At 41.0% G+C, this 288,358-nt stretch overlaps 1 protein-coding gene and 1 non-coding gene across 2 annotated transcripts; one reads left to right on the top strand and one right to left on the bottom strand.

Moving 5' to 3' along the window:
* Nucleotides 1-125,974: 125,974 nt before the first annotated feature.
* PRDM5 (PR/SET domain 5) lies at nucleotides 125,975-246,662 on the bottom strand. Its single transcript, XM_074338556.2, is given in 17 exon segments — nucleotides 125,975-126,282; nucleotides 128,335-128,439; nucleotides 157,567-157,652; nucleotides 169,952-170,045; nucleotides 171,066-171,226; nucleotides 174,931-175,024; nucleotides 184,345-184,507; nucleotides 184,509-184,533; nucleotides 185,725-185,809; nucleotides 189,823-189,902; nucleotides 192,536-192,657; nucleotides 192,910-193,002; nucleotides 194,227-194,401; nucleotides 196,556-196,691; nucleotides 205,751-205,873; nucleotides 230,591-230,674; nucleotides 246,078-246,662. Coding segments are annotated over 17 exon segments (1,884 nt in total). The 5' UTR covers nucleotides 246,171-246,662; the 3' UTR covers nucleotides 125,975-126,117.
* On the top strand, nucleotides 188,260-188,362 carry LOC141573033 (U6 spliceosomal RNA). The gene has a single exon (XR_012498617.2). It is a non-coding gene; the product is annotated as a U6 spliceosomal RNA (small nuclear RNA).
* Nucleotides 246,663-288,358: the final 41,696 nt, after the last annotated feature.

The following is a 288,358-nucleotide window of genomic DNA, read 5'->3' as shown; positions in this document are numbered from 1 at the left end:
CCGAGGACAACGGGGACCCACCCCTGCGCTGTGAGCAGGCCTGCGGTGTAACTGTGACAGGCCCGAGGACATCGGGGACCCACCCCTGCGCTGTAAGCAGGCCTGCGGTGTAACTGTGACAGGCCCGAGGACATCGGGGACCCACCCCTGCGCTGTGAGCAGGCTCTGTAGCTGTGACAGGCCCGAGGACAACGGGGACCCACCCCTGCGCTGTGAGCAGGCTCTGTAACTGTGACAGGCCCGAGGACATCGGGGACCCACCCGTGCGCTGTGAGCAGGCTCTGTAACTGTGACAGGCCCGAGGACAACGGGGACCCACCCCTGCGCTGTGAGCAGGCTCTGTAACTGTGACAGGCCCGAGGACATCGGGGACCCACCCGTGCGCTGTGAGCAGGCTCTGTAACTGTGACAGGCCCGAGGACAACGGGGACCCATCCGTGCGCTGTGAGCAGGCTCTGTAACTGTGACAGGCCCGAGGACAACGGGGACCCACCCCTGCGCTGTGAGCAGGCTCTGTAACTGTGACAGGCCCGAGGACATCGGGGACCCACCCCTGTGCTGTGAGCAGGCTCTCCCTGAGGATTCCAGAAGGGCAGGGCTGAGGAGACAAGAGGTGTCCGTTCTAACTAGTGGGCAGTCCCATGCAGCAGAGAGCACCCCTGCGGGAGCGCCACTTCTCACTAGCTGCCCATGCTGAAAACCCCTCTGATTTCATTCCAGGAGAAGCCTGTGGCACGGACAGACTGGAATAATAGAAAAAGGCTCTAAACTCTTCTAGCACAGTAATTGGGAGCAAATAGGGTAAGAAAAGTTTGGATTTGCAATGTCTGATTGCATCAGACTATGAGGAGCGTTTTCCCCCAGCCCCTAACTAATTTGCTGCCGGCAGTGGAAAAGACTGACTAAATGGATAACAACCCATTCCCTAAACCAAACACAAAAAGAGATGAGTGAATGAGGATCGAGGAGGGAAAAAGGTGCTGAAAGGGACCAACAAAACTAGAAGCAAAGGGGAAGGGAAGCATCAGAGGAGACAGAACACTCAAGGCAAGGAAATGTCCCCTGGACCATAGGAGGGTTCTCCCCATACTCTAAACCGGGGATTCTGGAGGAATGGTCCCCGACCAGCAGCAGCAGTGTCATCTGGGACCTCGTTAGAAATATGACTCCTCAGACCCCATCCCACTTCTCCTGAATCAGAAGGCTTTGTGGGCTTTGTGCTCAGCGGTCTGAAGCATGCCAGAGCGTGAGAACCTGTGACCCAGATCTAAAGTCTTGTTACCCTGAAGGACCAACATTAGGTTGAAGCTGTAGCAGATTGCCATCTGCCATGGATTCTGTGTTGGGAAGAATAATAAAGCAAACTTAAAATAAAAGACATTTTCTTTCTGGATCCCATGTGTGTGCCTGACCAGTTGTCACGAAAAACACTGTGTTATATATCATGCCATCTTCCAATATAAGTTCTGAGTTTCAAAGTGTATCTGCTAATTTGGGATATTAGCATATATGTGATGTTAGAATTGCAAGTATCACATAAGAGGCAACATAATGTATAATTGGAGAGTGATTGCTTATCTGAAAATATTTTTATATGATACTTTCATTTGGTACAGAAAGGATTATACTTGAAAGACAGTGGGGTAGCTATGAGGATAGTTCAATAATTGAATGAAATGATTGGAAAGTTCTGATTTCTATTATTAATATTTCAGATTTACTTGCATAAAGTCCATCTGCTGTGTTCCGATAAATAATGAATGGTGAGCCCACAGGTGCAGATTTCTTTAGCTGAATTTCATTCTTCAGGGGTGAAGTGATTTGGTGATCTTTTCTGACTAGTTCAGAGGCTTTAGCAGCACAGGGCGAGGATCATGACTTAAATCCAACAAGATATTACTGATACTATATTAGAGTGAAGAAAGAATGGAACTATACATCCGAAGACCCGGGATGCAGTCTACTTTTCCACTTGGGTCAGATATCACTTTGATGCACTTTGTGCATAACGAATATTAAGAAGCAAAACTTGCTACCTACTAGTGAGACACATCTCATACAAATCTCACTGAAATACAGTACAACCCTTCAAGTGTGGTTGTAGGCGTTCCAGAGTCAAGCAGCCAGCTTCCCATGTCACAGTGTCCTAGGTCACCTAGGAAATGCTAACCTCTGTCTTTTGTTCCCCGTATCTTCAGCATGGGTATAAAAATATTAGTACCTGCCATGTCCACTCTTGTGAATGTCAAGTGATGTGACGTGTGTAGAGTGCTCAGACCAGTGCCTAACCCTGTGTTCAGTAAATGTTTGTTTTTATTAGTATTGTACTCACAAAAAAATTTAATATTTCAGAGTAAAAATGAAACCCATGGAATTACACAGTGCTAAAATTGGTCCTTGGCAACCTATAAGAGACTTTCCTAGCAGTGTTACCTAAATACCTTTGACGTTTAAGTCACAGCGCATTTTAAAACTTAGCACATTGATTTGGTACAAGGACCGCCATGGACTCTCATGGCGATGTTATATGAGATGGATTTAAGCAACCATTTGGGATAATCCAAGCAAATCACCAGCAGCTGAGAGGGGATTTCTGTACATGTAGCTGCGTTTGCTCTGGTTTTCCTGCCTGTAGGTAGCAGCAAAATATTGTTTAACTTTATACTTCTGGTGTCCACCTGGCCTCCTTGAGTTCCCGTGATGTCACTCTTTGATCTTTCCATTTTTAATGTCCATCTGTTGCATGACTTTCCCCTCCAGCCTGAAGCACAGACGTGTGAGAAAGAACACCCCCTCCTTTAACAGGAAAAGCTGATTATTTCTATTAAATAATGTTTAAAAATAGACATGGTCTAATAATTTCAAGAGATTTGGAGTAGATTCATTAGAACTTTGAAAATCTATTTGTTCTCTTGCCTATGATCAACCCAACAGAAAAATGAAGCATAATACCCCTCCATTTGTCCCTGCCTGTATTGTAAAAAATAAAAATAAATTTAAAAGGCCACAATGAATCCCCAGTTCTCAATATTTTTAAAACATGGACAAAATAAATGACTTGTGGATTTGGAATAAAAGCTATTATGTAAAAATAGGGTTAGAAGGGAAACTGAAAACATGTGAATGACAAGATAAAAGAGTAGTGAGGAAAAATGTTTAAGACTTGTGGTGCTTTCTGATGGCTCGACTTCTCAATTCAGCCAAAGGGGAAAAGTAGTTTGTGGTAAATATTGCAGGCAGAATAGCAGGGTGCATGTGTAGCTACACACATCTGGCATGCAGGTGTCCAAGTGGAATTTGCCATCACTCCAAGAAACAGTCAGATGTTGTCTTTTTAAATGGAGAATGGTGTGAGGACTGGTGGAATTCGGTGTTAGATGTCAGGCGTACAACGTAGTCGTTTAAGTCGGGGCTGCACTCAGAGTTGCTGTTTGACATCCTTTTGAGTTAATTTCACTCAATAGAAAATGTTTCATGAGCGTGAGACCAAAACCAATTTCTTCCTCACCCTTCGGAATCCCATCTTCTAAGGAAATCAGTGAAAAGGAGGCTGTTTCTAGTTTCCATCACTGAAAACCTTACTTAACTTTGGTCAGAGAGATCAACTGCTTTGGGGCTTGAAAGAAATAAAAAGATCATCAGAAAGATTATTGATCACAGAGCTTTAAAACACACTTCCAAGTACCAATTTATTTTTGACACAAAAATGAACGATTCTTGGTAACAGTTTAAATATTCTGGCCCCTGGAATCCCACTGTTGGTACACTGCCCGGCTCCCTCCTCTCGGATAGCATGGTACCCGCCTTTCATTCCTTTCTGGGAGACATCTGCTGGTAAACAGAGTTGGTCTTATAGCCTTGGATCTCCCCACGGGAAACCGTAGTCACAAAAGGGGAAAACATTGTCACAAAAAAATGGATGATAACAAACATTTCTTTAGTCGAGCTTGGTGACTTTGTAGTTTGGCACTTTGCAAATAGTCCTTCCATTTCTTTTCTCCTCCCACACATAAGTCAGGGCTGTGCTGAAATGGTGCTTGTGGAGTCTAGGATAGAGTCACTTGCTCCTGGTTTTCCAGAAAATCAGTCATGAACACAAAGATAGCCCCCACTAACCGAGGAGCCTATTAAGAGGGCTCTGTCTTACAATTACTCACAGCTTTCAGCACGAACAGGATCCTATGATGTTGAATCTGAACAGCAGCAGAAGCTGTCTGCCAAACACACTTTCTGAGTCCCCTGACTTTCTCGGGATCTCCTTTATAGATCAGGCTGAGGGACGCGAGGGGCTCCCGTATGTGATTTAATGTGTGACAGTGACACGAAGACTGTGCTTTGCCCGGTGTGGACTGACTCTCAGGCCCTGTAACATTGAACCTCTGCTCTGTGGTCTCACTAAAGGTTACATGGCTCATCTGTGCTTCCTAGGCAGAAGGGGTGGCGTGTGAGTGAGTGTGATATTTAGAAATGTGCAAACGCTGACAAAAAGGTTTTCTATCCTGTCAATATTCCATTTCATTTCTGTTCTTTATAAAATAACCTTATGAGGTATTTCCCCTTAACTTAAAAAAAAAAGTGATGTGTGTCCCTTATTAAAAATCTGTAAGCTGCCAAAAAACAAAACAAAACAAAACAAAAAAGCAAGAAAACTACCCCAAATAACCACAATTAAATTCTGATATCTGTTACTTTATTGTTTTATTCACGCAGATATGTATATGCATTGATATATTCTTATATGTCATTAATACTGTTCTTCAAAACTATTTAATGAATGCGTAAATTCCATATTATAGTGCTGATATGTTAATGCAAAACATTATCAGTTATACATGTACGGAGTTTTAGAAAGCAGTTTCCAATGCTTGCAGAAGAAGAAAAAAACTCAACATAAATTTGGTGCTATCTCTTGCTTTCCCAGTAAAAATATCAACTACTGACTTCCTACAATGAAAGATAAACACAACACACACGCACACACACACGCACATGCACAAACACGTACATACATGCACACCACACACACACCTCACACACACATGCATGTGCACTCACACACACATGCACACACGTGCACGCACACACACATACACACTCCATCCATCTTTTCAATGCAATGACATTATAATTTTGGGTGACCTTATTCTAAAGATGTAAATATTTTCACTGTTGAATCATGTAAGATACGACGTTAACATTTCCTAGCTTGTCCAATTTTTCACTGTTTTTCCCCTGTAGGTAAGGGTAATCTCTTGTTTCTTCACTTGCTTAGTCTCTGTGTTCCCATTACTAACTTACCACCAAAATATTTGTCATACTTATAATCTCCTTCTTCGCTGAGGAAAGTGAATGTTAATCTCAGCAAAACTGAGGTTCCACTGCCTCGGTTGCAGGGGCTGTGGCTGTGTGCCTGGCCTCACAGTACATCTCAGGATCTGGGAATCACCTGGTATTTGGGTTTTCCAGCCACACTTAGTCCTGTGTCTGTGGAGATTTGCCACGTTTCATTCCTCATTCTCCTGTGTGTGACCTTCTCAGGTCCACTGTCTCAGTCCCTCTGCTACTTTGGTTCTAAATCTGAGAGACTGAGAATTACTCTGCTTTGATCCACACTGGGGCTCCGACGGTTCTGAGAGGCTGTCTATGCTTTTATTTGTCTGTCATTTCTTGAAATAATCACGTGGTTGTTCTCTTTTGGTCTGTTAAGATGGTGGATTTCAGTGATTGAGATTTAAACCAACCTTGCATTCCTAGGGTAAACTATGATGTACTATGTTTTTATGTATTGCTGGGTTTAATTTGCTAATATTTTGTTAAGGATTTTTGCATCTGTGTTCATGAGGTACATAGGTCAGTAATTCTTTTACTTCAACTATCTGTCTCTGATTTGGTAGGTAAAGACTTCTGTATAAAGTGAGTTGAACAATGTACCATCCTCTATTTCCTGAAAGAGTGTGTTTAAGATTGGTAGTGTTTATTCTTCAAAAGTTTAATATAATTGGACTTAGAGTTTTCTTTGAGAAAAATCTTTAATAACAAATTTAATTTACTTACAATATACAGGGCTATTTATATTTTCTATTTTTAAATTGATTTTGGTGATTTGTTTCTTTCATATGATTTTTCCATTTCTGGAATGTTGCAACATTCATTAATATAAAGTTCATAATATTCTTTTACTATTTTTTTAAAGTCCATAGCTATCCCTTCGTTCATTCTTGATATTAGTAATGCTTTATCAAGCTTGCTAGATATTTAAAAATCACATTATTTTTCAAAGAACAATTGATTTGTAGATTTTCTTCAATTGTTTGTCTTTTATATTTAAATGATGTTGTTTTTCAATGCTGTTATTGTCTTTTTCTACTTTCTTGGGTTTAATTTGCTGGGGATTTGTTTTTTGTTTGTTTGCTTGTTTGTTTAACATATAAATATTATATATAAGGTGATTTTACACCTTTCTAAAATAATCATTTAAAATTATAACTTTTAAAAACACTGCTTTAGCTGTATCCCACATATTTTGCTATATGCATTCATTACCAAATAGTTATCATTTAGTTTAAAGCATGTTCCAATTACTTGTGTGATTTCTTCTTTGCCTCATGGGATATTTTGAAATAAGTTGCTTAATTTAAAAATATTTGGAGATTTTATAACTGATTGTTTATAATTTCTGAATAATTACCACTGTAGACAGGAAACATACTCTGCATGTCTCCCATTCTTTGAAATGTGCTAAGACATGTTTTATAATCTATAATATGGTCTCTCTTGGTGAATATTTCATGTTCATTTGGAAATGCTATTAAAAATACCTTCGTATTGCCTATAAATATCAATTAGATGAAATTCATTGTTAGTGTTTTTCAAATCTTCTCTATACATCTCATTATCTTTTTGTTTTGTTTTGTTTTCTATGGTTTAGAAGAACACCCACAGTCAAGGAGAGGAAATCACATGTGTGTGAACACCAGAAGGCAGGAATTATAGGACTACTTTAAGTGTCTGTCTGCCACAGTCTACATTGAAATATTTTTCTTGTAAATACCATATATTTGGTTTTTGTGCTTTTATTGGGCCTGGGAATCTCTACCTTTTAACTGAAGTAATTGGTCCATTTATATTTAATGTAGTATTGCTATTGCTGTGGCTCCTTTTTCTTTTAAAATTCTGTTGGTCCTTTCTTTCTTTGTTCTTCCTTTCCTAGAATAATTTAGATGACTCACATAGTTTTTTGTATTCAGTTTTATGTCTCATATTGACTTTTAGATATCTCTCTTTATGCTGTTTTTAAGTGTTGCTCTATGATTATAATGTATCTTTAACTTATCAGAGACTGCCTTCAAGTAATATATTTATACTTCAAGTATAAATATATTCTTCAAATAATATACTTTTCATCATATGCTATATTATCGACTATGTATTATATAGTATATATTTCAAATAATATACTATTTTTATACTATTTCACAATCATTGTAAGAACTTGATAACAGTTAATTACATTTACCTTTCCTACCTGTTGTCCTCTTCTTATCCTATATTTTAATTCTGTATGCCTCAAAATCCTTCAGAAATTCAGCTCCTCTGTTATGACCAGTTTTCACACTGTATATTTGAAATTCAGCTTTGCATTTTGTAAAAACTAGTGTACCTTGAATGATTTCTCTCAGGTCTCCTGGCCTTCCTTCTTCTTCCTGCATGCTGCTGTATCATACTAGGGAAATACCTTGTGTACCTCAAGGGCACTGTTTCATTTCCCAGCCCAGTTTCCAATCTTTGGAAAACAAGCTCCATTGATTTGTTTGACCCATGGGAGAGAATCAGTGGTAGATTCATACCGCCAGTGTGCTTGAGACTCCCTGGGATTCCAGTCTCTCAATCGAGAGATTATTCTGCTGGTTTCTCCCCACCCCTACCTGTGATGCACTTCTTTGATCTTATTGTCGCTCCTGTAAAGATGATTGTAGCTGTTGGTGTCTCTTTCTTAATAAGAGTTCATTATTTTCTGGAAATCAGCTCAGTTAGCCTTCTTTACATTCTAAACTAGCTGACAATTTAGCAAAGTCTATCATTTTGTACATTATCTGACTTTTGCATTTTAAGGTGGGAGCAATGGTCTCTTGGGACTGTGTATAACCTAACTGGAAAAGGAATTCCAAGAACTTAGACATTTTAAGAAACATAAAGCCAGCAAATTATTTTTTCTTAATCTACCCTCAGCCTTGTTATAGTTTCCCCATGGGTAACAGCAAGGAAGCAAAAGCAATCTACGCATATGTTAATGTTTCAAAAGTATTATTCTGGTCCAAGAGTTAAAGATACAGAAAAAAACACTCTCTTCTAATTTATAAAGTCTTCTTAGAGAAGATAATCTTTAGAATTGTTTGCTTGAATGGAGAAGAGAATTGCTGGACTTGTTATAAAGTGGACAAGTGGTAGCAAGTGAAAATGCAGATATAGGAGAGTGTTATATTGATGCAAACCACTAAAAATGTGGCATTGTGGGTCATAGAATTTTTTTCAATTAATTAAGTCTCAAACCATGTTTAATAAGAATACATATGATGTTTACTATAAGCCTCAATAAAATATGTGAAACCAGATATAAATATAATAATTACATTGACTAAGCTGAGATATTTATTTGAACATTTGGCTTTTTATACTTCACTAAGTAATCAGAAAAAAAAATATATGGCCCTAAGTATTTATGGTAACTCCTCCCATTTCAAACAAAGGTATTAATTTTCTTTTTAGCTATGTTCACTTAAGCTGAATGATGATTTTTTTTATAGTTTTAGCTATGATGTTTCCAATATAATAACTTAGTTTGTGTTTATTTGTTATTTTTTTAAGATGATAAGCCATGAAGCTCACTGTAATCAAAAATAACATCTATATAATTCAGCAAAAATTATTCAGGCTCATTTTATATTTATCAAAGACCACAGATGATTCAATGCATAAAGAAACTAAAATCTGAAAACTGCCTAGCCTTCCCTAAACTCATTTTGCTTTATTTTTAACACCGTTTTATTATTGTGGTCTTTCAGAATAAAATCAGAAACCAATATACTTTGAAAAAAACTGAAACTGACACATAACATGAAGCAAAATAATAAAGTTTGGGACATCAGTGCTTTCTTAGACTATTTTTGGCATCTATATTTTTGTTTTTTTATTTTTGGAAAAAATTCAAAGAATATCTAAGTTCTCATGTGGGTAGGACTAAGTAAATACTCATTGTTCCATTTCTAATGATTTTACATTGAACAACAATTACACTAATATTAAATTATTCAGACATAGTGTTTCACAAAGAGTGCTTATATTTTTCTCTTAATTCAAGGAGAAAAAAAAATAAATGTAACAATAATTTAGAACAAATCACTATTCCTCCTTAAATCTGAAGGCTCTTTTACAACAAAAGTCGCTCTCAAAATTGCCTCAAGGAACACATATCCAGTATTATTACCCTAATACCATTCCAAAACATGAGACCCCTGTTTCTGAGCAACTTGGGTAAATCAGTGTCATTAATTCACCTCATCCTGTTTATGTAAAACTTCATTTAGGAAATCGGGCTTTCCCTGCCCTGAATACGTTTCTTCTCTCTTGAAGTTTGTCATTTTGCCAAGCTTGAGGTAAACAAATACTTAAAATTCTAATGTTATTTTTCACTTCTTACAAAATCTCGCATGTAAATTTTTCTCAGTTATAGGCAGATTGGAACCTACTCGTGGCCTGCTTCACTTACAGCCCTCTCAATTAGTAGTTTCCTCTTCCTTGTCCAATCTGAGTATTATGGGCATGAAAGACAGAGATTCACGCCCCCTTGCTTTCCTTCACTGATAGATGCTCTCCCTCCTTCCTGTCAGAATGGCTGTTATCAAAAGGACAAAAAAAAAAGAAAAGTGTTGGCAAGGATGTGGAGAAAAAGAAGCCCTGAAAACTCTTGGTGGGAATGTAAATGGTCTATCCATTATGGAAAACAGAAGGGAGGTTCAGAAAAAATTAAAACTAGAATGCATCCATATACCATATGATTCAGCAATTCCACTTCTGCATATTCGTATTCAACTGAAGAAACTGCAAACACTAATTCAATGAGATATACGCACTACCGTGTTTATTGCAGCATTATTTACCATAGCCTAGATATGGAAGTGATCTTTCAATAGACAAATGGATAAAGAAGATTACACACACACACACACACACACACACACACACACACACACGCACATACACACACAATGGAATATTACTCAGCCATAAAAAAGAATGAAATCTTGACATCTGTGACAACATGGATGGACCTAGAGGATACTGTGCTGAGTATAGTAAGTTAGACAGCAAAGACAAATGTCATATGTTTTCACTTCTATGTGGACTCTGAAAAACAAACAGATAGTGAACCAACAAAACAAAACAAAACTGAAACAGATTCATAGACACAGGAAACAAATTGGTGGTTATCAGAGACAGGAGGAGTTGGGGCTCAGGCAAAATAGGTAAAGGGGAATAAGAGGTACAAACTTCAGTTAGAAAATATGTAAGTCGTGAGGATGTAATGTGCCGCATAGGAAATATAGTCAATAATATTGTAATAATTTTATATGGTGACAGATAGTAACTAAACTTATCATAGAGATCATTTTGTAATATATATATATATATATATATATATATATATATATATATATATATATATATATATATATTTTCACTCTGATGTCCACCTGAAACGAATAGGATATTGTATGTCAATTATATAGCAATAAAAAAATAAACTTTAGCTCCTCTGAAGTGCTTACTATTACATACAGTTCCACCTACTATACCTCTAAAGGATGCATCTGAAATGTTTGCAAAACTTACAATTTTTCTCTTCACTGATACTTTCATCATCACTTTTAGGAACCACAATAATACGTAGCAATCTTCTTTTCTTTAAGAATTCTTTTTACTTTAATGACTACAGTGTTAGATATTAATGTAGCCACCATAGATTTTTTTAGTTAATATTTGCATGATATTGTCATTCAATCCTACTTTCAAAATATGTGTCTTTACCTTAGGAGGGTATCTTAGAAATGATACCTATCTATTTTTTCCATTATGTATCAGAATTTTATCTGACTAGTTTGGTTCATTTGCATTTATTGTTATTACTAACATATTTGGAATTTTTCTAGCCCCTTTTGTGCTTTCTCTTTGCTCTGTTTTTCTATACACCTCATTTCTCTTTTCTTGCTTTCTTTAAAATTAAACTCTTTAATACCTTTTTGTCTGCACCCCTTTAGATGCTTTATACTGTAGTCGGTCTTTTGAAATTTTAACAACACACTTTTAATTTACTAAAGTCTAAATTTAATCAATGTTTCTACCCTTGATCTAAAAAACAGAAAGCATTTTAATTTCTGTCATTTTTCTTCAATGTACTGTTCATTGCTTTTTCACATTTTAATTGTATCATGTTTTTAACTCCCCACTTCATGGATTTTATTATTTTTGGTATATATAGCAATTTTTGTTTGTACTTACCTTCAGTTCGAATTTTTACTACTATTCCTTCTAGCAGCATTTCATATTTCCTTCTGGGCTTATTTTCTGTATTCTTGAAGGAAAAAGCAAACATCTCTGCTTTGTTGATCTGAAAATGTCTCTATGTTACCCTTGAGCTTGAATGATCATTTAGTTGGCTGTAAGTTATGAATTCATTTTTTTTTCAATCCAAGCAGAGATCAGATTTTAAATTTTTTTTAATTATTTTAAAAATTTTTATTTATTTGGTTTTTTTTTTTTTTTACAAGTTGACCTTTTCACTGAGGATGCAGTCACTGAAGGGTTCCAACTTCACATGGAAGTCTCAGTTCCGATCCCCGTGGTGACATGTCTCTACTTCCCTCATGGCCACTGAAGCATAAGGCCTCGGGTTTGAAGTGTGCAGTGGACCCTGGCTTCATGCTGTCTAACCATTCCGCTCTCAGTTCCCTCTTCTCTTTCTATTGTCCACTCTGGATTGTCTACACATCCTGGGAGCAGAGGTTTGCATTTTAAAAACATTCGTTTTCTCTCCTCTAGAACTTCTAGGTGATGATAGTAGGATGATTTTCCAGCTATAAATGTCATATGGCCCGACTCAGTCATTTCTTAACGTCTCCCTCTGTCTCACATCCTCTATCACTGGGCTGGGCTTCCATACCCCGTGATAACGCTCGCTTCTTGCCCACACTCTGATTCCTGTGCTCCGTTTTGTCTCCCTCACACTGGAGTGGCAAAACCGCAGATCTGTTACACAAACCCCATCTGCTTCGTGAGTACTGTATTGATATATGGACGTGCTGACTGGGTGTTGTTTAAGTTCGTCACAGCAAACCTTACCACCCTTCACCTGGGCTGAGCAATCTTTCTGCTTCTCCAGGAAGACACTTGCACACCTTCCTTTTTGTCAAATCATCCACCCACTTACAGTTAATGGCCTTGCTTCTTCTTTCACTGAATGAAAAGATAGCAAAAAGAATGACCTCATCCTGCCGACACCATATTTCTTGATGTTCCTGTGTCTTCTGCTCGTCACACAGCCTCCCCTTCCATTGGAGTGACACAGTGGGGGCGTGTGCTCCTGTCCAGTTCTAATCCTGTCACTTGTGCATGGATCCCATCCCCCGCCCACACTCAGAACCTGCTCCTGCAATCATCTCCTCTCTCCCACGGCATCAATAGCCCCTTCTCTTTTTCCCAGTGGCATATAAGCAATCTGTGATAGCTCACTGCTTAATGTCACTATGGCAACTCCCTGGCACAGCATTGTGAAGTGAAAGCACAGGGCCAGAGGTTGTCCTGAGATATGAACATGCCCCACATGGCCCAGCCTCAGACATGAGCCGGAGAGGAGAAAAATAGGCTGAAAGGCTTACATAATCTTTGTGTTTCTTCTTTTTTAAAACTTTGAAATACTTTTAGACATACAGAATAGAATACCTTTTTCAACAAATGGAACTGAGCCAATCGGATATCCACAAAAAACAAACAAAAAAACCCAACAATTTTAAAAAAGGAACTTGTCTGTTTTCCCATTGAGTTATCTTGGTAACTTTGTTGAAAATGAATTGATAAGAAATGTAAGAACTAATTTTGCACTTAAAGTTATGTTTCATTGACCTATGTGCCAACATTACACTGTCTCAATTACTATGACTTTATGATAAGTATGAAGTCAGGTGGTATAAGTCCTCTAACTTAGTTCTTTTTCAAAATTATTTTGGCTAGGCTAGGTCCTTCATATTTTCAGACATGTCAGGATCAGTTGTCCATTTTGACAAAACAAGAAAAAACGAAAACCACAAACCCACCAGCTTTTGATAAGGATTATGTTAAATTTGTACATTAATTTTGGTAGAATTCACATCTTGATAATACTGAGTATTCCAATCCATGGATATATATTATTTCTCCATCTATTTGGATCTTTAATTTATTTCAGCAATGTTTCATAGGTTTTAGTGTAAAAGTGTTGTACTTCTTTTGTTAAATTTATTCCTAAATTCTTAGCGATGCCATTATGAATGGAATTATTTTCTTAATTTTATTTTTAGATTTTCCATTACTAGGATATAGAAAAGAAATGAAATTTTGTATATTGATCATGTATCCTGCAACCTTGCTAAATCTATATATTTTGTCTAGTATTTTTTTTAATGAATTCCTTGGGAGTTTTACTAATAAGATCATGTCATCTGCAAATAAAGTTTCTCTTCTCTCTTTCTAACCTGTATGTCTTCAATTTCTTTTTCTTTCTATTTTTTTATTTTTTTTATTACACTGCTTATGCTTGAATCCTGGCTTCACCACATACTAAATGAACCTGGGAAAGTTACTATATCACTTGGAATCTCCATTTTCGCATCTATAAAATGGGGTTAATTATTATTAGTACCTACCTTAACGTGTTGTTAAGAAGATCAAATGGTTAAAAATGCATAAAGTATTAGAACAATGTGTAGTAGTCCGTCCATTCTCAATATTAGTTGCTATTTTTTAACAGCAAACATGTTTCAATCGTGTCTATAGTCAGTTAGAACCTCTTTTGTGGGTCATGTTAAATGTCCGTGGCCTGAACTCTCAAATCTTTGCAGTACCTGTGCTCAGCATGTCTCTGAGCTTAGCCTTCAGTCTCCAGCCAGTGCCGAAGTTAGTACAGTTCAGGCCCATCTTTTTCAGCTGCACTTCTTATATCAATCAAATCAGAAAATGGCAATAGAAACTGGCAGTCAAATATAATTTCTTAAAAATATTTCTAGTGCGTGACAATTTGAAAAAAAACACCTTGCTATTTATGAATAAAATCTATGAATAAACTAAGAGAAAGTAAAATTGAGGTTTTCCTAAAATATTCAATAAATTTTGCATGTTAGTCATAGCAATAAAAGTAATATAACAAAAATGCAAGTGTGTTAAATAGAATATAGAAAATAGCAGACATTACATCATGATATCACGTAAATTAATGGTTGGGTATGCTTACTTGGAAAACTTTAATTAGGAAAAAAGTCTGAGGCTATGCCAAAACTTTGGCTGAATATTTTCCTATTTTTACTTAATTTCATATATATATATATATATATATATATATATATATATATATATATATATATATATAATTCTAATATGCCATGTTGTTTGTAAGTAATACAAGAACATGGCACTCATTGCGACTTTATGTCCCAACAAAATGTTACAGTAGGTTTTAATAAATTGTGTATATACAATTTTTTTCCTAAAAATTAAATATTACTTAATGCCACTGGGTCAAAGAATATAACTTTAAAAGACAAAGTTTGGCTCATGGTTCTATTTTAAATAAAAATAATTTGTTAGCTGAAGTATAATACTAATTTTGTAACTGTTTGCTCACTTGAGACACTGATGAAATAAATGGGGAAACACTACAGAGGTTTATAACATTTACTAGCATATGAAAATAAATGTCCTAGGCAAAATTTTATATATATATATATATATATATATATATATATATATATATATATATATATAAAATTTATATATATTTATATTTATATTTTCTTGGTGGAATTTCTGCAAACAACAAATTAGTGGATCAGATTTATCGCATGTCCATCCACCCTGTTGTACTGTGTGGATGGATAGTCAATGGCATGGTTGTAAATAACATTTGACAAAATTAGTACTGAATCTGGGTTCCTGCTATGACTTATATAAATTCAAACATAGTTATTAAAATTGATTAATAGGAACTAATGATCGTATAGCAAAATGAGCTCAGCTAAAGTGCAGCAATATGCAGTTACCAAATAAATATCATTGGTAAAGCAGTGTAGTTTGTGTATTTCCCACTCCTCCTGATTACATAAAGGGGGGCAATTTTCCAGCCTCTCTCTGGGAGGGAAAGGTATAAAAGGAATCCAGCCAGCTTCTCCCGGTCTCCTTGTTGGTTTCTCCCCAAGGGAGGCAGAACTTGTATCTGTTTGAGGAGTGTGGGAGCAGGATCCGAGCATGCTCAGCTAAGCCCAGTCCACAGTCGTCCCCCTCGCGCCTCAGACCTGCCTGCTCGCTACCGTGACTCACGCCCTTAGAGGTGCTGGGCACACAAACCGCATAACCGCACAACCTGCCGGCAGTGTCTGGTGGCCCAAGTGCACAACGTGTAGGCGTCCTAAGCAACGGCTGGGTAGCCCCTGTTGCTGGTGCTGACCTGGGGGTGCAACATTGACATCAGGAAGCACAGCTCCTAAATGAACATCATTAGTAAAGATGGTGATAAGAATAGTAACAGATCCCACGCCTTCTGAATCTACTAATTTCTGCTTCGTTGAATGTATGATCTTTTGTCTTCAACACGTTCAAATTGTGTCTAATTTCTGACGTGTCTTGCATTAAAACAAGTGGAACCAGGCAAACTCCTAGTATTCTGTGCACACAGGTTATATGAACCCGAATCAGGGAAAAGCCTGCCTGGCGTAAACCCATAATGTACAACTGTTCTGGCAGCACATACAAAGGTACATAGAAACACGCTTGCAAGATGCCAGGAGCTGTGTAAATGTAAGGCACTATTATTGTTATTCATGCTTTGTTTATAAGATTATTTGGCCCAGTTTTCATTCAAAATATCTGCTTAAAATGTGCTGTTTTGAGCTTACATCTCTCAGGGGGATTTTGTGCACTGGCAGAAGTCACCTGTCTGGCCCGTATGAGGTGCTGTGCGGGTGCCACGTAGACGCCTGGCCAGGTCGTGTTGAGTCAGTGCCTTCACTTGGGTTCTGTTTCCAGGGCCCTAATTTTCTGGCTCAGTTCAGGTTCAAAGATGTGTCAGACAACAGCATCTGGCAATTCTAGAGCAAGAAAGGCCACAAACTGAACCGAATTGGGAAATCTCATAGGTTTTCTGTGCCAGGACTGGCTGGAAAGGGAATAAGACAAAAAAGCAGAAACGCAACCTCTTCTCCTAGAAGCAGATTCAGACTTCTGCTCGGGCATCATCACCACACACACACACACATACACACACACACACGTACACACACGTGCACACACACGTGCACACACGGGCACACCCCCACACACATGCACACGTGTGCACGCACACACACGTCCTACACACACTCTCAATAGCAATTTATTCTCTCTTATCATGAGCAACCTAACAAGAATAATTCAAGAAAGAAAAGGAACTGAACACCGATGCATCTAGGAGCACTCTAGCAATATGTTAAGGAAAACCTCCTTTTTAAAATAAATACATTGCGTGAAACAGCTAAGAGAGCCTGAGCTACAACGTTTGGAAATTCCCAGTGTACTTTATACCAAGACTAAAGTCGTTTAAGTTTGGTAGGTTGAAGCACTGTCTGGCCACATGGTTCTCAGTAGTGCCACGTAGAAAGGAGCCTACTGAACGCTCCCGGACACGGAAGGCAGAGGCGTTGTCAGGCCGGTTACGGCGCAGGACCAGTTAGTGAGGGCACATCCGGACCTTGGGGAACCCGCCAGCCGGCTGGGGGCGGACTGCGGAGAGAGGGCTCCTCCTCCACTGCCAACGTTGTCGTTTCTGTTTATTGGTGGCAGAGCCTATACGTCCACGTGTCCGTGTGGAGGCAAATTGCACACTAGGGACATGAGGAGCCCACCGTGTCCAGATGGATTTTTCTTATAAAATTGCTCCAGTACGAAGTACGCACCATGTTAAAATAGTCTGTACTGTCTCTGCTGTGTAGCAGGTGAAATGTACGCGGACTGGCCCCAAACTGTAGTTGCTTCTAAAATCCTGGCAGTGCCTTGATGAGGTCACTGGATAAGAGGGTGGAAGAGAAAATGACGTCACTCCGGGAACGCTAGTCATCAGACCCTACACTGCAAACTTTCTGACTTCCTGAAATCACACGTCACTGACCATGCTCGTGGCTGCTGAGGCCGCCCACGCCTGTCAGTCCTGCACACACGACACATGCACATGCCTTTTCATGTGGCCTTTTATCTAATCCTTGGCCGTCTCTATTAATGACCATCTCACCTGCTGTCATGAATTTCAAACCAATTCCTCACCGCAGGCACCTATTGGTTCTTCCCCCTTCCCGTGTGTCGCCTCTGGTTGCGGTCTTCCAATAAGTACAGCTGTCAGCCCACTTGCATGCAGCCCCATGAGAGCACAGGGATCTGTCTGTGCTCACGGATTTAACCCGCGTGTGGCATGTGGTAGGTGTGCAGTAAGTGCCAGCTGACTTGTACTGAATCATTCACCACGCGTATTTTTTATTGTCATGACTTTCTTCTTCAACACGGGAAATGTTATGCAACCAAGTTTTGATCTATTCTTCTCATTCTCCCCTCTCCCCTTGGCAGCACCTGGCACCTTCCCACATGGCGACCGTCCAGGGAAACTCAGGTTGTCTCCCACACCTTCCCTCTGTCATGGGTTGCTAGCCTAGATGGCTCCCCCAGTAGCTATTAAAGAGTCCAACCCTTATGCTTTTTCTACAGATATTTTCAACATTTGGACTTTTATAACTGGGAGAATGTTAGTAGTCATCTAATTCAAAACCTTTCTACAGATGAAGAAATTAGGTATAGAGAGTTTTAAAAATTATTGAAGTTCATATCACTACTAGTAATTATTCAATAAATAATTATTTTTAATAATAAATAATTAAATATTTTTAATAATAAATAAATAAATAAATAATTACTTAATTGATTCTAGAAGTAGAGGAGCACCTCACCTTTTTTAATATATCGACAAATTCCAACACATTTATGGAAAACTATCCTAAATTGACACATGCCCTCTTTGTAATGTAGTCTAGGACTGCCAAGAAATAAAGGATTTTTATAATCTGCCTGTTTTGTGTTATAAGAATGTCAGAGTTGAGTTCAGAAAAAATTCAGCAAAAAACTGTCAGCTCCTGACATTCTAACTCTGGCTTCCAAGGGCTTCAGGCTGTTTCTCTTCCACTGGGAAGACAAATGGTTATTAAATGTCTGCAATTAGGTGTAATGTGAGGACTTAAATGGACTCAAATTTTCAAAATTGTACCTTAATTTTTTAGCTTGGTAAGAATTTGCCTCAGTTAAATAGCACCACACGTAGCTAGCAGCAGGAAGAAGGAAATAAAGTTGAGGGCAATATATATTTAAGAATACTTTCTGTGTGCTAAATTTTGTGTCAGGCTCTAAAAGAATGTAGAAGGTGAATAAGTAAAACTGTTTTCGGAAGCTTCGATTTGACTATCACAGCTAAAGAACACCCACAACGCCAATACAAAAGAGAAACTTAAGAGGTGCTCCTTGAGGGGCTCTATTTTATGGTGAGCTAAGAATAAGTCTGGGCATATGGTAGGTCTGGGTAGAACAGAAGCCAGAGGAGAGAGAGAGAAGAAGGATGGGCGCTTAGGTCATTCCAAGGGCAAGACCAGAGGGTACACACACCACTTCTGCTCACATTCTATTGTCAAAAACGTAGTCATATGGCCTCTCCTAGCTACGAGGGATACTGGAAAATGCAATCTCCAGCTGGAAGCCTATGTGCTTTGCCAGAACTCGAGGAGGGGAGTTTTAGGTTGAATTTTAAATAAGTTTGTTTTTTCTGTATCTATTGAAATGATCACATACATTTTTCTTTGAAGGTGTTTTTGCAGTGAATTGTATTCATAGATATCCTACTCGGAGCAGTTTTGGGTATCTAGTTCAGATAAACCCAATGTGATAACCACATTATCTCTTGTATATATTTCTGGATTTACTTTGCTAATTATTTTAGAATTTTGCATCTATGCTGATGCTTTTGATCAGTTAGATATATACTTTTTTTCTCATTGGCTTCAGTAGACTAAAGAAAAGGTTAAACTCAATGGAATATAAATGGAAAGACATTAATAATAGAACGGCTATCATTAAGAAGGCAAGAGACAGTGTCTGCTGGTGGGGATGTGATGATAAGGGAATCCTCATAACTTGTTGGTGAGAATGCAAATTAGTCCAACTCCTATGGCAAAACATACAGAACTTCCTTAGAAAATTAAAAATAGATCTACCATAAGATCCAACAATTCCACTTCTGGGTATTTACCCAAAGGAAATGAAAACAGTATTATTTACAGTAGCCAAGATATGGAAACAGCCTTGGGTATTTTTTTTTCCTCTGAGGTATTTATTATCCTAAGAATAGTATTTTCTTTGATTTTTTTTTTCATTCATTTAACAAATAATTGCTTAGCACTTACTCTGTGATAGGTAATTCATTTGGATACAGCAGTGGACAAAACCACCATGAATCCCGTTGCTCAGGAAGCGTATATTCCAGTGAGAGAAGAGTCAATAAACAAGTAAATGATACACCACACGTGCACAACTGTGCATTCACAATTGCTTTATTAGGTCATGATGTGTGTTAACAGAAAAAATAATCTGGGAAAAAAATGAAATGACTGAATGAATAACAGATAGAATGGCCCGGGAAGGCCTCGCTAAAGGATGAGCTGCAAAATGGTCCTGTGTATTTCTGGGGGCCAGCACGCCAGACAAGTGAGTAGGCACAAAAACTGCAGTAAGCTTGAGGCTGGAACATGCCTGGAGTGTTAACAAAACAGAAAGGACCAGTGTGATTGAAGCTGACTGGATGTTTTAGTTGAAATTGAGATAAGCACTCAGGTCCACATAAATCATTTGGGAGTAGAAACATTCAGTAGAGAGACAGGAAGTGAGGAAAGAAAAGGTGCATTTTTTAATTTAATTAAATTTACTGAGGTGACATTGGTTAATAAAATTATATAGCTTTCAAGTGTATAATTCTATAGTACATCATCTGTATCTTGCACTATGTGTTTACCACCCAAAGTCAAGACACCTTCCGTCATCATATATTTGACCCTCTTTACCCCCTTCTATCTTCCCTTCCCCCCTCCTTACACTCTGGTGACCACCATACTGTCATCTATGTCTATGAGTTTTTATTTGTCTTGTTCTTTTGTTGCTTTCTGTTTTATATCCCACATATGAGGGAAGTCATGGTTTTTTACTTTTCCATCTGACTTATTTCGCTTAGCATGATAATCTCAAGAGCCATCCACGTTGTTTCAAACGGCGTATTTCATCTTTGCTTATGTCTGAGTAGTATCCATTGTATATATGAAAGGGTGCGTTTTCAAGTGGCTAATATTGTGGCCGGAGGAGATTTATCCCAGAGAAAGAGCTCTGGGAGATGGAGTAAAACGGAGGCTAGGGAGCTGAGGTATTTGTACGAAGATTCTGTCAGCCATTGATTGAGGGCTGCTTCCACAAGGCATTCATTCCTGACATTTCCCACTGGAAATGGCACTTGGGTTCTATCAGAAAGAAAGAGCCCCAGGCAAAGAAATACTGGTGCTGGCATGTGGAGCTGGGCCTGTGGGGGGAAATTGGAGAGGTTGTGGGTGGGGCACTGACGGCTCTGCTGCCCTGATCCTGCGAGGAGCAGAATAGTGAAGGCAGCGCTAAGACATTTGGGGCATGGAGATCATTACAAAGACTTTCGATTTGCCTCTGGGTGAGATCAGAATCACGTCAAGTGTCCTGAGCACAGGGATTACATAACTTACATTTTAACGGGCTGCTCCGACCACTACATAGAAAGTAGTTTTTAGGGAGACAAAGATGGTTGATAGCAGTGTTCCAACAGGGAGATAATGGTAAATGGGATTTGCCAACAAAGGGGGTGGGGTGAGACTCAGAAAGGTGAAGAACAATACCGAGAAAGAGTAACAGTGCCAGTAACTAAGACGAAGGAGTGTGCAGGCGAAGCCAAAGTGAAGGCCACTTCCTCCAAGGAGAATCTGTGGCTGCTTCTGGCAGGGCCCCAGTGCAAGTTCCTGCCATGAGAGCTTGCACGCCCGGTGAAGTGGATTTGTGTTGCACAAATCCAGCTGGGTTTGGGGTACACCTTCCAGGGGAGCTTTTCCCACTTGCTGGCCTTCCCAGTGCCAAGTCAGCTTTCTGTGTCGCCCGGGGGCTGGGAGGGCAGTGTTGCGTCCACCTCACCCTCACCCTGAGTATGTAGCATTCGAGGTCCCAGCTCTACAGGGAACACCAACTGGGAAAGATCTGAGACTTACTCTGTCTCTAGAACCCCGTAAGTCCCACAAGGCCACCCAAGCCACAGCTCACATCTCCAAGCCTGCTGAAAACCCTCCACATGATGCTGGTTCGGGGGCCCCATTTAAATCCTGGGGATTCTGCTCATTTAGATATTGATCATGTGGTTCTTTGTTACTTTATTAGCTCTTTCATGCTTTTAAGAAGAGGTGTGTTGTTGTTGTTTGTTTTGTCTCCCCCACCCCCTGCAGTTTTTATCATTGTTTCAGTTTGTTTTCTGCAGGTAAACAACTTGCCAAATTTCCAGACCCATTGTCTCTTTAAATGTGTCATTGATCTTTATGTAACTGATATGGTGTCCCATTACTCTGTTACTTAATGAAAAATAAATATTTGGGAGACGCTTGCAGGGCTCGTGGAGGATGATCTGAGCATCCTTCCTACTGTAAGCCTTCCTCCCCTTTCTGCAATAATTAATGTGAGGACAAAATAATTAACTGAGTAATTTAATATTTTCAAATCTGCCCTGAACTATGCCAAGCCTGAGCCAAAACAACATTGCATGGTTATTTCAGTGAATTATTACCAGAGAAAATCCAGGAGCCCTTACAGCTCCAGGTGACAGAACTGCCATTAAAGTGAGTCCTTGAGGGGCTGTAGGGAGCAGGCGGGAGCTCGAACTCTGAAGCCGAGACTACGGCTTCCAAGGCTCACGCCACCATGTCTTCCTGCGTAGTCTTGGAGAGTTACTCAGCCTCTGTAAATTTCAGTTTCCTCTCACGTAAAGTAAGGTTGTGAGAAGTAAAGAAGGCGTGTAAGTGACTAAGCATTGTGCCTGGTACATACCAAGCAGTCATGCAATGTTAGCCACTGTGTTAGGTTTCTAGGGATGGCAAACAAAAGACCAAAGTTTAGTGGCTTCAAACAATACACATTGATTTATTCTGTAGTCAGAGGTTTGACACAGGTCTCACGGGACTACAACCAAGGTGTCAGTGAGGATGCATTCCTTTCCGGAGGCTTTAGGGAAAGTGTTCCCATGCCTTTTCCACCTGCTAGGGACTGACTGCATTCCTCCTCTGGTGGCCCCTCCCCTCCATCTGCAAAGCCACCAATGGCAGCTGAGTCCCTCCCACATTGCATCTTTCTGGTTCTCCCAGCTGGGAAGCACTCTCCACTTTCGAGGACGCATGTGATTAGGTTGGGCCACTAATCCTAATCCAGGATCATCTTCCCATTTCAAGGTCCTAAACCTTAGGGTCCCCATCTCAGAGCCCCTTTTCCATGCAAGATAACATAGGCACGGGTTTCTGGGAGTAAGATATGACATTTTTGTGAGGCCATTATTCTGCCTACCTTAACCAGGATTTTTATTAATTTTGTTCAGCACAAAGGCTGAAAACTTGAACCAAGCATAGCCTATTATGATGCTTAATGCCAGCGCGATGACATCAAAACACTGAAACGGAATGAAAATAAAATTCTAAAATGAGACCATGGTCTTTCACAAGAAAGGAGGAAGAGCAAACGAACTTGTGGAGGGTGGAGAGTCTTCATTGAATTGAGTTAATCACCTACCCCCATTTATTCTGGGGCAGCCCAAGTCCCCGAGTTTCAGGTGTACAATATAATGCTTTGATGTTTGTATATATCACAAAATGATCACCAGCAGTAACTCTATATTGAGAGAGTATTTTTCAATTATTTCTATTACAAAAATACAGCCCAACGGGCTAATTGCAAATAAGATGTCGTTCTGAGTCAAATCATGGTGAGCTAATTTGCTTGATCTTCAGTCGGTTGATTGTATCTATTTCTCTATGCAGGCTCCTCTTTTCTTAACACTTAAACTTTGGTTGCATACTGTGATCATTTTACATGTTGCAAATGAAGTTTTAGTGACATATGAAACATTAATGAATACCATGCAATTTTAGTGAGACACTGAGTTGCATAACTTGGACAGAGTTAGGGCCAAGAGGAAAACGCATTCTCCTTGGATGTGCTTTTCCAAAGCATCTGTAGTTTTTAAACAAATCCATTTGGAGATAAAATAAGCTGCAGTACATGGTGAGTCAGATGGGATTTGTCCCATGTCACCTTGCAAGAGAAGTCACTCAGGGACAGCAAAGGGACCACCAACTTCCTTTGCATACTGATGATGACATCTGGGTATATCCAGGTCAAGGCTGAGGATGGGGCTGCAGGAGATTGCACTGCCACCATTAGGGGAGAGAAACTGCTGAATCCGTAATGCTAACAACCTTTGAGGCGTCACGCTTTTCAGTGTTCTATTTTCAGAGCTGGAGCCTTCTCTTGTCTGGTGCCCTCTCTTTGGGAGGAAATGCACACACGGCATGCACATACACGTATGCAATCCCGAGACATAAGTGTATCATGAGGCCGCGTGCCCTATGCTTAGGTTTTCTTTTGGTGGTGCTGTTCAGACAGTGTGTCCTCTAAGCACCCCACTTATATAAATAGAGCTAAGATACATTTTTAAATATGTGTATCCTCCTTTCTAGTGAGGCAGACAGTTAAACATGTGAATAATTTTCTTCCAATGAAAGGAAACTCCCCCTTGTGTATGTCCCACATTGACAATTAAAATATATGAGCCCTGTGTTCGCTGAGCAGCCGTATTTGTGCTGCTACCTGGGTCAATTGACCTGCAGTGTTTTCTGATACCTGATTTTGGCCTAGGGATCTAAACTGGTGGCATGGTATCATTTTAAAAAAAAATAATAGAAGTCTGAGAGACAGGCAAGATGACAGCAGTAGCAGCAGCCTAGATTTTTCAGGCTCCCAAAATAACCAATAAACAGAAAAACTAGGTTAACAAAAAGAAACAAACAAAAGTCATTTTAAAACATCTTCAACGAAACCAAGGGACCAGGTCTCCCACATACTGAAAAGTATTTGCCTGGGCCAAGCCACCAAGAGCAACAATGTCCCCATGGCATAAAAATAAAAATGGAACACAGGGAAGGGAAGAAGACTCTGAGAGACAGGGGACCCTGACAATTGCCAACAGGATTACAATCCTGAAAACAATGAATCAAAAAGCATTCCTACAAACAGCAAAGGCATGTCAGGAAAATGTGTCTACAACACAGATGAAAAGTGCGATCCAGTATTTCAAATAGAGAGAAAGTAAATGAGAAGACCTAGGAAAGCAAGAGAAATTATTCATAATTGTATATTACAGAATTAGAAAAACACAAGAATGACTGGAAAACAGGAAACACGAATAGGGCCAACAGATCTCAGCCAGAATCCGACGTCAAAGGAAAAAAGCAACATTTCAGAGAGGAAAATAAAATTAGAAGTAACACAATAGACGATAGGGTAATATCCAAAGAAAATAAAAGATGAAAGGAAGAAAAGAAAGGAAATCAGACACCAAGAGATGAAAAGGATTCAATACAAAGTGATAGATGTAAGACGTAGTCAGAGATCGTATTTATGTATATAAGGAGACCCAGAACACTTATCACCCCAAAAGAACCCCGTATTCCATCAGTCACACCCACTCCTCACATACCCCAGTGCATGGTAGCCACTAAGTTACCTTTTTGCTCTATGGATTTGCCCATTCTCAACCTTTCATAGAAATGGAATCATAGATATGTGGCTTTTGGGGTCTGGCTCCTTCCAATTAGCACAATGTTTTCAAGGATCATTCACAGTATAGCCTGTTTCAGCATTTCATTAATTTTGTAGGTTGAATAATATTCCATCACTTGGAGATTCCATAGTTTGTTTATCTATTCACCAATTGATGGACATTGAGATTTTTTTACACTTTTTTTTGTTGTCATGCAAAATCCTGCTATGCACATTCATGTACAGTTTATTTGTATGGATGTGTGTTGTCAGTTCTCTTGAGTATGCATGTGGGACTGGAGTTATGGATCATATCGTAACTCCATGTTTCACATTTAGAGGAACCACCAAACTGGTCTCCAAGGTGGCTGCCCTGTTTCACATTCCCACAAGCAAGCTGTGATGGACCCAGCTTCTTGCATTCCTCATCAGCCCTGTTATGGACTAGCCTTTTGATTCTAGCCATAGTTTTACATCCTCAGGACTATGGAGTGATTTCTCATCACAGGTTCAGTTTCCATTCCTTGAAGGCTAATGATGTTGAAAATCTTGTCTTGTGTTTATTGGCTATCTCTACATCTCCTTTATAGAAATATCTATTCAAATCTTCTGTTGATTTTCTACTTGGGTCATTTGTCTTTATTATTAAGTTGTAAGTTTTCTGTTATATTCTGGATTGTAGACTGCATCAATAATTTAAGTGTGTCAATGTAAATAGGTGCTAAATTTTGTCATATGCTTTTCAGCATATTTGCAAATGATTTTATGATTTTTCTCCTCAGTGTTATCAGTCTTATTAATTATATTAACAGATTTCCTGATATTGAACTATACTTGCATCCTTGTAATAAACCAAGTGCATGAAGCATTTTTTCTTAAGTAGATAGTATTTTTAGAACTACTTTAAGTGTATAAAAAATTATGAAACTAGTATAAAGAGTTCCCATGTAAGCCCCCACACCCAGCTTTCCCAATTATCAATTTCTTATATTAGTATGCTTCATTTATTACAATTAATGGATTAATACTACTTATATTTAGGTTGTAATAATAGTAATAATACGTCTTATTGATTGAAGTTCATACTTTATTCCGATTTCCTTAGTTTTTATATAATATCTTTTTCCTGTTCCAAGATCCCATCCATGTCACCATGTTACATTTCGTTGTCAGACCTCTTAGCTCTTGGCTGTGCAGTCTCTCAGACTTCCTTTGACTTTGATAAACCTGACAGTTTTGAGAATTACTGGTCAAGTATTGTGAAGAATGTTCCCCAACTGAGATTTGCCTGATGGTTTCCCAAAAGTCTGGGATTATATGTTTTGGGAAAGAAGACCATAGAGAATACCAGTTTCATCGTGGAATTTCAAGGGTACATACGAGTACTACGAACATGACTATCAGTGTTTGTGTTAAACTTGACCACCCGGCAAGGGCAGTGTCTGTCGAGTTTCTCCATTGTATTGCTGCTGCTTTTGCTCTCCTTTTCTGTACCTTGCTCTTTGGAGGAAAGTCACCAAACACAGCCCACACTGAAGGAGGGAGGACTGTGGTTTCACCTCTGTGTGGGCAGAGGATCAACATTTTTTGGAATTTTTCTACATTGGAAATTTGTCTGTTCTCTTCTTACTTATTCATTGTTTATTTAATCCCTTATTACCACTGTGCATGGGGTATTTTCCCATTTTATTTCCTAACAGATTATTGGTCATGCATTAATATGCTTTTGATAACGTTTATTAGCCCATCTTTTTAAATACGCATTACTTGTACTACTTTTTGGTTTTGTTAGGATTTTAGAGGGGCAGCAAACATACCTCTGTACCTCTCTCAATTTAGAGCCAGCGGAAACATAGACACAAGAGCGAAACAGCTAGAAAGAGATCCGCTGCACGGGCTTACTCGTGCTGCAGGCCTGAGTTAGACACGCTTAGCCTCAGAATGGCATCGCTGCGCAGGCCGGGGCCTCTCTACTCAGCCAGGCAGAGCCAGGAAAGCCAATTCCTGGTCAAGAGCAGACTAGCATGCAACTGTGTGTGGGAATTACTCATAGAATTTATTCTATTGCCATTTCTTATCTTTAGTCCCTCATCTATGACCTTTTTTGTGTGTTTATGTACCTTAATATTTTTGTGAGAAGGTGGGCAGAGGTGATTAGAAACTAATAGCTCGTTGTCATAGTAACCTAGAAATCTGAACATTTTTAAAAGCCAAATCACATTTCCAAATTTTTTTTTTTTTTTGACAGAAGATGATTGTATCCAATTAGACTGCCACCAAAAGATACGTATAAACAGCCTGATGACTTGTACCATTTCAAATAAGGAAGAGAGATTCTAAGAGGACTACTGTGGGGAGGACGATAAAGAATGAATGTAAACTAGTGATAGATTATTTCCTACTACATGTGGGCAGTGTAAGCAAAGCAAATTCTAAAACAGTTCAGGAAAATCATCCTGCTGAGGTCTTTTACCCCAGTGGTGGTTGAAAAATGTCAGCACTATTTGAGGCAAAACAGAGAAACCATCAAAACCTTATCAATGCCAAAGAGGCACCAAAATAGGCACACACACGTGCACACGCATGTCACAAGCACACACAAGAATGCACCCATGTACATGCAACAACTTACAGCACTAACTGCATGCCAGATGCTATGATATTTTTCAATTACATTATTTTCAGCATTCACAACAACTCAGCAAGGTAGAAATTGCATTCCCCATTTATAGATTAGGAAACTCAGGGATTCTTTGCTTTTTAAAGCTAGAGAATTGTAAGAACTATAAAATGCAACCAAAATATTTCATAGGAGCTCACGGGCTAAACGCATGGGTGGAGAAATCAGTGATAATGCAATTGTTTTCCACATTACACTGTGGATCACAGAAATTGGTGGAGTTGTGAATAAACTAAAACCACATAACTTCAAAAATATCTGTAAGAGCACAATGGAAAAAAGTTAGTTTATCCTGAGAAAGCACATCTGTGCAAATTATAGGACCCCTCCCTTTGGTGTTATCTTCTTTAGTCTACATTCTTGGTTTTGAGTATAAGCTAAAGGGGAGAAAAAGTGAAATCATTGCATCTTCTTTTCCAATATGTGAGATTGTACGTATCCTGGGTATGACTGAACATCTGAGATATTAAACCACAGTCAAGCCTTTGCTTCGTTTTTGCTCCTGAGTGACATGAGGCTTAAGACTTTGAGTCTTACATTTTTTACTGTGTTGCTTGGAATAGCTGTTGGCTAAATATAAATCTTACAGAAAGAGAGAGACTCTGTTGCAATCAGATTTCAGTGTGGTTTCTATGTCCACTTTTCTTGGATGTATGATTTTTTTTTTTCTCACTTATTTGGCTGACTTTTGGTAATTCAGGAATTTTTTTTCCTTGTGATCTCAAGGGATTTTTCTCATGTCAAAAGACAAAATCCTAACTTTTCACATATAAATAAAATAATATGAGATCTGGAATACAGAGGGAAGCATAATGCTTTGCAGGGTATAGACGTAATCTTTCTCCAGGAAAAATTCCTTTCAGATGTGACCGAAATCAGAAACATATTCCCTTTGTCAGATAACACTAGCTCACTAGATTAATGAGGAGTGATTCCCCAGGACAACTCCAGATTGGAAGCCCAGTGAGAGCGAGCTCAGGGACCTGGCTGCTCCTCAAAAACTCAAGGACAGTTAGAAGTACCCATAGAGATGAGCCCCCACATTTTCCAGATGGGAGAACTGAGACCCAGAAAGGCTGAATGACTTGTCCAAGCCTTTGGGGACAGAACAAACATTTCTGGAGTCTAATTCCAGTGTTCTTGCATTAAATTGTTCAATTGCCTACGTTTCCAGTGTCTGCCTTTTATAAGTCTTATGTAAAGAAATAACATTAACATCAAGTCGGGAGGCTAGCCATCAGAATATTCACATTTCCCTCCCTTGATGTGACATTCCAAGGCATTGGTTATACTGCCTAAGTAAAGCCAAACATTCCTTGGGAACAGCAAGGATGCATCCATTTACCTTTTGATGTGGGATAACTGGGATCTTGTGATTATAGGCATGACCGTGAAATAAAGCCCTTTCTGAGGGTTTGGTCTTGCTCACCTAGGCTGACATACAGCAAGACAAATGCATTGCTCTAATGTGGTCCACGGCCGTTATTACTGCTCTCATACATGTGCTTGTGTCCTTTAATACGTACATATTCACTTATGAACGTTCTCTAATCCCCAAATTTATGAAACAGGCTCGTATCCTGCATCCCACCCTAGAGAACGTGGGTCAGAACTCTGCACAGAATTAATAAACTCTCATTATAAGCAATACACCAGTCAAACACTGCCCACAAAAATGTCCTCATTCAATTCCAGTAACGAAAAAGATTAAAAGCCACCTGGAAAATTTAGAATAAAGATAATCTGAAAATATTTGATTATCACCTCCGTCTCATTCAAAAATTACCCTGATTCTGTGAAATTGGCCTTCCATCCACAGACCTCATGTTGAGTCCTGGGTTCCCATACTCAGTATTCTACAAATTATGCTTAATTTGTGAAAGACGTTAAAACTGGAATATTGTATTTTTTTGTTTCCAGAGAATCTGATAGACAATCACAGCTTTTGACTCTAGGAACATAGTACTTCCAAAACCTTGAAAATCGGTGTCTGCACTTTGTACATTAGGCATTTCCCCTTTGGAAGTTCTTGGAAACTATTATTTATATGTAACTAGGCATGTGGTTTATACTAAACAAATATTGATAGCTAAAATAAATATTAGAAATGATGGGCTATAGAAGTAGAGACGATTGCAAAAACAAAATCATTCTTCATAGTAAATGGAAACACTCAGGCGTAGAAAAATTTGTGTTTATTTAGTATAAAATTTTCAGTGTCTAGTCGACAGTGTAGTCTTATCTTTCTAGTTCCTATATTCCTTTTAACATATTCATATGCAGAAATAGAATTCATAAGGGTCGTTAGTATTGTTTTACTGTATTTTACGTTTTATTTTGCCTGCTAAACATGCATGCATACTTGATGATTAAGGATGTTTTTTCAGCCATTCAGAATAATTCTGTACCCAATAAATAACTGACTTAGAGATCAAGTTATTCAGCTTAGTTCTGGAATTCTGCATTATTTTAAATAAACTTTGAGTTCTCGTTTTTGAGCAATACAATAAAGACTTGCTAAGTTAACAAGCAGAACAAAGTAAAAATTATGTCAGCAAGATAGCATGGCAGCAAATACCAGTTCTTGTTCAGTGATTTGGGCATCACAGCCAGTACGTCCATCTGAAATCTCACTCTGAATGAACACCAACAAATTAAGTAGCCAAATGAGCTCACTATCTGAAAACATGACCTGGACCACCACAAGAGTCAAGGGCTTCTGCACTGACATCCCACATTTTCTATACTCAGCAAACCAAATCTGCACCTAGTTTTCAATGCCCTTCAGAATTAACAGTTGTGGTTGGCCAAACCTGATGCAACGGAAGATCTTAGAACAGTAAAATTGTTATTAATCTTTACGCATAATAAAGACCTGTCGTTGTTGTCAGGGAACTTAGCTCATGTAGTAGGTGGAGCAGGACAACCATTTCTTATCTGTCTACACAAGAATCATGTGTCACCCGTGTCTCCTCTTCACATAAAATTAGTAAAGAGAATTCAGCCTGATGCACTATTTAACTATGAACAAACTGTCGCTTAAGGTAAAATAATTTCTAAGGGGGGAAAAAACTGCCTTAATATACACTCTAGAAACTTGAAATAATGAGAAGGAAGGGTAATAGGTAAATATTACTTTACTCTTTAATTTTGTACAGGATTTTCAAATCCAGTCATTTTCTCCCAGTTTTGTATTCTATGTTTTGGGGGCAAATACACTTTGACTATAGTGCGTTGGAGGAGAGGAAGATTCTTTTGAAATTTCATTCAGATCAAAAATGAATATCTATTTCATTCATTGTATATTTTCCTCACTTTTGTGCACTTATTTTTGTCTGTCATACTTTCTTGTACTTCCAGTGGAATTTTTGGTAAGTTTTCCATGACGTAGGCACACATTTGGGACATCTCCATATATTCAGTCAAATTGCAGACAGAAGTAACTTCTGTATTCAAAGATTACACTGTTGATGGCAAGCCTTCAGACATTAAAGAAACCAGAGATTTGCTATACTTTAAGACTCACTTGTTACTCTAATTATTATTGGCCTTCAATCTTTTTGTGTTCATATTTTTTCAGCTCTCCCATCTCCAAACTTTTACGCATCTGTCATAGGACTTATGGCACTAAAATACTTCTCAAATAAACTAATAAATCTCCCCAACTAAACTGCCCCCACTGGGGACAGAATTTGCGTCTTCTCTGACTTTGCCATCCCAAACAAAGAACTCAGTACAGAGCAGGCACTGGAGTAATCACTGCTGGATTACCTAAATTAACTACTTAAGATAATTTACAGGACTTCCGTAAGTCTACATCAATACTATTTCTGGTTCCTGTGGGATATTTGGAGACAACTGAGGTGAGCAAGGGCAGGACATGGGGGCAGTTACCATGCACTTGACCCCTATTTTTCATACAAGTGAAATCTTCTAATCATGTACCTCAGTGGTAACACCGAACCAAAAAATGGAAGAGCGTTATCACAGAAGACTCATGCAAATGCTATCAGGATATCGGTAGAAGCAGGCGGTGGCCACAGCTTTGGCCCAGGGACATTGTTGGGGGGGCTCTGTGGACCTTAGATACGTTTGCGGTGCCAGCTGGTGACAATAGTCTTTCTGCCCCTCTTCCTCCCTCATCCACTTCAATAATTCCATTGTAGCCCCTGGGTCTTTTAAGGGGTTTTGAGAACGGGGGGCAAAGAGCAAGACCAAGGGCAGTCACTCCAATTTGTCATCCCCTGGGCCCTTCTGAGGATGAATTAAAATGGAATGGAAGGTGTAGGGCTTTTGTTTTTTCCATTTGATTCAATAGAAAGTTCTTAGCTGTCTTTGTCTCATACCAGCTCATTTGGTCACATAATGAGAATTAAGTTACTCCCAACTTGTCTTCTTCAGTCAGGATAGACAGCAGTCTCCTGACATTCCAGTGCCTAATTTTGAATTTTATGAAGACTTGATACTGTTCATAAGGGAGACACTTGTTTTTTCTGTTTTGTTTTGTTTTGCAAATATTTCCTAGAATCCATTTAATTTCAAGAACTCTTCTCCATTCAGTAAGGGAAGAAGACCTCAGGGAAGAATTAGGCCTGATCTTCCTGAAAATGATCGAAAGGATAAAAAACACTCCTTATGGTTCAGTCTCTCTCCTCATTAGGCACTGAGTGACCTCCTGCCCCCATACACACCAGGCTCGTCCCCCGGTCCCTTTCTAGTTGGAAAGATGCCGCTTCTGGGAGAGGCATGGGCCTAGTAGCCCCGTCACAGGGAGCCAGTCAGAATGTCCCCAGAGTAATACAGAAAGGGGCGTCTCTCTTCAATCCCGGAGGTGGATCTGTGTCCAGTGCCTGCGGCAGGCTGACGCCTTCTTTCATTCCTCAGTTCGATAGCTTGCCATGGAAATTTCTAAATTAACTCATTCCATTGGAAATTCTGTGTATTTTAATGATTTTTGAAATAGAGACATTTTCAGTTAATCATGAGGAAATCCTGCCTCACTAAAAAGTGAGCTTGAAGTTATAGCAAGCAAGTTCAAACACTTTGTTTCTCTCCCTCTGCCCTGGAGCTTAACTTTCCAACTTTATGTTTTTGTGGGTAATTTAAGCCAGCAAGTTACAGAGTTCTGAGCAACCCATGTGGCAAAGCTTGGATGATAATCTTTGTATAGGTTTTATTTTCTCAGAGTAGAGTTCGCACACACATTTTCCCCTTTGTTACACCTTATTAACTACCCATCCTGTCTTCACTAGTGTGCATAGGACTACTCGTTTCCTAAGGAGGAGCCGCGTCCCTTCCATACATGAAACTCAGTGCATACTTCTCATCACCAAGTCTTATGCGCCGATTTTTCAAAAAACTGCTTGAGCAGAAAATGCCCTCGTTTGCATTCCCAGTCAGGTCGGTGTGTCCGCCCTGGGTCCTCCCACGCGGTTCCTCTCAAAGAGCATCCATCAGCGGAAGGAGAATGCTAACAGATGGGCAAGTTCTTTGTTGATGGTGTTTTTCTTTCATTTTCAGTAGGAGTACATTGTGATCTGCTGTAGGAAAAAAAACAAAACCAAAAAAAAGGCAACCAAGCACCTTTTTTTCCCCATATGGGCTGCAAGCATCCTTCTTGCATATGCTTTCGGTTGCTAGTTCAGCTTTTCTCATAGAGGTCAGCAGGAGGTCATTTACAGAGTGTTGGCAATTTTTGCTAGGTGCTTTGCAAACAGAGTCCCTCCTGTCCACTGGACTTCAAACATAAATAGAGATGGGAACAGTGAAGCCAAAAGTAATGTGCAAAATGAAACAGCCAAAACCTTTTTTAACGCATCTGGTGTTAAAAAGTTTATTGTGCAGATCAATTTTTACCATTCACTCCTTGCTTTTTAGTTCCCTTTGTCTCTATACACAAATTCATCATTCTGTTTATAAAGCGTATTTTGAAGAGAGCCATCTTGTTTTGATCATGGTACATAGAAAAGGAAGACCAAGGTTTATAACCTCACCAAACATATTGGTCTCCTGGTACGAACCCAGACTTTATTTTATTAGCTCTTCACTCAAATCAGAACAGGAATGCTGAGAATACCTATAGGTATACAGTAAAGACATCTCTGATGCTTGTTGCTGATTAAAAATAAATACAGCTTTCATTATGAGAAATTATCCAGGTGAAAGTTTTCCCAGAAATCAAGACAGGTTATATGCATAGACGGAGTAAATGAATAATACGTGTATTCTGCTGCTGAGTTGTTCCCACAAATAATTACATTATTCACACAGTTCTGTGCCTTGGGAGAGAATACGATGCAACCCGCATGATTTGCCGTTAGTTTTAATACTGGCAAGAATTAGAAGAAAACACTGGTAAAACACTGGTATAAGCTTGTTACCATCAGATTTTAGCTACCATTTCAGATCATTATTTGAACCTCTGTGACGTGAAGCGATGACAACGTGCTGAAAGTCCCGGGTCACGTGGCTCTACCAGCATATTCATAACCCGTGTCACTGGAGTTCGCAGACTTCCGGAGATTTTTATTTTAACCTACTAGTTTGTTTGTTTGTTTTTCCTGAATCATCAAGGAAAGCCAAGTAAATTACTGAGTTATTTTAATGTGGAAATTGTTGAGCCATTTCATGCTAAATAACAGAAATCATGATAACATTAACTAATATTTATTAATGACTCACCATATGCCAGGCGCTACACTAAGCAGCTCATTTCTATTACCTTATTCAAAGCACCGTTGGTACTTTATAGTCTCATTTTATGATCCCCATTTTATGGATGAGGAGATGAAGAAACTCATCCAGGGTACACAGCTGAACTCTTAGAGGAGTGGGGATTCCCCTTCAGTTCTACTATGAATACAAGAATTTGCTTGAGGAAAGGAAAGGCACTGGAAGTGTCTTGCTCTTCTTCCCTTAATACACAAGTAGTACACCGTTGTGATGGATCCCGAGAAAGAGAGGAGAATGGGAGTTGGTAAGAAATAGCTCTGAGCTACTTACAGGGCTAGCTTGTTGGGCACTCACTGTCACTTCTCTGACAAGTGACTTCTGCAGTTTCTCATCATGAACTGTAGCGTAAAATTCAGTTTACACTGTGGCCCAGAGTACACGCGCACACTGCATGCACACATAAAATTTCTGTAGAAGTGAAACCAGTGTTATGAAGCGATACTCAGCCTTACTCAGATTATGCTTTTTGATACTATTTTACTCTATTGTATCTCATTTAAAAATGTTTGTCAAGCCTGACTTAAAACAATTTCATGATTTTATGACCATAACTTGAAAAAAATGCTGATGTGAACTTCAAAGGACTTTGTATCCAGGTTGAAAAGGACCTGTGATAATAGTGTTTTTCCATGTAACAATGCTTTGTTTTCCTGTCAGAAGTAACACAATAAAGAGTGAAGTGTATGGAGTCTAGGAAATACAGTTTTCATCGTTTTAGGGGATAAACTAAGAGACTTGACTGTACTGGTTATGCTGATTACACCTGGTGTCCAAGATTTTGTGCATTATAAACACAGCAGATGCCTCTCCCCCAACCATTGCCCATATTTTCTCTTAGTCTCATTTCTAAAAGTGCATAATCGCAGACAGAATGTCAGCAGGATGTCAACGTTTGCTCTTCACTACTCAGCATTTTCTGGCAGTTCACCCCCTCCTGGCCCCTGTCGAGGACAAAACATACTATGTTTCCCTTACTTTCACGTTCAGAAATGTTTGCTCTAAAAAATGGTTAGTGTACCCCAAATTTCTCCTTTAATAAATACTTTTAGAGTATTGAATTGTATCGTGATCATTATATAACTTATTTTCTTGTTTTCCCCGAACCATTTTCAATTTAAACTCATCGGTGGCCTTGTCACATGCTTCCTAGTACATAACTGTTACTGCATTTGTGTAATTTAAACTAGGAATACTTACATAGTAACTTTATAGTAATTTTTGTACTTATCATATTGTGTTCTTATGGCATTTTTAAATATTTTCCCTCAGAGGCAATATTTTTCCATTCATCCACATTAATTATGTAGCATGCTTTACTTAGAACTATCACCAGCCATAACACAGAATTATGGGATGTTGAAAGTATAAGTATATTGAAAACGTATTAATTGCAATCCTGTTTTTTGAAAATCAAAGAACTAAATGCAACGATCTGTTACAACCATCTTCCACTGTAATCTTACAAGACTTCTTTCTCCCATTGACATTTGAATGCATTGTACTTTTCAAGTGGACATTTTAATGATATTTAACAAATTCACAAAGTTTTGCAACTCTCTTCACTGTCCATTTTTGGAAGATCATCCCATAAAAGTTCAGTTCTTATCAGCAGTTACTCCCAGCCCTGCCCCTGGCAACCTCTAATCTAACTTCTCTCTCTCCTAAGTTCCCTGTTCTGGTGTTTCATGTAAACACAATCACCCACTAAGTGTCCTTTTGGGACTGTCCTCTTTCACTTTACATGTTTTCAAGGTACACCCATGTTGTCACAGGTATCAGTACTTCATTCCTTTTCATGGCTGAATGATAATATTCTCTTGTATGGATAGACTACTTTTTCATCTGTTCTTCAGTTGATGGACATTTCAGTTGTTTCCACTTTTTACCTATTATGAATAATGCTGCTATGAACATTCACGTACAAGTTTTTGCGTATCCATATTTTCAGTTCCATTGGGAAAATGTATTGAGTGAAATCACTGTTACATACATATACATATATATACATACATATATACGTATGTATATGTACATATAGTAACACTATGCCTATCTTTTGAGGAGTTGCCAAACTGTTCCCCAAAGTACCTGTACCATTTTATAATCCTACCAAATTGCTCCATTTTTAAGGGCCTCTGGTTGTCATACAGAAGCGTTGACTCAGATGTCAATACAACCTTCAGCGTAAGTACATTGTACAGCAGGAGGACCATTTACTCTTCTGTTCCCAGGTACTATAAGCATAACCACTCTAGCACGGCCTTTGTAAATCTCAGCCTAGTGTTCTTTCCTTTTCTCTAGCTCCCCTGGTTTTCAATTCTAAACTTCCTCTGCCTCTATTTCAATCTTTAGCATCATAACCTTGGTGCAACATCGATCAGCCTGGAGCCCCTCCTGCAGAGAGAGGCCCTGCTCGTCCCTGAGTCCCTAGGTTACACCAGAGATAAAACATCCCTTCATCAATCATTGTGAGAGTTAGACACGGAGGCTCTGGGCCCTGCCCTGTCCCACATGGCTTGTGTATTGCCAGCCGTAAATATAGACATTAAAGTGATTTATGGGCTTGGCTCCCTATTCGAAGTGAAAATAACAAAAGGGGAGTGACGGGATAGATGATGGAAATTGTCAATCTCTTTTCCTTAAAATTTGTTTATATTACTTAGGTAATTGCTTAGAGTAACAATAAGGAGAGGAAGAATTTCTTAACATTCAAAGGATATTCCTACTTCAATATATTAAAGACTAATAATTTGAACACTTTTCGCAGACTCTTTCTGGTCTATTCTTTTAACTGAAGTTCATGGCACAATATGATATACAGAAAACAAAAGTTTTAAACCTTTGGTAAACTTTCTCGTCTACACACTCCCTAGAATTTTTCTGGTTTTCAATGACACAAGTAATGAAATCTACCATTTTTAGTAATTTTACAGTTTGGTGCTCCTACAGGGTACAGTTTTAATTTTTATTCTGTCTTATATTCAGTTGGACTAGATGTTAATATGATGAATTACATTTTGTTTTTTCAACTACTTGGTACTAAAAATCACATATCTGCACTCTGTATATTCTTCTTTTTTTAGCTAATATATAGTTGTGACTTCCTTTTTTTTCCTTTCCTTACATATCTCAAGATTTCCTCAGATATTAGTTTTAAGATTTGAGAAGCAAAGAACAAAAGAGGCAGAACAGGAAGGTGACCGAGTGGTTCCGGGAGGCATTAATCAGGCTGGAGCAGACAGCAGACTGCGTAGGCACGCGAGGCCAGTGGTCCAGACCTGCCCCACCAAGCTCCCATGATGCTTGGAAGTGAGCTTCAAATTCAAAGACATGTTTTTGGGAGGTGCTTTGGGGGATTAGATACATCCCAAGGTGATCAAGAAGGAAAATTATCCATAATTATCGAAGTTGTAGACATCCGTGTACGTTTTGCTCTTTTAGTTTCACTTTTTTTGTTGTTCCCAAGTATAGACTACGGTGCTACCCAGGCATTTATAGATTTTTGGGACAAACTGGTTTGTTTAAAATTGAAAACCATGCAGATATTAACCTTTAGGGGCCTGTCACCTCTTTGTTGCGTGTAGGATTTACACATTAAAATCCCCTGCAGTGAGACTCTATTAGATTCCACAAATCCCATTGGTCTAATTTCTGTGTTTCCCAGGTTTCCACCAAGTTGTTTCATCTCCAAATGGAGGTAATAGAAAACAAAACTAAAAACACAATGAAAGAAAAACCAAAATTATGTGCTTAGAAAGTACTATTTGGAAAGAACATTAAATTAACTTATCAGTCTCCCAGGATGATGATGGGTTATATGAGGCTATAGAAAAACGTTAGAAAACTAGTTTCTAGAACAAGTGAACATAATTTAATAATGGTGCTTTGTTTCTTTGAATAAAATAGTTTGAGATTCAACATTTATGTTTTATTCCTAATGCGTTATAATGAGTGTATCTAATGCTTGACAAAAATTTAAATTTAATTATTTAATTTATGCGTATATAAAAATCCAAGTATTATATATATATGTGCAAAGTACATTTGATTAATTTAGCAAAAATCAGAATAAAAGGTGTTATTTAATCACCATCTATTTTCTGAAAAGGTACATATATTTCTGATGTAAATGATGATTTATTTATTCATTATAATGTATTATGTGGTCCCTTTCATACTCATTTGCATATTTTAATCCATTTTTAATTGTTTCTTATAAAGAGAAAAAAGGAATGCATGCATAATATAATATTAATGTGTTTTATGTCCAGAGATGTTTGGAATCTAAGTTGAGTATTCAGTATATTTCCTTACCTCTTCATTATAAAATGAGTCAACGCAGCCAATCAGAATTTATTATTAACCTTTAAATTATGTTGCTCTACCGTCAAATGTAATTCACTCTGTCATCTTTTTGCTGAGAATGTGATATAATACTGACAGTACAGGTGCCGCTGGGAATGTCCAGAGGTGAAAGTTTTCCAACCAAGTTTGTCAGGAGAAACACAGTTTTAGTGTTCAACATTCATCAGTTAATATTCCTACTTTTCCTAATTTCCAAAAAATGGAAACATCTATACCTGCCAGATTTTATAAAAACATCAATTCTTCTTGTGTTCAATATCATACTGGAAAACATTTCTAAATAACAGTCACAATGTTACTACATTCAAAAGGATGTATAAAGCATGTATTTCAGAACCACCACATTTCTAAAGGAAAAAATCATAGTTTTGCATTCTGTCTATATATCATAAGTGAGTGTTACTCATAAAGGATTTGAACTCCCTAAGCATATGTGTCCACTTCCACCATTAAAGTGAATTCAGGTGCTTGGCACGGCTGTCTCCAGACAGGCTTTCTTTAAATAATTGATGGCTATGGTCTTATTGCCCCGTCGAACTATATCTGGATACACTCATGTTGCTTTTACAAGAGTTTCATACAACTCCATAGTCTGCAGAACACGTGGGAAGTATCTCATGGTTTCTTTTATTAATATAAACTATTTTCACTTTCTCCAATGACAAATTGCCCGAAATTAGGTTTTTTACACCTATTATGACTGAACATGATGAGAAATTCATCTGTAGACCACAGCTGTGTGTCGCAAGCATTGTAAGCCCTTTTGGCACAGGAGGTGATTGTTACATTGCAAGGACCAAACAGAAAGAGAGAATCATTTCTTCTGAGTAGTGACAGAATTCCTAGTTTACAAATTTTTCAAAAAATTTAAAAGATTATTTGTTGAGATTCAAAAGAGCCATTTTACACTCTATACAAAAGTATATGGCTTCAATATACTCTGAGAGAGTGTTTGAAAACTTCTGCTAAGCTAATGCATTCAAACAGAAAACAATTCTACTCTTTTATTATTATTTCAATATCCACTAAATGCCAGAAACACGGTGAGCATTGCATGCAGCAGAAGCAGTACCTCGTGAATGCACCATTCACATGAAATAGAGAAAGTGGATTCTGGGACGGGACAGGGATGTGATCCCTGCACACAATGAGTCCCACTTCCTACATGTATCTGACACTCACGTTCGTAATTATTCTCAGCTGGCATAGTTAATATTACCAGGTGACTTGCCATAGATGTCAACTGCCTTCCTTCAAAATCTACCTAAGGAACATAATTGTCTAACTTTTGAAAAGTTGCTGACAAGGAACAAAAACATTAAAAAATCAAATTCAATACTTAACACAAAAGAAGAGCTTTATAGTAACAATTGGGAAACATTGAGAATTACAAATAAATTCCATAAAATTGAAAGACGTATGCCTCTACTTTTCTCGGGCCGTTAATGATTGCAGTAGAAAGGATTCTATTGGAATACTCATCACTAGGAAAAAGAACATGACTGGTGACTGTTGATAAGTTTTCTTATAAAATTTAGGGTAGAGTCAGTGTCTGAACTTCATGAATTGTGGCCATCATTTTTTCACATATCAAGAATACAATTGTCACCCCAATAAACTTTAATTTAAAATTTTTTTTAAAAGGAATAACATGAGTATTCTCAATGTCTAAAGTATAATAAAATGAAAATAGACGAATGTGCCATGAAATAATCATAATGCAGCAATGTTGTGTTCATTGAGTAAACATTTATTAGAGCAACACTTATTGTCCTCTTTAATTTTAGGTATAGGAATGTGACACTGTCAGCTGAGATTGTATTCCTATAAGAAATACAAGATTTAGAATAAAGTACATTTGTAGATAGTCTTACCTTAGTCATAGTCAATGATAACCTTAATCAAGATACAACATGTGGCAAGAAATACATATTCAGCTTTGTCAACATAAATATGTAGAGAGTACTAATTCTCATAATTTTCACATTTGTCCTAATTTTGAAAACTCTTTAATTATAAATTGGTTCAGTTTCTCAACACAATTGCAATTTCTTAAATCTACTTATGAGTCAAATTTTAGAAATTAGCACATCAAAAACCAGCTCAATACTATGCATCACAAAACATGCAGAATAATTATGGAATGGTTGACCCTGTAATGGACCTCATAATGAATTAATGAAATGTGAGGTTATTTTTGTTTTTTTGTTTGTTTGTTTTACCAATTAGTCATTTCAAAAGGAACATTTTCAATGAAAACCATAATTTTAAAAATTAATTTAATCATTTCTGTCAAAATATAACAGGAACAGGAAGTTGAAACTAAATTTTAAAAAAAACAATTTTGTTAAGATAAAATTTTTAGGACCAGAATATGACATTGCTTTTTAGATCATAATTCTCTCAGAATCAAAGAGAATCAAACCAAAACAAAAAACAAACAAGAAAAACACTTCTTCAAGAATGTCAGATTTCTTCGAATTATTTTTTGGAAAAAGATAGATATAAACAGACCAACAAAACACCATCTTACTTAAAGAGGTTACACAGTTTTTCTTTAGAACACAAATACCAAGAAAGAAGCAACCATTTCCTATGTATGTTCAAAATAGTTAAGTAATACCAAATGCTCGGTAAATATTCCTTGAAAACCAGCGCAAGTAAGTACCAAGTATAGAAAATAAGAATCTCAGGTAAAAAGTGAATGTTAATTAATCACCTTAAAATGAATTTCAGAGGCCAATTTGTTTTGTTGTGGTGGTTCATTATAAAAGGTATGCATGATTAGACATAAATGACAAAAGTAAAACATTCTCAGGTAGAAAATTTTCAATTAGGGCAAAAACTTTCCCCTCTTAAAGACATGTAACTCCAATTCTTAGAATATTTAAAAATCATACTAATAGAAAAGCCATGAGACAAGTTATTAAAATGTTATATCATAATTCATGTTCTTTCAATTGAATATTTATTAGCCTAAAATTTATTAAAATACGTTAAAATGGGTGCACAAAAGAAAACCAGATCAACAGCTCTTTGTAGTATATGCAGGTCATTTATGAACGTGGACTTTCGCTGCCCTAATTCTCAATTCAGAAAGATCTCAAAAAACCAACGAGGTAACAATGAGACCCTATGATGTGGTCTGAGCTGACTGGGGGTCTCTCCTGCCTGCCGGCCCCGCTCATGGATGACACAGCTGTCTGCAGCGCCTACTGTGTCTCCACACTTGTAGTGACACGTGTGTCTTGTCACTCTCTGGTGCACATTACAGGCCTGCCTTATTTATCATTCCAAGACGAGCTCCGGAGTGAGTGACCCTAACAGTGCAGAATATGGTCACATGCCCTTTGATCGGAGGAAGCGGAATTTATTGCTGCTAACACATTTTACAGTTTATAGGGTCATCAGCCTCTTCTGAGATGTTTTTCAAGCTTGGCTTTGAATCTATAAAAACAATTGATTTGTGTCACAGAATTGACAGAAATAGGATACTTAGTGTTTCCTTTTATAAATTCCTTACCTCATATATGAAGTATAATAATAATAATAATAATAATAATAATAATAATAATAGAAGAATTAATAAGATAATGTTTTTCCTTCCCTTATCCATCTCAGCAAAGAATAATAACATACTTCTTAAACAGTGAATTTTCTGTACTGGAGAACAAGATGTTTTCACTCATTAATGTAGTCAATTTTTAGGTAACTGCATTACAATTCCACATGCTTCTGTAGGTCCCAATCAGTACATCTTAAGGTTATTTCTGAAAAGTGAAATAAAGAATAAATTAGATGCATCCAGTTGGAATGTTTTGGCCATCCTGGGTAGATAGATCTCAGCCTGCTCATGCCACCGAGTCCAGGTCACTGCATGGCTGTCCCTCCACGGGCTCAGTGAGAGACACTCCCACAGCCCACTCTGGGGGGGGCATCTTCAACAACTGTGCAGTCACCCCCTCTCCCCTCACCCAGGAGAGGAACTCGGCCATTCATAATTCTGTGTTTGACTTTAGATTAAAGGCTTTCATCGAAAAATTCATTGCTCTTATACCTCAAATACTCCACAGATAAATGAGTGCTCTCACGTGAAATGAAGCAACTTTCAATCCAATGCTTCTTGCCTTTCCTAGAAAACTTTTAACTATTCTTGGGAAGAGTTGCCAAGTGCACTGACAAAAAAAGGTACCACCTCCTGTCTGAAGAAAATGTCTTACCTATTAAAAAGAACTGTATACTTTTTCAGCAACCTTATGAAGGCAGGTTAACTTTTAAGACCAATCTGTTGAAAAAACAAAAGTTTTGTCTTTTGTGGGGGCCTGATCAACAGGAAAAAAAAAATATTCAGAGTTAACTACTCAGGCCAGGGTCTCTAAGTCCTGGCTTTCCTTCCATGTGGTAGCGATTGTATTTTAATAAGGGAACTAATGGGGTGTTGAGACTGCGGGGAGGACCCTGGGGCTGTACCTGGGCTTCAGTCATCTGCCGACCCGCAGGCACGTCACTTGCCAGGGAAAGCCTCAGCTTGACTATCGTCCACTTGTGATCTGAGAATCATCATAGTGCCTTCGAAGGTGTGTGTAGTTTGATACTGTTTGTCTTTCTGCTGTCTTTGCATCTGGAGTTGTAGAGACTTAGCCTTAGGCTCACGAAAGCACAGGTACCGCCAGAAGTAAGTGCTTTGGCACGAGGTTTAGTCACTTCAGAAGTCGGCTCTGGCAGCTCAGACCCCCGCTGACAAGACTGTGGCATTTGAAATGGCTTGTTGGGTAACTTGGAATCACACTTTGATAGAGAAAAGTGTGGCCAAAGATTGAATCTCTAATGGGGTACCAAGGTCAATAGGTCAGAGGATCTCTTATTATTAACAATATTATCATCGATGTACTTTAATTCAACATTTTTATTGTTGTGGCAAAATATTTACAAGGCCATTTTATCCGATCTATTAAGAAATGTCTAGACAGAAATGAATTCTTCCCCCTTATCTAGACTCCTTTTAAAGGCAGCGGCCCCTCTCATGGCCCCTTCTGCATCCTGGGCACCGCGTAGCATGAAGCCGCTTAGCTCCCTCCGCTCCGTGTCGTGCAGGCTGTTTACAGCTCAGAATCCCGTCATCAACAACAGGGATGAACAGGGCTCCGGATTTCATTCTGTTGAGCGCGTCACAGTTGTGCTTCCTCAGCAGGTCGCCCATGGCTTTTGCTCCTCGGTGCCCCTCGTGGCTCCTCCCCCCTGCCCCATCGAGGCCACACCCCATCGTGGCTCCTCCCCCGCTGCCCATCGAGGCCACACCCCGTCGTGGCTCCTCCCCCGCTGCCCCATCGAGGCCACACCCCATCGTGACCCCTCCCCTGTTGCCCATCGTGGCCACACCCCATCGTGGCCCCTCCCCTGTTGCCCATCGTGGCCACACCCCATCGTGGCCCCTCCCCTGTTGCCCATCGTGGCCACACCCCATCGTGGCCCCTCCCCTGTTGCCCATCGTGGCCACACCCCATCGTGGCCCCTCCCCTGTTGCCCATCGAGGCCACACCCCGTCGTGGCTCCTCCCCTGTTGCCCATCGAGGCCACACCCCATCGTGGCTCCTCCCCTGTTGCCCATCGAGGCCACACCCCATCGTGGCCCCTCCCCTGTTGCCCGTCGTGGCGCCCTTTGCTCTCTTCATCTCGTCATGCCTCCAGCTACCACATCTATTCTGATGACACACAAATTTTCAGCCGCAAGCACTTCTCTTACAGTCTAGCTGCCAACGTGTATATTAACTTCAACAATCCATGCACTTCTCCAACTTGACCACGTCGGGACTCTCACGGTCCAGCCCCCACCTGCAATAGAGCTGCTCTTCTTGTGTTCTCTCCTCACTACCTGGCGCCACCTTCCTCCTTGCTTCTCCGGCCAGTGTCCCTTTCCGGTGTCCTCCCCAGCAGCAGGCCCTCTGTCACCTCCAAGAGCATCTCGAATGTACTGTCTGTCCTGCCTCCTCTCTGTCCAGTCTCCTTTCTGAGGGCCATGCCTTAGCTTTCTCCTGCCCTCCTGCTTTTCTCCCCTCGCCCCACAGAGCCCAGAGTCATCTCTCTAAAGTGGAAAGTAAATACATTACTCCTGGGCTTGAAACATTTCATCTCTTGTCATTGCACCTAAAATGAAACCCTGTGTTTTTACCGTAGCCTAGAAGGTTCTAACTAGCCCCTACAAGTCCATCTGGTGAAACCCTGCTTCTCATTCCTTTTTGTCCAGGCACACCGGCGTTCTGGCCATCACTAGAACATTACGAGTCTTTCTCACTTTCAAGCCTTAGTCCTTGCTGTGTCCAAGATACGGAAGCCACCCGCTGTCACCCCACAACTGTCACAGCTAGCTCATTCAGTGGTCAGCTTAGACATCACCTCCTCAGGAAGGCCCACTACAGAACAGATTCTTCCACTTTATATCTATCATAGTATGCCCCTTAGAAGAGTCTTTTTATAACCTACAATTATAATACTATGTTAATTTGTTTGCTAGCTTATTATCTGTCCCCACTATTAGAACATAAGCTTTTTATGAGCAGTGCCTGTGCCATCTTCAAACATTTTGTCTTCCAACTCTAACACTGTCTAAATATTCTGTAGTAGGTAATTAATAAATATTGATCTATTTTTGATGATGACTGAATGAATACCAGCCCTGATTCTTGATTTTTATTTTAGTACTCAGTAAAAATATTGTGTATGGTCTGTATCTTGTATCTTCTATTTTAACAATACTTAGTATAACGCCTTCTAACCAATATTTGTTTTAAATGTGCAGCTTATATATGTGGTTTTGCAATTGAGCGTCTCAAATTGGATGAGTTTGTGTAGTTTAAATGTCACAGCTTTTCCTATCAGTAATACATTTTTATCAACAACAATTTGACCTCGTATCAATGAACAATTTGACCTCGTATCAATGAACTATGCTTTGTTTTCTATATTTGCTCTCACCAGCAAATGAGGCTGAGAGAGCTTTATTCTTGTCAGTGGCCTGATTTGCCTGGAGTTGGGATTGACTTTCATTTGAGTACAATTTGGAGAGCTGAGTAATGATTTGTAAATCATACCCTCGACGCCAAATTTGGCACCGTGGTTTTCCATCACTCTTAAGTCATCTGTCTGCTTCCCTAGCACATAGAAATAATAATTGATAAAACACTGAGTTTTATTCCTCACTTATTTACAGACATGTGGCCTTGCAATAGTTAATATCTTCATGCATGTATGAGAGCAATAGCTTATAATTATTTATTCATATCACAAGTTCTGAGTAATATGTGCAGATGTTGTGTGAGGCAGTGGGTATATAGAGAGAAATACTAAATAGTCCATGCCTTCAAGTATTTTGTATTCTACGAATGTACGATAATATTCGAGGTGGTATTTGGACCAAAGTTTGAAGCTTCATCCCTTATAAAACTACCCCTTTTCCAAGGGAATGCCATCTTCCAAATTATCTCCTGCAGTATTTTGTAGTATTTGGCTACATGGCACAGAAACCATCATTTGCAATTTACTAATGCCAAAAAAGTCACTGAAGTTTCTATGTTTCTAACATTGTAGGTTTAGCTTTGAGACACCATGCAAACACAGTTGAACTCTGTGGCAAGATCTAGTCAAAATGTCTACTACTTTTCTTCTTCATTTTTCCCTATTAAAGAAAGATGCATCTAGTTCAATACGAATGTTAAGGTACCTCATGAATAAAGTGATGGGCAATGATACAATATATGCCATTTTCTTCCCTAGTTTGTTCCAATATGTATCTTCCAAAAGACAGACTTTAAGTAACTCTAATTATTTTGTTTTATTATTTTGCACCTTTATCACATCAATGAACACACCTGTCCTTTTCCCCTTTAGCTAAATGATACCGTCTGGCCCTTGACCACATATACGAGTTTGTACTGAAAAGTGAGCTCAGATAAGAGTGGAGCATTAAATATGTCTTGTACTTCTCATGCTTATAAAAGTCAGATCCACTTCTAGAGACCCCTGGTTTCATCTTTCCTCCCATTTGATATTATCTCACACCTGTGGAAATAAGTGTGTAAGATCGCCTCACTTGGCAACAGAAAACTGTGGAAACTCTTTATGGGCTATCCAACATGAAAACCGAACACTTGGTCTGCGGGGCACTTCTGGCTGGAATGGGCACCCCTGTGAGGGCAGGATCTGAGGTCGCTGTTTCAGAGGTACAAGTGGTGAAACTTGGTTGGCACCTGGTAAGGAAAAGACATCATCTGTATTTCTCCATGAGAATGTTTGAAATTCTATGTTTAAAATAAATACCATGCCCTTACCTTCAGTGTGTCTTCTTTAAGCTCTGGTGTATCGTTGTGCTTCCTTGTGAATCATGGAGAGAAAAGAATGCCGTGTCCCCTTCAGGTCCTCAGTGCAGAGGACAAAAGAGCTTCCCGTGTTCAGCCACAGCCACTGTGATTCCACCTACAACTTGTAGGGAAATGCACCCAAATCCTGGAGATTTCTGTTCAGGTTCCCTGGGAAGGTGACATGTAGCCCACAAATTATGTTTAACCAATATCCCCTCTACCCCAACGGACAATCTGTATGTGTCTTTCAAACTTGTTCTAAGCTTTAAACGTGTTCTATAGATTTTACTCAGTAACAAAAAAGCTCTACTTACTTTTTGCTTCCATCAGACATAAATTGAATAATTGAAAGATATTCAAAATACGTTTCAAAAATAATTATTGGCTTCTGTATTAGTGTTCTGGGGCTGCTGCAGCAAGTACCATGGACTGAGTGGCTTAAACACAGATGCTTATTTTCTCACGGTTCTCGAGGCTGGAAGTGAAAACCACGGTGGGTGTTGTCTGAGTTAGGTCCTTTTGGGGGCTGCAAGGGGAGGTCTGTTCCACGTCTCTCTTTGCCTTGCAGGTGGCCATCTTCTCCCTGCATCTCTTCATCTCGCTTTCCCTCTACGCCATCTGTGTATCCAAGCCCCTTTGTATAAAGACACCAGTCATATTGGACCAGTGCCACCCTAATGACCTCTCTTTAACTTGGCTGCCTCTGTAAAGACCCTCTCTCCAGATGAGGTCACAGGCTGAGGTACTGAGAGTTACGACTTTAACATATGAATCTGAGGGGACACAATTCTGACAGTAGCAGCTACCATGAAGAGAATGTGTTACGAGAGAGATTTGGGTTGGAGTCAAGAGAACAGTGATGAGGGCAGTGAGCACAGTAGGTGAGAAAGTTTGTGAGTGCATCTTGGCTCTTAGTTCTTGAACATAGCAGTATAAAAATATAAGTGGATTGGAGCAATGTATAGGAAAGCAAATTTGCAAACATTGTCATTGGATGTATGGGTCAGGAAGTGGGTGGAGCCCAGAGTGTTTCTGTAGGTTCCCAGCATAGGTCACTGTGAATGTCGGTACTGTCCAAGTCTGAGGGATACAAGACCTTGAAGGTGATGATTTCTCTTTGGAGGTGACAATTGCAGGTGCCTGGAGAACATCTGAGCGAAGATAACCAGGAAAACTGCGTCAGAATCTGAGCTGGACAACCCAGAATTACATACTTAGCTAATTTCCTATCTTTCTTCCCTAAAATAAGCATGCAGGCTATAATTGGTTTGTTGAGTGTTGTTTTAGCTGCATCTTACAAGTTGTGATTTTCAACAAATCCATATGGTATTCCTGCTATACGAGTATGCCAGACAGTGTCTGAACCATAGGTTTCTCAGTGTATAAACCAGCCAAAGGCTTCTGCCTTTACTGCAGTGGAGGGAGACACACAAGCAGAATTACATGTATGATAGACATGTCATGTCTATAATGTGTTAGCAGGTGATAAATGCTCTTTTAACAGGTAATCAAGTCAGGTTCATGGATCAGGAAGGCCATGGGGCCTGGGGACGGGGCCAGTTTGCAACATTCAATAGGTTTTGTAATGGGGTCTCAATAAGAAGGAGAAATTGTGTGGAAGATGTGAAGACAGTGGGGCAATTCACCAAAGGTGTTCTGAAAGAAGAGGGTTCTGGGCACAGGGAGGAGCTAGAGCATAAGTCCTAAGAGGACTGCATGTCCCGTGAATTCCAGGGACCAGCAAGAGGCTGGAGGTGGGGGGGCGGGGGCAGTGGGAGAGGACCAGGATGGAGACTGGGGAGGGCATGGCTGGGAAGACCACTGGGAGGCTTGTCTTCTAAGGAAGCGGGACGGCACTGCAGGGTTTTCACAAGTGGTGACATGATCCAACTTGCCACACAGGGATGCTGTTGGCTGCAGTGTTGAAAAGAGACCACAGTGGGACAGGGCAGACCTCTTATAAGGCCATGGGACAGAAAGTGGTGGCCTACATGGGGACAGTGGCAGTGTACATGGTAAGAGCTTGTCTTATCTGGGATCCATTTTTTAAAGGGAGAATCCTCAGGACTTCCCCACAAAACTGGATGTGGGTTTAAGAGAAAGAGGAGACAAAATGACTTTAAGTCTTTTGGCCTTAGAGCCTGAAGACAGGGAACCCCATGGGTGGAGCAAGTCTGCTGGGAGGAAAGTTAGGTGTCACTTCAGCCATCTCGTGTTGGATGTCCGTTCACCAGTCAATGATTATGCCCAATGGACAGTTGAATAAACGAGTACATGGCTTTCAGGCTATAGATCTGTTCTGGAGATTTAAAATTAGGATGTGTGAAATGCACTTCTGTTATGGTCAGAGAATGTGATCTTTCTTTTATGGAACACTTGAGATTGACACACTTGTTTTATGGTCTAGTATATGATTATTTTGTAAATGTTCTGTTCATGGTTGAGAAGAATGCATATTGTCTATTGGGTGTTCACCTTGAGATCTTTACCAATTTTTAATCTACCTGACATCAATAAATTATATGTGCGTGTATATGAGTGTGTGTGGTGGGGGTCTCACATAAGTTTAGAATATTTAATCCTGGATAGCCCACACTAATTGTTAGAAAAATAACTGTGCTAGTTCTCTCTTGATAAGTATTTGGTTTATATTTTTTCACCTGCTTGTTTCTAGTTTTGATTTTTAAATTGCTTCAAACATCTCTCTTATAAGCAGAATATATTAGATTTTTTTTGTTTGCTTTCTATCCACTCTGATGATCTCTGTATGTTACTGTATAAGTTTAATCTCTTTACAATAGTTTTGTTTTGTATTTGACTTTTTGTTGAATTCTAACATCCAGAAAGCTGCAAAAATCATATATATCACTCAATGAATTTTCATAAATTGAACACCCCTGTGAAACTGTCACCACATCGACAAACAAAACATTATCATATTCCAAAAGTTTCCTTATGGCCCATTCCAGCAACTCTTCTCCTAGCATATCTACTGTCATGGATTCTAACATCATAGATTAGCTTAGCCAGCTCTTTTGAAATCTATATAAATAGTGTAATACAGTATATATATTTTTTGTCCGAATAGATAATGGGATGAATATGTGGATAGGAATGTGATAAAACAAATCATAGCAAAATATTAACAGTATAATCTCAGTGGTGAGTATTCTGGTGTTTACTGTAAAAATTCTTTTAATTGTGCTATATGTTTGAAAATTATAATAATACAATATTAGAAAAATACTTTGCTATAGTATCCAGACTTTCTAGAAAAAGAGAGCTTAATGTAATTTTACTAACCATTGTTACCCAAGTAAATTTTAATTAAAAAAAAAAAGGGTAAGGATTTATCAGTTTGCACAGGGACTTTCTACTTGTAGCTTGCTCAGCAGACATCAGGAGTTTGCAGGGCTCTGGGAAGTAACTTCTGTTTCTATATAATTAATTGTATCTGTTTATGTACCATTAATCTTATAAACTGAAAGTATAATTCCCACATCAGCAATATAGTGTCATGATAGGCATTTTGGATACAGAAATAGCCTTGTGATAAAATGGCTATCGTGGTACTATTCACTAGTGGGACTGTGTTCTCCTTCCCAGAAGTAGTCTTCTGTACTATAACAGATTACTTTTCAAAAAAAATAACGTTACATTATAAAATATTTCCCGATTTCACTCTGTACCTCAATTTAACACACACACACACACACACACACACACACACACACTTTTATACATTGAGGGACATTTGGTATGTTTCTTTGCACTTAGTAATTCCTTATCCATTAAAATATGTTTTGCAAAAGCTATGAATACATGTTTTAGGGTATACTTACCTTCCCCCAAAAGAAAATGTGAAAGTAAATTGCTGATTTTAAATATTTTCCCTAAAATTGTGAAGGGAGCTATTGAAATTATGCAGAGACAATGAGCATCCTTGAGACTTTCTTTATTACAACTGGTAAAATGCTCAGCTGCAGTGACACTGAATGAAATTGCCTTTCAATCGTCTTTTAATGGAAAAGCCACAGGTGGCCATGCACTGCCATTGCAGAATTACTTTTTCCCTTTAGCAGAATTTAAGGATATAATGTATACCACATTCTCTCCTGAGCACTGGAAATGAAAACGCGCTTAAGTGACAGGCAAAATGCATTAATTAAATTTAAGAAAACACAAAATTCCTATCATTAAGAACGATGTTTGTATTTTGTAAATTCTTTTAACTTTGTATTCATGGCTTGTTATTTAAAAGAATGCAAATCTCAAGTAAAAGAGCAGACTAAATAAAATATACAAATAAATCACATAGAAAAATACAGAAATGTTGTAGGAAGTGAATCTGCAGAGAAAACCAGCTGAAATCTCATAAGTAGGACCTAAATTGGATGTCACAGGAGAGAAACAGTGCTCTGATCTCCAAGTCAGCACACTATTGTTCTTCCTCCTTTTGCATAACTTAGCAGCCCTTGGACAAATTTCTTATGTCCCTGAGCCTCATGAACAAATCATAAAATAAAATGGGGAGAGTTCATTAGGAGGGTTAAATGAGCTAATAAGAACAGAAACACTTCACACATTGAATGACGCTGTGCAAGTGACAATTCCTTTTTATGTCTGAAGACGATTTCTTCCCCTCAACACACCTTAGGATGTTTGTCCTACGTGTGTAAGGGAGGTTCTGACTGTGACAGTTCCAGCTTTGGTCGCGATGTGTGATGACGTGTACCCTCATGCACTAGTGAAGATGATAGGAAGTGTGATTGGAGGGATGCTGCGAGGTCCCTCCTACCCCTGGAAATATCTCTGAAATCAGCCTTCCATTGCCTGGAATTTTTACAACTAATATTATTACTTTATATTTATATTATTATATTATTTATTTGGTGTTATGATAGTGTGTCTAAAAGCTATGCATTTATTTTCCTCTTCCCTTCCCTTCCCAAAGAATTCAGTCCTAAAGCCATGAGGTGGGGCAGAACAGGTAAATATGAGTTTCCTGTCGCCACCATAACAAATTACTACAAGCACAGTTGCTTGAAACAACACACAGGTATTATGTCTCAGTTCTGAAGTCCAACATGGGTCCCGCAGGGCTGAAATGAAGGCATCAGCAAGACTGTGCTTCTGTCTGGAGGCTCTGAAGGAAAACCCATCTCTACGGTCGCCAGGGGGCTGCCTGCCCTCCGTGCCTTCTGATTTCTCACCCAGTGACACCGGCTGCCTTCCGTGATGAGAAGTACCTTGTTTGTGGATGCTTTCCCTCCTAACAGAAACATTGACAAAAGAACGCTAAACGCATTTCTAGTGAAATCACTACCATCATCTCACGAAGTGTATTAGGTTAACAGTCGTGTTCTCGTTGCATGATGCTCATGGCACAGCCCCCCATTACTGAGGGCGGCTCTGCTGCGACACATGGCAGTCACGTGGCCGGGAGTGGCCGATGGCCTTCCAGGTCTCAGGAACTGCAGTTCCCAATTGTGTAACTGTCCAACTGAATTTAATGTCTTAATGAAAGAGTTCAGTCATTGATAACATCATGGACACATTTTCATTTAAAAATTAGAGCAATCTTACTCATAATGTCCTGGTTACCGACTATACTAAAGGATGAAAAACACGGAACTGCCTTAAAAAGAAGCCGCCTTTCTGTGAGTGTTAACTGAGCAACATTCAGTATCAGGAGCAATATTTAATATTAGGGAGCATTTTTCTAAGAAACTCATATTAGGAAAAATATAGCTACCGTGTGGATGATGAAAGAGAGGAAAATATAGAAAGGCAAAAATAGTTTGTTTTATTGTGATAAATATTAATAAGCAGGAACTTGCACTATGAAAAGTATCAACTTGAAAATAAATGATAATGCAATGGGTACTTTAGGCAAAGGAAGAAAACAAACAACTCTTTGCTGTTAAATACAAAGCATAAATATGGTGGCATTGACAGATAATTTACCAGCACTTAGATAGCAAATATGTATTACTTCATACAATAAATCACATTTCTTTATTATAGCATTGGATAACATTTTGAATCTCTCCTGTTCAAAAAGTTAAATTTTTCAAAAGCCTTAGTGTCCGCCAGTCCTGTCCTTAAACACAAACATCTTCTCTGGTTTCTGCTCAGGCCCCAGCAAAATATTTCTGACCTCTTGGTCCAGGCATCCTTGTAACAAAAGGTGACTGCATCTGCATGCTGTGAAGATTTGTGGGTCAGACATTTGCAGGTATCAGAAATAGATGATGCTTCTGTTACGCTGGAGGGGATTTGGGTGGTAGTGGTGCTGAGCTAAGAGAGACACTAATAAATTAAAAATGCGTCCTCCTGGATAGTTTGATATTTGAGTAATGAAGTATCATTTTGTAGTAGTGTCAAGCGTCTGCTCTCACTTCTTTTTGTGTTTCAATTGGTGGGTCTGTGACTACTGCTGAGTCAGCACAGAGCTCACATCCATTGCAGATGGTGGCGGAATAGTCTACAATACCCCACAACCCATATCACTCTTGTGTTTAAATAGATGTGCAACTAGATGTGAAATACATGAAGCATGAGCTCGTCTTTCATTGGCAGCTAGATGAACATGGTGCTAGAACTGTGCATAGTGGTAATCAAAATATTTAATAAAATTTCAATACATTTTCCAAACAAATTAATGTCAGCTTTACTTAAATAATTGTATGAATTTTTTTTTTTTTTTTTTTTTTTTTTTTTGCCAGTTAGGTAATTTTAATTCCTGTCATATTGGGCTATCCATTTTCAGATGCTATCTATTTTAGAGAAATAAATTAAGTTCCTCAAGGTCAAACGCACACTGGGTGATAAAGCTGAGACCAGAACATAAGTACTGACACAAAAACCAGTGGTCTTTCTCCTGTGTTAACCTAGGTTCGCCCCGTTCATCATCTTCCAAATGTCTTTCCATTTGTCTGCATATTAACACACTTTAAATATGGCAACTGAAACTAACAATGTTAGAACTATGAGGATTTCCTTTAAAAAACATTTGTATGGACCGTCCACAATAGAGGACTGGTCCTTTCATTTGCTCAGCGTTGTGCATATTGAGCAACAGATATTAAGTAACTCTGTACCTTCAACCCCCAAAACCCCAGGTTGGGCGCTGCTCTAAATGGCATCCATCAGTAAGGAGCAGGATGGACTCTGATCTCATTTCAGTCTGAATTCACATCACTGTTAGTGTTTGTGCCACGTTTTAATCACCTAATGAAGTAAAGGGCCTCAGGTGCTATGTTCCCTCAAAAAATATTTTTTCAGCAATCATAACAAATGATCCTTTCCTATTAAAATGTAAGAGGGTAATTATCTAGGAAGTTTTTGACAAGAAGCACAGACTATCACGTTTGCATGGAGTGTGGCTGGAGCCATATCCTACTAAACGCAGCGTATAAAGCACGTGTCAGCTTTAAATACCTGTGGAATAAGTATTCTTCACTTTTTATCAGCACAAACCTTGCCTCACTTAAGGAAAATGCCGTGGCATATGGGAGCCCAGCTTTGAGTTGGGGAATACAGGACTGGGGTTGTGCTTGCTGCAGAGGTTACAATCTGACCCTCTGAGTGGCACTTGCATCTTCATTCTGCAAGAATCTGCCCCCCGGGAGACTGAGGCACTGCCGACATCCCTGGAAGCGGCTTTCATCCCACATGAATTCCCAGTTGTCCGAGTCTGCCCAAGTCAGAAGGTAATCATTGGAGCAAGAGACCAACAGCCAGGCGAAAGGATTCTTACCAGCTTCCCGGTGCCAAGACACCAAAGCATGGAAATGTCTCAGATGCTCCCCGAAGCAGCCTCATCTGGAAACCACCACTGCTTCTTACAGAACGTTCTGTGGCTGAAGCCGGCAGTGATGAGTTTCCACACAGCATAGACAGTAAATAAGTACTTGCTTTTAAAAAAGTTAACTAACTGCTGATTTCCAGCTGTTCGTAGAAATACACACTTGTCAGGCTTTCCCTGGAAAAATTGTTGTTCTTCTATTTCATGAAAGCGATGCTATTAATCGACTGAAAACCATTTATCAACACACCTAAAGCATCAGAGGAGGCAGAGAGATCTTTCTGAAAACAAGCACTGTTGGCACGCTGACCTCCGTTCTCTGCAGACCACATGCTTATTGAGCTGGAAGGAATCTTAGAGTCATGTAGGCCTCCTGTGGCCTTTTCTTGGAGAAAAAAGAGACCCAGAAATGTCAGAGAACTTACTCAAATTCAGAGTTAGGTCATGGTAAATCCAGAGCTACGACCTGAGTCTCTTGATTCTTGTATCACCAAACCAGCCTCAGACGTAGGTACCTGCTCTCCAAACCACGTCCTGCCCTCAGTTCCAGGACCCCACCTTCCACACTCCCTGAGCGCGGCGACACCGAATAGCTGCAGGACACCTGAATCGGAGCATCTGCATCTGTGGCTCAAACACACTTCCCTTGTGATCTGAACCCCAGTCTCCTTCTTTCACTGTCTTAGCAGATCCCAAAGCCGAGGTGACATGAAATTTCCTTTTTCAGAACAGACTGTATCTCATCAAGAGGGAGCCCAGCCCTGTGGATTCCAACGTGGTCGACAACTCCAGCCTCCTGGGGGGCCTTCTAAGCGTCTGCCAAGGTTCCCAGGTCTGTCATACTGTATCTCCTCGAGAGTGAGTTCAGAAAATGTTCCAGCTCCTCTGAACAATTTTTCCAACAGTCTAATTCCCTGAATGATAACAGATTTCCCAGATAATCTCTCTACAGTTGCAGTTCCCATGAAATCTTGCCATCATCACCTCAGCCCCATTGTTTCTGTGTGTACATGAACCCTTTTCGTTCTTCCTGCCATTACTGCCATATTACCTTTCTTTTTCTCTTGGAGAGTCCCACTAGGTTAATATAACGGCCCTCATCTTTTTTCTGCTCTGAAACCCCTGACCTGTTGATCCCAGTGAGAGTTCTTAGCCTGAGGCTTCTGGACACCTAACAAATGCTAGAAATAGTACCCAGAAAGTTGTATATGTGCATATTTGCTTGTATCTAAAGAATTGATCACAGTTTTAATCAGACTCTCCAAAGACTGACATGTAGACAGAGGTTGTGATCACTCACTTTTGCCTCCCTGACTCCCCCTGCCCCTCCTCCCCTCGGCTGCAACCTGTCTCACTTCGTGCTACCCTCACGCCTCAAGCCCTCACCGGCCTACAGTGTGCAACGCATATGGTCCTCACTTTTCTGTGGCCTGTGTCCGCGTCAAAGGATTATCGCTAGTGTAGCCTGAACCTGGGTGGTGACGATTCAGTGTAGGGTGATTGTGACTAAACGGGACAATTTCAACAGCACAACGTACTTTGGTTGATAGGTACAGTCCGATCATGGACTGAACACATGCCTGGAGGAGGCACTGTCATGGTTTGTTATGCATCATGCAAACAGTCGGCATAATCCCACTAAAAGCAGAGACCAGGAATTGCTCTCCGACATATACATGCAAGAGAGTGCAAGCACAGTGCTCAATGCACAAATTAAAGATTAATGGTGGGGTGGGCGGGGCAGTGAGGCAGAGGAGGGGAGGAGAAGAGACAGGAGGGGAGGGGATTGGAGGGGAGAGGGAAAGAGGGGAGAGGAAAGGAGGGGAGGGGAGGGGAGGGGAGGGGAGGGGAGGGGAGGGGAGGGGATTGGAGGGGAGAGGAAAAGAGGGGAGAGGAAAGGAGGGAAGGGGAGGGGAGGAGAGGGGAGGGGAGGGGCTTGGCTTCCTCAGGAAGGACTGGGTTGCAGCCACAGAGTTCACAGCCAAAGCTAAGCCATGAAATCAACATTCTGTATTTTGATAAAGTATTCCAGTTGTGTGCTGTTCTTAGGGACTGGCCATATTTTATATAGTTCTAATTAACTTTCCAAGCAATTTTCAGAAAGTATTAATAACACACTGAGGAAAGATTGTATCTAAGTTGGGAGTTTTCTTATTTATGCCTTTGGTGAATATAAAGACAGCTACTCTATTTCCCCAGTAGAAATTATTATCAGCACTCTATCATGATAAGACCACAGGGCACGCCACCCAAAGGGCCTCTTTTTATTTACTTCATGGTGAAAACAAGAAAAGCATGAATAACTTGTTAATATATCCATGACTGATTAGTCACCTGGTCTTCAAGAAGCCGGTTATGAATATCATCAGCCTGTGCTATAACAAAATATTTGTTTCAAATTCATTTCCTCAATATAAAAGCAATATAATGAATCACATACCTTACACAGACAAATGTCACAACATAAAGATGGTTTGAACACAGTATTGTCACTAGAACAATAATGTGAACAAACACTCCACATTTTAAAAGTTTCTCATAGGTGAGAAAATTTGTGTGCAACTCTCTCAGTAAAATTCAAGGTCACTTTGTAACAATGGCTCTGATTGTTTTCCTGGGCAGTTCTAGTTCTCTATCATGTCACACCAAAATAGCAGTGACAGTGACTTTTCCCTGCGTGTTGCCAAATGCCAGACATTGGATACTGCGATTAGAGGCAAAGTCGGGATCTCAGTAGGTTTTTAAAGGAAACTTGGTATTCATTTCAGGGCAGAATTTAATTTTTGGTGTTTTCATCTGACTCTCTCCAGTCAGCAAAATAAATAGTATGCAGTTGATTTATGGAAGATTTTAAAAACCCTTTAATTGGCATTGCATGTTTTCTTTAAACAGTAAATGGATTTGAGTGCAGGCTAAATTTAGAGGGCATATTTTGCATCCGTTCAATGGCTACAATTCCATAGTTATCATAGAAGAAAAGATCTATTTTGCTACTAGAGACAGTGCCTACCCTGAGGTATTGAGTTCCCTTGCTGTGATGAATATTTCCAAGACTGTCAGCTTTCCTGAACATCTGCTTCTCACAACCACATTATAAGGGGAAAATCTAAGAGACAGAAAAACACACAAAATCCCCAGGACAGGAAAAATTTCCTCCTCATCTCCTACATAAACCAGTACCAGATTCCAGACTGAAACCACTGATCACGTAAGGACATTTTCAGGGATGCTGCTTTGCGCCAGCCCCTCTTGTGAAGCATAATTTGGGGGTGAAGGTGAGTGTGGTTTGGAGAACATCCTGTCCAAAACAGAACAGAGGGAGGCCACAGGGATCAAACAAACAAAACTCCTCTCCCTCTCTCCAGGGGTCAGACAGACCCTGTTTCAGGACTCTGATGGTTCCGTTCAGTCTTCTGGATCTTGCTGTATGAGGTGGTAGAGGTGGAATCACCCAGACAGGAAAATTTGCAGAGGGAGATGCCACGGCCAGCCTGCCCTTGAAGGAATGACAAGAAATGCATGCATTGTCTTAGCTAAAGTCAGGGGACTTGCCCCCTTTTCACAGATTCTGTAACACTTTCCTGAAAAGCAGGGTACAATGCCCACTGCATGCTGTGAGTAAGATGGAAGCCCATTACATCCTTGTAGACTGAGCTGGTCTCACAAGAACCCTAACTGAGTTATCTCTTAAAATATATTCCCTTTGGCTTCAAATTTCGAGTCACATATTCTGCAAGGTCTGTTTTATATGTCCAAGAAATTTCACTGAGCATACCAGTCTTCTTTTTAATGATTTGAGACACATACGGCCACCAACATAGAATCAGAGTGCCTTCTATTATATGTCAGCTTCATATTCTGTTAGGAATAAAGGTAGGTTGAAGTTCTAACATTATAATAGTAATACAGTCATATCAGTTGCTGGATAATGACCCCCCAAAGCCAAAAGAATAAAGAATCATAAAACTGCAGAATTTTTAAGCTAAAAGTGGTTTGGTGGACTTCAATTTTAGACCCTACATTTTACAGAAGTCAGAAAAGGTGTTTGCCAGATGTCTTGGGACTTTCTCCTATGTTATTGATTTCCCCTTTTCTACTGGAATATTTCCGTGAATATATAAACATGTTCTGAAGTCTTCCTATTGTTTTTTTATTAATGTTTATTGGGGTGACAATTGTTAGTAAAATTACATAGGTTTCAGGTGTACAATTCTGTAATACATCATCTATATATCACATTGTGTGTTCACCACCCAGAGTCAGTTCTCCTTCCATCACCATATATTTGATCCCTTTTACCCTCATCTACCCCCCCTTCCCCCTTACCCTCTGGTAACCACTAAACTGTTGTCTGTATCTATGAGTTTTTGTTTCTTCATTTGTTTGTCTTGTTCTTTTGCTGTTTTCAGTTTTATATACCATACATCAGTGAAATCATATGGTTCTTGACCTTTTCTATCGGACTTATTTCGCTTAGCATTATAATCTCAAGATCCATCCACGTTGTCACAAATGACATTATTTCGTCTTATGGCAGAGTAGTATTCCACTGTGTATGTGTACCACATCTTTATGCAGTCATCTATTGAAGGACACTGGTTGTTTTCATGTCTTGGCCTATTATTTAAAACAAAAACAAAAACAGCCTCCTCCTGTTCCCTCGATTTCCCCCTAAGTATCACCACAGCCCTCTGCTACCTTCACAGCAAACCTCTGGACAGGTGACTGTGGAGATTGTCATCACGTCCTCATCTCTAGGGCTCTCCTCTACGCCCCACACTCAGACCTCATTTCCTGCCCCACCCCCTCCCAAGGCAGAGGCTCTCAGCTCATCTGCAGTAGTCTTCCTGCTGCGATCACTTAGCTTTTATCTTCTTCTGTGATTTGTGTAAGAGCAAAACAGGTGTGCATGAAGAATCATTTCGGTGTCACACCACAGCCGTTCCTAAATTGCTACCACATTCCCTATTGATGCATGTTGAATATCTGCTCCGCCTCAGCAGGAAGGCCTGCAGCGTCCCTGCCTTCCTCCCCACTCCCGTGAGGGTCCTCCTTGCGCTCCTGTCTGAGTCATCTGAGTTACAGAAAATCTGTTATTCAGGACCTCATTCTTCCTTAGAAATGCAGCACATTTTCTACCTTCAGCACCTGACAGGCCACACATCTCAGAATTTATTTTCAAATGCAACATACATATGACGTCAGACAATTACATTGGCGAACTCATCCTAAAGAAAGTGCTACACACCTCATTGCTGAATATCACTACAGTCACCTTCGAAGTCCTCCCCTTGGGAAGCTGTGCACTGATGCCAGTGCCTAGTCCACCTGTCAAAGCAATTCTAGAACTCTTTTTCTGGAATGGCCATCAAAGCTGTCATCATAATTACCCTTGATGTCCTGAATGTCATCAAAATGTCTTCCTTTCAATATTTCCTTTATCTTTGGGTAAAGAAAGAAGTCATTGGGGGCCAGGTCAGGTGAGTAGGGAGGGTGTTCCAATACAGTTATTTGTTTCCTGGCTAAAAACTCTCACAGACAGTGCTGTGTGAGCTGGTGCGTTGTCGTGATGCAAGAGCCATGAATTGTTGGCGAAAAGTTCAGGCAGTTCATCTAACTTTTTCACGCAACCTTTTCAGCACTTCCAAAGAGTAAACTTGGTTAACTGTTTATCCAGTTGGTACAAATTCATAATGAATAATCCCTCTGATATCAAAAAAGGTTAGCAACATCATTGCAACAAGTTGGCTAACTGAATTGTCATCCCTTTGCACATGAAAAAATTACCTTGGCTTTCATTTCCAAGATTCATAACCGGAGTGGACAACGTCACTACTGCATGATTAAAACTACACCTTATTTCACTGAAAATAAGAAGCCTAAGTTTAGCCAATTAAAACTTAAGTGACAACTGAAGGTGGAACTAAGATTGAAGGAATTGAATTCTCAACGGAAAATTTTTACACCTTTTTCTGATTTTCACATGCATGGTAGACTGGCTAAAAGGGGTCATTTCTAAATTCTCAGCAATTCAGCAACTACGATTCTGACTTGGGACCACGTGCAAACACACTCAGTGGAACTGAAGTTCATCACATGTGAGTTGTAGCGTGTCAGGAAGTCCTAAAGCAACATTTTTCCCTATTTGCCCTTTGAGTTGCAACACTAGCTTTCCACAGGAAAAGAAAAATTGCCACTTATCCTTGAAAGGTGTCTCTTTTATGTGTGAGAACACTAAGGTGAAAATGTCAAATATTTCACATTTCCTTGAGCCTGTGAAATCTCAAGGGATGTGAGATTTTCCGTTATTCAGATGACTCAGATGGCAGAGCATAGAAGCATCTCCTGCCTGAGTGTATTTCCTGGTGCTACCCTATCGTTTTACTTGGAAAAGGCAAATATTGAAGATTTTATTCTTCTCTTTAAGGTATAAAATTACTATATTGTCCTTTATGTAAAAAAAGACAAAAATTATCCTGGAACTCTGAATTTGTGATTAAAAAAAGGCACATCTTGTACAACAGTTAATTGCTTCGAGCATTTAAATCCAATTTCTTTGTATACGTTCCAGATTAACTTCTGTAAAATGAGAACCTATACATGTACTCTTTTTTTTTTGCCAAGAATTTGCCTACATATCCAAATTATGTCAATCTATAACTCATTTAACTTCCAGAGCAAAGCACACATTCATTTAACCTGCCTTGGCTGTGACCTGCCACCTGCTCCATATTAACGCATAATTCCTTATGTCATTTCTGGAACTCTCCCAAAAGTTACGAGTCACAACGACAACACACCACTCCACTGGCCGAGCATTGGCTTGCCATGACGAGCTACACATGTGGGCTAATACGGGCACAATTTAATGCTTCAGTTTCTGATGTACTCTTGAGTAGATGGTATCTGGTCTGAGTTTGGAGGGTGCCTGATCGGTAACTGTCATCTGGATAGCAGAGACACTTGAACAGCCAATTATATATTCTGAAATCCAGGAAGTTTATGTAGGTGAGGATAATTAGTCTTAAAAATAAACTCAGAATAAAAAACCCCAGGAAGTAGAAACTAGCCAGGATCTCATCTAATAAAAATAAATGGAGCTGAATTTTAGTTTTGGAGGTTTAAAAAAATCATTTACATAAAACATGCCTTGAGTTTGAGATTATGTTTTAATAATGTCTGTAAAAGCAATGATGACCGACGATTGTATTGCGAATTCTTCACTTTAAAGAAACTGGGTATTCGAAACACTAAGTAAATAGCTCTTGATTTTCCAACCCATCTTCCCCCCTCCCCACAGCAACCAGTTCACTGCACACTCTTTCTCCACACGCAAGTAAGTGGGGCTTCTAAGCTGGGGACACTCCTCTCTCCTCTCTGCAGTCACGGTTTCACCACAGATGTGCTAAAGTAAACGTTCCTTGGTTCTTCGAGATAACAGTAGTATCACTATTTGTTATTTAAATGGAGAGATAGGCATATTTTAAATTCTACTTTTCTAGATTTATTCTTATTCCATATGTAATTATTTTAAACCTATCTTCAAACTATTCAAATAAGGCTAAATTACAAAAATGGAGAAGAAATACATTTTTTTTGACTTCCTAAACAAGATTTTTGTGCATGAATTATAAGCCTGAGTAAAAGTTTCAGGCTATATAGTTTATGTGTCCTACCATTCAGACATTATGTAACATAACAAAATAAATACCCATAATGAGAACTGTCAATGTTTTTCTTGAATTAAATTAGACACTTTGGTCATAGTATAGATACTGGTTTTGTGTTACTAATTTACTCTAAAACATCTTTACTTTTACCAGCAGAACTAATTTGGAAGTACAGAACTTGACTCAAAAATAGCATGTTTGCACAGACATCGGTAGTGTTTCATCACTATCTGTGCCTTCATAATGACCTTAGTGAGAAATTAGGAGACAGCGTTATTGCCTACCAGACCTATACCATTTAAAACTGAAGTCTTTATGTAAAACTTTAAAGCTGACGCCTTCAGATTCTCTGCTTCCCATTATACCAATCAAGGTTTAAAGCCAAATGAGGAAGTACCTTAGATGATGAAGCTAGAATGTTGCTGTATATAAGGTAGAGAACCTGTGGACATGAGACGTGCAGGCGTCAACAACTGAACAACCTGGGAAGAGATTTTACCACACTTGGAAGCTAACCAGTTAGCCCACCAGTTACCTGCGTGCGGGCAGAAGACAAGAGAATCCTGGGTCAGAGACAAAGGACAGTCTATTATTTACAAAATCCATGGTAGTTAGAGTGTCATCAATTGCATACCCGTTTCCTAAGCTTCAATCCCCAAAAGGCAATGCAACAAGGACTCCATGCATCAAGGGTCCATGCAGTAGGTACAGAGGAGAACTCCTGGCTTCGGAAAGCCTGGCAACTTATAAAGGGCTAAAAGCCTTTTCTCCAGAAAGAGATAGTGTCATCGTATGAGACAGAAAGGATGCTTTCCCTTTGTTCTGGAAAGAAATACTACAACTTCCAAGACTGCATTTTGCCAACACCTTTAAAAAAAATAATCCAGAATGAAAGGCTTTCATTGGTTGTGCTTATAAGATGTGCAGAAATACAAGAGACCCATGGAGAATTGTCTCGACCACATAGAGAAGGAAAAAACTCACATTTTTAAAGCAATGATTATAGTCCAGATGCAGCAAGAGGTGCCTTACACACATTATTTTATTAAATCTTCACATACTGCGAAGTATGCATTATGCTTGTTTCACAGAATCTCAGCTACATTAAGTCAACTTCCAAAGTTACCTATCTGTGAAATGACACAGAAGAATTTGAACCTAGATGTAGCTCACACTGTATGCCTTCTACTTTTACTTTTACTTTAGAAAACAGAACCTTTTAGAGAAAAATATATTATTACATTTTCGATGACGTGATCAAAGTTCAAAGGACAAAAAAATGTTACTCACTAAGAGATAGTTTCTTAAAATTTGTGAATTTAGTTTTTTTATCAAAATTTATTGGGGTAACAATGGTTAGTAAAATTACATAAGTTTCAAGTGTACAATTCTGTAATCCATCATCTGTATATCACATTGTGTGCTCACCACCCAGAGTCAGTTCTCCTTCCATCACCATATATTTGATCCCATTTACCCTCTTCTACCACCCCCCCCTTACCCTCTGGCAACCAATGAAATATTGTCTGTGTCTATGAGTTTTTGTTTCTTTATTTGTTTGTCTTGTTACTTTGTTGTTTGCAGTTTTATATCCCACATTATCAGTGAAATCATATGGTTCTCACTTTTTCTGTCTGACTTATTTCACTTAACGTAATAATCCAAGATCCATCCATAAATAGTGTCACAAATGGCACTATTTCATCTTTTCTTATGGCAGAATAGTACTCCATTGTGTATATATACCACATCTTCTTTATCCAATCATCTATCGAAGGACACTTTGGTTGTTTCCATGTCTTGGGCACCATAAATAAAGCTGCAATGAACATCAGAGCACATATATCTTTACAGATAAATGTTTTCAGGTTTTTGGGGTATATACCCAGGAGAGGGATTGCTGGATCATATGGTAATTCTATTCTTACTTTTTTGAGGAACCTCCACACTGCCTTCCATAACGGTTGCACCAGTCTGCATTTCCACCAACAGTGTATGAGGGTTCCTTTTTCTCCACAGCCTCTGCAACACTTGTTATTATTTATCTTGTTTATGATAGCCATCCTGACTGGTGTGAGGTGATATCTCATTGTGGTTTTGATTTGCATTTCTCTGATGATTAGTGATATTGAGCATCTTTTTATGTCTATTTACCATTTGTATGTCCTCTTTGGCGAAATGTCTATTCAGGTCCTCTGCCCATTTTTCAATTGGGTTGTTTGTCTTTTTGTTGTTCCAGTGTATGAATTCCTTATGTATTTTTGATATTAGCCCCTTATTGGAGATTGTTTTTGCAAATATCTTCTCCCATTCCGTTGGGTGCCTCTTTGTTTTGTTGATGGTTTCTTTTGCTGTGCAGAAGCTTTTTAGTTTGATATAGTGCCATTCATTTATTTTAGCTTTTGCTTCCCTTGCCTTTGAGATCCAATTCATAAAATACCCTTTGAACCCAAGGTCCATAAGTTTAGTACCTATGTTTTCTTCTATGCAGTTTATTGTTTCAGGTCTTAGATCCATTTTGAATTAATTTTGATACCATAGTGACAGAGAGCAGTCTAGTTTCATTCTTTTGCACGTGACTTTCCAGTTCTTCCAGCACAATTTATTGAAGAGGCTGTCTTTTCTCCATTGTATGTTTTTGGCTTCTTTGTAGAAAATTATCTGTCCATATTTATGTGGGTTTATTTCTGGATTCTCAATTCTATTGCATTGGTCGGTGTGTCTGTTTTTTTTGCCAATAGTGTGCTGTTTTGATTATTGTTGTCCTGTAGTACAAGCTAAAGTCAGGGAGTGTGATATTTCCACCATTGTTCTTTTTTCTTAGGATTGCTTTGGCTCTTCAGTGTCTTTTGTGGTTTCATACAAATCTGATGATGTTTTGTTCTAGTTCTTTAAAAATGCCATTGGGGTTTTGATGGGGATTGCATTAAATCTGCATATTGCTTTGGATAATATGGCCATTTTAACTATGTTGATTCTTCCAATCCATGAGCACGGAATGTCTTTCCATTTCTTTGTGTCTTCTTCAATTTCTTTTAAAAATGTCTTATAGTTTTCAATGTATGGGTCCTTCATATCCTTGGTTAAGTTTATTCCTAGGTATTTTATTCTTTTTGTTGCAATTGCAAAAGGAATTGTTTTTTATTATTATTATTTCTTTATCTGAGATTTCATTGTTAGCATATAGAATGCAATGGATTTTTGTATGTTGATTTTGTAGCCAGCAACTTTACTGTATTTGTTTATTGTTTCTAACAGCTTTTTGGTAGAGTCTTTAGGATTTTCTATATAAAGCATCATGTCATCTGCAAAAAGTGACAATTTAACTTCTTCATTCCCAATTTGGATGCCTTTTATTTCTGTCTCTTGCCTGATTGCTCTGGCGAGGACTTCCAATACTACAATGAATAGCAGAGGTGATAGGGGACAGCCCTGTTGTGTTCCTGAACATAGAGCGAAGGGCTTCAGTTTTTCACCATTAATTATGATATTAGCTGAGGGCTTGTCATATATGACCTTTATTATGTTAAGGTATTTTCCTTTTATACCCATTTTATTAAGTGTTCTAATGATAATTGGATGTTGTATCTTGTCAAACATGTTTTCTGCATCTATTGATAGAATCATATGATTTTTGTCCTTTATTTTATTTATGTGGTGTATCACATTGATCGATTTGTGTATATGGAGCCATCCTTGTGGAATTTAAAAAACTGTCCAAAAAGAATTTAGGTTATGTTTCTAGAGGCTTCAACCCCAAAGAGAAGATGAAACTGAGTGACTTAGGCAGTCTCACTGACTGACAATGAGCAGCTAGATGCTGCCTCTTCTGGAAATTTCTAAGAGCTCAGCACCTTGGACATCTCCCCAACATGTTGTATGAGGCTTACGTGACTGTGTACAGTAACACTGTCCTAGGGAATGAAAAACTCTATTCCTTTCCATTCTTGCACCAAAAAGCAGCATATTAGCACCATTACGTGAAATTATCTTTTATGTATCCTAAATGATGCCTTTGAAATGTTTCCTAAATAATTCTATAGTTTGGGTAAAGAGTGACTGTCCAGAAATATAATTCACCTTATTTAAAATAACACATACTCCCTCCCCATCAGGATCTTCACTCATATCACGTATTTTTCTCCAAGGCACTTAGCAGCAGCATGTTACATATTTTATCTGATAACTTATCTGCCTCGCATAGTGAAAGCATCAGCTCCATGAAGGCAGAGACTTTCATCAGTTTTCTTCATACCTACAGTCTCCTCCAGGCCTAAAACAGGCCTGTCACTGGACACTCAATGAGTAGAGTCTGAATGAGTGAATATGGATGGCTGTTTCTAGTGCACTTATTAGGTGTGATATAAAACTTTTCTTATTTAATCTGCAACCACATTCCAAATGTGTCCACTAAAGTCTATGTCCCAAGCAGGCTTTTGCTGATTTAAGAACTCATAGTTTATATTTACAGTATGTTTATATTTATGTTTTGTGAATTTCTACTAATTATAAGTTAGTATAAATATATCACTTTTAAAAGCTTGATAGTGTCAAAGTGGAAACAGAATCAACGAGGTCTTTGTTAATTCATAAAACAAAGCCATTGTTTCTTTTATTTTTGTTTTGTTTTTGAATCTGTTTAAGATTCCCGAAAAACAAAAATGTGAAAAGGCTTTTTGGTCTCAACTTGCAATAATAATAATAATAATAATAATAACAACAACAACAATAATAATAATCGTGCAGAGTAGAAGACTTCTGGCTGCTGCAGTACTGGCTGCTCACCCCCAGCCGCAGCTCTTGCCCCGCCCCTTCGGGCTGACCTGGTTCTCGCCCTGTTGCTTCGCTGGTGAGAGAGGCCGCGTCTCTTAGATCAGGCAGTTACGTGGCGGAAACGATTGCCTGCAGATGGTGATAATCTTACCAGCCTAATGGTGATCCCTGAAGATATGCTGAGAAATGCAGGTTTTGCTAAAGGACACTTGCTCCTAAAGCAAAAGTGAACCAACAGAATATGCAGTACAGCGGGGAGGGACGGACGCCAGGGTCAGTTCCAGTGGCAGAAATCACTCTCCATCAATTTCTGTGTGCACTCTTGACTGTTAGCCTCGCTGACTATTCCACCACTTACCTGGCGGTTTCCCGAGCACAGGATGGAGTTAGGGACAGCTGTTGGGTCAAAGGCACCTCACACACGTGACACATACGCCTTGGCCTATCTGGGAGAATTCATGATCTTTACTTTTGGCTTTTAGGCAGGGAGCAAGGAGCAAGACCACCGAGGATTTATTTCTCTGCTCATCCTCTGGTGGGATGTATAACCTGGACGTTATCACCATATGATAAATTTTTAAAGAGGCCTCTTATTTGTGTGATTTTTCTAGACCTAGTCAGCTACTGCCTGTTATGGACAAAATGTCATTTACTTAAAAACCTTGTGAACTAAGAATGCTGTATATAAACATGCTACTCAAAGGGCGGTCCATAGACCAACAGTATCAACTTAGAACTCGTTAAAAATGCAAAATTTTGTATTTCTTTTTCTGAGATTTCATTGTTAGTATATAGGAAAGCAATGGACTTTTGTACGGTGATTTTGTAGCCAGCAACTTTACTGTATTCGTTGATTGTTTCTAATAGCTTTTTGGTGGAGTCTTTAGGGTTTTCTATATATAGCATCATGTCATCTGCAAAGAGTGATAATTTAACTTCTTCAGTCCCAATTTGGATGCCTTTTATTTCTTTCTCTTGCCTGATTGTTCTGGCGAGGACTTCCAACACTATGTTGAAAAGCAGAGGTGATAGGGGACAGCCCTGTCGTGTTCCTGAACGTAGAGCAAAGGGCCTCAATTTTTCACCATTAATTATGAGATTAGCTGAGGGTTTGTCATATATGGCTTTTATTATGTTAAGGTATTTTCCTTCTATACCTATTTTATTAAGTGTTTTGATCATAAATGGATGTTGTATCTTGTCAAATGCTTTTTCTGCATCAATTGATATAATCATATGATTTTTGTCCTTTATTTTGTTTATGTGATGTATCACATTGATGGATTTGCGGATGTTGAACCATCCTTGTGCCCCGGGGATGAACCCCACTTGGTCGTGATGAATAATCTTTTTTAATGCATTGTTGTATTCGATTTGCTAGAATTTTATTTAGGATTTTTGCATCGGTATTCATCAGAGATATTGGTCTGTAGTTTTCCTTTTTTATGTTGTCCTTACCAGGTTTTGGTATCAGGGTAATTTTGGCCTCATAAAATGAGTTAGGGAGTATTGTCTCTTCTTCAATTTTTTGGAAGAGTTTGAGGGTGGTTGGTATTAGATCCTCTTTGAAGGTTTGGTAGAATTCACTAGTGAAGCCATCTGGTCCTGGACTTTTGCTTTTGGGAAGGTTTTGGATGACCAATTCAATTTCGTTACTGGTGATAGGTCTGTTTAGATTTTCCAGTTCTTCATGGTTCAGCCTTGGAAGGCTATATGTTTCTAAGAATTTGTCCATTTCTTCTAGGTTATTGAATTTGGTGGCATATAGTCCTTCATAGTATTCTTGGATGATCCTTTGTATTTCTGTGGTGTCCGTGATAACTTCCCCTTTTTCATTTCTGATTTTGTTAATTAATGTCTTCTCTCTTTTTATCTTAGTGAGTCTAGCCAAGGGTTTGTCAGTTTTGTTAATCTTTTCAAAGAACCGGCTCTTTGTCACATTAATTTTTTCTATTATCTTTTTGTTCTCTATTTCATTTAGTTCTGCTCTGATTTTTGTTATTTCCTTTCTTCTGCTGACCTTGAGTTTCACTTGTTCATTTTTTTCTAGTTCTTTAAGGTGTAACATGAGGTTATTTATTTGGGATTTTTCTTGTTTCTTCAGATAGGCCTGTAATGATATAAATTTCCCTTTTAAACTGCTTTTGCTGCATCCCAAAAATTTTGGTAGGATGTATTTTCATTGTCATTTGTTTCTATGTATCTTTGATCTCCCCTCTAACTTCTTCGACCCAGTCGTTCTTTAAAAGTATGTTGTTTAGTCTCCATGTATTTGTGGTTTTTCCTGCTTTCTTTTTGCAGTTGATATCCAATTTCAAAGCCTTGTGATCAGAGAATATGCTTGGTATGATTTCAATCTTCTTAAATTTGCTGAGGCTGATTTTATGTCCCAATATATGGTCTATCCTTGAGAATGTTCCATGTACACTAGAAAAGAATGTATAGTTTGATGTTTTAGGATGAAGTGCTCTATAAATGTCAATTATGTCCATTTCTTCTAATGTGTCATTTAGGGCTGCTATTTCATTATTTATTTTCTGTTTGGATGATCTATCCATAGCTGTCAATGATGTATTTAAGTCCCCTAGTATAATTGTGTTTTGCTCAATTTTTCCCTTAGGTCTGTTACTAGTTGCTTGGTATATTTCCGTGCTCCCTGATTGGGGGCATAACTATTGATGACGGTTATGTCTTCTTGTTGTATAGTCCCCTTTACCATTATGAAATGTCCATCTTTGTCTCTTGCTATCTTTTTCACCCTGAAATCTGTTTCATCTGGTATCATTATGGCTACACCTGATTTTCTCTGGGTACCATTTGCTTGGAGTGTCAATTTCCACCCTTTCACTTTGAGTCTATGCTTGTCCTTGTAGCTGAGATGTGTCTCTTGGAGACAGCATATGGTTGGGTTTAGTTTTTTGATCCAGTCTGCTACTCTGTGCCTTTTTCTTGGTGAGTTCAGTCCATTTACATTTAGGGTGATTATTGATATATGAGGATTTCCTGTCATTCTATCTTTAGTTTTCTGGTAAGGCTGTGTCTCCATTGTTTCTTTGCCTTTTTGTTGTTGTCTATTATTTCTGTGTGGTGGTATTCTATGATGTTTCCCTCTGTTTTGTCTTTTATTACAGTATATATATATATATATATATATATATATATATATATATATATATATATGTATATATATATATATATAATTTTGAGAATCAGAAAACAAAATTGCTTGCCACTACATTTTTAATTTAAAAAGCTTTGTTAGACGTGATTTGAAAAAATAATGAGCAATAATGATAGTAAATGAAAAGCCCCAGAGCATAAAGAATATTCCTGTAAAATTTAAATGTGCATAGTCATAACATCACCCAGATATACAGTTGGAGGAAGGATGCATTTTGACAAGAGAAATTTAATTAAGTGTTTTTGTCTGGAAAATATCCTGCAAAATAATACTTCTACTGTGTCATTCCACCTTGCATTTTTGGGAAGTACATGATAAATAAAAGTTTAAAGTTTTGCATGATTTACGTCATAATATTCCACAAACACTTTTCACTCTCTTATTTAAGTTTAAGTCCAGAAACACTCATTCCATCTTCAATTAAACAAGCGTGCATACATAATGCAATGGTGAATCTAAACTGAATTGAGCTCCCTTAATCTGAAAATATGCCTCTTATTTTCCCAGTTAATGCTATAATATTTTTCTGAAATAAAAAATTGAGACTAATTTATAAATTTTAATGTAAAACCATATCTGGAAGCTTTTTGTTTATGTTTTCCCTAAACATCCATTTTCATTTTTCAAAGAAGTATGATTCTCCCGACTCATTCTCTCGCCTAAGGATGTAATTTATAAGTTTATCAGTAATTGTTCTAATTTTCCGTTATAGTTTCCTCCTCAGGATGCAGCTGTATGCAATGGCATCAATTCTTCCATGACCTCAAAGCATCCTTCCAAACTTTCAGACTACCCCTCCTACAAAATGGTAGCTAGAAAAGTAGAAATCGTTCTCTGAAGAATATTGAAGCTATCATTATCAAATCATACACTGATGTGAATATGGATACAGACCTGTTTCTTCTTCCTTCATACACAGCTAGATTAAATGGATTTTAGGCACGGCCATGCACTATGAGTGAGTCACAGAATATGAGTAGAAGCGCTGGGCACTGTTTCTAGGCTTGACCCGTGAACCTTCCTGTACACAATTCTCCATATTTCTTTTCTGAACATGATCTAATGTACATGAAGCCCAAGGGCCAAAAATCAGAGACTCAAAAATGAAAGAAACGCTGATTTGTTAACCACTACTAGGAAGAAAGACACAGGCCATTCTAGAACACCAATTTTGGAATTTACCTGAACAAAAAATAAGCTTTGCTCACATTTTGAGCATCTGCACATTTATTTATAAGAGCGGCTAGCATTGCATGAGCTTGTACCGAAACTGGTAACTGGAAATGGCTCGCTGCCTTTACAGGCACCTAGAATATGTGACATTGGATTGGTGGTTGGATGAAGGAGTTTGCAAATCATAAAGCTGAAGATCTGTGTTATATATGGCAAAATACTTGGTAAAACGATTGCTCTGAATTGTTGGAAATTTTGAAAACAGGCTATGTGCCAACTAACCCTGACTTCAGGGAAATATAGTTCAAGCAAATATACTGTGTATTAGCTATGATTGGTAGTTTTTAGCAAGGCATTGTAAAATAGGAGATCAAGCAAGGATTAACTGGCTTTCAACTGTACATGTGAGTAGAGAAATAAAAAAAAAGTTATGGGTTTTAAGAAGGCTTAACAATAAAGGTGCAATAAGATTCCTTCATTGGACAAGTGTCTCAGTCCTGAGATAAAGATAACTCAAGATAACACTGCCCCACCTGAATATTTTCCTTCAGTTTACCTCAAATTAGCAATTAAGTGTGAAAAGAAACATAACATTAATGAAACAAATAAATAAAGCAGACCTGGGAATTATACACTGAGACAACTTCTTTATGAATTTACTGGCACATTTGAAATGCCTGCAAGCATACAGATCAGAAACATACCATATTTTGAGGAAATTTTCAATGAAACAACAAATCAAAAAAAAAAAAAAAAAAACCCTTTGACTTTTTCACTTCAAATTGATTCTTGATGTTCAGTGTTGCACAAGTAAGAAGAACACTGTAAAAACTGGACACTATCAAATAGGTCATTTTCTCCAAATTACACCCACTTCAGATGTAGCTTTGGAGAGGAACAAACAAGGAAGAATTTGCCAGAAAGAAAGAAGGTTGAGAGAGAGAGAGAGATCAATAATCATGAAAAACAATATACAAAGAGGAAAATTATGGTCTGATTAAGGTAATTCTCTAATAGTAAAAGCAGAAATTCTTACAATGCCTGGTCTGTAGGATTTTATTATTTTATTGCTCCAGAAAAGTGATTTCAATGTGTCTCTCATTCTCTACTTATCCAGATGAGAATTTCTATCATGGTTATCCAACCCCTATTCCTTAGTTATATAAACTGAGACATGTAAAAATCAGATATCTTTTGTTTTACAGGTTGTCAGATAGTTAGGAACTCACCAAGGCTAAATAGATAGCCTAGATATCTTGAACTTTGAATTGGGTGCAATAATTGGATGTTTTTGCTTATCTTCTTTGAAAAGGGATGGATTTTGTTCTCTATTTGGGAACAAGGGTGACTCTGTTTTGTGACCAGTTCGGTTGTCTGGTGGCAGAGACAAGATATGTGTTTACTAAACCCATGTCCTCTTCTTGGAGAACCCATTACAGAATATCTGCTGGACTCCTTTGCATTTGGATGTAATTGGAGTATAGCCAATGTAATATACACAGCACTAATGTGAATCAACTTTAGGACTGGACTATAGAAACCTCCTGTGTGCATTCTCTGTAATTTTTCTCTTCTTCTGTCAGGTTAAATAAGAAAAGCATGACAACCTTGAAAACCACAGGTGGAAAATGGTGGGCCTGAAAAATAGAAACACCTTGCTCCTTGAATTATTACTTTAAGAAATACCCATTGTAGTCTTTACACACATAAAGATAAATAATAAAAATAAAATATAAATGCATAATTAAACAAATTATAATTAAAAAATACTATAGTTCTGTGTTCTTACCTGTGATCCTATGTTCTTATACATGTTTAAGTGTACTTACAATCTTCTTGCTTTACTTAGCTAGTTTACATACGTAACTGCCAGACATATGAAACATAAAAATATAATATATGATGTGTAGTTATGTCAAAATTGCCTCCTGATAAATGTATAGATTTAATCTAGTTTGTTTTCCATAGATTATCTCACATTAACCCATGCAATTAAACAAATAACTCTGAGTTGCTATTTATGTCTGATGCCAGGATAGTACTGGAGATAAAGCACTGAATAAGACAGAAATCTTGTCTTGAAGAAGCTTAGAGACCAATGGAATTCAGAAAAATAAAAAATAATAATAAAATCTGAAAAATGCTACTGTGGAGTGAGTAGGAACAGCATCAGAATAAGTGTGAGACGGTAGAAGAGCTGCAGAGGGAAATGACTAAACCTGAGCATCAAGAATGAGTAGAATGGGGGCGGCCGATGGCTCGTTGGTTAGAGCGGGAGCTTTAACGACAAGGTTGCCAGTTCAGTCGCCGCATGGGGTGGTGGGCTGCGCCCCCTGCAACTAAAGATTGAAAACAGCGACTGGACTTGGAGCTGAGCTGCACCCCCCAATGTTCCCCAATTGAAAACAACACACAAAAAAAAGAGTTTAGAAGAGAAAAAAAATGAGTAGGAGTTATCCAAGCAAGGTTAATGGAGAGTAGGAGGGAGACAGTAGGTGTAAACACCTGTAAATATAACAGAAAATTAGATCATGACATATTTTATGCCTTATTAAAGCGTTGTGATAATTTCTAAAGACAAAGACACCATTTACAGGTTAAAATCAGAAAAGTAACAATATTGAATTAGTACTTTAGGGAAAAAAAAATCACTTAAACTTTTTGGATTAAAATGTTAAGTCTGAATTCCGGATACAAGAGAATGTTAAAATTCCATGTGGGAGAATCTGCATCTAAACTAACATAAGAGTAGAGGGTAAAAGGAAAGCAGCGATATTCAAGAGTTGTAAGGAAGAACTGTCAATGGGACAAGGTTGTTGTGTGTATAACTGACGGGTATGCTCAGGGTGGAAAGTAATTAAGCTATTCTTTCCGGCATGATGTTACTCATTGAGTTAGAGAAAACAAGAAGTGGAAATGGTTTTGGGATAAAGACAAGTTAAGTTTGGGGTATACTATGGAAGTATGTATTAGCACTCTGAAAGAGCTTCTGGAATTATTTTACAGTTGCTCTGTGTGGGGACAGAGCCCCAAAGAGCAGTTTCCAGGCTCTCGGCCTCATATGGAGGGGTGCTGGCTCGGGTGGTAGATGGCCGTCAGCTGTGGCTGGTTGGCCGTCAGCTGTAGCCATTGAGCCATTGGCAACTAATATAACTGCTGCGGCTACAGAGGAGGAGAGCCGAGGAGAGTGGAGGAGAGTGGAGGAGAGTCGTCAGTCGGTTGGCAGAAAAACGGACAGCAGGTCGCACGTCCGGTGAACCCAGCCTCCAGTGAGACCACAGAGGTATGACTCCCCTACTTATGGTCCGTGGGTGTTCCTTTTTGGCCTCACCATATCCTGCGTTCTTGTGTGGGGAGCGGGAGCAGGGACCCCGCAGGCCTCCCTGCATGACACTCTGGAACTCAGAAATTGATCTTGATTGAAAATAACTATGACCAGAATTGAGTACACCAAGGGTATAGAAAACAACAAAAACTTTCACAGTATATTATCCTGTAATGTAATATCTGTGACATCCTCAAAATCAATGTTACAAACGGTGCAACTAAGATGATTTACTGTTAAATTTAATACTTTAATTCTCATTCCTCTGACCTTAATTCCATGAAAGTGTCAAAGTTGAAAAAATATATTTTTTAAAAAAGGAACGATATGCATTCCTAACGGTTTACAGTTGTGGACCACTTGAGGCATTACATATTCTCAGTAAGCAAATTTACTGCTCTCACTCCTGAAATTTCTGTGTTTCAAGTCCACACTGTTTTCTCTCAACTGGGTACTTTGTGTTCCCTTGAACTCAAGTTCTAGATGATCTGTTAAAACTGTGATACAGAGTTGTTTATTTTTATGTATAATAACCTCAAAGGAAAATCCATGGCAGTGCAGTTTTCCTATCTTGTGAAAGAATTACTAAAGTTAACAAAGTCACTGACTACATGCAGTAACTGTGGCAGTGGCACAGTATGTCTGTTTACAAAAGGTTCATGTTAAATGACAATAAGGGAAAGGAGAAAATTGTGAAGTTTTCATTGTTCAAATGCTAACAAGTCTACTTTGATTTGAAATCCAGTAATAAAAATATGTGGATATAGTTCAACATATTTTTGAATTAGATATCATTAAAGTAACTGTCCATGCACAGTGCAGGTATTACTTATACAAAAAGCCTAATGCATTAATCAATTTCAGATATAATACACAAATCTATTTAATGTAATTTTGAAGCCATGTAATAGTTTAAAGACAAATCCTAGCTAATATAACATTTGTGACTGCGTTCAAACCGTCAGAGAGTTCAGATAGATCTATGCTGACTCCCCCATTGTCTGGTTTCTCTTCCCAAACCAGGGGAAAGATTTCACCGTTAAGATTTATTTTATGTGGCTCTAAAGTATTTCACTACATATTTACTGATGTGGTTCCCATTATTATACATTTATTATTATCAACATATGCTTTTGCGAGCACTGCATTTTTATGTTTGGGAATTCTCTATGTACTTAGCTAATGACGTTTCTCAGGTATATTATTCATAGGAATTTCTATCCTTACTGAATGGCAAGAGATGTCTATAGGAAAGATAGAGACATGTTTATTGGTATCATTCGTAGAGTTGCCTCCAAAGAATGTCAGAGTAAGGTTAGTCCATGTAGTATAGACTACAGGAAAGCCTTTGACTGCATAGCTCATGGAAAACTATCAGTTGCTCTGAAAGAAACAGACGGCCCTCAGCATTTCATCGTCCTGACGCATAACCTGTACTGTGGGCAGGAAGCCACTGTCAGGACAGAATAGGGAAACAGAATGGTTTCCGACAGGTAAAGGTGTCAGACAAGGGTGCATTTTTATCTCCCTGTTTGTTTAATCTGTACACAGAACATAATGTATGAAAAAGCAGGCTAGACTCAGAGGAAGGAGAAGGGCAAATTGATAGAAGAAATATCAATAACTTAAGATATGCAGATGATATCGTCTTGCTGGCAGAAAGTAGCAATGATTTGAAATAACTTCTGATGAAAGTGAAAAAAAAAAAAAAAGGGAAAAAAAAGATGCCAAAGCAGGACTGCATTTAAACATGAAAAAGACAAAAAAAATCATGATTACAGAAGAAATACACAACTTTAACATAGACACGAAGACATTGAAATTATTAAAGGTTTCGCTTGCCTGGTTTCATTTATCAATTCAAGAGGAGACTGCAGCTAAGAAATCAAGAAAAGTCTGAGGCTTGGAGGAGAGCAATGGAAGAATTGAACGAGACCACCAAGAGCAAGGAGGTGCCATTAGAAACCAAAGCTAAGGTCATCCACACCCTTGTATTCCCAACTAGTATGTATGGACGCAAAAGCTGGACTGTGAAGACAGGAAAATAAATAATTCACTTGAAATATGGTTTAGGAGAAGAGCTCAATGGATATCCTGAAGCACCAGGAAGATGAACAAGTGGGTCCTACAGAAAACTAGACCTGAAACATCACTGAGGCAAAAATGACAAAACTGCAGGCATCCTACATGGAGCACATCATGAGAAGGCAGGGTTCTTTGGAAAAGACAGCCATGCTGGGAAAAATAGAAGGCAGCAGGAAAAGAGGAGGGCCAAATATGACATGGATTGACTCCATGAAAAAAGCCAGAGGAGTGCGTCTCCAGGAGCCCAGCAGGGCTGTTGAGGAGAGAACATGCATTCACAGGGATGCCAGCAGTCAGAGCTGACTCAATGGCATTTAACACACACACAGTTGCTGAGACGTTGCGATTTTTACTAAGTCCAATTTTTCAAAATAATAGAATGTGAGTTCACACTGTATTTGTGCAATTGCAGGATTCTAGAAAATTCCTGAAATAATGTATACTTTTAGAAACAAGTATGAAATATGAAAATTATAAATATTAAAAGAGTTTTAAATTGAAAATAAAAGTTAGAAAGCTGTATGTCAGACTCTGTACTTTGTTTATATCTGATTTCACTTTTAGGTATATTAACTGAAATGTATTATTTTTCAAAGCTACAATCATCAATATTGTTTCATTATTATTTTAAACTACTCAATTTGTTTCCAGTTTTTTCCATCTTTGTGTGATCCAACCTGAAGTATACCATAAAGTTTTTAAATGACCATATTAAATGTAGAACAATAGTGCATCAGTTTTTGTGTCGTAACTATACATTTTGCATTTTTGAGATAGCTTGATATCCTGTGATGATGCTAAACTCAGAAGTTAGAATAATGTTCAAATAGCCCTATAATGAATTCATAAATTACTATTGGACATTTTCCTAATGTTTCTCTTACCAGTGTTACAAACATGCATATTCTTTTGTGTATCCATCATTATTTGCTATTTAAGCTATAAACTGATAGTTTCTACAGGTCTTCTCTCAAACTTGAATCTGTATAATAAAAATTTAAGAAATCAATACAGAATCAAAAGACAGGGCCAAGTGCTCGCCATGTTGGCTGATTTGGTTGTGAACGTTCTGATTTGCTGAGCCTCATTTCTCAGTAACAGTGACAATTACTGGACTTAGTGAAATAGAATATCGGCATGAAGATTTCTTCCAATTCTAAAGTCTCTATTTTTTTTTCAGCTGGAACTCTCCATACATTTGTTTTTAATCTGTTAACTTATGGACACATTCATTATTTTTATAATTATGATTGTTATTCTTTATTTTCTCGGTTTTATCTTTCATGAGATGATGCATATCAATATTATTTTAGATGAGAATACCTACCATGTTTCCCTGAAAATAAGACCAAGTCTTATATTAATTTTTGCTCCAAAAGACGCATTAGTTCTTATGTTCATGGGATGTCATCCTGAAAAATCATGCTAGGGTTTATTTTCCGGTTAGGTCTTATTTTCGGGGAAACACAATATTATTCTATACTGTATAAGTTATGTAATTATTTTACTTCTATATAAATTTACCTATATGAGAAGCTGTATGAGAGAGAGGGAATCTCCAACCAAATTAGACATGTGCTCAAGGAGCTTCCACAGCAGCAAAAATAGATATGGAAACACAGCACACGGAATAAAATATATTTATGTTGAGTATGATGCTAGTCTACAGCATCCACTATAATTGTACTAACACAGAAAACTGAGTTCAAATATGACTGAAATTGCTGAAAATATTTTACAGAGGAGAAGATAACTTTTGAGCTGCAACTTGTTGATAAACTTCTAACATTCAGGATTCTTTGGGACAGTATTTTAATGAGAGAAAATGACTGTGTTCAATCTTCACTTGGTCTTCCATTGCCAAAAATATTGTGACAAACTTCCTAAGTGCAAAGTCACTAATGACTTTATATATTTTTGATAATGTCAAAACATTGATAAGTGTGAGATTGTTTATTAAGATCTGACAAGCCACACCTAAGTGAACTAAGTTGTCACAATTTTCAATGTAGGCAAATACAATGAATTTACCTGGGAAAGGTAAGCATGAATGGTTAGAATTGTAAGAAACCAGAGAAATCACCAGGTTTAAAATTCTATTCTTTAGTAAGGAAATCTCCACACCCTTGACACTTCTGTCTTGTATTCTTACTCTTCTCGCCTTTAATATTTTTTCCACTAAACGTAATTGTTCGAGGTCACCATGCAGTTTTCTGACAATTTCATGCTGCGTTATGACTCCATATCGCTAACAAACTAACTCTTTAGGACATAGTAGTAACATGGAGGCAGAGGCTCTCAGGAAAAATCATAAAATTTTACCGGGCATATTTTGAGCATCATACCCATAAATGTCACCCAATGGAATAATTTTGTCACAGAGAGTGTGATTGTCTTCTCTAACTTCCTCTTAAATACTGTTCTCACCCATCATGGCAAACCTCTATGAAAAGTGGGGGGACATTTCTTTTACTGACCACTATATTAAATAGTAGAGAGCTTTGTTTATTTTATTTATTTATTTATTTCCAGGAACCATTCCAGGAAAGTAATGTCCCCTTCTCCTCCCTAAGGAAGATTTGTTTTCCTTCCAGCATAGATATAAGGCCTCTTTTTCTCATTTGCGGGAGAACAGATAAGTCACCAGCAGGTCTAGGTAAGACAAGCATTGCCTAATTCCTGAGTTCTTCTGTGATGCACCCCACTTCATGTGCAGGTACCATCAGTCTCTCACCGTGTCTCTGTGCGGAGATCCAGGCTTTAAAAAACAATGTCAGATATTGCTCTGGCTACTGCTTTTATCAGAGTTATAACTGGTCTTTGACTCTGACACAGGGTTCCCATATTTTTTCAGTAGAGTTGACCCTTAAACAACACAGATTTGAACTGTGCATGTCCACATATATGCAGATTTTTTTTTCAGTAAATATATTGGAAACTTTTTTTAGAAATTTCCTTACTACCATGAAGCAATCGCATCAATTACACTAGGCAATCATTAAGCAATCATATTGGTGCTTTTTCATTATCGGTTCATGAATTGCTATACTTGTAAATAAATATGAATTTCTTTTTCACAATTGTTTTTATTTTTCATGTCTAGTGTTTGTAATAGTTATAACACATATAGTGTTTTGTATCATATAAGACAATATTGATCTAGGTATTGGCAGACAATTCCTCCTCTAAACAGGTGATGTAAACCTGTAGTATCAATACATATATACTGTACATGAATGTATTTTCTCTTCCTTATGATTTTCTTAACATTTTCTTTTTTGGAGGGGTCATATTGGGGAACAGAGTGTTTTTCCAGGATGTCAAGTCATTGTTTGTTTTTTTCCAATCTAGTTGTGGAGGGCACAGCTCACTGGCCCACATGGGAATCAAACTGGAGAACTTGGTGTTAGGAGCACCGCACTCTAACCACTGAGCCAACCATCCGCCCAGCATTTTATTTTCTCCAGCTTACTTTATTGCAATACAGTGTATAATACATGTAACAAATAAAATATGTGTTAATTGACTGTTTATGCTATCAGTAAAGCTACTAGTTAACAGGAGGCTATAAGTGGTAAACTTCTAGGGGAGTCAACAGTTATACATGGATTTTTGGCTGCACAGGGGATCGGTACCCCCACTCCCCACATTGGTTGAGAGTCAATTGTATACATACATATCATTCAGACAGCCTCACATGTTAACTTGCAAGTAAGCCAAAATCTCAGACCCTTCAGTTTTTTATTTAATACCTACCTTCAGGATGCTTTCCAGATCCTTCCAGGTGTGATCTTTAAACCCTCTGGGATTTTCTCTCTATTTTTGTTGTTGTTGTTAGTATACTCTCACTGAACCTCTTTCCCAATAGAAAGCTGCTGGAAGACAGAATTCTATTGATGATGAGAAATACATCCTTTCTCTTGTCCTGTACACATTTTCTGGCCCTTAGGAAACACTCAATAAATGTTGAGTTTTCTTAATATAAATTGAACTTGACTTCAAAGTATTTTTAGAAGTCTGAAATTTTCTCCTACTATGTTTTTTCCTTATTTTCACTTTTCTTTGAGTTTTAAACATTTCAATGTTATATTCAATGTTATATTTCTTTATATCGAGTACTTTTTCCACAATTAAAAAGTTAAAAACTGGAAGAGCAAGGAGTTTTGCATTTAGTAACATTTGTTTCAGAAGATTAATGTCTGGCACATCTGTTCTTGTTTTAAATAAAAGTTAATGGTTTTTCATCCTAATCAATGTTTTCTGATGTAGCTGTAATGTGGACTTGACTTTTATCATTTTTTAAAATATCTAAACAGGTTATATTTTCTAATTTTTGTATTCTATGCATTGTTTACATAGTTTTTAAACAATGTGAATAAAAATCCTCTTATAAACTAATATGTTTGTATAAAAGGGATTGAATTCAATCATTTATAACAATTCCTACTGACTTCAAATGCTTCGTCATAACATTTGACCAGAACAGTTGGCTTTATGTAAAGATTACATGATCAAATACATCATTATGCAAAAAGCCTCTGAAAAATAAATAAATGTTCTTAAAAGTATTAAAATCCCCTCTCAATTGTTTCATTTTTAAAGGAACCATTCTTTATATCATCAAAATTAAATAACCCCTCACTTAATGGAACAAGTAAGCATATGTCCCTATTTAAACAATGCCATCATGTTCTAATCCACTTTTGTAATTGTGCTCTAAGTCTCATAAGGTAGTCTTTAAGAAAGTCCAAAAGTTATCTTCTTTTTTCCCCTTTCTGCCTCCCATTTCGAACTTGCTCCCCAAAACGAGAAAGTAATTCCAATTCTAAAAGTTCCCCCTTTCGTTTAATGAACTTGCTCCCAAAATGAGAAAGCCAAAGTTATCTTTTTCTCCCCTTTTCCTTCCTCCCTCCAGTTCAGTTGTTCAGTTTAAGCCATTGTTTCAGTCTAGTTGTTGTAGGATCAAGCTCCCTGGCCATTATGGGCCCAGTCGGCCATTTGCTCTCACAGAGCTGCCCACGCTGCCGCCGCCCAGTGGCCGCCCAGGGTAGCACAGCCGCCGCCGCCCAGCACCGCACAAGATGGCTGCCGGGCCGGCTGCCGGCCACTCAGGGCAGCACACGGCAGCCCCGGAAACACACAGTAGCACAATGATGGCTGCGGCCGCACGGGTCACCGGCCACTCATGGCTGGCGCACGGTAGCACTCAGCTGCATACGCAGCGACACACACTGGCTGCTGGGCCACTCGTGGCAGCACACGGTAGCTCACAGCTCCCCGGCAGCTCACGCAGCTCACTGGCCCTGTGGGAATCGAACCGGCGGCCTCGGTATCGGGAGCCAGAGCTCCAACCACTGAGCCACAGGCCCGTCCGGATACTTGAGCCCCTTTTTTTTTAACTTTTATCATGAAAGAACAAGTAGCTAATGAGTACATAGGGCGCATATTTAAGTGTGCGACCTCTGTTGTCTTTATATCCTTTACTGTTATGAATCTAATGATAAAATAGGATCACTGAGAACTGATTGTGAAAGCATTCTGTGAATGGTAAATTATTATGGAAATATGTTTACTGAGAACAACAATAAGCTGGGGCAAACAGTGCGGGAATCGAACCTGCAACCTCGGTATTAGGAGCCGGAGCTCCAACCACCTGAGCCACCGGCCGGCCCAGATACTTGGGCCCCTTTTTTTTAACTTTTATCAGGAAAGAACAAGTAGAAAATGAGTACATAAGGTGCCTATTTAAGTGTGCGACCTCTGTTGTCTTTATATCCTACACTGTTGTGAATCTAATGATAAAATAGGATCACTGAGAACTGATTGTGAAAGCATTCTGTGAATGGTAAATTATTATGGAAATATGTTTACTGAGAACAACAATAAGCTGGGGCAAACAGTGCGGGAATCGAACCTGCAACCTCGGTATTAGGAGCCGGAGCTCCAACCACCTGAGCCACCGGCCGGCCCAGATACTTGGGCCCCTTTTTTTTAACTTTTATCAGGAAAGAACAAGTAGAAAATGAGTACATAAGGTGCCTATTTAAGTGTGCGACCTCTGTTGTCTTTATATCCTACACTGTTGTGAATCTAATGATAAAATAAGATCACTGAGAAATGATCACTTGGTACGTTTCCAAGCAAAGAGTCAAGCGATCCATCAAATTAGGGGTGGAAGGCAATTCCCCATAGTCCATGGTCATTCACCAGGGATGTCCTGGGGGTGAGGGACGACCTTGACCTCACCCTCATCTCCCATGGAGGACTCAGCAAGCGTTTCCTCCTGGGACAAGTCCCGCATCCGGGCTGTCTGAGCAGGAACTTCCCAGCCCACAGGGTCGCAACGACCTTCGCTTTCTCCGGCGTATGCTGATTGGGGAACCGTCCACATCTTTCCACCTCTCCACAGGGGTCCAGCTCTCCGGCAGCTGCTCCTCCTGGTCTTCCTGAGACTGAGTGTTCATACGCACAAACTGCTCCACGGCCCTTCAGAGAGCTTTGGCCGGCACCGTACCTGCTCACTACACCATGTGTCACGCCGGGGTGTCATGCGGTTCTCTAGTCCCGCCTCCCGCACAAGAGCGCAGGATATGGTGAGGCCAAAAAGGAACACCCACGGAGCCATAGATAGGGGAGTCATACCCCTATATTCTCGCTGGCGGCTGGGTTGGAGGCACAGGAAGCAGGAGCCACACTACCCGCAACCTGCTGTCCACCTCTCTGTAATCCGCAACCCGTACTCCACCCTACTAACTGCAATTGGAGCTTGCCAGCCACCATCTTCTTGCTAGCGCCCATTTTCTGTTAGCATAGGCACACAGCAGTTATATTAGTGGCCAATGGCTCACTGGTTACAGTTGATGGTCAACTAGCCACAGCTGATGGCCATCCAATCACAGTTGATGGCCATTTACTATCTGAGCCAGCACCTTTCCACATGAGGCCGAGAGCCTGGAAATTGCACTCCTGGCTCTGTCCCCACAGAGGGTCTCTTTCATTTCTCCAGGTTGGAAGGGATGAAGGGTTATATCTGTGGGAGCTGGTAGTACCTGATTTCCATAGGCCACGAAGGCCTTCATGGCCTTTATTTGGAGGACACATTTAACTTGCTCTAGCTCATGGAGGTTAGCGGTCCCTGTTCCAGGTTCTAGGAAATTGGCAATCTATACATTAACTTGAATGCACTTAATTTGAACTTTTCTTTTGGACCTAGGCATATACACAGTAAGGCTACTGGAAGGAGCCTTACCCAATACTTTTGTGTTTCCTGGCATTAATTGGATAAAGTTCTCTGAAGGGTCTGATTAGCCCTTTCCACCTTCCCTGATGGTTGAAATCTCCAAGCTGAGTGCAATACCCATTTGACTCTTGAGGCTTTGGTAACACCTTTTGTAACCTGAGAGAGAAATGCTGGGCCACTGTCACTCTGTAAAGATTTTGGGAGCCCAAACCTAGGAATCATTTCCTTCATTAGGGCCTTTGTCACTTCTATTGGAGTCTCATTCCTGGTGAGGAAGGCTTCTACACAACCAGAGAGGTGTCAACTAGTGCTAGGAGGTATCTGAAGTTACCTGGTGCTCTAGGCATGACAGTGAAGTTCACTTGCCAGTCCTCCCCAGGTTATGTTCCCCTCATTTGATTGTGCCTCATCCCTGAAATTGTGGGGGACAAGTGTTGGGCTATTGGCATTACAGATTGGGCAAGCTTTTATAACCTGGTCAATTAGAGCTCATAAACCTGCAATGGCCGTGGTGTGTATTAGCCAATTGTATAAAGCTTCCTTCCCCTAATGGGGTCTTGATGGGCCTCCCTGATTGCATATAGAGCTGTAGTTTTAGCAAAGAAGTATTGCCCATATTGGCTGGTTAGCCACCCACAACTGATAGGGTCCCATTTGAAGCCCCATCTTTCTACCTTATTGAATTCCACCTCTGTATGTATTGGGGAATAATTTGATGGGTTAGGCTTTCCAGCTAAAAGGGGCAATTACTGAATAACTTGGTTTTGAGCAGCTCTTTTGACCGCCTTATTATTTCCTTTTATTACCTTAGCATTTCTCTTTTGGTGTCCCTTGTAGTGGCTAACAGTGACCTGTTGGGGAAGCTGAACAGCTTGTAAGAGTTTGAGTATGATAAGGCCACGTCTAACCTGTCCCCACCCCCTGCAGTTAACATGCCTTTCTCCTTCCAGATGGCCCCATGGGCATGTGGAATGGAGAAAAGCATACCGGGATGTTCAGGGTCTTTCCTTTTCCCAATTCTAGGGCCTAGTGAGGGCTATTAACTCAGCCTTTTGAGTGGCGGTCCCAGGGGCAGGGCCTCTACTTCTATCATTTCATTTAGGGTGACAGTTGCTAATCTTTCATCTGTTTAGTTTGGCAAACCATTCTTCTTCCATATTTGGGAGGGGTTCACTTTCTAGGTCTGCCCAGATGAAGTATGTTGCATTTGTATTTTCTATGCAGTTATGTTCCAGATCCCCCAGCTCAATTGGGAATAGAGTGGTTGGGTTTAAAATGTGGCATGTTTTTATGGTGACAACTGGGTTGTTTAGGAGCATGGCCTGGATTGATCTCCCAGGCGACAACCATTCTGTCCCCTTGGAGTTTATCAGAGATTGAACCTGGAGTGAGGTCCAGATGGCTACAGGTTGTCCAAAAGTCAAATTTTTTCTCTCTTCTAAGAGAGTGACTGTAGTAGCAACCGCTCTAAGGCAAGGAGGCCATCCTTTGGCTCTCTGATCTAATTGTTTAGAAAAATAAGCAATTACCCAGGTCAGAGGTCTAAGCTTCGGAGTTAAGACCCCAAGTGCTATTTCCTGTCTCTCATGTACATATAATAGAAACCAAGTCTTTGTTAAATCCAGGGGACCCAAGGCTGGGACTTGAGTCAGCTGTCACTTGAGTCCCCGAAAAGCCCTTTCACATTCCGAGCTCCATTCAAATGATTCATCATTCTTCCCTTTCAAGTCTTCATCGAGAGACTTGGCTATGAACCCAAAGTTAGGGATCCAAATAGAATCTGACCATCCCCACGAACTGTCTAAGTTACCTTCTTAAAGGGGGGGGGCGGGGGCAGGGGAGAATCACGGCTTGCAGATAGCTTCCCTCCTGTCTTCTCAAGATTCTTTTTATTCTGCTTCATTTTTAAAGGAACCATTCTTTATATGTCATCAAAAATTTAAACCACTATATGTATTTTTTAAACCACTATTTAAAAGGAACAGGACTTTGTTGGGGAACAGTATTTCCAGGACTTTTTTACTGGGGAACAGTGGTGTGTTTTTCCCAGGACTCATCAGCTCCACCCAAGTCAAGTTGTTGTCCTTTCAATCTTAGTTGTGGAGGACACAGCTCAGCTATAGGTCCAGTCACCGGGAGTGGAACCCGACAACCTGGTGGCTGAGAGCCCGAGCTCCAACCAACGGAGCCATCCGGGAGCTCAGCGGCAACTCAGCTCAAAAATGTAAGTCTTTGGTTTATATATCCATGAAACTTAAAATCTAGCTAAGAAGAGGATACTGACATCTAAGAAACAATTTGCAAACAACAAAAGACATAATTGTATATAAATAAGGGGTAAATGAGAGAAAGTGATGGAAGAATGTACGTACTGTATGTTTGACATTCCTCCTTTGGTGCTTGTCTGTCAAATCATCCCTCCTTTGCCAAGCATAAAGATGTGGGCAGGAAATGATCCAGAACGGACTATCCACGTTCTCATTGTATTCATTTTGAATGATGTCAGCTGAAGCAGTCATTCTCTGGATCTGTGTATTGACGAGCCATAACACCAAGTTTATCTGTTGAGGTTTGGTTCAGAAATAGCTATTGCGCTCTCACTAGAAGAACTGTTCAGTAATATCTCTGATCCCAGTCAATCTCTGTGGAAGCCACTTAGTCATAGAAGGGATTCTCTGTTCCTATATGTATCAGCAAAGCACACTCAAGGTAAAATAATTTAAGGAGGACTTAATAGCGGGACTGTTTTCAAATGGTGTAGGGACATCACAAAGAATGGTGAAGTCCCCTGCTGCTGTTATCTGCTCTTGGGCCAACAGGACAAGAGGAAAGTAACAACCAAACACTGAAAGTCATAGAGCAAGGGCCACCTTAGAGGAACTGTGACCTTGAATCAAGAGTCAGCCTTCCCTAGAAGACCTGCTGAAAGAGAACCTGGAAAATAAGCCTCCTGATTTCACTGTTCTCCCTACTTCCTTGAAGAAGCCTAATGAGAAGCCAGAGAGCAAGACAGGCTGACGGCATCGTCCGTTTCAGATCAGCCTCCAACGGCAGAGGGCAGGGTAGAGAAAGGTGAGGAATTAATTAGGAGGGGAAAAGAAACCTTATCTAGGACACTACAGAACAGTGGTTTTCAAAGTGGAAGAACTTTACCTAAATTAGGGGACACAAGAAGATTTCCGAGAGGCATGTAGAAAGGACAGCTTCAAGACAATCAAGTTCTAGATCCTGGAGTTACATTTGTGTTCTTTCCTAACATTGATCTGCCTGAGAATGTGCCTTTGGTTGAGGCTACTTCTTTAGGACCTCCCCTTTCACAAATGCCCTATTAACCATTTAAAAAACGGGGGGGGGGGGCATATCTTACCCATCTTGAAAGATATACCTCTTATCCATACTGATGTATTATCATGAATGATGAAAAACTTTGAAGAGAAAAACAAAGGTATAACTTGAAATGTTGATGTCTGTGAACCCTCATCAAAATTTACAGTGTATTTAATTTATTGTGATCAATTCTGTATTAGTAAATTTGCAATGGTTACTCAATCCCGAGGCTTTTTTTTATTAACATTTAGAGCAATAGTTGCCAACAGTGGCTGCACATCATAACTGCTTAGAGAGATTTTAAAATATCTTAATGCCAATGCTTCACCCAAAACTAATTAAAAAAGAATCTCTAGGGGTAGGACCTATACATAAGCAATCTTTAAAGCTCCCTGGGTGATTCAAAATGCAGAAAAAAGTGAGAACCATTGAATTAGAGACTTACGCATAGAGAACTAGAAACCATTGATCACAGGAAATTACATTTTTAAAAAGTTATGTGCCCATTTCATTTAAGAAAAATATTGCATGGTGTTCAATAGACACTTAAATCTATAAGTATATTGCACAGGAATCCTCTATTACATAGGATACCTATAGAGAAAGTAGAATGAAAAAATCTAAATAAACAAGTTCAAGGAACAATGTAAAATTTCCAACATTACAGAAATTTTAAAAAAATGGATAATGGCATTTATGAAACCTTTGTTGTGTTGGGCTAAGGTGGACTCACTTTCAGCAGACTATGCTTCTGATGAGGCCAACAGGAAAGCTGGATAAAACACAAACGAAAATTCTCTTGAGTGTCATCAGAGAACTAAGGTAACACCTAAATGTGCGTGCTAAACCAATAAAGCTCTAGAACAAAACTTGCAAGAATATTTTCATGATGTTGGTGGGCAAAACTTCCTTATGCAAAATACAAAAGGTACTAATCATAAAGGGAAATAATTAGAAATTGGCTACATTCAAGTTAATAAATTTTATGTAAAAAGATACCACTGGTAGAGTAAAAAGAAAGCCAAAGAGTGAAAGAGGATATTTGCGGTATGCATATCAAACAAAGCACTTAAACAGAGAACATATTAAGAATACCTCCAAATCAGTCAGAAAAAGACAAACTCAATAGAAAAATGGGTAGAAACTTGAATACACACTTCACAAAAAAAGGATATCTAAATGACCAAAATATTTGAAAAAGTGCTCAAACTTCATACCCATCAGAATAGATAAAATGAAAAAGACAGACTACCAAATGATGTGAAGCAACAAAAATCATCATACACTTCTAGTAATAATATAATTTGATACAAACACCATGGAAAAATGTTTAGCAATACCCAATAAATCTGACTACATGATCCTATGACCCAATGATTCCAGTGTTAGGTATATACCCAACATAAATGTTTACATACTTCACAAAAAGGCATGCACAAAAATATTTATAGCAGCACCGCTCATAGTAGCCAAAAATTGGAAAGAATCCAAATGTTCATCAAGAGCCTCATGAATAAATACATTGTGGTATATTCCTGCCATGGAATAAAATTCGAGAATAAAGTTTTGCTACACCCAACATTAAGTCTCACAAAGATAATGCTGAGTGAAAGAAGCCGTACTTAAAAAGAATACCTACTGAATAATTCCATTTATATAAAGTTCTAAAATAAGAAAACTAATCTACGATGCTAAAATCCCAGTAATGGTTACCTTTGGGGCGGGGCAATGACTTTGGAAGGAGCAAAGGAGAACTTCTTGACCTGTTTGTCTTTTTGCTCGTTACATGGGTGGCTTAACTCTGAAAACCAGTGAGATGTACACTTAAAATTTGTGTACATTTTTGAATGATGCAGATTCTTCACTAAAAAGTGGTTTTTAAAAAAATCAGTATGACATTTTGATGTCATTAGTATCTTTAAAAGATAAAATAATTGCTTTATTTTAAATGTTATTTATTTACAGCACATTGTAAATAAATAACCTTTGCAACTATGTACACTTTTGGTGAAAATTTTAGATGTAAACTTAAAAAGTCTGTATGTGAATATATCATTTTTTCTTCAAAGTCTTCTAGTAGATATCTGAGAATAAATTTTGATGACCCTCTACTATAATGTGTGAAACTCAGTAGACGAGGCAGACCCTTACGCGGGTGCTGTTTCAATAAGGGATTATGGACCTGTATATCTTTCCCAATATAGGGCTCAAGTTAGCCAAATACTGCAGCATATTTACAAAGTAGGTGAAATTCTCTACGTGATGAAAAGTTTTTAGCTAATGTAATGGTTGTGTCACGTCAACAGGGCTCTGGGTTGTCAAGCATCTACCATCAGAGCCGTGGGTCAGACAGAGGCAAAAATCTTTCCTTGGATCAGCAGTCTTGTTCTCCCAGTTCCTCCAATGTGTTAGCAGTAGAAAAAGGGGCTATGGTAATAAGAGGTCAAGGAATCAACTTTTACACCAATCATTTCTTGCTTTCTAGGAAATTGTTCCCTGTTAGGTAGGTGAGGCAATATCTTCAGTCCCAGCTTTGGGTATATTTGGAGGTAGGGCTAATGACTTGTGATTTTTCCGCTTCTAGAATTTTCCAAGTCTACCTCTTGGATCAAGCCACTCTGCTTCTTCTCCCCTCTTCCTGTGTTTCAAAATCCTCAAGGAACTCTCCACATAAAATATCACTTACTGTCCAGTTTTATATATGTCTCTGTGCTGACATCATGCATTCCTTCCACCTCAACATCTCTTCACCTTCCTTTCCCTCCTTCCTTCAACTGCTTTATGATCTCATCAACCTCTCCTGCTTCTTGCTTCATCCATTGTACCTTCTTTTACATGTGTTCAGTGCCCTTGCTTCCAGTGAATTCTTCCCTTTTGTTTTAACTACAAATCATGTCTTTATTCTTCCTCAAAATATCTCCCCTATCTCTCTTACCCTTGAGTACCAAATTTTGTTGTCAATCTATCTGAAAGAACAGTTTGGTCTTAGAAACATTTCTTCCACTCTGATCATTCACTATGTAAACTCATACTCTCTGAATCCTGCCCTTAATTCCATGGATACGCTCATGAGAAAGTGGATAATGATCTTCTAATGGGCAAATCCAATAACCTATTTCAGTCCTCATCTTCTTTGACTCACTCATGCCATTTTCCTCTGCAGACCAGTCTCTTATCAGGACTATGTTTTCTTTGCTACTGTGGAACTTTACTGGCCCATTTCTCTCTCTCATCAACTCTTTCTGTGTCTTTGTTGCTTCCCCTTGTTATCCAGCCTTGTAAAAGGAATCTTCCTTAGGCACCATGATGAGAATGCCTCTCACTGTACACTGAACTCTTTCTGCTTGTCATCTCATTCATTCCCGTGGTGTTGGCCTTACATGAACTCCAAATATATGCCGCCAATGAGATCTTAAAGGGGGCCCTTGGGTAGTATCTGTTGACTCCTAAATCATTTATTTATTCACTCAACAAGATGATGTTTGCATGGTGTTTTGTGTGTTTACATGTTTGGCATTAAGCTGGAATGTTTTCAATTTAAGGTACCAAAGGGCAGAGGCCATGCATATCTAGCTAGCTTTCCATTCTTTAGTAATGATACTGTTGGCGATTTGAAACCTTTATTTTTCTTACCTCTATAAGTCTCACCATCACATCTCAGGTGGTCATTTTCCATGATTATCTCAGCTTTTCACCAGTGACCTGGTTGCTGGATGTAATGGTGACATGTGAAACCAGTCAGAAAGAAACGATGCATCTCAAGCAGTGTGTGAATCAGTAAGTTCACATTTTAGAAATAGTTTTAGCAGTTGGGGGAATTATCCTGAGCTAGTTGGGATTGTTATCTCTCAGTGGAAAGAAGGAGTCATATGAGGGTGAGGTGGGGCAGAATGAAATCAGTGGAGAAGAGGCAGCAATTAGGCTAACTCAACAGCAACATGGGAAAGGTTGAAACTGAATGTGGTTAAGAGCCAGGAAATTCCTGGGAAACCACATAAGCCAAACCTCTCATTTCATAGATAAGGGGCCCAGAGAGGTTGTTATTTAGTCAGAGTTACACAAGTAAGTCAACAGCAGAACCACACCAGGACTCCATACTTCCAGTTCCAAGTCCATGCTGCCTCCAGATGCTTCCAGGACACCGTCTGATGGTCTCTCTCTCGGCACTTTTTGACTCGGGATTCCCTAAAAGCACAGTCAACCAACACTTTAGCTACACTTTCACAGAAAATCAGAGGGCAACAACTTTTCAAGAGCTAAGTTGCTCATATAGTATGTAGATTTTTTTCTTCAGCCAGAGTCTTAACATCATCCTACATGAGATGATACACGTGTTGACTCAGCTATATTCCCAGCCTCGTGGTTCCTTGACCTTATCTTCCAGTCTACACAGCAGTCCACTCTCTGGACCACAGTCTAGATATTGCCACTACCAGGAACTTGTGTCAGTAAAATTCCACTCTCTAATTTCTGTCTCCAATGCTTCCACATCTCACACTAGTTATGTCTGTTCTACAGAATTTCCAGTCCCATCACGCCTCCCTACCCTCCCAAACTTCTCATGGCTTTGATTTTCTCACCCAGCGTGGACCCCATAGTTAGTAATTTCAACTATATCCTTGCCAACATCTTTGAGTCCCTCACCTCCATGATCTTTGAGTGTTGGGTCCAATAAGTCTTAATACTCACTTCACCCCATCACACCCATTTTCTCTGTACTTGACCTGCTGAGCTCAGTTGAAGAAAATAAAGTTTTAACAATTAGCCACTGGTGATTTGTCATTTCTACCTTCACTTGGGCCTTCATTACAGCTCATCAATCTTTTTATTCTCCATCTTTCTTACTTTCCATATATCAGTGATATCAGAATTCTTAAATTTGCTTCTTCATTGGACTTGCATGACTCTCAAAGATGACCGTATCTCCCAGGACACCAAAAAAGGACCCATGACATAAACTCCATCAACTTTCACCTTCCTACACCCTAAATACATCGTCATCTACCTTATCTTTTTTAACCTTCTCTCAAAACATATGGAGGTATTTAGATACAAGTGCCTATACTTTCTTCATTCCATCCACATCCTCTTTCCCTACTTATTGCATGGAGACATTACAAATAACTATTTTACTGGGAGAACCTAAGCCTTCCTCTTTCCCTCTTTTTATTTTCTAATTGAATGTCTTGGTCTAGCCTTCTCTAAGTTTTAGGCACGCAGTCAAACACAGATACACACATACACATGAATTTAAGACATTTGTGTAAGCCAGTAAAATTACTGTCTTTATTTAGTGATGGATCATCTTTATAGAGCTCAGGGAAAAATAAATGTTGGCGCATGTTAGGTTTGTGCACTGCATTTCCTATACAATCTCCTAGGGGGCAATTCATACAGCTCCACCAATAATAAAATGCTGATTCTCAGCTGTTAACAGCACATAGTTAACCTACTGACATCATATGAAGTGGGAGTTTTCCAAAATCCCAATCTCTTTTATTTCCAAAATTTCTAAATCAACAAGTCAGCTTTGGGGTCACATTTTAAGGCATGTCTGATGCCTATGAGGTCCAGGTATGTTTCCCAGAACTTATTTTAAGTAAGCAGCAACTGCATGTATGAAATTTCCCTTATGAACACCATTTCCACTGGGAGAAATTACTTTAGCCATCTGACATCAGAAAAATGGACACTTTGATGGCCCAGGATCCTGACAGGAAACATACACATATTTCACATAGGAGAGTTGAGAGAAAATACAAAGGTATGGTCTATCTCAGTATTTGTCCCTCCTTATCAAATATACATAAGTATTCATTTGAGCGCTTCTTGACTATATTTAGGTTGCACCTCTAATGTCATTAAACAATAGACCCATAAAATAGTGGAAGGAGATATTACCTACTTTGGCTAAATCTCAGCATTTTCAGTTTAGATAGTTCCAAACCCCAGGCTGATGGCCATTGCAATATTCTTTCATAAATCTGGAGAAGACACACACTCAGATTTTCTAAGGGAGTGGCGTCATCAAAATGGCAGCGTGAGGTGAGCCTCTGTAAATCTCCCCTGGAATTTACAACAAATTGAACAACTATAACTCCACAAAGGACTCCATGCATAGCAGACAGGCAAGACGAAGAGCCCCACTACTGAATTCACCTAAAGGTGGGCGAATCGTGTGAGCGGGGGAGTAGAAAAGGGAGAAGTGTGGAGATAGAGCCCCACGGGCACAGGATGCAGACCTAGCTCAGTGCTCCAAGCTCGCTGCATCCCGGAACTACTGCAGCTTCAGGAGAGGGAAGAACTCGGACAGCTACGGCTCTGTTTATGGCCCACAGGGCTGAGGGGGCAGCATATAACATGGCTGAACCCAACGCTCACGGCAGAGACCTCGGAGAAAAGACTGAGGGAAGAAGGCTGAAAATGGTGGTTTAAGTCCTCACTGCCGCAGAGAACGGAAGCCTTAGGCACTGAGACTAGCTGCCCCCTCTCTACCCTCCCAGAGCTCGCCCTGCCCCCACCTGCCCAGTGCTAGAAGCAGAACAGTAGCCGTGTCAGATCAAAAGAACAGATAACTGTGGTCCTCAGACACAGATTCACAGCCCAACAGGTTCTGCCAAAGGGGAGGGAGCTGTGGAAGCAGGACTGGCTGTGGTGGTGGGCGCCGCCATTGCTCTGGGTCATCTCTCACAACTCACCCCGCCCCTGTCTCCACTTATCTGGGAGGATCCCTGCAGGAGTAAATAGAACTGCTGAAACACACGGGCTCTGAATCTGGTGCAGGAAGAGCTTTGGAACTTCAAAAGCTCTCTGCATACCCATATGGACACTGCTCCCTGTGACCAAGGCAAACTGTTAACAGAGGAGAAGCCTGTCTCCCAGGGAATCTCCCCATTGTGTGACAAGCTGGAATAGTGCAGAGAAAACATAGCACTACCGTGTGAGAGAGAAAAAAAAAAAAGCCTGCAGTTGGAGAAAAAATAAAACATTCTAACAAGTACTGGAAAACAAAAGAAAGACCTCTTCCAATCAACCTGTTGCAGAAGCCATTCCTGCAGATGTCTAGGAAGAGAAATAGTAAATCAGTAATTGCCATGAATAACCAAGGCAACAAGACAGCTCAGAAAGAAAGTGAAAAGTCTCCAGAAAAGGAACTTAAAGATACGGAAATATGTGACTTAAATGACAGAGAATTCAAGATTGCAGTTCTGAAAAAACTCAACGAAATGCAAGAAAACACAGATAGGCAGTTAAATGAACTCAGAAACACAATCAAAGAACAGCATGAGCATTTTACAAAAGAGATTGAAATTTTAAAAAAGAACCAAATAGAATTTCTGGAGATTAAGAACTCAAGAACTTAAGAATGAAATAACCAGCTTAGGCTGTAGAGTTGGCCAGATGGAGGAAAGAATCAGAGACATTGAAGATAGAAACCTGGAAATTACACAGATGGAAGAAGAAAGAGACTTGAGACTTAAAAGAAATGAAAGAACTCTACAAGAACTTTGTGACTCCATCAGAAAGAGCAATATAAGAATAATGAGCATACAAGAAGGAGAAGAAAGAGAGAAGGGAACAGAGAATATATTCAAACAAATTGTCGATGAGAACTTCCCAAACTTGTGGACAGAACTGGACCCTCGAATCCAAGAAGCAAATAGAACACCTAATCACCTCAATCTCAACAGGCCTTCTCCAAGGCACATTGTATTGAAGCTGTCTAAAATCAACGACAAAGAAAGAATCCTCAAGGCAGCCAGGGAAAAGAAGACGGTAACTTACAAAGGAAAGCCCATTAGATTATCATCAGATTTTTCAGCAGAAACTCTACAAGCCAGGAGGGAGTGGAACCAAATATTCAAACTATTGAAAGAGAGAAATCATGAGCCAAGAATAATATATCCAGCAAAGATATCCTTTAGATATGAAAGAGGAATAAAGACCTTTCCAGACATACAGAAGCTGAGGGAATTTTCTAATGCACGACCTGCACTACAAGAAATCTAAAGGAGGCTATTCGACCACCATCAACAGGGACAATTTGTGGCAACCAAAACTCAAAAAGGGGGAGAGTAAAGGCCTGAACCGGAATACGGGAATGGAGAAAGTAAGCGTGCTGAAGATAATGGAATACTCTAAATATCAAACTTTCTTTTACATAAACTTAAGGGTAACCACTCAAAAAAAAATCCAGAACTGAAATATATACTGTAATAAAAGAAGAAACAGAGGGAAACATCATAGAATACCACCACACAGAAATAATAGACAACAACAAAAAGGCAAAGAAACAATGGAGACACAGCCTTACCAGAAAACTAAAGATAGAATGACAGGAAATCCTCATATATCAATAATCACCCTAAATGTAAATGGACTGAACTCACCAAGAAAAAGGCACAGAGTAGCAGATTGGATCAAAAAACTAAACCCAACCATATGCTGTCTCCAAGAGACACATCTCAGCTATAAGGACAAGCATAGACTCAAAGTGAAAGGGTGGAAATTGACACTCCAAGCAAATGGTACCCAGAGAAAATCAGGTGTAGCCATAATGATATCAGATGAAACAGACTTCAGGGTGAAAAAGATAACAAGAGACAAAGATGGACATTTCACAATGGTAAAGGGGGCTATACAACAAGAAGACATAACGGTCATCAATATTTATGCCCCCAATCAGGGAGCACGGAAATATACCAAGCAACTACTAACAGAACTAAAGGGAGAAATTGACCAAAACACAATTATATTAGGGGACTTAAATACATCGTTGACAGCTATGGATAGATCATCCAAACAGAAAATAAATAATGAAATAGCAGCCCTAAATGACACATTAGAAGAAATGGACATAATTGACATTTATAGAGCACTTCATCCTAAAACATCAAACTATACATTCTTTTCTAGTGTACATGTACATTCTAGTGTAGTGTACATTCTTTTCTAGTGAACATTCTCAAGGATAGACCATATATTGGGACATAAAATCAGACTCAGCAAATTTAAGAAGATTGAAATCATACCAAGCATATTCTCTGATCACAAGGCTTTGAAATTGGATATCAACTGCAAAAAGAAAGCAGGAAAAACCACAAACACATGGAGACTAAACAACATACTTTTAAAGAACGACTGGGTCAAAGAAGAAATTAGAGGAGAGATCAAAAGATACATAGAAACAAATGACAATGAAAATACATCCTACCAAAATTTTGGGGATGCAGCGAAAGCAGTTTTAAGAGGGAAATTTATATCATTACAGACCTATCTCAAGAAACAAGAAAACTCCCAAATAAATAACCTCATGTTACACCTTAAGGAACTAGAAAAAAGAAGAACAAGTGAAACTCAAGGTCAGCAGAAGAAAGGAAATAACAAAAATCAGAGCAGAACTAAATGAAATAGAGAACAAAAAGACAATAGAAAAAATTAATGTGACAAAGAGCTGGTTCTTTGAAAAGATTAACAAAATTGACAAACCCTTGGCTAGACTCACTAAGATAAAAAGAGAGAAGACCCTAATTAACAAAATCAGAAATGAAAAAGAGGAAGTTATCATGGACACCACAGAAATACAAAGGATCATCCAAGAATACTATGAAGGACTATATGCCACCAAATTCAATAACGTAGAAGAAATGGACAAGTTCTTAGAAACATATAGCCTTCCAAGGCTGAACCATGAAGAACTGGAAAATCTAAACAGACCGATCACCAGTAACGAAATTGAATCAGTTATCAAAAACCTTCCCAAAAGCAAAAATCCGGGACCAGATGGCTTCACTAGTGAATTCTACCAAACCTTCAAAGAGGATCTAATACCAACCACCCTCAAACTCTTCCAAAAAATTGAAGAAGAGACAGTACTCCCTAACTCATTTTATGAGGCCAACATTACCCTGATACCAAAACCTGGTAAGGACAACACAAAAAAAGAAAACTACAGACCAATATCTCTGATGAATACAGATGCAAAAATCCTAAATAAAATTCTAGCAAATCGAATACAACAATGCATTAAAAAGATTATTCATCACGACCAAGTGGGGTTCATCCCCGGGGCACAAGGATGGTTCAACATCCGCAAATCCATCAATGTGATATATCACATAAACAAAATAAAGGACAAAAATCATATGATTATATCAATTGATGCAGAAAAAGCATTTGACAAGATACAACATCCATTTATGATTAAAACACTTAATAAAATAGGTATAGAAGGAAAATACCTTAACATAATAAAGGCCATATATGACAAGCCCTCGGCTAATCTCATAATTAATGGTGAAAAATTGAGGCCCTTTGCTCTACGTTCAGGAACACGACAGGGCTGTCCCCTATCACCTCTGCTTTTCAACATAGTGTTGGAAGTCCTCGCCAGAGCAATCCGGCAAGAGAAAGAAATAAAAGGCATCCAAATTGGGAATGAAGAAGTTAAATTATCACTCTTTGCAGATGACATGATGCTATATATAGAAAACCCTAAAGACTCCACCAGAAAGCTATTAGAAACAATCAACGAATACAGTAAAGTTGCCGGCTACAAAATCAACGTACAAAAGTCCATTGCTTTCCTATATACTAACAATGAAATCTCAGAAAAAAAAATACGAAAACAATTCCTTTTGCAATTGCAGCAAAAAGAATAAATTACCCAGGAATATACTTAACCAAGGATGTGAAAGACCTATATGCTGAAAACTGTAAGACATTTTTGAAAGAAATTGAAAAGGCACCAAGAAATGGAAAGACATTCCGTGCTCATGGATTGGAAGAATCAACATAGTTAAAATGGCCATATTAACCAAAGCAATATACAGATTCAAGGCAATCCCCATTAAAATCCCAATGGCATTTTTTAAAGAAATAGAACAAAAAATCATCAGATTTGTTTGGAACCACAAAAGACCCCGAATAGCCAAAGCAATCTTAAGAAAAAAGAACAATAATGGAGGTATCACACTTCCTGACTTTGGCTTGTACTACAGGGCTACAGTAATCAAAACAGCATGGTATTGGCAGAAAAACAGACACATAGACCAACGGAATAGAATTGAGAACCCAGAAATAAAATCACATAAATATGGACAGATAATTTTTGACAAAGAAGCAAAAAACATACAATGGAGGAAAGACAGCCTCTTCAATAAGTGGTGCTGGGAGAATTGGATAACCACGTGCAAAAGAATGAAACTGGACTGCTATTTGTCACCATGTGCCAAAATTAATTCAAAATGGATCAAAGACTTAAGCATAAGACCTGACACAATAAACTGCATAGAAGAAAACATAGGTACTAAACTTATGGACCTTGGGTTCAAAGAGCATTTTATGAATTTGACTCCAAAGGCAATGGAAGTAAAAGCTAAAATAAACGAATGGGACTATATGAAACTTAAAAGCTTCTGCACAGCAAAAGAAACCATCAACAAAATAAAGAGGCCATCAACTGAACGGGAAAAGATTTTTGCAAACAGTGCCTCCAATAAGGGGCTAATATCCAGAATATACAAGGAACTCATGCAACTCAACAACAACAACAAAAAAAAACAACCCAATTGAAAAATGGACAGAGGACCTGAAGAGACATTTCTCCAAAGAGCACATACAAATGGCAAATAGACATATGAAAAAATGCTCAACATCACTAATCATCAGAGAAATGAAAATCAAAACCACAATGAGATATCACCTCACCCCAGTCAGAATGGCTATCATCAACAAGACAAATAGTAACCAGGTTGGAGAGGCTGTGGAGAAAAAGAAACCCTCATACACTGTTGGTGGGAATGCAGACTGGTGCAGCCGTTATGGAAGGCAGTGTGGAGGTTCCTCAAAAAATTACGAATAGAATTACCATATGACCCAGCAATCCCTCTCCTGGGTATCTACCCAAAAAATCTGAAAACATTTATACATAAAGACACGTGTGCTCCAATGTTCACAGCAGCTTTGTTTACGGTGTCCAAGACATGGAAACAACCAAAATGTCCTTCGATAGATGAATGGATAAAGAAGTTGTGGTATATATACACAATGGAATACTATTCGGCGGTAAGAAAAGATGATATAGGAACATTTGTGACAACTGGATGGATCTTGAGAGTGTAATGCTGAGTGAAATAAGTCAGACAGAAAAAGCAGAGAACCATATGATTTCACTGATATGTGGTATATAAACCAAAAACAACAAAAGAACAAGACAAACAAATGAGAAACAAAAACTCAAACACACAGACAATAGTTTAGTGGTTACCAGAGGATAAGGGGGGTGGGGGGTGGGAGATGAGGGTAAGGGGGATCAAATATATGGTGATGGAAGGAGAACTGACTCTGGGTGGTGAACACACAATGGGATTTATAGATGATGTAATACAGAATTGTACACCTGAAATCTATGTAATTTTACTAACAATTGTCCCCCCCCCAATACATTTAAAAAATAAATTTTTTTAAAAAATGCAAAATTTCAGCCCGTCCCAGACTAACTGAATTTGAATCTGCATTTTTGTCAGGATCGCCAGGTCACATGAAAATTTGAGAAGAGTTCCTCTGACTATAGTATCTTCTCACAGGCATTCCAAATTCAGAGAAACCTAAATGATCAGGCTCGTGTAGTGAAAGAGTAAGTTGAAGTACTGTGTCATCACGGCAGGACGCCGCGCTTCTGCAGGGCTGATGCCTGCAAGCTTCTGCCGTCTGCCTACAGCCTGATATCAGCTCCAATGGCCCAAATCCTTACATCCCTCCAACAGACTGTCTCATAAACTTCTCTATGCCCACAGCTCCTGCCACGCTCTACCTCAGGGTGTTCAAGAAGGGACTGCGCATTCCTGCCCCCGCCCATTTTTTCTTCACTTGTGTCCTCTATCTTAGAGAACAGCTTTACCACTAAAAAGGTAAGAAAACTTGACCACTCACTGGGCAAGAAAACTTAACAAGTCTCGGGGTTCTTGTTCTCTGTCTCCTCTACATCTGACAATTCACTACGTCTCATGCACTGCACCTTCAAAGCATCACTTGAATCTCCCTCTACTCTCGTTTCTTTGCTGCTGGTTTAGTTCAAGCTTCCATTATTTCTCCTCTGACCTAGTCCCATAAAATTCAACTCGTCAAGTTATCTACCATCTTGCCTCCCTCTGGAGAAATTTCTGAAACGTAAATCTGATTATGTCATTTGGTTAAGCCATTGACAAGAAAACTTTATGAGTGCTCATTTCTTACACGATGAAGCCGTTTAAAGATCAGCCCCAAGCAACCTGTCTAACTTCCTCTTTAGCGCCTGCAGTCCTTGAACTCTTGACCCAACTTACGGCACTGCCTGTGTGTCAGTCCATGGAAATGAGAATCGCTTTTGCAGTTGGGTGGCCTGGAAGTGCTTTTTGCATCTCCTCAAGTGATTTTCCTCATCTTTTCTGCATGACACTCATACTTCAAGACTCAACTCAAATGCCTTAAGGAAAATCAAAAAACAATATAGAAGAATTTTCTCTACCAAATATTTTGGTAGGTAAGTTGCAGTCTACTACGTAGCCTCCTCGCCTTTTGCAAGATGACTTAGCAGATTCTCTGGTCAAGGAGTGGCGTCTGTCCTCACCCCTTAATCTGGGCTAGATGTGTGATTTGCTTCCTTCAGTAGAATGCAGTGAAAGTGACAATGTGCCAGTTCTGAGTGTCACGCTTCTGCTCCTGCTCAGACACACAGCTGCCCTGTGAGTAAGCCCAGGCCAGCCTGCAGGAGTCTTAGACCAACTGTCTCCTGAAGCCATTCAAAGCAACCTAATATCAACTGACACCTAAGCACGTGACAGAGACCAAACCAAATGAGCAGAACTGGCTACCAACCCATAGTAGAACCTCCTGTCTGACCCAGAGATTCATGAGAAAAAACAATGCTTATTGCTTTAACCCAGTTTTTAATGTGATTTTTTTATAGTAATGACTAATTGATACAGACATAAAAATGTAAAATAAACCTTTATCAGGGTTCTGCAAATGGTGGCTACCTGTAAAATATGGCCTGCTTAGTATGCAGTGCAGCCGTTAAACTAAGAATGTTTTTATGTTGTTAAATAAAAAAGAAGACAGATTGTGTGTAGCCTCTAAAGCCCGTGAAGCCTACAGTACATACGTTCTAGACCTTCACATGATGAAGTTTGAAGTTTGCCAGTTTCTGACCATGGTAATGACTACCTGTGCTTCTGGTGGGCAGATAGAAACATAGACCTGTGGATAGGATGGAGATCCCAGGAATGATTCCACATGTGTTCGGACTCTTGTTACCTTGGCAGAGCTGGCTGGTATTGCAGACCTAAGAGGAAAAGACAGATTTTTTTCAATAAATGGTACCTGGATAATTGGCTATCTATGTGAAAAGAAAAAAAAGGAAAAAGAAAAAAATGGGACCACTTACAGGGAATTTCGAGTAAAACTAAAGATTAAGAAGATAATATAGGAGAATACCCTCATAACATCGAATAAGAAAGTTTTCTTAAACAAGATACAAAAGTACCAACGATAAAGAAAAAGATTTATAAAATTGTTACATTAAAATGTAAAACTGCAAGTTCTTAAGTTATAAAGGGAACAAAAAGACTAACCGCAGAGAGGGAGAAGGTGTGTTACACAGAACTGACAAAAACTGCCATTCAGAATAAATAAAGAACTCCTACAAAGCAGTAAGGAGAAGTTGGGCAATGGGAACGTGAGGAAAGGGACTGAGCAAGCACTTGAAAAAAGACAAATCCAAGAGGCCAATACATACATTAAAGGTACCACCTCGTTAAAGGAAAAAGAACATTAAAATCACCATAAGATGCAAACTGTCATATTAACAAAAATGAGAAAAGAGCCAGGTCAGTCTTAGGTGGATACAATGGAACTGCCTCCCCTGAATAAACGTGGTCTCGCAGCTTTGGAAAACCTTTCATAAGATTGAAGAGACTTCCCTGGCCTATCAATCCCAGGCTTTGTTCTACACCCTAGATGCGAGGTTCTAGTGTGGTCTCCAGGGCCACCAGCATCGTCATCACCTGCGAGCTTGTTAGAAATGCAGATTCTTAGGCCATCCCCAGATCCACTGAATCAGAACCTTTGGGAGAAGGGCCCAGCGATCTGTGTTCAGATAAGTCTTTTCAGTGAGACTGGTGGTAACATTTGAAAACCACTGCTCCAGAAAAACACATTTGTTTCCCCAGATGTGTGTTCAAATACGTTCATAGCATTGGTACTCAAGAGCCCAGAATAGAAAGAACCCACATTTCATCAACAGTCAGATGGATAATCAATCATGGCAGAATCAGAGGATGGAATATGATTCACAGTGAATACATGCAGTTCATCTTCATGCAATCGCATGGACCCCTCTCACAACAGTGCTGAGAAAGAGAAGATGCAAAACCTTAGTTTGATTCTAGTGACATAAAGTTCCAAAGTGGACAAGCTAGGCATGAGGGGGTTGTATGCGTAGGTCGTTTTCAGCAAAGCAACGGGTAGTCATCCAGCTCTAGGTGGAGCTTACCCCTGAGGAGTATCGGTAAGGCCGTGGCTGGTAACGCTTGCTTTCTTGTCCTGGGTGGTAATTACATGGGTGTTCACGTCACAATCATTTCCAAATCGTAAACATATTTTCGTGTACTTTTTAAGGTACCTGGTACATCACACAGTTAGGAAAAGCACACACCCATATAAGACCTATTTAGGAACAAGAATCTGAGGGTGCTGTAATTTTCATTCCAGAGATAATGCGTGCGGAGCTCTCAGTAACAGTATGTTGGGTGCTCTTTAAATGGTACCTGTTAGTATTCAAATTATTATATTACAATCATTAGTTGAATAATTTGAAGTTGCATTAGATTGAATGTAAATTCTGAACTGTTTTCTTCTGCGCAGAAACATTTTTAAATTATCCTTAATATTTAAAAAATATCACTCAAGAACTCATAGGGAAGGGAGGAGTGAGGGGTCTGTTTAAAAGGGGGGATGTTGTGCTGAACCTCTTCTTATAATAGTTGTCCCTCTTTTGAGCCAATTGTCAGGGCTGTGGGCACCACCGCCAGGCAGCTGCAGGTCTGTCTCAGAGAAATGGTGCCGTTTGCAGATTAGCCCTGAAACACCCTGCAGTTGATAAGGAATTCCCAGACAGGCCCCCACCTCAGTGACCAAGGGGCTGAGGCAAGTGGAATGCTGCCACCGGGCTGGAAGCGTTGCCAGGTCAGGCCCGGTATTGAAAGAATAATGCCAGCCTCTGAAACTCCATCAGCTCTCTCCACCCACAGGAAGGTGCTCAGTCCCCTGGTGGAGCAGATTCTCCAAAACCTTTAAATGAAGTCATGGAAACTTTGACAGATTTTCCAACCACTCTGCCATTTCCTTCAGCAACAATATGACTCCAAAGACGGATGAGTCACATGCGGACCCCAAAGCTAACAAACAGAGTTGTGTGTGAGTGTGAAGGTCTGGACACAGGGCCAGACGTCAGCAAGGCCAAATCCCAAGCGAGCAGATCTGTCCCTTCACCCAACTCCAGTATTAGCCACAGGCAGCCCGTGAGTGATTAGGTAATTACGTTCCCCTCTGCGGTCTCTGGAAACAGTAGAAGCACAGTGCTAACCTCCATTATAGAAAAGATTACATAACCTTTAGTGCTTAAAAATAGCCTAAACTCAGAAAGCAAAACGGACAGAACACACTTCCACCCCACTGTTGCGCAGGGAGGCCTGCGAGGTCTCTGCTCCCGCTCCCCACAAGAGAACGCAGGACATGGTGAGGCCAAAAAGGAACACCCGCGAGCCATAGGTAGGGGAGTCATACCTCTATATTCTCGCTGGCGGCACTATACTCTCACTGGAGGCTGGATCCACACTGTCCGCAACCCGCCATCCTAACTGCAATCTGCACTTGCCAGCCCAGCCACCATCTTCTTGCTAGCCCCCATTCTTTCTCTTTCTGCTAGCGTAGCCACAACAGTTATATTAGTTGCCAATGGCTCACTGGTTACAGCTGACAGCCAACTGGCCACAGCTGATGGCCATGCAATCTCAGTTGACGGCCATTTACTACCTGAGCCAGCACCTGTCTATGTGAGGCCGAGAGCCTGGAAACTGCTTTTTGGGGTTCCGTCCCCACACCCCCACTTCCCTAATCATTGATCTAAAGCTGTAAAAATAATTTGCTCTGAACTCTCCCTTTTCTGTAACTAACAGAAGCACTAGCGTGCTGGGTGGATGCCGAGCCCAAAATAGATACTGGATGTGTAACTTAAAATAGATGGAGAGGTGGAGGAATCCAGTGTCGATTGATTTTTAAAAAGATGATACATAGTTGTTATGGACCAAACGTTTGTGTCCCCCAAAGCTCCTCTGTTGAAAGCTTCCCCCTCAATATGATGGTACGAGGAGGTGGGGCCTTTGGGAGGCCATTAGGTTTAGATGAGGTCTGTGGGTATGGACCCCGTGGTGCCATCAGTGCCCTCATTAGAAGAGGACGAAACCGGGGCTCTGACCCTCCACCATGTGAGGGCACAGCATGTGGTCAGCAAGCTGGGAAGGGGGTTCTCCGCAGAACCCCACCGTGCTGGCACCCTGATCTCAGACTTCCCGCCTCCAGAACCGAGAAGTAAATGTTTGTTGTTTAATCCACCCCGTCTACGGGATGTTCTGCGGCAGCTCAAGCAGATTAAGAGCGCAGTGTAAGTTAGTAATATATGCATCTGTGTGTATACATACGCATATGCCTATATGTAAGTTAATCTGGTGTCTAATTTGTCATTTAAAACACTCTCTTCATAATTGGAAAGCCAGCTTACTATTATTAGGTAGCCGTTAGAAGTCTTTCAGCATATTATTTCTTGAGAATACGTTGTCCTATTCCTTTCTAACAAGAAGCATTATATTGAGCCAAGAGAAAGACTATGTCCAGAGTGTACAGACGTTTTCTATCCATGTATTTGTCATTAGTCATGGTGACCTCTTGGTACCTGCCTCTGGCCGTGAGGACAACACTGGTTGATGTTTCTTCAGTGGTGGTTCTGAAGTGCCCCTGCCCTCTCTTTTCATCACTGGGAAGAGTGAATTTGCTTAAAACTTGTTTAAAATATAGAAAAACTGTCCTATGCTTTCCTGGCTTAGGAGTGGTGGCAAAATGAAATATTTATGTACTTATAAACTGTTGAGATGATACCTGATTTCTTTGCTGACAGTTTTGTTGTTGTTGTTTGTTTGTTTTTTACTTATTTTCTAACTTGGATTTTCTATATTACTCTCATACCTACGCCCAACGTGGTTTGTGAACAGACAAAAACACAGTGAACAGTGTCACCCAAGACAATGAGATTTGATTACCCTCGTTAATGCCAGGGGCACGTGCTAAGGCACACATCGAGAAGAGTTAAATCATAAGAATAATGTTGACAGTCTTAGCATACACTTTACAACTGTGTCCCAATATATCAAATGATTTAACCCTAATAATATTCATGCCCTATGTCTTATTATCACCATGGTTTTATTCTTATGGCTGAGAGAAGCTAATTTCTGCAACAAATGCCATTGTCTATTATATAATATTTTTGATATACTAATGCTACTGGTGTCAAGTTAACATTAATATATCCTAATAATAGATAGAGCATTTTTGTGAAGCTATTTGGAGATTTTTAGAAATGGTCGGAGGGATCCAAAAGATGGAAACACCAAGGGCACACCACATGTTCCTTTGTTCTCCCTTTCCAAAGTTAAAAACACAAAAACAAAAAAAACCTGAGAAAGCTTCTTTTCAAACTAAGATGATATTATGAGAAACAAGTTTTAGTGTGTATTTGCTTCAAATGGGAAGAGAGAATTTTAACACTGTTCTATCCCAAACCATTGTTAATTTTTAAAAATCTCAACAGTGATGTGAATAAGGGACATAACTTGTGTTTGAGGTAAATGTGACTGACTGCATGAAACAAATAGAGCAAGGGAAACAAAAAAGTTGAATATTCCCATTGTGTTAGGCCTGATTGCCACAAATCTCATTGGAATAACCATTTTTGTACACAAGTAGGAACCATAAAATATCAACTGCGAAGTATTTACCTACACCTACAATTTTAACGATATTCACTGCAAGATACTTACCTACATGTATAGTTTTTATGATATTGGACATTTAGTGCTGTAATTATAGCATACAATGGTACTATTTCATTTCCCTTTGTTTTTTATTCTTTTGTGTGGCTTGAGAAATAGTGGCTTGATTGGAAGAGAAATGCTTTGGTTTATTTTCCGCGTAATAACTACTACTGCTCTGTAACAAACAAAAACCCTGCATACTTACTAGCTCATGAACTCTGTGGCACAGCAGTTTAGGCGGGGCGGGGAGCATAGCGTACTCGGTACTCCGTACTCGGTACTCTGTACTCGGTACTCGGTACTCTGTACTCCGTACTCAGTATCAGTACTCCGTACTCCGTACTGGCTCCCTTCTTTAGTCAAGGAGGCCGACCTACTTGCTTACATGTAAATAGGCACTGGTTTTAGGCTTCCCCACGGAGGGCAGGAGACATGTAACCTCCAGGCGAAGCCGCACGCTTTTAGCAGAGGACACTTTTCTGGCAAAGGAGGCCACCGTGAGCTTTTACCTGCTAACACTACCGCAGATAGAGGTGCCTTCCTTGACCCAATAAACGGAAACTGGGCCAGATCACATCCGCCTGCCTCCCCCAGACTTTGTCGTCCACAGTAGTCCAGCCTCGGCTGGTGTGTATGTCTGTATCCGACCCCTCCCCTCACCAAACTCAGTGGCTGAGCAGCTGCGTTGCCGGGGGATGGGTGGACGTTCCTCCCCATCTTTCCTTGAACGGGTCTGTACAGCATTAAAATTCTATTTTTAATTTACGTCCATGTGTTATCTGTTATAATCACTGGTCTACCAAACTCAGGCTGTCCCTGCTCCCCCAGCTGCTCACAGGGCGCCCGCTGCACTGGGGGGAGCCCCTCCCTCCCAGGTGGGCTAACTGGCGTCTGCAGGACTCGGTGGGCCACTTGCTCACACCCTGGGCACCAGATGCAGCACAGTTCCAGCCTTCCACCTGGGTCCATTCTACAATGGATTGCTGCTGGGCTCACCTGACTTTTAGAAATGCCCCCATTCCTTAAATTCAATGAATACTAATATTACACTTATAATTTAGTTCTACATATGTACAATGAGAAATAATCTCACGTCGTGTGCAAAAGTACTAACCGAAAATTCTGAGGTTATTTCAGATATTGACTATTCAGCTATTGATTCTTTAGCGAGATGAAAGAGTTTCCATACACTTAAGGTTTCTGGTCCAGCACCGCTGGAGTTTAGAAGTTGTCACTCTGTCCCAACCACAAATAAAAAGCCGAACAAACTGAAACATCGGGCACCTCTTCTTAGATCCATCAAAGAAGTGAGGTCATAGGACAAACCACTGCCCCCCAAAATTGGAGGGACAGACAGGTGGCTATAACCACAGCTTACCAGAGCAGGAAGCCATGTGGGAACTAGGGCACCTGAACTGTACTTAATAAACTGCCAGAGGCTCCGTGTGGACAACTCTGAGAGTTAAAAACTCCCAGGGACCCAGTTACAGGGGCTCCCACATTTTTGTGAGTTTCACCTCCAGAGGCTTGACCAGGTCTTCACAGGGCAGATCAGAGAAAAGCCCCCTGTGCTTCTGGCACATGCACGGGGCAGATTTAACCCAAATTCCTGAGCCAGACAGGTTGAAGGAAAATAAACTACAAGTGAGGAGAAAGAGAACAGAAAATATCTTGTTCCCTTCATTTAAAAATATCAAACATGTTAAAATATTTTCTTTTGCAAGACTTCTTCATGTTAACGATTCTTGCTTAGAGTTATTCTGATAACTGAAATCACTACACACTTTAGGTGCTTACTATGTGCCAGGCACTGGTCTTTCACATACAACCTTACGAAGAAATTCCTGAGGAAGTTTGCACGTCCCACGTGACTGTCCCTGGGTCACACAGCTGAGCGGCAAGGCCTGGGTTACGTCCCTGGACTGATTTACTCCATTGTCTGAGCTGCAGAGCACTGGGCTGCGATGCCCTCATCTTTGGCTATAACTTCAAAACATTTCCAGTCGCCTTTTATTATTAAATGGGAGCTAAGGTGACTATAAGAGTGTATATATCTTCGTTGTTCATTTTGTTTTGAGGTCCTTAAAAAACTTAGGTAAAATCTAGCAGGTTGAAGGCCATATCCCATCCAGGATAGATTTGCTTGGTCTAAGAGGTACTGTAAAAATCTATAAATTGGTAAATAGTATTTTAAAATAAGAATATATGTGAAATCTGGATTTCTAACTTCCCTTGAAAAATCTGAAGATCTAGTCTTCAATCTGGGAAAGTATCCCTTTAAAAAACATACTGGTGTTTCTACAAGTACATCCAGGAGACAGAAGGTAAATACGTAGAATATTTAATAATCTGTTCACTTTTGAAATTGGAGGATGCTTCTGACTCTGACACTCCGAAGTCTTTCCAAGCTGCACTAATCTGAAGGCTAGGTGCTCCAAGTTTCACAAGGGAACCTGGGAACTGGGATATCTAGACTCCAAATGATTAGCAACATTTGCTTTCAAGTTTTTTGTTTTTTTTTTAACTTCATTTATCTAATAGTTGGGCTGCTCAAAAGTACCTCTGAAAAATAAAGTACTTTGGCTTCACTTTCTATAAATAAAAGCAGTTGCATCAGGTGGCCATCTGTGACATCAGAAATCAATACATTCTGTCTAATTTGTCTCTGTTACTTCCAGGGTCAGGTTCCTTCACCTCCAATTACTTAGTCTCAGTGTGATGTATCACAGAGTCAAGTGTTACAGCCATTACCCAGAAAGGCTGTTTCTGGAGGAGTAACGGAGGGCACACGGTGTCCTTAGATATGCCCCAGCCTTCTCCCACGAAGCTGGGTTGTTTAAAGTTTCTGTAATGCTTAAGAGTTCTGAAATACTGGGTCTCAACGTTCTCAAAAAACAGTGAATTGCATCTGAGAGTGTGGGTGCCAGGACATCACTGTTATGACAAATAGAAATATATTTCATTTCCTTGGTAGAAGACCTGGGAATAAAATTGTAAATTGAAATATTTTAATGGATTAAAAACTATCTCTCTCAACAACTCACTGTACACACATATATATAAGCACATACAACAGCTCACTACATTTTATACACACACACACACACACACACACACACACACACACACACCATGGTGGTCTAAAAGATCTACTAAGCGTAGAAGAACACCGAGAAATAAGAAGGATGGCAGGGCTGGGGACATCTCTGAGACAACGGAAAGGCAGATGAGAAATCACAGCGCTAAAACCTTGTACTTAATGAATATGAGCCAAATTGACATGTATTTTAATGCAGCCAACGTTATCACGGCATCATTCTATGGTATGTCCCGCCCCCGTCATGAGCCTTGAGGTCATCATTCAGAACATGTTGACTCTTACTTTATACTCAATTCAGACAATATTGGAAACTTGATTTCTCAAATTATAGCAAATTAGAGGCCACATATCACAGCTCCGTAGCCATCTTAAGAGTCACACTGTCGACACAATATTGACCAAGATTATAGACAGAATGGCTTTATATTCGATTTAGCATCATTCTGACGATGGTTTTAGTATATAACATTTAAGACTCAAAGAAAAAACATCGAAACGGTTACAATTTTTATTTGATTACTTCAAAGAAAGTATTAATCCTAGAAAATTCACTTATATAATTTCTCCTAAAATGTTAGACATATAAGGCATTGCTGCGTTTAATTTCCTTTGTTTCTCTATGAAGTATATTTTAGTATCCTAACTATTAATATCCATTTTGCGTGACCCAAATGATAAAGAGCTATTTGTAACCCATATTTCAAAATACTCTGTTAAAGACTGGATAGCCATCACTTATCTTGTAGAGAACAACAATTCACTAAACAGTAAGGATTTTAATATTCGTGTTGTTCTGTGGTAAATACTTTAAGATATGTTTCTGGGTGACTCAATGTCATTACACATAAATAATTCTGATTTTTAGTTGAATTCCTCCACTGCAACAACAAAAAAGGAAAGGGTAAGTTAGGGACATTATGTCATTTTTAAAAATGTACTGTCCATATTAACAATATTATTAATTCAAGAAAATAGTTAATTCATGGTTAGATGCTTGAATTAACTACTTTTAACAACCAAAACCATTTGTGAGTTTTGCAAGGTCTTACAGAAAATTCAAAATATCTGTTAGGGAGGATGACTATAATGGTAGTACACATTGTTAGTGATGGTCAGCAGCAATCAAAACCAGAAGAATCTTAGGATCCAGTAAAAAAAAAAAAAGTGAGGGGCAACTGCTCCTTAAGTTAAAAACAGAGGTGACAGGGGAGCCCCCACCAATGACCTCAGTTGCCTGTTCCATCACAGTGGGCCATTCTCAAGAAGACGCACAAATGCCATGAACTCACCGAGGACACACGCCAAAGTCCGTACCTGACTACCGCAGCCACTTGGAACAGTATGCTTTACCTTCCCATCTGCTCTGCTTACCTCTGTGAGTGCCGCTCATTGTCAGAAACTCAGAAACTTATGGAACCTGGTTGCAAGGGACTCTGGGAAATGTAATTTCCAAGCTACATACCCTATTCAGTACAAGAAAGGTTTTAAAAGATGAGGACATGAGTCTCAAGACATAATATTTGGCCCATTGTCACTTTTTCTTTCTTTCTTTTTTGGATTAAACACAGAAGTTTATTGCCTCAGAGTTCTGAAGGCTAAAAATCTGAAATCAAGGCGCTGGCAGAGTTGCTTCCGTCTGAGGGCTGTGAGAGGGGATCTGTGCCAGGCCTCTCGCCTGCATCTCCTGGTTTGCTGGCAATCTTTGGTATTCCTCACAGAAGCAGCACCCTAATCTTTGTCTTCATCTTCACATGACATTCTCCCCATGTACGTGTTTGTGCCCAAATCTCCCCTGTTACAAGGAGATTGGTTTTACTGGGTTAGGGCCTACCCTAAGGACCTCGTTTTAACTCGATCATATCTGTGAAGCCCCTATGTCCAAATAAAGTCACAATTTGAAGTAGAAGGGTAAGACTTCAATACATGAATTTTGGGAGGATACAATTCAACCCATAAAATTCATCTACTGTTGTGTAAGTCTAAAACTTAGTGCCTTAAATAAATGATGTATTGTCTCTTGTGGCTTCTGTGAGTCAGACGTTTGGGAGCCATTTGGCAGGACAGTTTTGACTTGAGGTCGCATGAATTTGCAATCGTCATCTGAAGGCTTGACTGGGGTTGGAGGATCCACTTTCAGAGTGACTTACTCAGTGGCTGTTGGCAGGAGGTCTCAGTTCCTCTCCGCCTAGACCTGTCCACAGGACTGCTTGAGTGCCCTGACAACATGGTGGCTGATTTCCCCTGGAGAATGAGGTAGAAAGGAGAGAGAGTGACAGAGGGGCTGAACCCAGGGAGGGATGGAAGAGCGAATGAAAAAATAAATAAGGAAATAAACAGGAAAGGAAGAAGGGAAGGCAAAATGATGTAGACACATCATGAAGATTTAGTTACACTACCACCAACAAAAATTTCAGGAAGTTCCACAGAAATGTCCCATATTATGACGAGCTGTAGATGGCATAGGTCACTTGATAGAAGACTAGGTAGTAGGAGAGTATTAACCATTACTCTAGATGCTCATTCATGCATTGATCTTTTGAACACAGACTGGTTAGCAGATATTTGGTCCTGTGGAAAAGTCCATGCTTAGAAAATATCCTTGGGTTCAAATAGCCCATTATACTTTTGGTTTACAGGATTAATACACAACAAATGCTATCATGTTTTCTTGGTCCCATAATTGTATTGTGGCTGTATTGGCAATAACGACCCTTCTCGCCTCAGTAGCCTCGCTGGTAATGGCACGTGGGTCAGGTGGCTGGGTCAGCATGAACGAAATGTGTCTGGACATTGTGGACAGAGCCAAAGGTCCCACAAGGCACAGACTTGGCACAAGGCACAGACTTGGCACAAGGCATTGAAACATGCATGGCTTAGAATAAAGAAAATACATACAGAAAATAGTCCCTATTTTGATGCAGCCATACAAGTTTTAGGTGAAGACTGTGTCAATAAATTTAACAATAGATATTTTAAATACATCTTCAGAGGTGATTATTGGAGAAATATCAATATTGTAGCATAAATGAAGTTCAGCACTCATTTTAAATATATCACTTTATTTTTACCTCCATAATTTGAGGAAAATGAATCCAATGTCATAATAATGCAGCATAAAATGATGAAATGCATTTTCATGCCACATAACACATGTAGGATTTGTACTGACGTGAATCAGAGCCGTCCTCTGCAAAAGCCGGCACAGACACATTTCAGCCACATTTGTCTTATTAATGCATCTTTAGAAAACATGCTCAACAAGCTGTACCTAAACATGTTTTTCCCACATGGGCATTTAGAATAAAACACAAAGAACAGTAAATGTGCAAACAAAGCCAAGTTCTTCAAGCTGCAGGCGCATGGGGCCGTACAAGACGAGTTTACAAACGCCATTCACCCAGCGAAAGCCGGACGAGGCCCTGGGTTGGAAGACAAAGCAGGGCCTGTGCCGATGAAATCAACCGCAGTACTTAACACTGTTTAGTTTCCACAGCAAATGTGGGCAGCTAATGTGGGCTGGAAGCATCATTTCATCCGTGGGGCATCTGGTGATTATATCCACATGAAAGCCCGCTTGCTAATCACGCACACACACGCCTTAATGCTGGGGGGGCACATCTGACACCAGGGGCACCTCACAGATTTGGCTCATCAACACGTTTCTTTCCACGGGTCTGTCCTACCGAGGGGGCCACTGCTGCTCCTCTCAAAAGCCTTTTCCTCCCCACTCCCTGCACAGCGATTACAGCATAAACACAGCACTAGGGCAGAAGTTGACCATTTCAGAAGAGGCGAGTCTGGCAGTTTTTATCAACTGTTGTTTTCCCTGAGCTTAGCCTGAGTCAGGCAATCAGAGTTAGCTGGCATGGCCCGTGACATACAATTCTACAGCCCCACAGAATTAATGGCCCAAACGCAACCCAAAAGCAGTACTTGGGAGTTGGGCCAGCCCCCCACAAGGCTCTTAAGTATCGACTGTGTCTTAAACTAAATGTTGGAAATGTGCTTTGTCTTTAAATCTTCATGACAGTCCTACACGAGCAAATAGCTCTCCGTACTTATGAACGAGAAGAGCCATGTTCATAAGGTGAGTAACCTGCCTAGAATCAGGATTCAAACTCTGGACAACTCAGAACTTAGGTTCCCTCCTCTGGACACAGTGCCATAAGCAGAAGCCATACGAACTGAAAAAATAATGATGCCCCACAGCACCCAACCACCCTGTAATATGTAACTCAGTATAATCGTATTTTTAAAAACATCCCAATACTACAATGTAAGCTGAAATTAAAAACACGCCTATTCTAGATCTCGGTTGGTATTGTCCTGGATAAATTCATTGAATGTAGGCTTTTCAAACTCTATTTCCATTTTCGTCCCCCATTTGCTGGTGCCCTGAGGGGGGGCATGGCAGCCTGATGGGGACTCTGGCATGGACCCCATGTTGCTATCCAGAGGCAGATATCTTAATATGCGCTTTACAAGACAGACAGTCCTGAGCCTCGTAAGCTCTCACTTGGTGTTTCAGCCTTTTCTGCCTAAACAGTTGATGGAAGTCACATTTGTTGTGCTTATTTTGATGCTCGCCCAGATCCCTGTGGGGCTTAAAGAGATTAAGCCCTTGTGATAGCCAGATTGTTGGTATTTAATGCTCCATTACTCACCCTTCTGCGGGGGCCCAGCAGGCAAGTTGGCAGAACAGCTCCAGGCAGCAAGTGTGCAGACACAAGTCAGTTGCGATGCTCTCCTGCCAAATGTGTCGGAGTGACCCCTGAATAGGAAACATGTGCTTTCCAGGAAATGCGATGTAGAGAAGTCCACACATTTGACGTGCCTCAATGTTCTTTTTGGCCATTACTGGATCAAAGGCCAGATGATTTTCACAAGCGCTGTGCCATGGGCCCGTTTTCAAACCAAATGCTGACAATAATTATTTGTGGTGGTGTTGGGAGATAATTCTCCATGAGTCTCTGCATTTCTGTGTGTCTTACAAACACAGGCACTGATTCCCTTTGTTCTGGAATATTTTTCCAAGGATATTAGTTAAGCAAACAGCCTTGGAAGAGAGGAATTGTGTTCCCTCCAGTTTGATTACTGTCCAGTATAATGAAAGCAGTGCCTCTTTCTGGAGCTAAGGCAGGCAGACTTACTGCCCATTATAAAAGATTTGGGTTCTCTGTCTCAGGGTCCATCTTTTCTAACACTGCTTAGTGCACATACAGATGTCACCCAGCCTTCCTTCCATTGTCCCATGTGACTTGGGGGTCAGAAATTCATTCCCAAATGATGAGGCTCTGGCTATGCTATTGCTAGTGCTATGAGTTATAAACTATCTTTTGTCTCTGACCTAGAAGTTTTGAGTCTTCTGGCAACATCCATGAAACTGGCAGGCTAATTTGTTAGCTTGTAAGTAGGGTGAAATTTCAGAACCTTCAAGGTCTTGACAGGTAGTTTTCAGTCTTTATCGTATTATGAAGGCATATGCATTGTATGTGTAAATGTGTCTATATACATATTATCTATTTATCTACATGTCTGTGTGTGTATATGGATTGTTATGTATATGTGTGTATATATATTATGTATAAGTGTGTGTACAAAAGTCTTGTTTTATAATTTGTAATATGACAACTGTATCTTCATCACTTGAAAAAAGTGCCTACGTTTGTATGAGCTCGTTATAAAGGCAAAACTCAGAACCATATTCAATTATTTTTTTACCTTCTATAGGTAAATACTAATTTACTCATTAGTATTTATAACTAACTCCTGAGCTTCAAACAGAAGGATCTTTTTTGGTCAAAATTACATAGCAAATAAATGCCCCTTTACATTGTGCATTAGCAAATTAATTATAATTTTAAGTCTTGGGCTATTTTTGCTTCTCTTGAAAATGACATGGTGTAATTGGTGTGAGTGAGGGTAGTAATAAATGTAATAATAATAAGTATAATCCCTTTGGCTTCAGAAAACTTTGAAACCTCAAAAAAGTTTTGTGGGATAAAATTACGGAGCGAGGACAGTGACAGAGAGTGAAACATATGCTCCCAAGTCCTACTCAACATCTGAACCCTCTTCTGTGAAATCACAGGATAAAAAAAAAAGAAAAAGAAAAGGAAAAAAATCACAGGCTAGAACCAGTCATTCTCCACCAGCGTCTCCACAGAGAAGCAGCCATCCTCTGGAAGCACGCTCTTCGAATATCTGACAGACCAAATTCTTCTGAACTCTTTAGAATACTGAAGGAATATTTGTTTCCCCGAATTTCACATCTAATTCTGCCTCTGATGGAGCCAAATTTCTAATATGGATTCCAGTATCAGAGATGACATTTATCAGCTTCGTGAAATCCATCTCACGCTTTAAACCTTCCTTATTAGTGATGTCTGCTCCCTTGTGTGATGTGAGGGCCAATGGGCTTTAGCACAGAGGAAATGTGCAGGACACAGCAGCTCCACTGTGACTCACCCGCATGGTGTGGTCCCCTTGCAAGTGATAGCATTGTCATTCCTAGTAATGATGTCAGAGTGATAGCTTGGCCCCACGTGCTCACACTGCACTGTACCTCACTCCATTCCTAGGTCACATCCACCCGAGTTCACATTCACACAGTCTTGGGTTCAATATTTGGTTATAGTTTGGGGTTTGGTTTTGGTTTGAACATAGGATGAGGTTTCTGCATTGAAAACGGGGTCTTCTCTGTGCTCTTACGCAAATTATTAAGGCAATGTTAAGACCCTCCATCAGTGAAAGCCTTAGTTCATCTGACTATGACTCTTCTATGACTCCTTAGCTTTCCAAGACTGAAAAAACAACCATGTACTTAGTGTAGGTAGGTTTAAACTTTTACTGAAAACATCTTTAGAGCTATATCCTTGAGTACTTAGAACCTCACCAATTCTTCCTACTTGGCTACACCTCATTTCTTTTGAATATGAAAAAAATGCCTCTTTTTGCATGCGTCCTCAATCTCTTAAAAATTTTGAACATGTATCTCAGGAGATCTGATTAGATAATTGCTCTTATCTGGTAATGTGGTTGACAGAGGTGATGGCAGTAGTTGGTGTCAGCAGTGCTATTTCCTTGGCTGTTTTTACTTGCATTATTGATATTATTGTTAATCCATGATTTATTTATAGAGACTATTTAAGCCACATTCTGATTTTGTGAGATGCAGTCATCCAAACTAAACAGCAGTCCATCAGTGTGTTTGACTGCCATGCTTGGCAATACGCCGGAAGCAATGTGTGGGTGGGACGCCCCACTCGGCCTCTCCGCCTGTGGCGGTCTCATCTCACTCACTTCATGTGACGTGTGACCTGCTATGTGCACTGAGTAAGGAGACTGCCGTTCATCTCTGTATGGAAAATTAATTAGGCTTATTCTTTTTTCGCTTTCCAGAATCAGCTCTGGACAGACACTGTGCCATTTCCTCACAGCTCCAGGGGATCCTGCTTCTGCTGCCAGGCTTGCGCTGACGATGTGTTGTACACGGACCTCTCTGCCTTAGTCAGGTGTGGAAGTGTGCTGTGTGTGTGTGTGTGTGTGTGTGTGTGTGTGTGCACACCTACCTTCTCTAAGGAGAAAAATGCCCGTCCAATCATGACATCATCTTAAGAGGGGAGGCCACTTACACCCAGGCCACATCTGAAAGAGCGGGGACTACACGTCCCACAGAGCTGGTGAAGGAGACACATGCACTTTACCAAAACAGACAACTAGCTTAGACATTGCAAGCTAACAAATTCACCTCCTAGGATCTAGCTGGGTCACAAAGCTATCCACACTGACAAAATGCACTGCAGGTAAGTTGGCGCTCATCTTTTACCTGGGGACTGTGCTTGTTACATCAGGTCACACAACACTGCATGGTGAGAAGCCAGTAAAATGGATGACTTTGGGGCTGTCTCATGGTGTGGGATTTGTCCCAGAAACTCTTCTTTATGAAGGGCCCCTCTGAGTGGCAATCTGTACCACACATTAATTCAGTCGGAGCTGAGCGAAAATGAACAAGATTCCCCGGGTGCTGAAGTTCCAGATTGTTTCTCAAAGGGTCACATCACTTACTGTCATTTTTTTGTCAGCTGGGAACCATGATTAATTAGAGAGGTCCAAATTTCTGCATGTCCTATGTCACACACTTCTTGGCTTGCCCATTTGTTTTGTCCAAAATGTAGACCAACACGTTCCACTTCCGGTCCCTTGTCAAAGCTGGAGTAATGTCTCCCTGTGAGTTGGAGAGAAACACTGAGCAAGTAGAAACCATGACACATAAGCAAGTGGCAAAACTGATTTAGTAAAGAGACAAGCTGCGGAGCATGCATCAGAACTGGTCAAGTCCCTTTCTCGGCAGTAATGCACGGGACGCAAAGCTCTGCTGGCCGGAACCCATTACACAGAAGTGTCCAGGGCTGTCCCACTGAACCAGGAATGTGCACACTGCTTTAATTTTAAAGGAAACTGTCGACTGGCTGACCAAAGAGTCTAAAAACCTTAGTGGAGATTATAACAGAAGTTGATAAATGGGGGAAAATAGTGGGGCTTTACTCTCAGATGTGGAGCCTCTTAGAATGGAACCTTTTTACTGTAATCTTTTTGAAAATGAATATCCCACATTACCCATCAGATGACACATGAATTATAGTCTATCCCAGGCTTTGTGAGCTTTCCAGTTACGTCATACTCTTAACTACCTTCCATCAAACATTTCCACAAATAAAATCCTTCCTAAGCCACCTAAATCCTCATTGGAAAATGGAAGGTTTATAAAACATAAATAAAGATGTTATGCTTTGCAGCCCTGTATCAATGTTAACGGGTGTCAAGTGTATCTCCCACGCCCGGGGCCTGGCTGACTTCACACCATGGGGACCTTTGGGTGTCACTGGGTTTTTGTGGTATTTTTCAGAATTGGTGGTGCCTGTAAGATGTAACAAATGGGCTTTTCAATGATAGAACTTATTTCTCCAAGTAGGAGAGAATAGCAGAGTTATCTAGCTTTGAGTTTAAGGTAAAATACATTTTATAACTAAATTCTCAATGATTCGCTACATTATACCTTTGTCAAAGTACTTCCCAGTCAAAGCAGTAGTGTATGGTATATTTTGTGCCTATAACTGATTACCTCATGTCTGATTGAAACATAAAATTACATATTGTTCATTTCATTTGTGTATGTGTATTCAAAATTCCCATATGATATGTGTGTGCATTTGGGAAGCAAGCTACAAGTGTTATTTATAAAGGAGGTGAAATGTGGAAATATGCTATTAATTTGATATTTAAATAAGCTTTTAAAGATTTGTCTCTGATTATGAACTTTGTGTAATACCCACCTCAAATTCAGTGGCTTTGGTTAAAGTGGGTAACAGTTGCCGACCCCATTCTCCCTCCCCAATTTTTCTGATTCAGCTGATTTTGGTGGAACTGAACATATTTTAACTTGCTCAGTGCAGATGAATGTTATTATGCACCATCATATATGTCCCTATACCTAAGTTATAAATCACCCCTTTCAAGGGGTGCCAGACATTTAGAAGATCACATCCTTTTACATATGTGTCAAATTCAGGTTCAGAACTGGTGTTGTACAAGTGTGATGTGATTGATCTCCAGTAAGAGAGCAGAGAAATAGAGGTCAGGAGATAAAGGTTTAATCCTCACTCTGTCTATAACATACAAGCATAGGGAAGACATTTGAGTTCTTACACTGCAATACCCTCAGCTGAAATTTTCATTCCCACTTATCCATTTTTAAGGGTATCGTTGTACCCCGGTCTGTAGGACACACATTTTGAATTCCTCTTTCCATCCTCACAATTTGGTGCTGCCATCTTTCTCGGGATCCCTAGTAAGCAAGAAACCACACACCCTTTATGGAGTCAGTGCGATGAGGGTTGAGATCGCTAACTCAGAAAATGATGGGGTCATTTTCCTCAGTATAAAGCCAATTGGCTCAACTCACATACTTAGTCGAATAATACCCCAATCAACTAAATTCCTCTGCCCCAATTTCATATTTTATAGTCAGAACAGCTTAATATCCTAAACATCATAATTAGAGTCTGGGAACAATACCCAACTTGTCCCTCTCAAAACCTAGCTGAAGGTGAAAGTAGAGACTACACCCAAAGTCTGCAGCTGCTGGCACAGCACAGGGGATGAGCCCCGTGAGACGAGCAGGGGCCACCAGTGTCGCCCTGACACTGGCTTCTGTTGTTTAGGCTCTGGAGAGAGCTACCCACTCGATTCACGGGAGAAGGTGGTCTGCAGTTACTTACGTGGACACCTGATCACCAGAAAAGAAGGTCAGGAGAGGAGTCCCTTCTTTTCAATAACAAAACTAGACGTAAGACAGTCAAAACTAGTGACTGGCTAATTTCCACACAATTTGATTTTTCAGAATTCCTAATTCCCATTATAATATTCCAGAAAAGACTCATCAATTTGCCAATTTAAATAAAAGTTTTAGAATCAATCAAATAGGGTATTGCTCTCCATCTCCATATGTTCTATTCCTACTTAACGTAGGAGCTGTATAGTTTTCTTCACTTTCATAAAAGTTCATTTCAACCTCCTGTTGCTCATCAAAGGCAATCTCAGCTCGCCAGAGGCTAATACTTACTTCAGTAAGTGGGAAAAAAAAAAAAAAAAAGCAGAGTTGGAGACCAATCACTTCCATTTTTATGAGTTGCTTTATCAAGTACTAGAGAAAGAACAGAGGAGTTGTTTCAACAGCTAAACCCTAATCATGGTGGTGTATTCGCTCGGATTTCAGCAGCAGTATGTGCATCCATGGTACCCGAGCCCCTGGAAGGCTTCTTAAGGAATCTCTGTCACTTTAGGTTGTGTGTCAGCAGCTACCTTTGGTCAGCGAGAACCATACAAAGGAGGGTCTTGGATTATGTCTACAATGTCAGGCTTTTATCAGATTTGCACTTTGGTGGTGATGAATTTCCTATGTAGGTGTAATGAACATATTTTCTCTGAATGCAGACTCCATTACAAGCCCATCAGACAATCAAATGGAGGTGGATGAGACTGGGGAGGGCAGCACTGAAAACCATGCAGCCCCTGTCAGGCAGGATAAAAGATATGAAATCTTACCACAGGTGGTTCATTAGAAACACATCTAAAATTTCCATATACTCACAGAACAGTTTTCACAGGAAAATGGGAATGGGAGGGGGGGGCGATATGCCAGTCTCACATTATATAAAAGGTGTCAGACAACATTAACTAACACCAAGGAGCAGAGCACTATTTGTTGTTCTCTAAGACAAACTGGAAAATGAATGGAATGATTCAGTGTCCATCGTAAGCTGGGAGTCTTCACGTTTATACTGTTTAGCAGAGGCAAATGGAGTGTGTGTGTGTGTGTGTGTGTGTGCGCGCGCTCTGTAAGTGTAATTAACTCCTAGTAAGTCTACAGTGTTTCTGGTCAGAAACAATGGTATTTTATATGAACTCCTTCACATCTATTTAGGTGATCAAGTTTCAGTGGTCCTATATCCTTTCTCAATTTTAAGCATATGAATTATCAACATTACTTAAAATCTTAGATTAGTTTTCTCCTGCTCTGTAATATGCCAAGTTGGCACAGTCCCAAGGAATAAAAACTTACCCTTATTGCCTCAATGTCTGCAGAATTAGGAAGTTAAACACGTTATCAAATATTTAGGTAGCTTATACAGTAACAAATATGAACATTGTTTTACGGTATCGTGTTAAGCATTTTTTTAAAGGAAGAAAATAAACTTGGACACTGGATCAGCAGCACCATTTTAGTATAAGAAACCTGCTGCATTCTGTACTAGTCCATAGTCCGAAGAAATCTAGAATATTCTGACATGGCCCAGGCTGAAGGCTCCAGAGTTATTTTGTACGCTGTTATACAACGAATTAACAGCCTGGGTGATTACATCGTTCTGAGCCCAAGGTAGTCAGCCCAGAGATCTCAGGCCCCAGTGATTCTGGGAAACCAAAGTTAAATGAATGCATGGTTTCTAAATCCACTACTGGAGACTCATGATAATGATGATGTGAGATTTTTTTGTATCAGGGAGACCTCACAAGATGGCAGCAACAGCAAGATGCTGAAACACCGCTTTTAAAAAAAGGAGTACCTAAAACGTAAGCCATACTTTTATCACCCTTAAATGACATTTGTGGACATCAGGGCATTCTTGCTCATAGACACTACCAGACGTCAGGTTTCTTCCGTTCTTCCTGATGTCCCTTCACATGTTGTGTCTGACCAAGAATGAGATGAGACATAAGCTAGGTGTTCTCTCTCATTGCCCTGAGACCGACTCGGCCAAACGTTAGCTTCTTGAAACGCTTAGAAGTAGATGATAAAAGCATATGGCCTGGGAGTAGTGGCAAGTATGTTTTTCTTCTTTCATCAAAAACAACTTTTAAATGTTCATTTGGATTTTATTATAGAACTGCGCTAGTTATAGTTCTATAGTAAAATGCAATGCTAACACCAATCGTGGCTGTGACTTATATAGATTTATATAGATTTATTATAATAAAATAAAAATGCTGCATTTACAAATGCTACATTTATATACACACAAATACACTTCAATACTAATGGTAAAATCTTAGGGTTTTAAAGAGGCACACTTCCTCCTACCTACTCATCTCCATATATCCACAACCCCAAGATGCCTTTTCATGAGGAACATTTAGATTTGTGAAGGAAATAATTGGTATTTCCGGTATGTGTCTCCTGTCCCTTCTGGGTTTGGGAGAGGCAGCAGCACAAAACTGTAACACAAACTGGGCTGTGAGACCTGTTTGTGTTCCATGCAAGTACATTACTTTGCTCCAAACCAGGGGTGTCCAAACTGCGGCCCGCGAGCCAACTGCAGCCCGAGATCCATTTTAATTGGCCTGCAGCAAATTCCAAAAATATATTTAGTTTACTTAAATAAACCAGGTGAGGCAATACGTACTTACCTTGAGTGAGTGGCCCGGCTGTTTGTGTATTTTACCGCACATGGCCCTTGGTGAAAAACGTTGAAAAAAGTTTGGAGACGCCTGCTCCAAACTCTTGTGCTCCTTTCAAGTTTCATATTCATCACCTATTCGGGTTATGAAGCATCCCGTCTAGAGAAGGCAGCATGCGTGCGCTCACTGCTCAGTGAGTTGGCTGCAGCAGGTCAGAAGAGTTTGGAGCAATGTAACGTACTTGCGTGTATAAGCATCACAATGAAAGTCCTCTGCACGCCATACACACACGCACACACGATATAGAATATGTTTCTTACAAGTAGCATTTTAACAAGTTGCAACCCCAAGAGTGAATCACCCACCAACGAACAGTCTTATGCTGCAACTGTTGGTCATTATTAATCATAAAGTGCCCTAAAAAGCCAACAACTAAAGGAGGAGGGGGAGGGCAGGAAAGGAAACTAACTCAAGGCAGGGATAGTGAGACAAGAAGGAATCCAACGCATACAGATACCCCGGGTGTCAGTACTGAAAGCGAATAGTTTTGAAGGGCCATCGGAACCTACCCGTACCACTGAGTATCTCTTAAAATGACTTGGCTCTGACTTCATGGGTACCTGAGCGTTTGTTCTTTCCCCAAGAGAACACTGAGCCACACTCTTTCACAGCAGGAGGGAAGGGAAAGACACTTCGCAGTGGGTACCCGTACTCCAGCTTGCCTGTGAGATTTTTTCCTCGGTGACTATTTATGTTCTTAATTTCTCAATTGAACCTAAAAAAGGGTGTCATCTTTTTGTTATTGCTAAGTGATATAAAAGTTGCAGGACACAAATACTAATATACCTGACATGCTTACACATAAACAGCTATTGGATAAAAGATGACAACACACAAATAGTCTTCGAAGGACCTCTTTTGGCTGCACTGCTTTGAAAAGACACGATAGCATACTGGTGGGTCTTCCCACACCCTTTTCTGACTTCAAACCTCCAGCATGATAAGGCCCAGCACCTCTGCCGGGTCACTTGACTCTGCAGCAAGGTGACAGCCTGTTGTCAGGGGTCCCTCCCCAGCAGCCTTGTCAATGTGAGTCACTGAGATTATACAAAACTGGTATTTGGCTTCCTTTCCAGTTTCACATCCATCACCTACTCGGGGTCTGAAGCGTCCTGTCTAGAGCAGGCAGCCCCCCAAGGACTGAGCGACGTGTTTAAAGAATGCACACTCCCAGTCGTACAGCTGTTCTTTTATGTTCCAGCGACAGTGGGCACACTGTCGTGTTAAATTAAAAACACTTTGGGTCTAAAAATACACTGTTGAAACAAACGACAGTGAGAAACAAGACCAAAGTCTATTCTTATAAAATACAGTCTGTAATTTCAGATACAAAATGCTACACAGAACCACATTTAGACAGCTTCTAAATTATAATCTGAGGATTTATATTTTTTAAAGTTATCTCTGGTGAATTTCAAATTTAGTCTTTTTACAAGTTTAAAAATCTATATTGAATATTAAAAAAAAAAAAGCAAACTGGAACTGAGCATGAATATACGTCTAAAACTAGATTCCTGACTTCAAAGAACTATGTCTTCACATAACCTTCCTCCCTGAATCATTAGAACCGAGTAACTTCTCAGCATTACACTTCCTCTCCTTGCAGCGGGCTCCGAACAGAATGCTCACTTTGGGGGCTTCATTTTAATTTCTTTCTGGTTTTGGATTCCTCTGTGCTAGTTGACAACACTGTCACATTTTCTCATATCATCTCCAAAAACAAGCTGTTCACTGTTTGCTGCTCTCAAATATTTTCTTGACATGTAACGTAAAGGAAGAAACCATGCTTCTTGCTTCAATTTCCCTTAAGTATCAGTGATCATTTCCATCCTAACAGTTGGCAGGTTTGTACTTTTTATTCTGGATTCCTAATTATACAGGATGATGGAGGGTGATTTGAAAGTGTTTCAGTATCAGCGACTGCCGAGATTCTGGAGGCTCTTATGCAAACCAGAACGTGACTGCTCTGAGGGCTGCATTATGTCTGCACAAACATGTCCTGTGCACTTTGTGGAACGAGAGGGGATGGGCTGGGTTCGTCATAGCTGACACTGTAATGTCACCGCTGGCTGCCACTGTCGTGGACGCCATGTCACAGACATGGACAACCCGTTCTGCTTTGTTTAGTTATGTGTCTGTATGTTATAGATTTCTAAAGATAACTAGTGTTAACTCAGGAGCCTCAGCCTGGTAAATGTTTAAGTGTTACGATCACTTTTCTGCAGATCTTAGAAAAGTTCCCAGACCGTGAACGTCTGCATCCCAGTGATGGGAACAAGTAATGTCTCCGAAGGATTGTCCAAAAAGCAGTATATTAATCGGTGTTTTCGTTCTTAAATACCGCTTTGTTTTAAACTGACCTGTTGTAGGGAGCTGTTAAATAAGATCCACTTTTGGTTTGTTTCACAAAATAGCAGGTCTTATACTGTTAGGCTTGGGACTTCAAAAACTCATGCCCCTGTCATTATGTGCAGTGAGTCTTCATTTTCTTTATGGCTAAATGAGTAATAACCGGCCACAGTAAGCAGCACGGACACACGTGCACACACACAAACACACAGGCACAAACATGCACACATGCACACACGCACACACACACACTCATGGTAACAATAAAATAAAAGGCCTATAGGGAGTATGTTAATGGACTTCAGTACAGGAGATGGCCAAGGAGAGGAATGATGCTCCATTTTTGTAAGGCAGAGCACAAGTAGGATTTTGCAAGGCTACAAAGTTATTTTTTTTCCATTTGTACCATTTCTTGGGAAAAGTAGGATTGTTTTTTCTTTCTGCACATGTATCCACAGACTCTAAAGGTAGGCAGAAAAGAACTGAGACCAGCGGATGGCGCTGGCGACCTCTGCTGTGCTCATCAGGTGTCAGAAATCTGGGCTTCCCACCAGGGCCCTTCCGATGGCCGCGCCCCTGGCGGCCGCCTCAGCTGCCGGCATCCCCATGGATGTTGTCCACATGCACTTTGAGGTAGTCGTTCCTGGTGAACTTCTTGTGGCAGAACTGGCACTCTGCCAGCGGGCGATTGGGGTTGTGAGTCATCTTGTGTCGGATCAGCATTTTCTTCAGGCTAAAAGCCAAGTCACACACCTGGAAGGGACCCAGAGAGCCTGTCATATCACACTGGAAAACCTGCACTGACACCAGCTTATCACTGATGCAATAGACTTTGGCCAGTTCCTCTTAGCAAAGACGTACTAACATGCAAAGGAAGAAAAACGTTCTTGAAACAAATGGAATTTAACATCCAAACTAAAGGGTAAAGAAAATTCATTCTAGTTCTCGAAAGTGATTTGCGTTTAATGTGTGTCTCTGCACCCAACCGCCCGACCCCCAGCTACTGTCCTTAAACGTCTCTAGAAAAACAAGCCCCTGAAAACAGTAGCTTTCGCCTCATGGTGCAATGTATTCACAATTTCCTATTAAACCTCTTTAAACAAAATGCCTGTACCCTCGAGGGAATAAAAGGCACAGGACATCTCCCCCTAGTGACCCTTCAGTTTTGTCCCATTTAAGAAGTAAAAGGTTAACACTGCTTTCAGGAACCTTACCCACTATTCGAGTTCTTTATTTCTTATTATATCACCTCATTTAACTAAGGAAACAAACACGTTTACTTCATGTAAGCTCTACCACATCGCCATCTAGCTCAACACACATTAAACCACCCAAAATTGAAAATGTTGTATCGACACAGAAGATGAAGGCACACTTGTTCAGGTCACACATGGAAAAGAAGTGGAAATCTTTTAATACTGAAATCTCATTCAAATTTTGGTGTTATTTACAAAAACTCCACTGACATGCAATTCTTCAAAAGCACATCCACTGTAAGATGCGGCATATTAAATACTGTGAAAATGCCATGAAACACATAATGAGAGAGGCAATGGCTTCCAAAACTGCTGGTAGGAAACCTGAGGTTCTGAATGAAGTGACGCCTGTGAAAATACTGAAGCAGATAAACAATTTCTCTCTCTGTTTATGGGGAAGGTGGGTTTTCTATCCACAGTAGCAAGAAACTCAGAAAGGCACAGGGGGAGAAGGTGAGGAGAGGCCAGTACATAATAAATCCCCCCAAAAAGCTCTGCCGTGGCCCCTCCCCCCCCTTCGTGCACACTTCTGTCTCTACAGTAGTTCTTTCCTTAAAGAAGTTCACTTTGATGAAGGTATTTTTACGAGCGGGCCCGCTGGGAGTCCACTGTTGCCTTAACCTCACCACAGAAGTTTCACGGAAGGACAAGGAAAACATCTTGTGTTTGTGAGTTTCCTTTCATATGGACGGCTCACCCCACACTTGGTCCCTTGGGACGTGCCAATGGGACTGACTACTCGAGTTTCCATCAACATGTAAAGAGATTCTGTGCTGTGCGGTTCCACACAGTGCCACTTTCAAGTTCCTCTTTCTGATATTTTTATACTAGAAGAAAGCATCCAAGTGTTTCCCCAAACACCTGTGTCAGTCTTCTGTCAACTGTCAGGATTTCACAGGAGAATGGTGATACTGTTCACTGAGAAACCTTTTTCCCCTAAATTAGTCAATGCTCAGACTTATTTTACTGAAAATGGTAGTATTTTTTACACTCACACACACGCGCGGGTGCACGTACACACTCACACACACGCGCGGGTGCACACACACACTCACACACATGCGCGGGTGCACATACACACTCTCATACACACGCATGGGTGCACACACACTCACACACACGCATGGGTGCACAGACACTCTCACACACACACGCATGGGTGCACACACACTCACACACGCATGGGTGCACACACACTCACACATGCATGGGTGCACACACACACGCGCGGGTGCACATACACACACACACACGCATGGGTGCACACACACACACGCGCGGGTGCACATACACACTCACACACATGCATGGGTGCACAGACACACTCACACACACACGCGCGTGCACACACTCTCACACGCGCGCGGGTGCACAGACACACACACACGCGCGGGTGCACACACACACTCACACACACGCGCGGGTGCACACACACTCTCACACACGCATGGGTGCACACACACTCACACACACGTGTGGGTGCACACACACACTCACACACACACCCCTCGTGTCACTGGAGGCCACGGGACAAGGCAAACCCACTCACATCGCACTGGAACGGCTTCTCTCCCGTGTGCGTCCTCTTGTGCTCGTCCAGGCCGCGCTTCTGGCTGAAGGCCTTGGTGCAGTCAGAGCACTTGTATGGCTTCTCCTGCAGAGTCAGGGGACACAGACAGCCCGTGAGTCCCGCAGCACCGCGCCCTCGGGGCCTGGGTGGGCCGGGGCGCATTTGATCTGGTGCCACCCGGGGCGCCACCCAGCGATAGTCTGCTTATAGGGAGATAGCAGTAGTCACACGTGCTGGGCGGTCTCACAGCCCCTGGCTCAGGGAGCTCCCAGTCCCAGCTCAGACGGCCACAGGTCTGGCATGAAGTCACAGCTTTGCGAAGCTGGCCTCTGAGGGATTGCTCTGGTCTCACTACTTCCTGAACTGAACTCCTCAGTTTTCCTTAGGTCTCAGGGTCTCACAATAATTGACTGGCATCCTAAGGGCATCGGACCAAGGAAGTCTGGGATCCCCGAACTCGATGGTATTCGCTGGTGACCGCCTTGGAAGTGGACTTGGGACTGGAGACATCAGAACCAAACTTTCAACAGATTTGGGGGTTAATGTAAAAAGCTGGAGCTCAGCTGCAATTTTGGCATCTACCTTTCTATTCTCCGACCTTTTTTCTACATACAGTGTTCTTTTATAAAATCTAAATTACTTTTTAAAATGCGGCATTTTTATTGTTGGTCATGGACTCTTTAGGAAAAGAAATATCTCTATTAGGAAAAGGAAAAATTGTCCAAACCCCTGCGGCATCTTTGATACCAGAAACTTATTATATCACCATCTTTCTACCTTGGGATGAATTGCATAATAATGGACATTGTTCCCTTAAAACAGCTGGTCAGTTACTAACTAGTGCATCTATAAAATGATTTGCTTAAAGTGGCAATGAGATTTATTTTCAAATATATTTTCAGAAACACTTGTTTTGGATTGAGGTAGTATATAGTATATGTTTAATTTCATGTTACATAGACAAGTTCTATTTATATTTTCTCCCTAGTATTTGGGAGAATACTGTAAAAATTTTCACACCTACAAAATGGTGTGTAAATACCCAACACCAGTGCTGGCTCCCCCCCCCCCCCCCCCCCAGTGCACTGCTGCCATCAGGCAGCCCCTCCCACCACCTCAGAGACACCACCGTCAGGGAGATGGGCCCATCACGCCTTGCCCTCCTCTGTATTTTCAGTGCATTTGTATGGATGCATCTCTACACAAGACAGTATTATTTTGCCTGTTAAAATTATGTAAATAGTACCATACTGGATGCATTCTTTGTATGTTCTTTGGAAACTTCTTTTTGCTCAACATTATCTTTTCAAGCTTCCAGTCCCCACTTCCGTTTTGGGAACATATGTAGCTCCCACTCATTTGTTTTTAATGCGGTGTGGTAGGTAGTACGTTCAACGGCTGTGCCACACTTGGCCATGCGCATTCTCCAGTGATGGGCAGCTCTATACGTAGCTCCTGCTTTCACTATTACAGACAGTGTCGCTCTAAGTACATGGGCACGTGGTACTTGAACCAGGCGAGTGTGATTCCCTCCATCTGTATGCAGAGAAGTGGGCCGCACCTTTCCAGGAATGGCCACAGAGCTCTCCAGAGGGACTCACCCATTTACACTCCAAAACCCAGTGCATTCTTGTAATTCCGTCATTACATTTTATACATTTCAAGATTCCCAATAGGTACATGATGAGTGTATGTAAGTTTAAAACTATGTTCCTGGAAAGCAGGATCTTTTATCATTTTGAAGTGACCTTCCTTATCTGCAATAAGCCTTTTTCACCTTAAAATTAATTTGGTCATAATATAGCTATAAAAGCCTTTGAAAATTAGTATTTGCTGGGGGGTTGGGGAATTGAGGAGATGTTGGTCAAAGGGTACACATTTGCAGTTAAAGCTGAGTAAGTTTTGGCACAGAATCGTCATTACAGCCAACAATACTGTACTACATACTTCAAAGTTGCTAAGAGACTAGATCTGAAATGTTCTCCCCACCCAAAAGGACGATTATGTGACGTGATGGAGGCAGTAGCTAAAGTCACGGTGGTCATCGTGTTGCAGTATGTAAATGTATCAGGTCCACACGTTGTACACCTTACACTCACAGTGTTACACGACAATTTTATCTGAGTTCTTAAAAAGAGGCAAAAATTAAATACAATTAGTATTTGCCTGATATGTACATATTTTTACTTTCAATCAGTCTATATCCTTAGGTATTAAGTGCACCTAATGTAGACAGCATAAAACTGGATTTTTTAAACCAAACATATCACTTTTTTTAAGATAGCAAATTTTGCTTAATATTATAATTTATCATGATATTGCTATAATATAATTATTGTTATGATAATTATATAATTCATGTTTATTTATTAACAATATATTTCTTACATTTTATTTTATGCATTGCTTTTATCTTGCTTGTTTTCTAAGTTTTTCTGCTTACTTTTTCTTGCATAGTTAGGATTGATCATTTCCCCCAGTGTTATTATAGAAGTTATGACATCACCTTTATCCTTTCAATGGCTGTCCTTAAAATTTTTACTTTGTATCTTTAATACAATCTGACAATACTATACAATACTATCTGCTTTCCTTCCTACTGAATAACATGTCCTGTAGAGTGCGTCTGTCTCACATGTTCTGTGTAGCAGCATCTTACTTATATCTTGAGTTTTAATGCCTACTATGGAATTATTGTTCTTTTATCCAGTCAATGTGGTTTAGCTGTACACATGTTTAACAGTTTCTTTACTTTCCTTGCTTTCTTACATATCTGACCTTCTGAGGATCTGTTGAGGGTAAATTGCTTTTATTTGACTGAAAATGACTTTGTTTCTGATTTCTTGTTGAATGAAGTCTACTAATACAATCAGATATAGAATAAGCTCTACGTTTCATGTCTCTTAACCTCTCTTTACCGTTTCCATCTCTTTGTATGGCACTCTATGTAATTTCTTTAGACTCAGTTGATCAATTCTTGTCAGGTCTGAATAACTTGCCAGTTAATAGGATCATTTGACTTTTTAATTTCCATTATCATATTTTAACTTCTGTAAGTTTTTATTTGGTGGTTTTCAATTATGCTTAATTTTTTGATACAATCTTATATTTTACTCATGTTGTTTATACCTATTTAAAAATATTCTAGCTGTTTATGTAATTTTCTTCATCTGATAAATCGCTATCTTCAGATTTTTGGATATAGCTCTGCTCTTTGTGGTTTCTCCTGTTTCCTGCTGGTGGGTCTTGTTCCCTTGAGTGTTTCTGTAATTTGGGATCAGGGGCTCATGTTTGGTGGTCTTTATCTGTTAGAATCCTGTGACCCTGAGGCTGAGGCTAAGTCCCTCTAGACAGCCTTTGTGTTTGCTTCTGCCCGGCACTCGGGGAGGCTATCAATCAAAGACCATTTAAGTTTATTTCTTGCCTTAAGGTTTTCTGGTCAGGCAAGTATTTTAAATCTGAACTCCAAAACACTTGAGGAAAGCACTGTGGTTCCAAACTCGAAGGAGAACTCTTCCAACCAGCCATCAGTCACCCCAAAACAGTTAAATGTCCCGAGGATCTCATTTGCCAAATGTAGGTGATTTCTAGTCCCTGATTTCATTTTGAGCATTGCCTTTCCAAGGTCCCAGCATTATCGCAGACGCAGTTCCATCCTGCCCTATACCCTGAGCCCAGAGCTTGTCTGCTTTTCCGTCCATTGAAAACCAAGTCTAGAGTTTACCGACACTGGCAACCACCCTGCAAGTTGCCACATCCTCACCTGGACCGATCACTAACGTTCAGTTTGGCTTCAGGTCTGTTTGTTGGATGCGGGGATTACTGTTACTTTTTACAAGTTCAGATATTTGCTGCTTGCTTTATTTTATGCAGCATCAATAGGTGCCTTGTATGGGGCCTGTTCTCCAGGACAGGAAGTATACCATATTGCCAGAAATGGAAGTCTCTGTATGGATAACTTTCAAGACGCAGAAAGTAGTTTTCAAATAACTTTCCACAGTCAACAGAAGAAGAAAAAAAAACCAAAAAAAACCCCTGCATTTTCTTGGCAGTCCAAGAAATATAATGTTTGCTGCTTTTCCCCACTAAGCTGAATAAACACAATCTCTTTTCACATATTGTATTGCCTTTGGCACCTATTATTTCTTCAAATACTGCCTAGTTTTTAAAAAACTTGAAAAGGAAAATGCAGTTCTAAGTATTTAGATCAGAAATTTCTTGGAGTTGCTGGGACTATTTATTAGGCTTTTATTATATTCAAATGTTTTACTTAAACTTATGTTTTAAAAATATATAAAAATACATCAATCTGAGATATACAAAAAGCAAAAAAGGAAAGCTTTTCTCCCTGGCCCATCACTGTGGCCACTGCCAACGACAGGTTAAGTGTCCGGCAGAGAACTGTCCAAGACAGCACCAACTATCTGGATGAGAAAGAGGGAGTTTCAGGGAAGGGAAGGAAGTGAAAATCAAGGTCTGAGCCTCACTGAGAACGGACATCCCTCTCACTCATCCCAAGTTCCCTCACAGGAGTCACTGCCGAGGTAAGTGTCCTAAAGACGGCCCTTTGGGTACTCAGAGAGGGTCCCGGCCAGAATGCGGAGGATCACGAGAGGCTTAAAACCCACATGCGTCGTATGCATTGGCTTGGACTGAATACTCAGTGTCTTATACACACACACATTCATTCATCCACTCACATACTGACATTTTTCAAATATTTACAGATACTACTGGTGACTAACTCAGTACACTTCATTTACAGATGTCACTGAAATTATATTACCTACACTTACTTGTTTTGTCCTATACAATCATCAAATTTCTATGTGTGTGTTGGCAAGAAAGTGGGGGTGGAAATTCATACTATGAAAGGTCTCTCTAAATGAGAAAGTCTGAGAATCGCAGTTGGAAGAGGGGCGGGCCCTGTGCTCGAGCAGGTTTGTACCTGCCTGGACTCCTTCCAAGGAACCACTGGAAGCCAGGGACTTCCTAGGACTCCACACTCACGCTTCTCTGTCGGCCTAGAAAGAAGGTTCTCTGAGTCTCCAGCCATAGTGAAGTTCCGTCAGGAGAAGACGTGTTTGCCCTTTGAATATCTGCCTCCTGCACTGGCAGCCCTTACACAGTGTGCACTTTTTCTGAAGATACCACAAGCAGGGGTATAGAATCCAGACAGGTATCCGTCAGGTGGCCTCCCGGGCTCCCTGGAAGAACCCCATGCCCGTCGCACAGGGATTCCAAGCGAGAGGGGAACGGTGCCAAGTGCTAATGAGTTCCTGCTCCAATAACAGCCTTCATAGCAGGGCAGAGGCAGGAGGCTGGGTCACTCACCTCAGCTGTAACAAACTAACTGAGCTTCAGAGGAAAGAAATGCAGTTTCTGCGTCAGAAGGGAAACCCTCTCCCTTCCTTCCTAATTCTTCCTAATACTCCCAGTCAGCCATGATGAAGAAATGCCACCCTCACAGTTGGGTACAGGGACTAAGCTGATTGTACAGGGTAGGCTCTGAGAAAGACACCTGCGCTGTTCCTGTCCCTTTCTCTGAAAATGGTGAAAAAAATCTTTGTTGCCTCTAGAGCATTCCTGAGTGTACTTAGCCCTAACGTCTCAGTCCAGAAGAATCCACACACGTGTGCAAGGGTGCAAGAGAACTTCAATTTCTAATCATCTCTGCCTACTTTACCGTCAAGTTCACTGATTATGGCGGTAGTTGGGGAATGGCACAGTGGTGGACACAGCAAAGGCCCACGTGGCACAGAAAGCTTAGGAAGCCAAAGTCAGCTCTGACTTGCTGCTGTCAGGCTAGGCAGCAGAGCTGAGGCTGAGCTCACTACTTCCTTCCCAAGCACACTGGAAACCATCGGCAGGCTGGTGTGGCTGCAGTGTGCAAGCAAGTCTGGGTACCACTGAACTTCCAAAGCCCCCTCCCCCGCAGAGAACTCACACGCTAACACCATTTTAACATTAATCACATCTAACTCCATTATTTCTCTTCCTCTATTTTCTCCCCATTACAAATTCTGTAATATAGGTGCCAAATCTGATTTAATAAAGTATGATGGAAACTTTATTACACTGTTCCCGAGCAGAACACGCACTATAAATTACACATTTTAACTCACGAGCTAGATTTAACTAGAGACAAATGATTAGGTTCTTGATTAATTCTGTTTCTAAATGATTACGCAGTTTAACTGACAAATAGCCTGTCCTTTGTCACCGTAACTGGGTAACTTTTCCCAAATGGGCCAACCTGTTTGTCAGCTAATCTGTGTAACCTGTCAAAGGCAGAATCAATCAGTCTCATCAGTGTAGCTTTCATTAAGCAGCGTTTGGCAGCCTTCATTCAGCAGGTAGGACAGTGTGAGAGAGCTAAAAAAAAGTCGTACTTTTGTGCTGCTAAGGCCCATCTATACAAAAGAACTCCAAATGTTCTATTTTTGCCAACATAAACTGAATTAATAAATGTCAACATCATTTGAGGGGGTTTTGTAAAAACAAAGTCACGTTTTTTATCAATCTCAGAGGGTTTGGAAAGTTCTTTGAAATATAAATCTATTGGAGGTTTTCTCTTAGCGTAGCTAAGGATGGCTTTCCGGGGGAAAAAGAAAACACGCACCACATGCACACACTCTCGGAGACAAGGACAGTCCTGGCGACATTTTCTACACGATGTATAGTCATGTGACCCATGCATCTCCTACAGCTATTGTCACTTTAGGCCACAACCATAGAAACACAAAATCTAACAAATCAGCTTTTCCTCTTGTAGTCAGAGTTCAAGGTCAGTGGTGTCAGGGAGTCACAGAATGATGCTTCATACATGATCTGAGCCCAACAGAATCAGGAAAGGAAAATTAGGAATGAACTAAGGAAATCAGGCACCAGTGAGTTCTCAAAGTACCTTATAGCTATTAATATTTACCCGATTAGAGTTCACAAAAATGATGGCTTTTGCTGCGTGATCATCTCCTATTTCTAAATTTAAAAGACAATCTCATGAAACAGATTTGGTGTGAATTTCTGAAATATGTTTAAATAAACAGAAAATGTATAAATTTCTAGTTTCCCATGTTCTCAGCTGCCACAGCAGTGGCTGACTTTCCCTGCTGGGCACAGCACAAACCTCGGCAGAGAAGAAATAGGCAGCTTGTGACTGAAAGGGCTGCGTTATATTTTTAAAGGATTTGGGGCAAAGTCATTGAACCATGCTGTTTCCACCTGCAGAATGTCTTGCTCATTGCCAGAGGGGCTTATGGAGCCTCCAGTGTAAGGAAAACCGTCATGCAGGCCCTCTCCAGCCTGCACACTGGTGGGATCCACTTGAAACCTTCCTTAAACAAGGCATGGAGCAGCCCAAGCCCTCCGCCGGCCCAGGCGGTTCTTAGCCTCTGCACTAGGATATCTGAGGCCAGCTCAGTCTTTGCAGGGGGATCTGTCCTAGGCACCCACTAAATACCAGCACACCCTACTTCCCTTCAAGCTGGGACAACTCAAAATATCTCCAGACTTTTCCAAATGTCCCCTGGGGGGCAAAAATCACAGAAACTCCATATAAAAGAGCACTTCTCGAACTATCTGCAGTGAAAGACGGTGTTTTGTCCCAATGTGTTGCTGACTGGTACTTTGTAAAATATAATTAGAGTGAATTAACTAAGAGACAGCCTGCACGTAGGTGCGCCACCTAAATGCTATGGAATTTCTAGACGCTTCCTCACAGTTCCTGGACTTATCACAGACCTGAAACAGAGTCTGTGGCTGGGACTGCCTGCTCCTGGGGCCACACGGGGAAGAGCCCAGGTCTTGAATGAAAATGTCTTTGGCCAGAGGATGTCCGTGATCCCACGTTATCATCATCTTGGGGAACAAATTCTGTAACACACCGTGTATGAAGGCCACCTACCACCAGAATTACAGCTAAGCCTTGAATCAAACATCATTTGAACACCATATGTAAAAATTCCCAGTTTTACAGTTGTGGGAGTAGGGAGGTTAAAATTGAAAATGGGTGAATACTTGTGGGACCCAGGTCAGGATACATGGGAATCCATTATCCCATTCTCTCTGCTTCTGTAGGTTTGAAATGTTCCTTATAAACAGTTGAAAGAAATATTTAAAACATTGCTTTCATGTTATTCTAAAACGTAAAACCTCACCATGGTCCTTCACCTTCAAAGGTCTTGTCTGTTTTCGGGAGCCGCTTTTGCTCTAGGGAGGTGGAGCGTTGGAAACATGCCTCGGTCAGAAGCCAGAAGCGCATCTGAGCAGCCGGCTGAGGGGCGGCCCGGGGCTCCATCCCTGGCCCTGCTGCAGGAGCGGAGTGGGGGTACGGGGGGGGGGGTTCCGACACCCAGCGCCCCTCCTCCAGCCCAGGGTATTCACACCCACGTGCATCCAGAGTAGGAGGTTTCTATGCCCCGGTTTAATCGGGTCAGCACAGGTCCCTCATGTGGCACCTCCCGTGACAGAGCCTCCGAGCACAGGTGCGCTCCTGGAAGCATCCGCGGTGGCCCCGTCCGCTGCCCAGAGCTCAGCCTGGTGCGTGCTCCTCGGTGTGGCCGGCACTGGAAAGCCCATGCCGCTCTTTCCAGATCTTTCCCCCGTCCTAGGAGCCGGCTAATTCTCTTAGGCCTCACTAATGGTGAGTCCCAGTTCAATAAAACACGCAATTCACAACGGAATTGCGGTGGAATTCAGAGGAGGCCTTGCGAGGGTGGCCCCACGGTTGCCATTACACTCAGCCAAGGGGGCAGACCCATGGCCCAAAGGCCAGCGTGCCACATAAATGACGGTTCCTGAAGGTGCCTGTGACATCAGCTGCCCCCAGTCAAAATGCATTGTGCTTCCCTCTGATGAGAAGCCGGGTCTAGAAGATGTCTTTTACAGATATTTATGGTTTTTGTGGCTTTTTAGTCACCGTCTTACTTTTACAGCCATCTAATCTTTCAACATATGACAAAACATAACAATGGCCTCGTAAACAATGCACCTAAGACTCAGAACTCGTAGGCAAGCTGACAGAAAGCTGGGAGAACGCGTAAAGCAGGTTTCCACATAACACATCGTAACGGGTTTTGCTTTGTAGCTAATGGAACACTTTCTAGGAAAATGATGGCATAACTCACATACAGAAAACTGAAAATAATCACAGTAAATAGCATTTTTATATTAAAGTGCTATGTATAAACTTTAAATAGAAACGAGAGGCACTCGGTCCCTTTTTAATTAATCCACTTTGAGAACAATGTAAGTGAAATGCTGGAAGAAAGCCCTGTCACTTACACAGAGGTGATAGGAGAGCTTGTCTGGCATCCAGGAGGCAGGCTCACCCAAACCAGCTCAAAAACCCTGTTTCCCTGGATCCGGGAGTGACGCAGGCTGGCCCATGTGGGATAGCCAGGTAGACTGGCCACACTCGCATGGCCCTCGTGGACTCCTAACTGGGCCCTGAGGACTTCATCCCGCCTGCATGTTAACCACCGGGAATCTGTGAAAACATTGATGCTGGATTTACCTGGGCTGGACGAGGCTGGGCGCTGGCTTCTGTCACAGACCCCGAGGTGCTTCTGTAGTGCCACCAGAAGCGAGACTGCTGGCGGGCCACCATCCTCTCCAGCCATAATCGTAATAATAATAACCAGTAAACCACAGCACGACGGCATCCACTTCTCCCCGGGACAGGACTTCCTGCTACACACCTGCCTCGTGCTGGCTGGCAGCGTGCTAGGAACCTGTAAGGACCTTTTCCATTTACTGGTTCAGTGATTCTGCACATTTTGTACAGCTATTCTCACTTTGCAGATGAAGAAATAGTCATGAAAAAGCCTGACCAAGGTCACACAATTGGGTAGAGAGGGCAGAACTCAAAATAAGGCACATTTACTCCAGGGCCAGCATCCGCAGTGATCTGCTGGCTTCCCACCCACCCAAACCCCCTCCCTCGTCTCCAGGATCCCTGCCGGCGGGACCCTGACGCTGTGTGGAGGCTCCTGTCCACCTGCTCAAGGGTTCTGGAAGAAGTACCTCCCAGCCCATCCGAGAGAGGGGAGGCTGGTCAGGCAGAACCTGGCCCCCCGACCTGCCTGCACATGAGATCACCTGGAGAGCTTCCAAAAATGCTGATGTCCTGACCCCTCCCACACCCCCCACCAAGAGTGTGGATTCAATGGCCTGGGCTTCGAATTTTTACATATTTGAATAGGCAGACACACTGGGAACCACTGCACTAAGCCAGTGAAAGCGATTTCATTTCCTTGGCAGTGATGCCTGTAGCTGGGAGCATGTGACATGACTAGTTACTGAGCAGAGAAAATGTCTACAGGGGACTCTGCAAAGGCCTCTTGTGGCTGTTAAGGCTGACTGTGCATGGAGGTGAGGCCCGAGCTGCTGCAGGCACGTGGGGAGCTCGGCAGCAGACGCGAGAGGAGCCTGGATGTGAGCGCTTGGGGAGCCACCGTGCCAACCAACCGTGGGACAACCCTGCTATGTGACTTACATGCCATCATTTAAGCCCGTTGGGTCAGGCTTTCCGTTACTAGGAATGAAGGCTTTCTACTGTCTGCTTCTGCCCAGGCATCGGCCCATATTCCAAGGTCTTACTTGGTGGCAGAGATGCCTTCCAGCTCCGACTGAAGCATAACGTCAGAACAGTGAATGAAAACCTCGTCAGGGACTGGCTGTTAAAACCCCCACTCTGAAAACGGAGTGAGTGTTCCTCTAGACAGCAGCGTTCTTTATACACATAAAGGGGGTTCAAAAAGAACTGAAAATATGTATTTGCTGATAAGAATTCTGAGAACAATATGAGATCTGGGCATTGTCCAGAATGTTCTTTGTAATTCTTGGAAGAAAAGGAATGCTGCTTAAGTGAAAGAGTGTTATTTAAATTATCTAAAGGGAAACTATTTCTTTCCCTGCATAATAACTGTTTAGATTTTTTTCCTCAAAAACCTTATAGAAGAACACTAATCACATGAATAAGAAAATTTTATAAGGAAAAATTATGCTCAGCATCTTAAAAATTATAAATTAAACTTTGAAATATAAATGCAAATTATAATGAAAATATAAGAAAATATACCGGAGAAAAAAGAAAAATAAATATAATAGAAAATATAGAGGACATAAGGACAAGATAAAAAAATACATATACACTTGTACACACACACACACATCATATCCAAGGCAAAAATGCTGAGTTTCCAGTAACAATCAGAATGGAAGCTGACTGTGAAAACACACTCTCAGAGTTGTGAGAGTATAGGTGGTTAATGCGACTGCCTTCTCTTGTCAAACACTGTCCCTAACACTTTTGTTGGTTGTATCCTAAAAACCTGCTAATGAAAATCAAAGTAAGTCTTACAAGTTTAAGACGGCCTAATTTATTATTATTACTATTATTATTATTATTATTATTATTTGCATATTCTATGGAGCTTCATTTACCAATGGACTGTTCCTAAACATTTAGTCTCAGACACAGTAATCCACCAGCAAAGGCAAACTTTAACGACTTCCTCTGAAAAGGCCCTTTGCTACACTTGACCTTGTACTTCAGTGCACAAACCAATTAATTTAGATGTTTCAAGCTCTATTTACAAGTGAGCTGACAGCAGTCAAGATAATTTCCATGATCAGATGACGATGTCATTGAGGGGAAATTCATCAGGAAAAGTCTCCATGTGTACTGAGCAAGACACTATTACGAACCACGGCAAACACGCGGTTTGAGCCGCAGTCCTCACCCTGGGAAGCGCCTGAGAGGTTTGCAAAGCAAAGCCAAGGCAGACAGAGTAGGCGGTGTCTTGTCCATCACACTGAGCTTTTGTGGCTACACAATTGGAGCTAGGCTCTGAGGCACATACCAAATACCCGTCAATTTAGGGGGCACAGTGTAGGGGTACAGAGAATGCTAGGAAGTGAGAACTTAATCTAGTCACAGAACTTTACATGTAAGAGGCAGGTTCCTGTCCACAGAGCACTGATTCAACTTGCCTACTTCCAAAAATAACAAACATGCTTTCTGACATACGTGATGGTAGCAAGTGTAATCCATCTTTGAATAAAGCCCTGAGGTTTATGCCAAGGTCTGTAGGAGAAAGGAATTATGTAAATGCAAAGCCTTCGAAAAGGGATATCTACTTCTAAAGAAATAACATACTTATCCCATTACACAATTTTGAAAATAATAAGAACACAGCAGTAAGGTGCTATCACACGTGCAACTAATTCACCGCGGCCAAGAGAGCGTTCATTTCAGCCAAGTTCATGTCAGCAGGTGAAACAAAGCCATCGAGCGCAGGCAGAAGGCAGAGGAAATCAGATCATCAATAGAAATTACATCTCTGAATCAACACGCAGCACACATGGCAGGGAGCTAGCTAGTAGGATAAATTGCTCCTTTCAAACCTCAAAAATGCTGGGGAAAAAACAAAACAGCCTGCCTGTTTGCACAGGTGAGGATCCCACAGTTGTCCTAGCAGAGATTTTGCTAGATTTGAATGTGCTCAAGTCAAAAAAATCAGCCAGCCTAAAAGGTTAAAAAAAGAAGACAAAGAAGACGGCATAATAGGACGATTGTAATAAGTGGGGAAATTTCTGTTTCCAAATTTGAATATTATTAACACTTTTAATCCCAAAGGTAACTGCAGAACATTATTTTTACTCATAAAATTAGCATTTTCATTCCTTGCCCTTTTTCTCTGATACACTTTCCTTCTGCAAGTAAATTTGAGTCTTCTTTCACAAATGGGTAAGTTTTTTGTGAAAAATATAATTCTTGGTGATGCTACACCAATGCCAGCAGGCTGAAGTATACTTCATGCCTTCTGCAAAATGCCATTCTTACCCCCAAAATAAAACGACTGCCTATCATCAACAGCAACCAGAACAAATCAGATTTCACGTAAAAAAAAATAATAATTATAATGGTGACTTTGTACCTACTAGCCTCTGATTGTCCTGGGTTCAGTATATTCCCGGAAAAGGGACGTCTGTCTCATGTCTCATGTTTTACTTCCAGAACCGTGACTCCTATGACCAACTGCCCGAGTTCACCCAGGATTAGTCAGGTTTCACCCTGAAAGTCCCACATCCCAGGAAACCCCTCAGTGTGGGACAAAGAGCAAGACAGTGCCAGGTCGGTTTTTGCATTAACTGTAGCACCTGAGTTTAGGAGCAACAACCCAGTGCCATGTCCCACTGAGCTTCCTTCTAGGGGGCCATCTGCAGCATCCCTGTAAGTCCACTCAGCTGTCACCTGCTAGGGGACGAACAGGAAAGACTGCTAAGACAAGGCCTGCCTAAGCTCCCCGCATCTGTCTCCTGCAAGTATCCCAGCCTGCAATGTCACTGGCAGGATGAATCAGCTTCCTGGCAACGTACTGGCTGCCCCACCTCACCTAGGAGAGTGGCTGGGGGCCCAGCCACAGGACGAGGGTGCGTGGAGCGCAAGGCGAGCTTCACGTGGTGCTGCAGCTGGAAGGGCCAAGAGTTTGTTCCTTGTTTTGTTTAAAAGATCATTTGACTTGTGAACTGGCCAAGTTACTCAGAAATTTTCCAACTCTTTCTCTCGGAATATAGTAGGTGAAAGACTGAATTGAGGCAATTTCCTTGTTTTTGCTAAATTCCAAGACAGAGATCCTAATGGAATCACAGGTCTCCATTTTGAACCATCCCTTTGCATACAGAAATGACCTTGTTTTATAGTTTTAATTCTCTACATTTGTTTCTTGGTTTAGAGATACAAGAACCTTCAGAGTATGCTAACATGTAAGAATAGAATTGATAGTACAACCTCTTAGAAATCTGTTCTCTTTTAATAATTGTAGTGGTTTTTCTTCTAGTAGCCAGGTATCCTCCAGTTAAAACAACACAAATAATACACTTGGCAGAAGATTCAGTTAACCAAAGTCTTATCTTGCACACAAAGAAACTAAGCCACAATGAGGTCCAAACTCTCAGACAGGCTTCCTAAGTGTGCGTGACCCTTTCTTATCAAATCAAGGACAGAGCCACCTCCAGAGCCCCCTCTGCAGACAGGATGAAAGAACATACATTGGTCATGTCAGCACACAGAGACGAGTGTCGGGGTGGGGAGTGGAGGTCTCGGGCTCGAAACCCAGTTCTGCATGAAAAGGAACAGCCATGCAGCTCTTACAAGGAGGACAGATGTTGGGGAACGCACTCATGTCCTGCCAATGGAGAAATACAAACAGAATTTAATATCTCAAAAATTCAGAATTCAGCCATTGAGTCATATATTGCTTGGTGATAAACTGTGCCTCGTGTTACAGACTCTGGTGTAGCTGGGACGTCATATTTGGCAGTGACCTGGTACACTGCTTCCATGTCTAAAAACACATGTTAATTTTAGTTCCTTCTGTTGCCTCTTCAAAGCCAATAGATATAATAGATCCAAAGTAGTCACGCATACCACATTCTAGAAAATGTCCGTTTGAACTTATACTGGCACAGTGAACCAAATACATCCACTCACTGAGAGAAGGAGCAGCTGAGTCAGCAAACCTCACACACAAGAAAGGTGTGTATCCTGTACTTACAGGCATGATGTGGATGATAATAGCAAGGTCTGCGTTACATGGAATCAATTCAGACCCATTAAGTGAAATGCCTCCTGAGACCATTCCTGGAACAGCCCCTGGAATGGCCCCCACTGATCCGCTGATTTGGCAGCTGGGATCCAGCCTATGTCTGGCACGCACACTCTGGGATGTCGAGAGCTGGGTCAAGTCCAGTGTCACCAGCTGTAGGGTGTGGCCAGGTCTCAGGGAACCTCCAGGGTAGTCGTAAAGCTTACAGAGGTCCTCAAATGTCTGTCGCTTTGGCTGCAGCAGAAAGTACCTTACACTGACGACACCCCTGAGGAGTCTGAGACCTGCGATTTTCCACCCTGATAAGGATCGGTCCTTGGGCGAGTGTTTTATGTCACTCCCAAGTTGCCCTCGCTCAACTGCTGACCCTGGAGTGAAAGGCTCAGATCTGACTTCCAGTCCCCAAAGCCTCCTGCCCACTGTCCTGCCTCACGAGTTCCAGAAACCAGATCTCCAATCAGGAACTCTCCTGTGCATCAGTTACCATGCGGCATCCGGGCCCCGGCAAGCAGCACCATCTCAGTCACCGTGAACCAGAGTTTTGTAATGGAAAAGAAAACTTAGGGAAACAACCCCTCTGTTTGATGCGTCTTAAAGTATCAGTGTAATAAATAAGTAACAAGACGTATTGGAGAAATTGCTTCAGTCCCGATTCCTATTATTTCTATTTATAATCTTGAGCATATAATGATACAGGACACTACATTTTAAAAGTATGTAAGTATGCATAAATATCCTGTTTATATAATTCTTATTTCTATATTTAAAAATTAGAAAAAGTATAATATTTTCATATATTCTCTATATTTTATAATATATATTTATATTATCTGTATATGTATACTACTATACACATTTTTTTTTCTGGTTCTGATTCCACACAGTGATGGTTTCAGAGAACAGTTAGTCACGTTGAATAGTATCCAAATATTCATAAAAATAGAAGACCCACTGGTTTTTCATTAGGTGGATGCCCACTTTCCCTTGCGAGGGCCTGACATCCTAGAACTTGGTGTTCTCGTTACTTCTGTTCAAACTCTTATCTTTCATTTTCCCACCCAGCAGCATCCACCTGTGTCCATATGGCACCTCCTGCTGCACTGGAGGCGTGGAGTTAGCCTTTGTATATTCACCCTTAAATACTTTCTAGAAGGACTGAAGTCACAAGAAAGGGACCACCACATTACCAATCTCTCACAATGAGCAGATAAGCTAACTAAACAGCAAATACACACAAGGAATATGATTTGACTGGAAAATGCCCAAATCTGCCCACACGCAAAAGAAGGTCATTTACAATTGAGAACAGAATTGACAGTAAAAAACGGGGTTTTCCGAGTGTGTGTTCCAACAGTCCTCAGAGGCAGTGGCACTCAGGCCGCCCAGACGCTGGGAATCGGGCCCCCAGGAGGAGGTCACCTTCTCCCTAAGGAACTGAGGTGGCCACAGAGTGAGGACTTGGCACTCGGCATGACGTGAACAGGAGGTGGCCGGGGCCTCAGAGCTTCTCAGGGAAGCGGTCGCTTCAGTGTACGTGTGGCCTGTGTCAGGCTAATGGTGAAGGAGATTCAGGTTCTGGAAACCACCAACTGCCGCTTTAATTAAGAAATCAAAGATTTCCTCTTTGATGGCAGAAAAGAGAACATGACGACTGTAATTTAGACTGAAACCAAAATAAACGACCTGTATCCTCAAGGCCCTCTCTTTCCTTCTTGAATTTAAGAATACATGTCACGGTAACACCTAGAAATAATAAAAGAATCAAAGCATTTAAAAGCTAGCCGCAACCTCTCTGAGAGGAAGGCTGACGGCCGAGAGGTGACAGGTCCATGAGAGCCATGGTCCACTTGGCCTGACCACTGACCCTGATACCAACCTGCCCTGTGACCGACTGAGCCGTGCTCAGCCTGGACGTATCTTCCTGGAAACGTGTGGTACCTGAAACAGCCATCCTCAAAGATCTGAAAGCTTCTTACATTGAAAATGATGTTTCAATTCCAATGATGCAGAAACTGCAATCCTTCCAAACAGGAATTTCGGTAAAATGGAGGAGGTGAATTGCCCTTTATCGAAATTTCACTTATTGAAATGGATTACAAGGGACAAGCACTATCCCTCCCTGGTCGCTTCCAAAACATTAACAATATTTTACTGAAAATAGCTTAACCCATGCAAGTGAAGGGAAAATGCCTGTAGAGGTCATCCTGGTACTGCTGATCATTTCCTGTGAGGGGTGCCCGCTGACAGTCACCTTGGAGCATTTGCCTGCACCCCCTTTGCAGCAGGAGTCCTGGGCTCCCTGCAGGGAGGAGGAAGGAGGATCCGGGAGGAGGGGGGTCCTGTGCAGCAAGCTGGTTTTGAACTGAGTGAGAAATCAGCACCAGCTTTCTTACAAGTTTTGTGAAAGATCGGTTCATAAAACATGGAGCATAATTCTTTAGAGCATCTTCATAGCTATACACATAGTAATAAACAATAAGGCCTTTATCAATGAAGGGACCTAATTCCCAACCTTTGTGCAGCGTACCACTAGTCGTATGACTGACAAGTCACTTAACCGCTCTCAGCCCCACTGCCCTCATCTGTAACATGAGAGAGCATACCTTTGTCATAAGATTTGCTTATCCTTATTTTGTATTATATTAACCTGCGTTCTTCTATGCATTATCAAAATATGCATGTGAATAATACAATTCAAAATAGAAAAAGGTGCACTTTATGAAAATATAACTGGGGTGATTTTATGAAGAAAGGAAATTATGTAGGAATCGCTCCATATAGCATTGTTCTTGAAACCCATTAATGGGACCTTCCTATAAATAGATGGGCCTTTATTTCAAGATTCTTATGATACTTTAGCAGTTAAACCCCCTGAATAGAGTGCAAGATGGATACAGAATTCTGTTTCAGAGAGAAAATAGTATGAAAAATGTATTACTTTTCTAAGAATAACGGTCCCACTTCTTTAAAACATTAATTGCATATTGCCTATCTTAAAAACAAAGAAAAATTCCCTTTATACATTTCAGGCAGCAGGCACTGGCCTATAAATCCTGCAGGATATCATTAAAGTCTAAAGATAATAATACCACAGTGGTAAAGCAACCACCCGCTTAAATGCTAATGTTTATGGTTTTATTTTAGCTCAATCCGCAAACTGCTGTCCATGTACTCCCTGCTGACACTCCAAGTGCATGAGGGAGCTCAGGAGACATTCGGAGAGAACTGCATTGTTATTACAGACAGGGCTGCTTGAGCCAGGGCTGGGGAGGCGGGGCAGCAAGTTCTCTGACACCACTGTGCCCCAAACAGGTTCAGTCGGACACAGGGACGCCAAGGCAATGCTTCGGTTTCCATTGCGGGGGGCAGAGGAAATGATAGCTGGACTGGAACGCCACTGATGGAAAGCCCCGTGGATTATGCTCATCATTAACTGAGACTTTAGTCAGTTCAACAAATACTCAAAATAGGTCACAATCTAGGAAGAAATTTGAAAAATGTGTGCCCTATATTTCATTCTCATGGTAGTAATTGTACGTACTAACTACAGACTTAGCAATTGAGTTATAACTTTAATAGTCTTAACCTGCAAGATAGTTTTTGTAATTAAAACAACATATAAAAAGTTATTTCAGGGGGTTGAGTTGCTTGGGGTGAATATTTGTTTTTATGTCCCAGTTTTGTATTTTTAATAAGCCAGGAAGACCTAAGATCCTTGCTTGTCTTCTTCCTTTGTTCCCTCACTGGGAAACAAAAGCCTATTTGACTCATTACTACCTGCAGACTCAAGCCCCTCTTTCCTGGCTCAGCACAGAAAGCTCCTCCCAGTCTGTGGGACCTGCGGGGGTCCCCCACTTCCTGCCTAATCCTCTCCAGTGCACACTGTGCTCTGCCCTGTGTTTCTCACCAACACACAAAGCACAACCTCACAATGGTGCACACAGCTCTCAGTGCACTTAGCACGCACGACCCCCAACACTGCTGCTTTCCTAGAAAACTCATAACCAAGCTTTCTGACCCACTCAAAGCACTTCAGTGGCCTGTCCCTGGTCCCCATCGCACAGTTAGCGGCTCTGCTTCCCACGTGCCAGCGTTCCCGTCATTCACTGTTCATCTCTCTGAAAAAAAATCTAGTGTAATAGTGTGAGGGTCTGTCTCCGCTTATATAGAAAAGATATGTAAATACCAAGGATAAGTATAAAATGATAAGACGTGCAATTGTCGAATGACTGAACGAGTAAAAGAACTAAGCTCTAAGGAAAACTCTGCCACAAAAGTGAAAAAACTGCGCTAACCGAGTGGATTAACATCTCAGCAAATGTGTCCATGGCCGAGGTGGCAGGCAGGCCATCCAGAAAGTGATGCCTGACCCGGAGCTCTAAGGAGAGCCAAGGTCTCCGCAGGGAGAAGGCGGAGGCGGGAAGGACTACAAAGAAAGAGGTGAGACAACAAGGATGATTTCACTCATACCCTGAAGAAATACCGAAGCAGATGCAAAACACAGCATGGGCAGCTTTGGGAGGACACACGGTCAGACTGGCTGAAGCCCAGATGTCTGCACTCAGGAAGAGGAGGCTGGTCGGGGAGCCTCGGGTGGCATGGCCGGGGCGGAGGGAGCCACTGTGGAGGGTCGGCCTTTGGAGGCATTATTGTGGCAGCCATCATGGCTCAGACTGGGATTTCTGAACTTGTGTGTATGGAACACTAGCCCCAGTGAGATGGAGTAGAGCATGGACACACATGCGCACACACACACAGAGCACACAACACACACGGAGCACACAACACACACGTAGCACACAACACACATACAGAACACAACACACACAGCACACAACGTACACACTGTCGTGCGGGGTGTCATGCGGGGCCTCTGCTCCGCTCCCCTCATAAGAACGCAGGATGTGGCCAGGCCCAAAAGGAACACCCACGGAGCCATAGGTAGGGAAGTCATACCTATGTGGTCTCACTGGAGGTTGGGTTCACCGGACATGCGACCTGCTGTCGGCTTTGCTGCCAACCGACCGATGGCTCTCCTCTACTCTCCTCGACTCTCCTCCGTAGCCGCAGCAGTTTTACTAGTGGCCAATAGCTCAATGGTTACAGCTGACGGCCAACCAGCCACAGCTGACGGCCATCTACCACCTGAGCCAGCACCCCTCCATATGAGGCCGAGAGCCTGGAAACCACTCTTTGGGGCTCTGTCCCCCCACACACAGAACACAAGTCTTACACACAGCACACAACACACACACAGCACACAACACTCTTACATACAGCACACAAGACACACAGTACACAACACTCACAGCACAGAGCACACACACACACACACACACACACACACACACACACACACACTCACGTACTCTCTCACTCACCCTGCTCAGATTATCTTGTCAAATGCAGGTTAAACAAACTACACAAACTGTCTTTACTGCAGGACTTTTCAGAACCTGTGATATGCTTCTAGATCTCAGACTCCAGGAGAGGACAGCGGGTAGTGATCCCAAAGGGCTCCAACTCCTCCCTTGGCTTCCATGAGTGCACTCTGCTCTGGCCCCTCCTGCAGCCCCTCCTGCGGCCCCTCCTGCAGCCCCTCCTGCGGCCCCTCCTGCGGCCCCTCCTGCAGCCCTCCTGCGGCCCCTCCTGCGGCCCCTCCTGCGGCCCCTCCTGCGGCCCCTCCTGCGGCCCCTCCTGCGGCCCCTCCTGCAGCCCTCCTGCGGCCCCTCCTGCGGCCCCTCCTGCGGCCCCTCCTGCGGCCCCTCCTGCGGCCCCTCCTGCGGCCCCTCCTGCGGCCCCTCCTGCGGCCCTCCTGCGGCCCCTCCTGCGGCCCCTCCTGCGGCCCCTCCTGCGGCCCCTCCTGCGGCCCCTCCTGCGGCCCTCCTGCGGCCCCTCCTGCGGCCCCTCCTGCGGCCCCTCCTGCGGCCCCTCCTGCAGCCCTCCTGCGGCCCCTCCTGCGGCCCCTCCTGCGGCCCCTCCTGCGGCCCCTCCTGCGGCCCCTCCTGCGGCCCCTCCTGCGGCCCCTCCTGCAGCCCTCCTGCAGCCCTCCTGCAGCCCCTCCTGCAGCCCCTCCTGCAGCCCCTCCTGCAGCCCTCCTGCGGCCCCTCCTGCGGCCCCTCCTGCGGCCCCTCCTGCGGCCCCTCCTGCGGCCCCTCCTGCGGCCCCTCCTGCAGCCCTCCTGCAGCCCCTCCTGCAGCCCCTCCTGCAGCCCTCCTGCGGCCCCTCCTGCGGCCCCTCCTGCGGCCCCTCCTGCGGCCCCTCCTGCGGCCCCTCCTGCAGCCCTCCTGCAGCCCCTCCTGCAGCCCCTCCTGCAGCCCTCCTGCGGCCCCTCCTGCGGCCCCTCCTGCGGCCCCTCCTGCGGCCCCTCCTGCAGCCCTCCTGCAGCCCTCCTGCAGCCCCTCCTGCAGCCCCTCCTGCAGCCCCTCCTGCAGCCCTCCTGCGGCCCCTCCTGCGGCCCCTCCTGCGGCCCCTCCTGCGGCCCCTCCTGCGGCCCCTCCTGCGGCCTCCTTGGCTCCTCTCAGTTTCCTTTTGTTGGACCTTCTGCACTCAGCCAGTTTCTGCTTGTTCCTGTAGACTCAGAGGGAGCTCTCTGCTCCTGCAGACTAACTCTCACCTGTGTTTCTCCTGACCATTTCCTGCCTGTACACTCTCCCATGTGAGCTCGGTGCTCCCCCTAGGAGGTTCACAGTGCCCCTGGGACACCCCTCTGGTCCTTGGCATGCTCTGTCTCATCTGCTCTTCCCCCAGAATCCTGAAGGGCCAGAACCTTTTCTTAACCCTTCTTTGAAAACACCCCACGTAACGCAAGTTGAGTCAACAAACATTAGTTGGCCAACCGAGCCTAAGTACGCTCTTCTAAATCTTAAAGAATTACAATTAGAAACATACCGCATTAGTCAAAGAACGTTTCTTTCATCGGGCGCTCTCCATAGGCAACAATGGTTTAAAGTCATTGTTAAGCAAAGTTAAACAGAAGCTGCCACAGCGTTCCCTAAGCTGTGTTCTGTTGTGTTTGATTTTTCAGACGTCATGTGAGGCAATCAAGAAAGCCACACATCATAAGGACTTGCAACTGACCCCACAGGGCTCCGACCTTATTCCTATTGCCCAGGAGAGCAGCCCTATAAATCAGGTACCCAGATTGTCCACAAATTACCCTACACGTGGAATCCTGTCTAAACTGACATTACTCATCAGCTCAAATGATAATGAGCTCCCAGTGTCACCATACCTGTCATATCATCTGGGTACTGAGTCACATCATCACCTGTCACATCATCATCTTGATCCCAGCTGTGGTCACAGTCCCTGAGGGTCATGTGACAGACGAGAACTAAGGAGGCCCCTCTGTGACATCCGGCTCTGTTGCTGTACCCACAGGAGCAGGGATGAGCAGATCCCTCCAAATACATTTTACACATCAAAACTGTACCTGTTCAGCAGGTGTGCAGTATTTCACACTTGGCACCAGTTATCTAACAGCTGAATAAGCACCGATCACTTCAAATGCAGCCACCCCAAACACAGCCATCTAAAATGACTTGTGTGTCGTGGTTTTGTGGGTTGAGTGGGCCCCGCAAACAGTCCTTACTTAGAGCTTGCAGTGAGGTGGCTGCAGTGGAAATCCCAAGGCTCCCCTGGGCTCGGTGTCCAGATGGCTTACTTCCAGGGGTGCGTGCTGGCTGGTACCTGAGTGCCTGTTTGGGGCCTCGCCATGTGACCTGGGGTCCTCGCAGCATGGGGGGTGGTTCCAAGAAATACAGGAGAAAGCGGTAAGGGCTCTTCTGACCTTGCCTCTGCGGCATTAGAATATTCCTTCTGGGACATTCTACTAGTCAAGCAAGTCACCAAGGTCAGCCCCGATTCAAAGGAAGGGAAGTCGGCCTACATGTTGATGGAAAGAGCAGCAGCGCACCTGGGGAGGGAGAGTGATGGCAACCTCCTCGGCGACAACCTTACCGCACCGTTACTCCAATTAATGTGTCGTTTTAGAGCGACAGGACTTTCTTTTTTTCCCCAAAAATCAAATTAGACATAGAAATATTGAATGAAAATGAAAGTACCATTAAAAAACTCTGCAGAAAAATCATATTTTTTAGGGAGAAAATGATGCTGTCAGTCCCTGAAAAGGAAGTTATTTTTCAAATGGCATAATTGTTCCCTTTTACAAAGGAAAGGGAGCTGACTGTGACAGAATAAGAATGTTCAATTGCAGGTATAATTTCTGAGCCAAATAAAACACATGGTACCTTAAAGCCATTTATCTTAAATAATTCATTTACAAGACATATAAAATTCCCCAAGAAATATGTGGGTTCTAGAAACAATAAAACCAAATTAAAGGTATTTTCAAATAGTGGCAATGAGCCATATCCTCTTGTCCACACAAGAACAAAAGCTGATGAAGTTTAGAAAAATAAAAAAATGAAAACAAATTTAAAAGTTTCCTGTGAAATCATAATAAACTTTTTAAAAAGCTATTCAGTTTATTTTTAATCTCTTCCTCTCACCTAGCGGTAAAAACAGAAGTAGCGAGTGTGCTTCCAAGCTCTCAGCCTGTACAGTGTGACCCAGCAACGCCCCCCTAAAGCTACTGGCAACCTCCCATCTCTCCAGGGAACACGACCAGACCCCACAGCGCCCTTACTGGGAATCCAGGCTCATCGGTACTTCCTTCTCCCCATTACTCACCACCTAATAGAAACACTACGCGTGCAAACCCCTCGGTATGTCAGAGGTGTCTCTAATATCTGTGCCTACTTGCCAACCCCACGGCCACCTGGCATGGCTCCCGCACCTGGCCTCAGCCTGCTTCTGCCGGGGTCTCCCCGCCTCCCCTCCTGCCTCCTTCAGGTCCCCCTCGAGCAGGACTTCACAGCAACCTTCCCAAAGAGGGCTGTTCATGTCCCTCCCAGAAAACACATCACACAAAACAAAACGTGCTTCCAGTACTCGTACCGAGTCCCCAGGCCCAGCCTTTGTCAGTTGCCATCAGACTTCAACATACATCCTCAGACTGTCACCATGGACAGGCCACCCTGACTAGAGCTGTGGGCACCTCTCTCACTTTCCCCGGGTGGTTCCAAGTACCTACGAGGTATGATTAAAAACACGGTGAATGTTTACATTAAATAAAATGTATTATAGGGATTTATAGATGATGTAATACAGAATTGTACGCCTGAAATCTATGTAATTTTACTAACAATTGTCACCCCAATAAATTTTTAAAAAATGTATTACGGTAAAAGACACATTGTCATTAATCCCCCTCAAAATACTGCCCCCCCTCACTTTGCACACACTTATCCCATTGTTCTTGCCACTTGCTGAAGCAGTTCTGGAAGTCCTCTTTCATGAGTGTCTTTGCTTCATCCTCCATCATGACAATGCTCCATGTCACACATCACTTCTGGTATATGGCAATTTCTGTCAAATCAAAACATTACGGTGTGTCCTCATCCACCGTATTCACCAGATCTGACATTGTGTGACGTCTGGCTCTTCCCCAAAGTCAAAATGATTCAGGACATGGAGGCAGCCATGACAGTGCAACTGAAGACTCTCATGAAAGAGGACTTCCAGAACTGCTTCAGACAGTGGCAAGAACAATGGGATAAGTGTGTTCAAAGTGAGGAGTATTTTGAGAGGGATTAATGGCAAGGTGTCTTTTACTGTAATAATTTTTTATGTAAACATTCACGGTATTATTTGATCACACTTCATAGTAAGCCCTCCCCAATATTCCTCAAAGCTCAACTCAAAAGCCACCCTCTGTAGCATTTCCCGGGGTCGACTCACCACGCCCTGCCCACTTCAACAGACCTGTGCCTGCGTCTGTCTCGAGGTTCTTCTGCAGGCCTCACCTGCGTTCTTCTCCATGCGTTCATGAAGGCTCCCAGCTGGGTCTCCCCCTGACAAGACCCCTTGTGCTTCTCAACCAGGCGGCGGAAATGCCACGCGATGCCCTCATAGCTGGAGAAGTTCCGCTGGCCTCTTCCCTTAGCAGCCTCGCCTCCCTCCTCTTCCTCCTCGAACCTCCTCACCCAGAAGGACTTCACCTTCTCTTTCCTTCGACATCATGCTTCCGTGGCATCCACGTGACTGACCAGCTGCGTGCTCTGTTCACGTTTTCTCCTGTTTGTTTTTTCTTGCATAGTTTTCAAATTGCTCCAGCACAGCACCCGAAAGCTTCTGGCTAAACCCAGCAGCGCTCGGTGCCTGGGGACTCGGAGACACCCCCTCCGTCTGGGGGACTCTCGCTACACGGTGTCAGTAGAACGTGCAAAGTGCACACGTCTGTTAAACCCACCAACAATCTGGACCACCTGAGGAACCGGGCCAGGAAGTTTCATAAAAGCAAAGTGACAAAATATCAAACAACATAAAAGGCTCGCTGCTACTATTGACCACGGCAAGTAATTCCATTTTAATATCTGTAAGAACTAATTTGCCTCTTCCTGCAAACCAGGCTGGAGAGACAGCTGTGAACTCAGACCCCTCAGACCTGTGGAAGCTAATTGGGGTTTTTAAGTGGTGTTCAAAAGGCAGAGTTTCTGAAATAACTTTCTAATAGGTCCAGGTGCTTTTCGTGTTGAAAATCAAAAGTGATTAAACAAGACGTGAAGCTTTCTGTGGTAAATGGACACAAACAACAGTTTCTTTTGAAGCTGATGCTTCAAAATGGATATTTGTGAGCATGTCCCCAGCTCCCTGACAGCGAGTGTTCTGGCTCAATGCGTCCGAGACAAGAAAACCCACGGCCCATGATTTCCAGGTGATCTATTGTCCCTAAGTGCGATGTACTCGATGGACTTGAGACGTTCCACACAGAGTTAAGCCACTGACATTTGTCTGCCTCAGACGGATCTGGGGAGTCAGCAGACCTGTCAGACAGACCGCAGGCATACAGAGAGGGGGTTTGGCAGTACGTTGGGAGCATTTCCAAGCCTAAAAGCCCTGGGAAAATTCGTATTTCCTCTTGAGGTTGTTTTAAAAAGTCTTGGTTTCAAGCCGCAGTGTCCACAGTATGAAAATTGCCCCCAAAGAGGCTCTGATTCCCCCAAAAGCTGTTTTCTCCATCCCCCAGGCAAAGACAAAGCCCACGAGGGGAAGGAGACATGGCAGACAGGGTGAGGACCTTGACAGCCCCGAAAGGCTCCCAATGCAAGACCTCAGCCGGAGCCTGACCTCTGCACCTTGGGGGGCAGGGCCCCGTGTACACACGGCCCGTGGCCTGCGGCCTGTAAGTGGGGTGCTTCCCTGGCTGAAAGGCGGTGATACCTGGACGTGCCGAGTAAGGACTTCTGTTTCCATCAGCTGCCAAGGAACAGAAAATGAATCTACAGCCATTAAGTGGAAGAAGGGATCGTGGCAAACCTAGACAGCTGCGAATCCGTTACTGGTCTCGGGATGTGGGAAGCTACAGAGAATGTCACCCCCTCCCTAACAAGGAGAAAAGCTGGGTATCCACGTCACTGTTTGGAACCCAACGTCATGAGGTATTCTGTGGATGAAGGTCATGGGACAAGCAGGTTAGCTAAACAGTCACCAAGATGGAGCACAGAACTGCTGCGTCTCTGTTCGAGCTCAGGGAAAGAGGCTGCCGCCGCCAGAGTGGGTCGGGAGAAACAAGTGAAACTACTGTTACTAACTAATAATAACAGCACACACGGAGCAGGATGAATACAGAGAAAAACACATCTAGTATAACACAGTCAGCATGCTGAAAACTAAAAATAAGGAAAATATATTGAAGGAAATGAATGAATGACCAGGCCTGGCCTCTCCAAGAAAGACTGAATGACTGTTCAGCCTTCTAGTAAAAGTAGGCCTTTAGCAGAATTATCTCCCCCACGTGGTCCCTTGCTGCACCCCATAAACAATACCCAGAGTGACAGGACTGAGTCCTCTCCCTGAGGCGTCCACGCAGGAACCGGCCTGGCGTGGCATTTTGTGTAGACCCACCAAACCTTAAAGATGTAACTTGCTGAATGATACAGTTTTTGTTATTGTTGTAATGGAATGAAAGTTAGCTTTTGAAATGGGACAAAAAAATATCTGAAATTAGAGCTATCCAAATACTAACTGCCGCTGAGCTCCCGGATGGCTCAGTTGGTTAGAGTGAGTCCTCTCAACCACAAGGTTGCCAGTTCGAATCCCGCGAGGGAGTCACCCCTTGAGACTAACAACGGCAACTGGACCTGGAGCTGAACAGCGTTCTCCACAACTGGGATTAAAGGGGTGACAACTTGACTTAGAAAAGGTCCTGGAGGTGCACACTGTTCCCCAGTGGAGTCCTGTTCCCCTTCCCCAATAAAATCTTAAAAAAAAAAAAGAAAGAAAAATGAAAAATGAAAGCAGAGTCTGAGGCCCAACCCGCAAGGCTGGTGTTTCCTGACCCTGTTTCCTGCTGGACCTCTCCACCAGCTGTGTGGGGGTCTGTCTGAAGTCCAGGCCCAGGGGGTCGCCGGAGTCAAAGCCAGGTCGGCCATCCTCATGAGCAATGAGCGGTACAACCTGCTGCAAAGGTACCAGCCTGCACCTGGGCACCTTGAGGCAGCTTCGGGATCCCTGAGTCAAGGCTCAAATATTCATGTGAACACGAGACTTACAAATGTGGGGCCATTACTGCCTTTGGTTTCATTTGAGAAAACCCAGGAAAGTAGATCAGAATAAAAGCCCAACGTCTGTAGTAGGTGAGCGGGTGTTCTCTGCGCCCGTTGGCCTGGGTTCCAGTCCCCACTCTGCTCCTGACTCACTTGTGCCTCAGTTTCTCATATTTACAAAGGGATCATACGACACGTTCCTCACAGCAGCTGCAGTGAATTGTTCCAGGCGTGGCTGAATTGCCGGGAGCCTTCAATGAACTCGTAAATGTGAAGGACCAGAACGGGACCTGGCATATCCCTGCTGGGCTTTGCATTTATTTCAACTATTTGTGTCATTCTAATGAATAAACTTCAGATGAAAATAAAGTAAAACACAAGTTAGTTGAATTGGAAATCACACACTTTCCTGGGAAAACCCAAATGGTCTCCTTTTCCTGAAGTGACTGAAACGGCCTCTTCTGTGGCGTAACTATGTCTGTGACAGTAAGCACAGGACACAGTGTCACAGGGACCCAGGGGCGAAGGCTCTGGTAACATCTCCAGTCTGACAAGAGGACCCAGGGCCGCTGCGTGTACGTCGGCATCTTTAAAACACATTATTGGCCACTGTGACCACTGCACACACACATAAAATAACAGCCACACTGAAACTAACTCCCACCTCTTGAATAAGGCTCACTGTAAAATAAGTATTTTGAATACGTACATTTAAATCCTATTATTCTGAGCAGTAATATCTGCCTAACCCTTTCCTGTTCATGGAGCCATTTAACGTCTTGGAGGTTCTCCAGTTTCTAATGTTCGTACAAGACAGGCATGATATTATAAATCAGAATGACAAACCTGCTGTGGGTTTGCTTTAATGAGCAGACAGGCGGCCTCTCTCCTCCACCACAAAAACCAGAAGAGAACTTTCTTAAGAACCTTGGAGGGTAGCTTTTACGGCCCACAGAAGTGAAGTGGAAGGCTAAAGCATTACTATACTGGAAAGGATATCATCATTATGTGTTTTCTCTCAAGTTTTTATGTTACAGCTAAGGTAAAAGTGAAATCCAGGAGAGGCCCGAATTTGAATTGCTCTTAAGGGGATGAGGCATGGCTCTTAAGTTTTGAAAATGTCTTTTCTATATAGACCGTAAGCCCATTAAAGGCCACACTTTAAAGGAACTCTGAGAAAGAGGATGCAGTGAAATGATGGATGGAGCAAAACCAAGAAGAGCTATTGAAAACAACATCCAGTTTTCCCATGGCAAGTTCATAGAAAGAATCTAATTGTGCCCCGAACTGAACAGTAGGCTAAGAAACGAGCTGGATGGAGGGGGAGCTGCTCACATTGGTTACAGCATGTGAGGCAGATGCTTGCGCCTGGGAAAGCCATCTACAACAGAATGACGGCCGTCAGGGAGGGAAGAGTACAGCCGAGGAACAAAGAGCACCCTGGGAAAAAAGACTGACGCACCGGGCACGCCTGCAAAGCAGGGAGCTGTCCTTCCTTGACTTCCACCCCTCCCAACCATTTCCAGGATTTTCCACAGCTTTCTTGCAAATATACCTGTTCATGCGTATGAATGACCACACGCTGACAGACTCACCTCTATTCAAGGGCATTCCTCTCACTGTCAACTACCCTGCAAGACAGCACCTTCTCATCTGTTAGTGTTAAAATGTCACAGGGTGTTTATTTGTCAGTTTGTCGGTTATAACTCCTACTACCCCTGAAAATGGAGTCACAGTTCAAAGAATGGGGACTCTTTTGGGATTTGGATTTTTGTTTCTTTCGTTGCTTTGTCTTTCAAAACAAATCCCTAAATGTCCATCATAAATATAAACATACAATTTTTATATAGAAAGGTGATATGTCACCTTTATTTTCTCATGTAAACCTAAATATTTTCTTTTTTTCTTTTTTTTTTTTTTTTTTTAATATTTTCTAAAGAAGTATGGTTTTTATGAGCAATATGAATGACAGGCTGTAATCTTACCCTGGTGTGAGTCCGAATGTGCATTTTCAGTCCGTCATTTTTGCTGAATCCTTTGTCACAGTAAGGGCACTGGTAAGGACGCTCACCTACAAAACAGGAAGGCTTCATGGCAGCAAAACGTGAGGCAGCAAAGCGAGCATGTGCCATCACCCTCCTCCCGCACCCGGACCCTGTCCCCACCGCCCTGCATGTACGGCGGGGCAGACACCCTGGCAATGCCAGCAGTGGCCTGGCCGTGAGTCTGATTGTTCTGTCACTGTACTGCTCATTCTGAGGGTCTTCAATTGCTTCGTGGGCAGTTGGTTTAGAAAAAAAAAGGATTTCATATTCTATCTCAGGATGATGAGTTTCCAAACCATTTCATAGAATTGGTACATGTTAAACAGAACCATTGGTAATTAAACTAAGTAGTAGTTGATCCACACTTTCTGATAAAAGCAAGGACCTCTCATCTAGAGGTTATCTAGAAGCCATTATACAAAACAAGCAAGCATACACATACACATCACATTGTTTTAAAATGTTCTACTTTGAAATGTGACAAAATGTGACAAAAGTTAATCTCCAGGAGGAATCTGAAGCTGCCCTCCAGTTAGTCTGATCATACAAAGGACAGTTACTCCAAATCACTATTTATTCCCTCATTTAAATACTGACATGGCAGATGCTAGACCCTGGTTGCAATCAAAGACCAACACATAAAATATTTTCCTTTAGCAAATACAAAACTTCTGTCTGTCTTTCGTTTACAGCTACTCTTCATGTCACATAACTTATGTGTGGTTTTGCTCTCCAGCACCAACAGAATAGCCAGCAAACAAAATCAATGAATGCAGTTATCAAGTAATTTAGATGCTAATTAAGCCTCATCTAGTAGGCTATGCTATTATTTTCTTTCATAATCGCTAAATTTCCTCTATCACCATGAAAAGGTTAACTTCTTTTAAAAGCATGGCCTTGCCTCCCTTTTTGGAATCTGATTGTCCTGAGGAGCTTGAATACTGCTCCTCATTCCAATCCTAACTCTGAGAAAGATATTTCACCTCACCGAGCCTCCAAAAATGAGGTAAATTATGTCCACCTCATAGGTACAGTGACCATGTATTCGGGTTTGCCTGAGGCAGTCTCAGCTCATACTGCTTATCCTGAATCAATGCTCCCTTTCACAGTCACAAGTGTCCCAATTAGGACAATAAAAAGATATGGTCACCTATCCTGGATTGAATTGCGCCCCCTGAAATCCACATGTTGAAGTCCTGACCCCAGGACCTCAGAATGCGACCTCATTTGAAAATAGGGCCTGGCACATGTGACTGGAATAATGCGGGCCCGTAATCTGGTATGACTGGTGTCCTTTTAAGAAGACAGCCATGTGAAGACAGAGACACAGAGGGATAACGCCACATGAAGAGGGAAACACCTTGGTGGAGAGGCGGGGGGCTGCTGACTCCCTCTGGTCTCTCATTTCCAGCCTCCAGAACTGTTAGAAGACAGAGGTTTACTGTTTAAGCTACTCTGTGATGCGCCGTTACCACAGCAAACTAATGCAATAACCTCGTCATCATGGCGGCAATGACCGTCACTCACATTTGTCTGCTGCTCCTGGGACCGTGTACACACTCAGGACAGAAACCGGAAAGTGTAGACAGCTGGATTTGCATCCCATCCCACTGCTGCCCGGAGAGCCAGTGGCGCTGAGCTGGCGCGTTTGGGACACCGCGTACCCGCAACTCCACCCATTTATTCTACTGGCCCAGAACAGAGGTCCAGTTTTACAGGGCGTCACTGAATGACTTTGATAAAAGGAATGTGTGGGAAAACAAGGGTGTGTGCTCTGCAGACCCGCCTGGACCCTGCGCTCCACTGCTGCCCCTCTGCTCTTCTGGTTGGAGCCTGGTCAGGTCATCCCTGCCTTGCTCAGACTCCAAGCACAAAGCCTTTGCTGCCCCCACACTCAGACGCTGGGATAATCTGGAGAAGTCAGTGTATTCCTAACTATTAAAGGCATTCACTTAACCAGTCTATCAAAGACAAGCTGTCGTTCCTGGGTGTCTCTCACAGTAAGCGTATGCTACTTTCCTTCATTATCTGAAATTACTGTGATGGCTACGTTTGAAGAAAATATTTTGTCTACGCAGAAAATTACCCTGGTCTGAACAGGAAGTAGCCTTGAGTCTGAGTGAACTCTAAGAAGACGCGTCTTTCTTTCTTAGGACACTGCCAGTCCACAGGTTCTGTGCACAAAGCGATGCAAACCCTAAGAGCCACTCATTTCTAGTATCTCTGGCAGATTCAGCCACTGTCTTCACTTTGTTTGGGCAAATCAGTGCTCAAATTCTGGCTAGCATGCACATTAGTTAAGCTGAAAATTAGCTAATAAAATGGAACTAAAACCCCATCTAAAGTGGAAACAATTGTTAACAACAGCTGAAACGTATAGCACCTACGATCAGCCTCTGTTCTGTTTATGATGCTTAATGAATAGCAGCAATTTTCATTCTTGCAACAACATTATGATCTAGGTAGCATATCCCTAGTTTACAAATGAAGAGAGCAAGGTACCAAAAGGATAATTTGCTCAAAGTGATGCAGCTATCGAATGATGGAATCAGAATTGAACCCTAACCCTTAACTGTATGCCATCACATACTATACATTAATAATATGGCTAGTATTTTGTGTACAGTAGGTTAGACTTTTTAATGTTATTGACAGAAACTCTGCTTCTTGCAATGACAGTTAACATTAACCAGATCTTTCTGCCTGGTAGATGGAGGCATTCGTCCAGTTACCAAAGCTCATCAGGAAAAAGTGGGGAATGTGTGTTGTGTCTCAAAGCAAGTCCCAAGTGATTGCAAATCCTGACATAATGTGAAGCTGAGGCTGGAGAACTACACAGAGCTAATCACCTTCAACACTGAGAAGTGAAATACAATACCGGCAAATATCACACACCACATGATGCGATTTAGCTACCGGTCGTCAGATTTAACGAGCACAGTGGCACAAACAATACTGATGTGAACAGAACGGCAAAATGTTTTTCACTTAACTAAGGAAAATAGATGAGCTCTTTGCATCTGCTTCTTTCTTCAAATTATGTGCTGGCACCGAGTAACATTAAAACCCACTTGTGTTTTCTTCAAACACATCAAGGAACACACAGGAAAACACTGGCAACTGCAAAGGTTTGATTTTAAGTTGACTTTAAAAGGTGCCACAAACTGGATACTCATGAAGCTACTTGAGTCATTCATTCAATTGTTATTTTTCGAGCACCTACCATCTTCTAGTTACTGACCTGGGCTTTGGGAATGGAGTTACGGACCGATTCACAGAATTACTGTGTCTTCTATTTTACCAGTGTAATGAGAAAGACAAGCATACGTTAAAGAAAAAAACACACGATAATTTCAGATACTGATAAATTATATGAAGAAAAGAAAGCAAGGAGACAGGTTTAAGAAAGACCTGTGTGGGAGTGGGCAGGAGAAGCGCCGAGCTGACATCTTGAGAAAGGCATAAAAACTGAATGAATGTAGTTCCCTGTTGCCAATTTAACAATTTTCAAGCATGCTTTTTTGGTAACACTTCCTCTTTGAATTTGAATTATTTTATCCGACTGGGCTTAAAATAAGTGCCTCGAAATATTCAGGGCCACCTGAGGTGGAAGTAGCTTAACAATATCTGAAATGTACAAGGACATGTTCAGAAAAAGGCTCCAGAAAATCGGAGGTTGGCCTTTCACAAGCAGCTAGTGGTAATGAAAAGGGACCTTTAGATGTCACATGGAATACTTTACCAGAATCTAGCCTGGTCCCCAAACAAGTCACCTTGAGTCTTTGGCAAAGCAAATGCATTATTGACAACCATGCACTGGCAAATATGGCTAAAAACAATAGGAAAAAAATCAGATTCTGGTTTAATATATGCCATTAGAATAATAATTTCTTGATGTTACCATTGTTTTATGCATTGTAATGTTAAAGATGTCAGAAAAACTCTGGCCCTCACCAAAGCATGAACATATTCGTAGTAAAACGGCATCTTCGGTTTGTGGGGGGAGTGACGGTGAGCATGGATCTTCGTGACACAAGGCTCCTAAAGCCACCTACTCACTGACTGTCCATCTATTGTCACACGGCCATCCCAACATCCAACATCCTGACACAAATCCTCTCTAAAGATCTTTGTTTACATAACAGGAAACTAATAAAGAAAAATCTTACAAACTTTGATATTCTTAAATTCCGCATCTGGATTTCTTAAATTAGAGTATGGATTGAATTTAAGACATGTACTGACCACTAAGTCAGAGGGCTCAGAGATCAGATTTTATTTCATGCTTTTAAATACATCGAATGCAACAGATTGAGTAAAAATGATTATGATCAATCTGGAAAATTGAAAACTCTACAAAATGGTTAAAGTGATAAATTTTGTTTTATATATATATATATATATATATATATATATATATATATATATATATATAACCACAACTTAAAAAGTGTACATCAAATGAGCCTAGCATGTTTTCAAAGATTTTTAAGCAAACAGGAAAGTTTAATATATAATGTATACCTTTTTTTAAAAGATTTATTGGGGTGACAATTGTTAGTAAAATTACATAGATTTCAGGTGTTCAATTCTGTATCACATCATCTATAAATCCCATTGTGTGTTCACCACCCAGAGTCAGTTCTCCTTCCATCACCATATATTTGATCCCCCTTACCCTCATCTCCCACCCCCCACCCCCCTTACCCTCTGGTAACCACTAAACTATTGTCTGTGTCTATGAGTTTTTGTTTCTCATTTGCTTGTCTTGTTCTTTTGTTGTTTTTGGTCTATATACCACATATCAGTGAAATCATATGGTTCTCTGCTTTTTCTGTCTGACTTATTTCGCTTAGCATTATACTCTTAACATCCATCCATGTTGTCACAAATGTTCCTATATCATCTTTTCTTACCACCGAATAGTATTCCATTATGTATATATACCACAACTTCTTTATCCATTCATCTATCGAAGGACATTTCAGTTGTTTCCATGTCTTGGCCACCGTAAACAAAGCTGCAATGAACATTGGAGCACACGTGTCTTTATGTATAAATGTTTTCAGATTTTTTGGGTAGATACCCAGGAGAGGGATTGCTGGGTTATAATGTATACGTTTTAAGAGATTTTTATTACAATTTTCAGAAAGCATTTTAATAATTTTAATTTTTATTTTGTCAGATAGAATTTTTTTTAAGCTATGTAGATTTCAGAGCACTCTCATAATTCTCTGAAAAGACGCAAACACAGAAAATGTAACCTAAGATGAAATAAAGCCAAACTCTTACTTTCAATGAATCCAAATTAAATATTTAAATAATTAAGTTAAATTAAATAATGTTTAAAGATTTTGGAGTTACAGTTTTACTTTTTACTTTGTGTTTGCCAACAAAAATCAGTTTTGGAGATGGCAACTTTCAAACAAAAAAAGCAAACGCCAACAGTGTATGTTCCATAAAAAATACTCTAAGATGGTTCCAAGTGGTTGATGTTTAAAATATACATATTATGTGGGAATTCTTTAGAAGGACTTCATATTTGTTTTCCACAAATATCATGGGACCGGCTTATTTTGCTTCTGTGGACAAAGGAAATTGTTCGAAATATCAAAGTGACTCATTCTAAATGAAAATTAAACCAAAAAAACATAATCGTGCAAGCACCACCCAATTGCTTTTCCGATTGCACCATTCCAACCCCCTCAACTTCTGGGGCGTCTAGAAATTACAAGTAGACCACAGAGAGAAGTGAAACGCTACACGGACAAATGGGAGTAGCTCAAGTTCATTCTTGGCACTTTGCTGTGAATTGAAATACTTTTTTCTTGTGCAGCAAAAGCCATGAAACCCCACTGACCTCACTGTACCCCACGTTGTTACTCTTGGAACACGCCTGCTAATCAAATCCTTCAGAATATCACTTGATCTAAAGAGTTAAACCCCCGAGGACACCATCTTTGAAAGAAAGACAACAAAAATCTGAACTTGACATTTGCTCCTAGAATATTTATGGAGCTACTCTACTTTTAAAAGTTTAAAGAGTCCACTTTTATAAGGAAATGAGCAATAAAATATAAAAATCAGCAAGTGACTAAATGAGAAGACCTTTACTTCTCAAAATACTTTTACTACCTGAATCAAAACAAGTTGTTTTTTTTAAATGCGAGGTTCCATGGATGGAGCTACAAAAAAGTAAAAGATACATCCTTTTCCGTACGAATCTTACAGTGACCGTATCCCTCCCTCACTGTGAAGAGATGGCAAATCAAGTGGGGTTCAGTGGGAAGCAGGAATTGCAGGCCCATGTGCTCACTTTCTTGTCTCAAAGATTGAAAAGCCAGACCTATTCACATGTTGAAGGCAAAACAAAAACTGAGTTTTACTGCTGCCAACAGAATATGAGATGCAGAATAAAAAAAGACAAGAGTTAATGAATAATTTTACAATATGATTATCTAGGGAGAGAAACTAAAAGATTCCCTGCTCAAGACACTGTTTTGGGCCAGCAAGGTGTGTAAATGACGCCTGTTACGTGTGATGTGTCTGCAGGGAGCAGGACAGCCACCCGGGGCCTTTGGGGTGAGTGTGGACAGAAGCAAAGGGGACTGTCGCACCAACAGGAGAGACATCTGAATGATCGAGACACTGGCAAAATTTTCAAGGTTCTGACCAAAAAAGAGAAACGCCTTGGTGAGCTGTCCACACCACTCTGTGAAGGGACACGTTAGAGTCAGGTAGGGAAGAGACACAAGGTTAGGTGATGGTTGCTTTGGTTTTCTCGTTAGCAAGTCAGACTTTGGTGGGACAATCATTAGTACTTTCACCCAGCAGTGTCCCGTTTTAGGAATTTCACCACAGCTTTTATTTCACCCAGTATTTACGAGCACAGTTTGTGAACTGCGGTCGCGGAGGGACGAAGCAGTTAAACCAAGGAACCTGCACCAGAGGGGTTTCCGTTAGTGTCAGTGAGGAAGAAACGAGAGAACATAACTCTGAGCTTCAAGAAATCCAGCAAATGATGCTCTTCCTCAAAAACTAGGGAAGCTGTAAAACCCTCCCCAGACGTGAAGCTCAATTCAGAGTTGCAGAAAAAGAACAGAGAGTCGTTCCTGGGGGAAGATGTTAGCAACGGTAGCAGAAAGCACGTATCAGGCAAAATCGGAGAACAGTGGTGGTCCAAACTGAATAAGGGTATCTATGAGTGATATTATCTAACAATTTACCAACAGATAAAGCTGATTAAATACAGTGATGACAACTATTGCCCTTTTTGAGGACCCCAGTATGTTAAAAAATAAAGAAATGATAAAACGTTACATAAACGATGCTATATTTTAAATTATCCATCTTATTAGTCTCTGTGACTATATTAATAATTCATTTGGTGATTGCTCATAACACTGTCTTCTAAGACAAATGTTACTCCCTCAATCTTCCCTCTGCACCTCATGTCCCAGCCTATGACACACCTTGACAGAATCACTATAATTTTTGCATTCAAAAAATTAGGGTCTTTGATATCTTTGAAAAAATAGAAAATCATACTATCAATGAAAGTCAAAATGACTGTCTTAACTTGTCACTAACCCAAATTCAACTGAGAGGAGCCGAGGACAGAAATGAAAAAAAGAAAAGGAAGGAACAGTACATTCCATGATATATTTGGTGATCAGAAATTATTTGAAGTGTCAAAAAAACACAGAGGGGAAAAAATCACGTATTGCAAGACTTTACCTATGAATAAGACTTCTTAAGGAAAATTTGAGGTATTTCTATGCAAATTTTACCCTCAAATACCCTGTTAACTCTTAGATTACCTCAGGTAAGAGAATATTTGATTTGGCCTTACGTTAGTAATTAACCACTTAGAAAATAAATATTACAAAATAAATTCCCTTTCAACATATGAAGGTTATCTAATTCTCATAAAAATGTGAAAAACATGCTTCCAATTCTCATGTGTGTTTATAATTACTTTGTTAATTTTCCATTTTTGTTCATTAATAATTGTCACTATAGTTATTTATAATTATTTATAAATATAATTGTGAACAAATATTCTAAAATGTGAATAAATTCCTTTAGGAAAAGTATTAGAGAAGAAAGAAAAATCAGTGACTAAAATCCAAGGATAATTGAATCGTAATATAGCGATCCTTTATTTCTAAGCTGATTACAGGTATTTACTAAAAATATTTAAGTATTTCCTAGGACAGTGATTTATTACTACATTCAAATAACAGTGTGCAAGCAAGCCTAGAACAGAAGGGCCAACACAGCCGGTACCTATTAACACGGAAAGTTGGTTGGAACTGTAGGCAAGTAATTAACCTTCTGGCCCAGAGCTTTAAAACCCCAAAAGCGGTTCCTAGAATTTCTTTCATAATTTATGAACAACTGATGGAATTCATGTCACAGCCTGTGGATTCTCTTGCAGAATTAACCCCAGCTCTCACTGACCCCGAGAAGCTATAAAGCAACAGGAGAATGTGCTCTGCTATCTCAGCTGACCCACAGAGTGCCGTCTCTGCCATTCGAGCATAGGAAAGCGGGTGATGGATTACAGAGTGGCTCGCCAGGCACAGCCTGAAACATGCACTTTCACTGACCCTCACTCACCTCAAACTGGCCTTTTGACAGCAAACCCTCATCTATGTTCTGTAGATGATGCATATGCTGCTGCGAAAGGTTATGAAAAGAGATGAGGATGATGAAACGGGAAAGAGAGTCAGACCGGATAGCCAGGCGTTGCGCATACTTGTGAGTCAATACAGGTAGGAACCAAAACAAAACCCCCAGCGACGAGGGCATCAGCGAGGATGCCGTTACAGCAGGCATCCGTGAGGCCAGGCGCTCTGTGCTCTTTACATACACCTTCATTTGTTCCAGGAAACCACGCTAGGCTGCTGGGACTATTATCGCCCCTGGGTTTCAGAGGAGGAAAGTAAGCTATGAAGGCTGAGCAATTTACTGAGTCCCGTGCAGGGAGGAAAGAACTACAATGGAGTTCGACAGTCCCTAAGCTGACTCCAGATTCTATGCTTTCAATGTGAACCAGGTATTAAACAATAAGGTATGACAGCCAGTTGATTCTGTGGTGGGAAAGTTCCTCCACGTGTGGAGTTCAGTTCTGTTAGACCCTAAGTAACAAACTACAGACCCTCAAGCTTCCAAGTCAAGATGATTATCCTCAGTTGGTTGATACAGCGACAAGATAACGTCATCAAATATTATGGAAAGAATGCAAGTCAGTCTACGGAAAGTTCAAGAGCAACAGTTAGCATTACGTCGTATGTTAAAGAATAAGAAATAAAAATACCAGTTGCATTGGGAAGCGTTAAAGCCTCACTTTAGTTCCAGCACATAAGCTGCGTCACCTCAGCAAAACACTGCATTGTGGGCATTAGTTCAGTTAAGAGGCTTGAACTAGAAACTTCCTGAAATCCCTTTCTATTCTAAAAGTCAAGACTATTTTATTTTAATATGAAAGCAGACGTCTTGTGCACACTTGCTGTGCATGGCTTTATTCTAATACCTAATTATGAAGAAGGAGTAGATACAGAGTCTATGAAAAATAATATTTCAAAGTTAATGGAAAAACCAAAGTTTGGTCAGACTGCACCCTAGGATGGTTGTAATGGGAACAGAGGAGGGAGAAGGAGGAGACAGAAGAAAGAAGGTAAAGCAAGCACACAACTGATTGGTTATTTAAGGAAGTAAAGGAGAACATCAATCAAAGCATGAAGGAACTGGAGGAATTTCTTAAACTTTTTCTTTAAACACTATTAACAAAAAATTTCAACAGAGACATAAATACGAAGATTCCTCCCAGAACTAACAGGTAGTAATCCAATAGCTAAGTTATCACTGTCTTAGAGAATGACAGTTAGTCATGAGCCAATAAAGACAGACTCATCCTGAGATAGTTCATATGAAGGAAACGGCCTGTAACACTACACAAAACAAGACTGTCACTACACCAGACAGGAAATGATGAAAGATACCAATTGGCAACCTGGAAGGAATGAACATCGACTGACGTCATACTTCCTCTCATAAAACTTGCTGCCATTTGATGTTATAAAGGAGAATTTGCTTCCCCGAAACACTGATGGACAGTGTGAATACTACCTATGAAAACGAAATGAAATCACTTCCTTCAACATAATGGGAAAACAACGAAAAGGCTAATACCTCTATAAAAATCTCATCACATTGCCATGTATTCAAATGTACAACCACCTCACTAAAAGGCCTATCAATTAGTAACCATTTCCTAGAAATAAAAAAAGTAATCTGTCTACATAGCATTCTGTGGAAAACAAAAAACAAAAAGAACTATGGAGACAGTAAAAATTTCAATGGCCACCTGGGGTAGAGGGTTGAAGTGTGACTAGGCAGAGCACAGAGGATGTCTACGGCAGTGAAATTACTCTGTATGGTACTGTAATGATGGATACATGTCATTATAAATTTGTCCAAAGCCACAGGCTGTACAACACTGAGAGTGACTATGGACTTTGGGTGATTATAATGTCCATGTAGGTTCATCAGTTGCAACGAAGGTACCCCTCTGGTTGGGGATGTTGATAGTGGGGAAGGCTGTGTGTGTTTGGGACAGAGACAGGGAAATCTCTGTACCTTCTAATTTTACTGTGAACCAAAAATTGCTCTAAAACAACAGAGTCCATTTTTAAAAAAGAGATCTGGTGAAACTAAATTACATCATCATTTTCTCTGTATGTTACTGTTCACCATAAAGGTAACTCAGGAGTAAGTGAACATGTGAATGTTAAGAAAAGAAAAAAAATTAAACACCTTTCATTTGGCTCCAAAGCATACAACTTTCATGCTACTGAAATAATATGACTTGGAATTTCATTCCTCATCTTCGATACTGGAGAACTTGCAGCATTTTGCAATTATTGTGGTAATTATAACAGCTCTGTAGCATAAAAGAGGAAACAACACGAAAAGAAAATAGGATTTGGAGTGAAAACACTTGGATGCGATGCCCTTGACTGGACAGGTCATTTGCTTCTCTAAGTCTCTGCTTCGTCATCAAGAAAATGAGAATGTATAGAAACCTCTCACACTGGCTGGGAAAGAGCTCACTCAGGGACTATCCGAGAGAGCGTCCCTCCTTCCACGGGACTGACTACAACCTTGAGCCTGAGCTGCCCAGCCTGTCAGCTTGGACTCCAGTCGTGGAACCTGAACAAAGCACCACGTCACAGCTGAGAAGAGATGTGTACGTGCAACCACAGCGGAGCCTCCCGGTGTCTGCTCAGTGACGTAGTGCAGAAGACTATAAAATGCTACACACAATTGTTGTAATTATTCCAGCTCCTGTAGGATCAACCTCATCAACAAAACGGACAGGGCATCTCTGTATTGTTCTTTGTGATAAAATGGGAAGTAAGCATTTGTGATGCATCCTGACCTGTGAACGTTGTCTCAAGGAAAAGCACGTGTGTGACTGAGTTGTGAGCTGAACTGGCAGCTTTTGTCACGGAACATCAGTTTTACTTGAAACAAAATGACTGACAGACAAATTATGGTGATTCAGACTTGGGTATTTGGTGAACATTAGTTTTTTGAAAATAAGTGAGCCTGTCATTTTAAAAAAGGAAGAGAGGGAGGGAGGTGGGAAGGAAGGAAGGGAGGAAGGAAGGAAGGAAGAAAAGGGGGGGGGGAGAGATGATAGTATTTTTTTTTTTTTTTTACCAAATATAAGAATTAGAGAAATCGAGGAAAGTCTAGAATTTTGGGAAACTTGTATCTGCTCCCATATGCTTGGAGGTAGACGAGACTAGAGATCAGGGACACACGGGGACGCCCTGCCTGTGCGTCGCGTTACAGAATCACACGTGGGTAACAGATCATTCAAAGCACAGGACCCACCAATGGATTTTCACGGAACAGAAGCGGAAAAGTTCATTGAGATGATCTGAGGCACCATACGACACCACCTCTGAAAAAACTACCACCTTTTGAGCTTTACCCGAGGGGATTTGTAAGAGTAGGTCTTTCGCCTTCTATAAAAAGTGAAAGTGCGATTCCACCCATTAGAATCATGTATACATTAAGTCACAGGTATATCACAACCAAACATTAATCCAATTGTTTCCACTTTAGGTATTTAACTTAGTTTGAGAAAAGTATATTTACTCAAAAATTTTCCAGAGTAAGAAATTAGGGAAAGAAAACAGCTAAGATGAATTCTGAATCTGGGAGGTATTTTGTAATATTACAGTATTCCTCGTCTTGGAAGAATTTGCTTTCTCCGAGTTATTTTTATCACCAGTCACAGTCCACGTACCTGTGTGACTCCGGATGTGAACTCTTAGGGTCCCACTGCTGGCGAATTTCTGACCACAGTATGGGCAGATTTTCTCCTTTTCTCCTGTATGTGTCTACATGGAATGGAATAGAAAGGGTAGAGGGTAAACATAAAAAATCAGGTAAAGATGATTAAGTGCCTGTGACAATGGTAAATCCTTTTTTCCAGGATTATGTTTCATTAAAATGATTTAATATTACAATGAGGTTTTAAACCATTTATCATGGGTATTCCCACTGGTTAAAAAAAAAATGCTTGGAATCATACATTAGTGTTAATTTGAAAATAATTCTGCAGTTTACTTTTTAAACCTTTATGGAGCCCCATCTAAAAAAGAGTAAGTCATACAAAACCATTATATGCTAGCAGAACCACATAGTCGAAATGGGGCTACAGCTGCCCTTGACTGCTGCCAAGAAACATTTCCTTAGAAGCATTTTTCACATACTTTGTGTGTATTTAACACTTCAAAACCGAATTAATCTCAATAAAGTAATCTGTTACTTGCATTATGCTTGTCTGACTGGACAAATTTTGCCGCAAAGCAAAGAGGAATATAAATCTGACTCGACCTTCAAAATCAGCAGGTGTTAATTTGAGCAGTCAATTTGAAAGCACATTCCTGCCCTCAACCTACCTTTAATCTGGGCTTAAAAAATAAATAAATAATAAGGAAAGGTGACTGAGTATCATCAAAAGCAAGCATTGACACCTCATACCTGTTAGAATGTCTCTTATCAAAAAGTCAATAAACAACAAGTGCTGGCAAGAATGTGGAGAAAAGGGAACCCTCATGCACTGTTGGTGGGACTGCAGATTGGTGCAGCCGCTACGGAAAACAGTGTGGAGGTTCCTCAAAAAGTTAAACATAGAACTACCATATGATCCACAATTCCATTTTTGGATATTTATCCAAAGGAAATGAAAACACTAATTGAAAAAAGATACCTGTACGCCTCTGTTCACTGCAGCATTCTGTACAATAGCCACAGCATTTAATATAAAATTGATTATCGCATGATAATTAACATGATAATTAACATACACGCTTAAATATGTAACCCATCCAAGCTCACAGCAGGCTTCCACTTACTTTCTTATGACTTCTAAGCACTGAAGGTGTAACAAACGCCTTATTGCACAGCTCACACCTGTATTTCTTGTGCCTCTCGTGGACCACCTGGACGTGAACGTTTAAGGTATCCTTCCTTTTAAAGGTAGCATCACAGTGAGGACACTTGAAAGTCCTCTCACCTTCAAAAATTAAAAGGTCAAATCAGAGAAAAATAAGATGCAATAGCAGGGTCCTACTAACTCCCCTTCACCTGATTTAGTCGTGTTTTCCCCCAAAAGTTAGCTTTATGGCTCTAACAAGGTACCGTAACCATAAAAGGTCATTTTTCACAACGAATTTCAGCTCCTTATTTGCTAAATCACTGTGACCAGGGAAAGTCCTTTAACCTTCTTCCATTTGCAGTCTCTTTAACTGGAATGTGGGGACTGAATTAGTTATTTGTCTAGAGGTACCATGAACTTTCTTTAAAAGTAAGTTTCTAGGGCAATGGTGGGGTTTGAGGTAAGTAGATTCTTATGGTGACAGAAGGACTCTGTGCAGCAGAATGAGTTGCTTTGGGGGTCCCTGCTAGCTCCCCTCAATTCTACCACTACCCATGTGGCCTTTGGTGGACAGGGAATAGGCAGGCCTGGTCCCAGGCAGCCAGCTGGGGAAGGAGGCCCTGGGGGGGCACATGTGGGTCAGAGCAGCCCTCCATCCAGGACTGGGACACCCCTTCCTGCCTCAGAACTGACTGTCTCAGCAGTTAGGACTGGCGGCCCCTGAAGTGGTCCTTAGTCTGCTAAGGGGGAGGGCTTCAGCCTCCCAGGCTCTCACACAGTGTGGGGGCCGCCTGGGAGAGGCAGTTGGAATGGGGCCGGGGGACCCAGTGTGGCAACTCCCCGTTTATACACCAGAGCCTCTGGGTACTTGCCAGGTCTTCACCGGCTTCTCATTCTGTAGCCTAGGCCTGCAAGGCTACATTTTACGCAATGCATGCACCCTATTAGAAGACAGGGATATCTCAGGAAGTTATAAAATGCATGCCGCACATGATTACATGATTCAGACAGACTAGTACCTGAATAGATTTTCCCTTCTTAGAGAACGATTATATGAGCACAAATTTATAGATTCACTATGAGACAAAATACACAGATAGTTTTCTACATCTAAATAAAAAATTACCTCAATTTCAACCAAGCTCCTCTAACTTCCCTCCATTATAACCAGCACATACTTAGAAATGTGAAGAGCCTATTATTTCTTCATAGCAAATTTAAGAGAAAAGACAAAAAGAAGGAATAAGAGAAAAAAGGAAAAGAAAAATTACCCTCTCTTTGTCTTTTCAAATAGAATGACAGCTCTTTAATTTAAAGTTGCTTACAGAGTCCTGTTGAAATCGGATGCTTAAAACACAGTCACATCCCCTCAGGAATTAGAGATTTTGAAAGCATTGTTTGTGTGTTGCCTTTGTGCCTTTTTGTTTCAGGGTGTTATCATCCTGGCCTAGTTGTCTTTATGTATCTTTTTAGATGTATTTAAACATTGTATATGTATAAAATGTGTAACCAGTGAGAGCAAAAGGAAATATCAGTCCACATAAAATTGCAAACGTTAATACCACATCTTATTCGGGCACTGAAAGAAATTTTTTAAAAATCCTCTAAGATTGCTGCTATCAAAGCATTTTCATTAAAATATCCAGCGAATCAAAATATTGGTTCCTCACCAAGATACACCAAGGGAATCCTTACCTTTCTTCTTTCATATTTCAATTCCAGAGTTCCTTGGTTTAAGTTTATCAGAATTTTTAAATTCTGATATGAGATTTCTTTGCCTTAAATGTATCAGGACTTTTCCTTATCTTAAAGCCAAGAAGCTGGCTAGTAACCTGCCTGTTAGTTTTCAGTCTTAGGAAATACCAATAATTTCCAAAATAATTATGACAAGATATCCTTTGGTTCTTGAGCCAGAGTTCTGATGTAAGTTGCTAACAACGGCTTCATGTTTTGAAGTTAACCGGGTTTTAATCTTCGTATCGTGTAAGACAAGATCTAGTACTGTGTCGTCTCTACTTAAGCCGCTTCTGGTTTTCCTATCCTGTTAGCTCACCAGCCTTAACTGATGTCTAACTTGACCTCAAATCACTCATTTACTCACTCAGTCAGAGCTGGTTTTCCTCGCCAAACGTCTCACTGTAGCTTCCCAAAGCTTTGATCCCGGATGTGCAGACCAGTTACATTAAATACAGAATTCACAAACAGTCTACACTCGGTCACCTAAGCCATATCCTCACGTTGATGAGAACCAGCAGGCTGATATCCAAAGTATTAGTTTCCTTCTATTGAAAATCCCTTGCTGTTACTGCAAATAAAATTCCATCTAGCCAAAGAAAAATCTCCTGAGCAACAGGCCAAGTTTAAAAGTCTTATTATTATGAAGGAGGGTCCCTTGTCTAAATCCCTACTCTGACATCCATTCATCTCGTAACCGTTACTTTTTTAACGAAAAGACAGTGAAATGGAGTGGAAATTCCTGCTCTTACACGACAAATTTTATTTCTTAAATGTACAGCTGCTTTTAAAAGGAAAATGGAAAGTTGTGCTAAGAACTTCTCCAGAGCTATAAGGTGGCTGTAGAATGGCATGAAATCCTGACACTACCTTTACTGTGGGAAAAGATGCTTTTCATTCTAAGCATTATCACTCGGCAGTCACAAAATCTTTAATGTCATTGTTATTTTGAATTTTTGAATTTTAGATACTTCTACTTGACCAGAGAAAATTTCTTCCAAGATACTATCTTATCTGTACAATCAATTGTCAATATATTATCTGTACAATCAATTGTCAAGATTGATTATTTTGCTTTCCTCAGAAACATCAAAACTTTAATGAGCAATAGAAACTTGGTCTGTAGAGGATGTTCTACTGATTAAATAACTAGAGTGGAAAAAGCAAGGACTATAAATATCACTACGTTATACCATTGGTTCTTCCATTGCAGAGGCAGTCGTGCAGTAAACCTCTGGTTACCTCAACATCTGAACAGAGGACTCACTTTGAAACTCAGCTCAGCCGTAGCATTTTCTTCTCTGATACAGAGCATCTCCTTCAGAGACACGGCCATGAAGGGTGTGGTGTTCTAAAAAGAGCGCTAAGGGTGAGTGCTAGCTAGATGGACGACCTGGTGTGGATGTGTGTGACTTAAACCAAAAGGAAAATCAGTGCTGCTGCCAAGAGAAGTCAGAGCCCAGAGCGGTTGGCAGGAAAAGCAGGGACGCTCAGCCCTGACGCCCCCAGGTCCTGTGAATGTCCCTGCGTTTCTGAGTCTCAACCTTCTCAATTCTCCTCAAGCTAAGAGGTCAAATTAGATGTGTACTCTGATCCTTTCCAACTTGACGAGTCTGACAGCTAATAAAATCACGCCATATTCTGTGTGTTTTAGAGTCTGACACGTTTCCTCATTCGCTACATTTACTTTACTATGTAGCACCCCCATCTCGATGAGATTTGCATATACCTGCGTGACTGCTCTTCAGATCAAAACACAAAACAGTTCCAGCACCCTAGCATGTAAATCATTACATTTAGAAGGGACCAAAACGTCTGTTTCAGAACAAATTTCAATGACACCTTACTGAATACAGGAAGTGCTTTTATATACAAACTTTAAATAATGGGAAGAAATGATATAAAATAAAATGCCTCATAAAGTGATTACTCTTACTGTGGGAAAATACAGTAAGTCTAAAGGAAGAAAAGACGAAAGGCAGAAGTATCAGAACAAGCAGATTATATCACGACTTCAGGGACCACATGTGACGTCCACATGCTTACAGCTCAGGAGAGCCAGGTGTGACGCAGTCCCTGTCGTCCTCACTTCCTGTGCGGTGACTTACTGTTGTGGATGAGCAGGTGTCTCTGCAAGGAGAACGGGGTCCGGAACAGAGCCTTGCACTCCTCGCACTGGAATGGCCTCTCTTCAGAGTGTGTCTGCAGACGAGAGACATGGGTCAGGAGCATCCAGAATGAACCCGCCATCACCACGACGGAGCCTGGATTCAGGATGTCAAAGAAGGAAGAGGGAAGGCAGGCAGCACCCTGTTTCTTCTGGTGACGTATGTCCACCATAAAATCACACGCACACATATGCAGTGTTCACAGGAGAAAAATAGCTGTGCTGTCAAATTCTCATACTAATCACAAATTTGATAAACAGCACAGAAAATTGTTTCTATCATCACAGAACGCTCATCTGAATATACATGAAGATTTCTCAGGCTCTACTTTGAGGAGCAAGATGATGTGCAGTTTGTCTGTGTCACTGGCCAGGCTTTAACCTTGCTGGTGCGTTTCTAACACAAAGGAAACTGGTAAAAGGGAGGCCATTGCCACCCTCTTCCCTTAACTTCACTGAATAACATCAAATAACTTTTAGTCCTAGGTGATGCTTTTCCCATAAATTAAACTAGAACATTCACTCGTGTTATAATTAACATTAGGTAACATATATTAACTATTTATTTTGTATTACATGCTAGACACTTTCCATGAATTATTTCACTTAATTCTAACAGTAATTCAATGAATAAAAATACGAATATTGTCCCCATTTCAAATTGAAAGGAGAACAGTAAAATGTTCAGTAAAAGGGTTTTAGGCAACTGTACAGACATTCAGGAAAAAATTAAGTTGGGTCTATTCCACATCCCTTATAAAAAGATAAGTCCCATGTCAATTCAGGAGTCTTTTAAAAAGTCAAGAATAAAACCCTAAATATACTAGAAGAAAATATGAGAGAATTTTAAAACAAGTTTTGAATGAGGAAAGGCTTTCTAAGCAACTCAAAAACACAGATATTCAGATGAGAGAAAGAATTAAATTTAAAACTGCAAGGCAAAAATGTTTGACAACAAAATAATTTGCAACATAAAACTAAAGTTTAATATTGCTAATATAAAGAGTTATGGTGCACTGATAAGAAAAGACAAAAACTCCAACGGAAATGAGCAAAAGGCCTCTCCTCTAAACAGTGCTCTGAAAATTTCATCCATTATGTGCTTTGTGCCAAGTCTATGCTATGCACTTGCTGCCACGATGGGCCAGTCCTGTGTCAGATGCCGGGGGTCCAGCAGTTACAAAGAAAGACACGGTCCCTACTACCCTGGGGAGAGAAAGAGGCAAATGGCCAAATATGAGAAACCTGCTATTGGACAAGGAAGGCAGGGCAAGAGAATAACCGTGGTGCAGAGAATGGAGTGGCGATTTTAAACCGGGGGTCAATCCTGCTGAGAAGGTGACATTTGAGAGAAGAGCCAGGGAAGGGAGGGAACAGGATGGGTCTCTCCAGGTGATCGAGGCACGATGGAGGCCAGTGTGGGTAGGACAGAGGGGAAGAAGCCGAGGGGTGGAGAGACGAGGTCAGAGACGTGGGAGAAGCATGAGGAGGAGAAGCAAACCACGTGGGGCCTGCAGGCTACTGCAGGGATTCTGTCCTTTACTGAGACCTGTCAAATCTCTAATGGCCTGGGAGCAGATGCCTGGCAGAGTCTCCCGGCATTGAACAGAATGCGAGGGTGGCTGTGTTGAGAACAGGAGGTAGCAGGACAAGGGAAGAAACCAGAGAAAGGTAGCAACCAGCCAAGCAAGAGGCCAGGCAGAGGCCACAGAGGTAGAGAAGCCATCCATTTCTGGGTCACGGTATGAAAGGGAACGGGTTTCGGAGGGACTTAGATATGAAACATGAGGTATAGAAAGGGGGAAGTCTGTAACGTGAGCCATGAACCAGCCCATAAAGAGCAGGCGACAAACAAGTGTGGCTGAAACATAAAGGGGTTCAATTTGGGGGGAGTTCATATGACTATAAAAGATGCTAGCAGGCAGCTGACTCTTCCAAATCTGGGTTATAAGGTATAAAAGGTGCAGATGTGGGATCATATATGGTATTAATAGTTAGAGCCGTGAACACAATGAAAGACTGAAACACTAAAAACAACATACCGTCTGTGGGCTCCCAGATTGGCAAGAGTAAAGAAAATGGATATTGTCAGTGTGGGCTAAGGGGTTAGGGCAGGCGCTCTCACATCCTGTAATCGGGAATGTCCATCAGTGCTCTGTGGTCCTGGGGACCCAGACGACAAATGTGCACACCCTTTGACTAACTAGTCCCCTTAACAGAAATATGTCCAACAAATTTCTACACAACTTTTTGTGAAAAGGAAAACTCCTAAATGCACATTAACAGAGGTAATGCTGGTTAACTAAATTATAGTGGATATTATATATTTATTTTCTGTGATATGAAACATCATCCATGACATAGTTTGAGTGTCAAAAGCAGAACGCAAAACATCACATGTAGAAGACGACTTACGCCACACACGTGTATGCACACAGAACGGGGTCTAAGAAGATAGTCCACAAAACACGGGGAGGGTTTTCACAGTAACGTGGAGAGTGGCATTCGCCAGAACTTCTGCTTTCTCCTTTATGCCTTTCTTTGATATATTAACTTTCTACAATAAGTAGATGATATTATTATAAAAAAATCTATTTTATTTTCAGAGCGTCCAGATTGGAACACAGAGTTGCTGTAGTTTTCCAAACATATGAGAGCCACCCTAACTCCTGCTTCCTCTTTTCCCAAATCCGGGACAAAACAACTTGGGGATATGACTTACTAGCTCGATGATGGGACAGCAAAATGCTTTGCAGCAAAATGCTTTGCAGCAAAATGCTTTGCAAACCAAAGCCAGACCATCGAGATACTGGCCTGAAGGCAACCGTGTATTTGAAGTAATAAGCTGTTAGTGCATAGCCAGCTGAATAAATGCTTTTGTCACTGAGTTGTGATGGCACAACTTATGACAGTCTCAGCACAGACCCCAGCCATCCAGTCACTAGGAAGACCCTCTGAGGCCATCTTATTGAAGTAAGGTGGTAGAAAAAAGCTGGCCTGTGTGGAGAGGACTGCTGTTACCAAGATGGATTTTACAGGTACCAGATACAATTCAGCTTTTCTAAAGGTGACTTCGTCTTCAATTTTTCATTTCTAAAGGGAGACAAATCTTTCACGGACTTATTAATCACATAACCCTTGAGCTATAGCGCATTGTCCCACTTAAATGCCAAGTCACTGATGACACAATGTCTGCTGATGTAACAAATGAACTAGTCCATGAAGTCATACTAGGAAATATATCTTTTTATGCACCAAGTCTGATTACTGTTGCAGATGTCCAAAGTACATAAGAAAATTTGTTACACTATTTACAACACCTAATAAAATGTCTTAAAAATGCTTCAGAAGGTTTATGGCATAATTTGTATATAATAATTACCAGATTAGCACATTTCTAGCCACATAGACCAAATATTAATTTTCTGAGAGCAGAATAAAATTTTAATCAGGGCTATTCACAATTAAAAGTGATAACCTTGACTAACAAAATATATATTGTTCCATAGTAACAGTATTTACTGGAAATGGTATTCTTGGGTCACGTACACAGCAAGAAAACTTCCATAAAATTCAGGGGAAATACACAGAGATAAAGTAAATTTGGAGAAAATATTCCAGCGATATGTGCATTAGAACTATTTTTAAAAAGAGTTTTGTTACCAAAGTCTCAAGTCTGCATATCATAAGCATATTACTGTCCCACATGGGTCATGCAATAAACCTAAAACCACATAAAATGTGTGTCATCTGGCTGTTTACAGGATCTGTAATTAAATTTTTACTGTCAGCTTTATAACTGACTTCTTTAAAAGGTCTCCTCTTCACAAAAAAATGAATGGAAACCAGGGATATATCAAAGAAATCAATTTCTTTAAGCTCAGTACAAGAAAACGTAATTGATTCCACAGAGAGAATTAAGACTACGAAATTTAGATGAGGCCCTTAAAGAACTCTAGCCTCGTATGGCCAAGCCCAGCCTTTCCACTGCCTGAAAGCCACATGTGCATGAGTATGAGGCCATAAGCCAAGCAGGCAACTAAGAAATCCCCACTCCTTAATGATGCCCTGAGCAGGGCGACGGGAATTTGCTGGGAGAAGCACTAACCACAGACTTTCAGAAGAAGTCTTCCCGAGAGCAGCAACTTCAAGTCCCATGCGGGCAGCCTCCCCTTCCACAACACTGCTGTCTCATGTTCCTGACCAAGGATGCTTCTAGAACGCTGCTTCAAACACGGGGCGTTTCAGGCTCATGGATTGGACCATGAATTTAAAAGTTCTGTCTCTACAATGGCTGCCATTTACTACCGATACCTAAAGTCATGCAAACAAGTTTAGTCTCTCCCACAGTGAGGCTCTTTGAAAGTATGAAAACAGCACCCATGTCTTGTCACAAACTGTCCATAAAATAGACACCTGCAGCCTCGCTCAGGAAGATCCAGTTTCTCAGATGCATCACAGCAATTGTAGAACAAGATTTTCTGCATAAAAGTAGGCATCCTAACTTTTACAACTCATGTCACAAATCATAAATATACTAGCTCCTCTGGTAGATAGTCTGTTTGCTGGGAAAGATAGCTAAATAAATTGGTAATGCTGCATTGAACTTTATGTGCCCTCCAAAGAGAACAAGTACAGATTCCTAAAGTACAAACAGACAAATAAACAACAGAACAGTTCCACTCCCACCCAAAACTACACTCTAAAACTTCATGCCAGTTCTTGAATAGGAAGTAGTTTTCTTACAGTATAAGGCCCTAGAAATTAACAGACAATAGGATTCCAAATATTTGGTCAGGAGAGAGAGAGAGAGAGAGAGAGAGAGAGATACATAGATAGATAGATAGATACATAGAGAGATAGAGAGATAGAGAGATAGAGAGATAGAGAGATAGAGAGATAGAGAGATAGAGAGATAGAGAGATAGAGAGATAGATGGATGACAGACAGACAGATGTGGGTCGGTAAGCCACCACCCAATCATCTAAGTGTTAACATCACCAGAGGACATAGTCTCAATGAAATCTCATAAAAACTAATCTATTTTTCAACAGAATACAGATGTAAACTAAAGTCAAAAGATCACAGTTTACAGTCAGTTTCTTATTTGAAACATAAAACATCCAAGACAGGATATTAGGTTCAACACCTATTTTCTACTGAAACCACTGCACTTCACATATTTTAATCATAATGCACAGTGCTCATTTGTATATTGCTCGTTTTCATTGTTTCAGGTTTGTGGCATTTTCTAGTGCAATAAAAATTATTATATAAGAGAGAAAAGTATCTATTTTTAAAAAATGTAATAATTTTCCATTTAATTTAACCTAGTTTTTAAATTTCTATTACCTACTCACTACAATTGTTGACGTCATTTAAAATTCATTATCCTGTGAATTGAGGGTTCACATACGTAGATTTCTTGGTATATGTGCTTGGTGCTAAACTTGCCCCTTTCGCTGTGCTGCAGGAGTCGCACAGCTTACAGCAAAGCTGCAAAGTTGCAAGTCTCCTCCTGCCATAACAAGCCATCACCCCGTCTTCTGGCTAAGGTTGTTGTTTCAATCCTCTTTCACTCAATCTTCTAATGCTGCTGGGAAGTAAGTCAACCAAGCTGAGTGGAATTTCAGGTAGAGTTAAAGTGAAAGTGATATGGGAAGGATCTCCATGTTACAACTAAATAACATGTTTTAATACAGGAACAATTTAAAATATACTGGTAGTGGAGAAGTAATGTAATAATTACAGAGGAAAATGAGCTATGTTTTTGTTTTCTGCTTTATCTGCCAACAAGGGAAAAGAACAAAATATGTCTGAACCGAAGCAAGTGTTGATATGCAGTGCTTATAAGAAGACTTTTGTGAAGAAGGGCTGTTTTTTAATATACGATATTGATCTCCAGGGAGATCAAAAGGAAGCAGGGTGAACAGTCTGCTCGTTAACATTCATTTGCCCAAAACACCATATCAAAGACTTTAGAAAAAGTCTAAAACCATATATTATCGTTTTAGAACCTAATCCATGATCTATTTAGAGTAAGACTTGTCTTTTTTTAAAGGTCTAATAAAATTTCACCTGGACAAAGTCTGATCTACAGTAACTTGCAAACAGTTTGATTGTGACCAAAGAAATACTTTATCTAACAAAGTCCAACACATGTGTACAGAGAGAGAGAGAGAGAGAGAGAGAGAGAGAGAGAGAGAGAGAGAGAGAGAGAGGTATTATTTCATTAAATGACCTTTATTATTACATTTTCTATTCTATTTTTTAAATGGCTATTCATGACCCCGTAAACTGATTTCAAGACCCACAGAGTGGTCATGGCCCAGGGCTTGGAAATCACGGATGAGCTGTTAGCCAGGAGGCCCACTGGAATTATCCAGGAGAGGTTGTGACTACAGATCCTCACAGGCCTCTAAAGTTCACCTCCGGCAGGTTATGCAAAGGGTCAAGCAAAAGGGTATTTTATTTGAAACGACACACCTCTGCCCTCCAGGAGCTTATTTATGATGTAATCAGGACAAAAGCCCTCTGTACCCACTGTCATCGTCAAATAAGCATTGCCAGCTCCAGGATCCAAGACGATTCAGTCCATCTGGACGTCCTGCGTACAGCACAAGGGGTACCCCTGACGTCACTTGTTCTTTGCATTAAATGTGACAGAAAACTAAGTGAAGGGTGAAGGCTAATTAAGTGGTTTCTGTCTCTGTGGTTCTGAAGCATCTGTCCAAAGAATTAAAGTCTACTTGTATCCAGATAAACAATCTTTATTTTAGCTAGACCATAGGATACAACTGAATCAGGTCAAATGATTTTGTCAGAAAGGATTAGGGAGAAGAAAAACTAATTTTGACCTATTGAGCCTACATAACTGGCAAGAAAATTAAACCAGTGATTAAGTTTTAGAAATAGAAATCACTCCAAAATTTCACCATTGCCATAATCACAGTGAAAAATAATATTCCCTTTTCAAGCAAATCTAAATGTTAAAAGAATTGACCCCAAAATAAATAAGTACAATAAAAATGCATCGCTTATACAATCAAAAACCAAAAAAAAAAAAAAATTTAAAAATTAAAAAAATACTGATTTATTGAAAATAACAACCTTGATCATGCTAAATGATGAAGATTAGTCAGACTCTTATAGGCTTTTTTTCTACTTTCCTTACATACCCCTATTTTTCAGTTTCCTAACTGGCCATTAATGAAGAACGACAGAAGAAAAAGTTCATTCGCTTTTTTCACCTAACTCTTGGAGACTATGTCAGCCATTTTCCCATAACCATACTGCGTTCACGGCACTGTGAGCAGCACATTTGTCTACAGCAGAAGGACTGAATGTGCTTTCCATGTTGGAAATTACAGGCATCGCTGTTTCTCCCCTTCCCAAGACATCATTATTACTTTCATATGATTTATGACCAAAAGTATGAGAGATGGTGCAAAAATCCTGTGCCAGATTCCCATATGGCATATAACATAAGCTGAACTGTGAAAAACTCGTAAAAGTGGGTAGATCAGTTTCATCAAAGAAAGGAGCAAGAGAGTTCCAGAGACAGAGCAGGAAATGGGCCAGATAAGTTTTACAGTCGTGCAATTCCGAAGCAGCAGACATGAACGAGCCCCTGCTCCTGAACACAGAATGCCTGAGTTAAACGGTAGGGCGTCACCACGGAATCGGGCAGAGACGCCTGGAGATACTATCAATCAACCCTGTTCATTCTTTGGTAAATCTGCCTGTTTTTTCTTTCTTTTTAGACTGAATCTGAAATCAATGTTACCCCTCTTTAAATGATTTCAAAAGACATGTCTTTGAAAAGTCCCAACAAATACTGAAATAACTATAATTCCAATGGAATATTCCAAGTGAAAAAAACAAATAACAAATTATTTTAAAAGATATTACATATGTGTTACTTAATAGCATGCTAAACTGTATCAACCAAAATTAATAAGCAAACATATATCACATCACAAAATACTTTAACATATATTTCTAAGATGTTGAATCTCTTTGGACACAATTTCTGAATTCGAGTCAAACATTATTATATACACAAAGTAGATAAGGTAAAACTAATACGTTCTGAAACAACAGCTTGAATAAAGGGAAAGTGTAGGAAATGCACATAAAAATCACAGGGAAAACTAAGATGGTAGCTTTAGATGGTAGTCTCATGAGAAGGGAAGAGGCAGAAGTTAGGGAGGCTCAGTAGAATGAAGGAAGTGGCAAGTTGTTTTAGGCGTGGGGACGCAGAGAACGGGAAGACAGAAGCTGGGGCAGGTACGGTGAGGAAATGATACAGAGAATCTGAACGACAGGCTCGGGTATATACTATATACCTGAGTATATTCGGTATATACTATGACGTACACAGGCATTGGAAGTCAGAGGACAAGCGTGATCCATCAGAGCGGTGCTTCACGACTGTTTCTCAGTAGGAGGGACTTGTCGTGGAAAGTGATAACAACAAGAAGCCTCATTAGACATTAGATGGGTGTTAAGGTGATGAAGATGAACAGTAAACGAGGTGTGGAATGGCAAAGGAACGGATGACAGAAGGTGGTGAGATGATGCAGAGTAAAATCTTTAAGGACGGCTTTCTAATTTCAAAACGGAGCTAAGACTAAAGAGAAAAACAGGCATGATTCTATGCTTTAATCATTCACAGAAATAGGAAACTCCAAAAAAAGGGATTTTCTGGGGCAAAAAGAATGATAAGGCCATTGTGGAACGTGCTAAATTTATTGGATCAAACAATGGTCAGCTATATGTCAAATAAGCAGTACGACACGTGGGTCTGAAGCTGGAGATTAAAAAAATAAATCATTTGGAGTTCATCAGAACAGAGCAGACAGCACAAGTCCTGGATGTAGCTGCCACAGAGAACACAGAAGTGGTCCAGCCAAAACATCCACGATAAAAACTCCTGGTGGAGGGAACGGAAGTGTTCAGAGAAATTGGCAGAAAACCCGGCAGCGCAAACTGCGACGACACCGCACACGAAGAGAACTTCAGGGAGGGAACATGAACAAGGGCGTCGGACTTGAGAGAACAAAGGAAGGGAACAAAGACTGCAGCCGTGCAGCCCTGGAGAACTCTGGGTGACACTCTGCTCGGGAGGAGAACGGAAGACAGGAGGCCCCCGGGCGCCGGGCCTGAGTGAGGAGCTGAAGTCCGTGCAGGAACCGCTCTGTACTCCAGGTACAGCCTGCCCCAGGTGCACAGAAACTTCCTTGAAAGACAAACAACTGGAAATCATGTCAGCAAATCAGCCACACACTCACACACACACACACACACACACACACACACACACAAAAGAGTGACAACATTAATAAGCTTTTACCTTCTTGTGATTCTTGTAAACATTTCTGTGGGCAAATCCCTTTCCACAAAGCTTGCATTTGTAAGGTTTGTCTTCACTGTGTATAACTTTGTGGGCACCCACTTGATCAAGCCTCTTGAAAGATTTATTACAAATCTCACAATTATAGGGTCGTTTCTCTGTGAAAAATGAGTGGAGACAATCTCACATCTATATAAAGTAAAGGATAAAAAGAGAAACAGCCTTACCTCATATGACTTCTTATGGATACGTCAACTAAAACATTGAAAACGATTGAACAAGGTCTACTGCCCAATCCACCTCTGTTAGATATGTGGACCTATTCACAAAATAAATGCCAGCTTGTTCTTTATAGACCTATTTTGTCAACTAAATGTATAAAGTAGCTTAGATACAAAGGTAAAGTTTAAATTCCCAAAAGAAATCCTACTTGTAGGTGAAAAATATGCTGAGAGGTGTGAGTTTATGTCATGGTCACAACTGTGAATGCTAAGGGTGGCCCGAGAGTGGCAGATGCAAATGACAGACCTGCCTCCCACCTGGGCAAGTGGACCCCATACAGGCAGAATCTCTGCAGAAACTACACCCTTGGGTCATTGTGTAAAACCCACATTTATACAACATTCATGTAAGGTGGACAACTAGATAAAAAATACCGTTTGTTTCAAACAGAGCATATGTGAAGGGCACTGTTTTTGATCTCCTATTTTCATTTGCCAAAATATCTGTATCTATCTCAGAACAAAGTGGGTATTCGAAAAGGATCTGACTTCCATGGCCTCAAATTATGAACATCCTAAACTCGAGAAAGAGACTTCATAAAGCAAAACTTATTTTGACAGCTGATGTTAAAAAATCTGTACAACAGGTTATGTAAACTTGCTTAAAATGAAACTATGGTTTTCAAAACTTACATTTTCAAAATATATTTATAAAATTCTCATTAATATTTACTAGTACCTTACTTAGTATGCAAAAGTATCTAGAAATGTAGGAACCATAACTGCAGACTCCCTCGTCAGTGTCAGACCCTAAGCTGACATAGCACATGAATGAGCTCATTTAACCTTCACAGCAATTTTGAAGTGTGGGAACCAGTATCCCATTGCACAGATGAAGAATACAGAAACTGGGGCTCAAGGAGGAATAAGTAACAAATTAAATGGTGGTTTTGAAGATTTCTGATACCATTCAGTCCATATAAATACACTGAAGTCTAGGGATGCTATGTAATTTGTTCAATATCACACAGCTCGTTAATCGCTAAGCTAAAACTAATAGCCAGGTCTCCTAATAATTACTCTGAGAACTCCTGAAAATGACAAAGTGAATCTTTTGTAGTGATTTCAATACAAATTAAAAAAAATATATGTATTTTACCTGAGTGGGTGATCATGTGACGTTTTAGTTGATTAGCTGAAATAAATTTCTTCATACATTCTTGACAATCGAATATCTCGTGAATCTGCAAAAGGTTAAATTGACAGTTAAACCAATTGTCAAAGCCAAATAAATTATATAGAGCCCAGAGTAAAAGCATAAACATGAGGAATGTTGCTACTGCAGTATCCAAACTGTATATCACAATTCAGCCCTGTCTTCAGACTATCCCACATAAAGTGAAATTGCAATGAGCACAAGTTACCTGGTGCATATTAAATTTACATTATCTATAAAGAATTATACTAGTACATATTATCTCTTTACCTTATGCACAAATTTAGACATGGGAATATGTAACCTGCAGGTAATAATATTGCCTTTATAGTAGTCAATAGTATTAATATTTTAAACTTAACTGTATGTAGTACAGAACAAAACACTAATTCCCGTAAAAGACAAGAGCTAGGATTCTGAAAAACATTTGCTCACAGCAAGGCTCCCACACAATAGGAGGACCACACAAAAAGGGATAATCAAACCCCACAGTCAAAAAGGGGAGGATAACTTCAGTAGTTATCCAGTTATGTTAGCCAGTTGGCTAACATAAAAATCACAATTGAATCTTAAGGTTAGTTCTTTCCCTCCCAGACACTAACCCCGAGAAACTGGCTGGGTGCGGTGAAAAGCGTAAGTCCAGTGTATTATCAGAAACAAGGTACAAGGCTCTGAGAGGAGTGGACTGAATCAAGCCCTCTACTAGAAGCATCGATCTCCGCAAGGAACAGAGCACAGCACTGTTTTGCTGAAGATTTAAAAAAGGTTTTGGTGAAGTCATGTTTTTGTTTCTCCTTAATCTCATTAAAAGTAACACTCACAGTACTAACTCCCAGAGCAGCACAGGCCCTTCTTCAGGGAGCCAAGATATGTACCAGGGTTCTCCCGGAAGAGGAATTCGGGCCATTCCACAGTGAAAGGTCAAAGCAGAAGACCCCGAATGGGTACAGCAGTGAGTAATGAGCAATGAGCGGGAGACAAGGTTGTCTCCTGGTAAACGGCTCCCCTGATCTAAGTGGCCATGAAAAGAAGGGATGAGGCAGGGAAACAGAACCTGGGCAGGCTCACAGATCCCAGGTCTGCAGTCTGTGCCTTAATCCTATAGGTCCACCAAATGGCAGGGCTGTGGCTGTCGACCCGCCATCTGCTTAAGTCAGAGCTGACTCTTGATGAGTTTGTAAACTCAGTCGTGAAAAGCAGGGAAAAGGTAGAAAAACAAGGCAGATGCAGAAAGCATCTGACTTACAACCCAGCTCAGATGCAATGGCATCTAATCTGATCGGGGGATAAGAGCAATCCAGAGAGTTCTATGGACCCTCAGAAAGCAGTTGTGGAATCGACCTGCATAAGTATTCAGAAGACAAGTACCGTGCAGGACAGAAAAAGGCTTTCAGACTGAGACATGTTAAAAGCGGCCTTTTAATCATCACAGACCCTCACAGGGATTTCGGTTGAACACCCACATTTAAGGAGCAACGGTATGACATGTCATGTTTATTTAAACATAGGAAGAACAGATTTATAGTCTTAAACTCTGTGTTTCTGTAATATATAACTTTTATAACACAAGATACTCTAAAAAAGATAATACGCCTTCTCAGTCATACAAAAATGAAAACATTTATGTATGACTGAGTTTTTTTTATTTTAATATTAAATTTTTATCAGTATGTAAAATTTTTTAAATTATTAATACGTATATAAAGTGGTAACTTTTGCAAAAATACTGCAGAATAGTGCTCATATTTGTTCACTTTTCAACTCTCATGGCATCTGAAACATGAAACATTCTTAAAGGTCGAATTAATACTCCCCAAATTATAAAATAGAACATTTACTGTGCCTGAAAGTATTTTCACATTGAATATCTTATTTATAGTGAAAAATTCAGGCCAAAGCTATTTTCAAAATTCCTAAAAAGGTTTAATAAAACAATCAGATTTAAAGTGAAAATGAGAGATAATGCTATTTTTTTACGCCTAATGCTAAGTAAAGCACATTTTGTAAAAGGTCTAGCTTGCTGAATTGATATGGAGGGTAATAACTTAATCTGAAGTCCCAAATTAAATAATTTTCAAGAGGTATCATAATATATGGTATTGGAATGTAGGATAGTGCATAGTAATATAGGATACTACACTGGACTATAATGTAATCTGGCATCATCATAAAGCACCATCTGCTGGCAAGATGAAGTACTGCAACCAAACTCTATTAGACACTAGACATACCAATTATAAGAACAGAGTCAAAAATGGAGTCAGTGAAAGCTGCCTGTGGCTTCAGAAAGGCTGTTAGAGGAGCTATGCTGTAATGGAGGAAATGCTGCCTTGAGTTAATCAGTTATTATTATCTGTAGAGATATCTTAGGTGCCATATTTCACCATCACCAGGTACAATTTCGATCTACCAAGATAAAAACAGTTCTACCAAGGAGAAAAAGTTCTTATATTATGAAGAAAATAAATGGAAAAGGAAATTTTTCCACAACACATATACTAAAATTGGATTTATATGTAGAAAATCAGCATGGCCCCTGCATAAGAATTACACACAAATTCTTGAAGTGTTTCATATTTTTAAACAATCTGATAAAATAACCATTTGGAAACTGGAAAAAAAAATTGCATTACAGAGATAAAATAAAAAAGCACTGGTCAATTCAATGTCACATTTAATAAATGAAAAAACAGAGGCCTATATTACATGGAGAGTTAGTGACAGGAGAAGACACCCACTCTCCTCTCGGTCCAGTGCTTGTTCCATTATTTCTCCCTAAGGATCAAAATCACTCAACATCAGGATATAACTGCAGACATCTTAACACAGCAATTTAATTGTTTCATATGTTATGGGTTAAATCCACAGCACATGTTTAGCGCTATCAGATTGAATATGATATGAATTTTAAGTCCTCTCAAGTTACTTTGGAATATATCTATATACAAATAGAGAGACAAAGTTCATTTTACAAAACACAACACAGTGAAATTTTGCTTTCACCAGTACATCTCCCCTCTCCTTTGGTATTAAATTGCTAAAAGAAAATACTATGCACTCCTAGATATTCTGAAAAAAATAGAAATTAATCATTTATATATTATATATCATCTTTGTTGAAATACCATAATATAATATAGTATAATATAATATAATAATATGAATTATTTTGGACTCTGCCATGATATGAACAAAAATTTTAATTCTATTTTGATTCTGTACTATTGTAAATTCTATTAACTAGTTGCTAATATGTTTAGGGTTAATAAATGCCATTTACTTTTCATATTACCTTTTCATATTAAAATAATAACTTAGTAAGTTTTATACTTATTATAAAATGTATTAAATTTATTTTCTCCCAATGTAATCATTTGTTTCTGCCAACAACACTTTGACATACTTGTACATTATTTTTCCCTTTCAGAATAGTGGAGCTCTTGTTTGTTTTGCCAGACTTCACTATTGCATGTGTCCTTTTTAATAGCTAAATGCCATTGCAGAGCATATTATAAATACACAAAAAGACATGGTTTCCTCATTGATTGATATTTCCTGAGCAACTGATCAAGCTTGAAACCAGGGTGAGGTGCTGTATGTGAAGGACTCAGCTCAATATGACACTTTACATTGAAGAAATATTTCTCCTAATTCTGAACAAAAACACAAAATGTTCTTTAAAACTTTTTTTAACTGAAATTTATTGAGGTGACATTGGTTAATAAAATTATATAGGTTCCAGTGTACAATTCTATAATACATCATCTCTATATTGCATTGTGTGTAGAAGAGGGTAAAGGGGGTCAAATATATGGTGACAGGAAGAGACTTCACTTTGGGTGGTGAACACACAAAATATAATTTGCAAGAGTTCACTCTTCTGCTTACCAGTCTTGCCTTTTAGAATAGGTTCATATTTAAATTAATGACTAAGCCCTGTCTTTAAAACATAAAAAAATCAACTAAAAATGTACATGGCAGACACCATAAATGACTAAAAGATCTTGTTGTCTGACGAGCATTAATCTTTATCTTACTGACCTTTCTATGTTCCTGTAAGCTTGATGCTGAAGAACACTTTTTATTGCACACTGAACATATGAGCTTTTTCTTAGGGTCTCCTGAAATAAAAACAAAATACCATCATGATGTAAATGAGAATATTAAGAGGAGCATCAGACAGAGTGTTTTCAGGTGTTTCCCTTCTCCTCCTAGAGAACTGGAGCCCTAGCTCCTCTGGGAAGAAATATGGGGAAAGTTTATCATTATTCCCCAAAAGAACAGAAAAATGTTTTCTCCCGTAGGTACAAAATCTCTCAGTTAACATCCACAGAATCTAAGCAAATGAGAATGCTGGGAAGTGGGTTAAGGAAGTCACCCCCCACTCTCTCTTATTCCTCCTGGGTAACTGTGTAGGTTCTCCCCACCCTACCAGCTTCCCCAGGTTCAAGGACAATAGCACCTACAAAGTCATAACTAGACTTTATACTAATTTAATTTTCCTATATTCAGGGAAATCTGATGTTTGACTGATTTGATTCAACTTGCAAAAATATTTAAGAACACATTACTTACAAAGGTAGGCAATGCATGAGAAATTAATACAACTACACTGAACATGTAGTCACTTCAGTACCTGTGGGCTCTGTATGCTTCTAGGAGCTGGTCAGAAAACCAGCCAACATGTGTTCTAGATTCTGAAAAAGAATGTGATGCATATTTAAAAATTCAGCTTCTCTCTTCTCAGCATCTTCAATTCATATCACTAACCAGGGACATTTATCATATCAGTGGTAAAAGCTGCCACATCTTCTCTTTCCTGGAATACCCTGCCTTTCTAGAAAAGGGTTCTACAGCCACACGTGTGAACACTGCTTTGTTTGCTCTTCTAAGTACGGAATATTCTTTCCCCCAAAAGTCTGTGTAGGTCACAGAGGAAAGGGGAGAAGCCCAGAGAGAGGTACTGAATGAGAGACAAGACCATGGACCAGCCAAAAGTGAACATGGTGGTGACTTTTCACTGGAAACAGTAAGCTGCACATTTTATATTCTATAGCATAGAAAAATAAAAAACTTCCTTTTGTGAATGGTTTTCTACAAAATCACCATTAGTTTTCAGAATGAGTACTATTATAATATCCAAGGCCAACTGCAAGAAGCCTCAAAGAAATGTTTACAGCACAACCTGAAGACCAATGCCCAGTAATGCACAAGAATGTAGGTTTCCAGAGGTAGTTCCAGTATGCATCTGCTTTTTCACTTAGTTCAGCAAAGTTAATTTTAAAAATGACATGAAAGATTTGTTATACTGCATTGCAGACAAAGATGGAGAAAATTTAGAGCAGCATTTTAAACATAATAGCTAAAAAAAAAAAATTATGAAGAGCAATCTATCAAGAAGTTATGCTTGCCTTTTGCCCGGCAGAGGGAAGGCCCAAGTACCATGAGTTCAGAAACAAATGCCATCCTCCCTAAATGAGCCACACATTCTTCAAAAGGAAAGAAGAAATCAGAGCATGGTGAAGTCCACGTGTCGGGCACCCACCGGAAGCTGTGCGCCCCAAGGCCACGCCCCCTGCCCCACCCCCCAGAGTTTCCACAGGGAACTCACACTTAATGCACAGCCCAGAGTGCGAGCCAGCAGTGGCGCTCACACCGGCTTCTATAACGTTAATATTGAAGAAGTTACTTTGGTAACAATGAACAAACATGGAATACAGAGGCTGAGTATTCATTATCCTTTTCTCCTGAATGTGACAATAAACAAGATGGAAGAAAAGAAATCCACTTTCTTCATATCCAGAAAGACACAGTTCCACCCACTTCCACAAGCCAAGGGCAAAAGGAAACACATGAGAAAAACATCGGCACAGAAGGATGTCAGAGGTTCTGTGAGCCTCCACCTCCTTTAAGGAAAGGACTGAGCAAATAAAACATTAACTCTGACAGTGCAGCCATTGGTTCACCTCAGTGCTGTAGGGTCGATTCCTAAACCAACGACATGTACCATGTGCTAAGCAGATCGAGTCTGAGTGACAGTCACATTTTACGTTTGTCTCACTGTTTATTTAGCCACTAAAAGGAATTCAAGTGGTATGTGCTTGATTAATCCAGACTTTCAATTCCAATGTTAAAAAGTAGTCAGAAATTTTCGCCATCTTAGGAGACATAAGAGCATCAAGAAACAGATTTTTACTGTAAAAATATTAAGGCAGAAGGGAATCACTTACCGTGTATCCCTGAAAATAAGACCTAGCTGGACGGTCAGCTCTAATGCGTCCTTTGGAGCAAAAATTAACATAAAACCCGGTCTTATTTTACTATAATGTAAGACTGGGTCTTATATTAAGTTTTGATCCAAAAGACGCATTAGAGCTGATGGCCCAGCTAGGTTTTATTTTCGGGGAAACAGGGTAGTAGGTTTAAAATATATCTACTCAAAGGGGAATTTTATGCGCTGAAACATTAAAATCATTATTTAAAAATATTAATTCTTAATGTGCCTGACTACCAAGCACAGCCAGATTCTAGCTAGACTTCGAGTCACGATGAAGTCACGATGAAGTCACAGAAAACAATGACCAGTGCTGCCCAAATCAACTCAAAGAAGAAGTGGTCAGTGGAAGGAAGGTGGCCTCTGCCACAGCTCCACAGCTGTGTTATGAAATGCCAGCTCTCCTGGAGAGTGACACAGACACGGGCTGCTGCATCCTGGGGCAACGAGGCCCCTCAAACTCCCTCCAGTGCCTCTCACCTGCATGGACGTTTTCCTGGTGTCTTCTCAGGGCATCTTTACTCTTCAGCCTCTTCCCGCAGCTGTCAGCCTTGCACACAAACCGGGCTTTGCTCCGGCAAGTCTCCTGGTGCTGCTCGCAGCTACAGGACAGCAAGGAAAGGGGCACAGGTGAAGACACAGCAAGGAAATTCTAGCATCATGGCAGGCTTTGTAACGCATGCTCCGTGGGAGAGGGTTGGAGTCACTCACTGCATGCATTGCCTGGACAGGTAAGAAGGAAAGCGTTCAAATTCTGTAGCCATTGATACTAAATCACTAAGAAGCCTGGAAGCATGCATGCCAAAAGCGACCCACAGACACATAGCACACATTGGGAAACTCGGACACAAAACCTGGATGCCGAACTGAAGGGGGAATTGCAAACAGAGCACTGAAAACCTCGCGAAGTATCCTTCAGACTGCTTTTCGCTGGACATTGAAGAACACTGAGGGGAAATAGAAGAGGAACAAAAACTGGAAGTCTAAGACAAAAACTGATGAAAATATCTCTACTTTGAATAAAGTCATGTTAGTGATCTCTGTTTTCGTTCCATCTTTTGCCCTTTTAAATTTTTAGTCGTTACTTAATTTGACTATTAGACCCAGCTCAGCAAAAGTATCTTTGGTGTAGAATATATAATACTAAATTCAATAAAATTGACTGGAATGCAGTTTTAAATTCTATTAATTAAAAAGTATATAACTAAAAAAAAAAAAAGTGTATAGCTCTTGCTTGTTTTTTTTTTTAAGAAGCTATAATAGAATTTCCAAATGTATAATTTCTTGTTATTGTAAAAGGTTAACATTTTTAAGTTTTGAGCAAAAAATTTTCATCTCAAATTTCATAAGCAGTAGTGGATATATAAAACATATGGCAATAGTCTTAATATAAAATGTAGCGTATTTCAGAATTTTACTTTAATGAATAAAAAATGAAACATTAAGTCCATGTTAAAGATTTCATGCTCATTATAAAGTGACATTGTAAAACATAAAAGTTTGCAAGTATAGGTATCTAATTTCTCACTTTTAATAATCCATGATACTGTAAAGTGCTTAAAAGAATAATTTTAAATGAAGTGAATATAAATAAATAATAAAGGGTACAGAGCAATGTGTAGGATCGTTTAATTCATCTTATCATCATATCCTGTACACATTCATCTCTAAGTGATTCCTCCAAAGTTGCGGTAAAATAAACAGTGTTTCCCAAAATGCCCGTGTTCTTTATACCTCAACTCTCTCCATGTTAAACTTTTACTGATTTCAGAGGGAATATCAAATGCAGACAACTGAAACTTGATCTGTCACCCCAAAGCGCTAGCTAAATTATGCATATCTGAATTTCAGATTAGTAAACCAATGAGCTTGATATTTAATGGCAAGTTATTAAATGGACAAAGACTGATTAGCATAAGCATTGTTCAGTTGTTAAATTCATAATCAGAATGTTTCAAAAATCAACATACTATACTAAGAAAAGATGAGTTAATGACAGTGACAATGTAGAATGCTTGATCTCTCTCTCTCTCTCTCTCTCTCTCTCTCTCTCTCTCTCTCACACACACACACACACACACACACACACACACACACACACACGTCAGAGACCAAGTGGAATGAACAAAGTGTCAGCTCATCACGTTACAGACATTCTGTAATGCACGCACTGTCTCTGCAAAGCCTGCTTAACTGGGAAGTCCTTCCCGCACTGCCTGCACTTGAACTCCTTCTCCTCGGTGGGTGTCTGGTGGAGTGTCTGAAGGTGCTCAGCAAGGATGTCCTGGCTGGTGAAGCTGCACGCACACTGGGGACAGGCATAGTCCTCAGCACAGCCGAAGCAATCTGCACATTTACAGGGCACAGATTTAGCAGACAAAAATTAGAAGCCGCGAGCTAGAAAATCAAAGTAATTGTGTTTCATGGTATCAGATAAGTAAATTCTTATTATCTCTGTGAATATTAATAGCGTTATCCATGAAAAATAACAGGAAGTGGTACTAGAGAGAAATACATTATTTTAAATCATTGCACTTGTGTTCCACCAATTTACCGTGTAAGGTTGACTCTTCACTTCAAAGAGCGATTACAAATGTCAAATCGGAAAGCAAAAGTTTTCCCTGAACTGGGTCATTGTGAGTTCACTTTTAGATACATGAAGAGACAAATCCAGCCACGGAGAACTATGTTTAGTCATCAAGGGGAATATCACGTATATGAGAAAAGACCCAGGTCATAAAAACAGCGCTCGTGACCGCAGATGTTGGGAGGCTCCAATGCCCGCCCCTCTCTGGTCAACCCCACCCTGATGGGCCCGGCTCTACCCAAATTTCCCAGGGTGCCAGCTAAGTTACAGATTTTCCTAATTGTCAAGTAAGATTAGATCTAGAAAATGCAGAAAATATGAAGAAAATAAAAACACTAATAACCCCATAATGAAGACACAACCGTGGTAATCGACTTCTGAGTCTGACCTGTGTTCTGTACATTCCTATTTTATGCACAGTCTAGGAAGAGCTACATTTATGATCACACTTTACATACAACGTTACATGTTGCTCTCTTGTTCCACTTAACAGTTTCTCAAGTCAAATGTTTTCTAAAAAACTTAAGATACCATAACTCATTGAACGAAACTCTCCATTGTTAGACATCTGGATGGTTTCTTCGTTTCTTTAGCTGGTTATTTGGTTGCTTTGGTTTTGAGTTTGGGGTTTTGGTTTTTGATTTTATAAACAAAACCCAAAATTCTAAAATAAAAAGAGCAACAATGTAAGTACCTGATTTGTATGTTTTAACAACGTATTTAAGTTTCTGTTGATTCTTTTTTTAAAAAACAATGGAAAATGATATTCTGTTAACTAAAGAAAAAACAAGGCGGTAATAGATAAGTAGGCGATTTTAAGTTAAAATAATGGACACAATAACAGCATGCCCTGAGGGCAACAGAGAAAAATAAATAAATACCAAAACACAGAAAATACAGAATAACACAAAAATAATTCCCATACCCCAATATCTGACGTCCCAAACAGTGTCATGCATATTTGAAAAACAGAACAGCCTGTCCTCATCTTCCCCTTAAATAATCCCACTAAAATAAAGAAACAGAAGTATATGATGACAACGCTAAGAATACTCAGACTTTCCCAGCCAATGACACCCGTCAGAACAGAAAATTCCTATGAAGGCCATCACTGCTGTGGTGACTAAAGAAACCAGCACCACTTCTGAAGCAAAATGGAAAAATCCTCCATAGTATTAGCCTATTACAATAGTCGGAGATCTACGTCACATTCCCCATCAAGAGTGCAACACAGCAGAACAGACCCAGGGCCCAGCAATAACGGACTAGTCCTCGGTGGACGACAACGAGGGACGCCGAGCTCCAGAATGCAGGACGGATTCAAGCAGGTCTGTCCTCCGGTCGTCACCCACCTAGGACAGCCCGGCAATCCTGCAGGGCTCTGTGATCAGAACAGAAAGAGATTTCCAAAAACTCCAGTTTCCCAAAGACTCTCCAACAAGAGCAAGGCCGGGGATTGATCCCGTATGGCCAGCCCTCTGTGCACCTCTGCATCTGCCTTTCCCTTGTGCGGGTGAGAAAGTAAAGTCTCAGAGATAGTGACTCCCGGATCCGAAGGCTGATTAACGGCAGATTCAGGGCTAGCGTACAAAGTCCCGCATCCTGCTCACCGGCCTACAGCAGGGAGAGCAGACAGAGCCCGGAGCTGCCTCTCACCGTGGCTGTCGTGCAGGCACATCTATCACCCATGCCCAGCAGCTTGTCCTGCCAGGAGAACGGCGGACACACAGCTGGACACCCCCCCCCCCAAGCACGGTGGACAGAATAACTTTATTTTGGGAAAACCCTATGATAATACGCCTCTACTTCCATACCAGTCCACGCTGGATGCCTCCTACCACTTCTGTGCCCTCCGTGATGGGGCGGAGGCAGGACCTTCTCTGCCCGGTGGGGACCGTCGTCGGCGTGCTTACCTTCCCCGTCTGGGATGTCGGTCATGGACGGCTGCTCTTCCTCCTCGGCCTCCATGTCACTGTCCAGGTAGCCGATCAGCAGCTCGGTATCTGTTTCTATGTCTTCAATTGCCAAATAGAAAATGTTTTCTCCTTCCTGAGGCAAAGTTTAAAAATATATATATGGTATGACAAATATATCTCAATAATAAAAAATCTGCTGAACCATACATAGGTTTCTGATAACAGTTAAGAAATCGCTGCACGACACATTGAGGACCATGTGCCCATAAAAAGTTACTAGTACTTTTCTTATATGTCCCGTTAACCTGCATACTGACAATGAGTCACCTGTCCGGTAAAACACAACTATATGTTACAGATAGTGATGGTTATCACAGCAAGTGAGATAAGGATACTTATTTAAATCTCTAGAAGGGAATTCTGTATCATGACTTGGCCTTATGCTGTGCACCTTGTGAGGGGCCCTAAATACAGCAGGAAAGTGCTCTGTGAAGTCACAGTGTCAACCTCTGCACCCAGGCAGACAGCAATGATGTACCAATGATGTCATTATGATTAACATTAAATGCAAAACTAGAAGAAAAAAACAACTTTCAAGTTACAACACAAATGAAGGAACTCCAAATGAACCCAGAAAGAATTTCCAAAACGCTGGGCCAGAAACAGAAAAGGTTGGACTAGGCACCAGGGCGGTTTAAAGCGCTGACTGAGTCACCATGGGCACCTCCATCCCACTAAAATTATAAAAGAGAGAAGAGAAGAAAACAGGTTCCATCAACATACCAAAATTTTTTTCCAGAAAATTCTAGAAGGTAGAAATCGGCTGGGTTGAAATGATAGATAGCTAATGCAGAATAAGTCTCAACCCATGAGAAACACAGAAGAGGAAACACTACAGAGAAACTTCTTCCCGAGGAAACTCCAAGGAACTCCACACTTGGAATCACCTGGTACAAAAAGCCCCTGGGGGCTGGGGGCCAGTCAGCAGAAAAGGCAGAACGGGGCTGCTTAGCTGGCTGTCCACAGAAGAAATGCCCAGAATCGCTGTCTTTGACATACTTGAGGATTTGTTCTGGGCAGGCTCCTACTATGGCTGCCGAGGATAAAGAGAAGCAAAGCATAGCCTGAATTTATTGAACCTTGGAAGTGGGCAAAGGGAGGAAGGGACGAGACCATAAGCTCCAGCAGCAGTGAAATTCCACCAGCCTCTCTGCTTTGCACAAAGCACAGCCTCTTTCCTTTGGCATTGTCACAGCCCGCTAGTTAAAAAGAAGGAGACAGAGGAGGGGAAGAGATGAGAGGAGGAGGAACAGGGAGAGGGGGGACAAGAAATGAGGAATGAATGACTATGTGTGTGCACATACGTATGTATGGTGCCTGTACACACAAGCACAGCCCCCATGGGAAACTGGAAAAATATATGTCAAACTCTTACACAGTTACCACTGTGAGGTTGGGAGAAGGGGTAATCCTGTGTTTCCCCAAAAATAAGACCTAGCCGGACCATCAGCTCTAATGCATCTTTTGGAGCAAAAATTAATATAAGACCTGGTATTACATTATATTATATCATATTACATTACATTACATTATATTATATAAGACATATTATATAAGACCTGGTCTTATATTTTATTAAAATAAGACCAGGTCTTATATTAATTTTTGCTCCAAAAGACACATTAGAACTGATGGTCCGGCTAGGTCTTGTTTTCGGGGAAACACGGTCTATATTCAATAGGGTTTTAGATTTTTTTCCAACAGAGTACTTTGTAATTTTAGAAACAGTGTAAGAAAAGTCCATGGACAAGACAGCAATGATGATCATGCTCATCAAATACTGCGCAAAGGAGGCCTGGTTCAGAGTTCAAAGCTCTGAAGCAAACCCAGCCATTAGTACAGTTAATTAAAGGTGGGTCCTATGATATTTAGAGCATTCCTGGTAGTTTTTGAATTTCATACCTCCAGAAACAGAAAGGGTTATGTCTAACTAAGAATAGTGAACCAAATTCTATACAATTGTTACTCTTAGTGCAAGAAGACAAGCAAAATGTGACGCAGACACTGGGCAGGAGAGAGAGGTCTCTTTTCAAACTAACTCAGACGCAGTGCTTTCCAGGGTTTGGACACCACTCGTGCCCAAAGAGCTCCCCTAACGAAGGTTTCAGAATATTGTCATCAACCTTAGTGCTCATCTGATCAATACCCAAGAAAATTAATTGAAACATCTTTCTAGCATGATTAGCCAATAATTTTGTGACGGCCTTTAAGAAAAGATAGCAATTTAAAAAAAAAACACAAAAAACATGGTAGCATTAACTTAAACGACAAACCCAAGACACAGCATGCCTATTTAAAGGCTCTATGATAAAAGAAAATTGTAATAAACCAGGTAAAACTCCAATCTAATAAAAGTAATGACAGCATTACAGGCTCCAAGGACCACCTACATGTTTTATCTGTGTGCCACAAATGTGGTGAGACAAATGTCATGCGCATTACTGCGCTCTAGTCATCTAGATCTTTCTCCACAGAACTCCCACCGCCCAGAGTGCAAGCCTCTTCCTTCTCATCTGCTACCACAACAGTTTTAAGTATCCTCTTGCATTGCATCCTTGCCTACACTTAATTTATTTAATCACTCAAGACTCTTCCTTATGTTATCCTCCCTCGTCAAAACCTTCCAATGTCAAATGATTCCTGACCCTTTTCCGAAAGAGAATTACATAGAATAACGTAAGGCATCATGTGGTAAGATTTTATCAATGTGACTGCTTCTGTATCGGGGCAATAGTGAGGACCAAATGTAGTCACGATGCCTTTCAGTCTAATTCTTTCTGATTCTATCACTGTCTCACAACATTTACCCCTGGATAGCTAGGAAATGTGTCTGCTTTTCAAATTCCCTATCTGCCTTCAACACCCGGCATTACTTACAAACCACAGCTTTCTCTGACAATTTGCCCATTGTCCCTTCTCAAATACCATGCCTCACTAGGATAGATTTCATGAACTCACGGATTTGAGGTTCAGTTCTGCTATTTCAAAACAGCGAAAGTAACTGTCTCTTGTTTTGCAAGGAAATACTAATCTCCACTGTGTGCAAATAAATCTAACTCCAGAAGAAGCCATGGGTGATTTGGTATTTCAGCTGCGTCTGTCTGTGACTTAACTTGGTTTTTGTTTACTTGTTGGCAGGCTGAGGTCCACGTGTGGACGCTGTAAGAAAAACGATGATTATGAAATTGGCAAAGACACAATGCATTGTATTGAACAGGTAGTAAGATGCGAAAACCTAGCCTATCCCACTAAAATGACTAATGGGCAATCAACAGAAAAGGAGATCATCTTCTAAACAATTGTTGGGCTTTCAAATGTAAACGACCTAGACTAGTGTGGGGTGGAGAGGGGGGGAAGTTTGGACTCCTGCTCAGCAATCAATAGAAGTAGGAGACAAGGGACGAAGGTGGAGAAAAGGAAATGTACTGAAATAGCAAGTAAGAACTTCATGTTTAATAACCTGTCACTTAACTCTTCTTTACAAAAACTCTGAATCAGTCCCAATGTGTATATCAATATCATATCTATAGAGCTCAATACACAGAGCTAATAAACATCAGGAAAAACATCATTTCCACACTATGTTATATGTATATATAATTCACTGAGTACATCCATTAATATTAGTCTAACGATAAAACCAAAACTCTTTAAATGACACACACTGTGACGGATCATAGCACTCCAATGTATTCAGTCCCCTCCCAGTGGCAGGACGGGACCAGGCTGCCATGTGGCTCAGCGTGCTGCCTGTGGAGCATGGACAGTGTCAGTCAGCTGTGACCAGATGACTTGCGATGACCCATGAAATGTGGTTGGAAACATGCGTAAGGGAAAGCTTTAAGAGTCAAAACAGGTTGGGCCTCTGCTCATTCCCCCTCTGCCAGTAAAACGCATGTCCCTTGATGAGACGGCTTCCCTCAGACACCACGTGGCATGGGCTGCGGAGAGGGGTGCAGCCTCCGGCAGCCCATACTTGTGTGAATGACAAATAAATCTTGTCACTAAAAGCCACCAAGAGTTTATTTCTACGCATACTCACTTGCCCTGCCAATGAACTACAACTTGAATAAAACTAATACATTGATAAGTCATAAAATTCCTCTACTTCCCACAGAAACATATGGCCACAGTAGGGCTGGTACTTAAAACCTCATGAGACCAATTGCCTGTAATTGCACTTAAATTTTCTCTAATGGAAGACACATATGTACCTTACTGGAAGATAACCCATTAAAAGACAGATCTGCAAGCTATTTAACTGGTATTTCTATGGCATTATTGAAGAAAATCGCTAGACAGTTACACCTTACGATTCTATAACTGACAGATTCTAGAAAATACTGCAGCAATACCATGTGTATAAATCCGATAAGAAGATGCAGAAATAGAGAAGAAACAGAATCAGGTGAAACTATTTCTAATCTGGTGTATAGTGAAAACTATTTCCTTTGGCCAGTTGCCTGGTTGCTTTGTTGGTACCACTGCGATCTGAATGCTGCATCCCTATCCGAGAAGCCTGTGGGCCTTGGTGGCTCGACGACAACGGAGCAAGTCCTATGCTCAAGAACATGCCAGGTGCTGCTCTCTGCGGAAATCTGCATTGGAGCTCCCAGCTCTGCCGCATCGAAATGTCCTGTCGCCAGAGAAGACTCCGGGAAAACTGGCCTAAGACTCCGACCTAACAACCTCATGAGAGGCAGAGCTAGGAGAGCAAATAATATGTAATAAAATAGCTCTCTCGGTGTGTGTGTGTGTGGGGGGGGTTTGGCGGGGCGGGGGGGGGGGGCATCCAAACTGACATCCGAACTGGGGTGGAGCTTGATACCTCAAGCTCAGCTCAACGCCCAGTACCCTTTCAGTTTCCTTGGACGCCCTCTACAGCCTGCGACCCCTCATGAAGTGGACAATGACCCCACTGGTTTTCCATACGATCCTTTTCCTAAGAACACCGAGCCACCTTTTCATTTATGTTGATAATATTTTACAAAAAGTCCCAGGGAAAATATGTCTGGAGCTATGTCATTAAGAACATGCTATGGAACACTCTTTGAAATGTCTAAAGAATTCAAAGTTTCACCTTTAAGTGACATAATTCTGTATTTAAACAAATAGTTTTCAATCACAAAAGATCAGAAATTGTGAAAGCCTGCAAAACACTGAGGTCAAAATTATTTTTTAAAATATTACGTAGGCATTTTTTCCTTCACTGTAACAAAATTAACATTTAATAAGAATCACCCATTTCTCATAGAGCTTAAGGATTCTTTGGGTTCATTTTAAGCCACATCTTTCACATTTAGAATTTTCTGGTTTAGTTGGAAGTATTTTTCAGAAGTTTGAACATAGAGTTCACCTGATTATTCCAAAATGTGTGCATGTGGGAAGAATTGTTTGCTTACGAGATCCTTCTTCAATAATTCAGATACTTAAATCATCATTTCCAAAGCAAATGTTTTCAAAATCAAATAAATTGCAGAACTAGAAATATAATCAACTCTCCAAAAAGGAGTTCCAATCCTCTGCCAAAACAGACCTCAAATTCTTAATCCCTTGTCCAAAAGAAAATTGGACCAAGTATTGACGTTTTCCACCAAGAAAGCCACATAGCCACAAATGGTTCTCATTTACTCCACTCCTGGGACATACAGCTCAAATAAAAAATTTCCTGAATACCCCAAATTTCAGATGCAATTTGGAATGCGAGGGATTCATAATGTTATGCAGGAAACATGACGATCTTCTCTTACCAACTCGGTTTCTGGCATGTGGGCCTCAGGTGACTGTCCCCACCAATCAGCAGGCTGATCATGCTCAGCCATGTGACCCAACTACAACACTCTCTGCCCCCAGGTCAGATGTGCCTTTGAACCCTGAGCAATCTGCTCCGCCAGCTACGGTTCAGGTAGGGAAGATGTCACCTCAGAGGAGCTAGCAAAGACCCCCACTGTGCCCCACACCAAGAAACGCAGTCGCTGTGCACTCTGCCTCCCTCTTAGAAAAGGGCAAAACGGTGTGAAAAGGAGCTGAGGCACTGTCATCGCTTCTGCACCAAAGACTCTGACAGTGCCTCTGAACAGATGCAGATTCTAATTTCATTCAAGTGTGAAAAATCACAGAGCCCCTGCTTCGTCTGGTTACATCCAACAGCACCCCTTCCTCACCTCCTTACGTCAGACACAACCTCTTGGACCATCCAACTTGCCATAGTTATCATCTGTAGGCTCCTATTTTCTTTCAAGGAAAGAAACACCACGGATGCAGAGGAAGAAAAGTACTGCACAGAAAGAACAAAACAAACTGTGAAGAAAGTCTTAAACACTGCACTTACTAAAGAAGAGTGAAGTGGAGGAGGCCACACTATAATGAAATAAATAAAAGGAGCATAGAAGAGCAAATATGGGTAATAAAAGATGGAGATTAAACACTTACTGACATAGCATCCCCTTCTCTAAAGGGATCATTCATTATGAGCAAAACGCACAGAGGGGACTCTTAAACCAGGATGACCTGAGAGAGTAGGAAGCAGAACCGAAAGCTCAGCACTTAACACCTTGAAAGTTGGGGCAATGCCATATGATTTCACTGATATGCACGATATAAAACTGAAAACAACAAAGGAACAAGACAAACGAAGAAACAAAAATTCATAGACACAGACCATAGTTTAGTGGTTACCAGAGTGTAAGGGGGGACGGGGGTGGTAGATGATGGTAAACGGGATCAAATATATGGTGATAGAAGGAGAACTGACTCTGGGTGGTGAACACACAATATGATACGTAGATGATGTATTAAAGAATCGTATACCTGAACCCTATGTAACTTTACTAACGATTGTTGCCCCAATAAACTTTAATTAAAATAAAAAAGTTGGGGCAATGGTCAGAGCTGAGGCTACAGAAATAACAGCCAATAGGAAGAAACTTCTCAAACTAAAGGAACGTGAAGAAAGCTGAAAATTATTATTTAAGCATAAGGAGAAAAGAATCTACTTTAAATATACTAATATTCTCTAAAAGTCAATAATAAAGAACATACAAAACAACGGGATGCCCAAAGTAAATGTCATAGTTATAGAGGCAATTTTGGTATTAGTAACATTTACAAAGAAACACTTCAACTGAGCCTGTAAATTAAAATTGTGACATAACTACACATCTTGTGAAATGAGTTTGCCCCCAGGAAACTATAATACAAAAAAAAAAAAAAAAAGAAAAGAAAAAAGAAATACTTGAAAAAAATGAATGTCTACACATTTAAAAAAAAAAAAAATCAGTTTAAATTTGTGGTTGGAGCAATACATTTCATGAATAACCAAAAAAGTGGCTTGACTATATCTGCCTGCCAAAAGATCCTATTTCCCATCCCAACCCAGCCCTTTGGACAGAGTCATCTTTCATTTGTTCATACAAAACGAGATAGTAATCACATTGGTTACCCAATATTTATTTGTACTGAAAAAAATTTGGATAGCTAATAACATCAGGAAATGGAATATTCTGGGTGACTGTGTTTTCTGGTTACTTTAAAACCTAATTCAGTGCATTTCCCCTCTTGCCACTGTTGGTTTTTATACTCGGAACTGAATGAGATTGGCATGAACCTCAGTAAATATTAAACTCTCAGAGTTGTTGTGAATAAATGACATGATGTATATGCAGCTGCTAGAACAGTGCACATGGTAAATACTCACAAAAATGTTAGTTCCCTTATTCTTTTCCCATCCCTCTGGCTTCTGTCAACCACAGCTTTGCCTCCTTTTCTGCAATTTAGGATCCAGGAGCTAGATTTTCACATGTGATCAGTCAATTTGCCAACAGAAGATCTTATTTCTTTATCCTCTCAATCATCTGTTCAATGAGTTTTAATTGAACTCTAAAAACTTCTTGCCTTAACTTTTTTCTCTTCTGTCCTTAATTTTCACTGAGGGAACACCTAAGCCCAACTCATAGTTTGTATCAGAGCCTAATGTCAGAGCCTATGATAGAGCACTATCACAGGACACAGGAATACCGAATTCAAAAAACACGGTTCCCACCTTGGATGGTTACTTTTATGTGACAACTTGACTGGGCCATACGTTGCCCAGTTGTTCAAACATTATTTTGGGTATTTCAGTGAAGGGTGTTTTTCCATGAGATTGACATTTAAATAGATGGACTTGAGTAAAGCAGATTGCCCTCCACAATGTGGTGGGCCTTGTCCAATCAGTTGAAGGCCTGAATAGAACAAAAGGGTGACCCTCCCCTGAGTGAGAATTTTCCTGCCTGATGGTCTTCCAATTGGAACACCTGTTTTTCCAGCCTCACCCCCTTTGAAGTGGGTCATCAGCTCTTCATGGTTCTACAGAAGCTTTCCAATCCTCAGACTCAAACCAGAACATCAGCTCTTCCTTGTTCTAGAACAACCTGTGGCCTTTGGACTCAAAGTGGGACATTGGCTCTGCAGGTTTTGGACTTGCCAGCCTCCATAGCTGCATAAGCCATTCCCCCATAATAAATCTCTTTGTGTCTCTCTGTCTCTTTCTCTAGGTAGGTAGGTACATAAGTAGGTAGGTAGGTAGGTAGGTAGGTAGGTAGGTAGGTAGGCAGGTATGTAGGTGGGTTGATAGGTACATAGATAGGTAGGTAGGTACATAGATACGTAGACATCATAACAGTTGTGTTTCTCTGGAGAACCCTGATTGATACACTGCCCTCAAGAAGCTCAAAGTTTAGTCATGGGGATACACCCAAGTAAAGTTTATCCATGAAGCCTTCCACAAGCAATAACACAGAATATTATGCTACGAGCCAAGAAAGCCATCAAATTAAAAAAAAAAAAAAAAACTATCAATAAACATTGACTGAGTGAATTGAAAGTGCCTGATAGCAAGACCTGCCAAAGACAATATCAGACCATGTAATTCATGCCCTCAAGAATTCTCATAAAGTGAGGGATCCGGTGTCAGTTTACCACGAGGCTTGCCCTTTCCTGAAAATGCTGACGAGATGAGATTTCTCTGCTTTTATGAGTTAGTTGCTGTTTTTGAAGCAGGTCATTGGGAAATCAATTTAAAACAGGGAGTAGAGTTAGAAATTAGTTCACTCCCCTCAGAGCACAGTACAAGTAAGAAGCAAATCAGCTCACCTGAATGGCAGCCAAGTTCTTCTGCTCCTGTGACGGTGCCTCGTGAACAAAGCGAAGCCAGTTGGAGTGCCGTGGGTTGGTAGCGTCCAAAACGTACAGAACTTCGCCCTTACTCCCGCGAACCTGAAACATAAGAGGCTCCAGAGTTTTTCCATGAAGTCAGGATTAACCATACGAAAAGTATCAATGTTAGCACACAGTATTTTTTCGTAAGTATGTACTTTTCTTATTAACAGGTGTTGAGTAGATGCTGGATTGACAGCCCTTCTTCCCCATAAGCCTACGTACAAACAGAGCCTACTATTTCATTTGTCGGATGTCTAGATGACTCATGGTTGCCATCAACTCTCAGAAACATCCTGTGTTGATAGCTTTTTTCTGGTCAAGATTATTTATTTCTAGGTATATTGTAATACATGTGTCCCAATTGCAATTGTTCAGAGGATAACCATAATTGCAGCCCAACCTCTTTTTTCCATAGAAGATGCTAGCACCGCTTGGTTTCCCCAATTGGGGGTGGGGGTGGAGCTGGAAAGATCTTTTCAATTTCTCTCTCTACCTGCTTACTGAATCATATCCATATGAGAATGCTAATCTCACCAGTGCAATCAGACATCCATTGGGTCATAATTTCACATTTTAACTAGTGCATGAATAAAACAAGTTCCATTTTGTCTTTTCTTGGCCTGCTCATGGCTTACTGAGGACAGTGGGTTCTCTCTTTTGGGTTTCATGCCATAAACCCTCCAGGTCGGATCTACTCAACTCTCAATTGGAGGGAAAAGGGTAACCGCCCAAGGAGCAGGTGGCCCGCTGGACATTCTTGAATCATTGAATCCAAGTTGTTTCAAATCCAGCTTCTCCAAACCCCTGCATTGTAGGTTACTGGGAACTTGCTCAGCATAATAAAGCATCTACCAGTCTGTATGCAACACTCGTTTTGTGTTGATATTCAACTGGAATCCAGGAGAAGAAAGACAAGGAAGGACTGATTCACTCTCCAGATCTCCAACACCAAGTATGTATAGTACAAAGACAAAGTCTATACATCCATCTCTGGAGATTAAGGGTGCAGGAAAAACAAATTCCAGATTTCTAACGTTCTACTTTATAAAATAAAGCACAACCAGCCCAATCAGGTGTATATTTTCATAATACATTTGGACAATCATTCATTCCCCCAACAAATACGTCAGGGTTCAGTATCATAATAAAATCAGCGGTGATATATTCAGTACTGCTCACCTGCCGTCTGAGAAAAGGGACAGATGCATGGCAGTGCCTTGTCCTGGACACTTGAAAAGTGATCCGGTACCACTGAACAGAGGCTAGAACCTGCCGAGTTCCTGCACAGTGACAACTGTCATTTAATATAAAGTGCCACAGTCACAGCTATATTGAAGAGAGAAGGTTTTCATTTTTACATAAGGGCTTCTCTCGCTTTCCCACTTTATTTGACTTTTTTTGTGGAACTGGCTTAGGCAGCCCATGCAAATCAGAGTTTGGAATTGAAGGGGTTTTACTGCACGATGAGAATGCTGATGTCATTCCTGGCCCCAGGTACGCGGAAGACAATCCTCAGTAGAACAGTAATTGATAACATTTTGTTTCCATAAAAATTCAAATAAAAGAAGATGGTAATTTGGAAGACAAGTTTTGATCAGCCCAAAAAAAATGCACTTTGTTTGCAAAAGTTAGTTAGATGCTGGAACGCGATACTACTAAGAGGAATTTCGAGCCTTCTTCATTCATGAGACTTTAAAAACATTCCATTTAATAGCGCAGGGTTCAGTATCAAATTAAAATAGGTACATGGAGACTTTAATATTAGCCATCTGCCTGGAGCTTTTTTGATGTGGTTCCTCTGGAAAGAAAAAGGATGGGTTAGCTGATCTCTGCATATCTCTTCTAGACACTATGGCGTGAGGACATGCAACGGTTAGGGAGGGAATGAAAGTCCTGTGAGCAGATAACCTCGCATCTCTAGTGAGGCGCTGAAAATGGCGAGGAGGGGGGAGGGAGTGACCACCCACTTACAGTCAGAGAAAAGGGGTTCCCAGAAAAACTGCAGGAACTTAAAGTCACTCAGGGAAGGGTGTTTAGAATAAAATAAATGGGCAGTTGCTCTGTTAATAAACCAACAAAGTTATTTCAAAAATGAATGTGTAGGCTACGATAGTACATCACTGCCCATCATTCTGTTGTTATGAGGTTGTAAGTAAGATTAGATCGGTATGTAAATTTAGATGTATTGAAAGGGACAGATTTCCTAAGAATTTTAACAGAAAATGGAACTGCGTATGTCTCTTAAGGCGACTACAAGGTGAGAAGGTAACAAGCAACCAGGAAGTGCACACATCCAGTGGGTAGGAAAGGAAAATGAGAACCTCGTGCTGAGTAATCGAACATAGCTGGGCCGAGGGGCCTGGGAAAACACTGAGACATATGAAGACCAAACAGTACCCTTGCGATTGCGCATCACAGAGAACGCTCTGTCACGCTTCACATCTTTGAGGAAAGGATTCCAAACATCCGCTGCATCTGATGTATGTTGTACTCAATACGGGCCACACACATACAGTTAAGACGAGCCAGTATCTGGGTGCTGTACGTGGTGCTGTCTACTCCACTGAGACGGTCCACGGACAAACCCACTGGTATTCCCAACATAACATCACTTGGACTGTGAGGATTTCAACAGCAGTTGTCAGGTTTAAATTTCAGTTCTGAGACACTTACCCTTTCAAGTGTCTAGTGACATTGCTACGTGTTCTACTTCTCCAGCGGCGTGTCTGCATAAACAGTTTGTTACTGTTGCTACAGGGGAACCTGGTAGGAGACTATATGTCCAAATGTTTAAAATGAATTATCTACTCTGCTTAAAGAAGGATAACTGGGGTCCCCTTTGAGAGGGGTAGCGTGTCCTTTCACCTAGGCCAGCAGTGCTGCTGCACTTTCATCCTCACCCACTGGGCAGTGAGGGTTCTGCATTGGGGAAGCATGTACACAGGACAGTGGGACTTCCCAGCCCGAGTCTGTTATTCAGTGAGACGTGTCCCAAATTCCCGAAGCATGTGAGATATAAATATGAGGTCTTTACAGACCTAAGTTCTCCTTTCAGCAATTATAATATCAAAAATTAAATTCCTGTTTCCCAGTGAGGGGTCTGGCATTTCATTAGAGAGATTCTTAAGTGGTTATTGAGGATTTGGGGGCATTTAAGAAAACAGGGATTATTGAGAAATACGGCAGTATGTAAGACTGCAGGACTAGGCAGCTATACTGTTTCCTGGACCATATACTCATTTGTTAGAATCTTGAACTCTCGGTCTCTGCAGTTGCAGGTATTTCCTAAAACAGTTTTTTGGGGGACCTGACCACCATAGACGGCTTCCTGGTCAGTGTGACGGGCATGAACGGACCTCTGCCCTCCCTGCTGATCTCGGCGCCCACCGCTTCTCCACGGCTCCCTCTGCCTCAGCCTCACGGCCTCGCTGCTGTTCCTGGAACAGACCTAATTTGTTTCCACCTCAGGGCCATTTGATTTGCCTCACACGTGCTGCTCCCTCTACCTGGAAACTCTTACCCAGCCCTCCACTGGACTCACCCCCTACATGGACAACTTTCCTCGGGTCACCTCCTCTGAGCCCTTCACCCCTCACTCCATTGCCTCCTACTCTGCGTTAGTTGTCAAGCGCTCACCTTTACCGGACGTTATATTCGATGCTTGTTTACTCAAGTGCCGGACCTCAGGCTCCATGTGTCTGGTTCCCTGAAATATCCCCAGGCCTTAAACAGTTCCTGGCACAGGGCACTCAGCAAATACTTGTGGATTGAATGATTGTCCAAATGTATCATGAAAATCTATGCCTGATTGGCCCGGTTGTGCTTTGTTTTATACAACAAAATGTTAGAAATCTGGCATTTGCGTTTCCTGCGCCCATATCCGAAAAGGTGAATTTATAGTCTTTATCCCACCCGGTAACGGACAGAGGGACTCGCAAAAGGATTCAGCTCCGTAAGAGAAAATCCTGACAGGAAAGTGAACGAGGAAAAAAAAAAAAAAATGAAAATAGATAATCAATACAAATTTTCTTAAATTAAATATTTTCTTTGTTAAATCGGTCAACTATAGACAGAGAAGCTTATTTATTATTTGGATGGTTAGTGTTCACAAGGGAAGGGTCTATACTGTTACTTCCTTTTTGCTTTCCTTCAAGTATTTTGAACGCTTGGAAAATTTTTCATTCATTGCATACAGCCATCAAGGTTCCCAGGGAAGAGCTTATCAGCCAGATTTGTCCTCAGACATGGCAAAATGTAACCAATAGACTTTTATTTAACATATGGTAAAACTGAATGGCAGTGAAACACAGTTAGTTCCAAAGATAGCAGTAATGTCCTTAATGAGAAGTCGCAATATGTTATGTTGTATGATTTATTTATTAAAGAAAATATATTTCCAGGGGTGGCCAGTTAGTTCAGTTGGTTAGAGCGTGGTGCAAATAACACCAAGGTTGCTGGTTCAATTCCCACATGGGCCACTGTGAGCTGCGCCCTCCTTAAAAAAAAATAAAAGAAGAAGAAGAAAATATATTTCCCTTTCTGTCAACAAGGCTTTTCAAAGAAGGTAGTTTTAAGCACTAAGACTTAGAGTGTGGATGTCTTTGGAGTATAAAACTTCATTATATTTTCATATTTAAAGTACAGGCTTCTTCCTATAATTGTTTCTAAAGGATGTGAGCCCTGAAGCCCTGCTTCCGTGTTTAACCAACCAGCCTTCAGAATATCTTCAGGAGAGCACGAAACCAAGTGTGCGCAAGTAATCGATGCTGACAGCACGCTGTTGTCCGAGTTAAACCAAAGAGAGGCACACTTTCAGAAGACAGCCAGCACCATCACCAGGAAACTGTTGTGATTTGGCATTTCTAAGCAAAGGGTGTGGTTTTTTCCTGTTGATTTTTCAAAGGATTCCAGCTAAAATTCTTGTTTGCTTTGCTGGTTATACACACACACACACACACACACACAGACAAACACATACACACACACACACACACCCCACACACATGCCACACACACCACACACCACTGAGCGTATCTGCCTTATCTCCACCCACCATACTATCTAACGATCGCGGCCCACAGACTCCCCCACCCTCAGATGGGAAAGCAGATGGAGAGAAAACAGAGTCTCTTACGGATCCCTGTCTCTTTACTGAATAGCAATCAGAATATAATATGCCCAAAGTTAAATTACTTAAAAGGACTGATGAGAAAAACAAAGTCTCTTTTTCATTATAAATAATTAGTGCCCTAAATGTTTCAAGCTGAAGGGAACCTCAGGACTGCATTCTGGAGTGGTAAAAATGCTAGACTAGGAATCAAAAGCCAGATGTTTGATATTCAAGCTCTGACTGCATCACTCTGGGTGAGTCATTTCCTCTCACTGAGCTGAGTTAGGGTCTCCTGACTTCTTAAACAGGGATGATAGTCCCTGCCCTGTGCCCTCACAGAAATGGTGTGAGCATAAGATGGACCGACATACATGACAGTGCTTTACACCCATGTGTAATCATAAAATATAAGTAAACAGAGAAAATGGGCTCACGGCACCTTAAAGGTAAACACTGCTTTCAATGGCACAGCTGGGAACATATGTACCACTTTCCTACCATTTTTCAAGGAACCAACATGAGGAATATCTGAAACACCATTATTCAAATCCAGATACATATTCAAATCGCCTCTTAGTGAACACCCGATGTAGGACCAAGTACCATTACAAGGCAGTAGCAAATCCAGATACCGTTTCCGCTGAAGGGACACTCTTCGTCACCAAACTGAAACATGCTGCTCTGTGACCCATGGCCATGAACCATAGCTCTGTCCTCTGACCTGGTTTTAATTTCTCTTCCACATACAGCCCTTCAAATTTCTGAAGGCAAGAGTCATGACATGACATCTTTTGAAAGAGCTGATCATGTGAAAAACAATGATAATTGCAAGATCCAGAGATCACATTTTTGAGGGTATTTCTTAAAAGAAGATGCTCTGTATCTGAAAACTTCTGGGCAAGGTTATAGAAACACTGAACAACAAGACCACTGTGCAGTCCACAGGGAGAAAATATAAAAAAACAAGTCCACTCTTCACCCAAATTCCACTGCTATTGTCACTGTGTTTTCAGATTTTTCCTAAATACATACATCTTCTACAGCTATTAAAATGGAATCTGACCAACCCATTTAAATTAAGTGTATTTTCTTTATTCACATCTTCAAAATGCATGCAACGCAATACAGAATCAAACAAATTATCTTGGTATAACAATGCACCTAACGTAACCATTGGTGCTAATGGGAAATTGAAAAGGGGATATCTATTCAAAGGGCAACAGAAAATAGGAAGAGATAAGCCTGGCACTTAACTTGGGAATTTTACTATATAAAAAGTAGATTGAGAAAGAAATGTCCTTTTAAATTAAATTTAAAAAACAGAGTTAAGGAAAGAATGAAACAGGAGGGTGGGAAGTGCTGATTTAAAAGCCATGAACATAAGTAAAGTGGGTACCTAATATCGGAAAAGGAGAACAGAAGGAGAAAAGCAGACAGACCCACCTTGCAGAAGGTATGACTTTGAGGCAGACCGAACCAGACAGACAGGCGTACGTAAGGTAACCGCAGGAAGGAATCCAAACACAAAATGTAAACAATGTTTAGGGTACATGCAAGTAAAAACGAAAGCAGAAAATCCTTCTCAGACCCTCCTCCCACACATCTAGCCACCCAGTTGTTTGGCCGAGGATTCCCAACTCTCCCTGTCCTAGTAGCGTCACGATACAGCAGAAAGATGTTGAAACACGATCCTCACGTATGATTCACAGAAGGCCGCAGAGAGCCCCAGGACAGTATCAGTAAGGGAACTTTATGGTATGCCCTCCAAGTCCAGGAGCGGTCAGAAAAACAAGTCTTCTCCAGGAAGCTGATCTCTACTGGCTTGCGAAAGATTCGGGTTCCTCACTCAGAACTTCCAGCTAAATCCCTCACTTCCCGTCATCCACGTGGGAATAGCACGACTGGCTCAGAGAGGCCACGACACCCATGCAGCCATGTGGCTCCCTAACTATAGCTAGTTTTCTAGAATTCTGCCGAAAGGCTTATGCTGCCAGGAGGCACGTCTCTAGAACAGGATTTCGCCCTGCTCTGGACCAGGGGAACGGACAGAAATGAGCACTCCCTCAGTGGGGGGGCCTTGGATGCTGTGAGGGATCCTTCCGGAACGTGGTCCCTCCCAGAGACTTGGGGCTCAGTGGGCTGGTTGGGGGACAGTCTACTATCTCATTCTCATAGGACCGTCAGCCTGGTCCCTACACACCTGGGCCCCTCCCGACTGGCCTTACACACAGTGTGGTCAGTCTGGTCATCACCTTTCCCTCAATCCCAGCCTTTATGGACAGGATCCAGCCATGCACTCACTGTTGGATCTGCCCAAGGCCGGAGGAGGCAGCCTGTCACTGCCAGCTGGCCTTCCTGGGACCTCACGAGCCAGCAGCCTACTCCTCTGGGACGGGTATGGACTGTGGGTTAGACTTCCTGTGCATCTACTGAGCAGCACCGCGTGGACAGACCTCCCGGGTCCCCTTCCGCCCTTGGACTCAAATGTGACTCAAATCTGGACCTGCTTGTGGCTCAGATCTCTGCCTGTTCCTGACCCCGAGCCTCCTAAACAAATTCCCTTGTCAGGATGGCGACAAAAGCTCTGGGTTTGCAGCATGCTCTGACAGCGATCCTGTCTGAGCATAAACAGCATTTTCACACTTGACTCTTTTTCCTCGTTGACTCAAAGTGTGTCTCCAAAGCCATCCTTCACACGGCCCTTGAGTTCTCTGCATGCCCCACCCGTCTCCTCACACCCAGGCCTGTTTCCAAGCTGCCCAGTGCTGTCAGGAGTCCCTGGTCCTCAGCGGGACGTGTGAGGCCCTGCTGACCTGTCTTACCTCGGCTCAGGCCCCTCTACCCTCTTCCCACTGCAAAGCACACACATGGTGGAGAAAGTGCCTGATGAACGCAGTGTAAGGGCCTGCCCTCAATCTTGTTTTTTCACAGCTCACTGATGGCTGCTGCTGACATGCAATCACAATAAGGACCACGGGCCAGTCCAGCCACAGCACTGGCTCCGGTTGGGGAACGTCTGTGGGGGCTGCCACAGGTAGTACATGCCCAGGGGTGTGCCCCAGGCATGCCAGCCAACAGCATCGCCATCGATAGGCTGACACTGACCCAAAACCCAGGTACATGCACATATACACCCAGCCCAGACCACCTAGGGACACGCATCCCCCCTAGAGGCAGGGCACTTCCACGCGACAGATGCTCCCTGAGTCAGGTTCCAAAAGGACGAGAGGCTCCCCTTTGGGTCAGTGCCTGCTCCTCTTACTGAACACATGCTTCAGATCTCATCAAATTCATTCCACGCAAACGGAAACATGAAAGAAAAGGATTCTGAGTGAAAGAAGAAATAATAATAGTAATAACACTAGCAGTCGTTGAACGTTTGTTATATGCTAGGCCCTCTGCTAACAAGCACCTTTACACATATTATATAATTTACTCCTGAAAACAAAGGTATGTGGGGGATGCTAATAGTAACCACATTTCAAAGATGAGGAACCTGAGGCACAAATGGAATAAATAATTTACCCAAGGTTTCACAGCTGGTTCAGTACTAGAGCAAGGGTTCAAACCAGGACAAGCTGATTCCAGAGCCACCAGTGTCCTACCTTAATATACCTACAACCGTGGGCTCTAGATGCCACCCGGTGAGCAGGACTCTGACAGTGACCCCTGCTGACCCTCCCCCTTGGAGAAAGCCGTCCTGTCTGAGCGTGGGTGGAACCTGTGCATATGATGAGCTATCACTGCTATGATGCTGTTGGGTCACCAAGGGAGGTCACAAAGGGATCTCCACACGAGCTGTTTAAAAGCACAGAGTTTTCTGTGGCTGGTGAGGAGAGAAGTCAGAGGACTGGGAAGCATGAGAGGGACTTGGCACTGCTGAGATGCACAGGCCACAGGCAGCCTGAGGTGGCCCCAGGGGCTCTCGGGGCTGAAGCAATGTCTGGCCGACAGCCCTCAACAGAACAAGGACATCACTGCCACAGCTTCACTGAACGGAATTCAACCAGCCACCTGCGGCGCTTGGAAGCAGATAAGCCAACCCGGCCCAACCTATGGCCTGCAATACCCTTAACCGGACAGGGCACCCGGACTTCCCGGCCACAGCGCTGCACGACACAGAGCACAGCTCTTCTTTGTGGTCATTTGTCACAGCCAACAGCAGACGATTAATACCCCAGCCCGGTACCAAAACCAGTATTAGGTTTTCATTGCTGTACAATGACCGCAAACAGAACAGCTTAAGACAATACTGTTTCTCATCTCATCATTCTATAGGTCAGGTCCGGAGAGCTTGACTGCGTTCTCTGCGTGGGTTTACGGGGAACGCTCTGTGCAGGAATCTATCTGCTTCGGAGCTCAACCGGGTTATTACAAATTCCAGTCCCCTGAAGCTCTGGGACCGAGGGACGTCCTCATTTTCTTGTTTCTTTCACTTTAGATAAGATGATAAACGATGATTTACAGCCTACCTAATGTTAATTATGTAAAAAAATGCAAATGCCTTGAAATATAATATAAACCTAAGTTTAATGTAAGGAATTTAGTCTCATATTAAATGAAGAAAAGAGAGAGAAAGAATAGGAAAGAGACCTTCTACATATTCTTTTTAAATTTCAACTCTAATCCGTGGGTTACAGAGTAATCAGATCCTCTTATAAAATTTTATAAAATATATGTTTCTACATTTTCCTTTTCATCAGTTTCTCCAAATATTAAACCCTAAATTATGTTTTTTTACATTTATTATAGAGCTGCCTGCGTATACACTTTCACTAGTATATACAGAGCTATTAAACTTATATCAAGAATTTAACACATAAGGAAACTATTGACCATAAATATTGTTCTATTACTTTTTCGCCTCATAAAGGCATAATAAAGCATTAAAAATACAGATGTAGAACACAACAGAGAGGAGAAGGTGGGGAAATTGACACTCTAAAGGTATTATGTAACATTCGTTTGAGTTTTTTAAAGTATGCTTACAAACCTAGAGGTTTCCCTAAGAGAGTGTTTTTAATTTTACAACAAGCTACCTTTTTTTTTTTGTAAGTCATATAAAATCACAAGTGACAAAAACACCTTCCTTGTCCACAGATATCTCACTTCACTGCCAGCTGTTAGCACAAGAGTGAGAAAAACCTGTCCTAGCGCGTATAAAACCCTGACATTAAACTGTAACGACCAGCTCACTGGACCCAGGAGTTCACCTTCCGACTGCTCTCACGGGGTGAAATGCACACAATGTGGGGATGTCGTGTGCAATGAACTCCTATAAGACGGAACACCTTGTACAACCGGGTGTTATCATGTTCCGTTTCAAGAATACACATAACCTTTTACTTTCATTAACAAAGAGCCCCTTACTGACTCTCAAGCCTACTGCTTTCCTCATACATTGTTGGCCTGTTATGTTTACCTTCCATGGTTCTCTCCTACAGAAATATCTACAGTCCTTGGGCTTTTACTTAAACAGGAACTGGAAATGTTCCTATTAAACCCCACAATTCCTTAACCAGATGTGTTTGGAAAGCTGATGTGTTTTTTTTTTTAATTTTAGAAATGTAATGTGGTGCATATACTGTGTTTACATAACATTTCTACAGGGTTTGGAACACCATCCGTAATCAAACACATTCATACTTCTGGAACTCAATGTATGAAGAGTCATGCTAAGGAGGATAAAAACAAAAGGCTACAAGCAGGCTCACCTGAGTTCAAGTCAGGTTTTGCTGCTAAGTAAGTTATTTTAAAAAAAAAATGGTTTTCAGAGCTTTTTGGATTTCAGGTTTCCAGATGAGTGACTATGACCCTAGAGGTTACAATGAGTGATTAGATAACCCATTAGAGTCCTTTATTTCCACAGAGATGAGATACATTTATTAGAATGATGGCAGGTGCTCTGCCACTGGTATCAAGAGAAACTGCAATGCCACAGAATTCAAGAAAAACACGCTAATTTCTTGCCACAGAGATCCTTGAAGTGCTAAATCTGAAAAGGCTGCCTAGCAGCAGGGCCTCTGTGACAGCCACTCAGCATACAACTCCTAAGAAGATGGATTTTCCTTGTGCAGAACTAACCCAACACTCTCTGACCTGGAAGTGAAGCCCATAGATTAAAAACAGGGCATATAACACTAAATCCCACAGCCTCTTCCATGCATAAGAATATATTCCTCCTTGGTCACCTGCAAGCCACACATTAATATGCAAATTGGAGACAACAGGCAAGATCTTGAGAATATGTCAACACATCCCCCTTTGGGGCTTGAAATGCCTGAGATTTGTAAAATACAAAATTATCATCTTAAATGTAGACAAAAGCATATGTGTGTGTGTTAATTGATCTCTAGGGCCTGTCAGAAGGAAAGATTTTTTAAAAAACATGATTCGTTAATCAACAGTTAAAAAGTAACAAATATGCACATCAAAACATTAATTATCTAAGCTGTCCTAAAAATTCTTCCAAGAACAAAGTACTTTCAGAGTACTCATTTATCATACAGGGAGGAAATATAGGCCAAATCATTAAATAGAATTTATTCAAGTTCATGAACATTAATCTTCTTTATATAAAATGAAAACATTCAGGTAGAATTTCATGCAAACTTTCAGCAGTGTTTGGAGAGCCTCCATTGTGTACAAAGTAGTTACATGCAGGCTAGTGTTTTTTGACTGGTAGAAAATACCGTGTCTAACTTTAGGAAAAAATTCATTAAATCCACTTTTTTTTATATTAAACATAAATTAGCACAATTTGTTACTATAACAGACCAGAAACTAAGTAACCACGCAACAGCTTATATACTCAGATACAAACAATCTGCTCAGAGACTCCCAGCCTGCCTGTTTTTCTCACGTTTAATTTACTACATAATAATAGCTAAAGGTCTTGGCAAACAAAAACGTAAACTACCCTGAATACAAACACAGCCTGTGTTGCTATAACATTAGAGCATCCACAGATGGTTGGCATCAAGAGACTGGCACAAGGACAAAAACAAAACAAAACAAAAAAACTAGAAAGACAAGTAAATAAAAAAGACAAATGTGGAGAGTGAACAAGGTATGTTGGAACCTCCTTTGCCATATTGAAAAAAGAAACAAACCCTCATGTCAACACACAAGAGAACTGAGTCTCTGCAGAGTCCGTGCATCTGAGGTCTTGGGGAACACTCGGGCTCAGCTAAGCGATGCAGGAACGAGAGAACACAAACAGCCTGCCAGACTGTGCATGAGAGCACTGCGTAAGGAGACGGCACAGTGTAAGGGGAGCGGGTGGGGCAGGGAAAAGAAGGGCGCAGGGACGAGGATGGGGCACAGAGAGGAGTTGCTGAGGAGGAGGGTGGAGGAGAAGACGGGAGAAGCAAGAAAGAAGAGAGAAGAGGAAGGCCCTAGCCTCCCACTCTGAGACTCAGCCTGCGCATCTCTGGTAACCAGATTAAGATGAGGTTATGACCAAAACTGGGGGGAAAAAAAAACAACAACAACAACATGTCTATTCACCTCTTCCATTATTCCAAAAGTCATAAGCAACTACAGTGCGTCGGGCACTGTACTAGGCATGGGGGCACACAGATGAAGACCCTTCCCTTTTCATGTCATTCCATAAACATGTCCTGTTTGTACTGAGATGTCAAAGGTCAGCATTTAGTGACTGTGAAGGAGCCCACAGTCCAGCAAGTGGGGACAGACACCTCAGTGTGTAGTGAACGCAGTGCCAGCATCTGCCTCAGGTATCAGAGCAGTGAAGAGGGGCCCAAGAGTCGTGGCAGGAATAAGGGTCGGTGGATGGTGCATGTGAAGGGACCTGCAAAAGCCTAGGCACATGTGTGGGGTGAGTGAAATGTAAACTATAAAAGAGCTAAGTGAGAAGCCGGAAAGACAGAGCAAGGGTAGAGAGGTCAGCGACCCATCAGATCTCGGGCTTCGTGTGACGCTTGGTGGCACGTTGGGAAGAGAGCATAGACCATGAGAATTACTCCGAGTGGATTCTCAGCAGTCAGAACAGCCAGAGTTCCGGACTCTTCCCAAGGGGAGATGAAATCGTTCCGTGTAGGTGGGCAGAGCTCCAACAGACAGAAGTGGACACTCCTGTTAGGTTTTCTGTGTAAGACCTGACTTCTGTCTGGCTTCTCACTGTGTGCTGCACAGGAGGCCGCCCAGAGCAGTTCTAACATAGATCCACCCAGCAGAGGAAGCTGCTTTACAGCAAAGCCCTGCCTTCATCCCCGCTAAGCTCAAACACTCCCCACCAGGGAACTCTCCACCGGTGACGGCCACACAGGTTTCTCTCATGTTGATTAGAAACATGCTTCTCTCTAGTTCCACATAATGTTTTGTTTTGTTTCTGAGTTCCACCCTGAAGCAGGAAAGCTAAGCCTTCACCTTCTTCCACATGACAACACTTTAAATCCCGTGCAGACAAAGATCTGATGCTGCATCTGCTCTTCAGCTTCAGAGCCCCAGTTCCCTGCACTGACTGACCGACAGGGCGCAGTCTCCAGTGTGTGACTGCTCTCTGTGCAATGTCAGCTGTTTACCAATTTCCAGGTCGACAGCCAACACCCAGACTTGACACGTGACCCTCCCAATACAGTCTGACCAGTACATAGTGCAGTAGCATTATTTTCTCCCATGATCTCAACAGTACGTCTTTATTGCAGTCTGGTTTTTGATTTAGCCACCCAGTCATACTGGTAAAAAAAAACGTCCATAAAATCAAGTAAACAGTTAAGGCATTCTCATATGAGTCAATGTCAGGTCTGGTATCCCTCATCTTAAACTTCACAATTCATTTTACAGTTATCCATGCTTAATTTCATCACATAAGCATTTGGTCCATCACTGTAGTCACTAACAGTTTTTAAATATTGACTATATAGCTTAAAATGTTATCAATCCTTCACATTCATTAGGATGGCTATTATCAAAGAAACAGAAAACAACTGTTGGCAAAGATGTAGAAACTGGAACCCTTGTGCACTGTTGGTGGGGTTGTAAAATGGTGCAACTGCTGTGGAAAACAGGAGGGAGGTTCCTCAAAAAATTAAAAATTAGATCCAGTATTATGACCCAGTAATCTCCCTTCTAGGTATACGAGTGTAGCCAAAAGAATTGAAAGAAGGGTCTCAAAGAGATATTTGCACACCTATGCTCACTGCAGATTAATCACAATAACCCAATTGTCCATTAACAGATGAATGGATAAACAAAACGTGGTCTAGACATAGACTGGAATAATATTCAGCCTTCCAAAGGAAGGAAATCCTGTCACATGCTACAACATGGGTGGACCTTGACAACAATATGCTAAGTGAATAAGCGAGTCACAAAAAGGCAAAAGTACATGATCCCACTCACATAAAGTGTCTAGAGTAGCCAAAGCCATAGAAACAGTGGAATGGTGGTTACCAGGGTGTGGGGCTTAAAGGGTAAAAGAAAGTTGTTGAATGGGTGTAGAGTTCCAGATTTGCAAGATGAAAAAGTTATGGAGATCTGTTTCAAACCAATGTGCATATACTAAACACTGCTGAAACACTGCTGAACTGTACCCTTAAAAAAAAAAAAAAAAAGATGAAGATGGTAAATTTCATTATCTGTTTTTGTACCACAATAAAAAAAAGTGAAAAAAATATTGCCTACCCCCCACTCTGACCCCAGCTCATACATACCTTGTGTTCAAGTATGTTCTCAATTTTCATAAGTCTTTGATGAAAACATTGAACAGGAAGAGCCAAGACAGAGCTTACTTTTTAATTAAAACCCAACAACACTAAGTAGTCAATCACGCGTCAATCCTTCCAACCACTCTATCACTCAGGCCACAGTCCTCCATCTGCCCAAAGTTACCATGATGCCACTGTCACATGTTTCACTCAAAAGCTGTTCATGGGACTCTCTCGGGCTCATATAATCATTATCACCACGTTGACCTAACTCTAACTCTGTTACACTCAATTGGCCTCCAGTGTTTGCCACTTTCCCGACTACTCTCAATGTGTCTGGTATTTCATTTCAAAATTCTGTAATTAAAGAACTTGATAATTTTCAGAATCTACCTTTTCCTCACTGGGGACTTCATTTGCCCTATTCTCCATGACTTCTCAAAAAGTAATACAAAAATTCTGCAAGAACAGCTTTTTTTGTTTTTTCAGCATCCAACTATATACTTTTTCTGGGACTGGAGATATGAAGTAATTTAAATGGGTGCTTTTTTTTATTAGCACCTCAGGCATTTCTGGCTATGATGTACACTTTATAAAATGTTACACACTTTGTAAAAGGTTTACCCAGATTTAGGGTCACTTTCATTAATGAAGATTTTCCTAATCAATTGCCCAAGTCATCAAAATCCGGAAATCAAAAATCCCAACAGTAAAAAATTCTATTATTGAAAAGGGAGATTGGCCGGCCCGGTGGCTCAGACGGTTGGAGCTCTGTGCTCCTAACTCCAAAGGCTGCCGGTTCGATTCCCACATGGGCCAGTGGGCTCTCAACCACAAGGTTGCCAGTTCAATTCCTCGACTCCCGCAAGGGATGGTGGGCTCTGCCCCCTGCAACTAAGATTGAACACGGCACCTTGAGCTGAGCTGCCACTGAGCTCCCAGATGGTTCAGTTGGTTGAAGTGCGTCCTCTCAACCACAAGGTTGCCGGTTCGACTCCTGAATGGCACCCTCCACAACTAAGATTGAAAGAACAACAACTTGACTTGGAAAAGTCTTGGAAGTACACACTGTTCCCCAATCAAGTCCTGTTCCCCTTCCCCAATAAAATCTTTAAAAAAAAGAAAGAAAGAAAAGGGAGAGTAATATGTGAAGTCTATAATAATGACTTAATCCCAGATCAACAAAGCCTGGAACGTGGGAATAGGAAGCAGGGGAAGTGAAAATGTTATCTTTTCTCTCTGTCTTTACTTATTAGATGAAATAGAGATTAAATATGTGTAATTTAAAATGGGATTTCTGCTTCAGCATCACAAGAGAAGACAAAAACCAACGAAACATCACCTGAATTAACTCCATTTGACTGGTTTCACGTCTCAACCCCATTCCCAATAAAAACTCTGAGCTCACTAAGAATCAAAGATGTCATTTGCATATGACAACCGTAGCCAATTTAAATCAAAGCCAATATACTGCAGGCTGAAACACAGAAGCACGGACACTGACATCAGGAATAACTCCCATTATTACTTCTCACCGGTCTGAAATTCCAGCCAGTGCCAACGCAATGAACAGAGACTTTCTCCACCTTGTAGCACCGCAGCAGGTGCATTGAGGAAGCTGGTCCCGGCAGCAGCTCTCTGTCTTTCTGAAGCACATGAGCCTCTGCCCCTGACAAGAAGGGTACGTCCGTCCTAGGGTCACAGACCACGGCCACTGCTCCCAAGGCGATGGCAGTGCCACGTAGGGAGGAGGGAGGAGAAGCCTCCTGTTCTAAGTGTGGCCTGTGGTGCGAGGTGAGCATCACCTGCCTGGCAGGAGGCCCCACTGCTGCCTGGGCTGTGGATGAGCCGCTTTCTCCAAGGCAGCAGGATTCTCTGCCTGTGGTGGTGTTAAGAGGGACTGGCCCGGCCCTTGCTGGTAACAGAAGTGGACTTCCTGGCCAAATTTGGTGACCTAAGGCACGTGGCCACGTTTCTGCATGGATGTTAGCCCACCGAGGCCCTGGCTCAGGCCACCCTGGAACCAAGGCCTACGCCACAAAAGCACAGAAAGCAGATTAAAACAAAGAAGGTTTCAAGGGGCAGCTTACTCCAACTGTTCTGAGATGGCTGCCTGGGGTCGGACCTGTGCTCTCTGAGAAAGACTCCGAGACTGCAAAGGGGCGGGCAGCCCGCTGTCGTCACCAGGTGTGGAAGGAGAGTACGGAGCAAGGGTTTCTTCCCAAGCCAATGTCAGCCAGTCACGGCACATCCGACACCTCACGGGGCACCGCCCCTCTCGTGCCCGGGAGGCGGAGCATCTGGGGGCGGGTGTGCTTTCTGGGGGCCAGGTCAGGTGGCCTTGGGGAGCACCACGGCTCCATGAGAAAAGTGGCCTTGTAGAAAGACAGATCCCAAGTTAGATCTCAGAGGAAAAGATGGGAATATGATGAATGGAAAGGCAAGGGGAAAGTATGGCTGGACAAAGCACAGCAGGTCACGACAGAGTCGGTAAGAGGTAGAGAAGGGGCAGAGTATATATGGCTTAGCATTTTGGTAGCTACTCCGTAAATAAAATGCTTCCAGACATTTCTTTTGCAGAGAATAGCTGCTTAAAGGGTGGGTACTATGTCGGAGAAGTAATCTAAGCCAAGATGTTTGTAAAACACTATTTTATAAAGCTGAAAATCCATCAGTAATTCAAAAGTGTACAGTTTGTTCTGCAATAATGCTTGCTTGCAAAATGCCAACTGGTTCCAATGTGACTAATATATAAGTAACAATCTGAGCATTAACACAAATTAAGCATTTGCTTATGCACAATTTTGTCTCCCAGAAACACGAGATGAAAGTGCAAAACAGTACCCAGCAGAGCCAAGCACAGAAACACACAAAGCACAGATACCTCAAGCAGCCACCACCGTCCTCCGACCCCCATGTGTTATGAGACAGAGCAACCCACTTCTGGGTCACACAGCCTTCCATCCATTTCCACCGCTTCATAAGAACTCACAAGTTGCAACCCTTCTGATGGACATTTCCACAAACTAAGTTCAGGTCTTTTAAAAGGTAAATTGACATATGAACTACAGGATGTATGTATTTCTTAACCATTAAACATGTGTAAAACTGTGCTACCATTTTTATGAGAATCTCGTTTTTATGAGATTCCTATTTTTTATTGCATGTGTTACTGAGGAAGTTTTTGCAAATTGTGTCCCTAACCCCATTTTTCCATGAACCTCGTGGTTTTTATTGAGTGATTTTGCAGAGCACAGTGACTTTTAGGGACACACATATCGCGTTTAGCAGAACTGACTGTATAGCCAAATAGATAAAGAGAAACACTATCTAAAAACATAAAGGTTTAAAATATAAACAGGCTTAAAAACATAAAGACCTCACAAAGTAAAAAGTTGAAAACACTGAAGGCCATGAAATAAATTCCAGGTCTGGTTATATTCCAGGATAAAATTAAAATTTTATAAGCTTGATTTATTGGAGATCCAGTTGATGAAAAATCCAAGCATTCTATTAACTGCAAGTCTCTGGAATCCCCAGAACATGAAGGAATGCACGCAAAATTTCAGAAAAATAAAAACCACCTTCATTCTGTATTGCTACAGGAACTAGGATGTATGCAGCTTATGTAACTGTAGCGTAATACTGACAGAAATTTACAAAGACATGTGGGATCAACAAACACTTATAGGACATTCTCTTGCAAAACTCAACATAGCTGGGTCATCGAGACCCATCCAGGAAAACCTCATCTGAGTAACAACATGTATAATTCATTATAAATGGAAAATACCTTTTTTCCACAAGAAATACAAATACTTGCTTGCTGAAAATGACTCCTGTGTGCTAACTTTGAGATGAGATAGGTTCAACAAGTCAGAGTTCAGAATCATACGCTTCAGAGAGCATGAGGTGAGCTCAGCTATATTTTTATGGCACCGAATAAATAGAAGACTTTGTTCCTGAAATACAAGTGACCTTTACAAGCAGCTAATAGCGTCCTCCTCAAACACCCCTATTTCTGACCGTGGCCACTTTCATGTACCACATCATACAAGTTAGAATTGCCAGTGAAATAATCCAGGTACATTTGTTTAGCCTGGCGCTCATGTGCGTGGTCAGCTCCTATGATCACCACGTTCTGTCCCTGTGATAACTTTCCAGTCTAAAAATTCAGTTGCTTTTCCACTCCTGGTACCAATGTTTAACTCCAGATTGTTTGAAGGATGACTTCAATCAAAGTGACCTTATCTTTAGACCAACTTCATGTTTACCTCCCAGGAAGTTATAAAATGTGGTATGTAAGAATCTCTGACCACAAGACAAAGACAAAATAAAAATAAAATAAGGAACTAGTTTTTGATTATTAAAGAAAAACAAACAAACAAAAAACGGGCAATCTCATTTTCAGCTTGGATGTCACTGAGGTCAATCAGTTACATTGGCATCTCTAATAAGGAAACATTTATGTGTCCATACTGACAACTAGACAGTCCAGAGAGAACAATACAATGTTTGAGCAGCTAACTTCTGTACACCTTTATCTCTGTGGTTTATTGTACCTATGACTCCCTAAGAAACAAACTCACTAAAGTCATCTCTGCATTAAAAAGCAATCCGTAAGAAGTTTCATTAAAAAATAACCTGATTAACAAAAAGGGCAAAAGTCATTTAAAGGACAAAGGAGAGTCTTTTCAACAAATGGTGCTGAACCACTAGGCATACACACATGAAAAAATAAACTACACACAGACTTTATACCTTTCAAAAAATTAACTTTTCACAATTAATGACAGACCTAAATGTAAAACATGAAACTATAAAACTCCTACAAGATATAGGAGAAAACCTAGTTGATCTGGGGTTTGATGATGGCTGTTGTAGATACAATACCAAAAGCACTGATCCATGCACAAAAAAATGATAATTTAGACTTCATTAAAATTAAAAACTTCTGCTCTGCAAAAGACACTGTAAAAAGAATGGAAAGAGACGCCACTGACTGGGAGAAAATCTTTGCTGGTATCTAAGGGAAACAAAGAATTCTTAAAATTCAACACTAAGAAAACAAAATGTGCAAAAGACTCAGTAGACATCTTACCTGAGACATAAAAACTGCAAATTAGCATATGAAATAATGTTCAACATCACATTTCATCAGGGAATTGCAAATAAAAACAACAATGAGATACCACTACACAACTGCCTGAATGGCCCCAATCCAAAACACTGACAGCATAAAATGGGAAGACGTGGAGCCACAGGAAGTCTCATTCATGGCTGGTGGGAATGCAAATGGTGCAGCCATACGGCAGTTTTTAACCAAACTAAACGCACTTTTCTCATACAATCCAGGAATCATACTACTTGTGTTTACTCAAGAGTTGAAATTTATCTTCACACAAAAACCTGCACACAAATGTGTATAGCAGATCCTGGTGAAATCATATACAAAATTTTTATTGTATATTTCATTCTGATTTCTTGTCCAATTTTATAGATTCTTCTTGAATATTGAGAGGAAACTTGCTATCAAATTCCCTCTGAATTTGCTGAAAATCTCTCTTCATACTGTCATCTTTATTACCTTTATTTTTTTATTTAAAATAGCTCTTTTATTTTACTCAGTTGCAGAAAATGCAATTGCCATTATGTCTATTGCTCTAATTTTTTACCTCACACAGGCATATGTGACTTGTGCAATGCAAAATAAATGTTTTGAAAACATAATAGCTCCTTTCACTTATATTTTCTCTCTCCTTGAAATACCCCAACTTCTAGAAAGAATCGCTAGAAGCACTGTTCTTTTAAGAGTTCTAATAACCAAAAAGATTTTCACTAAATGTGCTTTCTATGCTCCCCAATTAAAATATTTGGAGAACATGGAAATAATGAAAGATACAAATACTAGATTCCTTACCAGATGTTACGCTTTTACTCTCTAGGTAAACCCAGCATCTAATACGTAATCTGGGTCAGAGCAGGCATTCAAGACATAGTTCTTGAATGAACAAATAACAACTGTGGTCATTCTCATGGAGAACACTGCCTCTGAGTCTACACCCTGCCCATCCTCCTGCCTCAAAAACGCTACATTTGTTCTGATGGCCACCTTCCCCTTAACAGTGGACCTCCCCCAGCTCCAGATGATGTGTCACTCAATCAGAGCAACCTCACTGTCTGCTGGTTCAACAGTGACTATGGGACATACTAGAGGAGATCTGCTAGAAGAAGAGGGCTCTTGAAAAGGTGCCCGCGCCCCTTATGGGCCCTTGTCTGAACCCTGCCTGACGGTACCTGCCACCAGCTTGAGGATTAAGCCACACCACGGTCGGCAAAGTGGAGACGTGGAAGAAACATAAGGACATAAATTAATCAACCATCCCTGAAGCCTGCTAGACTATTGGATTTCCTCTTATTTGACATAATGTCCTCCTCAATGTCCTTCTATAAATGAGGTGAAGTTGCTCTTTGCAGCCAAATGCATCTAGTTGATGAAATTCCTACAGCATTGTAAGTTGTGATCAGAACCACAAATACGGTAAAAATACTCCAATAATGCAGATATTGTGGGGTGTTTTTGTTTTTTTGTTTTTTTTTGAATGGCCAGAAGTTGGCTGACATACTCAGGTAGGAGCCTTTTGTAAAAAGCAGACAGAAGACAACCACAAAACCAATGTACAACTTGCAGGACACAAGTAGCATTCAATCGCTTTGGTTCATCCCCAGCCAAAGAGGACTAGTTTTAGGAGGAATGGACCATGACGTCTATTTTAGGATGCCCAGCCTTCTACCAGGCTTCCTAGGTGGTATTTTTCCACTAATGTCTGCCTACACTAAGTGGTTCCATTTGGAACCTAAAACAAAATGCTATCATCTGCAAAAAGAAAAACATTTCATAAAGAGACTTCTTTGTTCCAAACACCTAAAAGAACTTCCATAAACAATCAAGGAAAATAAAAGATTTTAAACAATTGAAAACATTTTTTCCAAAAACTAAAACACATTGGAAACCTAGTGCTGAATCAAGTTCCCAAACAGCAGAGCAACTGTAATCACAAAATAACTGCAAAGAGAGAGAAAAACATCTAAACAAAATGTCTAGTTTAATACCCAACCAATCAGCTTCTCTAAAAACCATATTTCAGTCAAATTACCACAAAGAAAACCGTCTACAAAGCAGTAAAACCCAAGGTAGTGAAAGACGAAAGGAATCGAGTTTTTTCTTTTTTTAACCTTTAAATTTCATATTTTCTAAGGATGCCAGTGGTCACAGCAGCTTATATATTTATTCATTATATGTACTGAGTATGAGTGCATTATTAAATATTGACTATGTGATGGCTTGTACTTTTATCCAACTCTACGGTCCTAAGACCTGAGGAGTGAAAATTAGCATAATGCCTTGTCTTCCAAAGTTTACATGGAGCAGTCCACCCCACCCTCCCACCCCCTTCACTCTAACTCTCCCACTGCCTTATCTCAGAAACGTCACCACTTTTTACCCGTGTGGCTCAGGCCAAACATTTCAAAGTTATTCTGGACTTGTCTCTTTCAACACACAATCCATCAGTAGGCCCCAGTGCTGTGACTTACCTCCAACAACACAGAGCCAGCAGCCAGCCACTTCTCACCAACCCCACAGCTCAGGCCCCAGTCCAGCCACCATCAAATCATTCTTCAACCACAGAACAGACCCCTGCCTCCCTCAGCCCACTGCTGGGTATGGATCTGAAGAAACCCAAAACGTGACTTCGAGGAGATGTGTGCACCCATATATTCACTGCTGCATCGCATACAAGGGCCACGATATGGAGGCGGCCTGGGTGTCCACTGATGGATGAATGGATAAAGAGTAGGCAGTGCCTACGAGGTATGATCAAAAACTATGGTGAATGTTTACATTTAAAAAAATGATTACAGTAAAAGACACAATGCCATCAATCCCCCTGAAAATACTCCCCCTCACTTCAAACACACCTATCCCATCATTCTTGCCACTTTCTGAAGCAGTTCTGGAAGTCCTCTTTCGTGAGTGTCATTAGTTGTGCTGTCGTGGCTGCCTCCATGTCCTGAATCAATTCAAATGTTTACCTTTCATGGTCATTGTGACTTTGGGGAAGAGCCAGATGCGGTGAATAAGGTGGATGAGGACACACTGCCATGTTTTAATTTGACAGAAATTGCTGTATACCAGAAGCGATGTGTGACATGGATTGTTGTCATGATAAAGGATGAAGTAAAGAAACTCACAAAAGAGGACTTCCAGAACTGCTTTAGAAAGTGGCAAGAATGATGGGTTAAGCGTGCTCGAAGCAAGGGGGAGTATTTTGAAGGGGATTAATGGTAATGTGTCTTTTACTGTAATACATTTTTTTATTTAAACATTCACCATATTTTGTGATCACACCTCATGTATACAATGGAATATTGCCAACCCATGAAGGGAATGGGCTCTTGCCCTCCACAGCAGCATATATGGACCTGGAGGGTATTGTGCTGAGTGGATTGTGTCAGACAGAGAAAGACAGATGCAACGTGATTTCACGTATATGTGGACTCTAAAAGAACAAAATAAACGAACGAACAAAACAGAAACAAACTCATAGATACAGAGGACATTTTGATGCTTGCCCGATGGGAGGGGGCTTGGGGGTGAGTGAAAAAGAGGAAGGGATTAAGTACAAATTGGTTGTTACAAAGTAATCATGAGGATGTAGGGTATAGCATAAGGAATATAGTCAATAATATTGTAATAACTATGTATGGTGTCAGAGGGGTACTAGACTTATCAGGGTGATAGATAGGAGGGGGTGGAGGGACAGGGTGAAAAAAGTGAAGGGAATAGGAAGTGCAAACTGGTAGTTACAAAATAGTCACGGGGATATAAAGTGCAGCAGAGGGAATGTAGTCGATAATATGGTAATGACCATGTAAGGTGCCAGGTGGGTACTAGACTAGTCACGGGGATCACTTATTAAATTATATAAATGTCTAACCACAACTATGCTGTACACCATCACATAAAATAATATTGAAAGCCAACTGTAATTTAAAAAGGGAAGAAAGAGGGTGAAGTGGAATAAAAGGTTCAAATTTGCAGGGATAAAGTAAGTCACAGGGATATAATGTGCAGCATAGGGAATACAGTCAATAATACTGTGATAGCGCGGTACAGTGTCAGATGGTTGCTGGGCTTATCATGGTGATCACTTCTTTATGTATATAAACGTTGAATAACTACGATGTACCCCTGAAAGTAATATAATATTATGTGCTAGCTATATTTTGATAAAAATCTTTAAAAATCCCCTTCAATGACATCGGCCGCTAGTTTGCGTATCTTTCATGTTTATTGGCCATTTGGATATCTTCTGTGTGACGCACCTGTTCAAGTGTTTTGCCCATTTTTCTTCATTTTCTTTTATCAATTTATAGTTCTTAATATATTTTAGATACAAGTCCTTTTTAAGACAAATGCATTACCAATGTCTTCTCCCCCTCTGTTATTTGCTTTTCATTCTCTTTATGGTATCTTCTGACGAACAGTTTTTAATTTTACTGTTCTCCAATTTACCATTTTTCCCTTTACAGTGTTTATTGCTTATTATTTAAGAAACCTCTACCTACCCTAAGAGCATGAAGGTAATCTCCTACATTTTCTTCTAAAGGTTTATTGTGTTTCCCTGACAGGTTTACGTTTACAATGCTTTACAATTAGTTTTTATATAGGACGTGAGTCAGAGGTCAAAATACTTTTTTCATGAGGATGTCATTTTTACCCAAAACCATTATTGAAAATGCCATCCTTTCCCTACCCTAGTACGAATGACATCTTTGTCAAAAACAACGTCTATTTGTCTATCCTTGCGTCAACACCTTCCACCAACAGTCAACTGGAATTAATATCTAGTAACTTAACCTTGTAAATGCATTAAATAGTATAAAGAGACACATATTTTAAACACTTAAAATAGCAATCACATCCTCACCTCCCACATCAACCTGTAATCCATATTTTCATCCAAGTCTTCAGGCATCCTCTTCTCTCCAGCAAAGGGTCCAAACTTTTCACCCTGAGTAGTGATGATTACATTGAAAAAGAATTAGTACAACAATCAAGTAACTAAAATAAACTATTATGTCTTTTCTGGAAAATTTTTTCTCTATCTCTTCATGTCCATCGACTGAGACACATTTTAACAAATTTATACCACACAACATATTTATATATTTAAAGTACAACTTAATCTGCTTTTAGCCTAAGAGCCTGAATCCACAATACTAGAGCCAGGAAAAAAGGGTTAAATGGCTTAACATTCAAACTCTGATAAGGCTCTTATACCTATCATGACATTGAACTCACATGTTTCAATCCGCTGCTGCCTCTGGCAAGCAGTCCCAAAACGCCAAGCATTGAGTTGTGTCTGACTTGAGAGACAAGCCCACCAAGCTGAAAATCACCTGGTTTCCATAAAAATCAAAAATTCATCCCAATTATGAACAAGAAAGAAGTGGGCTTGCCATTCTTATAGGAAGACTGTTCATAAATAAGGTTTAAATTCTCTTGCCAATCGTTCAAACGGCCAAGGGGGCTCCCTGGAAACCAGCGTTTCTCCAAGTGTTCGCTTTGTAGCCCCTGGCATGAGAAATTCAAATTCAAGATCCTGGGCTTATGAAAATCAGAGTCTTTGGCAGGGGGGACACAGGGAATTGCATTTTTGATGAGCTCCCAGGTGAGATGTCCCAGAAATGGGTGTCCCTGGCAGTTGGCCCTGCTGGGACTTGTGAGGCAAGTTAGACCAGGAAGCAAACGCTCCCTCCTCACCAAGGCAACCAAACCAAGGCCGGGTTGAGAGATGGGGGTGGGGTCCAGCCTGTCCGGCCAGCTGTTCTGTAGAAATGTGTGCAGAGAGGAACAGAGCCTTGGTGGGCACCCTGCCAACCCGTCTGTGACCGGTCTTTAGTAGAACCTTCCCTTCAGAAGGAGGTGGACAAAGAAAAGTCCACCAAAATCTCCAAGGGAACTTCTGATGAACATCATTGGGGGGGGGGGGGGGACCACCACCAAAGCAACGTTTCAAGGAATATGAATTACTTCATGAACAACAGAAAACCCAGCTTCTGGGACCAGTGAAATGTTAAAGCTTAAAGGAATGTGACCAGCTAACCCAACCCTTATTTTACTGAGAAGACACAAATAATGGCGGAGCCAGAAGACCTCGTCTTTAATGTTAATTTGGGGGCAGGAAATGCCACCGAGATTCCTCAAGTCAAGACTAGAATCCTCAGAACCCACGACAATCATGCCACAGAAACGGGGAGACTGCTATTTATAATAACTAAGTTTAGGGAGCAGATTTCAGAGAGGTTGGAAGGCACCTCTGCTTCTAGATCCTGCCTGGCGTCAGCAGCCACGTCGTGCTGACACCAGCCACTCAGCATCAGTCCTCAGGCAGACACCACAGCCCCAGAGGGAATCATTTCTCACCTCACCAGTATTGAATGGCAGTTCAGAAAAGCTGTGTAAGGACTGAGAGAAGAGGGAGGGAAATGAATATTTACTGAACTACTATGTGCAGCACTTTACATAATCCTATGTGAGAATGTCCCCATTTAACAATGAAGGAAACTGGGACTCCAAGAGTTTAAATCACTTGCTGGATTAAGGCCCCTCACCTAGCAAAGGTCAGAGAAAGGACTGAGAAGGGGTGGTTTATTGAGTGGGGAGCTCAGGCACCGTTCCTTTCCCCAGGCCACGGCTCAGAACCCTGACAAGTGACCGCACGACCCAGGTGCCAGGAAGGCACAGGACTGTCCTCTCATTTCTGTTGACAACACTTAGGAGTCTCACAGGTCATGCCTTGGCCATAGCAGTCACACACTCACTGCCGGACTGAATAAAGACACTGATGTCAAAGCCTCTCTGGAAGACAGACCAACAAATAGGTGTGTTTTTAGTAATCAATCTGAGGATTTGGTATTAAACCAGGCAGTTCAACTTTTTACTCCACTTGGTCATGTTTTAGCCTTTATCAACGATTGCAGAAGGTCATAATCTGAGTACACACTTTCCAATACAACTGGTCTACACATGCTGGTCAGGACAAAATGGGAGGGAAAAAAATGAATCAATCAAATCGGCAGTGTTCAAAGGACTGAAGAGGAAGGGCTGGAAACCCAAATAAATGCACTGTTATCAGTAAAAATGCCTGCTTGCATGCAGGCCGAGATCAATTATTAAAGGACTTATAGCTGTGAATATTCAAGATAAGAGTGAGGACTCTGACTTTTAAAGCTTTGCTATTAATAGTGAACGCTTACTCTATCATAAACGCAAACTACCAAACTATAAGAAATACAGCTTTCAATTTTTTTCCTCAATCCAGAGTAAGCTATCCATTTTGCATCTTAGCCTAGCAAACTCACATATCGCACAGAAACCCACACATATAAAACTATAAATTTCTTAAAACATTACTACCCTTATTCTGTACAACAAACTCCCATATTTTCTACTCTATTTTAATCACTTATTTAAAAATACTAGTTTTGACCCAATAACTTAACTTCACAACTCACCAATGGGTTGCCATCCACAGTTTGAAAAACACCAACATCAAAACATACATAGAGGAGGCAAATTTATAAGAATAGTTAGCTCTCTGGATTTGATAAGATTGTCTTCAAAGCACACGTGTGGGTATATTAGAATAATTTGATCAAATAAATTTCTTTCTGTGGCTGCAAGATTACAAAAATGTGAATAGCCAACTCTTAATTATCCATAGTACTGTGGTAAGAAACATTGCAGAGAATTAAAACAATTTATATTTGGCTTTAGATGAAGACTTTAAACTTACTAGACCCACTCTCTCTCTGGAGATTCCCCTAAGGACCCCAGCACCTGCTACCCACCCCCTCCTCCAACTCTGTTCACTGTGGTTTTTACTACCCTGTTTCCCCGAAAATAAGACCTAGCCAGACAATCAGCTCTAATGCGTCTTTTGGAGCAAGAATTAATATAAGACCTGGTGTTATTTTACTATAACATAAGACTGGGTCTTTATAATATAATATGATATAATATAATATAATATAATATAATATAATATAATATAATACCAGGTCTTATGTTAATTTTTGCTCCAAAAGATGCATTAGAGCTGATTCTCTGACTAGGTCATTTTTTGGGGGGAAACACGGTATACAAACAGCACTCCCTTACAATTATAATTGCATTATATACACTGCTCTGTTCACTGACAACTTCCTACGTAAGTTCTAACCTGAGAATAAGCCTCTTCTACCTTAGTGGGCCTCAAACATGTTTGGGTCACGTACATATGAAAGGAACTCTTGGGGCACATGCTATATATTTTTTTTCTTTTCGTTGAACCACATGAAATTGTCGATATGTGACTATTTTCAATCTACAAAAATGAAAATTCTTCATATGATTCATTATAATATAAATTATATATACACATGCCTTAGCATTTTAAACACCCACGGTGAGGTTCATAATTAATGAGAGGAAGAAAACCAATATCTCAAACTACCTTTTTGAAAATTTTCCAGCTGACTTCCTGTCATCATTGGCTTTACTTTCTGTGATTAAGCTGCTGAAGATCTCATACCAGCAGCAGGGAAACTGCCGGGTCCACCATTTTCTTGCTTTTCACCCGTGCCTGAGTTACTGATATTAGTTTCAGGCTTGAAAGATCCTTCAAGATCTTTCTTGGCAAGATCCTTCCTAGAATTCTTGGCTTCTAACTATCTCAAGGGCCATGATCTCCAATGCTTACAAGGTCAGGCAGGAAGCAGCAGAACTACAGACACCCAACAACAAGTATGTAAAGGACATGTCAGGGAGTGGTCGGGAGCCAGCAGGGCCAGCATGCCCTGTGTTTCCCCTCCAGTTGAGAGCTGCCATGTCACAGCAGGGGCCCAACATTGCCAGGTAGCTGAAAACATTTTAGAGAGGCTGACGAATCAGATTTGTGTGTGAAATCACTACTTTTCTATACTGGCAATGAATTCCAAGATTTCAAAATTCTTTACAGGTCAAATACAATGGGACTGCAAGACAAATTCCATCTGCAGACACCAAATTACCCAAGTCAAACTCACCTCGCAGGCTGGCCCAACGCCCAGTCTACCATGGTGTTTCTTTGCTCTTTCTGAACAAAGCAGATAAATTAATCCATTCAATTTGCCACCCACTGGGCTAGACAATAACTTTTAATAAACAAAAAAATGTATGATTGCAAACATGTGGGCCATTTTCTCTTATTTTGCTTATTAGTGAGAAGTCAAAAGCAAGATTTCCTGCAGATCTCCCTCTTAGAAGAACAGAGAAAGCACCAGCTGAGGCCTCAAGGGGTGTGGCTCCGAATCCTTGCTCTGCCATTCATTAGCTGGGACATATACAGATGTCACTAACTTCTGAACTCCATTTTCCTTATCTATAAAATTTAGGGATTTGGAGTAGTTGACTCCGAAGATTTCTCCTAGCTCTTAAATCCTGTTAGAAAGAGCTCCCACAAGCCAAATTTAGAACAATTTGAGAATCAAAGAGAGTAAGAGGGTAACTGACTGAAACACATTAACAAATTCTGAAGTCCAAAATGATAGAAAGAAGAAAATCTTGTTTTTAAAAAAATCCTCATTTGCCATTATTAGAGGATAACAATTTACTAAAATTAGTAAAGAGAAAGAACTAAGACTTTGTTTTACCTTTTCCATAATAACCCTAGTTCAGGACAACCAGATAGCTGCAAACAATGAAGGAAAGCTCTTCTTTACAGATGGATGCTAACTTAGAAATAAAGGAGGGCTATCTGAGAAATCCCCATTTTGAAATCCCTAATAATATAACTATTCAGGCAAGGAATCATCGATGGATGCTACAACCATCAGGCAAGCGGTTGGTAGTCAAATAGGTCTTCATACAGTATCCACACCCTGACAATGGGGCAATTACCTTAACCGAGTGCTGGCATCACTAACAGTGAGAGGACCAGAGAGGATGTACTCCCTGCTATAAGGCGGTAGGAAGTAAACCTTTCTAGCTCTTCAGACCCCGGTGTCTGCCACAGGAACGTGAGAGGGCTGGCTGTTTGTAGAGCTCTCCAGGTCCCGCCAAAGACGGAAGGGCCAGCGAGCATGGGGAGATGGCTTCCCAGGCTTGTCCTGTCTTACCCGGCACCTGAGGTATCGGTGCTGCTGGGAAGAGCGTGTGGACAAAACACATAGGAGAGGGAGGTGTTTGCTTCCTGCTCCCGCTGCTAAAACTGCACCGTGTATTGCAATGTAGAAAGTTTTCTGAAGATAGGGAGAAGCGTTTAATACACAATGCCAGTGTGTAAAACAAATTTTAAAAAGTAACATCATGTATATCTAACTTCCAGATTAGAAGAAATAGAGAAGAGAAACACATTAAATAAAACCCTGGGAAAGCACTCTGCTTGTGAGATACTCTACAAACGATTGGCCTTTCTCTTCAGAAAGTAGAGAAGTCAGTGTTACTAAAGGAGGTTGGAAAGAGGGAGACTGTTAAGAGATTTAGTAGACATAACCAAATGCAATGGGCGATCCTTGCTTGGGTCCTGGTTCAAAAATCAAACAGCTATAAAAACATTTTGGAGGCGACTAGAGTAACCTGAATACAGGCTATACTAGAAGCCATTAGGAAATTACTCTCATTTTTGTTGGACATTAAAATGATATTATGGCTATTTAGGAGTACGTCCTAATGCTGAAATATTGAGAAATGAATTGTCATAAAGTCTATAATTTACTTTGAAATGGTTCAACTAATAAAAAAATACATGCATATAGATGAAATAAACTATATTAAAGTGAATCCATCTGCAGTCGAATCATTTATATGTGAAATAATGATGACTTTTCACAGAAGGAATCTACAATCCCCACTTGGAACATAATTATGTTTCAGTGTTAAACTACTGTGCTCTTGCAATACAATTAGGCCTTCAACAAAGTACATTTCTAAAAAGTGCAATTCCGAAACGTATTCAATCTTCTTTCTCTACAGTGCCTGCCCAGCAGAGACAGACAGGGTGCCTCCCTATCCATTCTCCTTAGTACTAGAACACTGACCTTGTGGACGGTACTCATGTGTCCAAGTAGAAAAACTCCATTTACTAGCATTCCATTAAAACAGGGAGGTGAGCTAACAACCGCAAGCAGAAATCATTGTACTATGGACCTACCACAAAAGCTCTTAAATGAGAGCTAAGTCAGCTGGTGAGCACACCCTACTGCCTTGGTTACTTCCTCTTTCTCTTCCCCTGGAATAGGACCATGAGAACCGGGGCTAAGGCAGCCATCTTGAGGCCAAGAGAATTACAAAGACTTTCACCCTCACATTTTGAGCCACTGAACTGATTGATCAGCAGCAAATGCCCACCCGCCAACTTCTTGTTACAGGGAGAAGAAAATCCCCAAGGTCTAGATTACTGCAATTGTCTCAATGACTCTCAGCTGATACAACGCAGATCAGGGAAAAAGAACTGCACTAGTGCCCAAGATGCAACAGCCTTATCCTTTATGAAATGGGAAATTCAGGAGAGTTGTGAGGAAGAGACCCTGGGTCTATGGGGACGTGCATGCAGCATCTTTTCCCTTAACCTCAACCCTGAGCTACCTGCTTGTCTTGAGCAAAACAACTGCTACTATCACGTACGGGCAACTGGGTGTAGGTGAAGCCTTACGTTCTGGCGCAGAACTGGTGTGAGGCTCTCTCTCAGGTGGGTTGAGTAATAAACCAGAAAATCTAAGCCTTCCCATTTCTCAAGCTAAAATCCTTGGAACACCCTTGATCCTTCCTTTTCCCATAACTCAGCAGCATAGGCTGTCACCACCATCTTCACTGAGTCTACACCAACAGCACTGCCACCATCTTGGTCTAAGCAGCCATCATCTGGATGGATGCTTGGTCTAAGCATCATCATGTGGCTTACTGCAGTGGCACCCCAACAAGCCTCCCAGTTTACACAACTGCCCTGTGGCCGCCCCTTCTCCGCAGCAGTCAGAGTGCCCTTGATAAACTCAAGTCAGAGCACGTCAGTGCCCTGCTCGAAGCCTGCAGTGGCTCCCCATTTCACTCCACGCAAAGCCGACGTCTTCCCAGTGGCCTGACAGGCCCTGAGAGATGAGGCTGTGCTCCTGGGACCCTCCCTTCACTGACCCTCTGCCGTCCTCCCCTGGGCTCAGCCCCCTCGTCCACCCCATTCCAGCCTCGCTGCGTCCTTGTCCCGGACACGGCCGGCAAACTCCCGTCTTAGCAGCTCTGCTCGGGCTGCTGCCTACAATGCTCTTGCCCTAGAAAAACACCGGGCTGCTGTCCTCCCGTCCTTTACGTCCCCCATGGTGAGGCCTGACTGGACCGCCGTGTTGTAACAGCATGGCCCATACACGTCCACACACTCTGCCCAGGCACCCGGACCCAGCTCTCCTCGCCCTTTTTTCCAGAGCACTTACCACATCTTAACACAGTATTAAATTTACAGAATATGCTCGTTGTTTATTTTCTGTCTCCCCTCACCACAACGCAAGAGCCACACATGCCAGAATTTCTATCTTGTTCACTAGTTTATTCCAAAGGGCCAGCACAGATCTTGGTGATAAAGGCTTACTGAATAATTCTGTAAAGCGAGATCTGAATAAATGAACATTATGCACAGCCACAGCGCGGAATGTGTTCAGTCACTAAAAATAACAATTAGAGCCAACGTAGGTCACTTGGAGGGATTTCCGGATACTGTTAAATGAGAAGTGCTAAATGATGAAATGAGCTTATTCTCGCTTCATTTTTATAAAGTAGTTTTTTTAAAAGTGTGTGAGTGGCTGTCTGTTTGTGGCACACGAGCATAGATCCCGCATGTTATCAGCACAGAGGAAAACAGTGTTGGTGTTTTTAGAGAAAAGGATATATGGCATGATCTGAATTCCGATTCTAATTCACTTGTTACTGATGTAATCTTCCTCAAAATTAGTTCCCTCGTCTATAAAACAAGGATAATAATGGCTTGAAGGCTTGCTGTAGGGTTTAAATATAAACTGTGTGACACATCCAGTGACTGTCATCTGTCACTCAGCCTTCTGTCACTAGCAGCTAGCTCAGGGCCTAACAAGTACAGGTGCTCAATAAATATTTGTTGAAAGAATTAACTGTAGCTGTTATTATCACAAAAAACAAAATAGGAAGTTACTGAGGAGCCATTAGTTTAGGTGGATTAGTTATACATGAAAACAAATCTGTAATTCCACCAGGATATACAAAGCTGCATTGAGTCACCACCATAGAGTATAAATGTGTGAACACAGAGACGAGTTAGCACCATGGCAGGCTTGAAGGGTGATTACTTTCCCTCTGATTGCGTTTCCAGATTAGTTATCACCAGCCACCAGGAAATTCAAGCAAACATCCACTGGCAGAAGTTTAGCCCCAGAATAAAGATCCATTGTTTCTTCACGAGTCACCTTCTAAGCTGATCAACAAAACTCTTATTCTGCAAAATCGTCTTCCTGCATTAACATTTATGCATATTATGTGATTTTTCTTTTATGCTTTTACTTACTTTTTAAGTTTCCTCTTTTCCACGTTTTTCTAACCCTATCCAACTTGCCCCCCCACCACCCCTTTTTTTTAGCTTTCTGTATTTTCACAAACACAGATTTAAACCTTTATTTCACATATTTTTACTTGAGATTTGACCTCACCAAATGTGTTCACTACCAATCCCTTATCAAGGTGTCTGCCTTGGTTTGAAAGAGAGGAAGCAGGTATTGTGAAGGCACAGGAGCCTGAGAGGCAGCAGGAGCGGCAAGACCCCCGCAGAGCTTCTCTGGACGTCAGTATCTGCATCTGTAAAATGGGGATGTGCAAATCCGAGGACTCCTGAAGGTCCTTGAAGCACTATCAGGGAGGCACTATCAGAACCTATCCCTGCCTGTTCTGATTCTCACATACTTGCTCTTCCTCTTTGTAACAGAAACACGCACCCAGGCTTTCCTGCATGCCTAATGCCAACCCTGCAGACCTTGCCAGAACCAATACTGAAAACAAGGCAGAATACTCATCATCGTGAGGTTTGCAGACAGTACATTTTATCAGGACCAGTATGTGGGCTAGGACTCAGCCCAGTTAGTCACTGTAAAATGTCCCATGACCTAGGCCAGAAAGAACTATACTTCGGAGCCTGGTAAGATAGATAACAGAGCCCCACCCGCTTCCCCAAAGTGCTCACATCCTAATTCCAAGATCCTGTGAGTATATTGCCTTACAATGTAAAAGGGACTTTGCAAGTGTGATTACATTAGGGATTCTGAGGTGCGAGACTAAACTGGATTATGGGGGTGGGCCTACAGGAATCACAAGGGTCCAGAGAAGGAGCTATGAGGACAAAAGCAGAGGTCGGAATGATACAGGACCCGAGCAATGGAATGCGGGCAGCCTCCAGGAAACTGGGAAAAGCAGAGACCGGCTCTCTTTAGAGCCTCCAGAAGGAACCAGCCTGTGCACCCCATTTTAGATTTATATTCTCTGGAACCATACTATAATAAATTGGTGTTGTTTTAAATTGGTGTAATAATTTGTTACAGCAATAACAGGAAACTAATACCCAGTGCTGTCAAGTTTGAGTTGAAAAGCAGCTGTGGATAAGATCCTAGTGTCCCTGGCAAGGTAGAACTAGGATCCTGCATTGGTTCATGAGAAGGGCAAAGTGCAGTGGGAGACTGCCCGTGAGCTCACAGGCACAGAGGTCACCTGGGAGCTCCGCAGGCAGAAAAGCAAAAGGTTGAAAGGGAAGGAAGCCAGGAAGAGAGGGGCCCCAAGGGGGCTCCTCACTGTATTCATTTAAGTTCCCACGGGCCCCAGCAATGCCCATTGCTGCTTCTAATGGAATCAGGGGACCAGAAATCTGGGAGAGACATATTTTATTTCATTATTTAGTTATTTCCTTTTTTTGCTTTTCTTTAGCCTAACTTGCAGTCTTTTTAAAAATACAAACCCAGCTCAGCTATGCTAAGGGTATGCAAGTTAAAGGCTTCTAGCTATAAAGAGAGAGAACCATGTATCTGACCATCAGATAAGGTTTTTGCCAGCTAGTGAAGAGGGAATTGCAAAGGAAAAAAATTGGAAAGGTCAACATAAAGACCACTGCAAAATGCTGACAAAAATTACTGAGCAAGTGTATACTCTGTACATTGGGGATGACAACACACCTTTGAAGACCCCTGCACAATAAAAATAACATACACAAGGGCACAGTGAAGAGAAAACCCACACTTCAAAATGTGTGATTGTGTGTGACCGTACCAGGGTGCAAGCCGGTGCTTCAGTGGAAATGTTTAAACAACTCCCAGGTCTGAAATAAGGTCTGGCACAGGGCGTAGGCCTCAAAGGACTGCTTGCATTTTATTTCCAACAATTCTACCTAGAAAGCGTTCAATTCCACCCAAACTAATTAAGAGCAGAGTCTGGGCAGCCTCCCTGGAATAGGCCCCACAGGCCCACCGCTCCTTCTGTGCCACCCGGGCCGTAATACTTAACGTGTCACACTGGCCAACCTCTCTGCCTCCACTTCCTCAACTGAGAATGGGTATGACGGCAGTACCTACTTCACAGGGTTCATGGGAGGGTAAAACAAAATACTGCACGTAAAGTTAAAGTGCTCAGTCCTAAAGACAGTATTAATAATTGTGTGACCCCATGAAATTCAACTCCTCCACAAGGCCTCCTGTGAAGCCCCAGCATTTGCTGATCACTAACTGTAATGGCGGTGGGGTTTCTCCAGCTTCTGAACACTTGTGGTCCCTCTTCTCTCACATATCCACACAACCTCATGTTGCTGTCCATCACAGCACTAGTCAGACTGCATGGAAACTGTTAGCTTTTATGTCTCCCTGACCACACAAAACATTGCTATAAGTCTGCAATTCCATTGACTAGTCAATCCAAATACATATGTATGTATGTATGCTTAAATTATCTTGGTAATCTTCCCTTTCTTACTTGTGTACCCCATATCTCCCTGTAATGCAGGGTCTCTGGTCTTGTTCCCTGCACGAGAACACAGGATATGGTGAGGCCAAAAAGGAACACCCACAGAGCCATAAATAGGGGTCATCCCAGTGTATTCTCGCTGGCGTTGGGTTGGAGACACAGGAAACAGGAGCCACACGATCCACAATCTGCCACCTGTGCTTCTCTGTCTGCCTGCCAACCAACCCACCAACCCACCCCTTGCTAACTGCAATGTGCACTTGCTGGCTCAGCCACGGCAGTTATATCAGTGGCCAATGGCTAACTGGTTAACAGGTGATGGCCACCCAGCCACAGCAGACAGCCATCTGATCACAGCTGACGGCCACCTAATAACCGAGCCAGCACCTTTCCACGTGAGGCCAAGAGCCTGGAAACTGCTCTCTGGGACTCTGTCCCCACAATCCTCACATAGGAAAACCAACTCCTGTGGACAGACGTTGTCCGTTTTGTTTACCTGTGTATCCCCAGAGCCCAGTGCAGTGCCTGCCACATACGACTGGAAGTCAGAGGGAAGAAAACCAACAGCCTGCGATACACCTCAAGGGAAGGAAGGCGGGTAGCAGTAGCATATTTCCCGCCATGACGCTTTCCATAAAATCACAGAATCTGGGAGCTTGAAGAAAACTTATGGTTTACCTTTCCACTTTTGGGGTTCAAGCACAAGCTCGAACACCACCACCCACTGATTAATCATGAGTTGTCCCCGCTTATTCTGGGTTTCACTTTCCTCAGTTTCAGTTACCCGCAGTCAACTATGGTCCGAAAACATGAAATGGAAAATTCCAAACATAAACAATTCGTACGTTTTCAATTACGCGCCATTCTGAGGAGCGTGATGAAATCTTGCGTGAAATGCAGCCCACATGTAACTCGCCCCTTTGCCAAGCATCCCCACGCTGCATACGCTGCGCGGCTGCATATGTGCTCCCCGCCCATCAGTCTCATAGTATCCGTCTGGGTTATCAGATTGACTGTGGCAGTACCCGAGTGCTTCTGTTCAAATCGCTCTTATTTTACTTAATGACGGCCCCAAAGTGCAAGAGCAGTGATGCTGGCGATTCGGATACACCGAAGAGAAGCCAGAAAGTGCTTCCTTGAAGTGAAAAGGTGAAAGTTCTCCACCTAATAAGGAAAGAAAAAAATCTGAAGTTCCTAAGATCTACTTATGGTAAGAACGAATCTTGTATCCATGAAATTGCTTACTTTCTAAATTAAACTTTATCATATGTATATATAGGATAAAACAGAATATAGGGTTTGGTACTATCCATGGTTTCAGGTATCCATTGGGGGTATTGGAAACCGCCCCCCCACCCCCATGGATAATGGGAACTACTGTATAAGCTCTAGTCAGGGGAAAAAATGGTCATGATGTAAAAAATGGAATGTACTTTCTATTGTACTTATGCTCAATGTATTAGTTTTGAGTAACTAATATTCATTTTAAGCTGCATAATACTTTGTAATGTAGAATTCCACATCTTTATTGAAGCATTAAACTGTGCTCATAGCACGAAGCACAGGGCCTGCCTGGCACACGGCATGGGAAGTGTCCATTGTATTCTTCTTATCACTAGCAATTTCAATGTGCATAATTGTGAATGAACACAGGCCTCCTTTTTCTACTCAAGGGCTTTCCAAGAACAATTCATGGCTTACACAGAAATAGCGACCAAATGACTGCTCATCCAACCTCTGATTTCCGTAATGGCAACAAAAGGAAGGAAGCCCTTTCCTTTTCTTCTTGTCACTGTGTAGATTTTATTACTCCCTCCCCCAAATGAGAGGCAACAGACCTGTAAAAAAGGATAATAGCCAAGGGAAAACCTAGTAGGACTGTGGTGGAGCCCGAGAGTTCTGCGATTCTGCCGCAGGGACCCCACTCTAGGAGACGCTGCACATAAATGAGTGGGTCTAGAGAAGGATTCGGGGTCCTGTTGGTAAGGGAACCCCAAATCAACGTGGTGAGTGTAGTAGGGGTGGAGCCTCTAGCAAGATCCCCAACCTCAGTACAGGCCTGGATTAGAGTCTCTGAATTTGAAATCAACAGATGGCTTGAATTGCCGTTGTTTTTTTTAAAAACAGAAGTGATATATGAGCATATGTGTTTTAAAAGTATGAGAAAACATCAGTAATTTCTAAAGGGATATATTCCAAAATCTGTTTAGAATAGAGAACATGAAAAATCTTAAGTAAGGTCCTTAATTTTACTGCTGAAATACTCTCTTCTCAGACCCGTGGACTTACAGGTCTGAGAAAGTCAGGCCGGCTTTCTACAGGGCACCTCGAGGACCAGTTCAGCAGCAAGACACTGTTTGCAAACAGGTAGGGGATGCCTGGATACTTAGCATCTCCTGACCATTCAGCTAAAACCTGACTCCAGCTTGTTTCGTCCTCCGCCTCTGCCTCTGGGAGGCAAGGGAGCAGAAGACTCCCTCAGGGTCATTGCTGGCATCCGTGAACCTGTCTATGATCAGTGGCCTTATGACTGAGTATCTTGTGATCAAAACTAAACTATGTCACTCATAGAATGACATTTGGATTCACTGCAAACATCTGCATCTTCACCTGAAGCAGTCTAGATGTGATCTGGATAAAAATTCCTATATGTGTTTTATATAGTGAAGTTACAGAAGCTGGGGAAAGATAAGTGTCTATTTAGTGCTGCAATAATAAAATGCAGTAATATGTGATGATTTTGGAAGCTTTATTCTATGCCCAAAAGTAATAAAAATGTCCAAATAATCAACCACCTGGAAAAATAAGTTGGAATTAATAGATGGATCAAAAGAAAGTACCTTGGCCAGCTGTTTCTAAAAACTTAAAGTAACAATATAAGGACAAAAATAGAATTATGTAACAATTCTAACATTTATACAACCTTTTAGAGTATTACTATTACTAACATTAAACAAAGTGATGTTTAAGAACTCTTTAATTTTTAAGTGATTACATTTAGGCCTGAGACCTGCAAGAAAAATCCACTTGGGAATTATCCTGTCTTTGTAAGAAAAAATTAAAAGCAGAATTTCAGCTTCTGAGTTGGAAGAGTGTTGTTTTTAACATTTACCCATTTGGCAAAAGCATCCATCAGTACCCCTCACTCAGACAAGGTGCTTACTCCTGGGGGGCTCCTCTGAGCAATCCTCCAAACCCCCATTTGAAAAAGCAAACAGAGGCTTGTTTTCCCAACTTCGCCCTGGGGCTGCTTACATGTCCTGCTGTCAAGCAGCCCTGTGAGGTACTTGTCCACCCTCCTTCACCTGCTCTTAGGTGACCGGTGGGGAGATTTATACTCAGACGAAAGGCATCCTGGTGCTTCTGTGACCCACTTCATAGCACACCGTATCTGCACAAGCCTGATCTTGCCCAAACCTCCATTTTTCAAGGTATCTGTTAAGGGGGTCGGCAGGGCTGCTGGGAAGCTGGCAGAGGATGATCTGGAAAGAACTTGTGCTTTGCACTCAGAAGCCATGGGTTTGAGGCCTAACTCACTAAGTCCGCAGGAAATTAGACTCTGCGGCCGTGTTTCTTCCTGTCTTGCAGGAGGGTTAACAGTGTTCTCACGGGAGAGGTGTGCAGGTGAAGTGACTACTGTAGGTGAAGCAGCAAGCACGCCCTGGCACAGAGTATGTGCTCAGTACACGTCAGCCTGGCCACTTCAGCCCTGCCTTTCTGGTTCTAGAGTTTACAGATCCTGGAAAAAGGCTGTAACACAACTCTCATCAGATCCCCAAGTTTGGAATTTTCCAGTGATCTCTCCTCCTAGGCCTTTGCTCTCAACATCCACCGTTTCCAGGCCGTTCCGTGTGTACAGGGCAACGCGCTTGTCCTACTCACTTGCCTCTAAATGTCGGCAAAGAGACCTAGTCAGAGACAAATCCCAAGGCAGAGAAAAAAGATCAGAGGTTCAGAAATCATCTGGTCGGCACGTCCCAGAATCCGCAGGAGGGAAGAACTCCTGGGCAAGTGCTGAGCGAGCGGCAGCCCAGCGCCGCGGGCGAGGCGAGGGCTCCTGGCCCCGTAACGCATCCTAAAGGAAGAAAGGCGCGCAGGGCTGCGTGCGCGCGGAGGGGACCCCCGCCCCCGCGGGCCAAGCCCACGCGGAGACGCCCTGGCTCCCGGACCGGGGAAGAGGAGGCTCCGAGCGTCAGGACCACTTCCTGCAGGGGGAGGAGAGACGTCCTGCCGCAGGGCCGCCGGCCGGGCCGCCCGGGTCCCGAGCGCGGGGCGCAGGGCCGGCCCTGACGTGGCACTGCCGCCCGGGAGGCCGGCAGGCACAGGCCGCCCTGCAGGACCGCGGCCTCCCCGCGGGAGCCCGGCGGGCGATGGGCGTGAAGCCGGCGGCACGCGGCCTGCGGAGGGGCGGCCCGGGAGGCGCGGGCCGCCCGGTCACCCACCTTTGCGACTCTGCGGGCCGTGTAGAGCCCCATCCCGTCCTGCACCCGGGACGACTTCAGGGAGAACCTGTCCGGCACGTACATGCCCAGCATTCTCCCGCCGCGGCCGCGCGCCTCGCTCAGCACCCCGGGAGGCGGCACATGGACATTTGGGGTGCCGGTGGAGGGGCGAGGCCGGTGGGAAGGAGGAAATGCAGCTTTCCTCCCAGAATCCCCACCTCCCCGCCGATTCCAGGATCCCCCGCGGCTCAGCCCCTCCTCGTCCCGGCTCTCGCTCGGCCCGGAGCCGCCTCTGCCATTGCTGCCCCCGGCGGGGGCGCGGGGCGCGGGCCGGGCTGCGGGCGCCGGACGCCGCGCGCTGATTGGCCCCAAGTTGGCGGCTCGGACCCGCGCCCGGGCGCGCAGCCCGGAGCAGGGCTGACCCCGGGCCTCCACCCCGAGGCCCGACAGCCGAGCGCCCCGCAGACCCGGCGGCGACGTGCGCCCCCGCCCTGTCCAGCTCTGGGTCTGTCCATCTGAACCATTAGAGCGGATGCACAGTCCTGCCCGTCTGAACTGTCGGCCCCAGACAGGGATTTTACTCTTTGGATGCAAAACGAAATGGGCCTCTACACAACTCGGGGCATCCTTCAAAACAGCTTTACCAAGTTCCAGACTCGGAAAGGAGGTGTATTGCGGCACTCCTGAGAACAGCCCTGGGTCTAGGAAATACGGTCCTTGTCACATCTGAGTTCTGCGACTCTGTCTTTTTCATGCTTGTTGGAGAGATTTGAAATCATAGTGGACGAATAAGTATGTTGTTTAATGGACAGAGAAGGGGTGTACACCCCCGCGCCACTGGTCCATTTCAAGTTCATTCAAAATGTGTCACTACTTAGGTGATATTTAAATAAAGTTCTTTTGTGCTACCAAGTCCTGGGAAGTTCCTACACTTCCCAAGATATGCTCTTCCTTAGTCCACTCTTGCTTGAAAACCACCAGATCCATTATAGATTTTCAAACATACCGCAGTGGAGGTGGGGTGCACGGGCGGGAACACCTGAACAGGACCCACTATCATGGCCATAAAATTACGCCACAGATCTTGGTCGGTGTTTTTAACAGGGTGAGGAGGTACAGCAGTGTGCTCAAAAGGAACTTGCAAGGCTGTTTCATCCTTCAGGATGAGCCAGGAGCTTTCTGTTCTTTTCTCTTGATTTTCTTGATAATTTTTCATGTGGGGTCTTTTCTCGGAAACCATTGACGTTCCCATGAACATGTAATGTTCCTTATACACCATTAAAATCATAATTTTGGCAAAACAGAAGACCGTGCTGTTAAGAAAACTCAACAGGATAAACTGTAAAGATCTTACTGGCTTTGCTAACAGATCCATGAATCCGGCAGCATCCAATCTGGCAGATGGAAAGTAGCTCAGAGGAACTTAACAAAATGAAAGCCTTACAGAGAGAAGGGAGCAAGAACAAGTTACAATGGGCAGCAAAGCTGGCTGGATACAGCAACATATCTTTATTTTAGAGGGTGGCAGGGGTCTCTCGGCAGACAACCTAACTAGGGCTGATCAGACAGACAACTTCTGACTGACTGGCTTAAGATTCCATTTCTAGGAGAGCTGAAACCATAATTAAGTGTAGTCTGTATTTGTGGGGATTAACATAAGTGACTCCATTTGGGGCCTGTCCTCTTGTTTTTAACAACACACCATGGAAATGATCCTTGTTTCTTCAGGATTTAAGGAAACCCTGGGAAACACAAACAGTTCCTAATTTCCTAAGTAGAAGAATTTTGTCGACGTTTGGAAAAAGGCTTTTTTTAAAAAGCACTGAGAAGACAATCATATAGTAGCAATACTTGGAGATGTTAAAGAATAGAATAAACAATCCACTTTCTGAAAAATTGAAGGGAGGCTTCGCCAGGAGTAAGAGGAGCAGCGCCTAATGGTTCTCTGGGTTTTTATCTTTTGACCCACCACTGAAGATATTATGCAGATATATTATCTGTCACGGGAAATGATTCAATACAAAATAACATAAAGTTTGGGGGGCAGAATTTGAAATTAGATGACCTCGAAACATAATAGACATTCAATAAATACTTATTGATTAAAAGTCAGTTTTGAGGCTAAGTTGAGATTTTCAAATCAGTCGATGGTGAGCCTAGAATACACTTCTTACGCCTCAAACAACCTGGATTAGGTAGCTTTTCTTGGGGTCCTTTAAACCAGTGCTAACACCAGCCCCAGACCAGGTCCACTGGGCCCAGCTGGAACCAGCCCACAATCCAGAGGGCCACCCGTGGCGTTTCCCCAGGGCACTCAGGCCTTTGTCAGACATGGTCTTTCAGATGTGGCCCTGGAGCCTCACCAGCTTCTCAGTTAGGTGCTCTCAGTCATGTCTCTTTGGAAGCAGAAGTGTCCACAGCTTTTGATCACTAGAGAACAAAAGACGTGTTTCCTGGCCTTAGTCTGACAGAGCCCTTCTTCACTGCTGACCCTTGCTTTTGATTGTGTGCAGTGTTTCTGGGGAACAAAGCTGCCAGCTCGAGAAGGCTCATCTTTCTGAATGTAGGCATCTTTACTAATGAGTAAAAAGAAAAATAAGTTTGTAAGACAAATCTGAAAGTAATAAGTAGAGAAACTTTCCAGATTTTTTATGACTCTCCATCAGAGATTTTTTTTTTTTAATGAAGCAAACAGTATATTTCATTAAAGCATGCAATGTTCTTTTTATCCATTTGATGGGGTGTTCTGAAGATCTACTACCTAAAACATAGAAACCAGCAATAAAGAGCTCTTAATAATAATCTCTGTTACAACACATAAAACACAGATACATGTTTGCCAAATCAAAATGCACAACAGTGACTGGAAACTGGATTTTGAAGCCTGTAAGACAGTGATGGCGCCATGAGTCATCTCTTAAAACTTTAAAAGCTACAAAGTGACCTTTCAATATTATCTCTGAAAAATGAGAAATTAAAAGTCTGCTTGATAACAAGAGTTTAAACCCAGTCTTAAAAAAATAAGTAAGAAAATCGAAATACTGACAAACAATGAGGCCTGGTAATATTTTAATGTCAATATTTTGATAAAGTATTACCATGCACCTGATTTACTTATTCTAGAAAATATTGTGCTATCTGACACGAGAGAAATGACTCCAAACACATTTCTCCTTTTAAATTTGCTTTGGAGGAATTTTTTTTTTTTTTTTTTTTTAATTAATATGCCTAAAGCAAGCAGTAGTTATTGAATTCAAAGTCGTGTACTGGTGCAGGCCTGGTTTTTTCATTACAGGGAAGACTTGAGTTATAATTCTATATTAATTAATTATTTTGCCACACATACTGTCAAGTTCTTTTGATTGTGTCTTGGTTATTAATGACTCTTTCCAATTGCCATGATAGGATAAAAGCCTGATAGATAAAAACCACTGAGGCTTATTTGTCTTTAGTTTCCTGAGAGTCAGAAGGATTTTGTAGTGAATGAATATAAAACCAAGTTTGCTGAACACAGGAGAACAAAGATTTATTTGGTGTGGCTCAAAAAAAGAAAAAAAGAGAGAGAGAGAAATCCTTGAAAATAAAATCCAGAGTTGGATTCTGGCTCTGAAACCATCTCTCCTTAGCATGGATTCCACACTAGCAATAGCACCATGCCCCTGAAGCCTGAAAAATATGCACATTCATTTTTCCTAAATGTCTTGGTCGTAAGTGACAGGACCAAAGACTTGTATGCAGAACCAGAGAAGAATCATAACATCCTTTAATCAGAAGAAACCTAGAAGTTGTTGGGACTAGAGTGAGTAATGTTATGGAAAGAAAAGCCGAAGTATAAATCAGTGGTCATCTCACCCCAAAAGTCACCTCTGTTCGTGAAGGAGTGTACGGAGGGGGTAACAGGAAGCTGGAGGAAAGTGAGCGGAAGAAACCAATCAGGATAATAGTTCCTGTCTATTGAGCCTGGTATGTTCCAGAAACCGGACAGGGTTCTTCAGATCCATTGTCTTAAAACCCGAATGGCTCTATCATAACAGCCCTGCAAAGTACATTTTCTTAGCCCCATTTTATACATGAGAGAACAATCTCAGAGAGGTGATTGATCTTAGGCAATTTCATACACCCATGAAGGGGTGGAGGTAATTCAAACCCAGGACTGGCTGATTCCAGTCCCTTGATTCTAGATCCAGCTGGCGCTCACTGGCTCCCTTTCCAGTTACACTTCCTATGAGGCTCAGCAGTGGCTCTAGGACACTTGGAACTCTCTGGTTCTCTCTCCACCCTCTCTCTTCTTTCATCTCCCCTCCCAGGCCCCCTCTAACTCCTCCACTAAACCCTTGAAGAAAATTTGATGGGCCAAGGTCATGGTCAGATGTTGTCAAAGACAAAACAGAGTCATGTGATTCTCCAAGGGCGCCTCCTCTGCAGAGAGGGCCTGGAAGACCAGATCCTGCCTTTATAGAACATTTCTCTGAATCAGGCAAACATTTTGTGGCTTGGCCTATTTAAAACCACGGCCTAGCTCATCCACAACTTTTTAATCTACAGAAATGATAATATTAAAAAGAATCAGTAATTAAGCAAAAACAATGCCAATACTCCTATGTTTGTCAAATCTCACAATTTGTTTTACTGGTTTCCCTTTTCCGTTATTAAAATAAAATGGTGACTGCAGAGCTGAACATTTTTTTTTTTAAAGGCACCTTCTTAATACACTATTCCAAATGAGTAAGGAAGAATGTTAGTTTAAGTGAACTTTTTTTATGAACTCTGAAACTATATAGAGAGTAAAAATAATAATTATTATAAAATGTCCACTAATTATTTATTAAATAGTACACAGAGGCAAGAACCAACTTTTTCCTTAGAAAATGTTGTTTCAAATAAATATGATACTTATGTGCTGATATCCTAGTGACCTCTCAATAAAAAGGGGCACGTACACAACCAGTGATGTAATTCCCCATTGAATTGGGGTCTCCCTAAGGCGTCCTCTTTACACTGCTTCTTTCTTCCTATGTTTGAATCTTATAGTTTCATGTAGTATTTCATCATCAGAAAGATAAACTTCTAATTTTTTCCTGTTACGCTGAGTGTGCAATCCTAGCAAATTAACATTGTTTGAAGATCATTAATTTTAGAATGCTTCTCTGCTGTTTCCAATTGTAAGCAATACGAATGAAAAATGTTGTTTTTTTACTTGGCCTCTTAGGTCAGTTCAAGAAAATCATGTTCACTAACAGTGGTTTACTTTGTTTTAAAAAGTCTGTATTAGGCAACAGTATAGACAATCATGTCACTTATTCCTAACACACCAACAAAGTTTTCTGTGGCTGAAATAGGTCTGCGGCTCTTAAGTTTTTATAGCCAAACCTAACTTATGAGGTATAGTATTTAAATCGTATGCCTGATGAAAACAAGAAACAATATATTATTCTGAAAGTTAGTAATACTGTGTGCCCTGAACAGAACTTAAATCCTTTGTTATAAGAAACTTGTCAACATATGGAAAAACAAATTGGAAGACTTTTGGCTGTGTGACAGGTATATTCTCTGGAGAAAAGATACCAGCAAAATTTAAATAATCAAATATGGCAAAAACAACAGATTCTCTAATATCATCGGGTCAAATGTTTCCTCCACAAATTATAATCCAGCCAGCCTTTCACTGCTGTTCTCTTGGAGGAATCCGGTTATTATAAGTCTCTCTATTGAAGGCCACTTTGCAGCTGTGAAGAAAAATTGACATCCTGCTGATTCCTTCTGAACATTTCTGCAAAATTTTACCATAAAGAACCTTAGACCAGAAGGAAACAAAAACACTTTTTAGAAAATCACACAGACCATACCAGACTCTGCTAAACTATACAGACTACCCACAAAAATAGTTTCTGGAATCCTCGTCCTACAGACACAACTGCCAGAATAGTCACCCTCCATCGTTCCTACCATGGGAAGTCTGTTCTGTTAAGAGCGCTTCCCAGCCTTCCCACTCTGTGTTGGGGTGGCGAGGAGCCCTGGCGACAGGGAGGATCCGGAATCTGAGAGCTTGGAGGAGGAGTGACAGCTCTGAGCAGTACGGATGCGTGTGCGATCGTGGGAGAGGTGAAGACCACTCTAAAACCCTGCTTCCTGGGCTGTACAATGGGGATTGTAATGGCTACTTTGCAGAACCCCAGGCAGAGAATAGGTGCAAAATACATGGAAGTTATTATTACCATGGATTAGGTCTGCATGTCACAGCCATACTTCAAAGTTCTTCACCAAGCCATGCGGGTTTCGCCATAATTCCACCTCAGTGAGTCTATTAACTTGCACTGCGGTACATGGACACCCCGAACCCCCTTCCAGGCAAGGATGCTGTCCTTAATATCTGTGCAGTAATGACTGCAGGACAGTAACACTTCCACGGAGACAGGCAGGATCCTAAAACGTCCCAGCAAGAGCTGGGAGGAAACCTTGATCTCTGGGCTCCTACATCAGCTGAGTCTTTCTACGGGGGAGAAAACAAACCCACCAGTAGTTACATGGTGTTAAACATATTTATGACGTCCTTGATGCTACTCGCAATTTTTTAAAACTTCGTAGGAAGTTCTGCAATTTTTAAGAGGTAGGTGGTATCTCTTTAAAAACTAAGTCCTTAAGGTCATCAACTATCCCTCCGACAAGTAATTCCAGAACTCCTGAATATGTGTCAAGCGCAAAGAGTAAGCCTGGAGGCAGAGTGAAGCTGGGGGGGAATCAGGTCTTCCCAGCAAGGAGGCTTTCCTGGCATTTCTATCACTAGAGCATTGGGTTCACAGACAGGACGGGGACACGTGAGGAGCACTCACGTTGTACACGAGTGGTGTGGTCGTGCACACAGAGCAGACATGTCACAGAGCTCACGGGAAGGACATAAAGTCTTTTCTGAGCACCAGTGATGACAACTCAGTGTTAACACCATGAGCCAGGGCAGAAGCAAAGATGGGACTGGGCAGCAAATTTCTTAAAAGAACACCTGTGAGGAACGCCTTCCACCTGATAGACACAGAAGAGGATTCCCGAGGACCAGAACCGATCTTCACACCCAAGGCGAGGAAACGGGGATGCTTGGGACAAATCCTGGAGCCAACACGTACAGTTTGTGTAGTAAATTGGACACATGGCAAATTGTAAATTGGGATGAGGAACAAACTGCAGCTCTTTCATTTAGGTACTAAAAAGAGTTTCTCAGAAACTAATTAACTGTCAACATAGAAACTGAATGACCTCTACCTACACTTTGCCATCGAAAGTCTACTGTCCAAAGTGGACAATACACAGTCAGTATGTCCCCTGCAGAATTCTGCCTGCATGAGGTGGAATTTTGTCTGCATGCACACACTCCATTACACTAATATTTAGAAAAGATAATTAAAGTCAACACCAAAAAAATATAGAACTATTTAAAATGTTCGTAATAGTTTTCATACAAGGAGAATGTACAGAAAAAATAATATGAGTTAATCTTAAAACTATTTGGTTCATTTACTTTGGATTCCTGGGTCCAATATTTCACATGCATTCCCCTCGTCCACCCTTCTATTTCCTTTCCCTTTCCTCCCAGTCTCCTGCAGCTCAGTGTTATTATATGCTGTAAAAAATATTTTACTCATGCAATTGCAATGCTTTTAACTTTCAAGCTCAGTAGGGAAAAAATGTGGAGGTGTTTAATTCTCCAGTTTTACATTTTTTCATGGGAAATGAAAGTCAAAATTTGAAAAGTAGCAACTTGCAGTAAAACATTATTTTTCTTCTTTTCCCAATATGTCTAAATGGCATCAAGTTCAAATACTTTATTACAGATAATCCTAGCCAATTTAAATGTCCGATTTCTCAATAAAACATGAATCAGGAAAAGTCAATATCTTTGCAAATGTGATTCCAATTTTTGCCCTCAGATAGTTTAACTCGATTTCCACTCACTTTAGTGGGAGTTATAAAAAGTACATCTGAGGGGAGAATTTGGCCCATGAAATTTAAAATGATTGTAGGGTAAGTAAAATATTTCTTATGCTTATGATTATATAGCAACTGTGGAACTTTCAAAAGAAAGACATTAAAAACCTATAATATAGCAAAATTCAATTTAAAAGAAGTTGTGAATTTAATTAGCTTTGAAGAGTTTCAACTTATTTTCAAGAAAACATTTAATGGAATGCTTTATTCATTCAAAAATATTTATTCATGCAACATCATTTTTTTCAAAGGATCAATAATCTAGCCAAATAATGTTCCATATGACAATCAGCTATAATGTAAAATCTAGGAAAGCTATATTGGCTATATTAAGGAGAACTATTTTGATCCATGTAATAGATTTAGTTGCAATCATATGACTCTAACACTGGTTCTAAGAAGAGTAGACAGAGACAAATAGTAAATAACAAAAAAGCTAAAAGAAAAATTGGCTTTAATTATTTTTTTCACTGAATTCATAGGCCAATAGTTTATGTCAGACCTTTAGTGACACAACCCCAGCATATTTAATCTCTTTGGTTTCCCCACACTAGAAGCAGTTCTGCCAGCATCTACACTTGAAATACTGCCTCCCTCCTTACCAGATGTCTTGGATTTATGTTTATTACATTCTTGTCTTGCCTCTTCCAATATCACTGGCACCATCCATAGTTTAGACCCTCAAAGCCCCTCATCTGGCTATTACAATATGTACATAATGTCGCTCTTCTAGCTTCTCTTTGTTTGAATGCATTGCAGACATCACCACTAGATTAATATTCCTTAACTGTTATCTGACACACTCTGTCTCCAATAACTTAAAGAAGTCCGCGTACCAAGTAGATATTCCAAAATCCTTATCCTGATGTCAAAAGCCGGTCCACAACCTAGTGCATCCTTCCCTCAAACCTAAACTCCCACTGCTCTTTTAGAATCCCCCACTCAATCAAATTCACCTACTCACTTTTATAGTGAAAAGGTGGAAGCAAAGTAAGGAAATGATGGATGTCTTTAGTTAAAGCCTTTTGGCTGTTTGTGATTACTTGTCCTTAGCATTTTGATTTTGTAACCTGGAGGCATTTTCAGGCATAGATTTTGGTTTGTTTACACAGACTGCCACTGCACCTCCCTTAAATGGCCACCTTGTTTAATTAAGTTAACAATGGGATCCTGAAAAACTGGCAGAAGTTGGTGAAGAGGAAGACTTTTTACCAAAGTCACCTCTCCCAGATTGCTGCTATCTATAGTGCCCAGTTAAGTGAGGTAGGTGAACTGTCACTTTGACTTTTCATTTCAAAATTCAGGTAAGCTGGAGAAAAACATTTGTAAGAATGAGTTATTTGAATTGGGACTCTTATGAATTTGGTTTGGGGGTGCCCATTGGTTATTGATTCCCGCCCTCCCAGGGACAGCTTCGCTTTCCTATTTGTCCAGTTTTGTGTGCTGAGAACTTGGCTTGGCTTTCTGCCTGCCCAGAGCATTCAGGTTGTTGGTTCTTGTATGTGCAGGTGGCTCAGCCATCGGGTTGGGGGCCCCAAAATATGTCTGGACAGAAATGTTAAGTTACATTCCATTTAGGGCTAGCATCCTACCGATTGTTACTGGCTCGCAACAGAATTGTCTGTTGTCTTTCTCTCCTTTGTCACCTTGGGAGTGGCTCTGGATCTTGGAAGGACTGCATTTTTATACCCTCTTTGGGGGGATGTCTCTTTGCATCCATGGTTAAGTCATAAAATAATTATTGGTTTTGGTTTCAAGTCACTTGATAGGTACACCTTTGGTTTAAAAGAAAAAGAGGGGAGAATTTTAGAAAGGCATTCAGTACTGCCAGGAATATTTACTGTTTATCTTGGCTGAAAACTGATAATAAGATATTTGAAAGGACTTTTTTTTTTTTTTTTTTTTTTTTTTTAAGGAGCTCTGTGGCCAGAAGTCGGCCTAATTAGAAGCTGATATTCAGAACCTGATAGAAACTTTTTTGGGGGGGAAAATAGGAGGGCGGGCCATTCTATCCTAAACTGAAAATAAACTATGTAGCCAGAACGAAAGAAAACATTATGAAACTTTTATGGAACAGCTTATTAAAATGCTCCAAAACACACAGCTTTAAATATAGAACATAATAATTTTTTGATTTCCATCTTAGTTGGAAATCTTCTCCCTGGTATAAGAAGCCAATTGAAGAAAATGTAGTTGGGTGGGCAAGTCAGCCACTTGGTATCATTTAGACTTCAGATATTGTGCAAGATCGGGACATCTAAACAGAACTGTCTTGCACTTAAGAAATAGAAGGAAACTTTGCATAATAACTACCCTAGACCTCTGGTAATAGGCAACTATGTCCTAAAACTTCTTGGAGAAACCTTACATCCTTTCTCTGTACCTTTAAGAAAATTTTTCTACCATGTCTTCTCTAGGATCTGCGAGCCATCTCTTGGAAATGAAAACTTTAGGGAGATATTCTCATCAGAAGGGGGGAAAGGTGTTATTTGGAAACCAGGATAAACATAAAATCAAAGTCTTCACAAATATTAGTAAAAAGCTTTAGCCAGATGAGCAGGTAACCATAACTTACTCCATCTCCCAGAAACATAATTTGGATTTGATTGTTCTTTATTTATTAACTAGCAAGTTTTAGATTATTGTACCTGTCCCATGACTAAAATTTTAAAATGAAACCTATAAGATCTCCTTCCCTACACAACTAATATAAAGAGCTGAGGCTGAGTAAAGAGAGCTGATTTTGTCAGTAGCTAACAAGATGATCTTGTGAATGCCACAACATCTCTGATAGAAAAAGCCCACTGAGGACCTAAACACATCATAGTTAAACTAAATTCAGAAAGTAAATAACGAAAAAATAATACTGAGAGGAGCAGAACGCAGAGCTCCAATGGGAATGAGAATCAGATTCCCGTAAGTCCTCTCATTAGCAATACAAAACACAATAAGGCAATGAAGCAAGATCTTAAAACTGATAACTGGTGAAGGGAAAGGAAAGAGAACTGAACTTAGAATTTTATATCCAACCAAACCATCATTCAAACCTAAAAGCAAATATACGTGGATCCATAATATTTATTAGCCCAAAACTCTAAAAGCATCTGAAAGATGTAATCCACCAACAAGGGAAATAAAACAAGGTTGAAGTAGTGATATAATAAACAAAACAAGTAAATTTATATCATTATGGGTTGTAAAACTTCAAAGTCATTTAAAATATCAATCTAGACCTGTAGTTGTGGATATTGGGAGGTGTGTGAACAAAAAACTGGCTTGTGTCTTTATGTTTAAGCACACCCTTAAATTTCAATAGACATGCGTCTCCTTCACCACCCCAACATATAGAGCTACGAACAAAATGCTATACTTCTAAGCATATAAAACACTGAAGCAAGTACGCTTTCTTTCCAAATTCCCTCTCCTTTCTGTCATTGGTAAAGGCTGTCAAAGCAGGTTAGCTGTACTGGCACCTGGGGTCATACTAGGAATCTTATGTCAAGGACCAGGCCCTCTTTGAACTCAACCTTGGAGAAATTAGTAATTTTGTTCTCAACAGGGATCTGTCTCCACTGTTAGCTTTACAGTATTTGCTAACTTCAACAGACAGGAAAGATTTCAATCAATACTTTGCATTATCATCTAACATTACTATGTAGAAAAATGACAACTTTAACATTCCTAAGAGAAACTGTAGAAGATATCTCCATGATCTTGGAGTGGAGAAACCCTTCTTAAAGAATAAAATTTTTAATGTAAAATATTGATACAACGGAGCACATCAAAATTGAAAACTTCTGAACAATTCAAGAAATCATTATAATATTAAAAGACAAACTATGGACAAAGAAAGCTACTTGCAATATAGGTAAGAAACAATATGTCATTAAGAAAAAGACAAACACCGAAAAGAAAAAAATGGACAAAACTGAAAAAGTCATGAATAGGAATAAAACTATAAGTGGCCAATGAAAAGACAATTCACTTCTACAGTAACTTTCTATGGGAAAGACCAACTGAAGCAACAGTGAGATAACATATTTAATCCCATCAGGTAGGCAAAAATTTAAAAGCTGGGTGCAGCCCCCAGAGTGGGTGAGGTGTAGGGAGACGGGTGCCCTCACACACTATTTTTGCAAGGATAAACTGGGAGATCCACTTTGGGAAGAAATTGAGCAATGTCTATTAAACTGAAATGCACCTACTTTTTTAACCCAGCAGTTCTATTTATAGGTTCACTCTTACAGAAACACCAGCACATATGCTCAAGGAGATTTGTGAAACAATATTGTCACAATATTCATTGTAATTGCAATGACACATCCAAATACGCTAGAGTCACAGAGGGGTAGAGCAGTTAAAATGAATGCGTTAGATCCGTGTGTTTCAAGATGAGGTTCTCAGATACGTGATAGTGAGGGAGAAAAGCGACTTGAACAATTATGTGGGCAGCGCATTGTTTATATGAAAAGTAGCAAAACACACCAAACCACGCTATACATTTTTATTGGTAAATATATGTAAGTAAAATAGTTTAAAGATCTGAAAAATACATGTTAAATGCATACATCTTAGAGGAGGGAGAGAGGAGCCAGGATCAAAGCTGGCTTTTAAAAGGACTTTTACTTTAGCCCGATATTCTAGAGTTTCACAAGGAGAATGGATTTTTCATTCCTTATGTAATTTTAAAAATATAAAAATGAAAGAAAAAGAGGTTAGACTTTGACCAGGAAGAGCCTGCTTTAGCTTCTAATTTCACGCTGAAAAATTACATGATGTCTGAACATCCGTTTCCTCTCTTACTAACTGGGGTACATACATATATGTATTTATAAAACATAGAGCTATGTTACATAAAGATATAGAGAAAGAGTTTTGAATGATTAATATTTGTAACACACAGAGTATTGTGTCTGTTTGTAGTGGGTGCTCGAAAAAAAATAAAATGCCAGTTTCCTTCTCCTTCTAGTCAATGAAAACAAAGCACACACAGTTGCTGCTTAGAGCTTTGTATGAGGGTGCACCTAATTTGTGGGTACACAGTCTATATTCAATCTATCCGAGAAACACTTGACCAAGAGGATGGACGAGAACCCAGGCCCCAAATTCAAACATGATTCATTCCCTGAATATAGCCTTGACTTGTCTTTAAAACTCCTCTGACAGTTTTAAATCACTTCTTGTCCAGTCAAAGGAACTGAAACATTATTACCCTAATTACCTTGGAAAACAAGAGCAAAGAACCAAAGGTCTTTGACAAAAACATTTTTTGCCTCTTTGACAAATATTTCTAGGCGCAGTAAAATTAAATATCCCATTGTAAAAAGATAAAGTGCCCCCAGTTGGGGTATTACTTTCTGAATAATCCTGTGGTTATTCCCAGTTTGAGCCCCAAACTATAACTCACTCTGGGAGGTTTGTTAGAATTGTAAACTGCCAGAGTACAGTTTTATGAAGGGCAGAAGGACCTCAGACTGAACTTGCCCAATTAAACAGATTAACTTTTAGCTGTGAATTCAGGCCAGGGCCATGCATTACTGTTTTACTACAGAATAAACATAAATTTACCCATGCAGTGAAGCTTGCAGCTGGTGAAAGTCCACAATTTTCCCAATGGAGACGGTGATTTATTTAACTCCAATTGTAAAGTTAAAACGGAATCTAATACATGGAAGGCAGAAAAATGAAGAAAGAAAACATCTGTAACTTAGAGATAAACATTTGGGACTAAATTGATTCTCAGTTATTTGTGACGTATTCTAATTGGAGTTAGATGTGAGGGCTTCAGGCACCCCACTCCACGAAGCCATCATGTGTTCCTTAAAAACATCGTGGACCAGCGTACGAGTCGCAGTGGTGAGAATATGTCTAGAAAGATAGTTGGCCTTAAGAACTGTATGTCCAAATGCAATTATTGACACAAGAAAAATTTTTTTGGCTTAAGTTGATCCACATATTCTCTTTAAAAAAATAAAGATAATAGAAAAACAATGATAATAAAGTTATATATTTGTGAAATCGTTGACACTTTGGGGGAGGGAGGTAGGAGGCAGCACAGAGTGGTTATTTATAAAGAGTGAGTGTTATTGCTTTACCTTGAGTTTGATTAGCCCTTGGTTCAGAAATTAATCATTTTCCTCACACAACTTAAAATATCATAAAGTCATTAACACCTCATCTTGTGATAACCTCCCTAGATATGAAAAAAAGGCACCTTCATTCTGCAGTAGCTGCCGTATGATCTAAGTGGCTTCTAAGGAATGCTTGCGGGTAGTACCCTAAGCATAAGATTTGTGCATTGACGTTGCAAGAATTCTTGATGCACATGTAATAAAAATGGCTATTAATGAGTATTTGCACATGTAAAGTGTATTTTAATATTTTCCCTTTAGAGATGTACAGAGATAAATAGATATAATCCCCTTCAAGAATCCCTTCTACCTCTTGGGAGTATTGGAAGTTACAGACGTTCTGAGTCTAAAAACACATAGCCTTAAGAACTATGGTTCACTTTTTCATGGTGGTTTTCATGGCATTCTAATGCTCAGAAAGGTATGAGGTCAGCTAGAATAGACTGACATTTTTGAACAAATGTGTAATATATCGGGGCTTCACTTGGGGTCCTTTCTTTGCACAATCCTGCATAAGCATGCATGCATTCACTCAAAAAACCAGATTTGAGGAATAAAAAGCAGGCAGAAAATTATAGTAGTTCCCAGATGCTGTTATAATCAAATCTGAATTACCCATTGGCAAGTACTTCCTGCCAGAGAGAAGAGTAATGGAACCTGACAGATGGGACACCTGGCCCCAAAAAATCAAAGCAAATTCGCTCACCGAACAGGTCTAATGTCGCTTATCGTGCAGCATGACCCTCCTCCCCGTGCTCTGAGTTGGCAGCATGGCCTCTGCCACCCTTCCCGTTTCATTTACTAGAAACCTCCATAGCCATCCTATGTATCCGTCAATCAAACTGATCCCTCCTGCTTCCCAAAGGTAGCCTGTGCGTGCCTGCCTCCACCCAGGGTGCTCCCGCTGCCGGCAACTCCAATGTCCTCCTTTTACTACGCCACCTACCGGTTTTGCTTATCCTTCAAACCCCAAAATTAAAGCAAAGCACAGACAAAAGCACACACACACACACACACACACACACTCAAACACACACACACACACACACACATATACACACACCCCACCACCTTTTTGATGCCCTCATTGATCTTCCCAGAAAAGTGATCTTTGTCTCATCTGAATATCAGATACACTCATCTATATCATCTACTTTACTTATAGTTTTTCTGGGCTCTGGTTGGAGGCACTTTCTCTCCAGACGTGGTCAGCGGTTGAGAACAGAGGTCCCAGGATGGTGTGTCTTAGTCAGATATACCTGCTGTGAGCTACAGAGTTCTCTCCATAACTCAGTGTCCTCAGTTGCAGAGCAAGAGGATTGGCCAGTTAATCTCTAAGTTACCTTTGAATTCTAAAAATTAATAACTCTAGCATGTTGCTGGAATCCGTGAGTTTTTATTTCTTCAAAGTACCGCAATTTCCTCCTACCTTTGCCTTCTCTCACTTAAGTATGATTGACAGTTGGCCATAATCACCTGTCTCAAAAGAATATAGTGGGACAATATAATAGGAAGCTTTTATAGCACATTGGGGACCATTTATCAGGCCCTGCCAATAAATAGTCACTAAACCATTTGCATTTCAAAGACATATTAACTCTTCCAGGCCATACACATGTGGAAGCTGATATCATGCCAAACCTAATGATACTTAACCAAAAACATCTCTTTGAGAATCTGATCCCCTATGAAAAACAAGTGTCGGGTTATATGGCAGTTCTTTCTACAGCCTGATCGCCTCCTTTTAATCTCTTGGAATTTGTAAGACGCAGTATCTTTGTGGAGCTAATCTGGTGATGAAGATTTGAGAAAGAATTTAAACCAAATACACTGTATGAAGTACATTTCTCATGTAATAAATGGAACATTGATGGATTTTTAATAAAGTTCTTGTCAGAATACTATAATTTCTGTCTTTCATCTCTTTTCTAAATCATTGAAGCCCATCTCTAAGCTTGTGGATTTAATAAATCCACATTAAGTTCTAGAGAAACCTAGCCAAGACTGGTCCCGGGGTCGGCCAGCATTCCTGCATCCTCACCCTTGGTAAAGATGCCGGCAATTTTTTATGTCAAATTCAGGAAATGCTGTGAAATTCTTGTTGAATTAGGCAGATTGTGAGTGTTTTCTTAGGGAAAACAAATCTGCATTCCTAATCTGTCAATTCTGAAAATAAATTTCCCCAGGATGTTTAAGGTACCAAAGAAACCAGGTGAAACAGGTACGGATCCCACCAGTGTGGGGTGTGGTCCAGAGTCCATAGCCTCACCTGAATCTCAGGGCAGCTCTTACTTTAAGTCCTGTCCCCAGCTGATCCCACCCCATGTCCCCACGCCTACTCTTTCCTTTCACATGAAAACTGAACCGTGCTTCCTTCCCAGACTCTACACAGTAGGGATCTGTCCTCTGTCCTCTGTCTCAGCGTGCTGGCCAAGGTGCCAGCTTTCCTTCAGGCTATCTTTACTAAGTCATTCACCCTAGATTCAAAGAAGTTCCTAAAAAACACAATGCATACTGTCACAGTTATACAACTCAGTCCTCAGTTTTACTGACCGAGCACAACCTGTTCCCCTGCCAGTTGCCCCTCCCAACCTGCCCTCTCACTTTCAATCTCTCATTAGAACACATTGTGTCAGGCCTGGGACAGTGAGAACTGTCTTTGAGTCATTGTCTGAGGGCACAGACTGCACTCATGTGGGGAATAATCTCAATCTGATGTTTAGTTGAGGATTCTCACAGATAAGGGTTAGGCTCTGTCATGCGGGGAGTACAGCAGGGTCTCAGCTTCCGCTCCCCACATAAGAACACAGGACATGGTGAGCCCAAAAAGGAACACCCACGGAGCCATAAGTAGGGGAGTCATACCACTATATTCTCGCTGGTGGCATCCGCCTCTCTGCAATCCGCTCTTGTTAGCTCAGCCACCATCTTCTTGCTAGCCCCCATTCTTTCTCTTTCTGCTAGCGTAGCCACAGCAGTTATCTTAGTGGCCAATGGCTCACTGGTTACAGCTGACGGCCAACTGGCCACAGCTGATGGCCATGCAATCACAGTTGATGGCCATTTACTATCTGAGCCAGCACCTTTCTATGTGAGGCCAAGAGCCTGGAAACTGCTTCCTGGGGCTCTGTCCCCACAGGCTCCATGCATATTAACATTTCGGTGTAAAAGTACCCATTCTTTGAAGGACTAAAAGTATAAAATTGCATAACACTTATTCAGATAACTTAATTTCTAATAAATGTGTTGTATTTCAATATTGAATTATACAAATCATAGCACCCATGAAAGACATCAACTAGATATTTAAAAACCACTGTCCACATATATTTTCTAGTTCATAGTTAACAGTATACTAAGCTTGTGGAAGAAAGTTTTGAGGCTGATTTTTTTTGCTAATTAAAACCTTGCAATATGTAAAATGTACAGTGATTTTAAAATTCACTTCTATTCTGCATTGGTAAAGAGATGACCTATAAGTGATTGCCAATTCTATTAATTACATGTCAAACTACTAATAATTTTTCTTGCTTTCTCTTCCAGTCATCTTCAAATATTTTTTCCCTTCAAAGTATTAAAACACAAAACTGCAACCTCTTTTGGAGAAATACAGCAGTCAACTGTTTCTTACTATTCAAGTAGAGAAATTGCTCATCTCTCGATGAAGTGGTATAGAATATAAGTGGTAGAGAATATATTTTTATGGTTTTGTGTTGTGCTATATTTACTTCAATAAAATAAATATTGCTGAGAACGTCAAAAAGCAGTGATCAAGTTTTTTGTGATGTTAATTCTACAGTGAGCAAGTGTGAATGGTGTTTTAGAAGTAAATCATTCATTAGATTAGCTAATTTAAACCCGATTTAGGCAAGTTTTATCACTTTAAAACTAATTTCTCCCTCATTTCCCCTCCAGGCAAGGGGAAGCAATTTCGGTAAATACAGTACTTAATGTAATGGTTTTGCACCTAAATATCCACCTTTCTTCTGACCGCTCACATCGTATAATGTACCAATCAGGTTGTTTCCCCTAGAAAGCACAAGTCTTCTAGAACTGTGCTTTGCATTCACATTCAATAATATTTAACAAACTTCCCAGAACCTGAGAAAAACACAGCTTCTACACATCCACGTGGAAGAATGTTGGGGAAACTGAACAGCAAAGGTGACCTCATCTGTTCTGTCACCCTTTTTATTTCAGTGGCAATTCCTTCCTTGATGCGTCCTTCTTCAATTAAACTATTACAAACAGCAATTATAAATACCAACTAAGGATTCGTGCATTAATTATATGATTGGAAGCATAGCCCTTCTGTCATTGGTTCTAAAGAACTCTCTTGCCATTTCTCCTCTGGTTTTCCTTAGGTGAATCTTCTCATAGTTATATAAGTCTTAAATCTTTTCTCCTTGTGTGTGCTTATCTAAAGCCATCAATCTGGAACAAGCTCTGTTTCTCTTTTCCAGTTCAAACCTTGAAGCCTTCCTTGATTCATCACATTACATCTTCTTTATGCACAAGTGGTTTTAACATTAAAACAGCTGCTGAGAAGCGAGCCCAGTGTCACCACTCTAGTTCTACTGCAGATAATCGATTTCCTTGAACAAATAACATTTTGATTATAAGAATTATATTTACATAGATGTTGCATGTTCTTCCTTTTTAATCTCTTCCCTTTCGTGACAGCTTCCTGTACTACTTTAACTGCCTTCTCCCACATTTGTTTTTGTGGAGGGGAAGGGCGGAGCCACAGCACCCTTCTGCCTGAGGCAGCAATTCATTAGCCTGTGCTTTTTCTCTTTTTTTTTTTTTTTTAACTGTACCCTATCCTTTGGCAACATTCAGCTTGTTCTTTATATCTGTGGGTAGATTTCCATTTTGTTATTTCATTTGCTGTGTTTTTTTTATTTTTTAGATTCCACATATAAGTGAAATCCTACAGTGTGTCTTTCTCTGCCTGACTTACTCCACTCAGCACAATACCCTAAAGATCCATCCATGTTGGCCCAATGGTAAGTCTCATTCTTTTTTATGGATGAGTAATATTCCATTGTATATATATACCACCTCTTCTGTATGCATTCATCTGTCAGTAGACACCCAGATTGCTTCCATATCTTGGCTACTGCAAGTAATACTACAATGAACATGGGTGCATATACCTTTTCAAATTATATATGGTTGTGATAGTACTGTACTCTCTTCAAAAATGATTCAAACTCTTTACTTGAGAAAAATCTCTAGGACTTTAATTATGGGCTGCCGTCATCGACTCATGGTTGGCCCACTGTAAGTTACCCAGGGAAGGGGAGAGGGTCTTGACTGGTTGGAACTCAATGGCAATATGGGCAAGAGTTAATAACCCACAATAACTCACATACGTAAATATGGAGCTAAAATGAAAAATGCAAAATACTGTGCAATTTTCCCTTTGAAGGTCAGCTTTACTTGAGTGTGGGTAGAAGTGCGGTGGGTATATGCTATTCCTTCTTTTGCAGAAGACAAATAGAAGCATAGCATATGGCCTCCAAACTTGTGGTCAACACTTAGACAAGTGTGCTCACTTGTACAATACTTAGTGTCTGGCTTTCAAAGATGCTTCTTGAATTTGAGTTAAGTGGAAAGCCCCAGAATGTCAACTCTCTTGCCATCTGTAGCCAATGGAAACATTTATATGAACATGTGATAATGACATTCAGGGAATTAATAAGATGAAGGGAAGAGTCTAAAGATTGCATCTTTGAGCCAGTGGAAGCAAGCTTTCTCCCTTCAACTGATAGCTCACGCTACAACTGAGGGCTCCTAATGCCCCCTTTCTAGATTTTATTTAGGCAACTGAACCCTTAGACTCCTTAGCCTCCCAACCCTGCTTGGGGAGTCTATGAGTGAATGAGAATTAGTGATTTAAAAAAATGTGAATAATTTCCAGAGTTCAATGCAGTTTTAACTTGTTACTCAAATGTATTTGTTTATGTAATACACGTAAAAATACTCTAAGAAAGATAAGACAGAAATCTTAGATGGCCAAGATCTTTAGTATAAATGCTCAAATGTTAAAGATGATCAGTTATTAACGCACACATCCTACTGTGCCCTGATTATATCTCAACACTTAATCTTTTACTCTTATTAATATTCATTATATAATAACGACTCTCTCTTTAATGACTAACTGGCTAAAAGTCTATACACCAGAGACAAGCCAGTCAGTAGCAAGGACTGTGAGAAATATTGGCATCAAGCTTGTCTCCCATTCTTACATGTTCCTTTTGTTTTCATGATTGGGCCATTGCTCACGGAGAACATCCTGCAAGGAATACTGGCTTCACATTCTTGAAACGAGGCAGACACCCAGGACAAGCACGTTTCTTTCACAACATAATGAAAGCGGCAGGTCCATGACCTTTGAAAAACTGTGTCCTTTCCTGACATACCTAAAGGAGCAGTGTAAATAATACCTTCAGCAAATATGTGACTAAAACTTCCTAACACTGAGTTATGTTTCCACTCATTGTTCATTAAAATGGCAAAGCAAGTTCAAGAAAATTGTAAGCCTGAAAGGAACTCCTAGAAGGACCAAGCTAATGTTCAAAAGAATAAAAGTAGAGCCAGAAGTTACAAGACAGACCCTCACTAGTCCTTTATAATAGGCAGCAAGTTTATTTGGGTGCAGGTGAGCGTATGTGAAAACACTGGGCCAATTTTGGGCTGCGTCTCAGAGTTTGGGCCTGGAAGGTGACACCCTACTTTATAAAATTGCCTATGACAGCTCTGTACTTCTACAGCAGTAGCTTAGCACGAGACAAGTCCCCTTGCAACATTAGGAGGGACGGGAATTAAGGCAAGGACTGGTTGGTATCACCACAGGGCGACTGCGAGGTCATGGAACTTCCTACTCTGTTTCCCCCAAAATAAGACCTGGCCGGACCATCAGCTCTAATGCGTCTTTTGGAGCAAAAATTCATATAAGACCGGGCATTGTATTATACATTATGTTATGTTATGTTATGTTATGCTATGCTATGCTATGCTATGCTATGCTATGCTATGCTATGCTATGCTATGCTATGCTATGCTATGCTATGCTATGCTATGTTGTGTTATATAAGACCAGGTCTTATAGTAAAATAAAACTGGGTCTTATTTTAATTTTTGCTCCAAAAGACGCATTAGAGCTGATTGTCCGGCTAGGTCTTATTTTCGGGGAAACACGGTATGTACTACATTCTGCTTCTGAAAGATCACGCTGTGTTCCTTCTTTTTTCCTTCCCAGTCTGGTGTTGATAGGAATAGGACAGTTGGAGATATAAGACCTGGAACGAATCGCATTGACATGAACTCAACACAAACCACATGTTCACTACTGATTTTGAACTTGGGTTCCTCAAAAGCAATCAAAGACATAATCTACTTTCTTAAACAATTAAACGGGCCTTTTGTCAGCATTTAAGAAGGTCCTTCCACCCTTAGGGAGAATGCTACCCTTTTCCCTCCCCAGTCCTATAATGTTTTCTTTACCTACACTTTTGATGATGCAACAAACATCAATATGTTTTTCCTGTAATATATTTTGATTTGATACAAGCAAATGATTTTTAAAGATAAAAATTGGTAACATTTGCTTCTAGAAGTTATTTTGAAAACGTTTGACTTCAATCTAGCCCATTCATTTCTGAAGCCTCAGAAATTACAGGAGTACCATTACCCACCACTAAGCTAAGTTTAGGTTGAGTCAGGTTTGCAGAATTTTATTTTTCATCTGCAGAAGGATGTTTACTTGAGTAACGCACACTGTCCATTTCCTACCTCACATGGAAAAAGCTTTTATGAAAATCATTTATCAGTTTTCTAGGATTTCACCCCATCCTATTCATATTTTAATTAATATTGCAAAGAATATTGTCTTTCCTCTCATGTGAGGTTTCCCAACTGCCACTCAGCCTCAAAAATATGTTTAAAAAAATAAAATTTTAAAAAGAACCAACTGTAGGTCCTGGGAAAGGACTCACATTCTGCTGTTTCCATCTGACTTTTATTTTCAAACATGCCTGCTTTCTTTCTTCAAGGCTTTACTCTATATGTTAAGTTCTGTTTTCTTTTACCAGGAGAGAATACCCACACTTAAGATAATTAATTACCATCCTCATTACTTCTTTAAATCATACCAAAAATGACAAAGCAATTAAATATGGGAATTCATCTTTAAAACACTTTACAAAGCTAAGCTAATTTGCTATTGTAATTCCCTAAGAATGGCTATTATCCTCTCTTTACAAAGAGTGAGCTAAAAGGTTAAGTGAAGAGCTTAAAGCTACTGAATGGGTTAATACATTTCTGGGACTAGGTCTCAGGAATGCCAGGTTCCTGCCTGTAAGCTCCAATTAATAATGCTTCCCAAGAATGGCCCATTGAAAAGTCTGAATAAAAGCACATTTTATTCAAGGTGCTTTCTCCTTTTAAAAAAGAACTAAATAAAATATATCTGATCTATTTTAAGTATTTTTTTCTAAATATTTATTGTAGAACACTTAGAATATTCAGAAATATGTAAAGAATAAAATAATACCCACACACCATTCGGGGATAGCCATTAGTAAAATTGTGTGTAGATGCATGTTTTCTGTTCATATAGTTACTTCTATTTAACAGAGTTGAGAAGTAGTCAGAGCTGTTGTAATTATATTAGGTTTCTAAGAGTTGAGAATAAAGGGATTTGAGAATCCATTTGCCTCAAGTTAGACTCGTAATGTCCAGGCAAGTTTTCAAATGCTCTTTAGGTTTATGTAATTTAAGTCAATGCTGTTTAAGTTTACCTTTTAAACATTTTTATTTGCTTCAATTGCAGGAGACACACAGAGGTATGTAGAAAACATTTCAATGGCTATGATAAATACAAGTCTCTATAAGATAGAAGAATGCAGCCGTGGGTCCTTGGAGGGCAGGGATGTTTATTTCATCTTTGTATTTTCTGTGCCAGCACAGACCTGAGTACATATTGGGTGCCCAATGAATGGCAAATAAATGAAATATGTCTGTTCAGTCATGGAAGAATTAGTAATCAAATCTTCCATTTCTTCATGTGCTGTCTCCTTACTTCATTTAGCAACCTAGGACAACCACCAAAGTTGAAATTGGTATTTAAGCTTCCTAGGTACAAAGTACCAGAAAATAATACTAGGTTTGGGTGTGAAAAGTCTTTTAAACCGTGCAATGAAGCGTATGCTGACGCTCTTCCAACTTCCCCTTTGTGCAGTAGCTGGTAATGATGACCGGAGCTGAATGATCTTTCAGCTTCAGGGATGAAGGTTTTAAAGAAAATACAGTTTTTAATTTTGCTTACTTAAGTTTGTAAACCTAACAAACTCTCTTCAGCTATCTTCTTACATTATGGTAACACCCATGACACCTAACAGTGGCTTAAACATAAGAGGTGCCCAACTAATGTGGGATGGATGGATGGATGGATGGGTAGGTGGATGGGTGGATGGATAGGATTTAAAACTAGATTTGAAAGCTGGTGCTCTACCAGAGGCTGTATAGTCCCTGCTCAGTAAATTTGAGGCTGATGAGACATGATCAGAGATTATTCTAATTCTTAATAAGTCGGAAAGCATCAGTCTGAGGTGGGTTATTTGTACTGCATGTGACTGAAACACACAAGTTTGGTGTTACCCAACATCTGAGTTAATGAGGCCAAACAAAAGTGAGTAGAAAAGAAAACAAGAAGAGTCCAAATTGCACAGAGCTCTTGATGGTGTGAGTCAGAGCCGTCTGCTGGGTCATCCAAGCACCACAGAGGTGCAGGTGCAGGAACAGAAGAGCGCGCACGTGGCCTTTGAAAGTCACAGAACTTGTTCACTGTGCAGAAGAGTTAACCAGGTAACTGAGGAGCTCTGGAGTTTTTCAAACCTTGGTGTTACTTCCCCGATGCAGTGATTGTCCTTTTGGAAAACTCCATAGAGTAGGCTTTGATCTAGTGACTACTTTGGTCCGTCAGCTCACTCTCCACAGTTGGCAGCAGAACTATACACTAAATTCATTATGAGCTCTTGAAAGAGACTTAACGGCCTTAAGTGTTTTTTGTAAGGTTAACAGAACAGGACGTGGACATTTAAATTCCATGCTGGGAGTTTCCCAGAGAAGAGGGTCTGTTGTAGAAATGAAGCTTTCCTAATTGATAAATGCCAATTGAACGATTTTCAGTGGGAAGTGTTAAGTATTCAGATTGCGTCATCATTTATTCAATTATATTTGGAAGTTGATAAATAACTGCACAGGATAGATACAATTCTTAAGAGACTGTACTCCAGAACTGCCAGAGAGGTAATATTCTTATTGGCACAAGAACGACCACATTGTGAATGTTTTCATAACTAACAGTACATTGGAAAAAACATTTCAAAGATTTACTTTATGTAAAAAAAATTACCTCAAAACTTTACAGTCTCTTCTATACATGATGAAGAGTATCATGCAAAATTGACCCCAAGACAGAGTTCTCTAGATGACAGATGAAGTGCAGAGTCATTGCACCCTGACAGAAAAAAATAATTGGAAAATATTGCGTATAACTACACAGCAGCCTTGGAGTGGTTGAGACCTCCAAAAAGAACTGAAATTGAAAAGCAAGCTTATCAGTTGTATAGTGTTAAGGACAGCTTTCCATTGCTGTTGGTCCATGGGGAATATCTGAAAAAATTAGATCTGTCTTCAGTTGGAATGGTGTGTTTTTAAGTCTGTGACTACACAATTCTTTTCTGCTAGTTGCCTCTAAATGTCTTGTGCAGTTCTTATCCATTATTTGTAAAATCCAAAGACAGAGGTGTCAGAACAAAAGGACAGTGACAGGGAAATTTGCACTGTAGCAGCAGAACTAGTTTCAGTGGGTCCTTTGCAGAAATGCCCCGTCAGTGTGCTTGGAATGTGGGCTCCCAGTGTCGGTCAGAGGGAGGCGGAGTGAGGAGAAAGGATAAAGGACTGGCTGAAGAGATCTGTCTTCCTGCTCTAGCTTTGTTTACAGAATTCATGGGGGCCAAGGAGGCCTTAGGGGCGCATTGCCTCGCTTTCTCTGGTGTCACTGTTTCTCCCTCTTCCCATGGGAATGGGGAGCAGGTTTAACTTACCCCAAATGCTGAGAATGTCTCAGAAGAGGGTAACGCTCTCTTGGTGGAATGGCAATAGTTCTCATCTTTGGAGGTTCCTTCTGTAGTGGCCTGACTGTGTGTCATTGACCCTGAAATGCAAGGAACTCTTATAAGTCACTCTAGTCCATCTTTCCTTCTAGTCTTTACCAGAATTATCCTTTTTCAAAAGGACGTTGAGGCTATTGCATCACCCTAACGATTGTTCGGTTTATCCCGGAAGTCGGTACATTTCCACTTGACAATAATACAGCACAGAGCCCTCCTAGTCCCTAGGGATGCGCCAGCAGCAAGAAGAGGGGTGGCTCTGAGGTGCCCTCATTTTGTTATGCGCCTGGGTTTGTCTCAAGTCCTAGACAGAAATAACTCAATGATGTAAGTGTCGTGCGGGGTACCTGCTCGCTGCGCCATTTGTCGTGCAGGGAGCCATGCGGGGTCTCTGCTCCCGCTCCCCACAAGAGAACGCAGGACATGGTGAGGCCAAAAAGGAACACCCACGGAGCCATAAGTAGGGGAGTCATATCACTATATTCTCTTTGGCGGCACTATAGTCTCACTGGAGGCTGGATCCACACTGTCCACAACCCGCCATCCTAACTGCAATCCGCGCTTGCCAGCCCAGCCACCATCTCCTTGCTAGCCCCCCATTTGCTGCTAGCGTAGCCACAGCAGTTATATTAGTGGCCAATGGCTCACTGGTTACAGCTGATAGCTAACTAGCCACAGCTGATGACCATGCAATCTCAGTTGATGGCCATTTACTACCTGAGCCAGCACCTTTCTATGTGAGGCCGAGAGCCTGGAAACTACTTTCCGGGGTTCTGTCCCCACACTCCACCCCTACAGGCTCTCACCTCACAATCTACGCGACAAGTGTCTTCCGCAAGGGGCCCTGTGTGAGGAGCCTGGAGGTGAATGCAATATCCTGGACACAGCTAGGCTCTCTGGGCACAGCCAGGGTTTCTCAGGGCACCACCAGTACTTCTGGGCACGGCCAGACTTCCTGGGCTTCTTAGGGTACCACTAGTTTCCCCGGACTCAGCCAGGGCTCTCAGGGCACTGCCACTCTCTCTGTGCACAGCCAGACTTCCCAGACTCAGCCAGGGTTCTCAGGGCACTGCCACTCTCTCTGGGCCTCTCAGGGTACTGTGCTAGAACAACAGCGACTCACAGTCAAGGTGCTTACATGTTCTCGATGGCGGCCGGTCAAGACACAAAAGCAAACATCCCCCAGTTCCACTACGTGGTGGTATGTTCCCAAACAGTCAAGCTGTCCATTAAATTAGCGATGGAAGGCAATTCCCCATAGTCCATAGTCATTCGCCAGGGCTGTCCTGGGGGTGAGGGACGACCTTGACCTCACCCTCATCTCCCATGGAGGACTCAGCAAGCCTTTCCTCCTGGGACAAGTCCCGCATCCGGGCTGCCTGAGCAGGAACTTCCCAGCCCACAGGGTCGCAACGAACTTTGCTTTCTCCGGCCTGTGCTGGTTGGGGAACCGTCCACATCTTTCCACTTCTCCACGGGGCTCCATCTCTCCAGCAGCTGCATGGCTTTTCCTGTGCTGGTGGGAGAACCATCCACGTCCTCCCACCCCTCCACGGGGGTCCAGCTCTCCGGCAGCTGCTCCTCCTGGTCTTCTAGAGACTGGGTGTTCATACACACAAAATGCTCCACCGTCCTTTGGAGAGCTTTGGCTGGCACCATACCCTGCCGACTACGCCATGTGTCGTGAGGGAGACCCTGCTCGCTGCGCCATTTGTCGTGCAGGGAGGCCTGCGGGGTGTCTGCTCCCGCTCCCCACAAGAGAACGCAGGACATGGTGAGGCCAAAAAGGAACACCCACGGAGACATAGATAGGGGAGTCATACTAGTATATTCTCGCTGGCGGCACTATAGTCTCACTAGAGGCTGGATCCACAATGTCCGCAAACCGCCATCCTAACTGCAATCCGCGCTTGCCATCTTCTTGCTAGCCCCCATTTGCTGCTAGCGTAGCCACAGCAGTTATATTAGTGGCCAATGGCTCACTGGTTACAGCTGACGGCCAACTAGCCACAGCTGATGACCATCCAATCTTAGTTGATGGCCATTTACTAACGGAGCCAGCACCTTTCCACGTGAGGCCAAGAGCCTGAAAACTGCTTTCTGGGGCTCTGTCCCCACAGTAAGTGCTTTTATTCCACTGAATTCTCCTCAGGTATCTCCCTCTTTTTATCTTGCCTTCTCTGGCCTACTGACTGGCCAGCACTTAGCAGCTGTCACTGACAGTTTTCTGAACTAAACTGGGTCTAAGCCTTCTTGACTTTCACATTAGAACCTCCAAGGTATTGCAGTGAAATGCTGGGCTCTATGACGTCAGTGGTCATGTTGAATCATTTTAGAATGGCCCATTTATTCAAAGGTTTGAAGAAAACTGTTTTGATGTTAAAGATGCCCAAGAAATTTTACTACAAGCAAATTTGAATTTCCCCTTTGTTGGGCTATACAGAGTGCCCGTGAGACTAACTTTAGTGAGAGTGGGAATAAAAACAATGAACCTTGAAACTGGACAGGCATGGCCTTTATCTTACAAACTCTCATTTTTCTTCCACTGATCTAAATAGAGGGCAATAAAGGTGAATGTCAGAATGCCCAGACTTGTTCCAGGTCCAGGATGACTCTTTATTTACTGGGTCTGGGAGAGGAATTAATTAGATAGACTCCCACTGTAGACGTCCTCAAGGACTGTACATGGGAGAAGATGCTGTGACCTCAATACCCTCCCCTGCCTGGTTATCCTGGGGTTCCTCACTAAGTTTAAGCCATGGAAGGTGCTGGCCAAAAGATTTCAAACTCATGAGGACATTCTTAGTGGTAGAAGAAAAGATAGAGGACAAAAGTCTTGAATGAAGTGAATTAATTAATTGTTCATTTTAATGATAAGAGTTAGCTCATTAAGTTCACTTATCTTTTTTTTAATCTCTGTATTTTACTTCATGTAGCAAAACTGTTTCAGTGAAAGTGAGGTTCAAATATCAGGTAAGGAATATTGGTTATGAGGAATATAGATTTTTTTTTTTTTTTTTTTTGCTGTTAATCAAGGACATTTTTTAAAAGTTGCAGGTGTACAAAACAATGTAATAGTGAGACATTTATATCCCTCACAAAGTGATAACCTCCGTCCCCCCATCTACTACCCCTCTGACATCGTATAAGCTGTTACAATTCCATTGACTCTATTCCCTATGCTGTACTCCACTTCTTGTGACTATATATATATAGTTGACATTGTATATATAATTGTAGTTGACATTCATTATTGTTCAGCTTCAGCTTCAGGTGTACAGTGCAGTGATCAGGCATCTACATCATCCCTGAGGTGGTCTCCCTAATGGGACACGTGTCATCGGATACCCTACAAAATCTTTACAACATTGTTGATTATATTCCCCAAACTGTCTTTCGTACCCCTGTGGCAATCTTGTGGTTACTGACTGTGCTTTCTAATCCCACCACCTTCTCCCACCCCCTCCCATCTAGCAACTCTCAGTTTTCCCTCTATAGCTCTGAGATTGTTTCTGATTAGTCTGTTCATTTATTCTATTATTTAGATTCCACATATAAGTGAGATCATATGGTATTTGTCTTTCTCCGTCTGACTTATTTCACTTAGCATAGTGTTCTCTAGGTCCATCCATATCGTTGTAAATGGTAAGATTTCATTCTTCTTTATGGCCAAATAATACTCCATTGTATAAATGTACCACAATTTCTTAACCCAGTTGTCTACCGATAGGCATTTACAAAACTATCTCCACTGTCAAAAAAAAAAAAAAAGAAACACAAAAAAACCACCACTCCAGGACGTTGAAACAAATTATTTTGAAGCATTCTTATTTATTTAACCAACACTTTTCATGTTTTAATGAAGAATTTAAATGTCTTAGGTAATGGCAAACGCTTTTTATTGAAAACTCTACTTTTTACCTTTGAGACAGATATAAAACAATGCAAATGCTTCCACACCAATGGAGGGTTGCTCCCAGTTTTCTTGTCTCCTGAGCACTTGTGAGAAGGTACCATTTGGTTTCTCTGAATGGCCAGTGGAAAAGGAGGGAGGCCTTGGACTATCATCCAGTGAGTTAATTTGTGAAGATAGCCAATATGTGTGCCACAAGTCAAAGAAATCATTTCGGCATTTGGATTACTTCTAGCACTGTCTGAATTTAGTAAGAAATAGTTAATTTTCTTCTGCCTTTTGCATTAATTTTCCAGAAAAAGAGAAAGAGAATTGGACCTTAGAGCTTACTTAGTAGTAAATGACAGACAAATCCTAGCCCAGGGAGCAATTCCATTTTCATTTCCCGAGTCTGATGCTGCAGAGCGATATGGCCTCCTTCCCACCCTATTGCATGAAAGCCCCCTTGGGAGTTACCTTATCCAAGTTCACGATAGAACACCTCATCAGTCATGAGCAACACCTATTAAAAAGCCAAAGATTCTTAGAATTTCTCTATAAAATTATTCATCTCAGAATTTTTATTTGTGACATTCAAATACATTTTCAGGAACCCAAATTCCAGGCCAATATTAAATCCCCATGATTTGATTCCTTCAACTCCGCAGGAAAAGACATTTGTAGCTTCTCTGAATTATTCTCATGGTTCAGACTTCTCACTGGCCAGTGAGATAAATAACGATACAAGTTACTGCCCGCAAAGCTATGCTTTCAGAAAATGTAAACGTTCGAAACAAATATGGGGCATTGAAACATTTAATTATATATGCTTCCTAGTTAGAGAAATCAGCCCATAAGTGTGACTATGAGCTGAGAAGAACACGAGGTTTACACACACGTCCAGCTGGTGCTAGAAACCCCAGTCCTGATAATTGCTCGTCAGAAGACTCTGGTCAGCTTTTCAGTTCGCAACAGGCGGCGTTCAAATTCTGAAACTGCCAACGAGGCAAGCCAAGGTCCTATGAAACAACTCAGGAAAATATCCTTACCTCTTGCTTCTGGCTGCAGTCGGTCACCATTAGCTTTGCTCTCAGTTTGCATTTTTTCCCCACTACAAATTCAAGTTTATGTGTTTAGAGTTAGACTTCGGGATTGAAATGAAATTTTAGTGAATATCCCAGAAATGGAAAGCTCGCACTTAAAATCCAAAAGACCTCTTCTCACCATCATTCCACATCATAGTAGAACAGTAAAACTCACTTTCCACCCGATAATGTTCTATGTCCAAGACTTCTTTTATCTCTCACTTGAATCTGAAAATGGCAGGTATCAGAATAGAATTGGTAATCATTTTGTAAATTGTAATTACAATAATCATATCAGAATTATTCTAAATCTCTATTATGATGAAATCAGCATTCCCATTTATTCCACTATGGAACACCATAATGCACCTAACAGAAAAATTATATGAAACTTCAAAATAGGCAAAAGACATTATTGGGTTTTCTTTCCGTGTAACATTGGGCTTGACATTTGATTGTCTGGGGTATATTAAAACTCTGTAGAAGCAAGGGTGAACTTACAGATTTTTGTCCATTAGAGATACACAGAGTTGCTGCCTGGTAGAACAGATAACCGCAAAAGTTAATCATTCCGTAAGACAGTAACCATTTTAGCATCTAATGTAGCATCTTTTTCCCCTAACATTCCTTTTTAAAATTTCAGATAGATATTTCTTAAACGTCCTTTGAACCAACTGTAACATTTTACTTCATTTATTAGTGAGTTAAGTAATATTTTTGGTACACGTTCATTTTATATTTGCCTGGTAGTATAATTTTAAATTGTTTATCCATTATATTTAACATATCCTAAATTATAAGTTTAGAATAATAGTAATAACCACAAATAGCAAAGCGATCAGTGCATAAACTTAGCATTACTAAATTACGGAATATTAGAACTAAGAGGCCCTTCGGATCATCTATCCCATTTTTCCCAATTTCAGTTGATACTCTTGAGACAAGATAACTGGAAAGAAAAAAGTCCTTGATAGCTTCCTCTCCCCCCATCCTTACATCAAATAAATTCCTACATTCTGGGGACCCTAAACCCACTACATCTCACTGAAGCCCCCGCCATTTCTGCATGACCACAATAGCCTCCCAGCTGGTCTCCTCACGGCCTTCCATTTATGTCTCTAATTATCCTGTAAATATGTAGAAACCAGAGTGCTCTTTACAACTATTTACCTGGTCAGGGCACTTCCTGTTTAAAACTGCAGTGGCTTTCCATGGCCCGTAACATAAAATCAAAATAGTTTAACTCAAGCCTTCAGAACCCTGTGTGAATAGACCCAAGTTCTGTTTCAGCAGCTACAGCTGGCTATTGTCTCTCCATTCTCAGGGTCAAGAGTCAGCACACTTGTTCGCCAAAGGGCCTGATAGTAAATATTTTAGGCTTGTCAAGCCATACAGTCTCTCATGCAATTGCTCACTCTGCCATGATAGTGCAAAAGCCAATTCCTAGCCAATCCCTGCTCTAACTCACACTGGCCTTTCTCAGAGCCTTCAATATGTTGAACTCTTTCCTACCCCAGGATCTTTGCACACACTGCTCTGTGTCTCTGCCTGAAATGCTTGCTTTCCTTCCTCCCTACTTTGAAATACAAACAGCTTAAATCATTACTCTCACATCCTGCTTCATATGTGTATATAATCATACACCCCTGCAGGCATCTACATGTCATGACCCTTTGTGACAGGTTCACTTCTGGAAGATTCTAGATGAAGTTCTACCATCCTCCCCATCCAGAAACAACAGTCCCTCCCCAAAGACCTAGGACAGATAAAGTCTGGAAGTGCTGTGTGGAGCCAGGCTGAGTGGGCCAGAGCCTTAGGTAAGTGACGATTTGGGATTTCCAGATGTGGGTGGCTCTGGGCTTTGAGCTAGGAAGCTGGCGCTGATTTGTGTAGTTGCTGGAAAAACTTTTAACCTCCAGGTTGATCAAAGTGATTTTTTTCTTCTTAAAAACCACCCCTTACTTTTAAAAAAGGAAAGGTACCTACTCTTTTCTGCAGGTATATGTAGAAGATACTCCTGTATGGAAATCCTTTTGAGGAAATCGAAGTTAGAACAAACATTAAACAAACAAACAAACCCCCTTTTCAGATCAAGATTAAATGCTATCTTAATCATTTCACCTTTGGATTATTGTTTTTGGTGTGAATCCTCAGGTGTTTTGCTGTCCTTTCACATAAGACGGTTTGCAGAAAGCCACCCAGGCTCAGTAAAAGCCAATTACTTGGTGCTACAATCCGGTCCCTCCTGGAAATGATGTCTCTGGCATCCATACTGAAAGCAAAATGCTGTATTTTCATATGTGCTTTGTTGGCGTCCAAATCTTGAGATATACAACAGAAAAGAAACGCTGTCAAAGACACCAGGCCATTTCATAGAGAGGAAACAATGGTCACAGCCCAGAAGGTCAAGTTTCTTTTTAGGGTCCTCCGTGAGAGGTTGGCGATTGACTCAGATGGCTCTGTGCTTAAGGCTTGATAAATTGGGGCAACAACCCAGGGTCATGTATTCTTTGCCGGACAAGGGAAGTGAAGCTGCTATAGAAACCAGGCGGACACTGGATGGGACGAAAGCAAGTGAGGAGAGCAGTTGGTGTTAACAAAAGACCTTAGGGACTAAGGTCCCTGCGATGGGCAGGGAAAGCGCCCCTGTTACAAAGCTTTCTCCGTTTCTCCCGCCGTCCTTAGACACAGCGATGCCCTGGCCGGAGGTCTCTTTTTCTACTAAATCTGACATTATTGATCATTCTTTTCCATCAAGTTTAACCTATAACTCTTTCAGAGGTAAAAGAGTGAAGCAGAGGGACTGTGCATTTTCCTGGTTCTCCTTGAAGCGCGGCTCCCAACTCAGAGCTGTCCCTAACCCACAGCATTCCTTTCCCTTCAGGATTTATCAGGAAACTAACATGATTGTCTCCAGCCTGGTGTGACCCAGATTTGCATTTTTAGCCTAGTACTTCCCAGCCCCTGCTGCCTTTCTGTGTGAGCGAAGGTTTGGTATGCACATTTGGGTGAACTGAGTTTTCTTTCTTCTCTAGTGGCAAACTTCTAATTCTGTTACAGGGCATAGCAGGCTACTGTGCAAAGCAGGTCCTCAGGGTAGCATTAGAAATTCAACTTGGTCGTTTTCTCTTGGAATATTAGTTTTCTTTGCATACACATCATTCAAACAGTCCTCCTTGCACCTGAACTGTGAGTATCCCTTTGGAAAGAGTGACTGAGACGTCTTTTTTCTTCCTTTTTGTGAATTGTAATGTAGAGTAAATTTGGGAGATGTGTGTAAGTTGATGTTTTATAAGTGACACCAGCGAATGTTTTCTGTTCTTTTAACCATTTTTACTGATTTTATGAACAGGTATTATATTCACAAGTTTCCAAATCAGAATACTGAAAAAGATTTACACACAGGAGTCTCTCTTCTATCCTCCCAGGGTTTACTGGTCTCCCTCACCAGTCTTGTGAAGCTTTCCTCACAGAACAGAATTCCTTAACACCTAATTCATTTATTTATTTTTTGACTGTTTTACCTTTGCTGACATTTTAACATTGATCTTTTCTGAATCAGTTTTTAAATCTTTAAAAATAAATAACTGAGAATATCGTTTATGTGTTTGGTCTTAGCTCTTGTATTTCTTTCTCATCTATAAATGTTTTAAACTATGTGGTCTGTTTGCTTTCAAAAATGTATATAGTTCTAAATCTTAGAAACTTTGCACCTTTTTTTCTAGTGGTTTCTTGAGCTCTGGCACATTCCAAATCATCTGTAGTCTGCCGGTCCACCTCAAATTCTCAAATTGTAGTAATCCCCTCCTTTACTTATTATATTCTGTAGTCTTAAATGGATTTTCTAAATTTCTGTAGGATAGTTGGATGACAATGTTCATATATTTCATGGCAATAATCTTTAGAGAATTTTCATTATCTATGGAAAAATCCAGTCTTTTTTTTTTTTTTTTCCCCAGAAACTAAAAGTTTCCTTAATAGCATCTTCATATGATTCTGTGCTTATTCATTTTTTTCTTAATATTTCAATTCATTTGATTTTCCTGGACCATTAGCAGGAGTTTCCAGTGGAGGAGGAGATGACCTAGGTTTTCATCCTGAAACTCACAGCTCAAGTGTTCTCTTTTCTGTTATAAGAGTTTCTCAACCTTGGTACTAGAGACATTTGGGGTAGATAATTCTTCATCGAGGGGGCTGTCCTGTGCATTGTAAGATGTGTGACAACCAAAATGTATCCTGACCTTGCCAATGTCCCCTGAAGGACAAAGTTGCCCTGGGTTGAAAAATCACTATGCTTGAGTCAGAGGCTGTTTCTTTTTCATCTGTGTAATCACAACTTCTCTGGCAAACAGGTCATATCTATTCAGAAGGGCTTTTGCCACCAGCCCAGGGCTTTCCCAAAGCCCCTCTCCACCCTAGAAACGTCTTTCGACCATCATCAAGACACATCACTTTGCCTTCCAAGGTGACGAATGCACGCATGCTCAGATCTGTCTCTTGCTAGATCTTTTAAGGGTCTGCCACCCATAGGCTCCCTTGGCTACAGTGCTCAGCTTCTTTTCTCTCTGCCTCAGCCCCACCCCATCCTGGGCTGATTATGAGCCTTACTCAGCCTTGAGAGCTGTTCCTCTCAGCCCAGCTCTCTGTGGCTCCCTCCCAGGATAATGGAGTCTCCTTCTGGGAGCGAATATTTTCTAGAGATCTCTGGAATCTGCCCCCACCAGCTTCCCAGACTCTGTCCTTCTGCCTTGCAGTTTTCTTATCTCCGCCTACACATTATTTGCTGTTTTAGTGTTTCCTATATTTTAGATGTATAGAAAAGGCAGTTTGTGGGAATTTTTGATTTGTTTCCATTCCTCCTCTCCCTCCCTCCACCCTTATTTCTCTGTACAGGTTTCAGGGGAAGTGGGAAGCTTCAGAACTAAATTGCCCATGTGCTGCCAGAACCAGAAATCCTGAAAGCATAGCTTTTCTTTATAAAAAACCATTGTTTCCGGGGTGGATAGAGTAGGTTGGCACTGAGCATTCATTTGACCTTCTGGTTATTGTGCTGTATTCCTTGTAAACATGGCTGGAGGCTGGTGTGAGGTTATGTTGATCAGAAATGTCCACGCAGGGTTTCGAAGGGAGAGAGACAGAGGTCTGCTGCCTGCTGCTCCGCTCTCCTCCCAGGAAGCACAGTCCTTGACATTCGGATTTGTCTTCACTGGAGATGCAGTACCAGTCACTTAGTCACTTACTTTGTTACTGGCAGGATGCAGTTCCGACAATATCTGTGTCACGACCTCGTCCCTAGAACTTAGCGAACTTAAAAAAAAAAAAAAAAAAAAGAGGTAATACATATGTAACATAAAGTTTACCATCTTAACCATTTCTAAGTGTACAGTTTAGTATCGTTAAGCATATTCATATTGTCGTGCAACCAATCTGCAGGCTTTTTCGTCTTGCAAAACAGAAACTCTGTACCCATTGAACAGCAACTCCCCCCCACCCCCACTTGTGAATGTAGATTTTTAAATAGGAATACTTGGCAACTACCAGACTATACACATCGGCTCACTGACTTTCGAAGCAAAGGCTATTTGATGAAAGTGCCAAGAGGAAGCATTCGTAACCATCCTTCCCCATCAAAAGACTTAACCAAAAGAAAAAGCCGTTTTCTGCGCAATTACAGACATCACTGTCAGTTTCAAACACGTGAACTAAGTAGAGGTGATGTTTCCTATCATGTCCCCTTTTAACTTGGGGTTTGGTCTTGGAGAATAATACAGGAGTTTTCTGTAATTAATAAGGTGGCGACTCAGATCGTCATTGCTGTTCCAGATGTGCTGTATTTACACACTGCTCCTAGCATATGGTACGCAGCCATCGATTTGGAAAATGCTTACATTAAACCAGCTAGAAAGACTTCTCACGTGCAAGGCAAATGCAAGCTTTATGGCTTATCCGGTAGAAAGAAACATGCATATTTGTGTATGTAGACACACACACGTATACACATACATGTATGTACACACACACACACACACACACACACATCACTAATCTCAATACCAAGTGTTGGTGAGTTTGCACAAGAATGAGGATAGCAACTGGACCTCTCATACATCGCTGGTGTATGTGTTGTAAAATGATGCCACTATTTTGGAAAACTTCTCAGCACTTCCTTGTAAAGTTAAACATGTACTTACCCCATGGTCTCGCAATACTTCCTTCAGGTCTGTACCCAAGAGGGATAACGACTTGTGTCCCCAAAACTTTTTAATTGTAGATGTTCTTAACAGCTTGGTTCATAATAGCCATAAACTGGAAACAATCCAAATCTCCATCAACAGGCGAATAGATTTGTGGTCTATGCGTACAAGGGATCGATACTCAGCAATAAAAAGGAACGATGTGCTGATACGCACAGTAACACGGATGGATCTCAGAAACATCCTGAGCAAAAGGAGGGGGACACGAGAGTCCAGCCTCTAGGGCTTCATTTACAGGAAATCCTAGGAAGGAGAAATCTGATCTAGAGTGAAAGCAAGACGCTGTGGTGTCCTGGGCCTGGGGGAGTGGGAAACGGGAACTTCCTGGCAGGGATGGAAATGTTCTAGATCTTGATCGAAATGGTAGTTTCATGGTTGTGTAGTTTTGCCAAAACTTGTAGAATTGAATACTTTAACTGGGTGTATTTTATTATATGTTAATTATCCCTTCTTGAAGTTGAACAAAAAATGAAAGCATAATATTTAGTTGCTGGTTTTATCCAATGTTATATTAATAAAATGTATTAATTTATTCAGTTTTATACTATGACCCAATATAAAAGGCAATATTTAAAAATTTTTGAAGTACGAGAATACCCATCTGATCTCAGGGTAAAAATCAGTTTCTCAAAACCACAAAACATAAAGAAAAAGCACCATAAAGAAAACCATAAAGAGATAAAAACATGACCTGCATACTCTTTTCAATTTCAAAGTTTGCCATGTATATTCTCATCGACGTTCTTTCCATTTGTTAAAGTTATTATCAGTGTGTTTTCATATCTAAGGAAACTTCTGAGTTTTCTTGACAAACACACTGGAGGTTACACATTTCCAAATACACTTTTTTCCTTCTCTCATTTATTCAAGACGGACTTTACATTTTGTAACTTCCTGATACCCAGGAGGCTCAAAATCATTGTTGCGTGGTGGAAATCTCGTGCAACACAGGGTCGCTCGCTATTCATGGTGTGAACTTTGATCACACGCAACATCTTTAAACCTCAATTTGTTATGCTGCAAATTAAGACTTACTAGTGATGATAACATGATCTGATTAATGTGAAGATGCTTTGTCAATAGAAGAAACTATATAACTTACCTATCCTTTCATCTCTGTTGTCTACACGCACAGATTTCTTTCCCCTAGTCACGGGGGGAATATCCCACTTCACAGAAGTAGCTAATCCTACCTCTTACATTTATGATTCCATTCCTTTCTGAGTTCTCCCTGTCATCTCTCCATCAGTTATCTCCCATCTGGCTGTATCTTCAGTGATGTCCTCTCTGCAGATTCTATTTCTTTCGACAACATCACGCTTCTTACTGCCATGTACAAAAACAAGCACACACACCTTTTTCCTGCTAATCCTCAGACCCCTCACCCCATCCCCGTCTCCACACTATGCTTTAACCTCACTACTTTCATATACGTGCCCCTCTCCCTTTGTCCTGCTGCATCTACCTCCTACCCCGACTCTGAAGCTGTATTTTCAAAGGTCAACAACATCCCAAGAATCATATTAAAAATACTTTAAAGTGTCACCCTCACGATGCCCATCTTCTCAGCAGCTGTAGACAACAATGGATCACTGCCTTCGTCCTCCTCTCTCTGCTGTGCCTCTCTACCTGCTATCAGTGCTCGCTGTCCTATATGTGCTCTGCATTTAGCTAGTCAATCTCACCTACTCACGTATCTTCCATTCAGATTCCCTCCTTCCTATGCTGAGCTACCTCAGAGACCATGTGCTGGTCTCTCCACCATAAATCATCTCTGCTTTCCATGTTTGAAGCCCAACACATTCATGACAACCTTTTTGATACTAACCAGGGAATTCAAATTATCTTCCTTCCTCTAAATGAATGCACCCTCGAACTTTCCCATTTCTGTCTCTTCCTTTATTTCGTTTTTGTCTTTATCATTTTCTGATGTACAAATCCGCCCTTCAGTTTGGAACTAATTTGGAGGTAGGATATCTTTCCCTCACTTCTATATGTCGCTCACAGAAAGCCTCATATACCTTGCAGATAATAGGTATATAATCACAGGCTACACTAATAAAAATAAACCTTAAAACAGGCTGTGACCCAGTATGTGTCTCTAACTCAGGAGGAACCCAGTGTGTTGTGAGGAAAAATGGGTAATGTCTGGTTTTACCCATTATTAGCATGAGGGGGTGCTCATGAAGGTACATATATATTCACACTGGAGACTTGGTATTCTTTATGAAATCAAAAGCAACCATTGAGAATGATTGATACCACTCTGTGAAATTAAAAATACTTCATTTCACCAAAGATAGTTCTAAAAGTGGTGTGCCTATATATATGTTTACATTAGCTATCATATTGTATATTTCAGGTAAAATAGTGTCTATTTTAGGATGTAAGGCTGAAAGCTATTGCTTCAGGAAAAATTACTTATGGCAGAACAAAGAGGAAACAAATAAACAAAAGACAGCATTTGACTCTTGAATGATAAACAGACTTTTAAAACTCTGCACTGAAATAATAGCTTAAAAGAAAAGGCTTTTAAGTGTGAAAAGCCTGACTTTTGAGAATGAACAGCTTAGAGTTCATGCTATAAAGTATATCTTTGAAAGACTGTATATGAGATCATTTGGTGACTAAGAATGAAACAAATATCTGTACAGCTGGGATGAGAAAAGAAGAAATAGACAGTAAAGCAACACAGTCAGTTGTTGGTGAGTGTCTAAGCGTAAGCTACCCTCATCCCTGCGTTCAAATCTGAGAAGTTGAGGCAATAAAATCATGAGAAAGTTGACTGTCTGAAAATAGATGAAATTTTGTTCTGTGTGAGCTTTGGGTTTGAAAAGCGGCCTCAGTTTTCTCTGTGTCGACACAGCACAGAAGAGTCCAGTGGAATTGCTTCACAGACAGGAGAGACTAGACCTCTCCTGCACGCTCCACATTCCCTGAAGAAAGAAGGAATGGGGCACTGATCTCTCAGTTCTAGATCCATGAAGACGGCGATGGCCCCTGAGCTCAGACAGGACATGGTCCAACTGACATTGGAATGAACAACAGTGTGATGCAGAGAAGAACTTGTAGAAAAATTTTTGAAAAGCAAAGGTTTTGTACAACTCAATATCTATGATGAAAATGTCACGTGAGGCAACATACTAGTTCAAACGTTATATTGTAACCCATTACTGAGCCATCAATTTAGTGTGTTGCATCCAGCATTTTCCAAATAAAAAGTAATGTAAAAACAAAGTAAAATAAAAACTCATAATGCATCATGCATAGTGATGGTAAATATTATTTTATAAAATTCCTTTTCAGTTTACACATATGCGTATACATACTGGGTCACAACGTAAATATATTGGTTATTGTGGCCAGAGCTTTAACTGTGTGAAAATTCTTATTTTGAAGGATAGATAATTGATTCCAAAGTTACTCATCATAAAGGAACTGGAGACAAGTATTTATCAAAAAAGGGTCAGGGAGAGTCCTTTTTACGTGTTTCTTACACAGAAGAGGCCATCGTTGACATGCCTTTTGATGTAGAATGAGCAGTTGAACCAACGGATGCTACAGTGCTGCCCGGTACACTTAAGATTCAGGACAGGTTGCATCCGCTAACTGAAATACAGACAATTACCAGAACCAAAAGGATTATTATTCATTATAAAGGACTGAGAAGTCGGGAAACTCGATTACTACATCCAGTCCATGAAAACAAGACCCATAATACAGCTGGATCTGTTCTAGAAAAACAGGTGGAATTTTCCTTAATTCTAGTCACAGACTTTCCTACCTGACTAGTAGTATTTATACAGGTGCAGCAGGAGTGTTACTTATGACACATACTGCCCCTTGTCTGGCCAAGGAAAAATCAAAAGTTATATGATTAACCGTGATAATCCTTACTAATGAATTTTAATTCATTTTGGGAGAACCTCAAGAGAACTTGCAATGTTAACTAATAATTTCTTCCTGGGTTAGAAACACATTTCATTAATTTTTTTCTGATTCAGTTATGCCAACTGTTGGAATAACAGTCTGTGCATGCCCCGTGAAGTGGGAGCATGACTCGGTCAGGTACCCCTTCATGTACTTCTGAGGAGTCCTCGTTTTACTCATTTTGGAGGTACCTGGGCATCCTCTGAAAGTCTCTGGCTATTACATTGTATGCACAAGAGTTTTGTGTATGTCAAGTTAGTAAAAGTCTGGTGTCCACATAAAGAGTCATACCGTAGTAGGTGTCATGTGGGGTCTCTGGTCCCGCTCCCCACATAAGAACGCAGGATATGGCGAGGCCGAAAAGGAACACCCACGGAGCCATAGAACGGGGAGTCATACCACTATATTCTCGCTGGCGGTTGGGTTGGAGAAACAGGAAGCAGGAGCCACACAATCCACAGTCCGCCATCCGCTTCTCTGCCAACCAACCAGCCTCAATTGCTAACTGCAATCCGCCCTTGGTAGTTCAGCCACAGCAGTTATATCAGTGGCTAATGGCTAACCGGTAACAGCTCATGGCCAACTAGTCACAGCTGATGGCCATCTACTACCCAAGCCAGCACCTTTCCACGTGAGGCCGAGAGCCGGGAAACTGCTCTCTGGGACTCTGTCCCCACAGTAGGGCACAGAGTGTCAAAGTAGGAGGGAGTCAAGTATTGATCCTCATCACTGGCTGGCAGATTTCTTGAGTGGAATTAAATCGCTCCTGCAAAGCTGGCTGGAGACTCTTTAAAACAAATAGCAGACTAACTACTACAGCCTAAAGGATAGATCTAGTAGCTTTCTCAACTTGGATGAGGTAAATGCCACTGACATGCTGTATAAATTTCAGGAGAAGTATTTTCTCAATTTGTGGTCAGGGTCCAATTTCCCAAAGGGTGAAGATTGGCTTAATAATGTGAGGTCACTTCAAGTACCTGAAGGGACCAGTGAAAGGAAATATGCCCCCTGATGTGTCAAATGAACAGCTATTACATTTTTGTTAGTAGGAGCGGGTAGGGGAAAGACAAACCCAGTAATCCATTAGAATCTCTCTTCTTTGGTGGTAAAGAAAAGCTATGGCAGGTCAGACTTCTGAAAATTATGTATAGTATATGTTAAAACATATTGGTAAACTTTTTGGAACAATTCTAGGGGTTACAAAAGTACAATAACAGAAAAGATTAACAATAAAGAAAGGATAACTAAGACAGCAATGACATCAGGAAAATAATGTGGTTGTAGCATCTAAGATGGAAGCAGTCCACTCTGTTTTATCATCAGCTTGACCTAAAGGTCTTGGGTTAACAGCCTTGCTCTGAATATCTTCTCTCTCTGGAGGGTTCTTAAGAATCCTTGCTTTAAGTTCTCCTGATTAAATGATGCCTAATGGTTCAGGAAGATGGTTTGTTTTTTAAATGAGAACACATGAATCCAAGGGTTGGTGCCTAGGAGCTTACCGTGGTACTCCTGTTAACAGGATCTAATAAGGTGTTTTATCAAATTTTGAGGACATCTTCTCCTGGGAGACTAAGTCCCTAGGTTTTAGATGGTCCCGAGTCTGCCTAGTAGGTCCTCTGGGGAGGCAGCTTGTACTATTGATAAGACTGGGTATATGCAGGAGTTTGTTGCAGTCTTTGACCATAACAGCTTGCAACAGCGATTGAGATGAAATCCTAAATACATGGGGTGGCCTCATTAATATATAAGGTGAAAGCGAATGAATCCCAAAAGTAGTTGATTTCGTTGTCATTAAAGCTAATAAAATACCTTAGGCCAAGGGAAGT

The sequence above is a fragment of the Rhinolophus sinicus genome, chromosome 15 (assembly GCF_057876585.1).
Source record: "Rhinolophus sinicus isolate RSI-liver-muscle chromosome 15, RSI-T2T, whole genome shotgun sequence".
NCBI lineage: Eukaryota > Metazoa > Chordata > Mammalia > Chiroptera > Rhinolophidae > Rhinolophus > Rhinolophus sinicus.
The sequence above is the reverse complement of the archived record's forward strand: the minus strand, read 5'-3'. Positions and strand labels throughout refer to the sequence as shown.